This window comes from Bubalus bubalis, chromosome 7 (genome assembly GCF_019923935.1).
Source record: "Bubalus bubalis isolate 160015118507 breed Murrah chromosome 7, NDDB_SH_1, whole genome shotgun sequence".
Taxonomy (NCBI): Eukaryota; Metazoa; Chordata; class Mammalia; order Artiodactyla; family Bovidae; genus Bubalus; species Bubalus bubalis.
In genome coordinates, this window is record NC_059163.1 from 83,141,337 (window position 1) to 83,429,694 (window position 288,358).

The window sequence follows — 288,358 nt, forward strand, 5'->3', positions numbered from 1 at the left end:
GCAATAGAATGGGAAAGACTAGAGATCTCTTCAAGAAAATTAGAGATACCAAGGGAACTTTTCATGCAAAGATGGGAACAATAAAGGACAGAAATGGTATGGACCTAACAAGAGCAGAAGATATTAATAAGAGATGGCAAGAATACACAGAACTATACAAAAAAGGCCTTCATGACCAACAATCACTCATGTAGAGCCAACATCGTGGAATGTGAAGTCAAGTGGGCCTTAGGAAGCATCACTATGAACAAAGCTAGTGGAGGTGATGTAATTCCTGTTGAGCTATTTCAAATCTTAAAAGACGATGCTGTGAAAGTGCTGAACTCAATATGCCATCAAATTTGGAAAATGCAGCAATGGCCACAGGACTGGAAAAGGTCAGTTTTCATTCTAATCCCAAAGAAAGGCAATGCCAATGAATGCTCAAACTACCACACAGTTGCACTCTTCTCACACGGTAGTAAAACAATGCTCAAAATTCTCCAAGCCAGGCTTCAACAGTACATGAACTGTGAACTTCCAGATGTTCAAGCTGGCTGAACTGAGCCTTCCCTTCTCCAGGGCATCATCTCAACCAACGGATTAAACCCAGGTCTTCCACATTGCAGGCAGACCGTTTACCAGCTGGGCCAGAAGGGAAGCTAGAAATGGTATGGTTCAGTCTAAAACAGTAAATTTAAAGTGTCTGTCAGTTCAGTTCAGTTCAGTCACTCACTCATGTCCGACTCTTTGTGACCCCATGGACTGCAGCACACCAGGCCTCCCTGTCCATCATCAACTCCCTGAGTTTACTTAAACTCATGTCCATTGAGTCGGTGATGTCATCCATCCATCTCATCCTCTCTCGTCTCCTTCTCCTCCTGCCTTCAATCTTTCCCAGCATCAGGGCCTTTTCAAATGAGTCAGTTCTTCACATAGCAGGCTGAAGTATTAGAGTTTTCAGGTACAGGATCAATCCTTCCAGTGAATGTTCAGGACGGATTTCCTTTAGGATGGACTGGTTGGATCTCCTTGCTGTCCAAGGGACTCTCAAGAGTTTCCTCCAATGCCACAGTTCAAAGGCATCAATTCTTTGGTGCTCAGTTTTCTTTTTAGTCCAAATCACTCATCCATACATGATTGCTGCAAAAACCATAGCTTTGACTAGATGGACCTTTGTTGGCAAAGTAATGTTTCTACTTTCTGTTTCAAAGTAATATTAAAAACTGCTTTTTAATATACTGTCTAGGTTGGTCGTAATGTTTCTTCCAAGGAGCAAGCACCTTTTAATTTCATGGCTACAATCATAATCTTCAGTGATTTTGGAGCCGAAAAAGATAAAGTCTGTCACTGTTTCCATTGTTTTCCCATCTATTTTCCATGAAGTGATGGGGCCAGATGCCATGATCTTAGTTTTCTGAATGTCAAGTTTTAAGCCAACATTTTTACTCACGTCTTTCACTTTCATCAAGTGGCTCTTTTGTTCTTCTTCATTTTCTGCCATAAGGGTGGTATCATCTGCATATCTGAAGTTGTTATTTCTCCTGGCAATCTTGATTCCAGCCTGTGCTTCATTCTGCCAAATATTTATCATGGTGTACTCTGCATATAAGTTAAATAAACAGCGTGACAATATACAGCCTTGATGTACTCCTTTCCCTATTTGGAACCAGTCTGTTGTTCCATGTACAGTTCTAACTGTTGCTTCCTGACCTGCGTACAGAATTTTCTGGAGGCAGGTAAGATGGCGTGGTATTCCCATCTCTTGAAGAATGTTCCACAGTTTGTTGTGAACCACACAGACAAAGGTTTTGGCATAGTCAATAAAGCAGAAATAGATGTTTTTCTGGAACTCTCTTGCTTTTTTGATGATCCAAAGGATGTTGCCAGTTTGATCTGTGGTTCATTTGTCTTTTCTAAATCCAGCTTGAACATCTGTAATTTCGTGGTTCACATGTTGTTGAAGCCTGTCTTGGAGAAGTTTGAGCATTACTTTACTAGCGTGTGAGAAGAGTGCAACTGTGCAGTAGTTTGAGCATTCTTTGGCATTGCCTTTCTTTGGGATTGGAATGAAAACTGACCTTTTCCAGTTCTGTGGCCACCGATTCACTTTCCAAATTTGATGGCATATTGAGTGCAGCACTTTCACAGCATCATCTTTTAGGATTTGAAATAGCTCAATGGGAATTCCATCACCTCCACTAGCTTTGTTCATACATTTAACGTTCAAGTTTATGCTTCCTAAGGCCCACTTGACTTTGCATTCCAGGATCTCTGGCTCTAAGTGTGTGATGACATCATCATGGTTATCTGGGTCATGAATATCTTTTTTGTATAGTTCTTCTGTGTATTCTTGCCACCTCTCTTTATTTATTTTTTTATTATTTTATTTTATTTTTTAACTTTACAATATTGTATTGGTTTTGCCATATATCAACATGAATCTGCCACAGGTATACATGTGTTCCCCATCCTGAACCCTCCTCCCTCCTCCCTCTCCATACCATCCCTCTGGGTCGTCCCACCTCTCTTTAATATCTTCTGCTTTTGTTAGGTCTATACCGTTTCTGTACTTTATTGTGCCCATCTTTGCATGAAATATTCCCTTGGTATCTCTAATTTTCTTGAAGAGTTCTCTAGTCTTTCCCATTCTATTGCTTTCCTCTATTTCATTGCACTGATCACTGAGGAAGGCTTTCTTATCTCTCCTTGCTATTCTTTAGAACTGTGCATTCAAAGGTGTATATTTCCTTCTCCTTTGCCTTTAGCTTCTTCTCTTTTCTCAGCTATTTGTAAGGGCTCCTCAGACAACCATTTTGCCTTTTTGCATTTCTTTTTCTTGGGGATTGTCTTGATCCTTGCCTCGTGTACAATGTCATGAACTTCTGTCCATAGCTCTTCAGGGTATCAGATCTAATCCCTTGAATCTATTTCTCACTTCCACTGTATAATCATAAGGGATTTGATTTAGGTCGTATCTGAATGGTCTAATGGTTTTCCCTACTTTCCTGAATTTAAGTCTGAATTTGGCAATAAGGAGTTCATAATCTGAGCCACAGTCAGTCCCCAGTCTTGATTTTGCTGACTGTATAGAGCTTCTCCATCTTTGGCTGCAAAGAATATAATCAATCTGATTTTGGTATTGACCATATGGTGATGTCTGTGTGTAGAGTCTTCTCTTATCTTGTTGGAATTGAGTGTTTGCTATGACCAGTGTGTTCTCTTGGCAAAACTCTATAAGCTTTTTTGCTGCTTCACTCTGTACGCCAAGGCCAATATAGCAGTTACATTGCAGCTATTTGACTATAGAACAAAAAAAAAAAACAAGGATACATTCCAACACACTAATTTTTGAATAGATATTGTCTAAAATAAAACATACACAGTTGGTATATAAAAGATAATTTTTGCATCATGCTTTTTATGTACCAACTTTGGAAATAATAAGTCTAGTTACTAAGATATTCATTTTTTGTTTCTATTACTAAATTCTGCTATTTTGGAGGTAGTTATAGTATTTTAGGTTTATTTTAGATAGTCTAAAACATGAATTGATAGTCTAAGTCTCCTGTGTCCCTATAGATGTGTTCGTGATATAAATAACTGTTAAGTGGGCAAACATCTTTTTTTTTCAGTTATTTTACACTTAATGTAGATGAGATTATGTCTTTTTATTTATTAAGATATTAACCTTATTCTATGAAAAACTTTTGGTCTCAACTTAAATTTCATTAATTAAAAATTAAAGCATATATTTTCTCAGGTTCTAGATTGCCACAATCATTCCTATACATGCTAGTATTTTTAGAATCAAGTTTTGGGTCACCTTTCCTTTTTTTAGGGCTTTTATAAACAATCTTTAACCATTATCCCAGGAATATAAATAATAATTTGGTAACTCTTCATATCCCTAATCCTGAATTGCCATTGGAGCTCAAGATTCATATACATTCTACATGACCTCTATACCTAAGTGTCTAACAAAAAGTTCAAACCAAACTTCATCAAAACAGAACACTTGATTCCATCCTCTGTCCTGAATTTCCACTAGACTCCATCTTCTGTCTTTGATCTCCACCACTATTTTTCTCATTTAAGAAAACATCTCAGCTATGTATCCAGTTGCTGAAATCAAAATATAGAAGATTCTCAAGGAGTATCTCAAGTATGGTCAAAAACTTGTTCAGAGAAGTTGAGATTATAGGGGACTTTATTAAAGATTCAAAATTTGAAGGACAAAGTGAAAATTTCTAGGGACTGTATAGATACAGTACCTAGAGAATATTTATTTTATGAGAATAAAATAGTGATGATGCAGACAGAGAAATAGGAAGAGTATGTGAGATAATAGGACTATATGAGATAAAACAATTCTAGAAGTTCTGGTTTCTTGTGATAAATAACATTAATGGACACAACGGTAGATGATTTACTAAACAGTCTGTGGTTATTTTCTTCCTATATCCACTTTGGTTTGAATATAACCTTGGGATTCCACTACTATTAATAATAATCTACTTATGGACTATTTTTCAGATGGCTTTGTAACATTCTGGTTAAAGGCATTTTAAGAAAATGACAACATACATTGTTAAACCTAGGTATCCACATGTGACCTAACAGGATACAACCATGTAGAGAGCCATATCAGCCCCAGTTGCCCCAGGTGACACCCCAGACAAGTGAGACAACCCAGCCAAGATCAGCAAAGTTAACTTTTTGATGTTCTTCATATAACAACAGACATTTGAGGGGGTCCTTGAGACAAAAAACGATCTTCCAACTTAGTAAGGACTGACATGGAGATTCCCATAACTGTGAGTTAAATAAATTGTTTTGATTTAGCCATAAGTCTTATAAACATTAGTTTTACAATTAATGACCAATAGATGTACCACGGATGTGGTCCTGACCAATTCATGATGGACAGTGGTGATAAGATGTGAATGTCAGATGGTGAGAAAGGTGCAAGTCTTGGTCCTCCTTGGGGTGTGGACACTTCTGTGGATGTCTTGACTCTTAAAGATGAAAATGAAAGAGCCTATAAAGGAATCTTACTCTGATCCCTTCAGAGTTTACTCTTCATCCCTATTGGTATAGGTTAGGAGAATTTTAAGAAAACTTATTTTATGCAGATCTTAATACATTCAATGGAAAAGATTAGGCCATTCTTATTTCTTTTGGTGTTTAAAATAAATTCTCTTAAAGAAATAGTGCTGAAAATAAATGTACTTTGCTGCCTGAAGCTGAAACTCCAATATTTTGGCCACCTGATGCGAAGAGCCAACTCATTGGAAAAGAGCCTGATGCTGGGAAAGATTGAGGGAAAAAGGAGAAGGGGGTGACAGAGGATGATATGGTTGGATGGCATCACTGACTCAATGGATATGAGTTTGAGCAGACTCTGGGAGATAGTGGAGGGCAGGGAAGCCTAGCTTGCTGCAGTCCACGGGGTTGCAAAGAGTCAGACACAACTTAGCAACTGAAAAACAACAAATACCAGTTTTAATACATAAAAAATTAAAACACTGACTAGCTCAATATGTTAAACTTCTTCATCTCTTCATGAACAGGAGGAAGAATATACTACAAAATATCACTTAAAATAGATTTGAGATTTGTAAATAGTTTTGATCAATGTATCAACACTTCTTGGACTTGTTCTTTGGAATCTATAGCTCACCCTTTCTCTCTTGTGTGGCTGAAAGTGAAGAACTTTGGTATATAAAGAAGTCACACAAGAGAAGGAAGCCAAACTCCAGAGTCATCACCAGGAGGGGATCCAGGAGAGTCTTGTGACCTGGAAATTGGTATGAGATAAAAAAATTTATTGTATTAAGGAAATGAAATAGTTGAGCACTTTATTATAGCATCTAGTGAGTGTTATCCTGTTTAATACTGACTGTTTAATATAGTCAAAGCTATGGTTTTTCAGTAGAAATGTATGCATGTGAGAGTTGGATCATAAAAAAGGCTGAACCCAGAAGACTTGATGCTTTTGAACTTTGCTGTTGGAGAAGATGCTTGAGAGTCCCTTGGACGGCAAGGAGATCCAACCAGTCCATCCTAAAGGAAATCAGTCCTGAATATTCATTGGAAGAACTGATCCTGAAGCTCCAATACTTTGGCCACCTGATGCAAAGAGCCAACTCATTGGAAAAGAAACTGATGCTGGGAAAGATTGAAGGCAGGAGAAGAAGTGGGTGAGAGAGGATGAGATGGTTGGATGGCCTCACTGATTCAATGGACATGAGTTTAAGCAAGCTCCAGGATGGTGAAGGACAGGGAAGTGTGGCATGTTGCCATCCATGGGGTCACAAAGAGACAAAACTGAGTGACTGAACAACAACAACAGCCCTATTTAATAAGGGCAAAATATTTTACATGACTCAAAATCTTTAAGTAGTACTGTTCTTGTATATCACTAGTTATTTCATATCCAAAGATAATTTCTTTAAAAAATGCCCAGATTTTATATTAAAATAATTTTTAAATTAAAAAATAATATGCTACATTAAAATAATATGCTACATGGACATAACTATTTTATTTGCACTTTACTTCATTCTGCTGCTGCTGCTAAGTCGCTTCAGTCATGTCCGACGCTTTGCAACCCCATAGACGGCAGCCCACCAGGCTCCCCCATCCCTGGGATTCTCCAGCCAAGAACACTGGAGTGGGTTGCCATTTCCTTCTCCAATGCATGAGAGTGAAAAGTTAAAGGGAAGTCGCTCAGTCATGTCCGACTCTAGCAACCTCATGGACTATAGCTCACCAGGCTCCCCCGTCCATGGGATTTTCCAGGCAAGAGTACTGGAGTGGGGTGCCATTGCCTACTTCATTCTATTGCCTTTTAAACATTTCTGTTGGCATACAGTTGCTTTACAATACTGTGTTAGTTTCTACTGTACAGCAAAGTGAACTGGCCTTTCACATACATATATTCCCTCCTTTTGGATTTCCTTCTCATTTAGGTCACTGCAGAGCATTTGGTAGAATTCCCTGTGGTACACAGTAGGTTTTCATTTATTATCTGTTTTATACATAGTATAAATAGTGCATCTATGTTAATCTCAGTCTGCCAATTCATTCCACCCTTCTTTCCCCCCTAGTGTCTATATGTTTGTTCTCTAAGATCATCTGTATCAAGTTTTTCAGATTCGACATATATGCATTAATATACTTTTCTGCCTTTTTTTCTGTATTATGTAATACAATGTACAGGAAATGCAATCTGCAATGTTAGGGATGGAAGGCATGTCTTGCTTTACTAGATTCCTATCCGGTCCCACCACTTCATGGGAAATAGATGGGGAAACAGTGGAAACAGTGTCAGATTTTATTTTTCTGGGCTCCAAAATCACTGCAGATGGTGATTGCAGCCATGAAATTAAAAGACGCTTACTCCTTGGAAGGAAAGTTATGGCTAACCTACACAGCATATTAAAAAGCAGAGACATTACTTTGCAAACAAAGGTCCGTCCAGTCAAGGCTATGGTTTTTCCTGTGGTCATGTATGGATGTGAGAGTTGGACTGTGAAGAAGGCTGAGCGCCGAAGAATTGATGCTTTTGAGCTGTGGTGTTGGAGAAGACTCTTGAGAGTAGCTTGGACTGCAAGGAGATCCAACGTGTCCATTCTGAAGGAGATCAGCCCTGGGATTTCTTTGGAAGGAATGATGGTAAAGCTGAAACTCCAGTACTTTGGCCACCTCATGCGAAGAGTTGACTCATTGGAAAAGACTCTGATGCTGGGAGGGATTGCGGGCAGGAGGAGAAGGGGACGACAGAGGATGAGATGGCTGGATGGCATCACTGACTCGATGGAAGTGAGTCTGAGTGAACTCCGGGAGGTGGTGATGGACAGGGAGGCCTGGTGTGCTGCGATTCATGGGATCGCAAAGAGTCGGATACGACTGAGCGACTGATCTGATCTGATCTGATTCTCATTGTGCATAGCTTTGCATGAAATAAGTGTGCTGCAGTTATAATTGCAAACTAAGTCTACTTATAGCTATGGTTTATATTTGGCATGCTTTCTTCCTGACTTGGAAAGTTAAAATATATTGGGTAGGGATTTCGTACAGTTTTTTTACTGAAACTTACAAATCTGTCAGTGATACTGAAGAAACTACAAAGAATGACAACACAGGTTTAAGAATTTTTCTGAATCGCTTATACACTAGTGAAAATTTTCCTAGAGTTGTTAAGTACAGAAATACTAGATTGTCTGTGCTAAATAAAAATTAACTCTAGAACCGCTAAGTCTAATTTCACTTCCTAGGCTGCCAGTTTTAAAGGAAGACCCTTCCGCTCTGGAACACGTGCTGAAATTTCTTGTAGGAACCTGGCATAGGAGCCAGCTTATATCTGCCTCCTTCTTGCTTGCCCCCTCTCTGGAGACAGCTTCCCCTGTGATGCCCACTCCCCACCCCTGCAGTGATGCTCCTATTAGTGATAGAATAAGAACTAGCACCTAGCATGTGTTCTTGCCTAGAAGCTTCAATCAGAATCGAACCAGGTCTTTGATATCTAACTTTGTATTTAAAAACACATAGTTAAAGGGCATGGTGTTCAGGGTGGAGAGAAGGTAGGAAGAATGGAGAGAGTAGCATGGAAACATATACACTACCATATGCAAAATAGATAGCCAACAATTTGCTGTATGAGTCAGGGAACTCAAACCAGGGCTCTGAAACAGCCTACAGAAGTTGGATGGGGTGGGAGGTGGGAGAGAGGTTCAATAGAGAGGGGACATACGTATACCTATGGCTGATTCATGTTGATGTATGGCAGAAATCAACACAATATTGTAAAGCAATTTTCTTCAATTATGTATATTATAGAAAGATATAGATAGATAATAGATAAAGGAACAAATAGCACAAGGACATACTTAGACAAATTCTCAATATGGAATATTATCAAGGTAACGTATCTCTCTTTAAGAGTCACAGACATAATAAAGGGAGACGTGATTTTTCTGGAGTAAAGTAGACTTGCATTTGATAACAGCACAGCAACAAAAATTAACTCTTAAAGTGAAACCAAAGAAAGAAGAGAAAGAAAGAATTGGTGAAACTGAAACATGATGCTCAGAAACTGCTCTTTGTCCATGATGACCTCTATTATGATAACTGGGGTTTGCATTCTCTAAGTATGAAGAAAGGATTTCACATCACATTAAAACATTATTTTTGCTACCTTTAACTATGTATATTAAAATCAAAGGCAAAAATCTCAATTTTTCACATAATTTTGAAAAATATTTAGGCATGAAACAGTTTTAACTATGGCATTTGTAATGGATGCATCTATCTACCTAGCTACCTACACATTTTCTTATATATTAGGCTTTAAAATCTATTGATACCAGTTTGTACAATATAAACAAACAGACAAAATATGCATAGTTGAACAAATTTGTGAAAAATATGTCCTTTTAAACGTGCTTTCCCCTTTACAGATTGATATTGAGCCTTAGCATGTCTTCGTATATTCTCTAGGTCAAATTTCTTTTCCTGAAATGGATGTATAAATACAGACACAAATGCTCCTACCAAATACCCTTTGGCCTCACCATTTTCAGAGCCAGTGCTCTTGATCTCTTCAAAGATCTTCAAGAGATTTGCTAGTGCCAACATGACACTTTTTTACCAAAATACAACTATCCTGGAAGGATATAGTTTTTGAAACTCTACCCTTTTCCATTGAATTCTTATTGTCCTCAGATCAGCTTCTCAGCTACTTGACAGAAGGATTCATGTGATATTAAGAAAATTATGGCATGACAGAATACAATGTGTGAGTGTTCTTAGGTGAGGAAGCCAGGCCTTGCTGAAAATACATAAGAAGGCTACTAGCTCTGGTGGCTCCAAACACTGGCAAAGCAATAAGAGTGAGCGTTTTGATAAAATGCTTCCGTGAACACATTATATAGAACATTTAACAAACATGCATTTACAAAACAAAGAGAAACAGAGGACCTTAGAAATAAATAAGAACGTATATGATTTCTCTAGGGTTGGAAGCATTATATGTACTCATATTTTTATAGACTGTTTCACTAACTACAGCTAGAAGATTTTGTGACATCAAGAGAAATATTCAGGAAGAGGGCCAGAGTTTATGAAAATACATCTATTATCTTGCCATATGCTGGGTATTTATTAATAATATTATACACAACAGAAACCCTTTCTCCTTTGCTGCATTTCCTTATTATTTCCATCTGTCAAAGGGGGATTCTCTGGGGTCAGCTGGAGAAAATTACTTCAGAGAGAATGTTGCTTATAAACCTCAAGTTATATGTTGTATACTCTGAAAGAAAGTTCCTTAATCACATTATAATTATGTTTTATTTATTGATTCAGAGCTGTTAAGGCATAATGCTATTATAACAAATGTCTTAATTTAAATATTAATTTATTGAAAACATGCAAATTAGTCATTTTTAAAATATCTACTCTAGGATAAGGTTCTTTTAGTTGAATAACATGGTTATATTTAACTGTATATAGTAGATAGTGAAGAATATGCTCATGGCTTTGACTGTTAGAATAGCATTTTAAAACTTTTTTTGACATAATTATGCTTTCCTAGTGAAGAGTGCAAAGTTAAGGGAAACCTTGAAGAGACATTTGGTAATAAAAAACAACTATCAGTTGTTGTCCATTGCCACATCAATAACATGTCTTATTTTGCATATATTCTAGGATAAATTTAAGGAGAGTTGGTAACATTTTATCCCGTTATTAGTTTGATAGACCTGTCATAATTGTCTTACCACCTGCTTACTTGTGCTTTGTCAAAGGCCTCAGAAGTGAATTTATAATCCTTAAGTGTAATTAGCCTTTGGCCTTTGTTAGTCAATTTAAATTTGATTTAAAGTAAAAGGTCCTTATACATATACGTGTGAATATGTTTGTATGTTTGTTTACATTTTGATATCTTTTTATTAGTGTCGTGAATCTTTTCTACCTCAAATAATCAAGATGCGGTTTTTCAAACTCAAATAATAAAATGTTTTATATACATCTCCATGGGATATAAACACAAAAAAAGAACATTTATTTTGTCCAGCCTGTGGTATGATTGTAAAAAGAATATTCAGTTCAGTTTGGTCGCTCACTCGTGTCCGAGTCTTTGCGAACCTATGAATCGCAGCACGCCAGGCCTCCCTGTCCATCACAAACTCCCGGAGTTCAGTCAAACTCATGTCTGTCGAGTCAGTGATGACATCCAGCCATCTCATCCTCTGTCGTCCCCTTCTTCTCCTGCCCCCAATCCCTCCCAGCATCAGTCTTTTCCAATGAGTCAACTCCTTGCATGAGGTGGCCAAAGTACTGGAGTTTCAGCTTTACCATCATTCCTTCCAAAGAAATCCCAGGGCTGAGCTCCTTCAGAATGGACTGGTTGGATCTCCTTGCAGTCCAAGGGACTCTCTCAAGAGTCTTCTCCAACACCACAGTTCAAAAGCATCAATTCTTCGGCGCTCAGCCTTTTTCACAGTCCAAATCTCACATCCATACATGACCACAGGAGAAACCACAGCCTTGACTAGACAGACCTTTGTTGGCAAAGTAATGTCTCTGCTTTTGAATATGCTATCTAGGTTGGTCATAACTCTCCTTCCAAGGAGTAAGTGTCTTTTAATTTCCTGGCTGCAGTCATTATCTGCAGTGATTTTGGAGCCCAGAAAAATAAAGTCTGACACTGTTTCCACTGTTTCCCATCTATTTGCCATGAAGTGATGGGACCGGATGCCATGATCTTCGTTTTCTGAATGTTGATCATTAAGCCAACTTTTTCACTCTCCTCTCACTTTCACCAAGAGGCTTTTGAGTTCCTCTTCACTTTCTGCCATAAGGGTGGTATCATCTGCATATCTGAGGTTATTGATATTTCTCCTGGCAATCTTGATTCCAGCTTGTGCTTCTTCCAGCCCAGCGCTTCTCATGATGAACTCTGCATATAAGTTAAATAAGCAGGGTGACAATATACAGCCTTGACGTACTCCTTTCCCTATTTGGAACCAGTCTGTTGTTCCATATCCAGTTCTAACTGTTGCTTCCTGACCTGCATACAGATTTCTCAAGAGGCAGGTCAGGTGGTCTGGTATGCCCATCTCTTGAAGAATATTCCACAGTTTATTGTGATCCACACAGTCAAAGACTTTGGCATAGTCAATAAAGCAGAAATAGATGTTTTTCTGGAACTCTCTTGCTTTTTCCATGATCCAGCGGATGTTGGCAGTTTGATCTCTAAATCCTCTGCCTTTTCTAAAAGCAGCTTGAACATCTGGAAGTTCACGGTTCAAATATTGCTGAAGCCTGGCTTGGAGAATTTTGAGCATTACTTTACGAGCATGTGAGATGAGTACAATTGTGCAGTAGTTTGAGCATTCTTTGGCACTGCCTTTCTTTGGGATTAGAATGAAAACTGACCTTTTCCAGTCCTGTGGCCACTGCTGAGTTTTCCAAATTTGCTTGAATATTGAGTGCAGCACTTTCACAGCATAATCTTTCAGGATTTGAAATAGCTGAACTGGAATTTCATCACCTCCACTAGCTTTGTTTGTAATGATGCTTTCTAAGGCCCACTTGACTTCACATTCCAGGATGTCTGGCTCTAGGTCAGTGATCACACTATCATGATTATCTGGATCGTGAAGATCTTTTTTGTATAGTTCTTCTGTCTATTCTTGTCACCTCTTCTTAATATCTTTTGCTTCTGTTAGGTGCATACCATTTCTGTCCTTTATCGAGCCCATTTTTGCATGAAATATTCCCTTGGTATCTCTAATTTTCTTGAAGAGATCTCTAGTCTTTCCCATTCTGTTGTTCTCCTCTATTTCTTTGCATTGATTGCTGAAGAAGGCCTTCTTATCTCTTCTTGCTATTCTTTGGAACTCTGCATTCAGATGCTTATATCTTTCCTTTTGTCCTTTGCTTTTCACTTCTCTTCTTTTCACAGCTATTTATAAGGTCTCCCCAGACAGCCATTTTGTTTTTTTTTTTGCATTTCTTTTCCAAGAGGATGGTCTTGATCCCTGTCTCCTGTACAATGTCACGAACCTCATTCCATAGTCTATCAGGCACTCTATCTATCAGATCTAGTCCCTTAAATCTATTTCTCATTTCCACTGTATAATCATAAGGGATTTGATGTAGGTCATACCTGAATGGTCTAGTGGTTTTCCTAATTTCTTCAATTTAAGTCTGAATTTGGTAATAAGGAGTTCATGATCGAGCCACAGTCAGCTCCTGGTCTTGTTTTTGTTGACTGTATAGAGTTTCTCCATCTTTGGCTGCAAAGAATATAATCAATCTGATTTTGGTGTTGACCATCTGGTGATGTCCATGTGTAGAGTTTTCTCTTGTGTTGTTGGAAGAGGGTGTTTGCTATGACCAGTGCATTTTCTCGGCAAAACTCTATTTGTCTTTGCCCTGCTTCATTCCTTATCCAAGGCCAAATTTGCCTGTTATTCCAGGTGTTTCTTGACTTCCTACTTTTGCATTCCAGTTCCCTATAATGAAAAGGACATCTTTTTTGGGTTTTAATTCTAAAAAGTCTTGTAGGTCTTCATAGAACTGTTCAACTTCAGCTTCTTCAGTGTTACTGGTTGGGGCATAGACTTGGCTTACTGTGATACTGAATGGTTTGCCTTGAAAACGAACAGAGCTCTATCTGTCGTTTTTGAGATTGCATCCAACTACTACATTTCGGACTCTTTTGTTGACCATGATGGCTACTCCATTTCTTCTGAGGGATTCCTGCCCACAGTAGTAGATATAATGGTCATCTGAGTTAAATTCACCCATTCTAGTCGATTTTAGTTCTCTAATTCCTAGAATGCTGATGTTCACTCTTGCCATCTCCTGTTTGACCACTTCCAGTTTGCCTTAATTCATGGACCTGACACTCCAGGTTCCTATGCAATATTGCTCTTTACAGCATCGGACCTTGCTTCTATCACCAGTCATATCCACAGCTGGGTATTGTTTTTGCTTTGGCTCCATCCCTTCATTCTTTCTGGAGTTATTTCTCCACTGATCTCCAGTAGCATATTGGGTACCTACTGACCTGGGGAGTTCCTCTTTCAGTATCCTATCATTTTGCCTTTTCATACTGTTCATGGGGTTCCAAAGCAAGAATACTGAAGTGGTTTGCCATTCTCTTCTCCAGTGGACCACATTCTGTCAGATCTCTCCACCATAGCCCGCCCATCTTGGGCTGCCCCACGGGCATGGCTTAGTGTCATTGAGTTAGACAAACTGTGGTCCTATTGTGATTAGATTGACTAGTTTTCTGTGATTATGGTTTCAGTGTGTCTTCCCTCTGATGTCCTCTTGCAACACCTACCATCTTAGGTTTCTCTTACCTTGGGTGTGGGGTATCTCTACTGCTGCTCCAGAAAGGCGCAGCCACTGCTCCTTACATTGGATGAGGGATATCTCCTCACCATCGCCCTTCCTGACCTTCAACATGGGATAGCTCCTCTAGGCCCTCCTGCACCCATGCAGCCACCACTCCTTGGACGTGGGGTTGGTCCTCCAGGCCGCCGCCCCTGGTCTCGGGCATGGGGGCATGGGGAAGCTCCTCCCGGCCGCCACCCCTGGCCTTGGACTTGGGGTAGCTCCTCTCGGCCTCCACCCCTGACCTTGGACTTGGGTAGCTCTTCTCAGCTGTTCCTGCGCCATTGCAGCCTGGCACTCTCAGCTGCTGCCCCTGACCTCGGATGTGGGGTAACTCCTCTTGGCCGCTGCCCTTTGGGCATGGGGTTCTCCCAGCTTCTGCCCCTGACCTCGGACGTGGGGTAGCTCCTCTTGCCCATGCTTAGTGCGCCAGTCGCAGCCGCCATATTAGATTAAGATTTTATTTTATATTCACTAAGAAAGATAATTTGTCATTGTTAGCTTTATAATCTACATCTTATAATTTACAAATTCAGTTTCCATTCGGATTAGATCTTTGTGAATAGTTTTTTTTTTTCCTATGATGTATCTTTATAATTACTATTTTTCCTTCTCATTATTTCATTTCATATATATCAGTTTGCAAATGACATGATAGTATATTTAAAAATCCCAACACCACCACCAAAAAACTAATAGCACTCACCAATGAAATTAGTAAAGAAGCAGGATACAAAATTAATATACAGAAATCTGTTCCATTTCTATATACTAATAATGAAAATAATGAAATTATAATATTCTTTAGCATCATACACAAAAAATAAACTAAAAATAGATTAAAGAGCTAAATGACTGGATACTATAAAATTCTTACAGGAAAACAGGCAGAAAACTCTTCTGACATAAATCACAGCAATATCATTTTTGATCCATCTCCTAGAGTAAGGGAAATAAACAAAGCTAAACAAATGGGAACTAATTAAACTCAAAAGATTATTCACCCTAAAACGTGATGTGAAGGTCACTCAGTCATGTCCGACTCTTGCAACCCCATTGACTATACAGTCCATGGAATTCTCCAGGCCAGAATACTGGAGTGGGTAGCCTTTCCCTTTTGCAGGGGACTTTCCCAACCCAGGGATCGAACCCAGGTCTCCCACATTGCAGGTGGATTCTTTATCAGCTGAGCCACAGGGAAGCCCTTTTCACCCTTTAGAAGAGCATAGACTAAATGAAAATATAATATTCAGAATGGGAGGAAATATTTGGAAACAATGTAACTGACAAGGGATTAATCTACAAAATATACAAACAGCTCATGCAGCTCAATATGAAAAAAATAATACCCAATCAAAAAATAGGCAGAAATCTAAATAGGGATTTCTACAAAGAAGACATACAGATGGCCAATAAGCACATGAAAAGATGTTCAGTATCACTAACTATTATAGAAATACAAATAAAAATTATAATGAGACATCACCTCAGATTAGTCAGAATGGTCATCATTAAAAATTACAAGTAATAAAAAAAAAAGAAAAAAAAAGTACAAGTAATAAATGCTAGAGAGAATGTGGAGAAAGGGACCCCTATTACGCGTCAGTAGGAATGTAACTTGTTACATCTACTTTGGAGAACAGTATGGATATTGCTTAAAAAAACTAAAGATAGAGCTACCATATGGGTAGCAATCCCATTCCTGGGCATATATTCAGAGAGAAAGTATAGTTTGAAAGGACACATGCACCCAAATATATACTGCAGCACTATTTATAATAGTCAAGATAGGGAAGCAACCTAAATTTCCATAAACAGAGAAATGGATAAAGAAGATGTCTCACCTATATGCAATAGAATATTCTTCAACCATAAAAAAGAATGAAATAATGTCATCTGTAGCAACATGGTTGGACCTTGACATTGTAACTGAGTGAAATAAATCAGAAAAAGGCAAATAATACATGATATTGCTTATATGAAAATCTTAAATGATACAAATGACCTTATTTACAAAATAGAAAAAGACTCACAGATTTAGAAAACAAACATGTTTACTAAAGGGTAAATGTCGGGTTTTGGGGAATAAATTGGGAGTTTGGGATTGATACATACTCACTAATATTTAAAATAGGTAACCAGCAAGGACTTACTGTATAGCACAGAGAACTCTGCTCAAATTGTGTAATAACCTAAGTGGGAAAATAATTTGAAAAAGAGTAGATTCATGTATATGTATAACTGAATCACTTTGCTGTACACCTGAAACTAACACAACATTATTGATCAACTATACTCCAACATAAAGTAAAAATTTAAAAAAGAATAAAAAAGAAAGACAAAACATCAATAGTCTCAGATCTAGCCTAAGTAGAAAGAGAAGGGCAAATTAATCCAGAGTGGGCAGAAGAAAATGAGTAATAATTGTTAGAGCAGATATCAATGAAATTGAAAACAAAAAATCAACAGGAAAAAATCAGCAAAACCAAAAAGCTGATTCTTTGGAAAGATTAATAAAATCAATAAACCTCTAGCAAGGCTAACTATGAAAAAAATTAAGAGAATGCAATTAATATCAGAAATGAAAAAGCAAATATCTCTATAAATTCCATAGTAGTTAAAAGATAACCTAAGAACATTATGAACTTTAGCCCACAAATTTGAAAATCTGGATGAATCAATTTCTTGAAAGACACAATCTGCCAACACTTGTTGAAGAAAAGAACAATCTGTATAGGCCCATATCTATTAAAGAAATTGAATCAATAACTAACAACTACTGAAACAGTCTCAAATCTGAATGAATTCATTGGTGAATTTTACCAGACATTTAAGGAACAGGTTGCATCATAAATTCTAGCCATCTCACCAATTTCAAATGTCTATTTCCTTCTCCTCAGATCCCTCTGCTTGGGCTTCTGCTCCTGTATCTCCATTAGAAAATTGACCCCAGGCAGGGAGAAGTAGGTTTCAGCTAATGTTCCCTTTTTCTCAAAGATGATTTGAGTGTGCTGTGTGGCGCACAATACCTTTAAACAATTATTTCATATATTTCATCAAGTTGTATTTTCTTATATTACAGGAGAGGAAATCAAACAAACTATGGTCCTGGAGAAGAGAATGGAAACCCATTCCAGTATTTTTGCACGGAGAATCCCATGGACAGAGGAACCTAGCAGGCTACAGTTCATGTGGTCTCAAAGAGTTGGACATGACTGAGAGACTAACATACACATCCACACACACACTATACTGTCTTATGTCTGGGATCCCTTCTCTTTATGCTCTCTAGGCTGATCATTTGTGTTATTTTGCTGTAATGTCCCTATTTCTGATCATCCTACACAATACCATACCTGTTTAGCCACTCCCAAACTCACTATTTTTCACATTCCTCATCTTAACATTTAAGAATGCACTCTAGGGTGGAGAGGAAAGGTATAGGGTATGGAACAGGACTGCCAGAGTCTGCGTGTCAATTTCAGTATTTAATGGGCAATTTTATTAAGTCATTCTGAGTCTTTGCTAACACTGTATACTTCAGTTTCATAATCTGCCAAATTAGAGATTATAATTATTGTACTTTTCACATTTCTATATGACAACTCCCAAAGAAGGACAATGCCAAAGAATGTTTAAACTACCATACAATTGCATTCATTTCACATGCTAGCAAGGTAATGTTCAAAATTCTTCAAGCCTGGCTTTAGCAGTATGTGAACTGAGAACTTCCAGATATTCAAGCTGGATTTAGAAAAGGCAGAAGTATCAAAGATCAAATTGCCAACATTCATGGGATCATAAAGCAAAGGAATTCCAGAAAAAGATTTACTTCTGCTTCATTGACTATGCTAAAGCTTTTGACTGTGTGGATTACAACAAACTGGGGGAAATTCTTCAAGAGATGGGCATACCAGATCACTTTACTTGTCTCCTGAAAAACCTATATGCAGGTCAAAAAGCAACATTTGGAACCATACATGGAACAACTGGTTCAAAATTGGGAAAACAGTACATTAAGGCTGTATATTGTCACACTGTTTATTTAACTTATATGCAAAGTACATCGTGTGAAATGCTGGACTGGATGAAGCACAAGTTGGAATCAAGATGTCCAAGAAAAATATCAACAACCTCAGATATGCAGATGATACCAGTCTAATGATAGAAATCAAAAAAGGAACTTGAGAGCCTTTTGATGAGGATGAAAAAAGGAGTAAAAAAGCTGGCTTAAAACTGAACATTTGAAAAACTAAAATCATCTGGTCACTTTACTTCATAGCAAATAGGTAGAGAAAAAGTAGAAACAGTTTTATTTTCTTGGGCTCCAAAATCACTGCCAACAGCAACTGCAGCCATGAAATTAGAAGACACTTAACTCCTTGAAAGGAAAGCTATGACAAACCTACACAGCATACTAAAATGCAAAGAGATCACTTTGCCAAAAAGGTCCATATAGTCAAGACTGTTTTTTCCAGTAGTCATGTACAGATTTGAGAGTTAGACCATAACGAAGGCTAATTGCTGAAGAATTGATGCTTTCCAAGTGTGGTGCTGGCCAAGACTCTTGAGAATCCTTTGGACTGCAAGGAGATCAAACCAGTCACTCCTAAAGGAAATCAACCCTGAATATTCATTGGAGGTACTGATGCTGAAGCTGAAGCTCCAATACTTTGGCCACCTAATGCACAGAGTCGAGTTGACTCATTGGGAAAGACTCTGATACTGGGAAAGACTGAGGGCAAGAGACGGGGGTGACAGAGGAAGAGATGATTGAATAGCATCACTGACTCAATGAACATAAGTCTGAGCAAAGCCTGGGAGATTGTGAAGGACAGGAAAGCCTGGTGTGCTGCAGTCCTTGGGTGCCAAAGAGACTTGATTTAGTGACTAAAAAAACAACACATATGACAACTGGGGACATATCTGTTAAGCATATTATAACCAGAATCTAATAATATAGTGCTTTGAACACAATAGGAAATAATAAATGTTTCTAAGTGAACTCATGAGTGTTTTTGAACAAATTCATCATTATATTCACTTAAGAGAAGACAAGTATATGTATTAATCACAGTGGAGTTACCAAACTAATGTCTCATTGGAGATAAGAATCCATGTAAATTACATCAAAAATCAGTTGCCTTGCTTTTTTTCCATAATACTTTTGAGATTTATTCATGTTGTTGTATCAGTAATTTGTTTTTTTTTTTTTTTTTTTTACTGAGCACTATTCCATTTTATGGATATAAACTGAGCTGTTTGTTGAACATTTGAGTGGTTTCTACTTTTTGATTATTGTACACAAAACTGCTTTGGGTGGATATGTTTTTATTTATCCTGGAAATGAAATTGTTTATCTGAAATGAAATTGCTGTATCTGTTTTCCAAAGTGGTGTTAACTTTTAACACTTCTATCAGAAATATGAATCTTTTACTTGTTTTCCATCATTGCTAATCTTTGGTGTTCCCATAATTTTGTTAGTCTAGGTATTTTAGCATATTTTTCAAATGGTATTAATGTACATATCCTTGAGAACTAAAACTTGGGGATGTTTTCATGCAATCTGTGGCTGTTGATGCATATTCTTTGGTGACTATTCAAATATAACATGTGAGTCTATTCAAAAAAGAGAGATGACAAAATCAAGGATGCTAAGATAGCAAAGAGGAGCTATCACCATTTATTTGTTTGTTTGTTTGTTTTTTAAATACCTGTCTGAAAAACTATGGAAAATTATTTCTGCAGCGTCTCCCTCTTTCCTGCTATTTTAATACTTCAGTCTATTATTTTTAGCAATAGCGTTTTTCTTCTTTACAATGTTTATAACTAAATAAGTGGTGCCTAAAAGGTGTCTTTTACAAGTAAGGGCAATGCAGGCTAGCCCCAGATTTATTGAGTAGTTCCTTTAATATTTATTTTAAAATAGGTAAATATAATAAGGTTGATAATGAAATTGTGTAACTGAAAAAATAATGCACTGTTGCTGGATTGTCCTAGGATTTAATTATTTATAAAGAGTAAAATAAAAAAAAGAAAAATTTAAGATTTATACTTCATTTATGGCTGCAAATCAAAACTATGATGAGGTATCACCTTATATTGGTCAGAATGGCCATCATTAAAATTTCTGCAAATAACAACTGCTAGAGAGGTGTGGAGAAAAGGGAAACTTCCTACACATGGTAGGAGTGTAAGGTGTAAGGTTTTCACAGCAGCCACTGTGAAAACCAAAAATAGAATTCCATATGATACAGTAATCTTGCTCAGTACATATCCAGACAAAACTAGAATTCAAAAAGATACATGCACCCCTATGTTCATAACAGCATTATTCACAATAACCAAGATGTAGAAATAAGTGTTCATTGACAAGTGACTGGATAAAGATGATGTAGTACCTATATGCAACGGAATACAACTCAGCCATTAGAAAGAACAAAATAATGCCATTTGCTGCAACATGGATACAAGTAAATATTATCATACTAAGTGAAGTAATTCAGTAAGAGAAAGACAAATACCACTTATCACTTATATTTGAAATCTAAAATATAACACGAATCTGTCTACAAAATAGAAACAGACTCTTGGACATAGAAAACACGTTTGTAGTTGCCAAGGTGAGAAGGAGTTGAGGGAAAGGTGGATTGAGAGTTTAAGATTAGCAGATGCAAGTTATTATATATAGGATGAATAACCAACAAGGTTCTACAGTATAGCACAGGGAACTACATACAGTATTCTATGATAAATCATAATGGAAAAGAATATATATGTATAATTGGATCTCTTTGTACAGCAGAAATTAGCACAACATTGTAAATCAGTTATATTTCAGTAAAAAAAAAATTAAAAAAATTAAACTACACTTAAAATAATCGATTGACACTCAAGGATTAAAAATTTAAAAAGTTACATAGTATATCATTCAAAAGAATTCCAGATATTTGTGTTTTTTTTCTTTTTCTTTTTTTTAAATTTTATTTTATTTTTAAACTTTACATAATTGTATTAGTTTTGCCAAATATCAAAATGAATCTGCCACAGGTGCTGTCTTTTATAGTTCTAAGTTATAACCTTCCCTTGTTACCATATTGTTATTATTTTTATTTGGCTATTTTAAATAGAATCCCACTTCGAATTACCATTTAACTAAAATAATGAAAATCTCACAACATATTTTACATTGAGGGGTTGTTAATGACATAAAATAATTTAATCATAGCAGATTATTACATTCTTGAATTTCTTTAATAACACAATTTAATTCACTAAAATAATTAACATGGCATTCCGAAAATTTGTCCTGTTCAGAGTGTTTTCTTAGAAATTGATATAATTATATACTGGGTGATTTAACTTCAACTGTTTTAGAGAACTGGTCCTCATTTTATACTTGTGAATATTATTATTATAAGATATTGGTAGTTAAAGAATATATATTGATAAGTATGAGTGATGGATATTGGAGTGAAAATAAAAATATAATTTTTAATAAATTATTATAAAACATCCTAAATTTACTGAATAAATATGTTGTATGTGTGTATACAATTGTATAGAGCTTAAAAGTACTGAAAAGACAAATGTAATAAAATATAGTGCATGGGAGGTCCATATTTCTTAAATTCTATTAAAAATTTGAGTCAATATTTAAAAAATATTTATAATTGAAGGACTGTAATATTGTGATACGGAGAAGGCAATGACAACCCACTCCAGTACTCTTGCCTGGAAAAATCCCTTGGACAGAGGAGCCTGGTAGGCTGTAGTCTATGCGGTCGCTGAGGGTCAGACACGACTGAGCGACTTCACTTTCACTTTTCACTTTCATGCATTGGAGAAGGAAATGGCAACCCACTCCAGTGTTCTTGCCTGGAGAATCCCAGGGACGGGGGAGCCTGGTGGGCTGCCGTCTATGGGGTCGCACAGAGTCGGACACGACTAAAGCGACTTAGCAGCAATATTGTGATAAATGAAGTCCTTGACATATACGTCCAATTTTGGTTGTTGAAAAGAGCAGCTGGAAGACTCTGTGTAAAACTTATCACTTGTAAGATTCTCTGCAGCAATTCCACTTAATGTTAGACCTTTGCTTTCCCGCTTATTGCAAGGATCCACAATTATCAGTATCTAGACTAATATACTATACATACTGGGAGACCTATAAATAAATGTGAAATAAATTAAAGTAGAATTGATTAACAAGCCTGTTCTTGTTTAAAAGTCATTTAAACAATTTTCCATTCACCGAAACATATACTTACTTCAAGTTGATATTATAGTAAATGGTATGTTAAATAAAATTCTTTGGATATTTACTTAATTCCTGAAATGAAACTGCAAAAAATTATGAATTTCAAACTCACACCCATTGAGTTGGTGATGCCATATAACAATTGCAACTTCTGTTGTCTGCTTCTCCTCCCACCTTCAATCTTTCCCAGCATCAGGGCCTTTTCAAATGAGTCAGTTCTTCGCATCAGGTGGCCAAAGTATTGGAGTTTCAGCTTCAACATCAGTCCTTCCAAATGAATATTCAGGACTGATTTCCTTTAGGATGGACTGGTTGGATCACCTTGAATCCAAGAGACTCTCGAGAGTCTTCTCAAACACCACAGTCCAAAAGCATCAACTCTTTGGTGCTCAGCTTTCTTTCTAGTCCAACTCTCATATCCATACATGACTACTGGAAAAACCATAGCCTTGACTAGACGGACCTTTGTTGGCAAAGTAATGTCTCTGCTTTTTAATATGCTGTCTAGGTTGGTCATAACTTTCCTTCCAAGGAGCAAGCATCTTAATTTCTTGGCTTCAGTCACCATCTGTAGTACTTTGGAGCCCCAAAAGATAAAGTCTGTCCCTGTATCCCCATCTATATGCCATGAAGTGATGGGACCAGATGCCATGATCTTAGTTTTCTAAATGTTGAGTTTTAAGCCAACTTTTTCAGTCTCCTTTCAGTTTCATCAAGAGGCTCTTTAGTTCTTCTTCACTTTCTGTCACAATGCTTCAATAGCTGCATATCTCAATTTTCTCAGATCTGCATAGCTGAGGTTATTGACATTTCTCCTGGGAATCTTGATTCCAGCTTGTGCTTCATCCAGTCTGGCATTTCTCATGATGTACTCTGCATATAAGTTAAATAAGTAGGGTGATAATATACAGCCTTGATGTATGCCTTTCTTGATATCAAACCAGTCTGCTGTTCCATGTACAGTTCTAACTGGAGCTTCTTGACCTGCATATTCCCATCTCTTTCAGAATTTTCCACAGTTTGTTGTGATTCACACAGTCAAAGGCTTTGGCATAATCAATAAAGCAGAAATATATGTTTTTCTGGAACTCTCTTGCTTTTTCAATGATCAAGCAGATGTTGGCAATTTGATCTCTGGCTTCTCTGCCATTTCTAAATCCAGCTTGAACACAGGGAAATTCACAGTTCACACACTGTTGAAGCCTAGCTTGGAGAATTTAGAGCATTACTTTGCTAACATGTGAGATGAGTGCAATCATGCGGTAGTTTGAAGATTCTTTGGCATTGCCTTTCTTTGGGATTGGAATGAAAACTGACTTTTTTCCAGTCCTGTGGCCACTGCTGAGTTGTCCAAATTTGCTGGCATATTGAGTGCAGCACTTTCACAGCATCATCTTTTACAATTTGGAATAGCTCAACTGGAATTCCTTCACCTCCACTAGCTTTGTTTATAATGATGCTTCCTAAGGGCCACTTGACTTTGCATTCCAGGATATCTGGTTCTAAGTGGGTGATTACACCATCATGATTATCTGGGTCGTGAAGATCTTTTTTGTATAGTTCTTCTGTGTATTCTTGCCACCTCTTCTTAATAGATCCATACCATTTCTGTCCTGTATTGTGCATGAAATGTTCCCTTGGTATCTCTAATTTTCTTGAAGAGATCTCTAGGCTTTCCCATTTTATTGCTTTCCTCTATTTCTTTGCATTGATCACCGAGGAAGGCTTTCTTATCACTCCTTGCTGTTCTTTGGAACTCTGTGCTCAAATGGGTATATCTTTCCTTTTCTCCTTTGCCTTTCACTTCTCTTCTTTTCTAAGCTATTTGTAAGGCCTCGTCAGACAACCATTTTGCCCTTTTGTATTCCTTTTTCTTGGGGATGGTCTTGATCCTTGCCTCCTATACAGTGCCACAAACCTCCGTCCTAGTTCTTCAGTTTTCTTTCCTTTTTTTTAAATTTTATTTTATTTTTAAACTTTACAATATTGTATTGGTTTTTGCCAAATATTGAAATGAATCCACCTCAGGTATACATGTGTTCCCCATCCTGAACCCTCCTCCCTCCTCCCTCCCCATACCATTCCTCTGGGTCGTCCCAGTGCACCAGCCCCAAGCATCCAGTATCATGCATCGAACCTGGACTGGCGACTCGTTCATCTAAACCCCTGAGCCAGGCTCTCAACAGCCCAGTATAATCCCCCCTGTTATTTCCTTACTTCATCACTTTTTATGATTACCTGTCTTCTGATATGGGTAACTGCTTATTTCCTAACTCACACCTAGATTGTAAACTAATCAAGACAGAGATTATATATCTGGTTTGTCACAAATGTAAATGAACACCTAACTTAGTGTTTCTTCATAATGGGGATTTAAGATATTTTTGACTGAATGAATGAATACTGGTTGACAAACCAGTAAGATACAAACTTCATGACCTACTAAGTAATTTAGACAACATCAGATCAGATCAGATCAGTCGCTCAGTTGTGTCTGACTCCTTGCGACCCCATGAATTGCAGCACACCAGGCCTCCCTGTCCATCACCAACTCCTGGAGTTCACTGAGACTCACGTCCATCGAGTCAGTGATACCATCCAGCCATCTCATCCTCTGTCGTCCCCTTCTCCTCTTGCCCCCAATCCCTCCCAGCATCAGAGTTTTTTCCAATGAGTCAAACTCTTCGCATGAGGTGGCCAAAGTACTGGAGTTTCAGCTTTAGCATCATTCCTTCCAAAGAAATCCAGGGCTGATCTCCTTCAGAATGGACTGGTTGGATCTCCTTGCAGTCCAAGGGACTCTCAAGAGTCTTCTCCAACACCACAGTTCAAAAGCATCAATTCTTTGGCGCTCAGCCTTCTTCACAGTCCAGCTCGCACATCCATACATGACCACAGGAAAAACCATAGCCTTGACTAGACTAACCTTTGTTCGCAAAGTAATGTCTCTGCTTTTGAATATGCTACCTAGGTTGGTCATAACTTTCCTTCCAAGGAGTAAGTGTCTTTTAATTTCATGGCTGCAGTCACCATCTGCAGTGATTTTGGAGCCCAGAAAAATAAAGTCTGACACTATTTCCACTGTTTCCCCATCTATTTCCCATGAAATGATAACATACACCATTTCAAATACTTAAGTGTCTTATTTTCAAGAATATTAAGCATGTGTGACAGAAAAAAATTTATCACTACATTTATATCATATAGCTCAATTTAACTTTGGTAAATATATGACTTTCAAAATCTGAATACTCCATTGCAATCTGTTCTTCTTCATTTTCTTTTAAAACATCTTCTACATTAACTGTTGCATGCTACTGTATACTAGGTTGCTTCAGTCAAGTTCAGTTCTTTGCAATACTATAGCAGCCTTCCAGGCTGCTCTATCCGGGGGTTTCTTCAGCCAAGAATACTGAGTGGATTGCCAGTCCCTTCTCCAGAGGATCTTCCCAACCCAGGGACTGAACCCACATCTCTTATGTCTCCTGCATTGGCAGGCAGGTTCTTTCATAACTTCAAAATGGATCTGCCATATTTTAAGTCGTTCTAGGTTGTGTTAATGATATGGAAGAGCAGAAGCTTTGTGAGTTTTGGGATTTTATAATTAATTTGAGTGGTTTGAATTATGGTTTGTTCATGGAGTCATTGGAGAGGCATAATATTATTTAAAGCCAGATGGCAGCACAATTTACATGCCTAGCAGGCATAAAATCATTTCCAAGTGAAACATTTTTTAAAATGGTTTTGGTTCCCTTCAATAATTATCAATTCAAATAATGTCACTTTTTCTGACTTTATAAGTAACAAAGAAAATGCTATATTAAATTGTTTGAAAACTGAAATAACATTGATCTTTTGGCAAGAAAGTTTATCAAAAATATGTTTAATGTTTAAATGGAAAAGTAAAAGATATCCCAAATAAATTACTTGAAAAGTAGAAGTTCCTGTATATGCTCCTCAAAGAGTAAAGCTATCTTTGTTATTTTACTTTGGTTATTTATTATTTTACTTCACTTATAACAGGTATTTATTATTATTGTTTAGATTCTCTGTGGAACCATGTTCTCAAAAATTATTCATCTTTATAGTGTATTTCTTTAAATACATTGTGTTTGCCATACATGAGCAAACAAGAAATTTCCAATTATTCTATTTATTGAATCTAAGATTACCTTGCTTCAAGGGGTGCACTGATGTGTATAAATTATAGAAATGTCTTTTAACAAAATATATCACATTGAAGAAAACATTTTCTTGGAACATTATCTAAGTTGTTACAGATATGATCCTAGAAACTTACAAATTGCTTTAGAAAAGAAAGACAACAACTACTATTCAGCAAAAGGAAAAGCAACAAACTATTATTCATATTCACTATATGGTTGATTATCAGGATAATTACACTGAGTGAAAGAAGCCAGATAAGAATATATGCTATGTGGATTTATTTATATAAAACTATAGAAAATCCAAACTAATCTATACTGGGTAAAAACACATCAGTGTTTTCCTAATGGGAGGGAAGTTCTGGAAAGGGAGAGAAAAGGAGGGTAAGAGGGCACTGTGAGGGTGCTAAATATATTCATGATTTTGATTGTGGTGATGATTTCATGGCTACGTCCATATGCCAAATGTGCATCAAATTATACGCTCTAAGTTTGTACAGCTTCATTATATATCAATTATAACTCAGAATAGCTACTAATGTAGTAAATTGAAAAGAACCAATATTAATTAATCAACAAATGTATGGTGAACCTAAGCTTACATGTGCATAAGCATTTAACAATTAAGAAGAAAATGATAAAGTTAAGATAAATCAGAAGTTTATTAAAAGCTTTATGTGTCAAGTGGTTTTCTAGCATTCTAAAAGCATTATCTTGGTGCTTATAACAAAATATTTACACAAAATAGGAACTTAACTGACAATAAGAGTGAGAGATGGGGTTAAAGGTAAAGTGTCTCTGAAAAAGAATGGTTCATCCATGCCCATATCTATTTCGACTTTCAAATATTTTAAAATAAATAATTGTACTTTTTTGTGTTTGAATTTGAAAATTTAATGTTTGATAATTAAATCATAAATTGTACCTAAATTAATATACCAATATCTAACATAGATTGAAAATCTCAAGTAATTATATTATAGTATCAAATTAAGTTAGATATTACTTCTTTTATTTATAGAATAAACTAATTTATAGAAATTAACAGCAAATATAATGCTTGATTCTTTGAAAATATAAGCATAATTAATAAAACCCTAATTAGTCTAACTTAAATGAAAATTACAAAAGTTGACAATATCAAGAATGAAAGGTGAGAGAGGTTATTACCATAGACTTATAGATATTAAAAGGATATTAAGAGAATAATAAGAAAATAACAATAACTTAGATGATATGGATAAATTAAAAAAAATAAAATGGAGATGGTAAAAAACAAGCAGGTGTGCTTAACATCACATAAATACTTTGGCACATTAGTAAAACTTTATATTCATTTCAGCTTAGTTCAGTCGCTCAGTCGTGTCCAACTCTGTGACCCAATGGTCTGCAGCATGCCAGACCTCCCTGTCCATCACCAACTCCCGGAGTTTACTCAAACTCATGTCCATTGAGTCAGTGGTGCCATCCAACCATCTCATCCTCTGTCATCCCCTTCTCCTCCTGCCCTCAATCTTTCCTAGCATCAGAGTCTTTTCCAGTGAGTCAGTTCTTTGCATCAGGTGGCCAAAATATTGGAGTTTCTGCTTCAACATCAGTCCTTCCAATGAACATTCAGGACTGATTTCCTTTAGTATAGACTGGTTGGATCTTCTTGCAGTCCAAGGGACTCTCAAGAGTCTTCTCCAATATCACAGTTCAAAAGCATCAATTCTTCAGTGCTCAGCTTTCTTTATAGTCCAACTCTCACATTCATACATGACTACTGGAAAAACCATAGCTTTGACTAGATGGACCTTTGTTGGCAAAGTAATGTCTCTGCTTTTTATATTAGATTAACCTTTATTTTATATTAAGGCAAAATAATAAAACACCAGGGAAAAGTGCATGACCACAGAGAATGTCAGATATTTCACATGCTAAAACAAGACATATTTCATGTATTATAACAAGAAATCTCAATCTTAATTACATTCATGTACCTGGCAAGAGCTTAAAATTCTATGAAAGCAAAACTATCATAAATAAAAGAAGAAACAGGAAAAAATATACAGTTACTGAAATCAAGGTGATTTCAGCCACTCTGTTTCAATAGATGATATGTAAGTTATGAACCACACTATTAATCAAATTGCTCCACAAAGGACTTCAGAATGTTCATTAAAGTACACATAGAACATATTGTTGTCATTATTGTTTAGTCACTAAGTCATGTTTGATTCTTTGACTGTAGCCCCCAGGCTTCTTTGTCTGTGGGATTTCCCAGGCAAGAATACTGGAGTGGATTGTCATTTCCTTCTCCAGGGAATCTTACTAACACAGGGCTCAAACTCACATTTCCTGCATTGGCAGGCATATCCTTTACCTCTGAGCCACTATGGAAACCCATAGAACATAGTACTTATTATAAAAACAAGCCTCAGTTAAATTAAAAACAAACAAACAAACAAACATACAATGTACATATTTCTGGGCAAGATTAATGTTAAATTGGAAATTAACAACCAAGACATAAATCATCCCAAATAGGTAGAAATTGAAGAACACATTGTGAAAATGGATGGTTACAATAAAAATGATAATTAGCAATTTTTGAATGAGATGACAGCATGAATTCAGCAAAATAACACACGTGCTAACCCCCTGAAGTACTGCTATATGTGTGTATGTGATTAGTGATTCAGTTGTATCTGACTATTTGTGACCCCATGGACTGTAGCCCACCAGGCCTCTCTGTCCTTGGGATTCTCCAGGCAAGAATACTGTAGTGTGTTGCCATTTCCTACCCCAGGGGATCGTCCCAACATAGGGATCAAACTCAAGTCTCCCAGGTCTTACTCTCAGAGGGTTGTTTACTGTTGTTGTATGTGATTTTGCCATCAGTAATGAAATATCCAGCTTGAAAAGCTATAAAATAAATTACAAACAAAGCAGGTAAAAGAGTATGGGGAGGGAGGTGGGAGGGGGGTTCAGGATTGGGAACACATGTACACCCGTGGTGGATTCATGTTGATGTATGGCAAAACCAATACAATATTGTAAAGTAATTAGCCTCCAATTAAAATAAATAAATGTGAATTTTTAAAAAATAAAAATAAAATAAAAAAAAAAAAGAAAGAAATCTTAAAGAAAAGAGACCATAGCAAAAATCAACAAAGCCAAAAGCTGGTTCTTTGAAAAGATAAATAAAATTGACAAACCATTAGCCAGATTCATCAAGAAACAAAGGGAGGAAAATCAAACCAATAAAGTTAGAAATGAAAACAGAAGGATCACAACAGACAACACAGAAATACAAAGGATCATAAGTCTACTATTAGCAATTATATGCCAATAAAATGGACAACGTGGATGAAATGGACAAATTCTTAGAAAAGTACTACTTTCCAAAACTGAACCAGGAAGAAATAGAAAATTTTAACAGACCCATCACAAGCACAGAAATTGAAACTGTAATCAGAAATCTTCCAGCAAACAAAAGTCCAGGTACAGACAGCTTCACAGCTGAATTCTACCAAAAATTTAGAAAAGAGCTAACACCTATCCTACTCAAACTCTTCCAGAAAGTTACAGAGGAAGGTCAACTTCAAACTCATTCTATGAGGTCACCATCACCCTAATACCAAAACCTAACAAAGATGCCACAAAAAAAGAAAACCACAGGCCAATATCACTGACGAACATAGATGCAAAAATCCTTAACAAAATTCTAGCAATCAGAATCCAACAACACATTAAAAAGATCACACACCATGACTAACTGGGCTTTATCCCCGGGATATAAGCATTCTTCAATATCTGTGATGTAATACACAACATTAACAAATTGAAAAACAAAAGCCATATGATCATCTCAATATATGCAGAGAAAGCCTTTGACAAAATTCAACATCTGTTTATGATAAGAACTCTCCAGAAAGCAGGAATAGAAGGAACCATTCCTCAACATAATAAAAGCTATATATGACAAACCTAGAGCAAACATTATTCTCAGTGGTGAAAAATTGAAAGCATTTCCCCTAAAGTCAGGAACAAGACAGGGTGCCCATTCTCACCACTACTATTCAACATAGTTTTGGAAGTTTTGGCCACAGCAATCAGAGCAGAAAAAGAAATAAAAGGAATTCAAATTGGAAAATGAGAAATAAAACTCTCACTGTTTGCAGATGACATGATCCTCTACATAGAAAACCCTAAAGACTCCACCAGAAAATTACTAGAGCTAATCAATGAATATAATAAAGTTGCAGGATATAAAATCAACACACAGAAATCCCTTGCATTCTTATACACTAATAATGAGAAAATAGAAAGAGAAATTAAGGAAACAATTCCATTCACCATTGCAATGGAAAGAATAAAATACTTAGGAATATATCTACCTAAAGAAACTAAAGACCTATATATAGAAAACTATAAAACACTCTTGAGAGAAATCAAAGAGGACAGTAATAGATGGAGAAATATACCATGTTCATGGATCGGAAGAATCAATATAGTGAAAATGAGTATACTACCCAAAGCAATCTATAAATTCAATGCAATCCCTATAAAGCTACCAACGGTATTTTTCACAGAGCTAGAACAAATAATTTCACAATTTATATGGAAATAGAAAAAAATCTCAAATAGCCAAAGCAATCTTGAGAAAGCAGAGTGGAACTGGAGGAATCAACCTGCCTGACCTCAGGCTCTACTACAAAGCCACAGTCATCAAGACAGTATGGTCCTGGCACAAAGTCAGAAATATAGACCAATGGAACAAAATAGAAAGCCCAGAGATAAATCCATGCACCTATGGACACCTTATCTTTGACAAAGGAGGCAAGAATATACAATGAAGAAAAGACAATGTCTTTAACAAGTGGTGCTGGGAAAACTGGTCAACCGCTTGTAAAAGAATGAAACTAGAACACTTTCTAACACCATACACAAAAATAAACTCAAAATGGATTAAAGATCTAAACGTAAGGCCAGCAACTATAAAACTCCTAGAGGAGAACATAGGCAAAACACTCTCTGACATACATCACAGCAGGGTCCTCTATGACCCACCTCCCAGAATATTTAAAATAAAAGCAAAAATAAACAAATGAGACCTAATTAAACTTAAAAGCTTCTGCACAACAAAGGAAACTACAAACAAGGTGAAAAGACAGCCTTCAGAATGGGAGAAAATAATAGCAAATAAAGCAAATGACAAACAACTAATCTCAAAAACATACAAGCAACTCCTACAGCTCAATTCCAGAAAAATAAGCGACCCAATCAAAAAATGGGCCAAAGAACTGAACAGACAGTTCTCCAAAGAAGACATACAGATGGCTAACACACATGAAAAGATGCTCAACATCACTTATTATCAGAGAAATGCAAATCAAAACCACTATGAAGTACCATTTCACACCAGTCAGAATGGCTGCTATCCAATAGTCTACAAGCAAGAAATGCTGGACAGGGTGTAGAGAAAAGGGAACCCTCTTACACTGTTGGTGGGAATGCAAACTAGTACAGTCACTATGGAGAACAGTATGGAAATTCCTTAAAAAATTGGAAATAGAACTTCCTTATGACCCAGCAATCCCACTACTGGGCATACACACCAAGGAAACCAGAATTGAAAGAGACACGTGTACCCCAATGTTCATCACAGCACTGTTTATAATAGTCAGGACATGGAAGCTACCCAGATGTCCATCAGCAGATAAATGGATAAGAAAGCCATGGTACATATACACAATGGAGTATTACTCAGCCATTAAAAAGAATATATTTGAACCAGTTCTAATGAGTTGGATGAAACTGGAGCTTATTATACAGAGTGAAGTAAGCCAGAAAGAAAAACACCAATACAGTATAATAATGCATATATATGGAATTTAGAAAGATGGTAACAATAACCCTGTATGAGAGACAGCAAAAGAGACATGGATGTATAGAACAGTCTTTTGGACTCTGTGGCAGAGGGAGAGTGTGTGATGATTTGGGAGAATGGCATTGAAATATGTATAATATCATATATGAAACGAATCACCAGTCCAGGTTCGATGCATGATACTGGGTGCTTGGGGCTGGTGCACTGGAATGACCCAGAGGGATAGTACGGGGAGGAAGGTGAAGGGGTTTCAGGATGGGGAACAAGTGTATACCTGTGGCGGATTCATGTTGATGTATGGCAAAACCGATACAATATAGTAAAGTAATTAACCTCCAATTAAAATAAATAAATTTATATTAAAAATAAATAAATAATTAAAAGAAAATTTTAAAAAATGATAAAAGAAAAAAAAAAAACTAACAACAGCATGGAAGACGGTATTTTAACATCAAGACTCCCGTACCTTCTGTACACGTCCTGGAATGAACTAATAGATTAGAGAAAAATGATAAAAATAAAAACCTGAATTCATTTTTATATCCAGATTATTTTGATTTTTACTTAGGCAAAACAAACAAACAATCCATATGGCTCTATTTGTATTCTTCTTATCCTGTACTATCAAACAATTAGAATGTATATAATGCATAAACTGCCAACTTTGAACATCTTGTTGGAATATTTGAAGATTTCATCTCAGCAAGTAACCAAGGGAATTTATGTGACTTCATTTAACTGTTTCATTTCATTTCAGCTCAGTGGAGAAACCATTAAGGAAAGCCAGATTTTATATAAATAAACGTATTCTTTAGTTTAAAATTTCTGGTGCAAGCTAGATGTGGAAGCTTAAGCAAATTGAAAAATAATTTTTTTCTTTTCTTCTGAAATAGCAAGAGAATATACATTATCCTGATAGTTATATGCAAAGAGAGAATAAAGCAATATTTTCCAGCTTAAAGTAGAAAGGGTTAATAAAAATCAATGATAAGTGAATTTAGGTTAACTGTATAGCATGGTTATGCATCTCATAATTTTTTAATATAATAGAAAATAAAGAAATATGTAATTCAATTAATAACAGTTTGAGTAAAATATTATATTTTTAATTGCTCTTGAAATAATAATGGTCAAAATATGTCTTGATATCCAGTTAACTTTAATAAAGAGATTTGGGGAGAGGTATTTCAGAAATTTGAAATTTTTTTTAAATAATCACATTTACTAATTTGGCAATAGAGACATTTCCTTATAAAGGGATCTAGATAGGAAAGAGTAGGAAGTGGTACTCATTTATGACTCTACTTTTTCTGAATATATACCAAGATTTATCAATACTGTGAGATATTCTAGTATATCTGACTGTCCCCACCACTATTATTTTATCTCACACATTTTAGGTTTCTTTTTGTTGTCCTCATAAGCAAATCTTTCTTTGAAGGAAAGTACACAATGTAATTATAGAGCTATTATTCTTGAGCAAATAAATAGTAATCAAGGGAGAAAGAATTAAAAAAAAAAGGCTTTGATTTAGTAATTTTTCCTTAGAGAACCAGGGTAAAGAATATAAAAAAAAAAAAAAATCAGGAGAAATAAGAAAAGTATTTAAAGAGTCAGATGTTTCTCATATGTGCCATTAATATATTTACTGCCTACACTAATATAAGAAAAATTATGCCTATTTATTATCTATATAATATCAAGCTTTAGTGGATTCTGTAAGAATCCATGTATCAAGGTAGTAATTCAAGCTACAAAGAAATGATATTTATTTCATTGTCTTTATGTAAACAATAATTCTAAGGAATAGACATTTCTTCAAAGAAGATGTACATATGGCCAAAAGGCTTGTGAAAAGATGTTCAACATCATTAATTATTAGAGAAATGAAAATCAAAACTATAATGAGTTATTACCTCACACAAGTCAGAGGGCCATCATCAAAAAATCTACAAGCAATAAATGCTACAGAGGATGTAGAGAGAAGGAAACTCTCTTACACTTTTGATGGGAATGTAATTTGGTACAGCGACTATGGAGAGCAGTATGAAGATTCCTTTAAAAAAAAAACAAAAATAGTCCTACCAGCAATCCCACTACTGGGCGTATTCCCTGAGAAAACCATAATTCCAAATTATTGAATTTTGAATATTCAGGGACCCCAATATTCACTGAAGGACTATTTACAATAGCCAGGATATAAAAACAAGTAAGTGTCCCATGACAGATAAATGGATAAGGAAGATGTTGCACCTATACAATGGAATATTACTTAAGCTTTAAAAGGAATAAAATTAGGTCATTTATAGAAATGTGGATGGACCTAGAGTCTGTCATACAGAATGAAATGTCAGAAAGAGAAAAACTAGCATGTTAACAGATATGTGGAATATAGAAAAGGGTAGAGATGAATGTATTTCTAGGGCAGAAATAGAGATGCAGACATAAAGAATGGACGTGTGGGCCCAGGGAGGGAAGGAGAGGATGGGAGGAAGTTGGAGAGTAGCACTGACATATATATACACTACCATATGAAAAATAGGTAGTGGGAACCTGCTATACAGTACGGAAAGCTCAGCTCTGTGGTCTGTGATGACCTAGATGTGTGGGAGGGGAGGGTGAGAGGGAGGTTGAAGAGGGAGAGGATACATGTGTCCTTATAGTTGATTCACTTCACTGTACAGCAGAAAGTAACACAGCATTGTAAAGCAGTTATACTCCAGTAAACAATTTAAAAAGGTCCATGGGTATCACTTTATATATTGTCTGCAGATAAAATCTGGACAGAGCACATTAATAATTCAGTCAAACTCTAGCAACATTTTTATTTAAATCCCTAGATGAAGGAAATAGAAACAAGGAGGGCAGAAAGGCACTGAGGGGCACTGCCCTTAATTGGATAATTCTTCAAAGTCACCATCGACCAGAACACAATGGAATAAAGAAAGTATAAGAAGACTGGTCAGTTTAATAAACTCTTAGCAAAACTTTAAGTTTTTTCAATATAAATATAAATATACTAGTTGCTTTAAGCTAGTAAAATAGTTTGAGTAAACAAAATGCTGCAGTAATCAGAAAAAAAAAAGAGCCAAAGTACAAATCTTTGTGGAATTCTCATAGGTTTTAAGGTTTGGCTATAGAATTAGTTAATGTGGATGTTAAAATCTGAGTTATTTTATGGTCTTGTATCTATATATTTTTTCAGATCTAATACTTAGTAGTCTAAAACATGTGCATTCTTTGCTGAATCCATTTGAAGATTCCTTGTTTATTTTGCTTGGATTAGGAATATTTCTGTATTTTATAGTTATAATAAAAGGAATATTTCTGTATTTTACAGGTACAAAAAAGGAACACTAAGGAGGATGACAGACAGGAAAAATGCAGCTTGCTAGGAGAAGTACTTTGGCCAGTACTGCAGGCCTTTCCCAAGACCATGGTAGTGTGGGGTGGATACTACAAGTAAAGTGCCAGAACTTGCAACAGAAATGATTTAAAGTAGATTTTCTAGTGAGCAGTCTAAGTCCTTCCCAGAGCCAAAATAATGCGGTGTAACCTTCATATTTTTTTTGTTGTTGTTGAATATATAACTGACATTTTTGACAAGCTACAGCTAGAAACAAGCATCTTCAATGTATTTGTTCTATATTTATATGATTAATGGTGAAACTACAAGACTCAGACGACAATTTAACAGTCCACTTTGCCACAAAAGCATTCATTTGAAAGCAATTTTGCTTTTTTTAAACACAAATGACAAGCCTCTCTCATCAACAGAATGACAGCAACAAAAGTGGAAGGTTTACCCAGATCTGATCTAAGGTGTGTGTGTGTGTTATTTTGTGATACCAAAGTTTGCTGAACTGTGCATTTTAATCTATCTCTGAATGAAGTTCTTCTTCACCTTTCTGACTAAGTGGCCATGCAGGTGTCCCAATAAAATTACAAATACATTGACTTTTAGCCTCTTATATGTGAAAAACGGATGAATTGTATGAGTTTTCATTCTGTAGGTAAAATACATATTTTTATTAATGCTATTTCCTGTAGCATGGGAAATAATTTGAGAATAGTTATAATTATGATATATTTGTAAATGATGGCTAACTTAAGAAGTTTGTCTGAATTGTTATACTGTTTCTATTTTACTTTGATCTAATAAAATATCAATTTAGTATAAACATAATGTACTCCAGTCTTATTCTATTCAGATAGTAAATAGCATCATTTATATGTCAGACTTTGAGCCTTATATTATGTTCATCAAGTTTATTTATCATTTATTAATTTATCTGAAATTGGAGACTACTGTTATAATGATTCAGAAAAATTTAAATGCAAGAGGAAGCACTGATTACTGTCTGCAGAGGTACATGGTCTTAAGCATTGTTTTAGTAATTCTGTCACCTTCTGCATGTTAGTATCTCTAAACTTTAGTTTCCTCATTAATAAAATAGAACTAATGAAATACTTATCTGAGGGAATTGAAATAATGTGTATAAAATTATAGCATATTTCCTTGCACTTAGGATTCAATGCATTTAGCTCATTAAATTCAGCTATTATCTGAGATTTAGACTCAAACTTTATACTAGTTATGAAGATACTTTTAATAAAATTTTTTGTCAATTTGCCTTCATAAAATAGAGATCATAATAAATCTTTTTATAATCCCATTTTCATATATTTGCCTATAGACTCATTCATTGGAAAAATATTTATTTAGCATCTAACATCCTGCACTGGCATTCAGTACCTTCCATTTCTTGTCTGACTTTTTTTTTTTTTTAATTTTATTTTATTTTTAAACTTTACAATATTGTATTAGTTTTGCCAAATATCGAAATGAATCCGCCACAGGACTTTAATGTAAATGCTTTAGCATTTTACCTATATGGAGTATAAGTCCTGGTCATGCTGGTATCTACTTACCTGCATAGAAAATACTGGTACTTTTCATTGCAAATAAAAATTACATTTGTAAATGCGTCTCTATCTTTTAGAGTTTGATATGTTCCTAAATTGTGCAAAGTGGAGGACTGACACCTGGATCTAATTAAATCTATCAAATTAAATAACCTTCCAGAATATTAGGCAGATTTTCCTGCCTGATAATATTACTACTTCAATAATATCTTTTGTTCTCATTGAAGAAAGAACAGTTTAAATATTCCTATTTAAAAATTAACAATTACTTAAGCTTGTACTAATGATGAGAAGGTAATAACATTCCTAAAAGATCTAGTCAAAAGAGTAAGGCATTTGGGACACCCTAGCCTATGCCCACTTCAGCTCTAGCCATCCCACCAAGGTGGCCCTAGCACAGGATGGCCTGAGACCTCATGGCCCACACCCACTTGAACTCCAGATGTCCTGCCCTGGAGTCTCCAACATGGCAATGCCACAGGCCCCTCCCCAGTACATGCTCATTCCAGCCACAGCTGTCCTACCAGGTGGCAGCATATTTACAGTAGCCCAGATAGGGAAGCAGGCTTCCCTTGTGGCTCAGCTGGTAAAGAATCTGCCTGCAATGTGGGAGACCTGGGTTCAATCCCTGGGTTGGGAAGATCCCCTGGAGAAGGGAAAGGCTACCCACTCCAGTCTTCTGGCCTGGAGAATTCCATGGACGGTCCATGGGGTCACAAAGAGTCGGACATGACTGAATGACTTTCACTTTCAGATAGGGAAGCAACCAGTGTACCTGTTGATAGAAGAATGCATAAGAATGATGGGATTTCACCTGAAACTATCACAACATGGTTAATCAGCTATACAGTATAAAATAAATTTTTTTTAAAGAATAATGTCACACACACACACAATGTAATATTACTCAGCCATAAAATTAAATCTTGCTATGTGCATCAACATTGGTGAACCCAGAGAGTATTATGCCGAGTAAAATAAGTCAGACAGCAAGAAACAAGTACCTTCTGATTTCACTTGTATGTAAAGTCTAAAGAATAAAACAAACATCAAAATAGAATCAGACTCAGACACACACTGGTGATTGAAAGAGTAGGGGGTGAGGAGATTAAGAGGTACAAACTACCAGTTATAAAATAAGTCATGGGGATGTAAAGCAACAGTGTAGGGAACACAGTCAATAACACTATGATAGCTTTGTACAGTGATAAGTGGTAACTAGACTTATCATGATGATCAATTTATAGATTATATAAATATCAAATCATTTGGAAATGTGTATAACTATAAATATGTCAACTATACTGCAATAAAAAACATCAAGGCAAACTTGTTAAGTTAGGTGTTATTAAATTATGTATCATTAATGGAAAACACCTATAAATATTTCAAAATCTTATTTAATCACATGGGATATATAAGTATGTATTTATATATATATAATGCCAACTCACAAAGTTCAGCCATTATTCACAAAATATAGATTGAAATTCACCAATTTATTTGCAATTTTAAAAGAATATTAGAGGGTGTGCAATTAGTTGATGCAGCAAAAGAGATTAAGAGGTGTCAAGAATACACAGAAGAACTGTACAAAAAAGGTCTTAAGGACCTGGATAACCATGATGGTGTGGTCACTCACCTAGAGCCAGACAACCTGGACTGTGAAGTCAACTGAGCTTTAGGAAGCATAACTATGAACAAAGCTAGTGGAGATGATGGAATTCCAGCTGAGCTATTTAAAACCCTAAAAGTTGATGCTGTTAATGGCTGCACTCAATATGTCCTCAAAATTGGAAAACTCAGCAGTGACCACACAACTGGAAAAGGTCAGTTTTCATTTCAGTCCCAAAGGAGGGCAGTAGAAAAGAATATGTGAACTACTGAAAATTGTGCTCATTTCGCTTGCTAATAAGATTATGCTCAAAATCTTTCAAGACAGGCTTCAACAGTATGTGAACTGAGAACTTCCAGGTGTACAAACTGGATTTAGAAAAGGCAAAGGAACCAGAGATCAAATTGCCAACATTGGTTGGATTATAGAGAAAGCAAGGGAATTCCAGAAACATCTACTTCTGTTTCATTGTCTATGCTAAAGCCTTTGACTGTGTAGATCACAAAAAACTGTGGAAAATTCTTAGAGATGAGAATACCAGAGCACTTACCTGTCTCCTGAGAAACATATATGCAGGTCAAGAAGCAACAGCTAGAAGTGGACATGGAACAAAGGACTGGTTCCAAATTGGGAAAGGAGTATGACAAGGCTGTATGTTGTCATTCTATTTACTTAACTTGTATGCAGAGTACATCATGTAAAATGCCAGGCTGGATGAATCACAAGCTGGAATCAAAATTTCTGGGAGAAATATCAACAACCTCAGATATGCAGATGATACCACTCTAATATTAGTAAGTGAATAGAAACTAAAGAGCCTCTTGGTGAGGTGAAAGAGGAGAGTGAAAAAGCTGGTTTAAAACTCAACATTGAAAAAAAGTAAGATCATGGCATCCAGTCTCATTACCTCATGGCATATAGAAATGAGAAAGTAGAATCAGCAACAGATTGTATTTTCTTGGGCTCCAATATCAATGTGGATGGGGACTACAGCCATGAAATTAAAAAAAAATGTGCTTCTTGGAAGAAAAGCTATGACAAATCTAGACAGCATATTAAAAAGCAGAGATATCACTTTACTGACAAAGTTCATATAGTCAAAACTGTTTTCTCCATTAGTCATGTATGGATGTGAGAGTTGGACCATAAATAAGGCTGAGCCCTGAAGAAGTGATGGTTTTAAATTGTGGTGCTGGAGAAGACTCTTGAGAATTTCTTGGACTGCAAGGGGATCAAACCAGTCAAGCCTAAAGAAAATCAACCCTGAATATTCATTGGAAAGAGTTATGGTGAAGATGAAGCTCCAATACTTTGGCTACCTGATGTGAACAGCCAACTCATTGGAAAAGAGTGATGTTGGGAAAGATTGAAGGCAAAAAGAGAAGAGGGTGGCAGAGGATGAAATGGTTAGATAACATCATTGAATCAATGGACATGAAGTTGAGAAAACTCTGGGGAGATAGTGAAGGACTGGGAATCCTGGAATGTTGCAGTCCATGGGGTTGCAAAGAGTTGGACATGACTTAGCAACTCAACAACAAAAATTACTAGGAGTCTTGTGTCAAATAAGTGTGTCTGTTCTATTATTAAAAAAATATATATCTTTTGCTAAGCATTCTCCAATTCTCATATATTTTGCTTTGGCCCGAATTAGGCCACTTTCTAACTTTATATCCAAGAAAGAATGAGAGCTAAGTATATTTAATTAGGTAGATTTATATGTTTTTTTTAAGGAAAATGAATATTAAGTAAGGAACTATTAATATCTATTGTAGGAATAAACAAGTGGAACCTGCATTTTTTAGAAGATTATAAATGCCAGATTATAGGATAAAGAAAAAAAAAAAAAACTTTAGACAAAACAATGGTAAATCAGCTAACCTAAGCAATGATTTCACAAGTAACAGTGGAAAGAAAAAAGAGATACATGAATAACTTATTTATTGGGCTTTGTAGATATTGTCCTTTTAAAAAGTGAAAGATTTGTGGCAATCCTATATAAAACACTAGTTTTCCAATATGTGTCCATTGTGTGTGTCTGTGTCACATTTTGATAATTCTTGAAATACTGTTACTGCAGTATATAAATAAATGATTCTTCATTGTTTCTATTACCATTAACAATTTTTGATCAATAGTGAGATTGAATATTTCATAATATATACATTAAGCATTTGTTTTCCCCTGTTGTGAAATTATTTTTCTTTATCTAATGGATCTTGGTGTTTTTGTTATCAGTTGTATGATTGGCTTTATATTTTTGGTAAGATCTCTTGCACATACACTAATTTCCTTGTATAGACTGGTGCAAAACCTTTGTCTTGTTCTTGGGAATTTTCACCTATTCTATACAAAAATAGAAATATTTGTGAGATCCTTTATATAATTATTTGTGCTCCACTTCAGAGCCACAACTTGGGGTATCACAAATATATGTGGTAGCTTCTCAACTCTCATGCAGCATTTGAGATATCATGTATGATCTCAACTAATTTTTTTTCAAAGATGTTCCTAATTAATCACACCCCTAGTCACACTAGTCAGTCCTAAAGGAAATCAACCCTGAATATTCATTGGAAGGGCTGATGCTGAAGGTTTAACACTTTGGCCACCTGATGTGAAGATCTGACTGATTGGAAAAGACTGATGCTGGCAAAGATTGAGGGCAGGAAGAGACAGGGGCGACAGAGGATGAGATGGTTGGATAGCATCACCTACTCAATGGACATGAGTTTTTGAGTCAACTCCTGGAGCTAATGAAGGACAGGGAAGCGTAGAGCACTGCAGCCCATGGGGCTGCAAAGAGCTGGACAAAATATAGAGACTAAACAACAACTCTTCAATTCTCTGAAGGCTGAGAAAGCTGGGGAAGCTTCAGGAGAGAAATTTGATGTTGTTTAAAGAAAGAAATCATCTCTATAACATAAGGCATGAGGTGAAGCAGTAAATGTTGATGTAGAATATGTAGCAAGTTATCCAAAATATTCTATTTAATATAATTAAAGAAAGCAGCTGGACTAAATGTATTTTGGATGTAGATGAAACAGCCTTCTATTGGAAGAAGATGTCATCTAGGACTTTTAAAGCTAAAGGAGGGGAGTTAATGCCTGGCTCCAAAGGACAGGCTGATTCAGTTGTTAGGTGTAAATCCAGCTGGCGACTTTAAAGTTGAAGCCAATGCTTATTTACCATTCTGAACATCCTAGGGCTCTTAAAAACTTATGTTAAATCTATTCTGCCTGTGCTCTATAAATCAAACAACAAAACCTGGATGATAACACATCTGTTTACAGCATGATTTAATGAATGCTTAAATCCCACTGTTGAGACCTACTGCTCAGAAAAAAAGAAAATAAAGATTTATTTCAAAATAGTACTGCTCATTGACAATATACCTGATCACCCATAATTTCTGATGGAAATGTCCAAGGATATTAATGTTTTCATGCCTGCTGATACAGTAGCCATTCTATAGTCCATGGATCAAGGACTAATTTCAACTTTCAGGTCTTATTACTTAAGATATATGTTTCATAAGGGTAATATTCGGGCTTCCCCAATGGCTCAGTTGGTAAAGAATCTGCCTGAAATACAAGAGACACAGGAGATGCAGACCCATTCCCTGGATAAGGAAGATCCTCTGAAGTAAGAGGAAATGGCAACACTTTCCATATTCTTGCCTGGAAGATCTCATGATCAGAGGAGCCTGGCAGGCTACAGTCTATGGGGTCACAAAGAGTTAGACATGACTGAGTGACTAAGCACACAATTGCACACAAGAATGTATAGTTCCCAGAGATAGTGATTCCTTTGATAGATCTGGGAAAGTCCATTGAAAAACCTCCTGGAAAGGATTCACATTTCTAGCTGTCAATAAAAGCATTTATACTTCACGAGACAAGGTCATAATACTAACATTAATAGGAGTTTTGAAGAAGCTGATTCCAACCCTCATAGATTTGAGGAGTTCAAGATTTCCATGAAGGAAGTAACTACAGCTGTGGTGGAAATAGAAAGATAAATATAATTAGAAGTGGAGCATAAAGATGTGACAGAATTATTGCAGTCGTATGATAAAACTTGCAGGAATAAATAATTCTTATGGATGAGCAAACAAAGTGGTTTATTGAGCTGGAAACTACGTCTGGTAAAGATACTCTGAAGATTATTGAAATGGCAACAAAGAATTTAGAACATGACATAAATTTAGTTGTTGAAGTAGTGGTAGGATTTGAGAGGGATGAAAGAAGCTGTATACAGGTAAATAGCTACAAAACAGCAATGCATGCTACAGAGAGATTGTTCATGAAAGAAAGATTGTTCAGACTGCAAATTTCACTGTCTGATTTTAAGAAATTTTCACAGCCACACCAACATTCAGAAATAATCATTCTGATCAGATGGCAACCATCAACACTGATATAAGAGACTCCATCATCAAAAGAATTATGAATGGCTGAAGGCTCAGATGATGACTAGCATTTTTTAGCTATAAAATGTTTTCTAGTTAAGGTACAAAGATTGTTTTTCTAGATATAATTGCATTATGAACTTAGTAAACAATATATAGCAAAACATAATCTTTATTTGCACTGGGAGACTGAAAAATTCATGTGACTTTCTTTATTGTAATATTCACTTTATTGTGATGGTCTGGAACTGAACCTGTGCTATATCTGAGGTATATCTGTATATGTGAGAAAAGTGTTAATGAATACCTGAAAGCATAGAGTTGTTTGGATTTGATGAAATGGGAAAACAAATAGAAAGCTGATTAGAAGAAATAAGTGAAAGACTATCTTCAAATTTTAAAATATTGAATTTTAAATCTCTTTACAGTTGCTAAACAAAAATATTAAATATGATAAATGCTGGCTGCAAATTAAACTAGTTGAGTCATTACAACTTAACACTTAGAAAAAAAAATGATGCTGTTATTCCTCGAGACTCAATTTTTTAAATGTTTGTAGTAATACTTTGGTGGAGATGTTATTTAGAATGATTTGAATGAATTGATTTGGATTTAATTTCTTATTTTTTAGCTAACTTTTTTTTTTTCTGGTTTCCTCAGTTTTATTTATAATCGTTTCTTGGTGTGTACATTTACTTCACTGCAAATTTTTACCATGCCCAAATTTGAGTATCCACCACCACAGTTCATATAAAAACACATCATCTTCATTTTTTAATTTTAAAATAATTTGGTTTCTTATTATCTTCTAAAGATGGGTTTTTTTGTAGTATCTTTATAATCTCACTAATTTAATCATATTTTATGTATTTCAGTCTATTGAAATTATTATCTTTTGTTGCTCAAAATTTTCAGTCTTTGGCCTGTGGAATTCTTTTCAGTTTGTCTCTTAAACCAAACAAAAGAGGAAGAGATAGGGAATCTACCTGATAAAGAATTCTGAATAATGATAGTGAAATTGATCCAAAATCTTGAAATCAAAATGGAATCACAGATAAATAGCCCGGAGACAAGGATTGAGAAGATGCAAGAAAGGTTTAACAAGGACCTAGAAGAAATAAAAAAGAGTCAATATATAATGAATAATGCAATAAATGAAATAAAAAACACTCTGGAGGCAACAAATAGTAGAATAACAGAGGCAGAAGATAGGATTAGTGAATTAGAAGATAGAATGGTAGAAATAAATGAATCAGAGAGGAAAAAAGAAAAATGAATTAAAAGAAATGAGGACAATCTCAGAGACCTCCAGGACAATATTAAATGCTACAACATTCAAATCATAGGGACCCAAAGAAGAAGACAAAAAGAAAGACCATGAGAAAATACTTGAGGAGATAATAGTTGAAAACTTCCCTAAAATGGGGAAGGAAATAATCACCCAAGTCCAAGAAACCCAGAGAGTCCCAAATAGGATAAACCCAAGGCAAAACACCCCAAGACACATATTAATCAAATTAACAAAGATCAAACACAAAGAACAAATATTAAAAGCAGCAAGGGAAAAACAACAAATAACACACAAGGGAATTCCCATAAGGATAACAGCTGATCTTTCAATAGAAACTCTTCAAGCCAGGAGGGAATGGCAAGACATACTTAAAGTGATGAAAGAAAATAACCTACAGCCCAGATTATTTTACCCAGCAAGGATCTCATTCAAATATGCAGGAGAAATCAAAAGCTTTACAGACAAGCAAAAGCTGAGAGAATTCAGCATCACCAAACCAGCTCTCCAACAAATACTAAAGGATATTCTCTAGACAGGAAACACTAAAAACAGTGTATAAATTCTAACCCAAAACAATAAAGTAAATGACAACGGGATCATACTTATCAGTAATTACCTTAAACGTAAATGGGTTGAATGCCCCAACCAAAAGACAAAGACTGGCTGAATGGATACAAAAACAAGACCCCTACATATGCTGTCTACAAGAGACCCACCTCAAAACAGGGGACACATACAGACTGAAAGTGAAGGGCTGGAAAAAGATTTTCCATGCAAATAGGGACCAAAAGAAAGCAGGAGTAGCAATACTCATATCAGATAAAATAGACTTTAAAACAAAGGCTGTGAAAAGAGACAAAGAAGGTCACTACATAATGATCAAAGGATCAATCCAAGAAGAAAATATAACAATTATAAATATATATGCACCCAACACGGGAGCACCGCAGTATGTAAGACAAATGCTAACAAGTATGAAAGGAGAAATTAACAATAACACAATAATAGTGGGAAACTTTAATACCCCACTCACACCTATGGATAGATCAGCTAAACAGAAAATTAACAAGAAACCACAAACTTTAAATGATACAATAGACCAGTTAGACCTAATTGATATCTATAGGACATTTCATCCCAAAACAATAAATTTCACCTTTTTCTCAAGTGCACATGGAACCTTCTCCAGGATAGATCACATCCTGGGCCATAAATCTAGCCTTGGTAAATTAAAAAAAATTGAAATCATTCCAAGCATCTTTTCTGACCACAATGCAGTAAGATTGGATCTCAATTACAGGAGAAAAACTATTAAAAATTCCAACATATGGAGGCTGAACAACACGCTGCTGAATAACCAACAAATCACAGAAGAAATCAAAAAAGAAATCTAGCTAACTTTTAAACATGAATGTCAAAGTCTTTTCTAATTGTCAAATTACCTCTGTTCTTGGGTTGTAAATGTCTACATCTGCTGCCTTCATTGCCTCTCCACTCTTAATCCACCTTTAACTCCTTGAGGTGGTTTGTATACAAAGTGGTCTAATTTCTCTTCCCTCTTGCCCTGCCCATACACATTGATATAATTAAATGTTAAGATAATAGATTGGTCATCTGAGAGGTGATGTTAATATAAACAATTTTTAAAATACATATTGGTAATACATGTTCAAAGAGACTTGCTGCTGTTGCTGCTGCTAAGTCGCTTCAGTCGTGTCCGACTCTGTGACCCCATAGACGGCAGCCCACCAGGCTCCCCCGTCCCTGGGATTCTCCAGGCAAGAACACTGGAGTGGGTTGTCATTTCCTCTCCATCAAAGAAACTTAGGAAGCCATTAAAAAATATTGGATTATCCTAAATTCTTTGATATTACTAAGAATGAGTTAGATATTTTAAGCCATTTCTCCTTTCAAGGACAGGTAAAAAAGCTAGACAAAATGCATATTTTTAAAACATCTACCTAAGTGTATCAAGTGGGCCTTAAAAAGCATCACTTTTCTAAAACTAGTGAATTATAACAAGTCAAAATTAAAGAAACCTTAGGAAACTCAAGCAGCATAAATTCAAATAAAATCATGTTGAAACATGTGAGATGAAAAACTTAATCCATAGTAAACAGAAGTTTGAGTTATTGAGAAGTAATAGATTTGTTTTAAAATTAAAAAAAAAAGTGGGACAGCTGTGTTTAGTGGGGGATTTAAGCACATAAGCAGTGAGGGAAAATTAAAAACAACAACAAAACACTGAGTTAATCGTGTAGCTCAATAAAACATATACATAAGATGAATTAACCCCTTCATGGATTATAGCCTTGTCATGGTGAAGGGGCTTATGTAACTCAATGAAGCTATGAGACATACTATTCAGAGCCACCCAAGACAGATGGGTCATAGTGGAGATTTCTGACAAAACATGGTCCACTGGAAGAGGGAATGGCAAGCCACTCCAATATTCTTGCCACAAGAACCCCATGAACAGTATGAAAATACAAGAAGATATGACACTGGAAGATGAGACCCCAGATGAGACTGAAGATATGACCCCAGATGAGACTGAAGGTGTCTAATATTAGACATCCAAAGATATACAATATACTATACAGGAAGAAAAGACAGAAAAAGATGTTGAAAAATATAAGCAATCGAATGGGAATTATGATAAAAAATAAAATGAATATTCCATAGCTTAAAAACCCCAAACCAAAAATTATATAATAAACAGAGGAAATTACAACAGAGTATCACAATAAACTGGAAAATTCTGAAAGAGAAGGGAATACCAGACCACCTGATCTGCCTCTTGAGAAATTTGTATTCAGGTCAGGAAGCAACACTTAGAACTGGACATGGAACAACAGACTGGTTACAAATAGGAAAAGGAGTTCGTCAAGGCTGTATATTGTCACCCTGTTTATTTAACTTATATGCAGAGTACATCATGAGAAACGCTGGACTGGAAGAAACACAAGCTGGAATCAAGATTGCCGGGAGAAATATCAATAACCTCAGATATGCAGATGACACCACCCTTATGACAGAAAGTGAAGAGGAACTCAAAAGCCTCTTGATGAAAGTGAAAGTGGAGAGTGAAAAAGTTGGCTTAAAGCTCAACATTCAGAAAACGAAGATCATGCCATCCGGTCCCACCACTTCATGGGAAATAGATGGGGAAACAGTGGAAACAGTGTCAGACTTTATTTTTCTGGGCTCCAAAATCACTACAGATGGTGACTGCAGCCATGAAATTAAAAGACGCTTACTCCTTGGAAGGAAAGTTATGGCCAACCTAGATAGCATATTCAAAAGCAGAAACATTACTTTGCCAACAACGGTTCATCTAGTCAAGGCTATGGTTTTTCCAGTAATGTATGGAAGTGAGAGTTGGACTGTGAAGAAAGCTGAGCACTGAAGAATTGATGCTTTTGAACTGTGGTGTTGGAGAAGACTCTTGAGAGTCCCTGGGACTGCAAGGAGATCCAACCTGTCCATTCTGAAGGAGATCAGCCCTGGGGTTTCTTTGGAAGGAATGATGGTAAAGCTGAAACTCCAGTACTTTGGCCACCTCATGCGAAGTGTTGACTCATTGGCAAAGACTCTGATGCTGGGAGGGATTGGGGGCAGGAGGAGAAGGGGACGACAGAGGATGAGATGGCTGGATGGCATCACTGACTCAATGGAGGTGAGTCTGAGTGAACTCCCGGAGTTGGTGATGGACAGGGAAGCCTGGCGTGCTGCAATTCATGGGGTCGCACAGAGTCGGACACGACTGAGCGACTGATCTGATGTGATCTGATATTAATTAGAAACAAAAATATAAGTCAGAAGAATATACAGAAAAGTACATGAAGACAATATGATTGAACATATGCTGCTGCTGCTAAGTTGCTTCAGTCGTGTCCGACTCTGTGAGACCCCATAGATGGCAGCCCACCAGGCTCCGTCGTCCCTGGGATTCTCCAGGCAAGAACACTGGAGTGGATTGCCATTTCCTTCTCCAACGCGTGAAAGTGAAGTTGCTCAGTCATGTCCAAATCTTCCCGACCCCATGGACTGCAGCCCACCAGGCTCCTCCATCCATAGGTTTTTCCAGGCAAGAGTACTAGAGTGGGGTGCCATTGCCTTCTCCAGATTGAACATATAGAGGATATGTAAGAGCAAAGTGATGAGGCCTACCATATTTTACTGAAATTAGTCACTGAGTCATGGTCGACTCTTTGCAACCCCCAGGCTCCTACCAGGCTCCTCAGTCCATGGGATTTTCCAGGAAAGAGTGCTGGAGTGGGGTGCTATTGCCTTCTCCAGAGGATCTTCCCAACCCAGGGATCGAACCTGGGTCTCCCACATTGTAGGCAGACACTTTATGGTCTGAGCCACCAGGGAAGTCATATAGAGGAAGAGTGGAGGGCAATTACTAATAGCTTCAGAAAAAATGAAGCAGCTGGGTGAAAGCAGAAAGGACACTCAGTCGTGGGTGTGTCTGTACCCTCAGGTGCTCAGACATATCCTATTCTTTGTGACCCACCAAGCTCCTTTGGCCATGGGATCATCCAGGTAAGAATACTGGAGTGGGTTGCCATTTCATTCTCCAGGGAATCTTCCTGACCCAGGGATCAAACCCACGTGTCTAAAGTCTCCTGCATTGGCAGGCAGATTCTTTAGCACTGCACCTCCTGGAAAGCCCCAGACGTGTCTGGTGATGAAAGTATGGTCTGATGCTGTAGAGAACAATATTGTACAGGAATCTGGAATGTTAGGTCCATGAATCAAGGTTAATTGGACATGGCCAAGCAGGAGATGGCAAGAGTGAACATCAACATCTTAGGAGTCAGTGAACTAAAATGGACGGGAATGGGAAAATTTAATTCTGAGGACCATATATCTACTACTGTAGATAAGAATCCCTTTGAAAAAGTGGAGTAGTCAACAAAAGAGTCTGAAGTGCAGTGCTTGGGTGCAGTTTCAAAAAACAACAGAATGATCTCAGTTTGCTTCCAAAGCAAATGAGTCAACATCACAGTAATCCAAGTCTATGCCCTAACCACTGATGCCAAAGAAGCTGAAGTTGACTGGTTCAATGAAGACCTACAATATCTTCTAGGACTGCTGCTGCTGCTAAGTCACTTCAGTCATGTCAGACTCTGTGCAACCCCATAAATGGCAGCCTACCAGGCTCCCCTGTCCCTGGGATTCTCCAGGCAAGAACACTGGAGTGGGTTGTCATTTTCTTCTCCCATTACCCCCCCCCCGCCCCCCCCCCCAAAAAAAAGAGAGAGAGAAAAGAGAGAGGAAAAAAGAAAGAAAGAAAGAAAAAAGATGTTCTTGTCATCAGAGGGGAGTGGAATGCAAAAGTAGAAAGTCAAGAGAAAGCTTGAGTAACAGGCAAATTTGTCCCTGGAGAAAAAAATGAAGCAGGGCAAAGGCTAATATAGATTTTTCAAGAGAACACAGTGTTCATAGCAAATACCCATTACCAAAAAATCAAGAGACAACTCAACACATGGATATCATCAAATGGTTAATATCAAAATCAGATTAATGAAATTCTTTGCAGGCAAAGATGGAAAATAAATTGAAGAAAAAGAAATGCAAGAAGGCAAAGTGGTTGTCTGAAGAGGTTTTACAAATACCTAAGGAAAGAAGAGAAGTGAAAAACAAAGGAGAAAGGGAAAGATAAAACCAACTGAATGCAAAATTCCAAAGAATAGCAAGAAGACAAAGTGTTAGAAAGTGAAAGCCATTATGACAAACCTAGACAGCATATTAATAAGCAGAGACATTACTTTGCTGACAAAGGTCCATATAGTCAAAGCCATGGTTTGTCCAGTATTCACATACGGATGTGAGAGGTGGACCATAAAGAAGGCTGAGCACCTAAGATCTGATGATTTTAAATTGTGCTGCTAGAGAAGACTCTTGAGAGTCCCTGGACAACAAGGAGATCAAACCAGTCAATCCTAAAGAAATGAACCTGAATATTCATTGGAAGGACTGACGCTGAAGCTCCAATATTTTAGTTACCTGATGCAAAGAGCTGACTCATTGGAAAAGGCCCTGATTTGGGAAAGATTGGGGACAAAAGGAGAAGAGGGCAAAAGAGGATGAGATGATCAGAGAGCATCAACAACTGAATGGACATGAATTTGAGCAAACTGCAGGAGATAGTGAAGGAAAGGGAAGTCTGGAGTGCTGCCATTTCTTCCAGGGCTCAAAAGAATCAGACACAATTTAGTGACTGAACAACAGCAAGAGTAAATTAAATCCAGAGAACTAAAAGAAAGTATAACAAGGTGATAGAAAAATTAATGATACAGGAGAAAATAAAACAATACAGAGCATCAAAAAAAATAAAAATTTAGTCCTCAGAAAAGGCTAATGAATTTGATAAATTACAAATTAGAAAAGAGAGGTTATATAATCAATACCACAAATTTAAAAAGTGGTCCTGTAACAAACAGTACAAGACAGAAAAAGGGTGATGCAAAGAGAATAATTTAGTCAATATTTTTTCATTAATTTAAAAAATTTAGAAAAAGTTTTAGAAAGTAAAAAATAAAAAACTCAATTGACCTGTGAATAAAAATTAACTTTCCAGAAAAGAAATCTGTAATACCAGATAGCTTCACCCATGAATTCTATTAAGCAGTTAGAATAAGAATCTTCAATGAATTATTAGAAAAATAAAAAGATGAAATATTAGCTGCTCATTTTATGTGGTGAGCATAATCTTGATAATAAATCCTGACAAAGATATTAAGATTATATATAATTGAATTTCAATTTCAGTTATGGGACTAGAAAGAGCAATTCTAAGCAAAATAGTAACACTTTGAATACAGCAAAATTATAAAAAGATTATGTGATGACCCAGAGGGATGCTATGGGGAGGGAGGTGGGAGGGGGTTCAGGATTGGGAACACGTGTACACCTGTGGCGGATTCATGTTGATGTATGGCAAAACCAATACAATATTGTAAAGTAATTAACCTCCAATTAAAATTAAAAAAAAAAATAAAAGGAATCCATTAAAAAAAAAAAAAAAGATAATACCTCAAAACCAATCTGAATTTTCTCAAGCAATGCAAGTTTGGTTCAAATTTTTTAAATCAATCAATGTAATTGAACACCATGAGAGAATAAAAGACTATCACAATAAATATTATGTCAATCAGTCAGAAAAACAGTTATATAATATTTAATATTGGTTCAAAATGAAATGTCTTAAACTAGAAGTAGAGTGGAGCTTCTAATGCGATCAGAGATAAAGAAAAACAAACCAAAAATATTGTATTAATTAATGTTGATGTATATAATTTGAAGTCAGGATTGAAATGAACATACATGTTATCATCATTTCTAGTTTACATTGTAGAAGTCAAAGCAAGTGCAATAATTCAAAAGAAGTGATTCTTTTTTTTAACAGTTGTTATACATAGATGGAGAAAGGATTGATAGAGCAGTATGACAAGGCTGTCTGTTGTCACCCTGTTTATTTAACCTATACACAGAGCACATCAGAAAATTGCTGGGCTGGATTAGTTACAAACTGGAATCAAGATAGGTGGGAGAAATATCACAACATCAGATATGTGGATGATATCATTCTAAAGGCAGAAAGCAAAGAGGAACTAAAGAGCCTCTTGATGAAGGTAAAGGAGGAGAGTAAAAATGCTGGCTTAAGACTAAACATTATAAAGACTAAGATCATGGCATCTGGCCCCATTCCTTCATGGCAAACAGAGGTGGAAAAGGTGGAAGTAGTGATATATTTCCTCTTCTTGTGCTCTAAAATTAATGAGGATGGTGACTTCAGACATGAAATCAGAAGATGATTGCTTCTTGGCAGGAAAGCTATGACAAATCTAGACAGTGGGTTGAAAAGCAGAGACATTACTCTGCCAAAAAAGGTCCATATAGTCAAGGATATGGCCTTTCCAGTGGTCACATACGATTGTGAAAGCTGGACCATAAAGAAGGCAGAGCACCAAAGGATTGATGTCTTCAAACTGTGGTGCTGGAGAAGACTCTGGAGAGTCCCTTGGACAGCAAGGAGATCAAACAAGTTAATCTTAAAGGAAATTAAACCTGAATACTCATTAGAAGGACTGATGCTGAAGTTCCAGTATTTTGGTCACCTGATGCAAACAGCTGACTCATTCGAAAAGCTCATGATTCTGAGAAAGATTGAGGGAAGAAGAAGAGGGTATCAGAGGATGAGACAGTTGAATGGCATCACTGATGCAATGGACATGAACTTGGGCAAAGTTTGGGAGATACTGAGGGACAGGGAGGCCTGGTGTGCTGCAGTCCATGGAGTCACAAAGAGTTGTACAAAACTGGGCGACTGAACAAAAACATATACATAGATTAGACCATCAAATACACAGAAAATTCAAAAGAAATTATGGGGCACTGTTATAATCAATAAATTAATTGAGCCAAGATCCCAAATAAGAAATTGATATTCAAAATTAATTGTATTTTGTATGCCAGGAAGAAACACTTGGAAAATAAAAAAAAATAAGTGAAAACCTATATTTTAATACCAAAAATTTTTAGTGTGAAGGAATAAATCTAACAATGGTTACATAGGACTTCTACACAGAAATTTTGAATTATTGAGAAAATTTAAAGATAAGCTAAATAAATGGAGGGATATCCTAGAGTTGAAGTCATAAAAACGTAATTGCAGAGAAAGCAATCCAAGGATATAGCTATAGGGTATGTCAATGGTTAGAGGTCATGGTGAAAAGAAGGAGAGACTGAGAGAGAGGAGAAAGTAAGTGTAACTTTGGTGCTATGTAAGCCAACCAAAGTAAATATTTAAAGGGCAAGAGCTTGATCACCTGGATCTAAGGAGGCAGACATGTCCAGTGTGATAAATGTGAATTGACCATTGGCAACTTTGATAAGAACAATTAAATGACATGATATTTTCAAATAAGAATGAGAGAAAAGTAATTCAAGAGGAACATAAAATTAATTCTTCTAAGAAGGAGCTTTACCACTTGAGGGTCAGTAGTAGTTCACTCTCTGCCTCTCTCTCCCTGCATGTCTTTGCCTCTTTACTGGATGAAAGTTCAGGTATAGAGGCAACAAACTGATATAATGGAAGAAAACTTGAAAATTACTAGAGCAATGTCCTAGAACATGGGAGAAATTTAACTTTGATTAATGTCTACATTGAAATAGTTAACTCAGTAACACTAGTTTATACTATGTATATGCCTGCAATGCAGGAGACCTGGGTTCAGGAAGATCTGGAGAAGGGAGTGGCAACCCACTCCAGTATTCTTGCCTGGAAAACCCCACAGACAGAGGAGCCTATTGGGCTACAGTTCATGGGGTCTCAGAGAGTCGGATACAACTGAGCGACTCACATTCCACTTCATATACTATTATATACCATGTATATTCATCTGCTGATACCTCAGCAGCCATCATGTCAGTGTGTCATATGCACTAAGAGAAGCAATAAATCTTAAAGAAAAGTGACAGTTATTGGATTGGCTATTGCCATAACTGTAAAACTTAGGTTGGCAGGTCACTTGTGTTGCATAACATTATGTTTCACTGTTTTCATTATTATTGTTAAAATTATCTTAAATTTAAAATGCCCAATCACTTTTATTAATTTTTAAAATAACAATGTGAATATTTTATCTAAAGAAATAAGCAAAATGCAATCACATAAAGCCTTCTAAACTATTAGTTATCTTTAAACTCAGTAAACTTTATTATGTTGATGTACAAATAGGCATAAATATTTTCCTGAGATTCATTTTTAAGGCGTAGAGTTTCAGAGTATAAAAGTAATCTCATGTTCAAGACTTTTGTGATCCACTATTAATGTTAAAAGTTGTAACAGCTACTGGCAAAGCAAAATTACTGTTTACCTGGAATCTTTACAACCCCACCAGGTTTTACTGGGCTTTTTAGTATATGAATGGACAAACGGATGGATAGAGAGAGAGATCAAGTTCTTGGCAATTGTTTTTAAATTGCAATTTCCATTTGTCGAATTCTCTTCTAGATTCAACAGGTAAAATTTATATTTTCAATTGATTAATATGACACCCAAAAAGATGTCCTTTTCATTATAGGGGACTGGAATGCAAAAATAGGAAGTCAAGAAACACCTGGAGTAACAGGCAATTTTGGGCTTGGAATAAGGAATGAAGCAGGGCAAAGGCTAATAGAGTTCTGCCAAGAGAATGCACTGGTCATAGCAAACACCCTCTTCCAACAACACAAGAGAAGACTCTACACATGGACATCACCAGATGGTCAACACCAAAATCAGATTGATTATGTTCTTTGCAGCCAAAGATGGAGAAGCTCTATACAGTCAGCAAAAACAAGATTGGGAGCTGACTGTGGCTCGGATTGTGAACTCCTTATTGCCAAATACAGACAGAAATTGAAGAAAGTGGAGAAAACCACTAGACCATTCAGTTCAGTTCAGTTCAGTTCAGTTCAATGGCTCAGTCGTGTCTGACTCTTTGCAACCCCATGAACTGCAGCAAACCAGGTCTCCCTGTCTATCACCAACTCCTGGAGTTCACCCAAACTCATGTCCATCGAGTTGGTGATGCCATCCAGCCATCTCATCCTCTGTCGTCCCCTTCTCCTCCTACCCCAATCCCTCCCAGAATCAGGGTCTTTTCCAATGAGTCAACTCTTTGCATGAGGTGGCCAAAGTATTGGAGTTTCAGCTTCAGCATCAGTCCTTCTAATGAACACCCAGGACTGATGTCCTTTAGGATGGATTGGTTGGATCTCCTTGCAGTCCAAGGGACTCTCAAGGTATGACCTAAATCAAATCCCTTATGACTATACAGTGGACGTGAGAAATAGATTTAAGGGACTAGATCTGATAGAGTGCTTGATGAACTATGGATGGAGGTTTGTGACATTGTACAGGAAACAGGAATCAAGACCATTCCAAAGAGAAATAAATGCAAAATAGCAAAATGGCTGTCTAGGAGTCCTTACAAATAGCTGTGTAAAGAAGAGAAGCAAAAAGCAAAGGGGAAAAGGAAAGGTATAAGCATTTGAATGCAGAGTTCCAAAAAACAGCAAGGAGACATGAGAAAGCCTTCCTCAAAGACCAATGCAAAGAAATAGAGGAAAACAATAGAATGGGAAAGACTAGAGATCTCTTCAAGAAAATTAGAGATACCAAGGGAACATTTCATGCAAAGATGGGTTCAATAAAGGACAGAAATGGTAGGGACCAAACAGAAGCAGAAGATACTAAGAAGATGTGGCAAGACTACACAGAATAACTGTATAAAAAAGATCTTCCCGACCCAGATAATCATGATGGTGTGATCACTGACCTAGAGCCACACATTCTGGGATGTGAAGTCAGGCGGGCCTTAGGAAGCATCACTACAAACAAAGCTAGTGGAGGTGATGGAATTCCAGTTGAACTATTTCAAATCCTGAAAGTTGACGCTGTGAATGTGCTGTACTCAATATGGCAACAGATTTGGAAAACTCAGCAGTGGCCACAAGACTCGAAAAGGTTAGCTTTCATTCCAATCCCAAAGAAAGGCAATGCCAAAGAATACTCAAACTACTGCTCAATTGCATTCATCTCACACGCTAGTAAAGTAATGCTCAAAATTCTCCAAGCCAGGCTTCAGCAATACGTGAATCATGAACTTCCAGATGTTCAAGCTGGATTTAGAAAAGTCAGAGGAACCAGAGATCAAATTGCCAACATCTGCTGGATCATCAAAAAAGGAAGAGAGTTCCGGAATAACATCTATTTCTGCTTTATTGACTATGCCAAAGCCTTTGACTGTGTGGATCTCAATAAACTGTTGAAAATTCTGAAAGAAACGGGAATACCAGACCATCTGACCTGCCTCTTGAGAAACCTATATGCAGGTCAGGAAGCAACAGTTAGAACTGGACATAGAACAACAGATTGGTTCCAAATAGGAAAAGGAGTACATCAAGGCTTATTTAACTTATATGCAGAGTACATCATGAGTAACGTCAGGCTGGAGGAAGCACAAGCTGCAATCAAGACTGGTGGGAGAAATATCAATAACCTCGGATATGCAGATGACACCACCCTTATGGCAGAAAGTGAAGAAGAACTAAAGAGCCTCTTGATGAAAGTGAAAGAGGAGAGTGAAAAAGTTGGCTTAAAGCTCAACATTCAGAAAACGAAGATCATGGCATCCGGTCCCATCACTTCATGACAAATAGATGGGGAAACAGTGGCTGACTTTATTTTTCTGGGCTCCAAAATCACTACAGATGGTGATTGCAGCCATGAAATTAAAAGATACTTGCTCCTTGGAAGGAAAGTTATGACCAACCTAGATAGTATATTCAAAAGCAGAGACATTACTTTGCCAACAAAGGTTCGTCTCGTCAAGGCTATGGTTTTTCCTGTGGTCATGTATGGATTAGAGAGTTGGACTGTGAGGAAAGCTGAGCGCCAAAGAATTGATACTTTTGAACTGTGGTGTTAGAGAAGATGCTTGAGAGTCCTTTGGACTGCAAGGAGATCCAACCAGTCCATTATAAAGCATATCAGTCCTGGGTGTTCATTGGAAGGACTGATGCTAAAGCTGAAACTCCAATACTTTGGCCACCTAATGCGAAGTGTTGACTCATAGAAAAAGACTCTGGTGCTGGGAGGGATTGGGGGCAGAAGGAGAAGGAGACGACAGAGGATGAGATGGCTGGATGGCATCACCAGCTCGATGGACATGGGTTTGGGTGGACTTTGGGAGTTGGTGATTGACAGGGAGGCCTGGAGTGCTGTGGTTCATGGGGTTGCAACAAGTCAGACATGACTGAGGGACTGAACTGAACTGAGTAGACTTGAGAAATGATTCAATAATCAAGTTTGCTTTCAGTCAAGAATGGGTTAGTTTTGAACAATCTATTCTTGTATAAAGTGAACTTTGAGAGGTTAAAGGTGTGATTTGACAACAATTTTTAAAAAAATAATCAATATATTATGTACACGTGGTGCTTTTTAAGAGTTTTTATGTTTTAGCGTGGTTCTTGATTATTTTCTTTAGTTTAAAGGAAATACTTTGGGGGGCTTTCATAGATGACAGAGGAATAGGACGGGGAGACCACTTTCTCCCCAACAAATTCATCAAAAAAACATTTAAACGCTGAGTAAATTCCACAAAACAACTTCTGAATCCCGGCAGAGGACATCAGGAACCCAGAAAAGCAGCCCATTGTCTTCAAAAGAAGTTAGGGAAAAAAATATAAAAGACAGAAAAAAAAAAAAAAAGAGAGAGAGAGATAGAGACAAAAGAGGTAGGGACGGAGCTCTGTTCTGAGAAGGGAGTCTTAAAAAGAGAGAAGTTTCCAAACTCCAGGAAACACTCTCACTGCAGAGTCTGTGGCGAGCCTTGGAACCACAGAGGGCAAAATAACTGGGAGAAAAATAAATAAATAATTAAAACCCACAGATTACATGCTCAACGGTAACTCCCCCAGCGGAGAAGCAGCATCGATGCCTGCATCTGCTGCTAGCAAGCAGGGGCTGGGCAGGGAGGCGCGGGCTGCATTTCTTAGAGTAAGGACTGAGTCTGAATGTCCCGAGGGCAATCTGAGGGAAATAACTTGGGCTAGCAAACCAGACTGTGGGATAGCTACCACGCAAAAAGCCCTAACCTAAGACACCATCAGGCCCACTCACAGAACAAATGACTGACTAGTGCTACTCAAAAAGCTCTGACCTAAGACACTGCCAGGCCCGCTCACAGAACAAAGGAGTGAACAGAGCTAGCCGGCTACAGACCATCCCCCTCTGGTGACAGGCAGCCAGAGCTGGATGGGGGCAATTGCAGCCCCAGAGGGACATTATCTACCAAACTGCAAGGAGGCTTCTTTGCTAACTAAGACTTCTGGGGTTCTGGATGGTCAACATTGGCCTGAGAAGGTGCACTGGTTGTACACCCAGAAAACCGAGCAGCAGGGACAGGGGAGGCATTAAGTCACAGCTACCACACTCGCCAAACACCTCATCACCTGAGCAGCTCGGACCTGGGAAGGGCACAAAACTCAGTCCCAACGGAGTCTGCACCTCTGAGGACTACCAGAGTGCCTGAACCTGAGCGGCTTAGACCTGGGAAGTGCATACAAACCCAGGGTCAGCCTCAGACAGTTCCCAGCAGAGCAACCTAGAGCCTAAGCAGTGTAGACAGGGAAAGCACAAACTCCATGAGCAGGGGCAAACCCAGTGTGGCTGAGACACTGCGAACACATGCCAGTGTTATTTGTTTGCAGTGTCCCTCCCTCCCCACAGTGCGACTGAACAACTGAGCCTAAAAAAGTGTCCACTACTGCCCCCTTGAGTCAGGACGGAAATCAGGCACTGAAGAGACCAGCAAACAGAAGCTAAAACAGAGGGAACTGCCTTGGAAGTGACAGGTGCAATAGATTTAAAACCCTGTAGTTAGTATCGACTACATAGGAAGGGCTTATAGATCTTTTTTTAAAAAAAAAATTTTATTTTATTTTTAAACTTTACATAATTGTATTAGCTTTGCCAAATATCAAAATGAATCCGCCACAGGTATACATGTGTTCCCCATCCTGAACCCTCCTCCCTCCTCCCTCCCCATTCCATTCCTCTGGGTCGTCCCAGTGCACCAGCCCCAAGCATCCAGTATCGTGCATTGAACCTGGACTGGCAACTCGTTTCATACATGATATTTTACATGTTTCAATGCCATTCTCCCAAATCTTCCCACCCTCTCCCTCTCTCACAGAGTCCAAAACTCCTAGAGGAGAACATAGGCAAAACACTCTCTGACATACATCACAGCAGGATCCTCTATGACCCACCTCCCAGAATATTGGAAATAAAAGCAAAAATAAACAAATGGGACCTAATTAACCTTAAAAGCTTCTGCACATCAAAGGAAACTATAAGCAAGGTGAAAAGACAGCCTTCAGAATGGGAGAAGATAATAGCAAATGAAGCAACTGACAAACAACTAATCTCAAGAATATACAAGCAACTCCTACAGCTCAACTCCAGAAAAATAAAGGACCCAATCAAAAAATGGGCCAAAGAACTAAATAGACATTTCTCCAAAGAAGACATACAGATGGCTAACAAACACATGAAAAGATGCTCAACATCACTCATTATCAGAGAAATGCAAATCAAAACCACTATGAGGTACCATTTCATGCCAGTCAGAATGGCTGCGATCCAAAAGTCTACAAGTAATAAATGCTGGAGAGGGTGTGGAGAAAAGGGAACACTCTTACACTGTTGGTGGGAATGCAAACTAGTACAGCCACTATGGATAACAGTGTGGAGATTCCTTAAAAAACTGGAAATAGAACTGCCTTATGATCCAGCAATCCCACTGCTGGGCATACACACTGAGGAAACCAGAAGGGAAAGAGACACGTGTACCCCAATGTTCATCGCAGCACTGTTTATAATAGCCAGGACATGGAAGCAACCTAGATGTCCATCAGCAGATGAATGGATAAGAAAGCGGTGGTACATATACACAATGGAGTATTACTCAGCCATTAAAAAGAATACATTTGAATCAGTTCTAATGAAGTGGATGAAACTGGAGCCTATTATACAGAGTGAAGTAAGCCAGAAAGAAAAACACCAATACAGTATACTAACGCATATATATGGAATTTAGAAAGATGGTAACAATAACCCTGTGTACGAGACAGCGAAAGAGACACTGATGTATAGAACAGTCTTATGGGCTTATAGATCTTGAGAAATATAAGCTGGACCAAGGAACTATCCGAAAATGAACTGACTCCACACTGCCCACAACACCACCAGAAAAAGTCCTAGATATATTTTTAGTATATTTACTATCATTTTTTTAAAAATTAAAATTTTAAGTCCTCGATTACTCTTTTAATTTTCATTTTTGTAACCTACTGTTACTTTGCAAAAAAAAGAAACCCTATTTTTTTAAAGCAAACTTCATATATATATATGTATTTATAATTTTTGTGACTTTTTTTCTTTTCTTTAATATTGCATTTTTGAAAATCCAACCTCTACTCTAGATTTTTAATATTTGCTTTTTGGTATTTGTTATCAATTTTGTACTTTTAAGAACCCAATCTTCAGTACCCACTTTTACTTGGGAGCGAGATTACTGGCTTGACTGCTGTCCCCCTCTTTGGACTCTCCTTTTTCTCCACCAGGTCTCCTCTATCTCCTCCTTCCCTCTTATCTTCTCTGCCCAACTCTGTGAATCTCTTTGTGTGTTTCAGCCAGTGGAGAACACTTAGGGAACTGATTACTGGCTGGATCTGTCTCTCTCCTTTTGATTCCCCCCTTTTATCCTCCTAGCCACCTCTGTCTCCTTCCTCCCTCTTCTCTTCTATGTATAAATCTGTGAACATCTCTGAGTGGTCCAGACTGTGGAGTGCACATAAGGAAGTGATTACTGGCTAGCTTGCTCTCTCATCTTTTGAATCCACCTCATCTCATTCAGATCACCTCTAACTCCCTCCTCCCTCTTCTCGTCTCCATGTAACTCTGTGAACCTCTCTGGGTGTCCCTCACTGTGGAGAAACTTTTCGTCTTTAACCTAGAGGTTTTATCAATGGTGCTGTATAGATGGAGAAGTCGTGAGACTACTGTAAAAATAAGACTGAAAACCAGAAGCAGGAGGCTTAAGTCCAAATCCTGAGAACACCAGAGAACTCCTGACTCCAGGGAACATTAATCGATAGGAGCTCATCAAACGCCTCCACACCTACACTGAAACCAAGCACCACCCAAGGGCCAACAAGTTCCAGAACAAGACATACCACACAAATTCTCCAGCAACACAGGAACACAGCCCTGAGCTTCAATATACAGGCTGCCCAAAGTCATTCTAAACCCATTGACACCTCATAACTCATTACTGGACACTTCATTGCACTCCAGAGAGAAGAAATCCAGCTCCACCCACCAGAACACCGAAACAAGGTTCCCTAACCAGGAAAACTTGACAAGCCACCCGTACAACCCCACCCACAGAGAGGAAACTCCACAATAAAGAGAACTCCACAAACTGCCAGAATACAGAAAGACCACCCCAAACACAGCAATATAAACAAGACGAAGAGACAGAGGAATACCCAGCAGGTAAAGGAACAGGATAAATGCCCACCAAACCAAACAAAAGAAGAAGAGATAGGGAATCTACCTGAAAAAGAATTCAGAATAATGATAGTGAATATGATCCAAAATCTTTAAATCAAAATAGAATCACAGATAGATAGCCTGGAGACAAGGATTGAGAAGATGCAAGAAAGGTTTAACAAGGATGCAGAAGAAATAAAAAAGTGTCAATATAATGAATAATGCAATAAATGAGATCAAAAACACTCTGGAGGCAACAAATAGTAGAATAATGGAGGCAGAAGATAGGATTAGTGAGGTAGAAGATAGAATGGTAGAAATAAATGACTCAGGATAAAAGAAAAAAGAATTAAAAGAAATGAGGACAATCTCAGACACCTTTGGGACAGTGTTAAACACCCCAACATTCCAATCATAGGAGTCCCAGAAGATGAAGACAAAAAGAAAGACCATGAGAAAATACTTGAGGGGATAATAGTTGAAAACTTCCCTGAAATGGGGAAGGAAATAATCACCCAAGTCCAAGAAACCCAGAGAGTCCCAAACAGGATACACTCAAGGCGAAACACCCCAAGACACATATTAATCAAGTTAACAAAGATCAAACACAAAGAACAAATATTAAAAGCAGCAAGGGAAAAGCAATACATAACACACAAGGGGATTCCCATAAGGATAACAGCTGATCTTTCAATAGAAACTCTTCAGGCCAGGAGGGAATGGCAGGATATACTTAAAGTGATGAAAGAAAATAACCTACAGCCCAGATTACTGTACCCAGCAAGGATCTCATTCAGTATGAAGGAGAAATCAAAAGCTTTACAGACAAGCAAAAGCTGGGAGAATTCAGCACCACCAACCAGCTCTCCAACAAATGCTAAAGGAGATCCTCTAGCCAGGTGACACAAAAAGGGTGTAGAAACTCGAACCCAAAACAATAAAGTAAATGACAATGGGGTCATACTTATCAATAATTACCTTAAATGTAAATGGGTTGAATGCCCCAACCAAAAGACAAAGACTGGCTGAATGGATCCAAAAACAAGACCCTTATATATGTTGTCTACAAGAGACCCATCTCAAAACAGGGGACACATACAGACTGAAAGTGAAGGGCTGGAAAAAGATATTCCACTCAAATAGAGACCAAAAAAAGAAGGAGTAGCAATACTCATATCAGATAAAATAGACTTTAAAAAAAAGGCTGTGAAAAGAGACACAGAAGGACACTACATAATGATCAAAGGATCAATCCAAGAAGAAGATATAAGAATTATAAATATATATGCATCCAAAATTGGAGCACCACAATATGTAAGACAAATGCTAACAAGTATGAAAGGGGAAATTAACAATAACACAGTAATAGTGGGAGACATTAATACCCCACTCACACCTATGAATAGATCAACTAAACAGAAATTAACAAGGAAACACAAACTTTAAATGACACAATAGACCAGTTAGACCTAATTGATATCTATAGGACATTTCACCCCAAAACAATGCATTTCACCTTTTTCTCAAGTGCACACGGAACCTTCTCCAGGATAGATCACTTCCTGGGTCATAAATCTAGCCTTGGTAAATTCAAAAAAAATTAAAATCATACCAAGCATCTTTTCTGACCACAATGCAGTAAGATTAGATCTCAATTACAGGAGAAAAACTATTAAAAATGCCAACATATGGAGGCTGAACAACACACTGCTGAATAACCAACAAATCACATAAGAAATTAAAAAAGAAATCAAAATATGCATAGAAACGAATGAAAATGAAAATACAACAACCCAAAACCTGTGGGACACTGTAAAAAAACACTGTTAAAGAGAAGGTTCATAGCAATACAGGTATACCTCAAGAAACAAGTAAAAAGTCAAATAAATAACCTAACTCTACACCTAAAGCAACCTGAAAAGGAAGAAATGAAGAACCCCAGGATTAGTAGAAGGAAAGAAATCTTAAAAATAGGGCAGAGATAAATGCAAAAGAAACAAAAGAGACCATAGCAAAAATCAACAAAGCCAAAACCTGGTTCTTTGAAAGGATAAATAAAATTGACAAAACATTAGCCAGACTCATCAAGAAACAAAGGGAGAAAAATCAAGTCAATAAAATTAGAAATGAAAATGGACAGATCACAAAAGACAACACAGAAATACAAAGGATCATAAGAGACTACTATCAGCAATTATATGCCAATAAAATGGACAACTTGGAAGAAATGGACAAATTCTTAGAAAAGTACAACTTCCCAAAACTGAACAAGGAAGAAATAGAAAACCTTAACAGACCCATCACAAGCATGGAAATTGAAACTGTAATCAGAAACCTTCCAGCAAAAAAAGTCCAGGTCCAGAAGGCTTCACAGCTGATTTCTACCAAAAATTTAGAGAAGAGCTAACACCTATCCTACTCAAACTCTTCCAGAAAATTGTAGAGGAAGGACAACTTCCAAACTCATTCTATGAGGCCACTATTACCTTAACCTAATACCAAAACCTGACAAAGATGCCACAAAAAAAGAAAACTACAGGCCAATATCACTGATGAACATAGATGCAAAAATCCTTAACAAAGTTCTAACAATCAGAATCCAACAACACATGGAAAAGATCATACACCATGAACAAGTGGGCTTTATCCCAGGGATGCAAGGATTCTTCAATATCCACAAATCAATCAATGTAATAACCAAATAAACAAACTGAAAAATAAAGGCCATATAATTATCTCAATAGACACAGACAAAGCCTTTGACAAAATTCAACATCCATTTATGATAAAAACTCTCCAGATGCCATCCAGCCATCTCATCCTCTATCGTCCCCTTCTCCTCCTGCCCCTAATCCCTCCCAGCATCAGAGTCTTTGCCAATGAGTCAACACTTCGCATGAGGTGGCCAAAGTACTGGAGTTTCAGCTTTAGCATCATTCCTTCCAGAGAAATTCCAGGGCTGATCTCCTTCAGAATGGACTGGTTGGATCTCCTTGCAGTCCAAGGGACTCCCAAGAGTCTTATCCAACACCACAGTTCAAAAGCATCAACTCTCCAGCGCTCAGCCTTTTCACAGTCCAACACTCACATCCATGCATGACCACAGGAAAAACCATAGCCTTGACTAGACGAACCTTTGTTGGCAAAGTCATGTCTCTGCTTTTGAATATGCTATCTAGGTTGGTCATAACTTTCCTTCCAAAGAGTAAGCATGTTTTAATTTCATGGCTGCATTCACCATCTGAAGTGATTGTGGAGCCCAGAAAAATAAAGTCTGACACTGTTTCCACTGTTTCCCCATCTATTTCTCATGAGTGCTGGGACCAGATGCCATGATCTTCGTTTTCTGAATGTTGAGCTTTAAGCCAACTTTTTCACTCTCCACTTTCACTTTCATCAAGAGGCTTTTTAGTTCCTCTTCACTTTCTGCCATAAGGGAGGTGTCATTGCATATCTGAGGTTATTTATATTTCTCCTGGCAATCTTGATTCCAGCTTTTGTTTTTTCCAGTCCAGCGTTTCTCATGATGTACTCTGCATAGAAGTTAAATAAACAGGGTGACAGTATACAGCCTTGACGTACTCCTTTTCCTATTTGGAACCAGTCTGCTGTTCCATGTCCAGTTCTAACTGTTGCTTCCTGACCTGCATACAAATTTCTCAAGAGGCAGATCAGGTGGTCTGGTATTCCCATTTCTTTCAGAATTTTCCAGGGCTTATTGAGATCCACACAGTCGAAGGCTTTGGCATAGTCAATAAAGCAGAAATAGATGTTTTTCTGGAACTCTTTTGCTTTTTCCATGATCCAGTGGACGTTGGCAATTTGATCTCTGGTTTCTCTGCCTTTTCTAAAACCAGCTTGAACATCAGGAAGTTCACGGTTCACGTATTGCTGAAGCCTGGCTTGGAGAATTTTGAGCATTACTTTACTAGCGTGTGAGATGAGTGCAATTGTGCGGTAGTTTGATCATTCTTTGGCACTGCCTTTCTTTGGGATTGGAATGAAAATTGACCTTTTCCAGTCCTATGGCCACTGCTGAGTTTTCCAAATTTGCTGGCATATTGAGTGCAGCACTTTCACAGCATCATCTTTCAGGATTTGAAATAGCTCAACTGGAATTCCATCACTTCCACTAGCTTTGTTCATAGTGATGCTTTCTAAGGCCCACTTGACTTCACATTCCAGGATGTCTGGCTCTAGGTCAGTGATCACATCATCATGATTATCAGGGTCATGAAGATCTTTTTTGTACAGTTCTTCTGTGTATTCTTGCCACCTCTTCTTAATTTCTTCTGCTTCTGTTAGGTCCATACCATCTCTGTCCTTTATAGAGCCCATCTTTGCATGAAATGTTCCCTTGGTATCTCTAATTTTCTTGAAGAGATCTCTAGTCTTTCCCATTCTGTTGTTTTCCTCTATTTCTTTGCATTGATCGCTGAAGAAGGCTTTCTTATCTCTTCTTGCTATTCTTTGGAACTCTGCATTCAGATGCTTATATCTTTCCTTTTCTTTTTTGCTTTTCGCTTCTCTTCTTTTCACAGCTATTTGTAAGGCCTCCCCAGACAGCCTTTTTTTTTTTTTTTTTTTTTTGCATTTCTTTTCCATGGGGATGGTCTTGATCCCTGTCTTCTATACAATGTCATGAACATCATTCCATAGTTCATCAGGCACTCTATCTATCAGATCTAAGCCCTTAAATCTATTTCTCACTTCCACTGTATAATCATAAGGGATTTGATTTAGGTCATACCTGATTGGTCTAGTGGTTTTCCCTACTTTCTTCAATTTAAGTATGAATTTGGCAATAAGGATTTCATGATCTGAACCACAGTCAGCTCCTGGTCTTGTTTTTGCTGACTATATAGAGCTTCTCCATCTTTGGTTGCAAAGAATATAATCAATATGATTTTTTTGTTGACCATCTGGTGATGTCCCTGTATAGCGTCTTCTCTTGTGTTGTTGGAAGAGGGTATTTGTTATGACCAGTGAATTTTCTTGGAAAAACTCTATTAGTATTTGCCCAGCTTCATTCCATATTCCAAGGCCAATTTGCCTGTTGCTCCAGGTGTTTCTTGACTTCCTGCTTTTGCATTCCAGTCCCCTATAATGAAAAGGACATCTTTTTTGGGTGTTAGTTCTAAAAGGTCTTGTAGGTCTTCGTAGAACTGTTCAACTTCAGCTTCTTCAGCATTACTGGTTGGGGCATAGACTTGGATTACTGTGATATTGAATTGTTTGCCTTGGAAACGCACAGAGATCATTCTGTCGTTTTTGAGATTGCATCCAAGTACTGCATTTCGGACTCTTGTTGACCATGATGGCTACTCTATTTCTTCTGAGGGATTCCTGCCGACAGTAGTAGATATAATGGTCATCTGAGTTAAATTCACCCAATCCAGTCCATTTTAGTTCGCTGATTCCTAGAATGTCGACATTCACTCTTGCCATCTCTTGTTTGACCACTTCCAATTTGCCTTGATTCATGGACCTGACATTCCAGGTTCCTATGCAATATTGCTCTTTACAGCATCAGACCTTGCTTCTATCACCAGTCACATCCACAACTGGATATTGTTTTTGCTTTGGCTCCATCCCTTCATTCTTTCTGGAGTTATTTCTCCACTGATCTCCAGTAGCATATTGGGCCCCTACTGACCTGGGGAGTTCCTCTTTCAGTATCCTATCATTTTGCCTTTTCATATTGTTCATGGGGTTCTCAAGTCAAGAATACTGAAGTGGTTTGCCATTCCATTCTCTAGTGGACTACATTCTGTCAGATCTCTCCACCATGACCCACCCATCTTGGGTTGCCACATGGGCATGGCTTAGTTTCATTGAGTTAGACAAGGCTGTGGTCCTAGTGTGATTAGATTGACTAGTTTTCTGTGAGTATGGTTTCATTGTGTCTGCCCTCTGATGCCCTCTTGCAACACCTACCATTTTACTTGGGTTTCTCTTACCTTGGGCATGGGGTGTCTCTTCATGGCTGCTCCAGCAAAGCGCAGCTGCTGCTCCTTACCTTGGATGCGGGGTATCTCTTCACTGCTGCCCTTCCTGACCTTCAACATGGGATAGCTCCTCTAGGCTCTCCTGCGACCGTGCAGCCATGGCTCTTTGCGCGTGGGGTTGGTCCTCCCAACTGCCGCCCCTGGCCTCGGGTGTTGGGGCGTGGGTAGCTCCTTCCAGCTGCCGCCCCTGACCTTGGACCCAGGTGTAGCTCCTCTCGGCTGCCCCTCCTGACCTCGGATGTGGGGTAGCTCCTCTCGGCCATTCCTGCGCCATTGCAGCCTGGCACTCTCGGCCGCTGCCCCTGACCTCGTACATGGGGTAACTCCTCTTGGCCGCCACCCTTCGGGCATGGGGTCCTCCCGGCTTCTGCCCTTGACCTTGGACGTGGGGTAGCTCCTCTCGGCCATGCTTAGTGCGCTGGTCGAAGCCGCCTGCACTTATTGCGCCAAAAAGCTATATATGACAAGCCCACAGCAAACATTATTCTCAATGGTGAAACATTGAAAGCATTTCCCCTAAAGTCAGGAACAAGACAAGGGTGCCCTCTTTCACCATTACTATTCAACATAGTTTTGGTCACAGCAATCAGAGCAGAAAAAGAAATAAAAGGAATTCAAATTGGAAAAGAAGAAATAAAACTCTCACTGTTTACAGATGACATGATCCTCTACATAGAAAACCCTAAAGACTCCACGGGAAAATTACTAGAGCTAATCAATGAATATAGTAAAGTTACAGGATATAAAATCAACACACATAAATCCCTTGCATTCCTATACACTAACAATGAGAAAATAGAAAGAGAAATTAAGGAAACAATTCTATTCACCATTGCAACGAAAAGAATAAAATACTTAGGAATATATCTACCTAAAGAAACTAAAGACCTATATATAGAAAACTATAAAACACTGGTGAAAGAAATCAAAGAGGACACTAATAGATGGAGAATTATACCATGTTCATGGATCAGAAGAATCAATATAGTGAAAATGAGTATACTACCCAAAGCAATCTATAGATTCAATGCAATCCCTATCAAGCTACCAACGGTATTTTTCACAGAGCTAGAACAAATAATTTCACAATTTGTATGGAAATACAAAAAACCTCAAATACCCAAAGCAATCTTGAGATAGAAGAATGGAACTGGAGGAATCAACCTGCCTGACTTCAGGCTCTACTACAAAGCCACAGTCATCAACACAGTATGGTATTGGCACAAAGGCAGAAATATAGATCAATGGAACAAAATAGAAAGCTCAGAGATAAATCCACACATCTATGGACACCTTATCTTTGACAAAGGAGGCAAGAATGTACAATGAAGAAAAGACAATCTCTTTAACAAGTGGTGCTGGGAAAACTGTCAACAACTTGTAAAAGAATGAAACTAGAACACTTTCTAACACCATACACAAAAATAAACTCAAAATGGATTAAAGATCTAAACGTAAGACCAGAAACTATAAAACTCTTAGAAGAGATCATAGGCAAAACACTCTCCGACATACATCACAGCAGGGTCCTCTATGACCCATCTCCCAGGATATTGGAAATAAAAGCAAAAATAAACAAATGGGACCTAATTAAACTTAAAAGCTTCTGCACAACAAAGGAAACTATAAGCAAGGTGAAAAGACAGCCTTCAGAATGGGAGAAAATAATAGCAAATGAAGCAACTGACAAACAACTAATCTCAAAAATATACAAGCAACTCCTACAGCTCAATTCCAGAAAAATTAATGACCCAATCAAAAAATGGGCCAAAGAACTAAACAGATATTTCTCCAAAGAAGACATACAGATGGCTAACAAACACATGAAAAGATGCTCAACATCACTCATTATCAGAGAAATGCAATTCAAAAGCACAGTGAGGTACCCTTTCACTCCAGTCAGAACGGCTGTGATCCAAAAGTCTACAAGCAATAAATGCTGGAGAGGATGTGGAGAAAAGGGAACCCTTTTACACTGTTGGTGGGAATGCAAACTAGTACAGCCACTATGGATAACAGTGTGGAGATTCCTTAAAAAACTGGGAATAGAGCTGTCTTATAACCCAGCAATCCCACTGCTGGGCATACACACCGAGGAAACCAAAATTGAAAGAGACATGTGTACCCCAATGTTCATTGCAGCACTGTTTATAATAGCTAGGACATGGAAGCAACCTAGATGTCCATCAGCAGATGAATGGATAAGAAAGCTGTGATATGTATACACAATGGAATATTACTCAGCCATTAAAAAGAATACATTTGAATCAATTCTAATGAGGTGGATGAAACTGGAGCCGATTATACAGAGTGAAGTAAGCCAGAAAGAAAACACCAATACAGTATACTAATGCATATATACGGAATTTAGGAAGATGGTAATGATAACCCTGTATGCAAGACAGCAAAAGAGACACAGATGTATGGAACAGTCTTTTGGACTCTGTGGGAGAGGGTGAGGGAGGGATGATTTGGGAGAATGGCATTGAACCATGTATAATATCATATAAGAAATGAATTGCCTGTCTAGGTTCGATGCAGGATACAAGATGCTTGGGGCTGGTGCACTGAGATGACCCAGAGGAATGGTACAGGGAGGTCGGTGGGAGCGGAGTTCAGGATGGGAAACACGTGTACACCTGTGAAGGATTCATGTTGATGTATGGCAAAACCAATACAATATTGTAATGTAATTAGCTTCCAATTAAAATAAATAAATTTAAAATTAAAAAAATAAAGGAAATACTTTAAACTTCAACACTACTTTTTCTCTGCCCTTTATAACAATGTATTTTTTCACTTTTATGTAATTATGCATTCTTTATATTTTTATTCTTTCAGATATATTACTTGAATCAATTAAACACTGTAAGATTGCCTATAATATAAACAATAAGCCACAGTCATACATTTTAAACACTATTCTCATTTTAAAAATTATTTTAGAAGTAGTCAATAATTGACATTTTAACTCCCTTTTAGCACCAGGTTATTTATTATGTAGTAATTTCTCAAATGACTATTTGAGATGTGGGAGGATCATTTTTTGTACAGCTTAAGCAAAATATCTGGCTAAAATATAAATATAAATAATATAAAATACAAGCAAGAAAGAAATTAGTGTCAAGCTTATATATATATTACAGGACCATATTAAGGTTAAAATTCATCTAGATTTATTGTCTATTTGGTCAGTGTGATATAAATTTGTTGTGTTAACCTTTGTAATTTCAATTTAAGTACGTTTAGTTTTTGTGATGAACTGAATATTTGTATCCACCCCCCAAAATTCATATATTGAATTCCTAACCCCCATGTGATAGTGTTAGGAGGTGAAGACTTTAGGATGCAATTAGAATTATATGAAGCCATGAGACTATAACCACCATGAATAGAATTAGTGGCCTTGGAAGTGTCACAGATAGCTTGCTTCCTTTCGCTGATCTCTGCCATTTGGTGATAAAGCAGAGCTAACAGTCTTCAATCCAGAAGAGTATTTTCAACAGAACTTGACCTTGTTTGCACCAGAATCTCAATCTTCCAGACTTCAAAACTATGCAAAATAAATTTCTGTTGTTTTTAATTCAGCCAGTCTATGTTTGTTCTAACAGCCCAAACTAAAACATTTTCGATAACTAATCAATTAGATATTGAAAATAGTATTACTAACTTATTAAATTATTACAAACAAATATTATATTATTACAAACAAAGCTAGTGGGGAGTGATGGAATTTCAGCTGAGCTATATCAAGTCCTAAAAGATGGTGTTGTTAAAATGATGCATTCAATATGCAAGCAAATTTGGAAAGCTCAGCAGTGGCCACAGGATTGGAAAAGGTCAGTTTTCATTTCAATCCCTAAGAAAGGCAATGGGAAAGAATGCTCAAACTATTGCATAATTGCACTCATCTTGCATGCTAGCAAAGTAATGCTCAAAATTCTCCAATCCAGGCTTCAACAGTATGTGAACCGAGAACTTCCAGATGTTCAAGCTGGATTTAGAAAAGGCAAAGGAAACAGAGATCAAATTGCCAACATACTGTATTATATAAAAAGCAAGAGAGTTTCAGAAAAACATCTGCTTCTGCTTTATTGACTATGCCAAAGCCTTTGACTTTGTGGATCACAACAAACTGTGGAATATTCTTAAAGAAATGGGAATACCAGACCATCTTACTTGCTTCCTGAGAAATCTGTATGCAGGTCAAGAAGCAACACAGAACTGGACATGGAACAACAGACTGGTTCCAAATTGGGAAAGGAGTACTTTAAGGCTATGTATTGTTACCCTGCTTATTTAACTTATATGCAGAAACATTATGCAAAATGCTGGCTGGATGAAGCACAACTTGGAATCAAGATTGCAGGAAGAAATATCAATAGCCTCAGATATACAGATGACACCACACTTATGGCAGAAAGCAAAGAAGAACTAAAGAGCCTCTTGATGAAAGTGAAAGAGGAGAGTTTAAAAAAACTGACTTAAAATTAAACATCCAAAAAACTAAGATCATGGCATTTGGTCCCATCACTTCATGGCAAATAGATGGGAAAACAATGGAAGCAGTGACAGAGTTCATTTTCTTGGGCTCCAAAATCAGTGCAGATGGTGACTGCAGCCATGAAATTAAGACGCTTTCTCCTTGGAAGAAAAGCTGTGACAAACCTAAGTAGCATATTAAAAAGCAGAGACATTACTTTGCCCACAAAGTCTGTCTAGTCAAAGCTATGGGTTTTCCAGTAGTCATGTATGGATGTGAGAGTTGAACAATAAAGAAAGCTGAGTGCTAAAGAATTGATGCTTTTGAACTGTGGCATTGGAGAACACTCTTCAAAGTCCGTTGGACTGCAAGGAGATCAAACCAGTCAGTCATAAAGAAAATCTGTCCTGAACATTCATTGGAAGGACTGATGCTGAAGCTGAAACTTCAATACTTTGCCCACCTGATGAGAAGAACTGACTCGTTGGAAAAGACCCTGATGCTAGGAAAAATTGAAGGCAGGAGGAGAGGGAATGACAAAGGATGAGACAGTTGAATGGCATCACTGACTTGATGGAGATGAGTTTGAGCAAGGTCCAGGAGTTGGTGATGGACAGTGAAGCCTGGTGTGCTGCAGCCCATGGGTTCACAAAGAGTCGGTCATGAGTTAGCAACTGAACTGAACTTGTTACATTGAGTGTGTTTCTGTTGCTTCTGAACATTTTAAGAACATTTTTATTATACCTTCTATTATCATGCTATTCAGAGTTCAGAGATTGTTAATAATTTTCTCTCTATTGGGAGGTTCTTTGTTTTGTTCTGCACTTGTAACCATAATATGTTTCTCTGATGTATATAAGTTGACCTCTAATTTCTTGCTTATTTCCATTTGTTTGATATATTGTGCTTAGCCAGATAGGTTCGGTTAAGTTGTATAAAAAAATGACACCCCCCCCCCCAAACAGATCTCAAAGGCTCACCACCCCTCTGTAGGTCTCAAAGGCTTAGAACAAAAGCTCATTTCTACCACCTATAACCTGTTTATCATTTTAAGCTTTGAATTATCTCATCTCACCTCCATTTCTGCCCTAGAATGATGAACAGTCTCTTTTTGAAGCACCAGAGGTTGCCATGACAAAGTTTCAGGTTTAATTATATGCTTAGAAATGACAACCATCATTTCATCTCGCATGGCATTTCATCATCAAAACAGAACATGTAACTGTTCCTGAATTCAGCAGGATGAGGAAGCCTAATCTTCCTATAGGGAGAGGCATGCAAGTCAATGAAACAAAACATGTGAAAGCAATTAAGACAGTGCACCTTGAATATTTTTACACATAACTTTACTATCAACCCTTGCTAATAATGCTTCTAGTGTCTCTCTTCAAAGTCTTGAATGACTAAAATCACTGATAACATCTGAGAAATAATGTTTTTTAACAGGAAAGTTTTAATCTATTTACACTTCTGGGTAGAAATAATGTGGTAGCTCTTTTCACTTTCTAATATATATTTTTATTTCTAAAAAAGAGTGTCTTTGCTTTGTGTCTTTATAGATGTCAAAGGGCATGAATGATATCTCTTTACAAATGCATCTTACTTTCTTTCTATGTATGTAATAGCATTATCTTAATTCCTTAAAGGAAAACAATATAATTGGGCTTTGCTTTTCTGTTTTATATTTTTGTATTTCAGGTTATTTTCATTCCCTTATGAATTAATTTAATATTCATTTGAATATTACTATAAAATCCATTTAATATCTTACCATTCTAATTTCTTTGATTTTATTTTTATTGTGGCTTTCTAGTTATTGACTTCTTATCTGCATCTTATCATAGTCTGTCAAATACACTATTTATCTTGATCCTTAAATATTGTTTATTTGTATTCATTTAAAATGTTATTTTTATTTATGTATTACACTTTAAAACCTAAACAGGAATAAACAACATTTCTAATTTTGTGGGCTTTTTAAAATAATATATAAAATGTTTAAAATCATTCTTAACATTTTTTTAATAGTCTTGTTCTTAATGGGTTTGAACTTTCTCAGCTCTTTATATAATACTGTGTGTGACCTGAATCTGGTGATTTTAAAAATATCTATTTTCCTTTCTAGATCAACCTTTCTATTATTTTGATTTTTAAATCACATTTGTATATCTTTTAGTAGTTTCATCAGTTACTTTTGAGAAAATCTTTTCTATAAAATACAACACACAAATTTATTGAAAATATATTGGATTCCATTCTCTGACTAAGCCTTTGGAGTAATTCAGTAGGCTCAGTGTTACAATACTGGATATCCTTATCAATTTAGTAGCACCTCAATCTCTAAAAGATAGTCATAACATCAATTCTGCTATTTGAAATTAATCACAGAAGTGGTCTACAAGACTGTAATGTTTGACTTGAAATGTTTGACGCTGTTCAGAAATGAAAATATTTTTCCAGTTTGTAATAGTTTGTGAGAGTTTGAGGACACAAGCTATAGCGTATTAATTCTACTAGACATAGGGAATGAAAGAACCGAAAGACACCTTTCCTCCTTATTGTTTTGCAGAAGAAAAAAAAATAGAAATATAGGCTTAAATAGAAAAACAAATGAAAAACCTGTATCACCTGTTTTCTCCTTGACGTTTCAGAGATAACATATTTCTTTGATTGTTGCCTTAACATGATTATAGAAAAAACATTTTTACCCTGAATTTTCAAAATGGATCTTACCTGCTACACTAAAAGATAAAACCATTCTATTTTATCCCCTTTCAAAAGGGCAAAAGTTGTTAAATATTTATTATTTAATTCCCAGTATATCGAGTTTAACATTTATATTTTGGTAAATGTCAATATGGGCTTCCCTGGTTGTTCAGTGGTAAATAATCCACCTGCCAATGCAGGAGACATGCATTTGATCCCTGGTTGGGAAGGTCCCAGGGAGAAGGGAATGGCAACCCACTCCAGTATTCTTGCCTGGGAAATCCATAGACAGGGGAGCCTGGTGGTCTATAGTCCATGGAGTCGCAAAAGAGTCAGACATGACTTACTGACTGAAAAACAGCAACAAAATGTCTATATGTTTATTATGATATAATGTGGAAATTAATATATAAAAATATCAATTCCCTAAAAAATACATTTTCAGCCTCATTAGCTCAAGTTGAAATGTATGAGATGAGACTGGTGCTGGAATTCACTATTCCTTAACAAAACAAAGCAGTACATAAATATGTCCTGATCCAGGATGAATATGCTTTAAAGATATTAAAAAGTATAGATCAATGGGAGAGGATAGAAAACCCAGAGACAAGCCCACCTACATATGGTCACCTAATCTAAGACAAAAGAGGCAAGAATATACAATGGAGAAAAGACAGTCTCTTCAGTAAGTCATGCTGGGAAAGCTGGACAGTTACATGTAAAAGAATAAAGTCAGAACACTCCCTATGGGCAAACAAGATGGTGGAGCAGAAGGACATGCACTCATCTTCTCCTTGAGAACACCAAAAATGCAACTAGCTGACAAAAAAAACATAGAAAGGAGGATGCTGTAACCCACCAAAAAGAAACCCCACATCCAAGGACAAAGGAGAATCTAGAATGAGATGGTAGGAGGGCACAATCACACTAAAATAAAATCCTGTACCTGCCAGCTGGGTGACCCACTAACTGGAGAATGATAATACCAAAGAAGTTCTCACACAGTTGCAAAGGTTCTAGGCCCCACATCAGACTACCCAGCCTGGGCATCTGGCAAAGAGACTGGGAATCCCCAGGGAAGCTGACTTTGAAGTATAGCAGGATTCAATGTCAGAACTTCCACAGGACTAAGAGAAACACTTTAAAAAGGCACAAACAAAACGTTGTACACACCAGGACTCAGGGGAAAGGATCAGTGACCCCACAAGAGACTGAAGCAGCTCTGCCTGTGAATGTGTCTGAGGGTCCCCCGTGGAAGTGTGTGTCAGCAGTGGCCTGCCAGCAGCGGTCCTGAGAGGTGCCTGTTGGCACAAGTCCTTTCAGAAGTCAACTGTAGCCCTATCATAGAGTCTGCAGACTCCAGGACTGGGTCACTTCAGGTCAAACAACTAACAGGGAGAAAGCACAGCTCCACCCATCAGCAGACAATTGGATTAAAGATTTACTTGCTCTCACCAGAGCAAGACCCAGTTTTCCCCACAGCCAGTCCTTCCCATCAGGAAGCTAAGATAAGCCTCTTAATTGCATCCATTAGAGGGCAGACAGGATGAAAACCACAAATATAGAAAGCTAACCAAAATGACCACGAGTCCTAGACTTGTGTAACTCAACGAAGCTCTGAGCCAGGGTCACGGCTGCTCAGGGCCACCCAAGCGGAGGGGTCATGGTGGAGAGTTCTGACAAAGTACGACCCACTGGAGAAGGGACTGGCAAACCACTTCAGTATTCTTGCTCTGAGAACCCTATGAACAGTATGAAAAGCAAAAACATATGAGACCAGAAGATGAGCCCTCTATGTGGGTAAGTATCTAATATACTACTGGTGAAAATCAGAGAAATAACTCAAAAATAATGAAGAAGCTGGACCAAAGGGGAAACAATACTCAGCTGTGGATGTGTCTGGTGGTGAAAGTAAAGTCTGATGCTGTAAAGAACAATATTGAATAAGAATGTGGAATATTAGGTCCATGAATCAAGGTTAATTGGACATGGTCAAGCAGGAGACAGCAAAAGTGAACATCAACATCTTAGGAGTCAGTGAACTAAAATGGGTGGGGATGCGCAAATTTAATTCAGATGATCATTATATCTACTACTGTGGGCAGGAATCCCTTGGGAGAAATGGAGTGGCCCTCCTAGCCAATGAAAGAGTCTGAAATACAGTACTTGGGTGCAATTTCAGAAATGAAAGAATGGTCTCGGTTCATTTCCAAGGCAAACCATTCAACGTCACAGTAATCCAAGTATATGCACAACCACTGATGCTGAAGAAAGTGAAGTTGTCTAGTTCTATGAAGACCTACAAGGCCTTCTAGAGCTAACAACAACAACAACAACAACAACAACAAAAAAGACAGAAAAAAGATGTCTTTTCCATTATATGGGATTGGAATGCAAGAGATACCTGGAATAAGAGGCAAGTTTGGCCTTGGAGTACCAAATGAAGCAAGGTAAAGGCTAACAGAATTATGCCAAGAGAACACATTGGTCATAGCAAACACCCACTTCCAACAACACAAAAGAAAACTCTACACAAGGATATCACCAACTGGTCAATACTGAAATCAGATTGATTATGTTCTTTGCCATTGAAGTTGGAGAAACTCTATAGAATCAGTAAAAACAAGATCTGTAGCTGACTGTGGCTCAGATCATGAGTTCCTTATTGTAAAATACAGGCTTAAATTGAAGAAAGTAGGGAAAACTAATAGACCATTCAGGTTTGACTTAAATAAAATCCTTTATGATTATGCAGAGGAAGTGACAAATAAATTCAAGGGATTGGATCTTATAGAGTACCCAAAGAACTATGGATGGAGGTTTGCACACTGTACAAGAGGCGGTGACCAAAACCATCCCAAAGAAAAATAAATGGAAGAAGGCAAAATGGTTGTCTGAGGAGGCCTTACAAATGGGCTGAGAGGAGGAGAGAAGCAGAAGGCAAAGAAGAAAGGAAAAGATATACCCATTTGAGTGCAGAGTTTTGAAGAATAGCAAGGAGAGGTAAGAAAACCTTAAGTGCAAAGAAAGAGAGGAAAACAATAGAATGGGAAAGAGTAGAGATCTCTTCAAGAAAATTGGAGATATCAAAGGAACATTTCATACAAAGATGGGCACAATAAAGGACAAAAATAGCAAGGATCTAATGGAAGTAGAAAAGATTAAAAAGAGGTGGCAAGGATACACAGAATAATTACACAAAACAAAGGCCTTAATGAACCAGATAACCACAATGGTGTGGTCGCTGCCTAAAGCCAGACGTCCTGGAGTGTGAAGTCAAGTGATCCTCAGGAAGTATGATGAACAAAGATAGTGGTGGTGTTTGAATTCCAGCTGAACTATTTAAAATCCTAAGAAATAATGCTGTTAAAGTGTTCCACTCATTATGCCAGCAAATTTGGAAAACTCAGCAGAGGCCACAGATTGAAAAAGGTCAGTTTTCATTCCAATCTAAAAGAAACGGCAATGCCAAAGAATGTCCAAACTACCATACAATTGCACTCATTTCACATGCTATCAAGGTAATGCTCAAAATCCTTTAAGCTAGGCTTCAGCAATACTTGAACCATTAACTTCCAGATGTAAAACCTAGACTTGAAAAAGGCAGAGGAATCAGAGATCAAATTGCCAACATCTGATCAATCATAGAAAAGGCAAGGGAATTCCAGAAAAAACATCTATTTCTGCTTCATTGACTTTGTGAAAGCCTTTGACTGTGTACGGCCCACTGGAGAAGGGAATGGCAAACCACTTCAAGAAAACTGTGGAAAATTCTTCAAGAGATGGGAGTACCAGACCATCTGACCTGCCTCTTGAGAAACCTGTATCCAGGTCAGGAAGCAACAGTTAGAAATGGTCATGGAACAACAGACAGGTTACAAATTGGGAAAAGAGTACACAAGCCTGTATACTGTCACCTTGCTTATTTAACTTATATGCAGCGTATATCATGAGAAGTACCAGACAGGATGAATCACACACTAGAATCAAAATTGCCAGAAGAAATATCAACAACCTCAGATTTGCAGATAATACCACTCTAATGACAGAAATCAAAGAGGAACAAAAAAGTCTCTTTATGAGAGTGAAAGAGGAGAGTGAAAAAGGTGGCTTAAAACTCTACATATAAAAAACTAAGATCATGGCATCCAGTTGCATCACTTTAAGGCAAAGAGATGGAAAAAAGTGGAAATGGGGAGAGATTTTATTTTCTTGAACTCCAAAATCACTGTGGATGATGACTGCTGCCACGAAATTAAAAGACACTTATTCCTTGGAAGAAAAACTATGATAAAACTAGACAGCATATCAAAAAGCAGAGACATCACTTTGCCAACCATGATCTGTATGATTTTTATGTAAAAAGCTATGATTTTTCCAGTAGTTATGTACAAATGTGAGAGTTGGGCCTTAAATGAGGCTGAGTGGGAAAAAAATTGATGCTTTTGAATTGTGGGGCTGGAGAAGACTCTTGAGAGTCCCTTGGACTACAAGGAGATCCAACCAGTCCATGCTAAAGGAAATCAGTCCTGAATATTCATTTGAAGGACTGATGCTGAAGCTGAAACTCCAATACTTCAGCCACCTGATGGGAAGAACTGGCTCATTGGAAAAGACCCTGATACTGGGAAAGACTGAAGGTGGAAGAAGAAGGGGATGACAGAGGATGATATGGTTGGATGGCATCACCAACTCAATGGACATGAGTTTAAGCAAGTTCCAGGAGTTGGTGACAGACAGGGAGACCTAGTGTGCTCTAGTCCATGGGGTCGCAAGGAGTCAGATATGACTGAGTGGCTGAACTGAACTGAAAAGGAAATTGACCCTGAGTATTTATTGCACGGACTGACGCCGAAGCTGAAGCTCCAATACACTGGCCAGCTAATGCGAAGAGAGAGCTGAGTTATTGGAAAAGATCCTGATTCTGGCAAAAAGTGAGGGCAGGAGGAGAAGGGGTACAAACAAAGAGATAAGCATCACTGTCTCAATGGACATGAGTTTGAGCAAACTTTAGGAGATTGTTAAGGACAGGGAAGCCTTGCTATGTATAAAAGAGAAAACTAATGAGAAGCTACTCTATAGTACTGGGGTAGGGGGGAAAGAAAGTAAACTCTGTTTGTAAGACATACATTATATATATACATATATACATATAGTCGCTCAGTTGTGTCCGACTCTTTGCAACCTCATGGACTGTGGCCCACCAGGCTCCTCCATCCATGGGATTCTCCAGGCAAGAATACTGGAGTGGGTTGCCATAAGACATATATTAAGTTAATCTTAAAAGTGTATTTCAATATATGGATACATCCAGTTCAGTTCAGTTCAGTCACTCAGTCGTGTCTGACTGTTTGTGACCCCATGAATCGCAGCACACCAGGCATCCCTGTCCATCACCAGCTCCCAGAGTTTGCCCAAACTCATGTCCATCGAGTCGGTGATGCCATCCAACCATCTCATCCTCTGTTGTCCCCTTCTCCTCCTGCCCCCAATCCCTCCCAGCATCAGGGTCTTTTCCAATGAGTCAACACTTTGCATGAAGTGGTCAAAGTATTGGAGTTTCAGCTTTAGCATCAATCCTTCCAGTGAACACCCAGGACTGATCTCCTTTAGGATGGACTGGTTGGACCTCCTTGCAGTCTAAGGGACTCTCAAGAGTCTTCTCCAACACCACAATTCAAAAGCATCAATTTTTCAGCACTCAGCTTTCTTCACAGTCCAACTCTGTCGTCCAACTCATACATGACCACTGGAAAAACCATAGCCATACATGACCACTGGAAAAACCATAGCTTTGACTAGAAGGACCTTTGTTGGCAAAGTAATGTCTCTGCTTTTGAATATGCTATCTAGGTTGCTCATAACTTTCCTTCCAGGGAGTAAGTGTCTTTTAATTTCATGGCTGCAATCACCAACTGCAGTGATTTTTGAGCCACCCCAAAATAAAGTCTGCCATTGTTTCCCCATCTATTTCCCATGAAGTGATGGAACCAGATGCCATGATCTTAGTTTTCTGAATGTTGAGCTTTAAGCCAGGTTTTTCACTCTTCTTTTAGGTGCAGACAAATAGTGTTTGATTCCACTTACATGAGACAGTAAAATTCATAGAGTCAGAAAGTACTTTGGTAGTTTCCAGGAGCTGGGAATTGGATGAGAGAAGAATGGGGCGTTAGTGTTAAATAGGGACAGAATTTAAGTTTAGGAAGGTGAAAAATTTGAGAGGTGGATACTGGTGAGAGTTGCACACCAATGTGAATGGACTTAGTGCTACTGAACAGTACAGTCAAATATGGTTAACATTGTATGTTTGATAATTATGTGACTTCCACCATAATAAAAATACAAACAAACAGGGTTGCTAAAATGTTCTCACTTGGGAGTCTTATACTTAACGTGAATAAGCCATCACATTTGCTTTAAAAATCCGTAACTACTGGATGTATTTTTGACAAAAATGGGGCTTCCCTGGTGGCTCAGATGGTAATGCAGGAGACCTGGCTTCGATCCCTGGATTAGGAAGATTCCCTGGAGAAGGGAATGGCAACCCACTCTAGTATTCTTTCCTGGAGAATTCCATGGACAAAGGAGCTCGGCAGGCTACAATCCACAGTGTAGCAAAGAGTTGGACATGACTGAGCAAATAACATTTCACAAAAATGACCAAAAAATTTGTTTTACTGAAAAGTATGTAATACAGTTGAAGAATCATATTTTATCTGTAGACTATGAAGTTGCATTAGACAGAGTGATTGTACTAAATGATAAATAGCAATTTTGAACATTAAATTATTTCATTTAGTTATTTTTCCAAAGTGGAATTTTCAGATATTCTAAAGGTCAGTTTATTTCTTAAAATTACAATGGTGACTTTTTGTTCCAATGTTTAGCATTTTCTAATTATATTTCATAGTGGAAATTTCCTCCACAAACTACTCACTCACTGTTCACAGAAATTTGGGAAAAAAATATATCAAATGAACTTAATAATGCAAAATTTAATGCATGACCTCTAAAATGAATTAAGTAATATGCCTTTCTTTGCAAGTTGTTTTGGTTGTGTGTTTGATTCAAATATATTTGATTCATATAAAAATGCCACAAACTCCATAATGAAACATCAGTGATAAAAGTGACTGTCTCAGGCAAAAATGAGGCCACACATTATGGAATCCAGCAATCTAGAAGGGTTGATCATTTGCCATATCACTCAGAAATTTTTATTTTCTAATTTCACAACAAAATATTTCAGATATTTTGATCATCCCAGAGGAAAATGAAATATTTGAAGCAATATTAAAAAAATAAAATCATCATCAACCTTTTACTGTAGTTTGTTTACACAAAACCACACACATATGCACATCCCTTAAAGTCAGGAATTATAGTTTTTAAAATTTATCCCCAATCCTTAAGTATACTATCTAGCATAGATCAGAAACCTCAATATATTGAGCAAATAACTAGATATCAGAAATTAAAAGGCAAAGCCTTTAGAGTTTACATGGAGGAAAGTTTGGTGTTTAATTTCAGTTTTGTTTTGATGTGAAGAGGGTTTAATATCATGCAATAGGATGATATTTAATCCTAAATATTTAATTTAATCCTAAATATTTAATCCTAAATAGGATGATATTTAGTCCTATTTAATCCTAAATAGGACTCATTTTGTGGGTGATGAGTTACATGGAAAGCATTTAAATAGCCAGTAATTCATAGCATTTTGCTTTCAATTAAAATTGCATCTTTTCTTGATTGTAAGAAGTTGTGAGTCCTTGAAATTAGCAGTATCTTCAGGATACTGAATTAAAAGAATGAGACAGTCCCATTGCCACACATAGGTAATTACAAGGTAAATCTGTAGGTCTTTATGACTCCTGCATACTTTACTACAAACTCTAGATTTCAATTGTACACTTTGGCGTTAGCTCTACTCCATAATGACTAATATGATTGGCAGAAACAATCCCTATTGACCAGGCCAATCTGTAGAATAGCCACAGATGATTGCCCTGATTAAAAATCCAGTGGAAACGATTCCATACTGGCTTTTTAGCCCATTTGTTCTCAGATCAAGTCCTCGTTCTATCAGCTGTATTTTCTAGCATGCTTTGTCACCTGGTTCCTCGCTGAGTTCAGCCAATAGAAAATACTGCAAGATAGAAGAAAAGGAGAAGGATGGAAGAAAGAGAAGCCTGTTTATTTGTAACAGTAATGATCTCTTGGGAGGAACAGTTGTTACCTGAAATTTGCATGTAACTGACAGTCTTGTTTTTACTCTACCAACCCTAACTCAGGATTTCACTTGGAAGCCTGCTTTTTCTCTGTGGCTTCAAGTGGTAATACCTCCTCCCTTTGTCTCTTTAGCTTAGTGGTGACAGCAGATTCTAGCATTGCTGTGACTCGGTTGTCTCTCCATCTCCCTTCATACTTCCTGTACTCGTAATAGAAGGAATTTGATATGGGAAGGAATAATTATACAAAACTCAGGAAAAAAAGCTGCTCCACATAGAACCAGACACCCTAGAGTGTGAAGTCAAGTGGGCCTTAGAAAGCACTACTGCTAAGAAAGCTAGTGGAGGTGATGGAATTCCAGCTGAGCTTTTAAAAATCTTGAAAGACAATGAATGCTCTTAAAGTACTGCCTAAATATGCCAGCAAATCTGGAAAAATCAGCAGTGGCCACAGGACTAGAAAAGGTCAGTTTTCATTTCATCCTAAAGAAAGGCAATGCCAAAGAATGTTCAAATTACCATACCATTGCTCTCATTTCACATGCTAGCAAGATTATGTTCAAATTCCTTCAAGTTAGGCTTCAGAAGTACTGAACCAAGAAATTCCAGATGTACAAGCTGGGTTTAGAAAAGAAAGAGGAACCAGAGATCAAATTTCCAACATCTGATGGATCATAGAAAAGGCAAGAGAATTAAAAAAATAAAAAATCTACTACTGCTTCATTGACTAAAGCCTTTGACCATGTGGAGTGGATCACAACAAACTGTGGAAAATTCTTAAAGAGATGGGAATACCAGAATACATATCCTGTCTGATAAACCTTTATGCAGGTCAAGAAGCAACAGTTAGAACCAGATAGGAACAACAGACTGGTTCTAAATTGGGAAAGAAGTACATCAAGGCTGTGTATTGTCACCCTACTTATTTAACTTCTATGCAGAGGACATCATGGGAAAAGCCAGGCTGGATGACTCACAAGCTAGAATCAAAATTGCCAGGAAAAATATTAGCAACCTCAAATATGCAGATGACATAACCCTAATAGAAGAAAGCTAAGAGGAACTAAGGAGTCTCTTGAGGAGAGTGAAAAATTAGAGGGGAAAGCTGGCTTAAAGCTCAGCTTTCAAAAAAATGAAGATCATGGCATACAGTCTCATCACTTCCTGGCAAATAAAAGGGGAATAAGTAGAAACAGTGACAGATTTTATTTTCTTGGGCTCCAAAATCACCGCGCACAGTTACTGCAGCCATGAAATTAAAAGATCCTTGCTCCTTGGAAGGAAAGTTATGACCAACCTAGACAGCATATTGTAAAGCCGAGACATCATTTTGCCAACAAAGTTATGTATAGTCAGTTGAATCTATGATTTTTCCAGTAGTTATGTATGGATGTAAGAGTTGGACTATAAAGAAGACTGAACACTAAAGAATTGATGTTTTCAAACTGTGGTGATAGTGAAGACTCTTGAGAGTACCTTGGATTGCAAGGAGATCAAATCAGTCAATCATGGACTGATGCTGAAGCTCCAGTACTTTGCCACCTGTTGTGAAGAGCTGACTCACTGGAAAAGATCCTGATGCTGGAAAAGATTGAGGGCAGGGGGAGAAGGGTGACTGCAGTGGATGAGACGGTTGGATTGAATCACTGACTCAATGGGTATGAGTCTGAGCAAAGTCATGAAGATAGTGAAGGACAGGGAAGCCTGCTGTACTGTAGTTCATGAGGTCACAAAGAGTCAAATATGACCTAGTGATTGAACAACAACAGAAATACTGAAGGAGAGCCAAATGACAGTATTTGACTACAACAAAATGATGACTTTCTGATTTGTAAAGGACTCAAATCATGTAATTAAAGAAAGGTTGGCACACTACAAGAATATATCTGTAATATATATAATCTACACATTTTATTGACTTGAATATGAAAAGAATTGTAAAGTGCACAAAAAATGAGAAAATTTAATTATGAAATGGGGAATTAAGTGAATAGGCAATTACAAAAATGAGAAGGTGCATCAAAGAAGAAAATGAATAAATGCTCAGATAAAAATTAAGTCACACAGTAAGATTCTACATTCTGACTATTAAATGCACAAAAAATACAGATGCTCATAATCCTTTCTCTGTATTTCTGAAAACGGCTCATAAAGCATTGTGTTCTGGTTCCTGCCACAACCTCAGAAAAATGTCCAATATCTAGAGCCCTTGAAAACCTGTAAGTGAAAAAAAAGTCAGTTGTGTCCGACTCTTAGTGACCCCATGGACTACAGCCTACCAGGCCCTCCGTCCATGGGATTTTCCAGGCAAGAGTACTGGAGTGGGGTGCCATTGACTCCTCCGTTAACAGTGGCTAGGCATATTTACTTGGAGCTGGTATATTTAGTGACAGCCTTAGTGCCCTTGGACACGGCGTGCTTGGCCAGTTCCCCAGGTAGCAGCAAGTGCATGGCGGTCTGGATCTCCCTGGATGTGATAGTCGAGCACTTGTTGTAATGTGCCAGGCGTGATGCCTTGCCAGCAATGCGCTCGAAAATGTCATTGACGAAGGAGTTCATGATTCCCATGGCCTTGGATGAGATGCCAGTGTCCGGATGGGCTTGCTTCAGCACCTTGTACATGTACACGGAGTAGCTCTCCTTGTGGCTGTGCTTGCGCTTCTTGCCTCCTTCTTCTGGGCCTTGGTCACAGCTTTTTTAGAGCCCTTTTTAGGGGCAGGAGCGGACTTAGCCAGTTCAGGCATGTCTATAATGACAACACCCAACAACACAGAAAGATCTTGAAAACCTGTAGAAGGGATCAAATAACCATAAATTCCTATGTGGTGGATGTCACCAAAACTGAACCTCAGAGGAAAGAGTGTACCTTCAGAAAGAAAATCGATGGCGTCTGCAGACACTTCTACTAGAGATGCAGGCCATTGTGGCCTCTGAAAATTAAGCTTATTACAGAGTCATATCCTCTAGCAGCACCAGCCAGAATGCAGTACTCATGCTGACAGCTGCTTCTTGATCCCCATCTACTGTTTCATGCTTCATCCCCAGAGTCTTTACTAAGCAGATTCAGACATCTTTCTGGGAGATCTATCATTTGTTGAGTACAGATTCCAAGGTTGAGCTCTAATCAAGGCATCTTATTGTAGACTGATCACCATGGCTCTGTTTAACACATTCTCTTCTGTATTATATGATCACTGCCATACATATAGCCACAAGGAGACACACTCATTGGGTCTGATGTAGTGGATGCTGGCTCAGAAAATCCTACTTTCTTTGGCAATATTCCTCTTAGATGACTTGGGAAAACATACCTGTCCTCTGCTCCTATAGAAAGACTAAAGAAATTAAATAAAAAAATATGGTGTTGCTGAAAAGCCTGTAGCCAAGGAGAAGTGTCAGGGTAGATGGACTTCCCCAACTTTTGAATTTATTGCTACTCTACCTGAGGTTGCAAACTGCCTAAAGTCTTGCAGGTGTCCTCTTGATCTAACAGTCAGCACTTCCCTATTAGCGCTCAAAGTTCTCAGCATGGGGATGAAGAGAAGTAGGCAGCAACATCTGCTCAGGCTACTGAAATATTCTTAATCTCTTCTCACACAGGTTTTTGAGAAAATATGGGCTATGGGTGGAGCCTTGGTGACAGAAAATAAGTATCAGATTCTATTTTTTAAAATCACATGACCTTGAATACAGACAAGAAAGCAAAAATAAATAAATAAATATTTGTCTATTCTTTTGCCAATACCACATCGTGTTGATTACTGTAGCTTTATAGTAAGTCTGATATAGTAAGCTTTATCAGTGGTTCTGGAATGGAAATGGGCACTTTTTGATAAAAGTAAATTACCCCTTAGCTCTAAGTCTTATACATGTATCAGAGAGTTTTACAACATGATTTAATTTAGCATTTTTTATGCTAATAAACAGTCGGAGATAGACTTTGCCATGCAGTAGTCAAATGAGTAACTAGATCTATTAGAGGAGCATTGTTAAATTGGAAAAATATCGTTAAACAACAATAGTAAAATAACACTAAGATTTATTATGTATACCATTTGGGTAATTTTTAAACTAAATGAGTGTGATTTTCACTGATGTAAATATTTAAATAAATATACATATGAAAAAAAGTGAAAGTTAGTCACACAGTCGTGTCCTACTCTGCAGTTCCATGGACTGTAGGCTGTCACGCTCCTCTGTCCATCGAATTCTCCAGGTAAGAGTACTCGAGTGGGTTGCCATTTCCTTCTCCAGGGGATCTTCCGGACCCTGGAATTGAACCTGAGTCTCCTGATTGCAGGCAGATTCTTTACCAGCTGAGCCACTAGGAAAGTACACATTAAAATAAGAATGTGTACTATTGAAATTATTAAGCAGGGAGTTAAGGGAAAAATAAAATATAAAACCCAAAACCTGGCAACAGAGATACTGCTGCTGTTCTTTAGTTGCTAAATCATGTCCAGCTCTTTGAAATCCAATAGACTGTAGCCCACCATGCTCCTGTGTCCATGGGATTTTCTTTTGGAGTAGGTTTCCATTTCCTACTCCCATGAGATCTTGCTGACCCAGGGATCAAACCCGAGTCTCCTGCTTGGTAGGCAGATTCCTTACCACTGAGCCATCTGGGAAGCCAGCAACAGAACTAATATGTCATAAACCTAGAAGAATGAGCAATACAATCTACACTTCTAAGGCTGTGTATCTAAAATAGAACAAAACTAGCAGATTACTTTAATTAACTTAAAAATGCATTCCATCTCCACTTAATTGCATAACAACCTTGGTACCTGCTGATATAAAAATTGGTTTGTATTCATGCAAGCTGTATATGGTAGGCTGAGAATATCTAACTTGTGTATATTTCAATCAAAACACACTTCAAAGTAAAATCAACTTAAAGTTATTTCTGGTAATTTATTTGCTTGTAAGATTTAAATATTTTCAAAATCATTCTGAGATTAACTTGTTACATACAATTGATATTGGGAATGTTTTTAAAATATAGCACAGATGCAAAAGATAAGATGTAGTTAATTCAGCATATTTAAATAAATAAATAATTATAAACTAATTCCATGTTAATATTTAGTGTTAATATTTGACTCAAGAGTTTGAAAGTCATGATGAATCTATCATTTCTAGGGTAAGATTTAGTGCAAAGTTCTTCAGAATGCTTAAGACTCCTGAAAATATCATTGACACTCCTATATACTAGCAATGAACAAGTGGAATTTGAAATTAAAAAACAATACCATTTACATTAGTACAAAAAATGAAATACATAGTTATAAATTTAACAAAATACATCTAAGATGCACATAAGGAAAACTAAAAGAACTTTGATGAATAAAATCAAATAACTAAATAGAGAGATTCCATGTTCATGAATAGAAAGATTCAATATTGTCAGTTCTTCCCAATTTTATTCATAGACTCAAGGCAACTCTGACAAAAATCTCAGCAAGTATATATGGAAAGGCAAAAGACTGAATAGTCAACATAATTCTGAAGAAGAAGAACAAAGCTGGAGAACAGATGTTACTGATTTTCGACTTACTATAAAGCTACTCTAATCAACAGAGTATGGTATTGGTAAACAATAGACAAATCAATGGAACAGAATAGAGGGTACAGAAACATACCCACATAAATATAATCAACCTATCTTTGACAAATGAGGGAAGGCAATCTAATGGAACAAGGACAGTCTCTTCAACAAATGGTGCTGGAACAACTAGACATCCAAATGCAAAAATGAATCTAGCAGAGAACTTATACCCTTCAAAACACTAACTCAGAGCCTCCCTGGTGACTCAGTGGTAAAGCATCCACCTGTCAATGCAGGAGACATGGGTTTGTTCCCTGATCTGAATATCCCAGATCCCACATTCTGCACAGCAGCTAAACCCATGAGACACAATTATAGACCTTGTCCTCTAGAGCCTGGAAGCTGCAACTGCTGAGCACTCGTGTCACAACTACTGAAACCCATGAGCCCTGGGGCCTGTGCTTCACAAGAGAAGCCAATCAGAATGAGAAGCCTGTGCATCACCACTAGGGAGTAACCTCCACTCAGCATAACTAGAGAAAAGCCCACACAGCAACAAAGACACAGCACAGCTAATAAATAAATATATAAAATACAAAAAACCCCACTCCAAATGGGTCACAGACCAAAATGTAAAATGTAAGACTATAGAAATACTAGAAGTAACATTAGGAAAAAACCTATATATCCTTGGATATGGTGATAACATTTTATTTTATTTTTATTTATTTTTTTTCAGTTTAAAGTTTTATTTGTCCCCAAATATCTTCACAGTCACATTAGCTCCTAAGGTGCCTTACAGAGAGCTGTGGAAGAGTGTAGGGTTACAAAGACTTCTTAGTACTCTTGGTTGAGAAAAGCACAAAGAACCTCTCAGTTCTCAACTTTGATTATGTCCTTTGTTATCCTTCATTATAGATTTTACTGTATAGCGTTGAACTATATTACTCATGGTTCTGATTCCTGGCTCATCATTACATAATAGCTTGGGATGAGGTTTTTCTTTTGTCCTCCTCCCCAAATCTATTTTAAATCTCAATGATTTTTTTTTTCCTCTTCTGATTTTCCTTAGAGAGTCCCCAGGAAATATTCTAATTAATTGAACTAGTTTTCTCTATTTCACTCAGTTTTTCCACCTGACGAGAGGGTCAATTTAAAGTGACTTTTTTTCCTGAAAGAAATAGTTCTTTCTCTGCAAGTTATGTGAGAATGAGTAAAAATAAGTTAAAGGATAAGAAAATATGACATTTAATATGAATATGGTGATAACATTTTAGATACAATGTTAAAGGCAAGATCCAGGGGGGAAAGTGTATAAATCTGAACTTCATTAAAATAAAAAAAAAATTTTCTGTAAGAAAAGGGGGGAAGAGAATGTGAATACAAGCCACACTGGGAGAAAATATTTATAAAGGTCACATCTGATAATTGACTGTCATCCAAAATATGCAGAGAACTTTTGATTTAACACTCAAAAATGAAAAAATGAAAAGCCCGATTAAATAATGGGCCATATACCCTAAGAAACACCTCACCAAAGAAAATCAGATCAGATCAGTCGCTCAGTCATGTTCGATTCTTTGTCACCCCATGAATTGCAGCACGCCAGGCCTCCCTGTCCATCACCAACTCCCAGAGTTCACTGACTCACGTCCGTCGAGTCAGTGATGCCATCCAGCCATCTCATCCTCTGTCGTCCCCTTCTCCTCTTGCCCCCAATCCCTCCCAGCATCAGAGTCTTTTCCAATGAGTCAACTCTTCGCATGAGGTGGCCAAAGTACTGGAGTTTCAGCTTTAGCATCATTCCCTCCAAAGAAACCACAGGACTGATCTCCTTCAGAATGGACTGGTTGGATCTCCTTGCAGTCCAAGGGACTCTCAAGAGTCTTCTCCAACACCACAGTTCAAAAGCATCAATTCTTCGGTGCTCAGCCTTCTTCGCAGTCCAACTCTCACATCCATACATGACCACAGGAAAAACCATAGCCTTGACTAGACGAACTTTTGTTGGCAAAGTAATGTCTCTGCTTTTGAATATGCTATCTAGGTTAGTCATAGCTTTCCTTCCAAGGAGTAAGCATCTTTTAATTTCATGGCTGCAGTCACCATCTGCAGTGATTTTGGAGCCCAGAAAAATAAAGTCTGACACTGTTTCCACTGTTTCCCCATCTATTTCCTATGAAGTGGTGGGACCAGATGCCATGATCTTCGTTTTCTGAATGTTGAGCTTTAAGCCAACTTTTTCACTTTCCATTTTCACTTTCATCAAGAGGCTTTTGAGTTCCTCTTCACTTTCTGCCATAAGGGTGGTGTCATCTGCATATCTGAGGTTATTGATATTTCTCCCTGCAATCTTGATTCCAGCTTGTGTTTCTTCCAGTCCAGCGTTTCTCATGATGTACTCTGCATAGAAGTTAAATAAACAAGGTGACAATATACAGCCTTGACGTACTCCTTATCTTATTTGGAACCAGTCTGTTGTTCCATGTCCAGTTCTAACTGTTGCTTCCTGACTTGCATACAAATTTCTCAAGAGGCAGATCAGGTGGTCTGGTATTCCTATCTCTTGAAGAATTTTCCACAGTTTATTGTGATCCACACAGTCAAAGGCTTTGGCATAGTCAATAAAGCAGAAATATACAGATGCAAAAATCATTTGAAAAGAATATTCACATCATATATTGTCAGAGAAATGCAAATTAAAACAACAACAAAATACCACTACAAAACTGTTAAAAGGGCCAAAATCCAGAACACTGACAACACCAAATGCTGCAGAGAATGAAAAGCAACGAGAACAACCATTCCTTGCTAATGGGAATGCAAAATGGTACAGCCACTCTGGAAGACAGTTTGGTAGTTTCTTACAAAACTAAACATACTCTCATTGTATGATCCACCAATCACATTTAAGAGAGCTGAAAAATTACATTATGGAAAAATATGCACATGGATATTTATAGCAGATTTGTTCATGACTGATGAAACTTGTAAGCAATGAAGATGTCCTTCAGTAGGTAAATGGATAAGCTGCTACGCATTCAGAAAATGAAATATTATTCAACACTAAATAGAAATGAGCTTTCAAGCCATCAAAAGACATAAAGGAACCTTAAATGCATATCTGTAAGTGAGAGTCCCTTGGACTGCAAGGAGATCAAACCAGCCAGTCCTAAAGGAAATCAGTACTGACAATTCATTGGATGGACTGATGCTGAAACCAAAGCCCCAGTACTTTGGTCACTTGATGCAAAGAACTGACTCACTAGAAAAGACCCTGATGCTGGGAAAGATTGAAGGCTGGAGGAGAAGGGGACGACAGAGAACTAGATGGTTGGATGGCATCACCAACTCAATGCACATGAGTTTGAGCAAGCTCCAGGAGAAGGTGAAGAACAGGGAAGCCTGGCATGCTGCAGTCCATGGGGTCACAAAGAGTGAGACGTGACTGAGTGACTGAACAACAACAAGTAAAAGATGCCAATCTGAAAAGGCTACATACTATGTCATCCCAACTACACATGATATTCTGGAGAAGGCAAAACACAATAAAAAGAGCAGTGTTTTTCAGGGGTTGGAGGGGACTTTTAGGGCAGTGAAAAAGAGAGGCAGTTGTCTTTTGGTATCTATGAGGGATTGATTCCAGAATATCCTCCTGATACTAAAATTTTCAGATGTATAAGCCCCATAGTTTGCCTAGCCCTCCACGTTGAATTCTGGGGATTCCAATCTCAGGTTATAAACATACACACAATACCTAACTGGTTGAATCTGTGGATGCTGAAACCATGGATACAGAAGGCTGACTGTTTGATACCATAATGTATATTGGCAGATAGGTGTCACTGTACATTTGTCTAAATCTATAGAATATACAACACCAAGATTAAACCATAATATCATACTCTAGTGGAGTATGTTTATAATAGACTATGAATATGTGGAGGGAGGAGTTATATGGGAAATTTCTGCACCTTCTCTTTGATTCTGCTGTGAACTTTAGATGGCTTTTGAGAAACAAAGCCTTAATTAAGACCCAAACATGCACTGGGACGACCCAGAGGGATGGTATGGGGAGGGAGGAGGGAGGAAGGTTCAGGATGGGGAACACGTGTATACCTGTGGCAGATTCATGTTGATATATGGCAAAACCAATACAATATTGTAAAGTTAAAAAAATAAAATAAAATAACATTTAAAAATAATAAAAAAAATAAGGCTCATGTCTTTATACCCTTATCCAAATAAATTGAAAATTCAATGTTAAATGCCACTATTATGGGCTGAATTTTGTCTCTTCCTGCCGCAACAACAATTTAAAAAAACCCAAGCATTTGTTGAAGCACCTATATTTGGAGATAGAATCATTAATGAGGTAATTAAGTTAAAATGCACTGAATAGGGTGGCCCTTGATCCCATGTGACTGGTACCCTTATAGCAAGAGGAGATTAGAACATAGATGCACAGAGAGAAGACCATGTGAAGACAGGGAGAAGATAGCCATCTCAAGCCAAGAAGAGAACCTCAGAAAAATTCTAACCCTGCCAACACTTTGATCTTGGATTTCTAGGCTCCAGAATTGTGAGAAAATAAATTTCTGATATTTAGGTCACCCAGTCTGTGGTACCTTAGTAAGTCAGCCCTAGCAAACTAATATACCCTTGATAATATACATTAGTTCTCTCTGAAAGAGATGTTGTTTAGTCACCTAGCTGTGTCTATTTTGCAACCCTATGGACTGTACCCCACCTAGTTCATCTGTCCATGGGATTTCCAAAGCAAGAATACTGGAGTGAGTTGCTGTTTCTTCTCCAGGGGATCTTCCCAACCCAGGGATTAAACCTGTATCTCCTGCATTAGCAGGCAGATTTTTTACCACTGAGCCACCAGGAAAGCCCCATGGAAGAGATGAGAGAGTGGTTAAACTTTGGCATAAAACAGGAAAGAACAATACTCCATATCATTTGGAACATATTTGCTTTGTTTCTGTATACAGTTAAAGGACACTAGAACTTTGCTCAAAATTTAACAAAAAAAATCTTCATTATCTTAAATTTCTGTGTTCTCTGATGAAATGGAATCACACACACATTGGGGTCATTAGTGATATAGTCAAAGGGCCCCAAGAACTTTATTTTAATCGTTTACTCACTTTTTCAATAGAGTGAATGTGGGCATTATGGGAAGGAAATCCTGAAATTTCAGAGTTGCTAAAATATAATTAGTTTCTAGATCAAATCCCAAATGCCTTATGCATAAGCATGCAGTGATATCAAAACAAAGCACAAGTGTTCTGTTAAAATCTGAGGAGGATTTGAAGGCACATCTGTGACAGCCAAGAGCTAACTGACAGTGTGATAAATCTTTGCCCAGGGGAATTAAATAGATTTGAAATAAAATCAATTATTAAAACTTTCCCCCTTGTATGAAAGTTTCATAAATATTAAACACTAAAAATAACAAACATATTTTTTGGGTGTGAAACCACAAAACATAAATGGAATAAAGATACATAATATTATAGTGATATCTAACACATTCTCTTTTGTTAACCTCAATTAAATAACAAAGCCTCACCCTTCTCTCAGTGAGAGGTGGATGCGTGTCAGCAATAAGGAAGCCTCTACTATTCATGCAACCACATACCTGACATGGTATCATAACAGATGTATCCTCACGAAATTCTCAGGTAGAGAATTTGCAGCTTTCTTTGTCAAATATTCACTTTGCCCTCTTCCTCTTGTTCTTTCCAAGTATGAAAATGTTTCTCGTGGTTACAACTAAAAGTCAGAGCTCCATTTCAGGCAACTTTGGACAATAGTGAATGCAGCAGGGTATCAGGCGAGCTGCAGAAAGAGAATGAAGGATGTTGATCTATGGTTTGTTACTAGAAGCACAGGGACTAAGGGATGTTGGACAAATATAGTTCATTTGAATAGCACATTATCAAACTCTTTTTGAATGTCCTGATATCACTTATTAAATGTTATCTGAATGTCAGTGTACTTCCCCAGCTGGCCAGAGGCCTCACCTCCTCCATTGTTTCTGGCCTCTGAGGACACCTATGACTGAGTTCAGCAGTAAGAAATGTTTTCCTTCTATAAAATGTGTAATTTGGTACATTTACACAATTGTCAAATAGATAAATTACCAAATGCATTACAAGTATATTAGAAACAGTTAAAATTCTAACTATAGAGAAACAGTTTAAATTTATATCAGTCAAGGTTGACCAAGGAACAGAAATAGAGTATAAAAATACACACATGCACACATAAATAATTTACTATGAGAAATTTTCTTATACAATTTTGGGAGCTGACTAAACCACTCCAAATCCAGGGAGTAGCTGAGAAGGGATGAGCCATGGAAAAGCGAAGTTGACTGCAGATAAAATTGCTGCTTTAAGTCTTTCAGTTCAGTTCAGTTGCTCATTCCTGTCTGACTTTTTGTGACTCCATGAACTGCAGCATGCCAGGCCTCCCTATCCATCACCAACTCCCAGAGTTTACCCAAACCCATGTCCATTGAGTCCGTGATGCCATCTAACCACCTCATTCTCTGTAGTCCCCTTCTCCTCCTGCCCCCAATCACTCCGAGCATCAGGTGTTTTCCAATGAGTCAACACTTCTCATGAGGTGGCCATAGTACTGGGGTTTCAGCTTCAACATCAGTTCTTTCAAAGAACACCCAGGACTGATTTCTTTGAAGTCCAAGGGACTGGTTGGATCTCCTTGTAGTCCAAGAGACTCTCAAGAGTCTTCTCCAATACCACAGTTCAAAAGCATCAATTCTTCTGCACTCACCTTTCTTTATAGTCCAACTCTCACAACCATACATGACTACTGGAAAAACCATAGCCTTGACTAGAAGGACCTTTGCTGACAAAGTAATGTCTCTGCTTTTTAATATGCTGTCTAGGTTGGCCATAACTTTCCTTCCAAGGAGTAAGTGTCTTTTAATTTCATGGCTGCGATCACCATCTACAGTGATTTTGGAGGCCCCCCCCCTCACCCAACAATAAAGTCAGCCACTGTTTCCACTGTTTCCCCATCTATTTGCCATGAAGTGATGGAACTGGTTGCCATGATCTTATTTTTCTGAATGTTGAGCTTTAAGCCAACTTTTTCACTCTCCTCTTTCACTTTCATCAAGAGACTCCTTAGTTTTTCCTCACTTTCTGCCATAAGGGTGGTGTTATCTGCATGTCTGAGGTTAGTGATATTTCTCCCTGCAATCTTGATTCCAGATTGTGCTTCCTCCAGCCCAGCGTTTCTCATGATGTACTCTGCATATAAGTTAAAAAAGCAGGGTGACAATATACAGCCTTGGCGTACTCCTTTTCATATTTGAAACCAGTCTGTTGTTCCATGTCCAGTTCTAACTGTTGCTGCCTGACCTGCATACAGGTTTATCAAGAGGCAGGTCAGGTAATCTGGTATTCCCATCTCTTGAAGAATTTTCCACAGTTTCTTGTGATCCACACAGTCAAAGGCTTTGGCATAGTCAATAAAGCAGAAATAGATGTTTTTCTGGAACTCTCTTGCTTTTTCCTGATCCAGTGGATGTTGGCAATTTGATCTCTGGTTCCTCTGCTTTTTCTAAAACCAACTTGAACATCTGGAAGTTCACGGTTCACGTATTGCTCATGCCTGACTTGGAGAATTTTGAGCATTACTTTACTAGCGTGTGTGATGAGTGCAATTGTGTGGTAGTTTGAGCATTCTTTGGCATTGCCTTTCTTTGGGATTGGAATGAAAACTGACCTTTTCCAGTCCTGTGGCCACTGCTGAGTTTTCAAAACTGGCTGACATATTGAGTGTAGAACTTTCACAGCATTTAAGTCTTTTTCAAATTTCATAGCATTTAAGTCTTTGGAGTTTAGATAAGGCCTTGCCCCTCTCTAAAGGGCACCCACCTGATAAAGCCAGGTCCATGTGTCTTCCATTTTCATTTACTATGAATTAGTCTTTTTTGGAACTTTAATTACATCTATAAAATTTCTGGACAGCAGCACCTACACTCTTGTGTGACTGAACTACTGGAACAAAATGTGTATGTGTTACAAAATGGCTGCCGTCTCCTTTCCACTTTCTAACATAAAGGAGTGAATAACTCTTTTAATCCACTGGAAGCTTACTAGGATAAAACATTGTTTGGAATTTATTAGTCTAGCCAACTGATACATAACAAAACCAACAATAACAAAAAATAAACTTTTTATATACTGACATATGTAAGTTCATTTATTTCATATTTAACTCATCAAATATTACAAATCCACATTCTTGCTTGGAGTTTAGAGATATAATTATATAAACACCACACAATTTTTGACAAAAGACAGATTTAATTCTTGAAGTGAAGAACATATTTAATTTTGTGTCATCAAGCATATATTAAATATTGAGTAGTTTCCCAATGGTACTTCCCTGGTGGCTCAGAGGTTAAAGCGTCTGCCTGGAATTCAGGAGACCCAGGTTCAATCCCTGGGTTGGGAAGATCCCCTGGAGAAGGAAACAGTTGATTAAAAAATATTAAAATAAATCTACTATTTTGTATAGAGTTCAAAGTCTATAGAGAGATTTTAATTAAAAACTTAATTAAGCATTCTATACTAGGATTAAATGTGTACATTATCAAAAGACAGAGAAAAGTCACTTAAACAAGTATGAGGGTGATAGAAATAATTTAAATTATGGTTGATGCTTCAGATTAGCACTTACTACATGCACTTAGCTACTGGGAAACCATTAAAAAGGGAAAATTGTTTACAGGCAGAAGGAAAAATGATACCCAAAATTTTTGAAAACCTTAGATGCTCGAAAACATAGAAACAATGAATAGAAAAAGCAAAAGGCAACTTTGACTGAGCTATGAGAGAAGGACTTTATTTTTAAGGAGGGATATTAAATATAGATTGTTTCAAGGCAGTAGACAATATTGCCAAATTTCAAGCCAGCAAGTAACAAACTTACTTCTTAATTTTCAAAAAAGAATCAAAGGGATTAGAGAAAAGATTATCAAGTAGAAGCACTTGAACTCAGCTCCTCTCACCAAAACAAAACAAAACAAAACAAAAAAATCAAAAGTAACTGCTAAACAACCATTTACTAAAAAGGACTGCAGCCTGCAAAAAATGATATTCTACCTACAAAGATAAAGAGGAAACCACAAGATAGTAGGAGAGGCCCATTCAATTTGCAGTCAGATCCCATACCCACCAGGTGGGCAATGAAAAAACTGGAAAATAATTGTTACAGAGGGTCTCTCACAGGATTGAGAGTTCTCAGTCTACATCAGGCTCCCCATTATAGGGGACTGTCACTGGGAGGAGAAGTCCCCAGAGCATTTGGCTTTGAATGCATGTGGGGCTAGATTGCAGGAGCTCCACAGAACTGGAGAAAACAGAAACAAAACACTTGGGGGGCATACACAAAGTCTTATGCACACTGGCACCCAGGAAAAAATTATTGACTTCATAGATGTCTGAGCCAGACCTACCTGCTGGTATTGAAGGGTCTCCTGGAAAGTCAAAGGGGTGGCTGTGGTTCACTGTGGGGATAAGGACCCAGTGGCTGAGATATTGGGGAGTACTCATGGGTGTGAACTCTCACAGAGGCTGCCATTTTGACAACAATGTCTGTCCCCATCCAACAGACTGTTGGCTCCAGGGCTGGAAGGCCTCAGACCAAACAACCAACAGGGCAGAAAAACAGCCCCACAAGGCAGAAATACAGCCCCACCTATCAACAGGCTGCCTAAAGTCTTCCTGACCTCAGAGCCACCTCTAAACACACTCCTTGACATGGTCTTGCCCACCAGAGGGAGAAAACCCAGCTCCACCCACCAGCGTGAAGCCTCACACAAGGAAGCATACATAGCCTCTTGGACCAGCCTCAGCCAACAGGAAGCAGAGACCAGAAGGAAGAGAACCACAGACACCAGAAGAAAGAGGACCTCAATCCTGGAGCCTCTGGAATGGAGACTATATGCAGAAAAAGAGACAAAATAAAACAGCAGAAGAATATATTTCAGATAAAGAAAAAAGATAAACCCCAGAAGAACAACTAAATGAAGTAGAAATAGACAATATAATAACAAAAATAATTCAGAGTAATTATAGTAAAGATGATCCCAGAACTCAGCAAAAGAATGGAGGCACAGATAAAGAAGATAAAAGAACTGCTTAACAAAGAGCCAGAAGATCTCAGAACAGAGATAAATAAAATAACTGAAATTAAAATGTACTAGAAGCAAACAATAGCATAATAAATGAAGCAGAAAAATGGATAAGTGAGCTGGAAGACAGAATGATGAAAATCACTACCATAGAACTGAATAAAGAAAAAGAATGAAAAGAAATGAGGACAAGCTAAGAGACCTCTGGGTCAACATTAAATACACCAATACTCACACTATAGGGATTCCAGAAAAAGACAGACAGGAATGGCCTGGAGAAATACTTGGAGAGATAACAGCTGAAAACTTCCCTAACATGAAAAGCAAATAGTTACCCAAGTTCGGGAAGTGCAGAGAGTCTCAGGCAGGATAAATCCAAAGAGAAAAACCCCAAGAAACATAGTAATCAAACCAACAAAAAATAAAGACAAATAAAAAAATATTAAGAGCAACATATAAAACACAAGGGAATTACCATAAGGTTATCAGCTGATTTCTCAGCAGAAACTCTGAAGGCTATAAGAGAGCCCTATGATTAAAGAAGAGAACCTACAACCAAAAATACAGCTGCATTCTTATTCAGATTCAATGGAGAAAGCAAAAGTATTACAGACAAACAAAATCTAAGAGAATTCAGCACAAACAAACCAGCTTTGCAACAAAAGGCAGCTAGAAAAAAGAGAATTATGAAGGGAAAAACTCACCAGTAAAGGCAAATATGTATTTTAAAGGTGGGTAATAATTTGCATATAAATATGATATCAAAACCAGGAATCATGAAAGAGGAGAGCACAAATGCAGGATATTGGAAATGCATTTGAAATTAAAAAGACCAGGAAATTTTAAAGGTTTGATTATATGTCGATTGCTGTGTCTAAACATCATGGAATCACAAACCAAAAATATACAATAGATACACACAAAATTAATAAAGAAATCTGGGCACAAAATTAAGTTAGTTATCAAATCATAAGAGAAGAAAGCAAAAGTCAAAGAGAAAAGACATAAGAAAACAAATCTAAAACAATTAAGAAAATGACAATAGGAACAAACGTATTGATGATTACCTTAAATGTAAATAGATTAAAAGACAGAGACTGGCTAAATGGATACAAAATTAAGACCTGCATAGATGTTATCTACCAGAGACCCACTTCAGAATTAGGGACACTACAGAATGAAAGTGAGGGTATGGAAAAAGGTACTGCATGCAAATGAAAATCAAAAGAAAGCTGGAGAGGCAATACTCATATCAGAGAAAAGACTTTAAGGATTGTTAAAAGAGACAAAGAACACTTCCCAATGGTCAAAGATCATTCCAAGAAGAGTATTATAATTGTAAATATATATGCACCCAACACAAGAGCTCCTCAATATATAAGACAAATGCTAACAGCTATAAAAGGAGAAATCAACAGTAATATAATAACAGTGGAGAACTTTAACACTCCACCTACACCAATGGACAGATCATTCAGACATAAAACTAACAGGAAAACACAAGACTTAAATGACACATTAGACTGGATAGACTTAATTGATATTTACAGACCATTCCATCTAAACGTAGCAGAGAAGACACAAAACACTGACCAGGATTGATCACATGCTGGGACACAAAGATAGCCTTGGTTAAATTTAAGAAAATTGAAATAATATTAAGCATCATTTCTGACTACAATGCTGTGAGATAAGAAATCATTAACAAGGGGGACAAATTGTAAAACACAAAAACAGGTGGAGGCTAAACAATATGTTGCTAAACAGCCAATGGATGTCCTAAGAAATCAAAAGGTAATTAAAAAGTACCAAGGGACAAATGAAAATAAAGGCAAGATGATTAAAAACCAAATACAGTTATGTAAAGTTTAAAAATAAAATAAAATTAAAAAAAAAAAAAACCAATAGGATGCAGCAAAGGCACTTCTAAAAAGGAAGTTTATAGCCATAAAATCTTACCTCAGGAAAAAAAAAATCTCAGAAAACCTAACTTTACACCTAAAAGAATTAGAAAAAGAACAAAAAAAGCACACACAAATTTAGTAGAAGGAAAGAAATCATACAATTTAGAATAGAAATGAAACAAAAAAGTAGCAATGATTAAGGAAACTAAAATCTGGTTCTTTGAAAAGATAAAAAAAAATTAATAAACCTTTAGCCTGACTTACCAAGGAAAAAAAAGGAGAGGGCTCAAATAAATAAAATTAGAAATGAAAAAGGAGATGCTACAATGGACACCACAGATATGCAAATGATTATGAGACTACTACAAGCAACTAAATGTCAATAAAATGGGCCACCAAGAGGAAATTGATAAATGCTTAGAAAGGTATAATCTGCCAATACTGAACCAGGAAGAAAGAGAAAATATAAACAGACAAATCACAAGTACTGAAAAAGCAAAACAAACAAACAAAAAACTATGATTAAAAAACTTTCAACAAACAAAAGTCTAGGACCAGAAAGCTTCACAGGAATTCTATCAAACATTTAGTGAAGAATTAACACCTACCCTTCTGAAACTATTCCAAAAAAATTGTAGAGGAAGAAACTCTCTTAAACTCATTTTATGAGGCCACCATCACCCTGATACCAAAACCACACCACACACACACACACACACACACACACACACACACCCCACCACCACCACCACCACCACCAACAACAACAACAACTACAGGATAATATCTCTGATGAATATAGATGTAAAATTCCTCAACAAAACACTAGCAAACTGAATTTGACAATACATTAAAAGGAGCATACATCAAGATCAAGTGGAACTTAGGGATGTTTTTCAGCATTTGGAAATCAATCACGGTGATGCACATTAACAAATTGAATAATAAAAATGATATAATCATCTCAACAGATGCAGAAAAAGTTTTTGACAAAATTGAAAACCTATTTATGACAAACACTCTCCAGAAAATTGGTATAGAAGAAACATACCTCAACATAATTGAGGTCGTAAATGACAAACCCATAGTGTACATCATATGTAACAGTGAAAACCTGAAAGCATTTCCTCTAAGTCCAGATACAAGACCAGAATCTCCACTCTCACCACTTTCGTTGCAGTTTTGAAAGTCTAAAACTCTGAAAGCCATGGCAATCAGAGAAGACAAGAAATAAAGGACTCCAAATTACTCAACAGTAGTGGGAGAATTTCGGAGAAGGCAATGGCAACCCACTCCAGTGTTCTTGCCTGGAGAATCCCAGGGACGGTGGAGCCTGGTGGGCTGCCATCTGTGGGGTTGCACAGAGTCGGACACGACTGAAGTGACTTAGCAGCAGCAGCAGCAGCAGTGGGAGAATTTAACTTACAACAATGGACAGGTCATCCAGGCAGGAAAGAAATAAGTAAACACAAGCTTTCTCAATTTTGAACTCAATGAGTGAGTTGTTCCATATCTAGTCTTAACTGCTGCTTCTTGACCTACATACAGGTTTGGTTTCTTTTTTCTTTTTTTTTTTTTTGCTCCATGAATTTATTTATTAGGTTTTAGTACAATAGCAAGTAACAGAAAATGCAAATAGCAGTGACTTAAAATGGAGAAGTTTATTTCACCCCACTTACATAACTTAGGGCTGGACTGTCCAAGGATAGACTGTCCTCATCAGTACAAGGAACCCAGAATTATTCTATTTGTTGTTCTACTATGTATATCCTCTAGTTCGAAGGATTCTTCATGGTCCAGGATGACTGTTCTAGCTCTAATCATTTCATTAGCACTCCAATCAGCAGAAAGAGGAAAGGGAAGAAGGAAGGACATGCCTCTTTTTTTTTTTTTTTTCTCTCTAAATCAGATTTGTAATTTTTTTTTAAAATTTTATTTTATTTTTAAACTTTACATAATTGTATTAGTTTTGCCAAATATCAAAATGAATTCGCCACAGGTATACATGTGTTCCCCATCCTGAACCCTCCTCCCTCCTCCCTCCCCATTCCATCCCTCTGGGTCGTCCCAGTGCACCAGCCCCAAGCATCCAGTATCGTGCATCGAACCTGGACTGGCAACTCGTTTCATACATGATATTTTACAAGTTTCAATGCCATTCTCCCAAATCTTCCCACCCTCTCCCTCTCTCACAGAGTCCATAAGACTGTTCTATACATCAGTGTCTCTTTTGCTGTCTCGTACACAGGGTTATTGTTACCATCTTTCTTAAGAACCAGGTCAGGTGATCTGGTATTCCCATCTCTTGAATAGTTTTCCACAGTTTGTTGTGATCCACATAGTAAAGGTTTTTTTGTGTAGTCAATGAAACGGAAGTAGATGTTTTCTTGGAATTCCCTTGCTTTCTCTGCTGCTGCTGCTAAGTCGCTTCAGTCGTGTCCGACTCTGTGCGACCCCGTAGATGGCAGCCCACGAGTCTCCCTGGTCCCTGGGATTCTCCAGGCAAGAACACAGGAGTTGGTTGCCATTTCCTTCTCCAGTTCATGAAAGTGAAGTCGCTCAGTCGTGTCCAACGCTTAGCAATCCCATGGACTGCAGCCTACCAGGTTCCTCCTTTTATGGGATTTTTCAGGCAAGAGTACTGGAGTATGGTGCTTTCTCTGCTGCTGCTGCTGCTGCTGCTGCTAAGTTGCTTCAGTCTTGTCCGACTCTGTGCGATCCCATAGATGGCAGCCCACCAGGCTGCGCTGTCCCTGGGATTCTTCAGGCAAGAACACTGGAGTGGGTTGCCATTTCCTTCTCCAATGCGTGAAAGTGAAGTAGCTTAGTCATGTCTGACCCTCAGCGACCCCATGGGCTGCAGCCTACCAGGCTCCTCTGTCCATGGGATTTTCCAAGCAAGAGTACTGGAGTAGGGTGCTTTCTCTATGAACCAGCAAATGCTGGCACTTTAATCTCTGGTTCCTTTGCCTTTTCTAAATCCAGTTGTACTTCTGGAAGTCCTCCATTCATGTACTGTTTGAACATTTTTTGGCATTGCCCTTCTTTAGGATCAGAATGAAAATTGGCCTTTTCCAGTCCTGTGACTGTTGCTGAGTTTTCCAAATTTGTTATTGAATGGAGCACTTTAACAGCTTCATCTTTGAGGATTTGGAATAGCTCAGCTGGAAGTCCATCACCTCACACTAGCTTTATTTGTAGTAATGCTTTCTAAGGCCCATGTGACTTCATACTCCAGGATGTCTGAGTCTAGACAAGTGACCACACCATCATGGTTACCCAGGTCATTAAGACATTTTTTTTTTTTTTTTTTTTTTTTTGGCGGGGGGTAAAGTTCCTCTATGGATTCTTGCCATCTCATCTTAATGTCTTCTGCTTCGGTTAGGTCCTTACCATTTCTGTCCTTTATCATGTCCACACTTGTGTGAAATTTTTCCTGGATATCTCCAGTCTTCTTAAAGAACTTTATATTCTTTCCCATTCTGTTGTTTTCCTCCATTTCTTTGCACTGTTTATTTCTTGTCTCTCCTTGATATTCTCTGAAACTCAGTATTCAGTTGGGTGTATTTCCCTTGCCTTTCATTTCTCTTCTTTCTTTGGTGGTGGTTTAGTCACTAAGTCATGTTCGACTCTTGCAACCCCATGGACTGTAGCCTGCCAGGCTCCTCTATCCTTAGGATTCTCCAGACAAGAATACTGGAGTGGGTTGCCATTTCCTTCTCCAGGGGATCTTCCTGACCCAGGAATCAAACCCAGGTCTCCTGCCTTTCAGGAAGACTCTTTACCCACTGAGCTACAAGGGAAAATCTTCTTTCTTTGGTTATTTGTAAAGCCTCCTTAAGCAACCACTTTGCATTCTTGTATTTCTTTTTCTTTGGAACGGTTTTGGTGACTGCCTCCTGTACAATGTTACAAACCTCTGGCCGTAGTTCTTCGGGTATTCTGTTTACCAGACCTAATCCCCTGAACCTACTCATCACCTCCACTGTATGATATAATCATAAGGGATTAGAACCAGACATGGAAAGACTGACTGGTTCTAAATTGGGAAAGAAATTCATCCAACAAGGATGTTTTATATTGTCACCCTGCTTATTCAACTTGTATACAGAGTTGCTGCTACTGCTGCTGTCACTTCAGTCATGTCCCACTCTGTGCGACCCCAGAGACAGCAGCCCACCAGGCACCCCCCTTCCCTGGGATTCTCCAGGCAAGAACACTGGAGTGGGTTTCCATTTCCTCCTCCAATGCATGAAAGTGAAAAGTGAAAGTGAAGTCACCCAATCATGTCAGACTCTTAGCCACCCCATGGACTGCAGCCCACCAGGCTCCTCCATCCATGGGATTTTCCAGGCAAGAGTACTGGCGTGGGGTGCCATTGCCTTCTTTGTGTATACAGAGTATGTCATGTGAAATGCCAAGTTGAATGAATCACAAGTTAGAATCAAGATTGCCAGGAATGTAAAGAACAGAGTTTTGTATTCTGTGGGAGAAGGCGAGGGTGGGATGATTTGAGAGAGTAATACTGAAACGTGTATATTACCATATATGAAATAGATCACCAGTCCAGGTTTGATGCATGAGAAGGGCACTTAGGGCCAGTGCACTGGGATGACCCTGAGGGATGGGATGGGGAGGGAGGTGGGAGGGGAGTTCAGGGTGGGCAACACATGTACACCCATGGCTGATTCATGTCAGTGTATGGAAAAAAACACTACAATATTGTAAAGTAATTAGCCTACAATTAAAATAAATAAACTAATTTTTAAAAAGAAAAAATATTTCCATATTGACTATGTATATGAATTTTTATATCTAATCCAAAATAAAGATATGTTAATAAAAAGAAAAGATTTCCAGGAAAAATATCAACCTCAGATGTGAAGATAATACCACTCTAATGGCAGAAAGTGAAGAGGAACTAAAGAGCCTCCTCATGAGGGTGAAAGAGGAGGGTAAAAAAAAACTGGTTTGAATTTCAACATTAAAAAACTAAGATCATGGAATCTGGTCTCATCAGTTCATGGGAAATAGAAGGTTAAAAGTGGAAACAGTGGCAGATTTTCTTTTCTTGGGGCCACAAATCACTGCAGACAGTGACTGCTGCCAGGAAATTAAAAAACTCTTTCTCCTTGGAAGGAACACTATGACAAATCTGGACAGTGTATTAAAAAAGCAAAGATAATCACTTTGCCAACAAAGGTCCATATAATCAAAGCTATGATTTTTCCAGTAGTCATATACAGATGTAAGAGTTTGATGATGAAGAAGGCTGAGCACAAAGAATTGATACATTGAATTGTGATGCTGGAGAAGACTCTTAAGAATCCCTTGGACAACAAGGAGATCCAACAGATATCCTAAAGGATATCCACCCTGAATGTTCATTGGAAGGACAGATGTTGAAGCTGAAGCTTCAGTAGTTTGGCTACCTGATGTGAAGAGCCAACTCACTGGAAAAGACCCTGATGTTGGAAAAATTGAAGGCAAAAGGAGAAGGGGGCAGCAGAGAATGAAGTGGTTAGACAGCATCACTGGCTCAATGGACGTGAATCTGTGCAAACTCCTGGAGATGGTGAAGGAGAGGGGAGCCTGGAGTGCTGCAATCCATGGAGTCACAAGGAGTCAGACACAATTTAGTGACTGGACAACAATAAATACAAGCTTTAAATAGCACAATAGATCAGATTCATTTAACTCAATTAATGTCCTATAAATATCAATTAAATATTAAAGCAGAATATACTTTCTTCACAAGTGCACAAGGAACATTCTCTAGGATATACTACACCTTGGGCCACAAACCAAGCTTTGGAAATCTTAAGAAAATTGAAAGTGTATCAGGCATCTTTTCTGACCCAAATGCTATAAGACTTGAAATCAATCACAGGGGAAAAAAATGTTAAAACACACACACACACACACACACACACACACACACACACTGAAGCTAAACAGTGCACTGCTAAATAACCAAGTCATCACTATGGAAATTAAAGAGGAAATAAAAAGACATTTAGAAAAAAATTACAATGAAAACATGATCACCCAACACCTATGAGACACAGCAAAAGCAGTTGTAAGAGGAAGCTTATAGCATTAAATCTCACTTCAGAAAACAAAACAAAACAAAATCTCAAGTAAGCAATCTAATCTAAAGCAGCTAGAGGAGGAAGAACAAAGAAATCTGGTCAGTAGAAGGAAAGAATCATAAAGACAAGAGCATAAATAAATAAAATTGAAATGAATAAATCAATAGCAAATATCAATAAAAGTAAAATGGTTTCTTGAGAAGATAAACAAAATTAATAAACCTTTAGCTGGACTCCTCAAGAAAAAAAATGGAGAGGACTCAAATTAATAAAATTAGAAATAAAAACAGAGAAATCACAACTGACATAAGAGATTATTACAACCAAGTATGTGCCAATAAAATGGACAACCTGGAAAAAATGTATGTATTCTTGGAAAGTTAAAACCTTCCAAGACAGAACCAAGAAGAATTAGAAAATATAAACAAACCAATCACATGTAATGAAGTCAATAAACAAATCTCCAGGATCAGATGACTTCATAGGGGAATTCTATCAAACATTCAGAGATAAGCTAGCACCTATTCCTCTAACACTTAAAAAAAAAAAAAATAGCAGAGGGAGGAACACTCCCAAATCTGTTCTATAAGGCTACCACCATGCTAATAGCAAAACCTGACAAAAATATCTCAAAAAAGAAATTTATAGACCAGTATCACTAATGAACATAGATGCAAAAATCCTTAACAAAACAGTAGCACGCAGAATCCAGTAACACATTGAAAGAGCCATACACTAAGATCATGTGAGTTTTATCCCAGGAATGCAAAGATTCTTCAGTATACACAAATCAATCAATGTGATACACCAAATTAAAAATTAAAGAATAATAACATACAATCTTCTCAATGGATGCAGAAAAATTTTGACAAAATTCAACAACCATTTATGATAAGAACTCTCCAGAAATTGCACATAGAGGGAACCTACCTCAATATCAGTTCAGTTACTCAGTTGTGTTGGAATCTGCGACCCCATGGGCTGCAGCACACAAGTCGTCCTGGTCCATCACCAACTTCCAGAGCTTACTCAAACTCATGCCCAATGAGTTGGTGATGCCATCCAACTATCTCATCCTCTGTTGTCTCCTTCTCCTCCCGCCATCAATCTTTCCCAGCATCAGGGTCTTTTCCAGTGAGTCAGTTCTTCACATCAGGTGACCAAAGTATTGGAGTTTCAGCTTCAGCACCAGTCCTTCCAATGAATATTCAGGACTGATTTCCTTTAGGATGGACTGGTTGGATCTCCTTGCTGTCCAAGGGACTCTCAAGAGTCTTCTCCAACATCACAGCTAAAAGCATCTATTCTTCAGTGTTCAGTTTTCGTTATAGTCCAACTCTCACATCTGTACATGACTACTGGAAAAACCATTGCTTTGACTAGATAGACCTTTATTGGCAAAGTAATGTCTCTGCTTTTTTATGTGCTATCTAGGTTGGTCATAGTTTTTCTTCCAAGGACCAAGTGTCTTTTAATTTCATGGCTGCAGTCACCGCCTGCAGTGATCTTGGAGCCCAAGAAAATGAAGTCTGCCACTGTTTCCACTGTTTCCACTATTTGTCATGTGTTTCCACTATTTGTCATGAAGTGATGGGACCGGATGCCATGATCTTAGTTTTCTGAATGTTGAGCTTTAAGCCAACTTTTTCATGCTCCTCTTTCACTTTCGTCAAGAAGCTCTTTAGTTCTTCTTCACTTTCTTCCATAAGGGTGGTGCCATCTGCATATCTGAGGTTATTCATATTTCTCCTGGCAATCTTGATTCCAGCTTGTGCTTCCTCCAGCCCAGCGTTTCTCATGATGTACTCTGCATATAAGTTAAAAAAGCAGGGTGACAATATACAGCCTTGACATACTCCTTTTTGTATTTGGAACCAGTCTATTGTTCCATATGGCCAGTTAATCTATGGCAAAGAAATCAAGAGTATACAATGAGGAAATTCAATAAGTGGTGCTGTTAATTTGACTATTCAATAAGTAGTGCTATTAAAACCAGATGGCTATATATATATAAAAGAATAAAATTAGAACATTCTCTAATACTATGTATATTTTTCCATGTTTATTAGGTTATAGATGTTAGACATTTTGGTAACCTATAATATTCACAAATATATAAATCAATTCATTATGTTATGTACCTTAAACTTCTTCAGTGTTTTCTGTCAACTTTATCTAAGTAAAACTGAGTAAGAAAAAACTTTCTGACATTTGCCCAAGCATGAAATATTTCAATACATCTATGTCCATATATAGTTGAAAAAATATTTTTGTTATTAGGTCTGCTAGTTTGGGCATATCAATTAGTATCTGATAGATTTAGCTCTTTACCTTAAATTGTGAGATTATGACATGAAATTATAACTAACACATGAATTGTAAAGATAAGTAATCATTATTCAGGATCTTTGAAACTCACAATTTTTAATTTCTTAAGGATTGTAGTTGTCATCGATTTATTCTGCGTATCTAGAGTCACATCAGGAAAATATAGCATTTATTAAACAAAAATCTTCATTTTGGTTACTTGCCTTGAAAATATGCTAACCATTGAATTGATGATTTGATTAAGGGGCTGAAAACCAATACTTGAAAAATCAGTGAAACTGAAAGTCACTCAGTCGTGTCCAACTCTTTGCAATCCAATGGACTATACAGTCCATGGGATTCTCCAGGTCAGAATACTAGAGTGGGTAGCTGTTCCCTTCTCCAGGGGATATTCTCAACTCAGGGATCAAACCCGGGTCTCCCACATTGCAGGTGGATTCTTACCAGCTGAACCATAAGAAAGCCCAAGAATACTGGAGTGGATAGTGTATCCCTTCTCCAGCAGATCTTACTGACTTAGGAATCGAACCAGGGTCTCTTGCATTGGAGGCAGATTCTTTATCAACTGAGTTATCAGGGAAAACCAATACAATTGAGAAAACAATATTAGTAAAACAGAAAATTACTTAAGACTTGCTAGAAAAATGGTTCACAGTCTCACATAATGCTATTGAATATAGGTGTCAGCAGTCAGTTAATTGGAATTTCAGTCAATTACAATCCACCATGCTTTACATGTTTTTTTGTTTGTTTGTTTGTTTGTTTTAATTAACTGTAAATAATTCTACTCCACTACATGGAGGTTGCAAAGAATAAGGCACAACTGAGCAACTAAACCACCACCACCACCACATTCAGTTAAAATACCAATCATGTTTCATCTTGTGTCAAATCCTTAAGAGTTATGAAATCTTAGATTTCTATCATCAAAATTGTAATCTGAATTTTCAGACCTATGGAGGCCAAGAATTGCCCATAGTCATTAAAATATTTGGCATTGTAGATGGAACTTCACAAGTTACAATTCGATAATTATTTTTAAAAATGATAACCCTGTAAGCAAGACAGCAAAAGAGACACAGATCTATAGAACAGTCTTTTGGACTCTGTGGGAGAGGGAGAGGGTGGGATGATTAGGGAGAACGGCATTGAAACATGTATAATATCATATATGAAACGAATCACCAGTCCAGGTTCAATGCATGATAATGGATGCTTGGGGCTGGTGCACTGGGATGACCCAGAGGGATGGAATGGGCAGGGAGGTGGGAGGGGCTTTCAGGATGGGGAACACGTGTGTATACCTGTGGCAGATTCATGTTGATGTATGGCAAAACCAATACAATATTGTAAAGTAATTAATCTCCAATTAAAATAAATAAATTTATATTAAAAAAAGGAAAAAAAAAAAGAAAAAATGTTACCTCCAAAATTTCATATATTTTAACAAAATTAAAACTGTTCCAAAAGTTGCTTCACATTGCATGTCATAAGAGAAACGCAAAATTAAAACCACATTGAAATACTATTATACATGTATTAGAATTGCTAAAATCCAGAACACAGACAACACCCAAATACCGTGGAGGGTGTGGAGCAGCAGGACCCTTCATTCGTTGCTGCTGCTGCTAAGTCGCTTCAGTCGTGTCCGACTCTGTGCGATCCCAGAGATGGCAGCCCACCAGGCTCCCCCGTCCCTGGGATTCTCCAGGCAAGAACACTGGAGTGGGTTGCCATTTCTTTCTCCGATGCATGAAAGTGAAAAGTGAAAGTGAAGTCGCTCAGTCCTGTCTGACTCTTCTCGCGACCCCATGGCCTGCAGCCCACCAGGCTCCTCCGTCCATGGGATTTTTCAGGCAAGAGTACTGGAGTGGGGTGCCATCGCCTTCTCCGTCATTCGTTGCTGGTGGGGATGAAAAATGTTATAGCCATTCTGAAAGACAGTTTGAGGATTACCTATAAAACTAAACACACTTTTACCATGTCCAGCAATTGCACTCCTAGGTTTTTACTCAAAGGAGATGAAAACTTATATCCACACTAAAACCTGTACAAGGATGTTTACAGCAACTTTATTTTTAATTGCCAAAATTTAGAAGCAAGAAGATCTCCTTCAGTAGGTACATGTATAAACAAACAGTGGTACATCTTGATAATGGAATGCTATTCAACATTAAAAAAAAAAAAAAAAAAAAAAAAAAAAAAAAAGAGCTACCAAGCCATAAAAAGACACGAAGAAATTTGCTGCTCCTAAGTCACCTCAGTCATGTCCGACTCTGTGCAACCCCATAGATGGCAGCCCACCAGGCTCCCCCGTCCCTGGGATTCTCCAGGCAAGAACACTGGAGTGGGTTGCCATTTCCTTCTCCAATGCATGAAAGCGAAAAGTGAAAGTGAAGTCGCTCAGTCCTGTCCGACCCTCAGCGACCCCATGGACTGCAGCCTTCCAGGCTCCTCCATCCATGAGATTTTCCAGGCAAGACTACTGCAGTGGCTGCGAGGGGTATGAATAGATGAATAGCTTGAGCACAGATATTAGGAGCAGTGAAAATACTCTGTATGATCTTGTAATAATGAATATATGTCATTACACATTTGTCCAAACCCATGAATACCAAGGGTGAACCCATATGTAAACTATGGACTTTGGGTGATTTTGATGTGTCAATCATAGCTCATTCTTGGTTTAAAAAGAAAGCAGCCTCTGGTGATTTACACTGATGTTGATAACTAGGGAGGCTATGCATGTGTAGGTCATCTGTTATATGGGAAATCTTTGTACCTTGCTCTCAGTTTCTATTGTAAACCTAAAAAAAAAAAAAAAAAAAAAAAAAAAAAATCCTAGAAAAATAAAATCTTATAAATAAAAACAAACACTGAACAGTTATGTTGTCCTTCACCAAAATAAAGAGGTAAAATAAGGCAAGCTCAAAAAGATGAGTTTATTTGGGAATAGCAGAGGAATTGCTAACAAATTGTAGCAAACTACAAGTTAATTCACTAGGGTTTGGGTTAGATAGTATTTATGAGCAGGAAATGTAAAGAAGGGAGAGTTCAGTTGGAATAAGTGAAAATCAAACACAAATGATGACAGTCTTGAAAACTTCCTGAATATACAAAATTAGTTCAGTACAAAAACAAAGTTCAGTTCAGCTCACTGAGTGAGATCAACCTAACACCTGGGTCATATCTTGTTGATACCTCTGTCAAAACTTTCTGTGTTTGATATGACAACCTCTGATTACCTTCCCCCCTTCCCAGGTCATCCAATAAAATTGAATGCATCCTATCATTTTCTTGCATTTAAGGCACTTGCAGAAAATCAGTCTCTTAATCCTTAAATTTTGTCTTCTGGAAGGCATATGTGTGTGTTTCTCCATTTTGTATTCTCTGGTTCTATTTTAGATTAAAATTCTTTTACAGTGTTATTTACCTTTTATTTGATTATAGTTATTTATTCTACATGCTGTCTCTAGTTTTAAGTCATTTTGTATGAAAACATTTCACAATATGACCAATGAAAGCAAAATGCTTATCTTCCTGACCCAGGAATCAAACCCAGGTCTCCTGCATTGCAGGCAGACGCTTTACCCTCTGAGCCACCAGAGAAGCCCCATAAGTATATTAACCACAGATAAATTTAGGTATTTATGAAAATATTATTTTGTAGTAGATTATAGACATTACATATATAATAACTTTATATAGTAATCATGTATGAGAATTTAGTTTTAAAATTTTATCATTTGATTTTATTTTACAAGTATTTTTATAGCTGTAAATTATTAGAATTATTTCAAATAGAAACAGTAACAAAATGTTTAATTTCTTCCATTCTTTTTCTCTACATCTGAGATTGGAGACTAAGTAAAAATCTCTCTTTTTTTTTTTTTTAATACTTGTAAAATAAGAAAAAACAAAATAGAGGGGTACAATAAAGGACAGAAATGGTATGCCAGAAGATATTAAGAAGAGGTGGCAAGAATACAGAGAACTATACAAAAAAGATCTTCACGACCCAGTTAATCATGATCGTGCGATCACTCACATAGAGTCAGACATCCTGGAATGCAAAGTCAAGTGGGCCTTAGGAAGCATCACTATGAACAAAGCTAGTGGAGGTGATGGAATTCCAGTTGAGCTATTTCAAATCCTCAAAGATGATGCTGTGAAAGTGCTGCATTCAATATGCCAAAAAATTTGGAAAACTCAGCAGTGGCCACAGGACTGGAAAATGTCAGTTTTTATTCCAATCCCAAAGAAAGGAAATGCCAAAGAATGCTCAACTACCACAAAATTGCACTCATCTCACACACTAGCAGTGTAATGCTCAAAATTCTCCAAGCCAGGCTTTAACAGCACATGAACCATGAACTTCCATATGTTCAAGCTGGATTTAGGAAAGGCAGAGGAACCAGAGATCAAATTGCCAATATCTATTGGATTATTGAAAAAGCAAGTGAGTTCCAGAAAAACATTTATTTCTGTTTTATTGACTATGCCAAAGCCTTTGACTGTGTGGATCACAACAAACTGTGGAAAATTCTTCAAGAGATGGGAATACCAGACCACCTGACCTGCTTTCTGAGAAATCTGTATTCAGGTCAAGAAGTAGCAGTTGGAGCTGGACATGGAACAACAGACTCAGGAAAGGAGTACGTCAAGGCTGTATACTGTCACCCTGCTAATTTAACTTATATACAGAGTACATCATGAGAAATTCTGGACTGGATGAAGCAAAAGCTGAAATAAAGATTCCAAGGGTAAATATCAATAACCTCAGATATGCAGATGACACCACACTTAACGACAGAAAGCAAAGAAGAACTAAAGAGCCTCTTGATGAAAGTGAAAGAGGAGAGTGAAAAAATTGGCTTAAAGCTCAACATTCAGAAAACGAAGATCATGGCATCTGGTCCCATCACTTCATGGCAAAGAGATGGGGAATGAGTAACAGACTTTATTTTCTTGGGCTCCAAAATCACTGCAGATGGTGACTGCAGCCGTGAAATTAAAAGACACTTGATCCTTAGAATAAAAGCTGTGACCAACCTAAAGAGCATATTAAAACGGAGAGATATTACTTTGCCAACAAAGGTCTGTCTAGTCAAAGCTATGGATTTTCCAGTAGTCATGTATGGATGTGAGAGTTGGACCATAAAGAAAGCTGAGTGCTGAAGAATTGATGCTTTTGAACTGTGGTGTTGGAGAAGACACTTGAGAGTCCCTTGGACTGCAAGGAGATCCAACCAGTCCACCCTAAAGGACATCAGCCCTGAATAGTCACTGGAAGGACTGATGCTGAAGCTGAAACTCCAATACTTTGGCCAGCTGATATGAAGAACTGACTTATTGGAAAAGGCCTTGATGCTGGGAAAGATTGAAGACAGTAGGAGAAGAGGATGACAGAGGATGAGATGTTTGGATGGCTCGATGTACATGAGTTTGAGCGAGCTCTAGGAGTTGGTGATGGACTGGTGTGCTGCAGTCCATGGATTCTCAGAGTCGAACATACAGAGTAACTTAATTGAACTTAAAATACTTTAAATTTTGTCATGCTATTTTTCTACCTAAAACATTATACTTTATTATAGCCCATACATTTAGTAGCATTCTCTTAAAATTGAGTTATTTTAAATATTTATTCTTACTTTAACACTTAAAGCAGGCTAAGAATGGCAGTGGAAAATATTGCACTTATCCTTAACTGTTTTAAATAAAATACTTGAACACATAAGCTTCCTCATGTGTAGCATTAAGGGAATTGTTCTACAAGACTCTGAAATCAATAGACTTGTCAAAAATGCTCTAAGTTAGCATTATAAAAAAATATCATACTCTCCCGTATGAAACAATAAGAAGTCCTGTAACTTTTTAACCTCAACAAAATTATTTTTAGAGTGAAAGTGTTTTGAGATATGTTTTGACATGTTTTAACAATTATGGATATGCAAAATCTGAATGCTACTACAGTCAAATAAACAAATTCAAATATTTCAACTAGTTTGAACTACTATTTAAAAGAGCTTTCATTATCCATGCAGGAGCCCTTCATTTTTTCATGTATGTTATTCTAGTTTTAGTTATAAAAACACTTCCCTGAAATAATTTCTATCACATTTTTGTGATAAGGATGTATTAGTTTGCTTTCCTAAAGCATTTATATTCTGAACGCCATTTTTTTGGCTTTTGATAAGTTCCCAATAATATTATTCTTTTCATATCCTTTTGGTTTCATCCAGCACCCTGCTCCCACTGAATATTTGCCTATTCTGTCAAATTTTGGCAATACAAATTTACTGCTGAGCTTTTTTCTAGATGCTAATAAATCTCAAGGAAGGTTGACCTTCCATTTTTGTCCTTTATTGACACCTGGCAGCAGCATCTATAAAGAATGATCTTTGATCTTTCACTTTCCTTACTTTTCCCTCTCTTTTCCATTTTCTCCTCCTCTCCCAGCTTTTCACCTTCTCAAAATGCCTCAAAACTACAACTTGAGATATCCAGCTTGTAAAATCATCTTCAAACTCTAACTGAATCTTGGTAAGAACAAAGTAACTGATAGTAATAACAGCAAGTATAGTAGGATGTTAATTTATGGTCAATTAGCTTTCCCATGTTCATACATTTATGTGATCCCCTACCACACTCATTCTAGTTGATTCTAGTCTTTTTTACCAAAATAATAAAGTAGAAGCTATTCTTGGCTAGTTTCATATCCAACCTTTAATTGTCTTCAAAACTCCTCCTCCCCCTCATTTTTTAAAGCAATATTCTGTCTAGGAATGCTCTCTTGTCGCCCTGAACCACCTTTCATGAAGTCCAGGGTTCTTTCTGGAGATAGGGAAAGCCATGTGGAAAGGCCCTGGAGAATGAGACACTACATATATACTCCATACATGTATGGAGAGAAAAGAGGCAATAAAGTGGCAGACATTCAGCACCAGCTACCATCTCAGTCACCCTGTTACTCTGTCTGAGACACTTCAAGAGCAGCCAGCAAAAGGAACTGCTCCACTGAGACTCACCAAGTCTGTAGTAGGATGTATTCCAGGGATCCAAGAATGTTTAAATATTCACATATCAATGTAATATGCCACATTAACAAATTTATAATAAAATTATATAATTACATTGACAGATTCAGAAGAAAGCTTTTACAAAAATCAGCATTGATTTTGGATAAATCTCTCCAGAAAGTGAGTATAGAGGGAACATACCTTACCTGTGGTGTTGGAGAAGACTCTTGAGAGTTCCTTGGACTGCAAGAAGATCCAACCAGTCAATCCTAAAGGAAATCACTCCTGACTATTCATTGGAATGACTGATGCTGAAGCTGAAACTCCAATATTGTGGCCACCTGATGCAAACAACTGTCTCATTGGAAAAAACCCTGATGCCAGGAAAGACTGAAGGAAGGAGGAGAAGGGTATGACAGAGGATGAGATGGTTGGATGGCATCACCGACTCAATAGACATGAGTTTGGGTAAGCTCTGGGTGTTGGTGATGGACAGAGAAGGCTGGCATCCTGCAGTCCATGGGGTTGCAAAGAGTGAGACACAACTGAGTGACTAAACTGCACTGACCTTAACATAATAAAGGCCATACATGACAAGCCCACAGCTAATATCATACCCAATGGCAAAAAACTGAAAGTATTTCCTCTGAGTTTAAGAACAAGACAAGGAACATCTCTTTTCCACTTTTGTTCAACATAGTATTAGAAATCCTAGACATAGCAATCAGACAAGAAAAAGAAATAAAAGAAATTTATGTTGGCAAGGTCTAGTCAAGGCTCTGTTTTTTCCAGTGGTCATGTATGGATGTGAGAGTTGGACTATAAAGAAAGCTGAGCACAGAAGAATTGATGCTTTTGAACTGTGGTGTTGGAGAAGACTCTTGAGAGTCCCTTGGACTGCAAGGAGATCCAACAAGTCCATCCTAAAGTCCTGGGTGTTTACTGGAAGGACTGATGCTGAAGCTGAAACTCCAATACTTTGGCCACCTGATGCGAAGAGCTGACTCATTTGAAAAGACCCTGATGCTGGAAAAGATTGAGGGCAGGAGGAGAAGGTGACGACAGAGGATGAGATGGTTAGATGGCATCACCGACTTGATGGACATGGGTTTGGGTAGACTATGGGAGTTGGTGATGGACAGGGAGGCCTGGCGTGCTGTGGTTCATGGGGTCACAAAGAGTCAGACACTACTGAGTGACTGAACTGAACTGATGTTGGCAAGGAAGGAGCAAACCTGTCATTGTTTTTGGATGATGTATTATACATAGAAAATCCTAAATATGCTCCCAGGAAACTACTCAGCTCATCAACAAATTCAGTAAATTTGAAGGATACAAAATTAATGCACAGAAATCTGTTGTCTTTCTAAACTCTAACAATTAACTATCAGAAAGAGAAATTAAGAAACAATCATTTATCTTTACATCAAAATAATATACTACCTAGGAATAAGCCTACAAAGGAGGCAAAATACCTGTACTCAATAAACTTTGACACTAATAAGAGAAACTGAAGACAACACATATGGAAAGATATACCTTGTTCACAGATTGGAAGAATTAACATTGTGAAAATGACCATACTACCCAAGGTAATCTACAGATGTAATGTTAGCCCTATCAAATGCTAGTGACATGTTTTTTTTCTTCAAGGAACTAATGCAAGGAATTCTAAAATCTGTTTAGAAGCACAAAAGAACCTGAATAGACAAAACAACCTTGAGAAAGGAGAACAGAACTGGAGGTATGAACTTCCCTGACTTCAGCCTATAGTACAAAGCTATTGTAGTTTCAAAAAATTGTGTGGCAAAGGCACAAAAACAGAAATATATATCAATGAAACCAGAGAGAGAGAGCTCAGAAATGAACCCAGGCTCATATGGGCAATTATCTGTGACAAAAGAAGCAAAGGACTTTGTGGGAGAGGAAGAGGGTAGGATGATTTGGGAGAATGGCATTGAAACATGTATAATATCATATATGAAACAAATCGCCAGTCCAAGTTCAAAGCACGATACTGGTTGCTTGGGGCTGGTGCACTGGGACGACCCAGAGGGATGGTACGAGGAGGGAGGAGGGAGGGGTGTTTCAAGATGGGGAACACGTGTATACCTGTGGTGGATTCGTGTTGATGTATGGCTAAAACAAAACAATATTGTAAAGTAATTAACCTCCAATTAAAATAAATAAACTTATATTAAAAAAATATAGCATTGGAAAATGACAGCCTTTTCAATAAATGGTGTTAGGAAAACTGAACTACTGTATCATAGAATGTACAAAAATAAATTCTAAATAGATAAAAAACGTGAGTGGAAAACCTCTGAGCATAAAACTTTTAGAGGAAAACACAAGAAGTATGTGCTTTGACATTGGTCTTTGTAATATGATTTTAGATATGTCTTCTTAGGCAACAGAAACAAAAGCAAAAAAAAAAAAAGAAACTATATTGAATTAATAAGCTCTTTTACACTGAAGGAAACTATCAAGAAACTGAAAAGGCCACCTACTGAACAGGAGAAGATTTGGAAACTATATATATGATCAGGTGTTAGAATCCAAAATATACAACAAACTCATACAACTCAATATATATATTAAAAAAGCATGATTAAAAGTGGGCAAAAGGATCATAATAGACATTTACTAAGGAATACATACAGATGGCCAATAGGCACATGAAAAAATGCTCAGCATTACCAATCAGGGAAATACAAATCAATTTGATATTTAATTTGCAAATTTGAGATCAATTTGCAAGTCAATAATGAGATATCAATTCATGCTTATCAGAATGGATATCATAAAAAGACAACCAACAAAAAGTGTTGGCAAGGATGTGGAAAAAGGGATAGTTTTATTCACTCTGGGTGGGAATATAAATTGGTACAGCCATGATGGAAAACAGTACACAGATTCCTCAAAAATTAAAAATAGAAATACCATATGATCCAGGAGTTTCACTTTTAGGTGTTTATCAAATTTAAACAAAAACACTAATTAGAAATTATCCATCTACCCCAATGTTCATAGTTATAATTTCCAGTATTATTACATTAATAATGTATTATTAGCAATATGTTACATTATGAAAATAGCATTATTTGTAATAGCCAAGATATGGAAGGAGCCTATGTGTCCATCAACAGATGAGTGGATAAAAAAAAATGTAGTATATAACTACATGATTGAATATTACTCAGTCATAAAAACGAATAAAATCTTGCTATCTACAACAACATCGATGGACCAAAAGGGTATCATGCAAAGTGAAATACCTCAGAAAGAGAAAGACAAATGTTTTTTCATTTCACTTATATTTGTAATGGGCTTCTCAGGTGGTGCTAGTGGTAAAGAACATGCCTGACAATGCAGGAGGTGTAAGAGATGTAGGTTTGATCACTACGTCCAAAAGATCCCAAGAGAAGGGCACAGCAACCCTTGCCTTCAGAATCCCAGACAGGAACCTGATGGGCTAGGTCCATAGGGTCACAGAATAAGACATAACTGAAGCAACTTAGCATGCACATATGCATATTTGGAATATGAAAAACAAAACAAATGGGCAGATATAAAAAAAAAAAACACATAAAAAGGACCATAGATGCAGAGAACAAATAGGTGTTTTCTAGATGGAAGAGTGGAAAGAGGAGGAAAGAGATAAAAATTTGCCTGGAGTAACAGGCAAATTTGGCCTCGGAGTACAAAATGAAGCAGGGCAAGGGCTAATAGGGTTTTGCCAAGAGAACACATTGGTCATAGCAAAAACCCTTTCCAATAACACAATAGAAGACTCTACACATGGACATCACCAGATGGTCAATACAGATATCAGATTGATTATATTCTTTGCAGCCAAAGATGGAGACGCTCTATACAATCAGCAAAAACAAGACTGGGGCCTGACTGTGGCTCAGATCATAAAATCCTTGTGCCAGATTCAGACTTAAATTGAAGAGAGTAGGGAAAACCACTAGAACATTCAGGTTATTACCTAAATCAAATCCCTTACAATTATGCAGTGGAAGTGAGAAATAGAGTCAAGGGATTAGCTCTGATAGACAGAGTGCCTGAAGAACTATGGATGGAGGTTCATGACATTGTACTGGAGGCAGTGACCCAGACCATGCTCAAGAAAAAGGAGTGCAAAATGGCAAAATGGTTGTCTGAGGAGACCTAAAAATAGCTGAGAAAAGAAGATAAGCAAAAGGCAAAGGAGAAAAGGAAAGATATACCCATTTGAATGCAGCATTCCAAAGAATAGCAAGGAGAGATAAGAAAGCCTTCCTCAGTGATCAGTGCAAACAAATAGGGGAAAACAACAGAACAGGAACGACTAGAGACCTCTTCAAGAAAATTAGAGATACCAAGGGAACGTTTCATGCAAAGATGGATACAATAAAGAACAGAAATTGTGTGGACTTAACAGAAGCAAAATCCCATGGATGGAGGAGCCTGGTAGGCTGAAGTCCATGGGGTTGCTAAGAGTCGGATACGACTGAGCGATTTCACTTTCACTTTTCACTTCCATGCATTGGAGAAGGAAATGGCAACCCACTCCAGTGTTCTTGCCTGGAGAATCCCAGGGACGGGGGAGCCTGGTGGGCTGCTGTCTATGGGGTCGCACAGAGTCGGACATGACTGAAGCGACTTAGCATCATCAGCAGCAGCAACAGAAGCAGAAGATATTAAGAAGAGGTGGCAACAATACACAGAAGAACTGTACAAAAAAAAGATCTTCACGACCCAGATAACCACAATGGTGTGATCACTCATGTAGAGCCAGACATCCTGGAATGTGAAGTCAAGTGGGCCCTAGGAAACATCACTATGGACAAAGCTAGTGGAGGTGATGGAATTCCAGTTGAGCTATTTCAATTTTAAAATATGATGCTGTGAAAGTGCTGCACTCAATATGCCAGCAAATTTGGAAAACTCAGCAGTGGCCACAGGACTGGAAAAAGTCAGTTTTCATTCCAATCCCAAAGAAAGGCAATGCCAAAGAATTCTCAATTACCACAAAATTGTACTCATCTCACACGCTAGCAAAGTAATGCTCAAAATTCTCCAGGCCAGGCTTCAACAGTGTGTAAACCATGAACGTCCAGATGTTCAAGCTGGATTTACAAAAGGCAAGGAACCAGAGATCAAATTGCCAACATCCATTGGATTATTGAAAAAGCAAGAGAGTTCCAGAAAAGTATGTATTTCTGCTGTATTGATTACACCAAAGCCTTTGACTGTGTGTATCACAACAAACTGTGGAAAATTCTTCAAGAGATGGGAATACCAGACCTTTTTACCTGCCTCTTAAGAAATCTTCACGCAGGTCAAGAAACATCAGTTAGAATTGGACATGTAACAACAGACTGGTTCCAAATTGGGAAAGGAGTACATCAAGGCTGTATATTGTCACCCTGCTTATTTAACTTGTATGCAGAGTACATCATGAGAAACGCTGGACTGGATGAGGCACAAGCTGGAATCAAGATTGCAGGGAGAAATATCAGTAACCTCAGGTATTCAGATGACACCACCCTTATGGCAGAAAACAAAGAACTAAAGAGGGTTTTTATGAAAGTCAAAGAGGAGAGTTTTAAAAACTGACTTAAAACTAAACTTCCAAAAAACTAAGATCATGGCATCTGGTCCCATCACTTCATGGCAAATAGATGGGGAAACAATGGAAATGGTGAGAGACTTTATTTTGGAGGGTTCCCAAATCACCTCAGATGGTGACTGCAGGCATGAAATTAAAAAGCGCGTACTCCTCAGGAGAAAAGCTATGACCTACCTAGACAGCATATTAAAAAGTGGAGACATTACTTTGCCAACAAATGTCCCTCTAGTCAAAGCTATGGTTTTTCTGGTAGTCATGTATGGATGTGAGTTTTGAACCATAAAGAAAACTGAGTGCTGAAGAATTGATGCTTTTGATCTATGGTGTTAGAGAATACCCTTGAGAGTCCCTTGGACTGCAAGTTGATCCACCCAGTCCATCCTAAAGGAAATCAGTCCTTAATATTCACTGGAAGGACTGATGCTGAAACTGAAACTCCAATACTTTGGCCACCTGATGCAAAGTTCTGACTCATTGGAAAAGAACCTGATGCTGGGAAGGATTGAAAGCAGGAGGAGAAGGGGATGACCAAGTATGAAATAGTTGGATGGCATCACCAACACGATGGACATGAGTTTGAGTAAGCTCCAAGATTTGCTGATGGACAGGGAAACCTGGCGTGCTGCATTCCATATCATCACAAAGAGTTGGACACAACTGAGTGATTGCACTGAACTTAACTAAAGAGGTATAAACTTCCAGCTGCAAAATTAATCATGGGTATTATTAATAAATGTGTAGTGTGTGAAATAATCATTAGCTAAATTTAGACAGTAATCTCTTTGGCTTTAAAAGCTATTGTTTTCCCATTGTTTTGAATGTATAGTACACGGTATGTCTAAAAGAAATTCCTATGGAAAAATCAAAACAAACAAATATAGAAACAATTAACTAAAAGCTATAATGTAGTCATTTGCATTTGAGGAGTGTTCAGAAGGTGCTGAGAGAAAAATATCATTTTAAGAAGTAGATTTTAACAGCCATGTTGAGTACCTTTTTTTCAACTATGGGAAGTTTTTGAATTATTTAAATCAGGGAAAAAAAACATAGCTGAGTAAGAATTTTTCAAAGATAACTCTGGGATTATTTGAGAGAAATTACTGGAAGTATATGCAGTATTGGAAGTAGGAATTTTTCTGTTGGGAATATTGAATATTTGATTTATAGAAGTAGCAATGGGAAGGGAGAGTTATACATATGCTTGTTAGGTTACTTACAAGTAAAAAATGTTCTATTCTTTCTAAAAACAGCATTCTCCAAAAGAAAAAGAATTATAAATCAACATAATATTATTTCTAGATGGAGACATAATATTAGTGGTGGGCCATTTAAATGCAATAAATATATAGATAAGGAGTTAATTTGAAGGCAAATTAATACAGTTTGGTTATGTTGACTCACAGTGTTGACTCACAGTGATATAGTTTACCCTTAGGACTGCTAAGACTACCTTTTCAAAATAGCCAATTAAGTATTTAGTTCATTTAAATTAATTATGTGGTAAAGAAAATATCTTTACAGTAAATATGGCAGTACAGTTCGCCACTCAGGTTAACCTAAAAACCCCACTTGGGCAAATATTCCTCACTTCTTCCTGTAGTAGCTATCATTCTCTTTATCAATACATGAAAGAAAGGTTTTCTCTGTTCAACAATTGAAGGAAAATATACTGCCAATCTAGAACTGAATCTACCCTGGCAGTTTGGATTTGTTATCAATTCCAAGTAGTTCTCTGCTTTTCCATTGTCACTGAGAAATTTTTTTGTCCTTTGGATATGGATGAAAAGCCTTTAAATTGTGTCTTGGTTTACTGACATTTTCACTATGCAAATGCAACATGAAGTAGTGGGAAAATGTACAGGGACAGCAATTGGCTATAAAAATTCAATGCGCAGAGGTATAGTTATATACCACAAGCATTATTCTCTATAAACTTCCAAAGAAGCTAGTTGACCAACACAGAACTTCCTGCAATTTAAGTGCACATATTCATTCAAATATTCAAGATATGTTCTATAGCACTGAGAGATTTAACAGTTGTATTTCAATATAAATGTCAAAGAGGAAATGATGTGCCTGAAATGGTGCAAAGAAGAGATGCCAGTTTAGACATCTGATTAAACCAGTAAAAGCTTTAAGTTACTTGCCCCAGAAATTAAACTATTTGACATTGGGACTGTTGATGAGATTTGAATATGGAATATAGATAATAGAATTGTATCAAAGTTAAATGTTGATGATTTGGTACAGTTAAGTAAAGGAATATTCTTTTGAGGGGGAAAACACTGAAATATTAAAAAACACAAATATTTATAGGTAAAGGAGCATTATGTTTTCAATCCACTGTAAAATAAGTCAACAAATTTCTATACAAGCACATACATTCATATACTATTTAAACACACATGTGTATACAAGGAGAGAAATAGAATGCTAATCCAAATGTAGCAAAATGCTAGTTGATCATTCTGTGTCATATACACTATCAGGTGTAAACTATATAGCTAGTGGTAAGCTACTATATAACAGAGGGTGTCCAACTTGGTGCTTTGTGACAACCTGGAAGGAAGGGAGCAAGAAGAGAGTCTCAAGGAGGGACTACACATATAATTGTGGCTGATTTGCTATATACAACAAAAAGCAACACAACATTGTAAAGGAATTTTCCTCTAAATGAAAAATAAAAATCCTGTATCTAGGATTCCTTATATTGTTTAATAGTTTTACAATCTTGTAAGTTTATAACTATTCCAAATTTTTAAAATAGTAAATATAACTTTAATAATAGAGTTAGGCATCTCTAATATAAAGCTCAGTGGCATACTTTTTGGAAATGCTTTCAGTGCAGTTACAATTCAAGAAATATATGACAGTATTCTCTTATTTATCAAGTTATATAACAGATTTTGAGCTTCACTTCATGTAGATAGATCAGATCAATCGCTCAGTCGTGTCCAACCCTTTGCGACCCCATGAATCGCAGCAAGCCAGGCCTCCCTGTCCATCACCAACTCCCGGAGTTCACTCAGACTCACGCCCATCGAGTCAGTGATGCCATCCAGCCATCTCAACCTCTGTTGTCCCCTTCTCCTCCTGCCCCCAATCCTTCCCAGCATCAGAGTCTTTTCCAATGAGTCAACTCTTCGCATGAGGTGGCCAAAGTACTGGAGTTTCAGCTTTAGCATCATTCCTTCCAAAGAAATCCCAGGACTGATCTCCTTCAGAATGGACTGGTTGGATCTCCTTGCAGTCCAAGGGACTGAATATCACTGAATAATGTTATTTATAAACAACAATTTGTGACCATGAAATATTTTATGACTTACCATTAAGATCCATGAATTTTATAGAAGTTTTGCTTGGAAATTTTTCAAATGCCATCCATCAATAATACTTTATGATTAATTTGAAGATATTAGATGACCACTTTATATTTTTAATCTTTTATTTTTAGGGGTTCAGACATATTTTCAAAACTGAAGAGCTAGTCTTAATTACCTAATAGCTTTTAAATGAATTACACTTTAGAATGAGATCAATACTTTAAACTATAAAATATTCCTTATTACAATTTATAAAATATGACTGTCAAGGAAAAGAATTAGGTCTCTATTGAATATCTATTTTGCTCTTGGAATTTCATTACTGAGAAATTTGGGGATGTATTGAAAAACCATGTATTATTTACACCAGCCCCTGAGGGGGCCCACAGGTCCCACCTGCCACAGCTCTGCCGCCAGCCAGCAAAACGTGTATATGTGCTCCTGGGAAGCCTTGGGAGCAGACACCTTTGGGAATTTTAAACAGAGAGGTGAGGCTGAAACCACAGCTGAGCCCTAGGAGCTGTGCAACTGAAGAAGAGAAGTTGAAATCTCTCCTCACAGATGCAGGAAGCACAGATTTACAAACCCCACTACTGGCTTTGTAAACTCAGTGCCTGTGGAACATTCAAACAGATGTGTTCTCTCCTGTAGCAGAGACAGGTATAGCAGTGGGATTTGTGGGCATATACATGGGGGGATTGGATAAGACAAGAATTCTGAGCTCCCCCATAGATCCCACAGTGGGTCCAGATACACAATTACTGCAATTTTGGGACTTGACTTCACTGGACAGAGCATCCAGACAGAAAATCAATAAGGAACCACAGGCTTTAAATGACATATTATATCAGATGTACTTAATTGATACTTATAGAACATTCCATCCACAAGCAAGAGAATACATTTTCTTCCCACATGAACATGAAATATTCTCCAGTATTGATCATATATTGGGCCACAAATCAAGCCTTGGTAAATATAAGGAAATTGAAATCATATTAAGTACCTGTCCTGACCACAACTCTATGAGATTAGAAATATATTACATTTTAAAAAATATATGAAAAGCACAAACACATGGAGGCTAAACAAAATGTTATGAAACAGCCAAGAGATCACTGAAGAAATTAAAGAGGAACTCAAAAAATACCTAGAGACAACTGACAATGAAAACATGACAATCCAAAACCCATGGGATGCAGCAAAGCAGTTATAAGAGGAAAGATTATTGCAATAAATTTTACCTCAGGAAACAAACAAACAAAAAATCACAGACATATTAACCTTATACATAAAGCAACTAGAGAAAAAAGAACAATGAAAATCCAAAATGAGTAGGAAGAAAGAAATCATAAAGATCAGAGCAGAAGTAAATGAGGAAAACAAGAGAAAAGATCAACAAAACTAAAAGCTGGATCCTTGAAAAGATAAAAAAAACAATTGATAAATCTTTATTTGTATTCATCATGAAAAAGGGAGAGGGCTTAAATCAATAAAATTAGAAATTAAAAGTGAAAAGCTACAACTAACACCACAGAAATATAAAGGATCATAAGAGACGACCACAAGCAATTATATGCCATGAAAAGGGACCACCTAGAAGAAAAGGAAAATTCTTAGGCACAAACTCTCAAGTCTGAACCAGGAAAAAATAGAAAATATAAGCAAACCAATCATAAGTGTTGAAATTGAAACTGTAATTCAAAATCTTCCAATAAACAAAAGTCCAGGGACATATGGCAAGAAAGGGAAATGCTATCAAACATTTAGAGCAGAGTTAGCACTTATCTTTCTGAAAAATTTCCAATAAATTGCAGTGGAAAGAACACTCCCAAGTTCATTCTATGAGGCCATGATAACCCTGATATCAAAACCAGACAAAGATACCACAAAAAAAGAAAATTACCTGCCAATATCACTGATGAAGATAAACACAAAAACACTTGACAAAATACTAGCAAACGCAACCCAACAATATATTAAAAGGATCATACAACAGGATTAAGTGAGATTTATCCCAGGCATACAGGATTCTTCAATATATCCAGATCAATAAATGTGAATAAAACATGTTAACAAGCTTGAGAATAAAAATCCTATAATCATCTCAATAGATGCAGAAAAAGGTTTTGCCAAAACTCAGCACCCATTTATTATTAAAGACTCTCCATGAAGTGGGCATATAGGGAACATATCTCAACATAATAAGGTCTATATATGACAAACCCACAGCAAACCTAATTCTCAATGAGGAAAAACAGAAAAAAAATTCCTCTAAGATAAGGAACAAAACAAGGATGTCCACTCATACCATTTTTATTCAATATAGTTTTAAAAGTCCCAGAAACAGTAGTAATAGAAGAAAAAGAAATAAAAATTAATCCAAACTAGAAAAGAAGTAAAATTGTCACTGTTTCCAGATGACATGATACTGTACTTAGAAAATCCTAAAAGATGCTATCAAAAAACTGCAAGAATTCATCAATGAATTTGATAAAGTTGCATAATATATAAAATTAATACTGTCTTGAATAAGATCATGGCATCCAGCCCCATCACTTCATGGCAAATAGATGGGGAAACAATGAAAATGGTGAGAGACTTTGTTTTCTTGGGCTCCAAAGTCACTTCAGATGGTGACTGCAGCCATGAAATTAAAAGAGGATTTCTCCTTGGAAGAAAAGCTATGAACAACCTAGACAGCATACTAAAGAGCAACATTACTATGCCAACAAAGGTCGGTCTAGTTAAAGCTATGTTTTTTCCAGTAGTCACGCACAGATGTGAGAAAGAAAGAGAGAAGTTGCTCAGAGAGAAGTTGCTCTTTACGACCCCATAGACTGTAGACTAACAGGCTTCTACGTCCATGGGATTTTTCCAGGCAAGAGTCCTGGAGTGGATGTGAGAGTTGGAGTATAAGAAAAGCTGAGCAATGAAGAATTGATGCTTTAGAAGTCTGGTGTGGAGAAAACTCTTGAGAGTCCCATGGACTGCAAGGACATCAAACCAATCAATCCTAAAGAAAATCAGTCCTTAATATTCATTGGAAGGACTGATGCTGAAGCTGAAACTCCAATACTTTGGCTACCTGATGTGAAGAACTGACTCATTGGAAAAGACCCTGATGCTGGGAAAGATTGAAGGTGGGAGGAGAAGGGGATGACAGAGGATGAGATGGTTGAATGGCATCACCGACTTGATGGGCGTGAGTTTGAGCAAGCTCTGGGAGTTGGTGATGGACAGAGAAGCCTGGCATGCTGCAGTCTATGGGGACACAAAGAGTTGGACATGACTGTGTGAACTGAGTAGTGAACAGTAAGAAAGAGAAATTAAACAAACAGTCCCATTTACTATCACATCAAAAAGATAATAAACCTACCTAAGGAGGCAAATTCCAGTTGAGGCAAAATCCTACAAGATGATGCTGTTAAAGTGCTGCATTCAATATGCCAACAAATTTGGAAAACTCAGAAGTGGTCACAGGCCTAGAAAAGGTAAGTTTTCATTCCAATCCCAAAGAAAGGTAATGCCAAAGAATGCTCAAGCTACTACACAATTGGACTCATCTCACACGCTAGCCAAGTAACGCTCAAAATTCTTCAAGTCAGACTTCAACAGTACATGAACCATGAACTTCCAGATGTTCAAACGGATTTACAAAACGCAGAGGAACCTGAGATAAAATTGCCAACATCCGCTGGATCATGGAAAAATGAAGAGAATTCCAGAAAAACATCTATTTCTGCTTTATCGACTATGCCAAAGCCTTTGACTGTGTGGATCACAACAAACTGTGGAAAATTCTTCAAGAGGTGGGCATAGCAGACCATCTGAGCTGCCTCCTGGGAAATCTGTATGCAGGTCAAGAAGCAACAGTTAGAACTGGACATGGAACAACAAACTGGTTCCAGATAGGTAAAGGACTATGTCAAGGCTGTTTATTGTCACCATGCTTGTTTAACATATATGCAGAGCACATCAAGAGAAATGCTGGGCTGGATGAAGCCCAAGCTGGAATCAAGGTTGCTGGGAGAAATATCAATAACATCAGCTATGCAGATGACACCACCCTTATGGCAGAAAGTGAAGAACTAAAGAGCCTCTTGATGAAAGTGAAATAGGAGAGTGAAAAAGTTGGCTTAAAGCTCAACATTCAGAAAATTAAGATCATGGCATCTGGTCACATCACTTTATGGTAAATAGATGGGGAAACAATGGAAACAGTGAGAGACTTTATTTTTGGTGGCTCCAAAATCACTGTAGAGGGTGACTGCAGCCATGAAATTAAAAGACACTTGCTCCTAGAAGAAAATTTATGAACAACCTGATAGCATATTAAAAAGCAGAGACATGACTTTGTCAACAAAGGTCTGCCTAATCAAGGCTATGGTTTTTCTAGTAGTCATTATGGATGTGAGAGTTGGACTATAAAGAAAACTGAGCACCAAAGCATTGATGCTTCTGAACTGTGGTGTTGGAGAAGACTCTTAAGAGTCCCTTGGATTGCAAGGAAATCCAACCAGTCCATCCTAAAGGAGATCAGTCCTGGGTGTTCATTGGAACGACTGATGCTGAAGCTGAAACTTCAAAACTTTGGCCACCTGATGTGAAGAACTGACTCATTGGAAAAGACCCTGATGCTGGGAAAGATTGAAGGCAGGAGAGGAAGGGGGTGACAGAGGATGAGATGATTAAATGGCATCACCGACTCAATGGACATGAGTTTGAGTAAGCCCTGGGATTTGGTGATTGACAGGGAAGCCTGGTGTGCTGCAGTCCATGGGGTCGCAAAAAGTTGGATATGACTGAGGGACTGAACTGAACTGAACTTCACCCCCTTGTGTCAGGGCAGAAATTAGACACTGAAGAGACTTGCAAACAGAGGAAGCGAAAATAAACAAAGAAGGGGGAATGGTCTGGAAGTAACAGGTACAACATATTAAAACCCTGCATTTAATACTGGAGAATTTTGAGGGGCACCTATACACTTGAGAACAAGTACAATCTGGAACAAGGGACTATTTCACATGGAACTGACCCCACACTGCCCACAACAGTTTCAGAGAAACTCCTAGATATATTTTTTATTATCACTTTTTAATTGAAAAAAAAAAAAGAGAGAAAACGTAGCTATTTATTACTTCTTTACCTTTCCAAAAAAGCTCTATTTTATTAAAAAAACATAAATTCTATATATTTAAAAATTATTGTGATTAATATGTTTGTATTTTATATTGTATTTTTGTGAGCCTATCGTCTATTGTAGGTTCTTAATCTTTGCTGTTTGATAATTGTTACCAACTTTGTACCTCTAAGAATCTAATCTTCAGTATCCATTTTCAATTTAGGATTTAATTATTGGCTTGATTGCTCTCTCTCCTCTTGATTCTCCCTTTTCTCCCCCAGGTCGCCTCTATCTCCTTCCTCCCCCTTCTCTTTTCTACATAACTCTGTGAATCTCTATGGGTGTTCCAGGCTGTAGAGAGCACTTAGGGATTAGATTAATGGCTAGATTCCTCTCTCCCCTTTTGCCTCTCCTTTTTGTCATCCTGGTAACATCTATCTTCCTCCTCCCTCTTCTCTTCTCTGTATAACTTTGTGAATCTGTCTGGGTGTTCCTGGCTGTGGAGAATTGTTTCACCAATAAATCTAGGGGTTTTAACTTGTATGTTCTATGGATGGAGAAGTCTTGAGGGAGGACCAAAAGCCAGAGGCAGTATGTTTAACTCCAAAACTTTACAAAATCTGAAAACTCTTGACTCCAGTGAACATTAATAGATAAGAGCTCACTCCAAAGTTTCCACAACTACAATGAAACCAAGCTCCACCCAAGAGCCAGCTAGATTCAGTACAAGACAAACCACAACAATTCTCTAGAAAAAGAGGAACAAAACCCTGAACATTAAAAGATGAGCTTCCCAAACCATGCTAAACCCATAGACACCCCAAAACTTACTACGGGACACTTCATTGTACCCCAGAGAGAATAGTTCTCTCACTATAACACAGACACAACCTCCCCCAACCAGCAAATCTGGACAAGCCATTGGTCAAAACCCACCCACAGGGATCAGACTCCACAATTATGAGAAACCATGAACTTCCAGCCTTCAGAAAGGGCACCCCAAACACAGCAATATAAACAAAATGAAAAGGAAGAGAAATATTCAGCAGGTGAAGGAACATGATTAATAATCACCAAACCAAACCAAAGAGAAGGAGATAGGGAGTCTAACTGAAAAAGAATTCAGAATAGCAATAGAAAAGATGATTTAAAATCTTGAAAACAAAATGGAGGTATAGATAAATAGACTGGAGACAAGGATTGAGAAGATGCAAGAAATGTTTAGCAAGGATCTAGAAGAAATAAACAAGAATCAATCAATAATGAATAATTCAATAACTGAGATCAAAAGCACTCTGGAGGAAACCAAGAGTAGAATAACTGAGGCAGATGAGAAGATACATGAGGTGGAAGATAGAATGGTGTAAATAAATGAAGCAGAGAGGAAAAAATAAAAATAGAATTAAAAGAAATGAGGACAACCTCTGAACGTCTGGGACAATGTAAAATGCCCCAACGTTAGAATCATAGGTGTCCCAGAAGAAGAAGACAAAAAGAAAAGGCACGAGAAAATACTTGAGTAGATAATAGTGGATAACTCCCCTAATAGGCAGGAGGGAAGGGCGGGGAAAAGTTGGAATGTCGGAAGTAGGGGCTGTCCAGCTTGGGCGTGTACTTGTCAAACGGTGGGGGTGCGGCTTGTGGCAGGAGCAGCGGCAGGGGCGGCGGGCAGGGAAGGGGGCCAATGTGTGCTGGTGCTGGTGTGTGTGCTGGTGTGTGTGTTGGTGCTGGTGGAACTCCGCCCGCAGCAGAGCTCCAGGGCCCAGGGGGGCGCTCTGGACCAGAAAACGCGCGTTCAGCTCTTGCCTGAGCAGCTCGTGATCGGTGGGGTGTCCTGGGATGACCAGGCTGTTGGCCGGCAGCACCGGGGGCGGGGCAGTGTCGGGGCGCGGCGAACATGGCCACCGCATGGTGCTGGTGCTGGGCCTGCGAGCGGAGCGCCAAGTGTGAGGTAGAGAGGTGGGGGCCCGGCCCGTGAGGCGACAGGGACGCATGCTTCGCGAGCCCCACGCTGGCACCGCTGCTGGCGCTGCTGCTCCTGCTGAGGCTGTGCAGACCGTCGTGCGAGGCCGGGCCAGGGCCCGGGAAGGCGCCCGGAGGAAGAGGCACGTGCGTCAGGAGTGGGCCCAGGGCTGCGAGGACGTGGGTGGCAGCTGTGGGGCAAGGCGGGGCAGCGCCGGGGCTTCCTTCTTGACCAGCGGGCTGGCCGAAGTGCTGGCGGAGGGCAGGACCGGCGCGGGGCTGCGCACGGGGGCCAGGAAGGATGGCTTGGTGCTCAGATCACGGCTGCGCTCCTTGGGCGCTGTCCCGGTCTTGGCCTCGGACTTCTCGCCCAGAGTGGGGCCTTTATCCGCTGCTGGGGCAAAGAGCTTCTCAGAGCCCACAGATGCCGCGCGCGCCCTTGGTCCCGCGCGCTCTGCCGAGGATCGCCGCTAGTCCTCGGACCAGAGCCAGAGAGGAAGCTGGGCGGCATGGACGCCAGAGGCCGAGCGCGGGCCCCTGCCAGCCTTGGACTGTCGAGGTGGCCCCTCTCCCGTCGCGCCCTTCCCATAGGGGAAGAAAATAGCCACCCAAATCTGAGAAACCCAGAGAGTCCCAAAGAGTTTAAACCCAATGCAAAACACCCCAAGACACATATTAATCAAACAAAGAAACATCAAACACAAAGACAAATATTAAAAGCAGCAAGGGAAAAGCAACAAATAACACACAAGGGGATCCCTGTAAGGATTGCAGCTGATCTTTCAACAGAAACTCTCCAGGCCATAAGGGAATGGCAGGAAATACTTAGAGTGATGAAAGCAAAAAACCTACAACTAAGATTACTGTACCCAGCAAGGATCTCATTCACATATGAAGGAGAAATCAAAAGCCTTACAGACAAGCAAAAGCTGAGAGATTTCAGCACCGCCAAACCAGCTCTTCAATAAATGCTAAAGGATCTTCTCTAGACAGGAAACACCGTAAAGGTTTAGAAAATTGACAAAACAATAAAGTAAATTTTAATGGGAACATACTTATAAATAATTACCTTAAATGTAGATGGGCTAAATGCTCCAACCAAAAGACAATGACTGGCTGAATGGATACAAAAACAAGATCCCTATATATGCTGTGTACAAGAGATCCACCTCAAGCTTAGGCAGACTGAAAGTGAAGGGCTGAAAAAAGATATTTATGCAAGTGGAGGCCAAAATAAATCAGGAGTAGCAATACTCATATCAGAAAAAATAGACTTTGAAAGAAAGACTGTGATAAGAGACAAAGGACATTACATAATGATCAAAGGATCAATCCAAAAAGAAGGTATAACAATTATAAATATATATTCACCCAACATAGGAGCACATCAATATGTAAGGCAAATGTCAACAAGTATGAAAGGGGAAATTAACAGTAACACAGTAATAGTGGGGGACTTTAATACCCCACTCACACCTATGGTAGGTGAACCAAACAAAATTAGCAAGGAAACACAACCACTAAATGATATAATGGACCAGTTAGACCTATTTGATATCTATAGGGCATTTCACACCAAAGCAATGGACTTCACCTTTTTCTCAAGTGCACACGGAACATTCTCTAGGATAGATCATATCCTGGACCGTAAACCTAGCCTTGGTAAATTTATAAAAATCAAAATCATTTCAAGCATCTTTTCTGATCACATTATGGCATGATTAGATGTCAACTAGAGGAAAAATGCTTTTAAAAATACAAACATATGGAGACTAAACAACACACTTCTGAACAAGCAACAGATCATGGCATAAATCAAAAAGGAAATAAAAATATGCATACAAACAAATGAAAATAAAAATGTGACAACACAAAACCTATGAGATTCTGTAAAAGCAGTTCTAAGAGGGAGATACATAGCAATACAAATCTACCTCAAGAAACAAGATAAACATCAAACAACCTAACTTTACATCTACAGCAACTAGAAAAAGAAGAAAAGAAGAACCCCAAAGTTAGTAGAAGGAAATAAATCATAAAAATCAGAGCAGAAATAATTGAAAAAGAAATGAAAGAGACTATAACAAAACCCAGCAAAACTAAAAGCTGGTTTTTTGAGATGATAAATAAAATAGAAAAAACATTAGTGAGACTCATAAAGAAGAAAAGGGAGAAGAATCAAATCAACAAAATTAGAAATGAAAATGGAGAAATCACAGAAATACAAAAAGATTGTAAGAGACTACTATCAGCAACTATATGCCAATAAAATGGACAACTTGGAAGAAATATACAAATTCTTAGATAATTATAACTTTCCAAAATTGAACCAGGAAGAAATAGAAAATTTTAACAGACCCATCACAAGCATGGAAATCAAAACTGTAATAAAAAATCTTCCAACAGACAAAATCCCAGGACCAGATGGCTTCACAGTTGAATTCTACCAAAAGTTTAGAGAAGAGCTAACACCTATCTTACTCAAACTGATCTAGAAAATTGCAAAGGAAGGCAAACTCCCAGACTCATGGTATGATGCCACTATCACCCTAATAACAAATCAAGACAAAGATGCAACAAAAAGAAAAAAGAAAACTGCAGGCCACTATCACTAATGAACACAAATGCAAAAATCTTCAACAAAATAATAGCAAACAGCATCCAACAATATATTAAAAAGATCATACTTCATGACCAAGTGGACTTTATCCCAGGGATGCAAGGATTCTTCAATATTTGCAAAAAATCAATGTGATACACCATATGAAAGATAAAAACTATATGATTATCTCAATGGATGCAGAGAAAGCCTTTGACAAAATTCAACATCCACTTATGATAAAAAAAAAAAAAAATTCTCCAGGAAGCAGGCATAGAAGGAGCCATATATGACAAACCCACAGCAAACATTATTCTTAATGGTGAAAAATTGAAAGCGTTTCTGCTAAAATCAGAAACAAGACAATGGTGCCCACTCTCACCACTACTATTCAACATAGTTTTGGAAGTTCTAGCCACAGCAATCAGATAAGAGAAAGAAATGAAAGAAATCCAGATTGGAAAAGAAGAGGTAAAACTCTCATTGCTTGCAGATGATATGATCTTCTACATGGAAAGCCCTAAAGACACCACCAGAAAATCACTAGAGCTGATTGATGATTATAGTAAAGTTATAGGATAGAAAATTAATGCACATAAATCCCTTGCATTCATATACACTAAGATTGAGAAACAACAAGAGGAAATTAAGGAAACAATCAGATTCACCATCACAATGAAAAGAAAAAACACCTAAGAATAAATTTCCCTAGAGAAATATATATATATATATATATATATATATATATATATATATCAGATAAGATCAGTCGCTCAGTCGTGTCCGACTCTTTGCGACCCCATGAATCACAGCACGCCAGGCCTCCCTGTCCATCACCAGCTCCCGGAGTTCACACAGACTCATGTCCATCGAGTCAGTGATACTATCCAGCCATCTCATCCTCTGTCGTCCCCTTCTCCTCCTGCCCCCAATCCCTCCCAGCATCAGAGTCTTTTCCAATGAGTCAACTCTTTGCATGAGGTGGCCAAAGTACTGGAGTTTCAGCTTTAGCATCATTCCTTCCAAAGAAATCCCAGGGCTGATCTCCTTCAGAACGGACTGGTTGCATCTCCTTGCAGTCCAAGGGACTCTCAAGAGTCTTCTCCAACACCACAGTTCAAAAACATCAATTCTTCCGCGCTCAGCCTTCTTCACAGTCCAACTCTCAGATCCATACATGACCACAGGAAAAACCATAGCCTTGACTAGACGAACCTTTTTGGCAAAGTAATGTCTCTGCTTTTCAATATGCTATCTAGGTTGGTCATAACTTTCCTTCCAAAGAGTAAGCGTCTTTTAATTTCATGGCTGCAGTCACCATCTGCAGTGATTTTGGAGCCCACAAACATAGAGTCTGACACTGTTTCCACCGTTTCCCCATCTATTTCCCATGAAGTGATGGGACCAGATGCCATGATCTTCGTTTTCTGAATGTTGAGCTTTAAGCCAACTCTTTCACGCTCCTCTTTCACTGTCATCAAGAGGCTTTTTAGTTCCTCTTCACTTTCTGCCAAAAGGGTGGTGTCATCTGCATATCTGAGGTTATTGATATTTCTCCCTGCAATCTTGATTCCAGCTTGTGTTTCTTCCAGTCCAGTGTTTCCCATGATGTACTCTGCATAGAAGTTAAACAAGCATGGTGACAATATACAGCCTTGATGTACTCCTTTTCCTATTTGGAACCAGTCTGTTGTTCCATGTCCAGTTCTAACTGTTGCTTCCTGACCTGCATACAAATTTCTCAAGAGGCAGATCAGGTGGTCTGGTATTCCCATCTCTTTCAGAATTTTCCAGAGTTTATTGTGATCCACACAGTCAAAGTCTTTGGCATAGTCAATAAAGCAGAAATAGACGTTTTTCTGGAACTCTCTTGCTTTTTCCGTGATCCAGCGGATGTTGGCAATTTGACCTCTCAATTCCTCTGCCTTTTCTAAAACCAGCTTGAACATCAGGAAGTTCACGGTTCACATATTGCTGAAGCCTGGCTTGGAGAATTTTGAGCATTACTTTACTAGCGTGTGAGATGAGTGCAATTGTGAGCAAAAGTTTGAGCATTCTTTGGCATTGCCTTTCTTTGGGATTGGAATGAAAACTGACCTTTTCCAGTCCTGTGGCCACTGCTGAGTTTTCCAAATTTGCTTGCATATTGAGTGCAGCACTTTCACAGCATCATCTTTTAGGACTTGGAATAGCTCAACTGGAATTCTATCACCTCCACTAGCTTTGTTTGTAGTGATGCTTTCTAAGGCCCACTTGACTTCACATTCCAGGATGTCTGGCTCTAGGTCAGTGATCACACCATCGTGATTATCTGGGTCATGAAGGTATTTTTTGTACAGTTTTTCTGTGTATTCTTGCCACCTCTTCTTAATATCTTCTGCTTCTGTTAGGTCCATACCATTTCTGTCCTTTATCAAGCCCATCTTTGTATGAAATGTTCCTTTGGTATCTCTGATTTTCTTGAAGAGATCTCTAATCTTTCCCATTCTGTGTTTTCCTCTATTTCTTTGCATTGATCGCTGAGGAAGGCTTTCTTATCTCTTCTTGCTATTCTTTGGAATTCTGCATTCAGATGTTTATATCTTTCCTTTCCTCCTTTGCTTTTCACGTCTCTTCTTTTCACAGCTATTTGTAAGGCAGCCATTTTGCTTTTTTGCATTTCTTTTCCATGGGGATGGTCTTGATCCCTGTCTCCTGTACAATGTCACAAACCTCATTCCATAGTTCATCAGGCAATCTATCTATCAGATTTAGGCCCTTAAATCTATTTCTCACTTTCACTGTATAATCATAAGGGATTTGATTTAGGTCATACCTAAAAGGTCTAGTGATTTTCCCTACTTTTTTCAATTTAAGTCTGAATTTGGTAATAAGGAGTTCATGGTCTGAGCCACAGTGAGCTCCTGGTCTTGTTTTTGCTGACTGTATAGAGCTTCTCCATCTTTGGCTTCAAAGAATATAATCAGTCTGATTTCGGTGTTGACCATCTGGTGATGTCCATGTGTAGAGTCTTCTCTTGTTTTGTTGGAAGAGGGTGTTTGCTATGACCAGTGCATTTTTTTTGGCAAAACTCTATTGTCTTTGCCCTGCTTCATTCTGTATTCCAAGGCCAAAATTGCCTGTTACTTCAGGTGTTTCTTGACTTCCTACTTTTGCATTCCAGTCCCCTATAATGAAAAGGACATCTTCTTTGGGTGTTAATTCTAAAAGGTCTTGTAGGTTTTCATAGAACCGTTCAGCTTCTTCTTCTTCGGCATTACAGGTTGGGGCATAGACTTGGATTACTGTCTATGGTCCATGGACTTGGACCAACCCCACGTCCAAGGAGCCATGGCTGCGTGGGCACAGGAGGGGCTAGAGGAGCTATCCCACATTGAAGGTCAGGAAGGGTGGCAGAGAGGAGATACCCCTTGTCCAAGGAAAGGAGCAGTGGCTGCGCTTTGCTGGAGCAGCCATGAAGAGATACCCCACGCCCAAGATAAGAGAAACCCAAATAAGATGGTAGGTGTTGCAAGAGGGCATTAGAGGGCAGACACACTGAAACCATACTCACAGAAAACTAGTCAATCTAATTACACTAGGACCACAGCCTTGTCTGACTCAATGAAACTAAGCCATGCCCGTGGGGCAATCCAAGATGGGTGGGTCATTGTGGAGAGATCTGACAGAATGTGGTCCACTGGAGAAGGGAATGGCAAACCACTTCAGTATTCTTGCCTTGAGAACCCCATGCACAGTATGAAAAGACAAAATGATAGGATACTGAAAGAGAAACTCCCCAGGTCAGTAGGTGCCCAATATGCTACTGGAGATCAGTGGAGAAATAACTCCAGAAAGAATGACGGGATGGAGCCAAAGCAAAAAGAATACCCAGCTGTGGATGTGACTGGTGATAGAAGCAAGGTCCGATGCTGTAAAGAGCAATATTGCATAGGAACCTGGAATGCCAGGTCCATGAATCAAGGCAAATTGGAAGTGGTCAAACAGGAAATGGCGAGAGTGAATGTCGACATTCTAGGAATCAGCGAACTGAAATGGACTGGAATGGGTGAATTTAACTCAGATGACCATTATATCTACTACTGTGGGCAGAATCCCTCAGAAGAAATGGAGTAGCCATCATGGTCAACAAAAGAGTCCGAAATGCAGTACTTGGATGCAATCTCAAAAACGACAGAATGATCTCTGTTCATTTACAAGGCAAACCATTCATTATATACATATAGAAAACTATAAAACATTGATAAAAAATAATTAAAGATGACACAAATAGATGGAGAAATATACCATGTTCATGGATTAGAAGAAGCAATATATTGAAAATGAATATATTACCGAAAGCAATCTATAGATTTAACGTAACCCCCATCAAGCTACCAATGGCATTTTTCACAGAACTAGAACAAATAATTTCACAATTTCTATGGAAACACAAAAAACCTCAAATAGCCAAAGAAATCTTGAGAAAGAATGGAACCAGAGGAATCAACCTGCCTGACTTCAGAATATACTACAGTCATCAAAACAGTATGGCACTGGCACAAAGACAGAAATATAGATAAATGAAACAAAATAGAAAGCCCAGAAATGAACCCACATACATATGGACACCTTATCTTTGACAAAGGAGGCAAAAATATACAATGGTGAAATGACAATTTCTTTAACAAGTGCTGCTGGGAAAACTGGTCAACCACCTGTAAAAGAATGAAACTAGAACACTATCTAACACCCTATACAAAGATAAGTTCAAAATGGATTAAAGACCTAAATGTAATACCAGAAACTATAAAATTCTTAGAGGAAAACATAGGCAGAACACTTTATGACATAAATCACAGCAAGATCCTCTATGATCCACCTCCCAGAGTAATGGAAATAAAAACAAAGATAACAAATGGCACCTAATTAAACTTAAAATCTTTTGCACAAGGAAGGAAATAAGCAAGGTAAAAAGGCAGCCTTCAGAATGAGAGAAAATAATAGCAAAGGAAGCAACTGACAAAGAATTAATCTCCTAAATATACAAGCAGCTCATGCAGCTCAATAACAGAAAAATACACATCCCTATCAAAAAATGGGCCTAAGAACTAAACAGACATTTCCCCAAAGAAGACATATAGATAATAAACAAACACATGAAAAGAAGCTCAACATCACTCATTATCAGAGAAATGCAAATCAAAACCACAATGAGTTACCATCTCAAACTGGTCAGAATGGCTGCCATTAAAAAGTCTACAAACAATAAATGCTGGAGAGGATGTGGAGAAAAGGCAACCCTCAATTCCTACCAACACAGTTGGCAGGAATGCAAACTAGTATAGCCATTATGGAGAACAGTGTGATCAGATTAGATCAGATCAGTCGCTCAGTCGTGTCCGACTCTTTGCGACCCCATGAATCACAACAGTGTGAAGATTTCTTTAAAAAGCTGAAAGTAGAACTGGCATATGACCCAGCAATCCCTCTGCTGGGCATACACAGCAAGGAAACCAGAATTGAAAGAGACACATATACCCCAATATTAATTGCAGCATCGTTTACAATAGCTAGGACATGGAAGCAACCTAGATGTCCATCAGCAGATGAATGGATAAGAAAGTTGTAGTACATATACACAATGGAATATTACTCAGCCATAAAAAGGAATGGATTTGAGTCAGTTCTAACGAGGTGGATGAAACTGGAGCCTATTATACAGAGTGAAGTAAGCCAGGAAAAAAAAATACCAATACAGTATACTACCACATATATATGGAATTTAGAAAGATGGTAATGATAACCCTGTATGCAAGACAGCAAAAGAGACACTGATATAAAGAATAGACTTTTGGACTATGTGGGAGAAGGTGAGGGTGGGACAATATGAGAGAATAGCATTGAAACATGTGTATTGCCATATGTAAAATAGACGAACAGTGCAAATTTAACGCATGAAGCAGGGCATTCAAATCTGGTGCTCTGGGACAACTCAGAAGGATGAGGTGGGGACGGAGGTGGGCAAAGCATTCAGGATGGTGGGACACATGTACACCCATGGCTGATTCATGTCAATGTATGGCAAAACCCATCACAATATTGTAAAATAATTAGTCTCCAATTAAAATAAATTAATTAATTAAAAAAAGAAAATGACACACACAATAAAAGATTGCAGGCAAAATAACAACAACCTGAGATACAGATAATACAGCTTAATGGCAGAAAGTGAACAGGAACTAAAGAGCCTCTTGAGGATGAAAAAGGAGAGTGAAAAAGCTGGCTTAAATCTCCATTTACAGAAGATTAAGCTTATAGTATCTGGTTCCATCACTTCATGGCAAATAAACAGGGAAAAATGGAAATAATAGCCGGTTTTATTTTGGTTTTGAAATCACTGCAAACGGTGACTGCAGCCATGAAATTTAAAGATGCTTGCTCTTTGGGTGAAAAGCTATGACAAACCTAAACAAGGTATTAAAAACCAGATACATCACTTTGCTGAAAAAAGTCCATAGTCAAAGCTATATTGTTTCCAGTAGTCAAATCTATGTTTCCAGTAGAAATGTATGAATGTGAGAATCGAGAACATAAAGAAGGCTGAGCACAAACAAGTTGATGCTTTCAAATTGTAGTGCTGGGGAAGACTCTGTAGAATCCTTTGGACAGCATAGATACCAAACCAGTCAATCCTAAAGGAAATCAACCCTGAATATTCATTGAAAGGACTGAAGCTGAAGCTCCAATACTTTAAGCACCTGGTACAAATAAGCCAACTCATTGGAAAAGACCCTGATGCTGGGAAAGATGGAGGGCAGGAAGAGAAGGGGATGGCAGAGAATTAGGTGACTGAATGGCATGGCTGACTCAATGAACATGAGTTTAAGCAAACTCCGAGAGACAGTGAAGGACAGGGAAATCTGGCATTCTGCGGTCCATGGGGTCACAAAGAGTCAGACATCACTTGGCGATTGAACATCAACAACGGCAGCTCTGCATAGAAGTCAGATAAGCAGGGAAACAATATACTGCCTTGATGTGCTCCCTTCCCAATTTTGAACCAGTCCATTGTCTCATGTCCAGGTCTAACTGTTGCTTCTTGACCTGCATACAGGTTTCTCAGGAGACAGGTAAGGTGGTCTGGTATTCCTGTCTCTTTAAGAATTCTCTACAGGAAAAGAAGAGATAAGAAAGCCTCCTTAAATGAACAATGCCAAGAAATAGAGGAAAACAATAGAATGAGAGAGATCAGAGATCTTTTGAAGAAAATAGGAGCTACCATATTTACATTTTGTGTAAATATGGACACAAAAAGGAGAGACATGACAAGGACCTAGAAGAAGCAGAAGAGATTAAAAAGATGTGATAAGGACACACAGAAAAACTATAACAACAACAACAAAAAATGTCTTAATGACTCGGTAACCACGATGGTGTGGTCACTAACCTAGAGCCAGACATCCTAGAGTGTGAAGTGAAGTGTACTTTAAGAAGCATTACTATGACCAAAGCTAGTGGAGGTTATGGAATTCCATCTAAGGTATTTCAAATCAGAAAAGATGATGCTGTTAAAGTCCTACACTCAATATGTCAGCAAATTTGGAAAATTCAGCAATGGCCATGGGAATGGAAAAGGGCAGTTTTCATTCTAATCCCAATGAAAGCAATACCAAAAAATGTTCAAGCTACCATACAATTATACTCATTTCATATGCTAGCAAGGTTATGCTCAAAATCCTTCAAGCCATGCTTCAGCAATACATGAACCAAGAACTTCCAAATGTACAAAATGGATTTAGAAAAGGCAGAGGAACCAGAGATCAAATTGTTAACATCCATTGGATCATAGAAAAAGCCAGGGAATTCCAGAGAAACATCTACTTCTGCTTCATGTTCATTAGTAATATATTCTAAAATTTCCTTTTCATCTGCATTATGCTCATATACCTTTTTTCAGACACACAACATTTCTGTGTGAAACTATAGTGATACAAACAACTTTAAATGAAAATTTAGAATGCAATCATTTTTTGCTAAGAGTTGCTTAATCTATAGAGCTAAATGGCTGTCAGTCAAGACCTCAGGTTTGTACATCTATAATTGCTTAGGTTTGAAAACATTTTTCTTTTCATATAACCAATACCAGATTTCAGTTTTTATTTCACAATCAAAATAGGTAGAGATTCTTTTGTATTTTCACTGACTTTATCATGTGAAAAGTTTTTTTCCTACTGCAATATTTTTATATTATCTTAAACCTCTAATGTCTATACCAGTTGCTTATACTTTCTAATTTAAATATTCATTATTTCTGCTCAGCAGTGTAATTATTATATTGTAATATACAATATAATTTAACTTTTTGGGAGTCAGAACTAAAAGAGATTAACTGTCTAAAATCAATTTATATTTGTAGAATGTAGCATTAATATAGCTTTTTAAGGATTTCAACTAAATATTCACTTTGCTTCTCTAAAAATCAATGCACTTATTTTGCTTCCCTTTCATTTTTTGAATATCAACATAGGTAAATGCAATAAACCAGACACACAGAATTACAGTGCAAAAATGTGAAAGAATAAAAGCTATTCAGTGCTAGTGAGTATCTAATAAGAAATATCCTGTGTTCCAAAGTGTAATTAGACCTTCATTGAAGATTCTTCACTAGAATGAGACAATTGTTTTCCTAAACAAATTTATATGATGCTTCACTGTAAGAAAATAATAGGGGAAATCTAGTTAGTGGTGGGATAAGAATATACTGTCAGGATCATATATATATTTCAGTCAGAATTCTATTTCTGGTAAACATGCAGCACATTTTGAAAGCTTCTTTATAATGATTTATTAGTAAGCAGACCATGTTGAACATAACTTCACTTCTAAAGCTGCTAGACTGACAATTTACATTTTTGAGATCTACTTTTTGTTAAAGTTAAATTTAATCCAGAAAGTTTAGTTTCTTTAATTTAATCCAGAAAGTTTAGTTCCTTAAACAAATAAAATCACTAAGTGAACTTGATACTGACTGTATTATGTACATGAAATACTATATTTTGCCCCCTTAGGGATATTTCAGTCGGTAAAGAAATTCTATTATTAAGAATGTCAAATAAAATTTTACATGGATTTGATTTCACAGAATAGAATATATCCATTAGAGAATAAAAACAGCAGTGTATACAATTGTAAATTATGTGTTGTATATATGTTGTCCTCTGTTTTGGACAACAAAATGAGGTGAAATAATTTTAGGGCAGGGGTTCTCCTTTTCTTTTTGCTTAATTAATTAGAAGTGATGTTACTTATTATTTCTCTTCAAAATAACAACAGCATAAAACACTTTCCTATAATATTTTTGTGTTTCATTGGTATTTATGTATAGAGGTAGAATTGTTTCCGGAAGGAATGTGACAATATAGAAAGTTTATTATGGTTAACTGTCATCTCATTATTTACAAAGAGTGTATTTTAAGTACTAGTAAAAACCAACACAAAAGGTAAACTTTATTAAAAAATTATTTACAGATTTATCCACAAGTTTGAAATCTCATTAGGAATTTTGTTCATCCTCATCGTGGTGTCTGTAATGCTAGAAAGTTTCTATTTTGCATCATTATTATACAGTCTTTTGCACCCTCAAATCTTCTCTTAAATGTTCTCTAGAAGATAATTTATTGTGTACATCTGACTACAAATGCTGGATATATTTCCTTGCATGACTTACAAAAATAAAAGATAGAAAATGACCTTTTTAACCTCATTCTGCACAGGCAAAAAATAAAAGATATCTACAATTCCTATGATTTCCTGTACATCTATGAAGATTTCGAGAATACAGATTTATATATACAATGGATCATAGAATTCATTTATCTTATTTGACAGATGTGGAGAACACAGCCTAAGGAAATATGATGATTTATTTCACAGAGCTAAAGCAAGTCTTATTACTCCCAGGGAAATATTCTTTTCACTATACTATGTTCTTCCATCTACCACCAAAGAGTTAGAACAAGAGCAACTATACCAACCACAACAAATGCCTAAGTGTACATCTTATATACTGCTTCAGTTCAGTTCAGTTCAGTTCAGTCACTCAGTCGTGTCCAACTCTTTGCGACCCCATGAATCGCAGCACGCCAGGCCTCCCTGTCCATCACCAACTCCCGGAGTTCACTGAGACTCATGTTCATCGAGTCAGTGATGCCATCCAGCCATCTCATCCTCTGTCGTCCCCTTCTCCTCCTGCCCCCAATCCCTCCCAGCACCAGAGTCTTTTCCAATGAGTCAACTCTTTGCATGAGGTGGCCAAAGTACTGGAGTTTCAGCTTCAGCATCATTTCTTCCAAAAAAAATCCCAGGGCTGATCTCCTTCAGAATGGACTGATTGGTTCTCCCTGCAATCCAAGGGACTCTCAAGAGTCTTCTCCACAACACAGTTCAAAAGCATCAATTCTTCAGTGCTCAGCTTTATTCACAGTCCAACTCTCACATCCATACATGACCACTAGAAAAACCATAGCCTTGACTAGACGGACCTTTTTTGCAAAGTAATGTCTCTTTTTATAATAATGCATGATGCTTTACATCATTTAATATGTAATACTAATAACCAATCATAGTTATATTCACAAGTTATATGCATAATCAGAAGTTTAATGATAGGTTGACAATAAATACCTTACACTCTAAGGATTCGAATAGTACTTACATGACGTAAAGAAAGTTTTAATATATTGAAGACCATAATTGTATTTGCCTCCAATGTTATAAAAAAAATTACTTATACAGAGATTTAAGTAAATTGCACAGATAAAAAACTTAATATCTGAAAAAACTCCCTAAAAATATGTAGTTTATAATAATTCTTATCTTAATTCATTCATTTAATAAGATGATATGTATTCTTTAAATGACAAATATGGAATATGCATTTTGAAATGCAAAGAACACATTAGGGTACAGGTAATGAACTTCTTTCAATTACATTTTATGATTATGACCTTTGTTTCAATAATAATTTGACATTTTAATTAAATCCATACCTCTTTCATTTCTAAAAGATGTCCTTCATTCCTTATTACTAAAACTTAATGAAGTGTTTCTTAATTGCAATTTACAATAGCTGGCTATAAATTTTAATATCATTTCTCAATGACAAATGGAGTATTTAAAATTATGAAAAATTATGTAAAAATTATGAAATTGTTAATCAGCTCACACATCATTGAATATATTTTAGGTGTCATATATTAGCATTCAAGTGTAAATGTCTTTTAAACTCTCATGCCACAAATAGGTACATAAGATAAAGTCTGTGTCAATTTGGTATTAGGTTGGTGAAAGGTAATTGTGGTTTTTGACTGTGAATTTTAAATAATTATAACTAGACTCAAACACATCTTTATTAATCAGAATAGGTTAATCAAAATAGGAACCATTACATACAACACATTTTTGCCAAAGAGAAATAAGTTTGTTTATTCCTGTAGTGTAATAATCCATGCTTTGGGATTCAGTGAACTCCTGGAAAGCATTTTTCTACTTCCTGCTGTTTGTGGAAGCATTTTCCCTGTAAAAAGTTGTTAAGACGCTTAAAGAAGTGGTAGTTGGTTGGTGAGAAGTCAGGTGAATACAGCAGATGAGGCAAAACTTCATAGCCCAATTCCTTCAACTTTTGAAGCATCGGTTGTGTGATGTGTGGTTGGGCCTTATTTTGGAGAAGAATTGGGCCCATTCTGTTGACCAATGCTAGCTATAGGCATTGTGCAGTTTTAGGTGCATCTCACTGATTTGCTGAGCATATTGCTCAGATGTAATGGTTTTTCCCAATTCAGAAAGTTGTAGTGGATCAGACGGGCAGCAGATCACCAAACAGTGACCATGTCCATTTTTTCGTGTAAGTTTGGCTTTGGGAAGTGCATTGGAGCTTCTTCTCAGTCCAACCATCACCAGTTGTCATATACAATACACTTTTCATTGCACATTGCAATCCAGCTGAGAAGTGGTTCATTGTAGTTGCATAGAATCGCTTCAAAATACCGATTTTTTTTTTATCAGCTTATGAGATACCCAGTTAACCAAGCTTTTTCACCTTTCCAATTTGCTTCAAATGCTGAACGACCATAAAATGGCCAATGCTGAGCTCTTTAGCAACTTCTTATGTAGTTTTAAGAGGTTCGGCTTCAATGATCCTCTCAATTGGTCATTGGTCAACTTCTGATAGCTGGCTACTGAGCTCCTCATCTCCAAGGCTCTTATCTCCTTTGCAAAATTTCTTGAACAACCACTGTACCGTACATTCCTTATCAGTTCCTTGGCCAAATGCATTGTTGATGTTGCAAGTTGTCTCTGATGTCTTAGAACACATTTTTAACTCAAATAAGAAAATCACTCAAATGTGTTTTTTGTGTAACATCATTTCCCTAGTCTAAAATATAAAATAAATAGCAAGTAATGATATTAGCAAAACAAAACAAAACATACACATAGAAGTGTGCATTAAAACGATGTATAACATAACCACATTTATTTAGGAATGTATTCATTATCCAACTGCAAAAATCAACAATGCAAAACCGAAATTGCTTTTGCACCAACCAAATCATTTTAATTTAAAAACATAGCAAGTCTCAGAAACCCAAGAAAATCAGATAATGTTGGTGGTGAACAAGACAATGCCTTGTTTCCATTGAGTATACTCAGTGTTCTCTTTGACCCATTTTTAAGAATTTCAAATGTTTCATTAATTGTATTTGACTAAAATGGAAACCCACTCCAATGTTCTTGCCTGGAGAATCCCAGGGATGGGGGAGCCTGGTGGGCTGCTGCCTGTGGAGTCGCATAGAGTCGGAAATGACTGAAGCAACTTAGCAGCACCAGCATCAAAGGCTTACTTTAACATAGCTCCAGGTAGTGCAGTGGTAAAGAATCCACTTGCCAACTCAAGAGACTCAGGTTTGATCCCTGGGTAGGGAAGATCATGACAGAGAAGGAAATGGCAACCCACTCCAGTATACTTGCCTGGAAAATTCCAGGGACAGAAGAGTTTGACAGGCTATTGTCCATGGGGTCATAAAGATTTGGACATGATTGAATGACTGAATACACAAGCATGCATAAGAATTCTTCCTGGTGTTACTGTTTACATGTTTGTTTTTATTATATGATATCCCTTTTGGGAGTATGGAGGACTGATTTTTTTTTTTTAAAGATATATGCATGATCTTACTATTTTTTTCAACTGTATTTTTCAAAACACATTCCCAGTCATTATAATGCAACACTACACCATCAATGAAGAATACAATTTGGATAATCGAATTTTAAAAATGATGAAATACTTTTAAGGAAAAAATTATTCTTCAACATGGTTTCCTTTGTAGCTTCTAAATATCAAAGTTGAACACTACCATTTGGTCCTACACACACCTCTCTCTTATATTGAACATAATGCTGCTTTTTTGTAATTGCAAGAAGTTTCTCTTGCAATTAATATCCTGTTGTGACCAAACTCTAAGATGGCTTACAATGATTCTTAAAGTGAAGTGAAAGTGAAAGTCACTCAGTTGTGTCTTACTCTTTGCAACCCCATTGACTATATAGTCCATGGAATTCTCCAGGCCAGCATACTGGAGTGGGTAGCCATTCCCTTCTCCAAAGGGATATTCCCAACCTAAGGCTTGAACCCAGGTCTCCCATTCTGCAGGTGGATTCTTTACCAGCTGAGCTACCAGGGAAGCACACAGTGATCTCTATCTTTGGCATTCAAGTTGTTATGTAATCCTTTATCCTGAACATGGCTGGCCTGGTAACTTGCTTCTGAACAATAGAATACGGCAATGGTACACCTTCTGGGATTAGGTTAAAAGAGAATTGTAACTTCTATCTAGTAGATTATTTTATTCCTCTCTCCCTTGCTGGTTTGATGAAGCAAGTTGCCATGCCAGGGAAGCCCATGTGGCAGAGAACTAAGGGTGACCACTGGTCAACAGCCAGCTAGAAAACAGAAATCCTCAGGTTAACATCCCCAAATCAAGTCAAGCCTGGCAACAGCCATGTAAATGCGTTTGGAATTGAATCCTTCCCCAATTAGATGTGAAAGAGCCTACATGGGATCTCACAGACAAGATGACTCCTCGACCTCACAAACAAAGAATAAAATCACAGTGATCTGTGAGACTGACAAAATTGCCCAAATGGCATCCTGTTATCTCAGTGGCACCGATCTTCTCAAAGCTGCAAGACCACCAGATTCCAGACCTCCGGCTACATGACCATCCCTTCAGGGAATTTTTCATTGGTGGGATACAAGAAGGACTCCGTCAGAAAAGGAGGACCTTCAGTTCAGTTCAGTCGCTCAGTCGTGTATGACTGCTTGCAACCCCATGAATTGCAGCACGCCAGGCCTCCCTGTCCATCACCAACTCCTGGAATTCACTCAAACTCACGTCCATCGAGTCGGTGATGCCAAGCAGCCATCTCATCCTCTGTCGTCCCCTTCTCCTCCTGCCCCCAATCCCTCCCAGCATCAGAGTCTTTTCCAATGAGTCAACTCTTTGCATGAGGTGGCCAAAGTATTGGAGTTTCAGCTTTAGCATCATTCCTTCCAAAGAACACCCAGGACTGATCTCCTTTAGAATGGACTGGTTGGATCTCCTTGCAGTCCAAGCGACTCTCACGAGTCTTCTCCACAACACAGTTCAAAAGCATAAATTCTTCAGCGCTCAGCTTTCTTCACAGTCCAACTCTCACATCCATACATGACCACTGGAAAAACCATAGCCTTGACTAGAAGGACCTTTGTTGGCAAAGTAATGACTCTGCTTTTGAATATGCTATCTAGGTCAGTCATAACTTTCCTTCCAAGGAGTAAGCGTCTTTTAATTTCATGGCTGCAATCACCATCTGCAGTGATATTGGAGCCCCCCAAAATAAAGTCTGACACTGAAGTTCTCCTTAAGAGCCAGTCACCCTTTCTTTTCTCTCTAATAAATTACCCTTTTCTTGCCTGATTGCCTGGCTCTTTCTCTCTTTCTCTACACTTGCCTTACAAGATCTTCATATGAAACCCAGGAAATATTGACAACTTAACTGTAGTTTCATGAGAGACCCTGAAGCCAAGGACCAAGAAACAGTATCCAGATTCTTGACACACAAACACTGTGAAATTACAACTGTGTATCATGTTAAGCCATTAAGTTTGTCATAACTTTTTCACATTATACAGATAATAAATATACTTTTCTAGAGTTTCAGAAAGAAATGTATCAGTTTTATCCATTGTTTTCCACAACCACACCAACTTTTTGGTGTTCAGTGAATTTTTAAATGAATCATCTCTTTTTAATTTGCAAAACTAGGAAATAATTACAACCATTAAATTGAAGAAATCATGTGTTTTTAAAAATTAATGTAGTTAAGTCCTTATTCAATTAAGAGAAATTGGATGAACAGGTTTCATTCCAATATTTAAAAACTTAAAATAAAAACACTTTTAATACCAAGAGAATATATGCATATGTATTAGAAGAAAAAATTATTTTCCTGTATTTGAACAGACCGAGACTCAATTATATTTAATGGAGAAGGAAAAATAAATTTATACATGGAGTTCATACTTGATGTATACCTTTAATATATTGAATCTTGCTAGGAATGCCAGTCACCATGTATATGAGGCCTTGTAGAGAGCTTCTTTATCTCAACAATATTAAGGAATATGGATGCTTTTATCAAAGCTCAGCAGCTTTGCAGAAATTTAATATACTATTAATTGAAAATGCTGAATCATTGATTTCTTTCACATTCTTGCTAATCCATTATGTTCAGCCTTGGTTCTCCTATCTTAATTTAGTCTGTGTATGATAAATTTAATGCTCCATTTGAAAGTATGTGAAATTTTAATAGATGACGTTTCACAATAGGTGGGCTCATTAAGTGTTTTAAAAATGCATGTACAACAGAACACTAATGCCAGACAATATGTAAAAATGCTTAGTTTTAGCACTGATAAAATTTTACTTTTAAGATTGGAAAATCTGGCTCAGGGAAAAGAAAACTCCATTTCAAAGAAACGGTTTATGTATAAAGGAAGCTATCTTGCAGAAGGAAAAAAAAAAATGTACCTGCTTATTAGAAGGATCTCAGTGGTGATAAACAAGGGGAATTGCCAGCAGCCATCTGAGTGATGCCTAACAGAACTCAGTCAAATGTATTAGGTCAATGAATTTGCATGTGTTATTTAACATTAAATAGGGAACTATTTAGTCAGCTTATCTGATAGTTATTCATTTCACATTTATTCATAGTGTACTTGCACAGCCTCCAGCTATTTTATGTATTGGCTCTTGATATGCTCTCAAAAACTTACCATCTGGAGGGTGAAACGTTAAAGATTGGTACTAGTTACTAGGAGTTTTAGATTATGAGCATATAACTTATGGTGTTGCTAAGTCACTTCAGTCATGTCCGACTCTGTGTGACCTCATAGACGGCAGCCCACCAGGCTCCGCCGTCCCTGGGATTTTCCAGGCAAGAACACTGGAGTAGGCTGCCATTTCCTTCTCCAATGCAGGAAAGTGAAAAGTGAAAGTGAAGTCGCTCAGTCCTGTCAGACTCTTCACGAACCCATGGACTGCAGCCTACCAGGCTCCTCCGTCCATGGGATTTTCCAGGCAAGAGTACAGGAGTGGGGTGCCATCACCTTCTCCAACTTATGGTGGGGATTCCCTAATTTTTCTTGCTAATTTTCTGCTAAAGCAGGTAAAATTAATTGCATGTGTGTATAATTAGGGGGTTAAAAGTAGGAATAAAAGTATTAAATATTTTTATATTTACCATAAAAAAACAAAATCAAGAATAATAAAACTTTAAATAAAGGGAAATAAATTCAAATGAGGATTAAAGATTTTAAATATTGTAATAAAAACAAATTTTAGAGGCAGGGAGGCTCAAGAGGAAGCAGATATATATATGTGTGTGTGTGTGTGTGTGTGTGTGTGTGTGTGTGTATATAATCATGATTGATTCATATTGATGCATGGCAGAGACCACAACATTGTGAAGCAATTATAGTTCAGTAAAAAGAAAAAAAAATGTATATATATATATATATATTCAGAAAAGTTGTCCATTATTTTGGTAAGAACTAATTTTCAAATTTCCAGACATCCTGGAATGTGAAGTCAAGTGGGCCTTAGAAAGCATCACTACGAACAAAGCCAGTGGAGGTGATGGAATTCCAATTGAGGTATTTCAAATCCTGAACGATGATGCTGTGAAAGTGTTGCACTCAATATGCCAGCAAATTTGGAAAACTCAGCAGTGGCCACAGGACTGGAAAAGGCCAGTTTTCATTCCAATCCCAAAGAAAGGCAATGCCAAAGAATGCTCAAACTACTGCACAATTGCACTCATCGCACATGCTAGGAAAGTAATGCTCAAAATCCTCCAAGCCAGGCTTCAGCAATATGTGAACCATGAACTGCCTGATGTTTAAGCTGGTTTTAGAAAAGGCAGAGGAACCAGAGATCAAATTGCCAACATCCGCTGAATCATGGAAAAAGCAAGAGAGTTCCAGAAAAACATCTATTTCTGCTTTATTGACTATCACAAACCCTTTGACTGTGTGGATCACAATAAACTGTGGAATATTCTGAAAGAGATGGGCATACCAGACCACCTGACCTGCCTCTTGAGAAATCTGTATGCAGGTCAGGAAGCAACAGTTAGAACTGGACATGGAACAACAGACTGGTTCCAAATAGGAAAAGGAGTACGTCAAGGCTGTATATTGTCACCCTGCTTATTTAACTTATATGCAGAGTATATCATGAGAAATGCTGGGCTGGAGAAAGCACAAGCTGGAATCAAGATTGCTGGGAGAAATATCAATAACCTCAGATATGCAGATGACACCACCCTTATGGCAGAAAGTGAAGAGGAACTAAAAAGCCTCTTGATGAAAGTGAAAGTGGAGAGCGAAAAAGTTGGCTTAAAGCTCAACATTCAGAAAACGAAGATCATGGCATCTGGTCCCATCACTTCATGGGAAATAGATGGAGAAACATTGGAAACAGTGTCAGACTTTATGTTTGTGGGTTCTAAAATCACTACAGATGGTGACTGCAGCCATGAAATTAAAAGACGCTTACTCCTTGGAAGGAAAGTTATGACCAACCTAGATAGCATATTGAAAAGCAGAGACATTACTTTGCCAACAAAGGTTGGTCTAGTCAAGGCTATGGTTTTTCCTGTGGTCATGTATGGCTGTGAGAGTTGGACTGTGAAGAAGGCTGAGCGCCGAAGAATTGATGCTTTTGAACTGTGGTGTTGGAGAAGTCTGAGAGTCCCTTGGACTGCAAGGAGATGCAACCAGTCCATTCTGAAGGAGATCAGCCCTGGGATTTCTTTGGAAGGAATGATGCTAAAGCTGAAACTCCAATACTTTGGCCACCTCATGCGAAGAGTTGACTCATTGGAAAAGACTCTGATGCTGGGAGGGATTGGGGGCAGGAGGAGAAGGGGACGACAGAGGATGAGATGGCTGGATGGCATCACTGACTCGATGGACATGAGTCTCAGTGAACTCCGGGAGTTGGTGATGGACAGGGAGGCCTGGCGTGCTGCAATTCATGGGGTCGCGAAGAGTCGGACATGACTGAGTGACTGAACTGAACTGAACTGAATTTTCAAAAGAGATAGAATTATCAGTATCATTTTATTCCTTAAATTTATTAGTTGTGGAGAGATTTCTCAGTATCCTCATTAATGAGATCTCTAAATCTGTGATGCAGTAAGACAAAAGAAAGTTCTTATCTTGACTTTTGCAGAGGAAATAAAATGGAGCTTGAAGGAGCAAATTTGATGTCTGTCTTTGGGATCTTATTCTCATTTTCATTTCCTACCATCTCCTTTGCATTTTCATCCTAATCTTTGTTTTGTATGCTTCATTGTCTTTTTTTCTAAAAGTTCCAATCTGGCTGGGAGAAGTCCTCCATTCCCTCTGGCCTACCAAGGCCTATTTATTCCCACAGCATCTTTTGTTTTTTTCTTGAGAATTGTTTAACTCATTGCTTCAAACTCAGGCTGGCTTTTTTCTTTCAAGTGGTATTTCTTCAACTGAGAAGTAAAATTCACATTAACTCCTGAATTTAGAAGTACCTCTATGCCTAAGGGGCTTCCCTGATAGCTCAGTTGTTAAAGAATCTGCCTTCAATGCAGGAGACCCCAGTTTGATTCCTGGGTCGGGAAGATCCACTGGGGATGGATAGGTTACCCACTCCAGTATTCTTGGGCTTACCTTGTGGCTCAGCTGATAAAGAATCCGCCTGCAATGTGGGAGACATGGGTTCAATCCCTGGATTGGGAAGATCCCCTGGAGAAGGGAACTGCTACCCACTCCAGTATCCTGGCATGAAAAATTCCAAGGACTGTATAGTCCATGGGGTGGCAAAAAGTTGGACACGACTAGCGACTTTCACCTTTACTATTTATGCCTGTCATTCTTTGCCTCCTAAAATTTTAACTATAGCTTTTAACAAAATCATGTAACACATTTGTAGTTTAGTATTAAGAAATGACCGTGGGTGAAAGTTACATACACTATCAGTTCAGTTCAGTGGCTCAATCGTGTCCGATTCTTTGCTACCCCATGAATCACAGCACGCCAGGCCTCCCTGTCCATCACCAACTCCCGGAGTTCACTCAAACTCACGTCCATCGAGTCAGTGATGCCATCCAGCCATCTCATCCTCTGCCGTCCGTCCCCTTCTCCTCCTGCCCCCAATCCCTCCCAGCATCAGAGTCTTTTCCAATGAGTCAACTCTTCGCATGAGGTGGCCAAAGTACTGGAGTTTCAGCCTTAGCATCATTCCTTCCAAAGAAATCCCAGGGCTGATCTCCTTCAGAATGGACTGGTTGGATAGGAGGAGAAAAATGCCTAATAGTAGATCAATGGGGAATAATACATTGGTACAGGAAAAATAAAATGACATCTTTTGAACATATGTGACCACAGCTATATTTGGCTCAGTGATTAGCAAACAAAATTGGGTTGCGTATAAACATGAAAATATTCTCTCTCATCTGTTCATCATTTACATTCATTACAGAAAAAAAGTTACAAGGTACCAAATTCACAAAGTAATTTGGTCACAGAATATTGATTCTTGACAAGTTATTATCTACAAAAAGAAATTATTTTCAAGTTATTGATTTAGATCATTTATATGTTAAAACATTATTTTTAATCTATAAGGTTTACCTTAAATATCATAGGAATAAGGTAGAGCCAACATGTATTAATATATATATTTTCAGATATATATATATATATATAATTACACAGTAATTATATATAAACCTGGAAAGTAGGAGAAATAGGGGGTAAAATTTACATGAGATGACTTTGAAGACTCTTGTAATCTTTAATGTTTAGTATTGCAAATTCCCTTCCAATATAAAATCCATAGCCGAAGCAGGTGTTTTTGTGGACTTAAGTACACCCCCAAAACAAATACTAGTGAAATTTTGTTTTGGATGGTTAATGTTAATGTACTAGTTTTAGCTTAATTTTCTGCTTAAATCACTTGTTTCAATGTTCTTGTAAATATTTGTTTTTAATTACTGTGAAGTGAAAAATGAAGGGTGAAGAAAATTCAAAGAAATTACTCATATCCACTATAATTTCAAAATACTTTTAAAACCAGAAAGGTTTTTGCACTTCTTGGACTTGGATGACTAGTTCCATATCAGAAAGAGAAATTAACAAAGCAACCTTGTTTACCATCATATTAAAAAGAATAAAATACACAGGAATAAATTTACCAAAGGAAGAGACCTTTACTCCAAAAATTATAAGATGCTGATGAAATAAATTAAAGATAATATAAACAGATGAAAAGATATACCATGTTATTGGATTGGGAGAATCACTGTCATTAGATTCACCATACTACCCAAGGCAACATACAGATTTAATGAAATCCCTATCAAATTACTAATGACATTTTTCACAGAACTAGAAGAAAACATATTTTAATTTATATGGATATACAAAAAAACCCCAAACAGCCAAAGTAATCTTGATAAAGAAAAGTGAAACTAGAGGAATCAGGTTCCCTGACTTCAGACTATACCACAAAGATACAGTGATAATAATAGCATAGTACTGGCACAAAAACATAAATATAGATAGATGGGACAGAATAGAGAGTCCAGAAATAAAACCATGCAGTTGTGGTCAATTAATCTTTAACAAAGGTAAGAATATACAATTCAGAAAAGACAGACTTCAATAAGTAGTGCTGGGAAAACTGCACAGCTGCATGTAAAAGGATGAAATTGGGATATTCTCTAACACCATATATAAAATAAACTCAAAATGGATGAGAAACTTAAATGTAAGACCAGATACAATGAGTCGCCTACAGGGAAACATAGGCAGAACTCTCTGACATAAATTGCAGCAGTACCATTTTGGATTTGTCTCCTAGGCTAATGGAAATAAATGGGACCTGATTAAATTTAAAAGCTTTTGTGCAGCAAAGGAACCATAAACAAAACAAAAAGACAATCTATGGAATAGGTGAAAATATTACCAAGGATGCAACCGACAAAGGATTAATTTCTAAAATATACAAACATCTTATACAACTCAATAGCAACTGAGCCACCAGGGAAGCCCCTAATAACAAACAACCTACTAAAATAATTTGGCAGAAGATTTAAATAAACATTCTGCAAAATTATACACATAGATGGTCAAAAGATGCATGAAAAGATGCCCAGCATCACTAATTGATTTACATTTCTCTAATAAAACTATAATAAAGTATTACCTCCCACCAGTCAAAATGACCATCATCAAAATGTCTACAAATAATAAAGGCTGGAAAGGGTATGGAGAAGAGGGAATCCTTCTTTATTGTTTGTAGGAATGTAAATTGGTGCAGCCACAATGGTGAACAGTATGGAGTTTCCATCAAAAGGTAAAAATAGAGTTGCCATATTTCCCAGTGACCCCACTCCTGGTCATATATATGGAGAAAACTACAGTTCAAATAGGCACATGCACCCCAGTGTTCATTGCAGCCATATTTACAATAGCCAAGACATGGAAGCAACCTGAATGTCCATGGACAAACTAATGGATGAAGAAGATGTGCTATATTCACACAATAGGATATTACTCAGTCATAGAAAATAAAGAAACAATGTCATCTGCAGCAACATGGAACGACCTAGAGACTGTCATAGTGAAGCAAGCCAGACAGAGAAAGGCAAATATCATATGCTTTTGCTTATATGTGTAATCTAAAAAAAAAAAAATATATATATATATATATATATATATATAAGTGAACACATTTACAAAACAGAAATATAATCATAGATATAGAAAGCAAACTTATGATTGCAAAGGATAAATGCAGGGAGCACAGGTAAATTAGGATTTTGGGATTAACATATACACACTATTTTTATATGAAAAAAAATCCCCAGCGAGGACCTACTGTATAGTAGAGGAAACTACACTCCATATCTAAGAGGAAAAACTGAGGTGTTGGAGAAGACTCTTGAGAGTCCCTTGTACTGCAAGGAGATCCAACCAGTCCATTCTGAAGATCAGCCCTGGGTGTTCTTTGAAAAGAATGATGCTAAAGTTGAAACTCCAGTACTTTGGCCACCTCATGTGAAGAGTTGACTCATTGGAAAAGCATCTGATTCTGGGAGGGATTGGGGGCAAGAGGAAAAGGGGACAACAGAGGATGAGATGGCTGGATGGCATCACCAACTCGATGGACGTGAGTTTGAGTGAACTCCGGGAGTTGGTGATGGACAGGGAGACCTGGCGTGCGGCCATTCATGGGGTTGCAAAGAGTCGGACATGACTGAGCAACTGAACTGACCTGAAGTGACGAGGAAAAAGAATCTACAAAAGAATATGTATACATGAAAATGGAGAGATCACAACAGACAACACAGAAATAGAAAGGATCATAAGAGACTACTATCAGCAACTATATGCCAATAAAATGGACAACGTGGAAGAAATGCACAAATTTTTAGAGAAGTACAACTTTCCAAAACTGAACCAGGAAGAAATAAGAAATCTTAACAGACCCATCACAAGCATGGAAATTGAAACTGTAATCAGAACTCTTCCAGCAAACAAAAGCCCAGGTCCAGATGGCTTCACAGCTGAACATTACCAAAAATTTATGGAATAGCTAACACCTATCCTACTCAAACTCTTTCAGAAAATTGCAGAGGAAGGTCAACTTCCAAACTTATTCTATGAGGTCATCATCACCCTAATATCAAAACCTGACAAAGATGCCACAATAAACGAAAACTACAGGCCAACATAACTGATGAACATAGATGCAAAAATCCCTAACAAAATTCTAGTGATCAGAATCCAACAACACATTAAAAAGGTCATACACCATGACCATGACCAAGTGGGCTTTATCCCAGGGATGCAAGTATTCTTCAATACCTGCAAATCAATCAATGTAATACACCACATTAACAAATTGAAAAATAAAAGCCATATGATCATCTCAATAGATGCAGAGAAAGCCCTTGACAAAATTCAACATCTATTTATGATAAAAACTCTCCAGAAAGCAGGAATAGAAGGAACATACCTCAACATAATAAAAGCTATATATGACAAACCCACAGCAAACATTATTCTCAATGGTGAAACACTGAACGCATTTCCCCTAACGTCAAGAACAAGACAAGGGTGCCCACTTTCACCATTACTATTCAACATAGTTTTGGAAATTTTGGCCACAGCAATCAGAGCAGAAAAAGAAAGAAAAGGAATCCAATTTGGAAAAGAAGAAGTAAAACTCTCACAGTTTGCAGATGACATGATCCTCTATGTAGAAAACCCTAAAGACTCCACCAGAAAATTACTAGAGCTAATCAATGAATATAGTAAAGTTGCAGGATATAACATCAACACATAGAAATCCCTTGCATTCCTATACATTAATAATTAGAAAATAGAAAGAGAAATTAAGGAAACAGTCCCATTCACCATTGCAATGAAAATAATAAAATACTTAGGAACATATCTACCTAAAGAAACTAAAGACCTATATATAGAAAACTATAAAACACTGGTGAAAGAAATCAAAGAGGACACTAATAGATGGAGAAATATATCATGTTCATGGATCGGAAGAATCAATATAGTGAAAATGAGTATACTACCCAAAGCAATCTGTAGATTCAATGCAATCCCTATCAAGCCACCAATGGTATTTTTCACAGAGATAGAACAAATAATTTCACAATTTGTATGGAAATACAAAAAAACCTCGAATAGCCAAAGCAATATTGAGAAAGAAGAATGGAACTGGAGGAATCAACCTGCCTGACTTCAGGCTCTCTTACAAAGCCACAGTCATCAAGACAGTATGGTACTTGCACAAAGACAGAAATATAGATCAATGGAACAAAATAGAAAGCCCAGAGATAAATCCACATGCCTACAGACACCTTATCTTTGACAAAGGAGGCAAAAATATACAATGGATTAAAGACAATGTATTTAACAAGTGGTGCTGGGAAAACTGGTCAACCACCTGTAAAAGAATGAACTACAACACTTTCTAACACCATACACAAAAATAAACTCAAAATGGATTAAAGATCTAAACATAAGATCAGAAACTATAAAACTCTTAGAGGAGAGCATAGGCAAAACACTCTCTGACATACATCACAGCACGATCCTCTACGACCCATCTCCCAGAATATTGGAAATAAAAGCAAAAATAAACAAATGGGACCTAATTAAAATTAAAAGCTTCTGTACAACAAAGGAAACTATAAGCAAGGTGAAAAGACAGCCTTCAGAATGGGAGAAAATAACAGTAAATGAAGCAACTGACAAACAACTAATCTCAAAAATATACAAGCAACTCTTGCAGCTCAATTCCAGAAAAATAAATGACCCAATCAAAAAATAGGCCAAAGAACTAAATAGACATTTCTCCAAAAAAGACATACAGATGGCTAACAAACACATGAAAAGATGCTTAACATCACTCATTATCAGAGACATGGAAATCAAAAGTTACCATTTCATGCCAGTCAGAATGGCTGTGATCCAAAAGTCTACAAGCAATAAGTGCTAGAGAGGGTGTGGAGAAAAAGGAACCCTCTTACACTGTTGGTGGGAATGCAAACTAGTACTACCACTATGGAGAACAGTGTGGAGATTCCTTAAAAACCTGGAAATAGAACTGCCTTATGACCCAGCAATCCCACTGCTGGGCATACACACTGAGGAAACCAGAATTGAAAGAGACACATGTACCTCAATGTTCATCGCAGCACTGCTTATAATAGCCAGGACATGGAAGCAACCTAGATGTCCATCAGCAGATGAAAGAATAAGAAAGCTGTGGTACATATACACAATGAAGTATTACTCAGCAATTAAAAAGAATACATTGGAATCGGTTCTAATGAGGTGGATGAAACTGGAGCCTATTATACAGAGTGAAGTAAGTCAGAAAGAAAAACACCAATACAGTATACTAATGCATATGTACGGAATTTAGGAAGATGGTAACGATAACCCTGTATGCGAGACAGCACAAGAGACACAGATGTATAGAATAGTCTTTTGGACTCTGTGGAAGAGGCAGAGGGTGGGATGATTTGGAAGAATGGCATTGAAACATGTATAATATCATATAAGAAACGAATTGCCAGTCCAGGTTTGATGCAGGATATAGGATGCTTGGGGCTGGTGCACTGGGATGACCCAGAGGGATGGTACGGGTAGGGAGGTGGGAGGAGGGTTCAGGGCAACACCTGTACTTCTGTGGCAGATTCATATTGATGTATGGCAAAACCAATACAATATTGTAAAGTAAAAAGAAATAAATAAATAAATAAAGGAAAGTTGTGAACACGAAAAAAAAAAGATTATATATACATATATATATGTATGTATGTATGTATATACATATTCAAAACTGAATCACTTTGGTGTACACCTGAAACTAACACACTGTACATAAACCATACTTCAATTAAAAAACAGAAAGAAAAATCTTTCTGTTTTTTAATTGAAGTATGGTTTATGTACAGTGTGTTAGTTTCAGGTGTACACAAAGAGACACGTGTACCCCAATGTTCATCGCAGCACTGTTTATAATAGCCAGGACATGGAAGCAACCTAGATGTCCATCAGCAGATGAATGGATAAGAAAGCGGTGGTACATATACACAATGGAGTATTATTCAGCCATTAAAAAGAATACATTTGAATCAGTTCTAATGAGGTGGATGAAACTGGAGCCTATTATACAGAGTGAAGTAAGCCAGAAAGAAAAACACCAATACAGTATACTAACGCATATATATGGAATTTAGAAAGATGGTAACAATAACCCTGTGTACGAGACAGCAAAAGAGACACTGATGTATAGAACAGTCTTATGGACTCTGTGAGAGAGGGAGAGGGTGGGAAGATTTGGGAGAATGGCATTGAAACATGTAAAATATCATGTATAAAAAAAAAAAACAGAAAGATTTTTAATATCCTCAGAAGTTCTTCTTGACGTTTAACAACACCCCTGTCTGCTCATTTTAGGTATGCATTTTTTCTTGTTCCTTTTGTCTTCTTGAACCCCTTCTGAGAAGTGAAAATGTTTGCCATATAAAAGGCTCTTCTGAATAGGTTGATAGATGGTTTTTAGAAAGGTTTCCTCAAGTATGCTGGATAAGTGAAATAAAAATCAATATTCTTTCATAAAAGATCAAGATCTTTTTAGGTTTTTAGGAATACTTCAGTTTATACAATTATCTTGGATTTTTTTCCAGTTTATATAAGTATCTCTTTTATAGTGGTATTTCTTATTTATAGTATTTTTTTACTGCCTGTACACCTAGCTCAGAATGTTGCTCCTGATTGTGATATCCTGATTCCTTTACAGAAAACCATATCCAACAACATACAAAATGTCTATAGATTTTGTAGAATTTAAAGAAAATAATTTATTTTCTGGTACTGGTTAATGAAACTAAAGATGAGAAAGAAAATCTGGAAGTGCTGGGGAAAGCATTCCCATTTTGTTTGAGAGGTGGCATATCACTTTCTATGAGGAATCCAGGAAACTAAAATGGTCATCAAAATCACATTTCCCATTGACTTCTTACTTTGTAGACTTTGTACACTTCCCCCAAATTCACATGTAAGGATGAAACTATCGTTCTATTTGTGATTACTCTGTTACAAAAGTGATAGTCACATGATCCTGAACATAAGGAATGATGCTTGTATTTCACTTAGTCAATTTAGTACAAAGAGGAAGAATTATTCCCCAGTCACAACATTATGAAATACACATGTTCAGACACACACACATACACATCAAGGAGTGAGAAGTTGGGGAGGAAATTGGTCATGCCTCATTTAATTGTCCATTTTTTAGTACGTTCAATAGTGCCACATATTGGATTCCCAGGAATGAAGTGCATGTTAAATATTAAAGTGTATCATGAGAAACTCCAATAAATTTTGTTAGATACTATACTTGTCACCCATTCCTATAACAAATTGAATGAGCTTTTCTTCTTGAAATTGCCCTGGATACAGTTTTCATAATTATCATTTTTGTCCTTCCAAGATTGTTAAAGATCTAGATAGAAAGGACAGAAAATTAAAAATAAATATCCTATAATATATTTATGGGTTTTAGTCCCAAGTAGACATAATAGCAGTGCCTAGGCATAATTGGTGTTCAATATTGATAAATGAGTTGATTGTTTACAGTGACAGGGGAAAAGTTCATTCTCTCAATGATAAGGTTCTTATAATTTTGTTAGCTACTTAAAACTTTGGTCAGCAACAGTGCATTTAAAAAAAAATTAAGTTTCATGGGGGAAAATGAATATTTACACATTATTTTATGCTACTTAGATTTACTAAGCACTGCATATTTGCCAGCCTAGTTTTTAATGAGGAAAACTTTACCCTGTGAGAAGCAAAAATAAAATATCTTAAAAACCCTGAGATAACCAAATTCTTTCTAATATTTCCTTCTATAAAATGTTCATTTCAGCTGTAGTTGCAAGATCGAGACTCAGAGTAGATTCAGAAGACCAAATTGTGTCACAAGTAGATGACATGCAACAGCTTTGACATTGCTTTGTTTTATGATATTTTTCAATTTCAATCTTGATCTCTCAAGCAGATAAGCTTTTTCTATTTTAAAATATTTCTAGTATTCCTAAAGTGGTATTTAATAATTTGAACTTATTGTTAGACAGAGAAACACTTGTCTCTGAATTCATTTAAAATAAAAATTTAGAACTTTTTTTTTGAGAATGTAATCTCCTAGACACTATATTACTTTCTAATTCATGTTAATTGTAGTGCTATTTTCTATATGAGTGGTCAAACTAAATCCAAGCTGACTCTAGTTTTTTCAAGGAAAGTTTTATCACAGCACAGGCAGACTCACTTTCTTAAATACTATTTATCTCTGATATCCTGCTAAAAATAGCAGGCTTGAATGGTTGTTACAGGGACTTTTTGGCCCAAGAAGCTGAAAATATTACTTGAGTTTTACATAAAACATTTTTCAACCCTTGTGTTATACCATCAGTTTGAACAATGCTAAAAATCAGATTAAATATTTGATTTATTGTATTGTCAACAAGAGGGGTAAACCGTAATATACTTGTTTACATTTAAAGAACCTATAGTCAATGCCTAAACAAAATTAGCTCAAAACTATACTTTAGCACCATGGTTCTCAGTTTAACTACAGAGAAAACAATAAATTATTTATCTTCTAACAGTTAAATGACTTTCAAATAACTAACAACTGTATACAAACAAATTAAATACTTATTTAAGCAACCTAATTACAAGTGTTATTATGTCTTATTGATCTGACCAACACATTTAATTATATGTTTCTTTAGTTTTTGCTGCCTAAAAAATTGCAAAAATCCTTAGAGCTTTGCATGTTATAAATGCCTGGAGTAACATCTCCTAAATAGATAGATACTGGTCTTATGCAAATACCTGAATCAATCTGGGCTTAACTAGGAACATGCATATATTTTAGCTCACTCAAAGAATACTTAAATTAGAAATCAATCTTTCAAGCCTCAGTATCTCAAGTCAATTAGACATTAGGTTTAAAAGTTGGGTCATTATATAGTAATTTTATATCCCATATCTACCAAAAAGCCATGCTTTTCTGCTCATTTGAACAGTGAAAAATAACTATTACCACCCCACAAAGACTAAAATAAAGAAGTTCTATTTTAGCACATAAATATCTACTAAAACCAAATTTTCTTTAGTACTAGTCTTTAACTATTATTTTACACAGAGTTAAGCCTAGGCCACAGTTTCATTCATAGAGCATCTGAACAATGCCATGAATACAGCAAACACTATGGTAACAAAAATAATGGTGGTGAAAAATATGCAAATAAGTGATTTGATGATTAGACCTGAAATTAAAACAATTCTGTAAAATGAGTGTTAATATATGTGTTGATTTCTCATAGACTCTGGAGTGTTTTATCTATGTTAACAAAACTATCATTTTAAAAGTTTTACGTGATGTAAAGGTTTCACACTTATTGCTAAGTTAGAAGACAACTTGAGAGAATCACAACTGTTCAGTTTCTTCCAACTTAGTTTCTGACCCTTACATGGAAAGACTAGCACTCTCATGTTGCACACAGTTGCTTATCAATCTGTAAAGTCATTTAAACAATGTACTTACTGACAGGATGTAACAGCACTTGAAACAACATTATTCTGGATGTACATCATATTATTTCAGGCAGTCAGATTTTAAGTAAAGGAAGAGCATACATATCAAAAGATAAAAATTCAAAAAATATTTTATTTTTCAATGAAAATTAATGAATTAGCAAAGAAAGCAAAGTATCAAATCTATTTTAAAATGCCTTCAACAGTATACAGATTATGTGTTCTTTTTTTCTTGATGACAAAAAGTAGTGTTGGTCTAAATAATTTTTGAATCACCGTTTTCTGAACTCTAGTCTAAAATGTTCCATATGGGGCTGGGAAAATGGCAAGCTCACAATCTATATTTAACAAACCTAGATTATAAAGCTTATAAAAGAAATTCATTTCATTTTTTTATCTATGTTTTATCTATATTTTTAACTATGATGGTAGTGTTAATGTCTCACTCTCAATACTTTTGAATTTCTAAAACACCTGTATTTCTTTAAAAATACAATTGTCTATGATTCTATAAACAAAGGCACATTATTTCAACTCTGGCAATTAATTATGTTTCCTATGGACTACTACATAGTAAAATCACTATTGTTTTGCTATTCTGATAATATATCTGTTGATTGAATGAAATTGCCATGATCTATCAATAAATCATCAATGTTAATCACTGTCAAAGTCATTCCACTGGGTTGCCGGAAATAAAGATTGCTGTGAAGGGAGGGGTAGACAAATGTTAAAGAAATAAAACAGGTAAATACTGGAATATGTTTGGCTGTTTCAAAAGAAAAATGAGGCTGCAATTGTGGAAACCAATATGAGGATGAGAATACAATAACTGTGTACCTTGCTTTAAGGAGAAGAAGGTAGGGTGTGATTGTTTAAAATGTAAGATATGCTGAGATGTTAAAACTTTCATTAAAGAGTTAGAAGGGTTGTGGTATGCAAGAGAAAGACCTCCAGAATATAGATAATCAGTGACTGTAAAGAGAATCAGAAAGAAACAAAAATAGTGAATGGTAATACAAATATATTTGTAGGTTTAATGGCAGGAACTTTGATACTATTTTCTCTGTAAAGAGATTTGAGTTTTTCTGCTGCTAGAGGAAAATTTGTAGGGTTCAATGCTTAAAGAAATTGGAAAACAATTTAAATAGCTAATGTGAAGAATCTGAATGAAAAGATGATTATCCCACAAGATGGAGGGCACAATTGAGGATGAATCCTCTGAATTCAAACTAGCAATATGTTTAAAATTTTGTAACAACATACATCTGGAGTTTCCCATGACTGGAGTTTTGCCAGGTGACTTCAAGGGAAGGACAATGTGAAATGAGGGTTGAGGTTCTTTTAACACTGTACCTAAACTGGAAAGCTAAGACATACATAAATAGAATTGTTGGCAACAACAGCAAAACAGAAACAGAAAACTTAGCGGGTCACAAAATTGGAGTTCTCAAAGTTAAGACAGAAAGGTAGTAGGGGTAACTGAAGGAGAAAAGACATGGAACTATAAGTTTGAACATAACATTTTAAAAACCTAAAACTTCATTATTAAAAAGGAGAAAGATCATTAAGACTGGCCAACCAGGGAGAAAAAGTGAATGTGACTATATCAAGTAACTAAGGCTGGGTGTTCTTTGATATTCTGGATGCTGCTGCTGCTGCTGCTGCTAAGTCGCTTTAGTCGTGTCTGACTCTGTGCGAACCCATAGATGGCAGCCCACCAGGCTCCCCCGTCCCCGGGATACTCCAGGCAAGAACACTGGAGTGGGTTGCCATTTCCTTCTCCAATGCATGAAAGTGGAAAGTGAAAGTGAAGTCTCTCAGTCGTTCCCGACTCTTAGCGACCCCATGGACTGCAGCCTACCAGGCTCCTCTGTCCATGGATTTTCCAGGCAAGAGTACTGGAGTGGGGGTGCCATTGCCTTCTCCATATTCTGGATGGAATATCAGCAAAGTTGATGGCAAATCTGCAAAAAGCATGGAAGATATGTTAAGTTCCAAAATCAACAAAATTGAAGTTTACTTGAAAATAAAGAGAAGAGATGACTGTATCTGAGTGGCCTTTCTCTCAATAGGGCCCGCTATTTAAGGATGGGCAGGGAGGGGCTGGGGAGAAGTTTAGAAGTAACAAGGCATCAAGCTGGGCTCAGTCCCCACCATCCAGAGAAGGCAGCAAAGGAAGCAGCACAATGAGTCTAAGTTACAGCAATGAGAAGAACAAGTTAGGAATTCGAGTTTATTTTCTAAGAAACAGATGTTTCATAGATTTCAGAGTACATGGTGAAATTATTTGGGTGTACATGAGAAAATATTTGGGTGACATGAAAGATACTTTAGATTGATATAGGGATGCAAGTGTGGGAGGTGATGACAAATTGAAATTATAGTGCAGTGATTGTAGTTTGGTCAGGCAACCAATAAGAATCTGGTCTCAGACACATTCCTGCTCCACTGAGAACTTGAACTCTCTCTGAACTATAGCAAACCCAAGGACACCACCAAGCATATTTGGAAAAACATCCACTAGCTGCAAATTTATGTTCTCAACGTCCCCCTTAGTTTGTTCAGTTCAGTTGCTCAGTCATGTCTAACTCTCTGCTACCCCATGGACTGCAGCACGACAGGCTTCCCTGTCCTTCACCAACTCCTGGAGCTTATTCAAAATCATGTCCTTTGAGTCGGTAATGCCATCCAAACATCTCATCCTCTGTCGTCCCCTTCTCCTCCTGCCTTCAATCTTTCTCAGCATTAGGGTCTTTTCCAATGAGTCAGTTCTTTGCATCAGGTGGCCAAAGAATTGCAGTTTCAGCGTTAGCATCAGTCCTTCCAGTGAATATTCAGGACTGACTTTCTTTAGTATCAAGTGGTTTGACCTCTTTGCAGCCCAACGTACTCTTAAGAGTCTTCCCCAACACCACAGCTCAAAAGCATCAATTCTTTGACATTCAGCTTTCTTTATGGTCCAAATCTCACATCCATACATGACTACTGGAAAAATCATAGCTTTTAGTAGATGAACATTTGTCAACAAAGTAATCTCTCTGCTTTTGAATATGCTGTCTAGGTTGGTCATAGCTTTTCTTCCAAGGAGCAAACATCTTTTAATTTCATGTCTGCAGTCACCATCTGCAGTGATTTTGGAGCACAAAATCACAGAAAATAAAGTCTGTCACTGTTCTTCTTAATACTAGGCAACCATTTCAGAGCCCAACCAATCCTAGATTAACAAGCTCCTTTACTTGTTGCCAGCTCCAATTATGGCTTTCCAGTTGGCACGAGTGGTGAAGAACCTGCCTGGCAATGCCAAAGATATGAGAAATGTGCATTCAATTCCTGGGTCTGGAAGATCCCTTGGAGGAGGGCATAGCAACATACCCCAGTATTCTTGCCTGGAGAATCCCATGGACAGAGGAGCCTGGTGGGCTACAGCCTATAGGGTCACAAAGAGTTGGATACAGCTGAAGTGGCACACATGCACACAGAGCCCAAATAATAATTCTTGACAAACAACTTATATAACTAACTGCAGCCTTACAGTTTTTGCCTTTATAAGCTTCCTCCATTTTTTAGTCCAGGGGAGCACCATTCAAGTGTTTCTGGAATCTGTGTCTCTAGGTTACAGCCCTGACAGACCCCGAATAAACATCTGTTTATTTTATCCAGGTCTTTGTTTCTGAAATTTTTATTACAAAAGGGATGTACAGTCAGAGAAGACCCCTCCAAAGATAATAAATACAGATATCAGGAATATAAGGTCTGATAGTTTAATTGTCACGGCATTTTTTCGAGTACGAATCAACAGTACTTAGGTGGATTACAACATAAGAGGATGTTCAGGAGACTCACCAGCAGTGACTGGAATGGGTGGCACCTTTGGTGGTAAGGGAGATTCCTGCTCATTTGTAAGGGCAGTGGTGTGGATTCGTGGCTTGTTCTAAAGTTGTGTAACGGATCCATTGTTAGAGAGCCAGCATTTACTGCTGCTTATATTCAGGCTTGTGGGGTGAGGGCTCTTGCTCTTTCACATCATATTTCTGTCTTTATCTGCACACTTTATTCTTTCCTTGATATAAATTGACTAAATTTGGTGTGTCCCAAGTTTCTGTTCAGCCATGATTTTTAGTTGTATGTACTTAGAATGACTTTTTTTAGCCTCTTTCCCTAGAACATCATCTAAACACTTCAATTCTCACCGCTAATGAGCACATTCTTCCCATATTTCTTTGTTTAGAGACTGAGAGGCCTAGCTCCTTTTCACTCCTTGCTGAGCAACAAAAGGCCCCAGCAGTCCATGGTAACCCTTGGGTCATATCTACTCAGGTGAATTGTGTACAAAGCACGGCTTTAAATCACAGCAAAGCCTGAAGCCAGGGAACATATTATGATAGACCTTCAGATCAAAGATAAAAGAATTCATATTTTAAAATATATTTATCTTGTACCATATAGAGGATTACTTTTTTTTTCATTGAACAAATTACAAAACTAGAATTAGACCAAAGAATGTACCATGGCTTGCAAAAGCTTTAACTATATAGACTTTTTTTTTAGAACAATGAAGCAAATTGAGAAATTAATAACATTATCAAATTCCTGGCAGAGGAGAGAAAGATAATTTTTCAGGAGGTTATTTGTCCACCTAACTATTATTCTGATGGAGCATCAACCCAAATCCAAAGCTGAATACATTTTGAAGCTCTCTTATGACTGGATGATAGAAAAGCCATATTCCCTATCTTTTTCAGAGAACAAATTCTTTACATTACTTCTACCTGGAACTTGTTGGAAACATTTATTTGGGGGAATTATTCTTGTAACAATTGCCACTTATTTCTTCAAATAATCTATGTATCTGTTAGCATAAGGAGGACTATAGAGAATTGTATACATGCATCTGTTTCCATACAAATACATTTACTGAAATTCATTTCATGTTAATAACTTTGTACAAAGTGTGTTAGGAGAAAAAACCCTAGATTAAAAAAACTGTTTCTGTAATAGGATGTTCTTGAAAGAATCATTCTTTCATTGCACAGAGCATATCTAATGAAAATATAAGACAGACTTTCACTACGGTATTTTTAAAACTTTATGTACACTGAGAATCACACAACACATGCTGTGGAAAATAAAGCTGCATACACAGAATTTAAAATAAGATTGTGTTCTGAGAACCAAATACAATAAAACAAATATAACAGTGTGAATATATGTTGTCTGAAAGTGAAAGTCACTCAGTCATGTCTGACTCTTTGTGACTCCATGGACTATACAGTCCATGGAATTCTCCAGGCCAGAATACTGGAGTGGGTAGCCATTCCCTTCTCCAGGGGATCTTCCCTGCACAGGGACAGAACCTAGGTCTCCTGTATTACAGGCAGATTCTTTACCAGCTGAGCCATAAGGGAAATCCAAGAATACTGGAGTGGTAACCCATCCCTTCTCCAGTGGATCCTTCCAACTTATTGTCTAAAGTTTATTTTCACTCTCCCTCAGCTACTAAGAGTACATTGACACCACACAGCAGGTTTCTCTGGCAGACCCTCCTTACTGTTCACACCAGATGTTCCTGAGCCAAAGCTAATCCCCACTTCCCAGCTACCCTCGTGGTCACTGTGGCCATGCGATTAGATCTTGCCGTGTGATATTTGCAAAAGTCCAGGCTGAAATTTTAAGGAAGCAAATGTCTCCCACATTCTTTTGCCATTGGCCTTTAGGATACAGATGAAAATGAGACCTTAAGAAATGACAGATAAAGACAGCACTTATGGTCCTTAAATAATCCCTCCCCCCTCCAAATTAGCCTTTCTACTTACACACAGGCCTTGGACTCTTATGTGAAAGAAACATGCACTATCCTGATATGCCCTGATTTGCCAAACTAATTTATTTTAAAGTTTCTTTTTGGCCAGTAGGGGAAAGAGGACTGACATCATGAGAAAGAGAAAAGGAGACTTTATTAACACACAATTCTGTACTTTATAAGATGTGATTCTTCTTTCACAGACCCAGTTTCTCTTCGGTTGCTCACTAGAAAAACCTTATGTTTATATGACTCATAGTAGGTTCTTAAAAGTTAATTGCCTTGAACACTCAAGTTATTAATGCCAGCTGCTAATAAGACGGGTGTTAATTTTGGTTTACTAATCATCATGCTGCTGCTGCTGCTAAGTTGCTTCAGTTGTGTCTGACTCTGTGCGACCCTGCAGATGGCAGCCCACCAGGCTCGCTCGTCCCTGGGATTCTCCAGGCAAGAACACTGGAGTGGGTTGCCATTTCCTTCTCCAGTGCATGAAAGTGAAAGTGAAAGTGAAGTCGCTCAGTCATGTCTGACTCTTAGCAACCCATGGACTGCAGCCTACCAGGCTCCTCCATCCATGGGATTTTCCAGGCAAGAGTACTGGAGTGAGGTGCCATTGCCTTAGTCAAATTTAAAGACTACAACTACACCTATTGAAGGCATTTTGTTTGTTATACTTAGCCTTTCATGTTACCTTCTGGACCATCTTCCTTTTGTTTCACAAGTGTCATTTTTTTTTTTTTTTTTTTTTTGGTTCATGTTTTGCTATTAGTTGCCTTTATACAAGATGACTAGAAATAAAGCATTTGGTTTCTTCAGGTAGCTACATATTCTACAACTCAATTCCTGTATGTTGGAGTTCTCCAAGCCAGAATACTCAAGTGGGTAGCCTTTCTCTTCTCCAGGGGATCTTCCCAACCCAGGGACTGAACCCAGGTCTCCCGCATGGCAGACGGATTCTTTACCAGCTGAGCCACAAGGGAAGCCCAAGAACACTGGAGTGGAACTGAGCTATCAGGGAATGACTTAAAACAAAAAACAAACAAACAAAAAAAGCTTTTATAGATAATTCAAAATTCATTCTGGGAAGTTTCGGCAGTGAAAATAGCAAGAGATCATGACACTGACCAATAGAAAAGACAAAAAAATCCTAACAATATTTGTCTATGAAGTAAGTCATATTTAAATATCATGGTACTACAGGGGAACATCACCAATTTTACACTTTTTACAACCAATTTAAAGAACATCTTGGAATGTCCTATAGTGGTTATAATTTTGACAAAATAAAAGTAAAATTACAGCTGCAAGGGTCTGGAAGGTGAAAGGGAATGAGGACTCATTATAAAATTAGAACTGGAATCTGTGGTATATATAAAAGTAGGGCTTTAGTTATATTATTTGAAGATGAAGTGGGACCTGTGAGGAAATTAAAACTATTAATGTATTTGAAGATTTTTTAAGAAGGTGGAGAATAGGGTAAATTTTAGCCAACTTTTCTATGTGCATATTTAAAAGAATTTTAATTTAAAGAATGCAGTAAATTTTATAGAACTAAAATATGGCCAAAAGTGCTCACTGCTAGGGAGTAGGTCAGTGGGTAATGAGGATAGTGATTCTCATTGCCCCTTTATTATATTAATAATATGGTATGATAATGTGTTGCTGTGATCTTTCTCATGGGGATAAAGAGAGACTGGAAAAAATTTCATGGATGTAAGCTTTCTTTGACTGTGTGGATCACAATAAACTGTGGAAAATTCTTCAGGAGACGGGAATACCAGACCACCTGACCTGCTTGTTGAGAAATTTGTATGCAGGTCAGGAAGCAACAGTTAGAACTGGACATGGAACAAGAGACTGGTTCCAAATAGGAAAAGGAGTATGTCAAGGGTGTATATTGTCACCCTGCTTATTTAACTTATATGCAGAATACATCATGAGAAACTCTGAGCTGGAAGAAACACAAGCTGGAATCAAGATTGCCGGGAGAAATATCAATAACCTCAGATATGCAGATGACACCACCCTTATGGCAGAAATTAAAGAGGAACTAAAAATCTTCTTGATGAAGGTGAAAGAGCAGAGTGAAAAAGCTGGCTTAAAACTCAACATTCAGAAAACGAAGATTGTGGCATTTGGTCCCACCACTTCATGGGAAATAGATGGGGAAACAGTGGAAACAGTGTCAGATTTTACTTTTGGGGGCTCCAAAATCACTGCAGATGGTGACTTCAGCCATGAAATTAAAAGATGCTTACTCCTTGGAAGGAAAGTTATGAACAACCTAGATAGCATATTCAAAAGCAGAGACATTACTTTGCCAAGAAAGGTCTGTCTAGTCAAGGCTATGGTTTTTCCAGTGGTCAGGTATGGATGTGAGAGTTGGACTTTGAAGAAAGCTGAGCATGGAAGAATTGATGCTTTTGAACTGTGGTGTTGGAGAAGACTCTTGAGAGTCCCTTGGACTGCAAGGAGATCCAACCAGTCCATTCTGAAGGAGATAAGCCCTGGGATTTCTTTGGAAGGAATGATGGTAAAGCTGAAACTCCAGTACTTTGGCCACCTCATGCGAAGAGTTGACTCATTGGAAAAGACTCTGATGCTGGGAGGGATTGGGGGCAGGAGGAGAAGGGGACGGACGGCAGAGGATGAGATGGCTGGATGGCATCACTGACTCGATGGACGTGAGTCTGGGTGAACTCCGGGAGTTGGTGATGGACAGGGAGGCCTCGCGTGCTGCGATTGATGGGGTCGCAAAGAGTCGGACACGATTGAGCAACTGAACTGAACTGAACTGAAGCTTTCTTTTTTAAGATAAATCTTTGAGAGATGTCCAATGAGGCTCACAGTATGTTGTAATACCTGCTCAACATTTGAACACATCACATTTACATAAGAGAAATCTGCCCTTGACCTTCAAGTGTAACTTCAGCTTATCATTGGCTATAGATAATACATGGCTATATAACTTCACTATATAAAGGTAGGTAGCATTTTCCGTATCTACAATAAGACTAAATTTATTTTGAAAATTATAACGAATATTGAAAAATATATTTTAATAATTGAACATTGAATATAAATATTTAATAAATATTATAGACTGGTTAAAACTCTTAAAAAAGGCACATTCTAAGCAAAATGTAGGGGTCACAATAGTTTATTTTTTTCCATATTCTTACAGCCTATTTCTATTGTTGAAACCCATAGCATCATAAGTGTGTTCTAGTTTAATTTAATGAAAAGTAAACCAACAATTCCAACATAGCTGGTGGGGGCAGGGTGGGGAGCAGAACAAGCTGCTATTAGTGTGCTGCTGCTGCTGCTGCTGCTAAGTGTAAATATCTAGAAATATAGAAAGATTTCCTAGCCTAGCTGATGAAGACCAAGAGACTGTTTCTTAACCATTAAATACATCTGTGCATTTCCTACCTAATCACACCAAGGCCCTCAGGTTAAATGAGAATTCACACCCTCATTAGAACAGCTAGCCATTACGAGACTCTTCCTGTTACAATGGTACTACACAGGTTGCATGTTTTCCTGGTTCATTGATTCAATGATGGGCAGGTTTTTCTTCTTCAGACTCATGTGTATTGTCAGTACCTCAATAAGAGAGAAAATGCTTGCTCAGATTTGCCAGCTTATTTGAAGTGTACCAGAGCTCTTATCATCTGAGAGAATTATGTGACACACACATGTATGAGGGTCCAACCTAAATAATTAGAGTTAACTAAAATGGATCTTTAATAGTTGAATAGATTGTATCTATGTCTGTTAGTATAGTAATAGTATTTCCTTCAGTAGGACACTAGAAAAGTTCCAGCCCACATTTTCTCTCAACATGGCATTAGGATCTTCTGCTGCTGCTGCTGCTATGTTGCTTCAGTTGTGTCCGGCTCTGTGCGACCCCACAGATGGCAGCCCACCAGGCTCCCTCGTCCCTGGAATTCTCCAGGCAAGAACACTGGAGTGGGTTGCCATTTCTTTCTCCAGTGTATGAAAGTGAAAAGTGAAAGTGAAGTCGCTCAGTCATGTCCAACTCCTAGTGACCCCATGGACTGCAGCCTACCAGGCTCTTCCATCCATGGGATTTGCCAGGCAAGAGTACTGGATAGGATCCTCTAGGTTTACCTAATGTCAGACTGGTGTAGCTCAAAAAGTAAAAACACAGGTATACCTGTGGCGGATTCATTTCAATATTTGGCAAAACTAATACAATATTGTAAAGTTTAAAAATAAAATTAAAAAAAAAAAGAAAAGAAAAAAATATAATACAAAAAAAAAAAAGTAAAAAGCAACTTCATCTCACAAAAGGGATTCTGTGGTTGGCTTTGATGTAAATTGGGCATGAAATAAATATCTTACTGCTAAAGCAGAGAAGCAAAATCTATTATGAACTTGAAATGAATCTCAAAATAGCAAATCATTTTCTATGGCATAGTATTTTCTCTGCTATTGTTTTGCTTTATTCATTTTTAAAGCTTTGCTGAGAAGCATTTATGTTACCCTTTCTCTTTTCTTTCATTACTTATGAATTCAATATTAACTTCTACTTATTACCACTTGGTTTTAGTTTTAAAGAACTATAAGAATTTTAAGGACATTAAAGGCTTTGTTGACTAGGTGACTGTTAATATATTGTCTTTTAACTATCTTCTCACAGATTAGCATGGTCTGAAATTCTTAATATCTTAAAATGTACAAACAATTTAAATTTGTAGAAGAATTCCTTGATGATTACTTGATGACAGTTCAGTTATTTACAACAGATCTAAAAGGTAAACAAGCAATCAAATTTCCAGAGCTTTTTAATGTTATGGTTCCTAAATAGCTTTTTGTCATAGTGTTAAGATAACTTATTAAAAAAACCTGCAGATGAGTGCATTTTGGTGAGTTTACATGAAATCAATATACTTTCAGTTTCATTTTTTGTTGTTGATGAAAAATCAGGTTAGGCATTCATGTATATATAAAGTACATCTCCTTCAAATGAGTTAAAGGTATACTAAATATTAATGATATATTTGTGATTATGTGAGAAAGTCAAATGGTCTGAGTTTTTAAATTCAGTAAAGAAGTATAGGAGTTTCTGCTCTAATATTATTTAAGTGCTTTTGGATAAGTCTTGGTGCTACTGCTGTTGCTAATTCGCTTCAGTCGTGTCCGACTCTGTGCGACCCGGCAGACGGCAGCCCACCAGGCTCCCCCGTCCCTGGGATTCTCCAGGCAAGAATACTGGAGTGGGTTGCCATTTCCTTCTCCAATGCATGAAAGTGAAAAGTGAAAGTGAAGTCGCTCAGTCGTGTCCCACTCTCAGCGATCTCATGGACTGCAGCCTACCAGGCTCCTCTGTCCATGGGATTTTCCAGGCAAGAGTACTGCAATGGGGTGCCATTGCCTTCTCCAAAAACTTGGTGAGGGAATACCAATAGATTAGAGGGTCAAAGTTTGAAATCTATGAAACTTTGTAACAGGAGCAATAGCAAAATCATAAATCAAAATAATAATGCAATAACATTTCTAGTAAATGAAGAATATCTTAGTAAATATAGAATTTATCTTAAAAAATAGACTGTGAAGGTTGTTTGATAGATAGGATGATGGAAAAAGATTGGAGCTGAGAAAAACAAGAGCAGAAAAACTTCCCCAGAAAGGACAGGTGGAGCAGTACTTCCTTTCACACACACAAATGGTGAAATGAACACTTCCAAAGCAGAATGTAGTTAAACTAACCCACGGAGATCTGTGGATATGGCATCATGCCACACTTCTATTTCAGTGGGATTTTACTGACTTTACTATCTGAGGGAAACTTACTTTCAGCTACAGGTTCTTTGTAGTAAAATGCTTGAATGTGCTGAGAAAAAATATATATGAATCAATGCTATTTCTGAATTATGGTGTCACTCATGTATTGTCAGTTGCATTTTATATTTACCTTTTTCTTTATGGAGTTATGCATTGTTGAAAAGCAGACTGTACTTATTTTAAGGAATTAAATTTCATTTTCCTCTTTAATACAAAAGTGCATATGAATTTCAAATGATTTTCAAATCAATTTTGGACTCATACTTATGTTTCCACAGTACACTCAAGATTAATAATGCTCTTACATTAATTTTGTTTAGGAAAAACTTACCTGAGCAGTGTTTTAAAACCTCTTTAATAAAAGCTCTATGTAGGCAATGTCATAAAAACATACACCAATTCCTTTAATACTTTGACTCTCTGTGAAGCACCTTCATGCTCTCTGATAAAGTTAGTGGATTCTAGGGTTAAAATTCCACACTGCAGAGAAATAGTTATCAACTCAAAAAAAAATTTTTAATAATGAATTACTTCTATATTTTTAATTGTACTATTAATTAGAGATAAAAATGAGTAAAAGACATTTCAACACTCAAGATTGAAAACAAAAACAGATATCAAGCAAACAGTAATTATAAGAAAACTTCTGCCTTTTTTTTTTTTTAGAATCTTAATGTACACTTCAAGACCATGAGAAATACAGAGATACAAAACTAATACAATTATGTAAAGTTTAAAAAACAAAATAAAATTAAAAAAAAAATAAAACAACAACAACAACAAAAAGAAATACAGAGATAAATAAGGTCATTTTGGAATGAATAACCTGGTCAAGTTGTTTATGAAATTACTAGAAACTAAGTATCTATACAATTAATAGAATTTCAAAATAAAATGGATTTAAGGAGGGATAAATTCATAACAATAGTTACTCTAACACTTTTCTTTCAATAATGTATTCAATGAGTAAATAATCTCTAAGGATATAGAATATTTTCAAAACAGTTAACCAATTTGAATTAGTTGCATTTAGGACACTACACCTAATAGTAACAGAAAACATATCCAGTTTATGTATACAAATAACTTTTATCAAAAGAAACCATCTGCTGAACCATTAAGTAAATCTCAATAAATTTCAAACCATACTGAAAAATGGGAGCAAAGTCATATAGAAGATGTTCTCTGACCACAGCAGTGTTAAATTAATTAGTAAATAAAAGGTGCCTAGAAAATCCCTAAGTGTTTAAAAAGCATACCACATAATTTCAAGTAAGAATCATAAGAAAAATCACAAAGCAAATTAAAAAAAAAAATGGAACTAAATGAAAATGAGAGCACAATGAGTGAAAAATTGTCTCTGCAGCTAACTCATTCTATAGAAGGAAACAGAACTTTCTAGACTAATATGAGATGAGTGCATTAGTTTCCTACAACTACTCTAAGAAATTAACACAAATTTAATAACTTAACACACAGTTACTCTCTTACAGTTCAGGAAGTCAGAAATCCAAAACCAGTTTCACTGTCCAGAACTCACAATGTGGGCAGGGCTGCAATTCATCTGAAGGCTTTGGGGAAGAATTCATTTCCTTGGCTTTTACAGTTCCTGGAGTTGTATTATTTGTATCTCTGGCTGCAGGGTTCCTGGCTGTTCTTCCATCTTTAAAGACAAAAGCACAACACTTCACACAGCCTGCCTTTTGCCTTGCAACACTTCATGCAGCCTCCCTTTTGCCTTCCATCTCTCTATACAGCCCCCACCTGCCTCTCTCTCACAAGGATGCTTGTGATTACATCATTGACTGCTACTGCTAAGTCACTTCAGTCGTGTCCGACTCTGTGCGACCCCATAGACGGCAGCCCACCAGGTACCACCGTCCCTGGGATTCTCCAGGCAAGAACACTGGAATGGGTTGCCATTTCCTTCTCCAATTACATCATTGAACCTACCTGGATAATCTAGGCTATTCTTCCCATCTTAAATCATTAACCCTAGAACAACTATAGAGTCCCATTTGCCATGTAAAAGGTAACATTCCCAGGGCCCAGGAAGCAGGACTTGGATGGATGTCTTGGGGGTCACTACTCAGCCTACCAGAGGAGGCAAAGTGGTTTAAAATTAATGATCAAAGATTCCATTTTATATACATATATATATAATATGGCAGATAAAAACCAAAAAGAAAAGTCACAATGAAGATAAAAACAAAGATGGATAAAATAAAGGCATTCATTCAAAACAATATATTAAAGACAAAACTTATTTCTTTAAAATGGTTGTTAATAAACTCTAAGAGATTCACAAAGACAATTAGGAAAAAAAATGAAAATAAGGATGGTACCATACATCTGTCAAATATAGAAAAAGAAAATACTGAATATGTCATAAGCAAATTAAAAAAATAAATTTGACAACATAGATAAAATCATTAGTGTTTGTGTACTTTAGTTATTTTGGAATGTATTTGAGTTTGGCTATTTTTTAAATTAGAGAGATATAAAATAATTAGAGAATAGGAAATGAGAGGAAAAAAAGTTCAGAGATACTCATGTTTCATATATAAAGACCACCGGGGACCCACCTGTAGATTAAAAGTTCCAAGAAGCTATTTACGCATCACAGGGGACCATGAACCATCCTAATTAAAGGGTGATATTCTATACAAGGGTCCCCAAGCCCTTGGGCATGGCCACAGCCTGTTAGAAACCTGGTCACAGAGCAAGAGTTGAGGGGCAGGTAAGCAGAGCTTCATCTGCTGCTTCCCATAACTTGCATTATCTCCTAAACTCCAACCCCCCAAGCCCCACCACCCGTCGATGGAAACAATGTCTTCCATGAAACTGGTCCTGGTACCAAAAAAGGTTGGGGACCACTGATTCTGTAGGGTTTGGGCTTGCACTCAGTGGTTTTGAGTAAGGTTTAAAAAAGCAAGCATTTCCTCTGATATCAGAAAGTTAGGGTAATTTCATGACTAATTTCCTAATAAGTTTCACCTAGGAGACAGGTGACATGAATTGAGGCTAATTTAATTGGGAAAGGAGGTTTTCAGCACAGGGAGCCAAAATAGAAGGATGTTTGGTTACTTTTATAGTTTTCATAGAGTTCTTGTTTCTGAGTTTAGACATAATTACAGAGTGAGCTGCTTTTGTTCTGCTCCTATATATTCTTGGACTGGTCTGTCTTAATGGCAGCCTGTGGACTTTTCCACATCAGAAAGGAAATATCTTGGTGCAACTGCTAGTGTTGTCAGGAACCAGTTGACAGCTGTCAGGTCTGTCTTTTTTTTTTTTTTTCCCTCAGAGGCCTGAAATGTCTAGAAGCAATTAATACATTGCATTTCCCTTGTGGCTCAGTGGTAAAGACTCCACTAGCAATGCAGGAGATATGAGTTCTATCCATGGGTCCAGAAGATCCCCTGGAGAAGTAAATGGCAACCCACTCCAGTATTCTTGCCTGAAAAAAATCCCATGAACAATGGAGCCTGGCAAGTTACAGTGCATGGGTCACAAAAGAGTCTGAGGCTGAGTTACATAACTGAATGACTAAACAACAACAACAACAATGAATGCATTGCTTTCAAAAGTAGAGGAATATTTTTGAACCCTAGAGAAAGGAGAAACCCTGTGGGTTTTAGAGCAAGCTGAAGGTTGAATGGGGTGGTAGCTACATGGACCATCAGCGTTTGGTGACATTCACACTAGTTCAGTACCTTCCCGAAAGTTTCTCGTGCCCAACCTGCAGATCAATAAGTTAGACATCATCTAGAAGGAGCTGTGAGGATGGTAACAAAGAGCATCAATACAGTAAAGAATGTGAAAAAAATCAGTTACCAATGGCTTTGAGCTGCTTCCTGTTACCCTATTAACATGTGGGCAATTTTAAGACAGAAACCCAAAATTTAGTGGCTGGAGAAAATCTTTATGAATGACTGTGTTAGGATCTCTTCTATCTCAAGGATTTTGGAAGATTTGTAATCAGAGATTAACCAGTCTCCAAAACACAAATTACTCTGTGAAACAAAATAAGACAATATGGTTTTTTAAAATTTCTATACAACCCAGCCGGAGAAGGCAATGGCAACCCACTCCAGTACTCTTACCTGGAGAATCCCATGGACGGAGGAGCCTGGTAGGCTACAGTCCATGGGGTCACTAAGAGTCGGACACGACTGAGGGACTTCACTTTCACTTTTCACTTTCATGCATTGGAGAAGGAAATGGCAACCCACTCCAGTGTTCTTGCCTGGAGAATCCCAGGGACAGAGGGGCCTGTTGGGCTGCTGTCTATGGGGTAGCACAGAGTCGGACATGACTGATGCGACTTAGCAGCAGCAGCATACAACCCAGCAATCCCATTGCTGGTCATACACACCCAGGAAACCAGAATTGAAAGAGACACGTGTACCCCAATGTTCATCGCAGCACTGTTTGTAATAGCCAGGACATGGAAGCAACCTAGATGTCCATCAGGAGATGAATGGATAAGAAAGCTGTGGTACATATACACCATGGAATATTACTCAGCCATTAAAAAGAATACATTTGAATCAGTTCTAATGAGGTGGATGAAACTGGAGCTGATTATACAGTGTGAAGTAAGCCAGAAAGAAAAACACCAATACAGTATACTAACGCATATATATGGAATTTAGAAAGATGGTAATGATAACCCTGTATGTGAGACAGCAAAAGAGACACAGATGTAGAGAACAGTCTTTTGGATTCTGTGGGAGAGGGCGAGGGTGGGATGATTTGGGAGCATGGCATTGAAACATGTATAATATCATATGTGAAATGAATTGCGAGTCCAGGTTCAATGCATGATGCAGGATGCATGGGGCTGGTGCACTGGGATGACCCAGAGGGATGGTATGGGGAGGGAGGTGGGAGGGGGGTTCAGGATGGGGAACACGTGTACATCCGTCGCAGATTCCTGTTGATGTATGGCAAAACCAATACAATATTGTAAAGTAATTAGCCTCCAATTAAAATAAATAAATTTATATGAAAAAATTCTAATTGTGAATTTGAAGTCTAACCAGATAAACTCACACAGTTCACATTAGATGATACTTCTTGCCAATTTTACATGCATTTATACTGTATATCCCCTGGTAGCTCAGCTGGTAAAAAATCTGCCTGCAATTCGGGAGACCTGGATTCAATCCCTGGATTGGGAAGATCCCCTGGAGAAGGGAAAGGTTACCCACTCCAGTATTCTGGCCAAGAGTATTCCATTGACTGTACAGTTCATGGGTTTGCAAAGAGTCAGATTCGACTGAGAGACTTTCAGTCACATACTGTATATAATGGATCTTCACTATGTCATGAGGTTATTTTGGGAAAGTCAGTACATTTCTATGGGCTTTAATTATGACACCTCTAAAATAAGATGTATGCACTAATATATCCTTTGTCTCTATTCTTTTGTTGAAATATGTACATTGATATCTATATTTAACTTCAAATGTTTATTCATATTTGGAAGAACCACAGAAGTACAAAACTCAGTTCCTGAAAATATTAAGCTCTATTTTGAGGCTGTCTAGAGAAAGCAAAATAATTTTTCACCCAAGAATAATGTTAAAATAACATTAGCCAAACATTCTATAAATAACCCAATGTCTTTTTCTTCCCCCAACTACAGCTTTCTCTTTCTCTCCTTTATAGACATCCTTACTACTTAGAGTCAAGACTAATAAAAATGGGTCAACAAAGGAATTGGGAAAGTACATCACTAGCGCCAGCAGCGAAACTGAGTGCATGCTTGTGGCCACCTCCTATCTTTCATTTACGGCATCTTTGGAATTTATAACACCATAGCACGACTGCACCATCATTTTCCATGTATTTTCTGAATCTACATATGCTATCAAATTAAAATGCAATTAAATGCATGAGAATGATAAATGTTTTATTAAGTAAAAATATGTTTATTCTACAAATAAAGGAAAATTTTAGCTCATGAAATTATAGAAAAGAGACATAAAAATACTGACAACATCTATAAAACCTTGATTTGCGACCCATGATTGTAAACTCTGTAAGGGAGGTGGCTTGAGTGCTCAGTTGCTTCAGTCATGTCTGATTCTGTGACCCTATGGATTGTAGGGGCTAGTCTCCTCTATCCATGGGATTCTCCAGGCAAGAGTACTGGGGTGGCTTGCTATGCTCGTCTCCAAGGGATCTTCCTTATCCAGGAATTGATACCATACCTCTTGTGTCTCCTGCATTGCAGGTTGATTCTTTAACCACTGAGCCACCTGGGAGGCCCACGGAAAGTGGCAGATGAAAAAAACTACTTGCAGGCCATGAAGTTGATTATTGGCTATCTACCACTGATCAGGTACATGACCCTGGATGGGTTATTTTACCAATTTCCTCATTTGTAAAATAAATATGTTAATATATACACCAGAGTGTTCTGATTTAAAATTTAAAAGCACATACAAAGTGATCAAATCATTTGGCAAATAGCAAGCACTCAATACCTGTCAGCTATTAGATTGTTCCTGCCAACTTCTGGCCTCTGTGGAAAATTATTTTTCAAGTTTGTCCTTCCAGTGTTTATTTACATTCTTTTTCTCTTGACTTCCTTAGATCTTTGACACTTTTTACACGAACCAGGAATATTTAATATAATATAAACACTCAAATAATGAATATTTTTAGATAAACCAAGGGGAAAGAAAACAATGGGGTCATCTATTCATTCTATCAGTAGACTTACTGTTTAAATTCAGTGATGTCAGCTGGTCTGTCCATAATATAATTCACATGCCTCTACTGCAGATGGCAACTGCAGCAATGAAATTAAAAGACACTTACTCCTTGGAAGGAAAGTTATGACCAACCTAGACAGCATATTAAAAAGCAGAGACATTACTTTGTCAACAAAGGTCCGTCTAGTCAAGGCTATGGTTTTTCCAGTGGTCATGTATGGATGTGAGAGTTGGACTATAAAGAAAGCTGAGTGCTGAAGAATTGATGTTTTTGAACCATGGTGTTGGAGAAGACTCTTGAGAGTCCCTTGAACTGCAAGGAGATCCAACCAGTCCATCCTAAAGGAAATTAATCCTGGGTGTTCATTGGAAGGACTGATGTTGAAGCTGAAATTCTAATACTTTGGCCACCTGATGCGAAGAGCTGACTCATTGGAAAAGATCTGATGCTGGGAAAGATTGAGGGCAGGAGGAGAAGGGGATGACAGAGGATGAGACGGTTGGATGGCATCACTGAATCAATGGACATGGGTTTGGGTAAACTCTGAGAGTTGGTGATGTACAGGGAGGCCTGGCATGCTGCAGTTCATGGCGTTGCAAAGAGTCAGACATGACTGAGCAACTGAACTGAACTGACTCGTATCATAAAATATGATCCCTATGCTTCTGATCATCTGAACAAAGCAATTTCTCTGTGTGTCTATATTAAAAATATAAACTGTGGTGGACATTAGTACAATTTACTAATATTTGTAGTTTTCCTCCTTCCAATTATACAAGGTATTTGCATCCCTGCCATGTTAAGGATTTTGCTCAAGTGGCTAATGAAATGTGTGCCCTTTCAGGTGGATGCATCTAATGTCTGGTGCTCAACTCTGCAGCCCATACATTCTCTGCAGGGGTGATTGTGGAAAAAAGTAATAAGAAGATGCCGTAAGACTGAGACTGTGGGGACAGTCTCAGACTCTTACCTGAGTCTACATATAGACAGTAACTATCTTAAATTGAAGCCTAGATGCAGAGCAGATTTTGAGTGAGTATATATATATTTTGTGTGAAGCCACTGACATTTGAAAGTTATTTGTTACCATAGCATAGACTAGCCCAACATGATTTTATATTATGCAAACTAAGCATTTTGATATTAATGTTAAATCTGCTCTTAAGGTAACAGAATTTTTTTAATTATTAAAACTATCTCTGTACTAATGTTCTTAAAAAGATATTTACAACATTGATTAAAATATTTAGAAATCAGAGAGGTGCTTAGGAATATATTATCCATGTATAATGATTTGAAAGGGTAGAGGAACTTGAGCTATTACCACTCATTGACTTCAGAATGTGCCGTTTTCACAATGTTTGTGCAAGGAGATTGGTCTGTTCACAGTGATGCAGATTACCTGTATGATTTTAATAAAGTAAGGTAAACTGATTTAAACAAAATTTAGAATAACAACTTACCACTTATTACCTAGATTTGCCCTGAATATCAAATACAGAGCTTATTTCATATTATTTCTAGCATATCTTTCCCTGAGCTCTTAAGATAAATATTTGGGACACTTCCCTGAAGCTATAGGTTGGCAGAAAATCATGGAAAGGTAAATCAGATTTGTATTACTTCCTTCCCAGCTGAATTTACTATGCAGGATTGTCCTGATCAAAAGAATACATTTCCATGATATCACTCTCTTAGACAAATAGCATAGTGTTACATCAGTATTTGACCAACCACAGCCAAGGTGACTTGAAGCCTCTTCTATTTCTAGCAGTACAGCAGTTTTCTTCTATTCTTCTATTATCAGTACATCAAGATTCCAAATGTATTGATATATTTTCATTCTTACATTTCCAGCAATCTTTAATTTTATAGGGAGTGATAGTATTTCAAATTGGAAAGCTGCATAGTTTAGGTATATATTCAGGGAAAAGATTACTGAGTGTCACTGAAAAGGCTTTTATCGGATGACATTCTTGAATTTTCTACTCTGCTCAGCTCTCAACTTAGCAGCATTAAAGCAGTGAGTTCAGGACACACAGCGTGAATCCATTTATGAGTCATTATGCTTAATATATCTCATGAGACTAACTTTAACCCAATCTTCCTGCTAATTTTGAACAAGTGACATTATAAATGTTGATTAGTATACTATATGTGTTTTTCATTAATGTGTTCCTAACAAATGCTGCTAATTTATAATACTACATGTAACATACAGGTCAATTGCATTACTTGTTTCTGAAATATTAGAATACTTTCTCCCTCTTTCCATGTCTACCTGGAAGCCAAATTAAAATAATAAATTTTGTTGTTGCACAGACTTTCTTGCATCAGCCAAAAGTAACAGAAAGTCCAAATCAGCACTGGTTTCGACAAAATACGAAAAAATGGATTTCTCTCTTAGAAAATTGAGAGTTAAATTGAGTAAGTTAAATTGAGGCAGCAGCCTCAGGGCTGGAAAGGTGCCCAACAGATCCAGTGGACAGGCTTTTTTGAACTGGTTGTTGTAAGGTCTCCCTTACTCAGTATGTTGCTGGTTTAGAATTGCTGTTTCAACTGTAAATTTCATATCCACATTACAATCAATAAGAAGAAATAAAAAAGCAATAAAGACATGGTTCTTCCCTTTAATAACTTTTTTTCTGTAAGTTGCACATACATACATTCTGTTGGAATGTAACATAGTTACATAATCATTACTACTTGTTAAGGCAGTAGAAAATAAAAGCTACATTCTGAAAGGCCAGGTGTCCAACTGGAACATTTTGAAAGAGATAATGGTTTTTTGGAGAAGGCAATGGCACCCCACTCCAGTACTCTTGCCTGGAAAATTACATGGACAGAGGAGCCTGGTAGGCTGCAGTCCATGGGGTGGCGAAGAGTCAGACACGACTGAGCAACTTCACTTTTCACTCTGATGCATTGGAGAAGGAAATGGCAACCCATTCCAGTGTTCTTGCCTGGAGAATCCCAGGGATGGGGGAGCCTGATGACCTGCCCTCTATGGGGTTGCACAGAGTCGGACACGACTGATGCAGCTTAGCATCAGCAGCAGGGGATCTCAAAAGAAAGATTTTATCATTTAGGTATTTTATAAATTACAGTCACAATGCCTAATGTCTGCAATGGGAAAGACATGGGCTGTTACGTTGGAACACACTGAATCTTTGCTCAAGACTGTCTGTATCATAGAAATTGTTTAGATGGGTACTGCCAACATGCAACTCTACTCAAAGCTACTATAGATAACCAAGATCCGTTGGGACCAATATATTTTTACTATATCTAGGATTTTTTTCTTTTTTTTCCCCCCAGATTTATTGAGATATAATTGACATATAGCATTGTGTAAGTTTAAGTTGTATTATGTGAAGATTTAGTACCATATATGTTGTAACATGATTACCAAAATTAGAATAAGACATTAACACATGCTTACCTTACATAGCTCCTCCTGGTCGCCACCCGTGACCTCGGACTTGGGTAGCTGTTCATGGCCGTTCCTGTGCCGTCGCAGCCTGGCACTCTTGGATGCTGCCCCTGACCTCGGATGTGGGGTAACTCCTCTTGGCCGCTGCCCTTCGGGCATGGGGTCTTCCTGGCTTCTGCCCCTGACCTCGGACGTGGGGTAGCTCCTCTCCGCTGCGCTTAGTGCATCAGTTGCAGCCAGCCACGCTTAGTGTGCTGAGCTACCCCACGTCCAAGGTCAGGGGAGGCAGCCGAGAGGAGCTACCTCACGTCCAATGTCAGGGGCAGCAGTTGAGAGGAGCTACCCCACATCTGAGGCCAGGGGTGGCGGCTGGGAGGAGCAACCCCACGTCCAAGGAGCAGTGGCTGCCCGGGCACAGGAGGGCCTAGAGAATCTATCCCATATTGAAGGTCAGGAAGGGTGGTGGGGAGGAGATAACCCCTCGTCCATGGTAAGGAGCAGTGGCTGTGCTTTGCTGGAGCAGCCGTGAAGAGATACCCCATGCCCAAGGTAAGAGAAACCCAAGTAAGACAGTAGGTGTTGCAAGAGGGCATCAGAGGGCAAACACACTGAAACCATACTCACAGAAAACTAGTCAATCTAATCACACTAGGACCACGGCCTTGTCTAACTCAATGAAACTAAACCATGCCCATGGGGCAACCCAAGATGGCCTGGTCATGGTGGAGAGATCTGACAGAATGTGGCCCACTGGAGAAGGGAATGGCAAACCACTTCAGTATTCTTGCCTTGAGAACCCCATGAACAGTATGAAAAGGCAAAATGATAGGATACTGAAAGAGGAACTCCCCAGGTGAGTAGGTGCCCAATATGCTACTGGAGATCAGTGGAGAAATAACTCCAGAAAGAATGAAGGGATGGAGCCAAAGCAAAAAGAATACACAGCTGTGGATGTGACTGGTGATAGAAGCAAGGTCCGATGCTGTAAAGAGCAATATTGCATAGGAACCTGGAATGTCAGGTCCATGAATCAAGGCAAATTGGAAGTGGTCAAACAAGAGATGGCAAGAGTGAACATCAACATTCTAGGAATCAGAGAACCTAAAATGGACTGGGATGGGTGACTTTGACTCAGATGACAATTATATCTACTACTGTGGGCAGGAATCCCTCAGAAGAAATGGAGTAGCCATCATGGTCAACAAAAAAGTTCGAAATGTAGTACTTGGATGCAATCTCAAAAATGACAGAATGATCTCTGTTCGTTTCCAAGGCAAACCATCCAATATCACAGTAATCCAAGTCTATGCCCCAACCAGTAACACTGAAGAAACTGAAGTTGAACGATTCTATGAAGACCTACAAGAACTTTTAGAACTAACACCCCAAAAAGATGTCCTTTTCATTATAGGGGACTGGAATGCAAAAGTAGGAAGTCAAGAAACACCTGGAGTAACAGGCAAGTTTGGCCTTGGAATACGGAATGAAGCAGAGCAAAGACTAATAGAGTTTTGCCAAGAAAATGCACTGCTCATAGCAAACACCCTCGTCCAACAACACAAGAGAAGACTCTACACATGGATATCACCAGACGATCAACACAGAAATCAGATTGATTATATTCTTTGCAGCCAAAGATGGAGAACTCTATACAGTCAACAAAAACAAGACCAGAAGCTGACTGTGGCTCAGATCATGAACTCCTTATTACTAAATTCAGACTTAAATTTAAGAAAGTAGGGAAAACCAGTAGACCATTCAAGTATGACCTAAATCAAATCCCTTATGATTATACAATGGAAATTTGATATAGATTTAAGGGACTAGATCTGATAGATAGAGTGCCTGATGAACTATGGAATGAGGTTCATGACATTGTACAGGAGACAGGGATCAAGATCATCCCCATGGAAAAGAAATGCAAAAAAGCAAAATGGGTGTCTGGGGAGGCCTTACAAATAGCTGTGAAAAGAAGAGAAGTGAAAAGCAAAGGAGAAAAGGAAAGATATAAGCATCTGAATGCAGAGTTCCAAAGAATAGCAAGGAGAGATAAGAAAGCCTTCCTCAGCAATCAATGCAGAGAAATAGAGGAAAACAACAGTATGGGAAAGACTAGAGATCTCTTCAAGAATATTAGAGATGCCAAGGGAACATTTCACGCAAAGATGGGCTCGATAAAGGACAGAAATGGAATGGACCTAACAGAAGCAGAAGATATGAAGAAGAGATGGCAAGAATACACAGAAGAACTGTACAAAAAAGATCTTCACGACCCAGATAGTCACGATGGTGTGATCACTGACCTAGAGGCAGACATCCTGGAATGTGAAGTCAAGTGGGCCTTAGAAAGCAACACTACGAACAAAGCTAGTGGAGGTGATGGAATTTCAGTGGAGCTATTTCAAATCCTAAATGATGACGCTGTGAAAGTTCTGCACTCAATATGCCAGCAAATTTAGAAAACTCAGCAGTGGCCATAGGACAGGAAAAGGTCAGTTTTCATTCCAATCCCAAAGAAAGGCAATGCCAAAGAATGCTCAAACTACTGCTCATTTGCACTCATCTCTCATGCTAGTAAAGTAATGCTCAAAATTCTTCAATCCAGGTTTCAGCAATACGTGAACCATGAAGTTCTTGATGTTCAAGCTGGTTTTAGAAAAGGTAGAGGAACCAGAGATCAAATTGCCAACATCCGTGGATCATGGAAAAAGCAAGAGAGTTCCAGAAAAACATCTATTTGTACTTTATTGACTATGCCAGAGCCTTTGACAGTGTGGATCACAATAAACTGTGGAAAATTCTGAAAGAGATGGGCATACCATACCACCTGACCTGCGTCTTGAGAAATCTGTATTCAGTTCAGGAAGCAACAATTAGAACTGGACATGGGACACCAGACTGATACCAAATAGGAAAAGGAGTACATCAAGGCTGTATATTGTCACCCTGCTTATTTAACTTATATGCAGTGTACATCATGAGAAACGCCTGACTGGAAGAAACACAAGCTGGAATCAAGATTGCCGGGAGAAATATCAATAACCTCAGATATGCAGATGACACCACTCTTATGGCAGAAAGTGAAGAGGAACTCAAAAGCCTCTTGATGAAAGTGAAAGTGGAGAGTGAAAAAGTTGGCTTAAAGCTCAACATTCAGTAAATGAAGATCATGGCATCTGGTCCCATCACTTCATGGGAAATAGATGGGGAAACAGTGGAAACAGTGTCAGACTTTTTTTGGGGGGCTCCAAAATCACTACAGATGGTGACTGCAGCCATGAAATTAAAAGACGCTTACTCCTTGGAAGGAAAGTTATGACCAACCTAGATAGCATATTCAAAAGCAGAGACATTACTTTGCCAACAAAGGTCTGTCTAGTCAAGGCTATGGTTTTTCCAGTGTTCATGTAAGGATGTGAGAGTTGGACTGTGAAGAAAGCTGAACGCCAAAGAATTGATACTTTTGAACTGTGGTGTTGGAGAAGACACTTGAGAGTCCCTTGGACTGCAAGGAGATCCAACTAGTCCATTCTGAAGGAGACCAGCCCTGGGATTTCTTTGGAAGGAATGATGCTAAAGCTGAAACTCCAATACTTTGGCCACCTCATGCAAAGAGTTGACTCATTGGCAAAGACTCTGATGCTGGGAGGGATTGGGGGCAGGAGGAGAAGGGGACGACAGAGGATGAGATGGCTGGATGGCATCACTGACTCGATGGACGTGAGTCTGAGTGAACTCCGGGAGTTGGTGATGGACAGGGAGGCCTGGCGTGCTGCGATTCATGGGGTCACAAAGAGCCGGATAAGACTGAGTGACTGAAATGAATTGAACTGAACTACCTCACATAATTACTATGTTGCTGCTTTTGCTGTTATTGTAAAAACATTAAAGTTCTATTTTCATAATAGCTTCTGGATGTGTGTATATATCAGTTCAGTTCAGTCAGTCAGTCATGTCTGACTCTCTGGAACCCCATGGACTGCAGCACACCAGGCTTCCCTGTCGATCACCAACTCCCAGAGCTTACTCAAACTCATGTCCATCAAGTCAGTGATGCCATTGAACCATCTCATCCTCCATAATCCCCTTCTTCTCCTGCCTTCAATCCTTCCCAGTATCAGGGGCTTTTCCAATGGGTCAGTACTTCACCTAAGGTGGCCAAAGTATTGGAGTTTCAACTTCAGGATCAGCCCTTCCAATGAATATTCAGGACTGACTTCCCTTCGGATGGACTAGTTTGATCTCCCTGAAGTCCAAGGGGCTCTCAAGAGTCTTCTCCAATACCATGGTTCAAATGCATCATTGCTTCGGCTCTCAACTTTCTTTACAGTCCAACTCTCACATCCATACATGACTATTGGAAAAACTGTAACTTTGACTAGATGGACCTTTGTCGGCAAAGTAATGCTGTCTAGGTAGGTCATAGCTTTTCTTCCAAGGAGCAAGCATCTTTTAATTTCATGACTGCAGTCACCATCTGTAGTGATTTTGGAGCCCCAAAATGTAGTCTCTCGCTGTTTCTATTGTTTCTCCATCTATTTGCCATGAAGTGATGGGACCAGATGCCATGATCTTAGTTTTATGAATATTGAGTTTTAAGCCAAATTTTCCAATGTCCTCTTTCACCTTCATCAAGAGCCTTCTTACTTCTTTTTCACTTTCTCCCTTAAGGATGGTGTCATCTGCATGTCTGAGGTTAATGATATTTCTCTCAGCAATCTTGATTCTAGGTTGTGTTTCGTCTAGCCTGGCATTCCACATGAAGTACTCTGTATAGAAGTTAAATAAGCAGGGTGACAATATACAGCCTTGACGTACTCCTTTCCTGATTTGGAACCAGTCTGTTGTTCCATGTTTGGTTCTAACTGTTGCTTCTTGACCTGCATACAAATTTATCAGGAGGCAGGTAAGGTGGTCTGATACTTCCATTTCTTGAAGAATTTCCCACAGTTTGTTTTGATCCACACAGCCAAACTTTTTCACTGTCCTCTTTCACTTTATTCAAGAGCCTCTTTACTTCTTTTTTGCTTTCTGCCATAAGGATGGTGTCATCTGCATATCTGAGATTATTTGTATTTCTTCTGGCAAACTTGATTCTAGATTGTGCTTCATCTAGCCTGGTATTTCACATGAAGTACTCTGCATAAAATTTAAATAAGCAGGGTGACAATATACAGCCTTGAAGTACTCATTTCCTGATTTGGAACCAGTCTGTTGTTCCACGTTTGGTTCTAACTGTTGCTTCTGGACTTCCCTGGTGGCTCAGACAGTAAAGCATCTGCCTATAGTCCTGGCGACCAGGGTTCAATCCCTGGGTAGGGAAGATCTCTGGAGAAGGGAATGGCAACCCATTCCGGTATTCTTCCTCCCCACCCCCCCAGCAAAAATGGGCTCAAAGAAGTTTTTTTTTTTTTTTTTTCAGGGCTTCCCTTGTGGCTCAGATGGTAAAGTGTCTGCTTACAATGCGGGAGACCCAGGTTCGAGCACTGGGTCAGGAAGTTCCCCTGGAGAAGGAAATGGCAACCCACCCCAGTATTCTTGCCTGGAAAATCCCATGGACGGAGGAGTCCAGTAGGCTAGAGACCATGGGGTTGCAAAGAGTTGGACACGACTGAGCGACTTCACTTCACTTCACTTCACACAGTCAAAGGCTTTGGTGTAGTCAATAAAGCAAAAATAGATGTTTTTCTGGAACTCTCTTGCTTTTTCTATGATCCAATGTATGTTGGCAGTTTGACCTCTGGTTCCTCTGCCTTTTCTAAATCCAGCTTGAATATCTGGAAGTTCTTGGGTCACATATTTTTGAAGCCTCACTTGGAGAATTTTGAGCATTACTTTGCTAGTATCTCCAGCATTGCAGTGGATTCCTTACTCACTGAGCTATCAGGGAAGACCGTGCGTGTGTATGTAAACACACACACGCACACATAATATATATCAGGAGATGATTAAATCAGTATCTTGATAAAATATCTGCACTCTCATATTCACAGAAGCATTATCCACAATAGCCAAGATATGAAAACAACCTAAATGTCCAATGACAGATGAATGGGTAAAGGAAATGACATATATATGTGTGTGGGTGAAGGAGATGCACACATGAAAGAGACTTGTGAAGATCAAATAGAAGATAAAAGTTGAGACCAGATTATTGAAAGGTTTTATACATTTTCTCAAGTAACAGACTTTATGATTTGGTTATTGAAAAATTTATAACATTGTACATTATGAATTAAAGAAAATTATTTTTTAATTTTTTTTTTAAATAAACAACTCTGGTAGTACTAAAGAATGTAACTGGTTTTAATACTGGAGAGGCAGGCATAAATAAATAACCTATAAAGATAAGGAAGGTTAAAGCAGAGCAACTCATTTTCATGGGCCTGTGCAAAATACTTCAGTGAGTGAAGTTGTTCAGTTGTGTCCGACTCTTTGCAAGCCCCTGGACTATAGCCCATCAGGCTCTTGCATCCATGGAATTTTCTAGGCAAGAATACTGCAGTGGCTTGCCATTTCCTTCTCCAGGGAATCTTCCCGACCCAAAGATCAAACCCAGGTCTCCCGCATTGCAGGCAGATGCTTTACCATCTGAGCCACCAGGGAATCAGACGGGGTAACAAAATGTTCACATATTTATAATTTTTATAAAATTGGAAAATTAACCAAAGTTTAACTTAAAACTACTGTAACCACATTGACTTTTATTTTTTTTTCCCATTTCTCTTCCACATATCAGACAGTGATTCAGTTTTCTTGGGCATTTTTTCCGTTAGTCAAATTTTTGGAAGATGGAGACATTTAACTTGAGCTATATCAGAACAGGGCTTCTCAGGTGGCGCTAGTGGTAGAGAACCTTCCTGCCAATTCAGGAGACATAAAAGATGCAGGTTTGATCCCTGGGATGTGAAGATCCCAGGAGGGCATGGCAACCTACTCCAGTGTTCTTGTCTGGAGAATCCTAGGGACAGAGGGACTCGCAGGCTACAGTCCATAAGGCTGCAAAGAGTCAGACATGACTGAGGCAACTGAGCATGCATGTATTATCAGAACCAGAATGTAAGGACAGCAATCCTGTGGACATGGTTTGCTTAACACTTTGAGTTTAACCAGAAAACTAGTGAGAAAGACCTGAGAGATCACAGTGGAACTTCTTTAGTCCTCCAGGTTATTTCACAGTCATTTACAATACTGTGATCTTAAAAGAATATTATATTTTGTACACACCATAAAGAAAACCAGTCAACACCAGACATCATGATGGAGCAAAAAGAGTAGACAAACCACTGCCCATAAACAAATAAAGGAGTGATTTTTAAAAAATGGAAACATGTTGTCATTGACTGTAGTCCTTTCACATGATTCTGAGTGAGGTTTGAACATTCTTTGGCATTGCCTTTCTTTGGGATTGGAATGAAAACTGACCTTTTCCTGTCCTATGGCCACTGCTGAGTTTTCCAAATTTCCTGGCATATGGAGTGCAGCACTTTCACAGCATCATCTTTCAGGATTTGAAATAGCTCCACTGAAATTCCATCACCTCCACTAGCTTTGTTCATAGTGATGCTTTCTAAGGCCCACTTGACTTCACATTCCAGGATGTCTGGCTCTAGGTCAGTGATCATACCATTGTGATTATCTTGGTTGTGAAGATCTTTTTTTTGTACAGTTCTTCTGTGTATTCTTGCCACCTCTTCTTAAAATCTTCTGCTTCTGTTAGGTCCATACCATTTCTGTCCTTTATCGAGCCCATCTTTGCATGAAATATTCTGTTGGTATCTCTAATTATCTTGAAGAGATCTCTAGTCTTTCCCATTCTGTTGTTTTCCTCTATTTCTCTGCATTGATTGCTGAGGAAGGCTTTCTTGTCTCTCCTTGCTATTCTTTGGAACTCTGCATTCAAATGGGTATATCTTTCCTTTTCTTCTTTGCTTTTCACTTCTCTTCTTTTCACAGCTATTTGTAAGGCCTCCCCAGACAGCCATTTTGCTTTTTTGCATTTCTTATCCATGGGAATGGTCTTGATCCCTATTTCCTGTACAATGTCACGAACTTCCATCCATAGTTCATCAGGCACTCTATCTATCAGATCTAGTCCCTTAAATCTATTTCTCACTTCCACTGTATAATCATAAGGGATTTGATTTAGGTCATACTTGAATGGTCTGGTGGTTTTCCCTACTTTGTTCAATTTAAGTCTGAACTTGGCAATAAGGAGTTTTTTGCTTTATTGACTATGCCAAAGCCTTTGACGGTGTGGATCACAATAAACCGTGGAAAATTGTTAAAGAGATGGGAATACCAGACCACCTGACCTGCCTCTTGAGAAACCTATATGCAGATCAGGAAGCAACAATTAGAACTGGACACGGAACAACAGACTGGTTCCAAATAGGAAAAGGAATACGTCAAGGCTGTATATTGTCACCCTCATTATTTAACTTATATACAGTGTACATCATTAGAAATGCTGGGCTTGAAGAAACACAAGATGAAATCAAGATTGCCGGGAGAAATATCAATAACCTCAGATATGCAGATGACACCACCCTTATGGCAGAAAGTGAAGAGGAACTCAAAAGCCTCTTGATGAAAGTGAAAGAGGAGAGTGAAAAAGTTGGATTAAAGCTCAACATTCAGAAAACTAAGATCATGGCATCTGGTCCCATGACTTCATGGCAAATAGATGGGGAAACAGTGGAAACAATGTCAGACTTTATTTTGGAGGGCTCCAAAATCACTGCAGATGGTGATTGTAGCCATGAAATTAAAAGACACTTACTCCTTGGAATGAAAATTATGACCAACCTTGACAGCATATGAAAAAGCAGAGACATTACTTTGCCAACAAAGGTCCATCTAGTTAAGGATAGATGGTCATGTATGGATGTGAGAGTTGGACTGTGAAGAAAGCTGAGCACTGAAGAATTGATGCTTTTGAACTGTGGTGTTGGAGAAGACTCTTGAGAATCCCTTGGACTGCAAGGAGATCCAACTAGTCCATTCTAAAAGAGATCAGCCCTGGGTGTTCTTTGGAAGGACTGATGCTAAAGCTGAAACTCCAATACTTTGGCCACCTCATGCAAAGAGTTGACTCATTGGAAAAGACCCTGATGCTGGGAGGGATTGGGGGCAGGAGGATAAGGGAACGACAGAGGATGAGATGGCTGCATGGCATCACCGACTCGATGGACATGAGTTTGGGTGAATTCCGGAAGTTGGTGATGGACAGGGAGGCCTGGGATGCTGCCATTCATGGGGTCGCAAAGAGTCAGACATGACTGAGCGACTGAACTGAACTGAACTGAACTGAGTGAGGTACACTGGATAGGAACCTCTGTGGACTAAAGAGAGGGATCAAAGAAATAAGAGGGATTTGGTTTGAAATGGGTGTTATTATGGCTTCTACTACTTGTTGTGTATCTAGATTTTCCCAATCACCCTAGAAGTTGCTGTTTCTGAAAAGAGAAAACTACAGGTAGGGAAGCACAGAGGTGATGTTAATTATTTATTTCTGCATGTTTCAACCACAAACTTACTAGCTTAAAACACAAATTTATTATTTGAGTTTCAAAAGTCTGAGCACAGCTTAGCTGGATTCTGTGCATGTCTCACCAAGCTGCAATGTATTGGTGGGAGATAGAGTCCATCTGGATGTTGGAGGAGGACAGAAAGTTCTTCCTTGGATCACAAGGTGTTGACATCAATCAGCTCCTTGGGGTTTAGGATTCAGAGTGGACTGCTTCATCACAGGCAGTGAGGGAGAGAGAGAGAAAGAGGAGACTATCAAGATGACACTACTCTTATGTAATCACACACTTAACTGCACCCATCACATCACCTTGGCTACATTGTATTGGCTAAAAATAAGGCACTGGTCCTTAACATTGCAAATACCAGTAAGATGAATTAGGGCTTAAAGTCTATTGGCCAGAGGCTCCACTCCTCTCTTTGTGAATAATGCTGTGAGTGACTTAATGTAGGCTTCCTGTTGGGCAAATGACTCTCCAAAAAGAAGTCCAGACAAAAACAGTAGAATAGTAATAGCTCAGTAACTTGGATTAGTAGCTAATGATGATAGGGTCAACCAATTAGGATTGCTAATAAATTTAAAACCAAGCACTTGGAACAATGAAAATGAAGAGAAACATTTGCAATTTTCTTGCAGTTTCAGTCTATGCCATGCTCAATTAAATACATTAGAAAACTTTACTAAATATAATGATAAAGTTTGTGAATATCTCTTTCTTAAGATTTTTAAATTTAAGGAGGAAAGTCAAACATTTACTGTTATAAAAATACTCTTCTCAATATATTAAATTGATTAAATAAAAAAACCCTACAAACTAAAGTGCATTTCTTTGCCAACAAATACTATTGAAATATGCATGGAAAACATTGCAGATAATATAAAAAGTGTTAGAATACTGTTACAGTAATACAGTTACAGTATGAAACATTTGCTTCCTAGTTGAATAAATTTCAGATACTCCCAGAATATGAGAGTTTAGGGTATTTTCTGGATTTGGTTTCAATAATAAAATATTCTACAAATTGCCTTTTTATTGACATATTAAAGGAAAGTTAAAGTTGCTCAGTAGTGTCTGACTCTTGCGACCCCATGGACTGTAGAGTCCATGGAGTTCTCTAGGCCAGAATACTGGAGTGGGTACCCTTTCCCTTCATCTGGGGATCTTCCCAACCCAGGAATCAAACCAGGGTCTCCTGCACTGCAGGTGGATTCTTTACCAACTGAGCTATCAGGGAAGCCCTATTAAAGGAAAGAAGTACTGACAAAGAATATAGTTAAAGACATCTTTAATAAAAGTCAGTGCTTGGGTTAAAAACTATGCATGGATAACCACTATGAAATGGTCACTTGAACTTGGCCAAAGGTTGTGGAATATGGTCCAGTGTGAGCACTAGAGCATTATCTGAAATTTTTCCAATGAATTATTCATAACCTAGTTAATGCAGAAACTAATTAGTTTTGTCAATTGCTAGCTTTGTGACCAGAAGAAGATTATTTAAAGTCACTAAGAGCTCCAGTTCTCTTGTATGTCAGGTGGGAACACTACCTAAGTACACGACAAGTGGTGACATTCTTAGCACAGTACTTGGGTTGTGGCAGGCACTGTCCATCACCATGTCTACCCCTCACTCTCCTTTCACTGCACTGCACATTTGCATCTTTGGTCCACCCACACAGCAGACCAGAAGTGTTGGTGAATTAGGCCCCTTGTGAGGAGCCAAACCAGGGATATACTGGAGTGGGTATGCAAAAACCTCAGTATTCTCATTTCTCAATTAGGATAATTCAACTCATTAAATATTTTGACTCTGCTTAGGAACTATTAGGTCAGTTCGGTCACTCAGTCATGTCTAACTCTTTCTGACCTCATGGACTGCAGCATGCCAGGCTTCCCTGTCCATCACCAACTCCTGGAGCTTGCTCAAACTCATGCCCATTGAGTTGGTGATGCCCTCCAACAATCTGAACCTCTGTCATCCCCTTCTTTTCCTGCCTTCAATCTTTCTCAGCATCAGAGTCTTTTCCAGTGAGTCAGCTCTTCGCATCAGGTGGCCAAAGTATTGGAGTTTCAGCTTCAGAATCAGTCCTTCCAAGGAACTATTGCTGCTGCTGCTAAGTCACTTCAGCCGTGTACGACTCTGTGTGACCCCATAGATGGCAGCCCTCCAGGCTCTCCCGTCCCTGGGATTCTCCAGGCAAGAACACCTTAAGAGAATGGATACTAATGGAGCACTCTATGTATTTGTGTATTTGTTTTATTGCACTTGCCAAGAAATGCACATGGAAATGTTTATGTAGTCATATTAAAATCATAACTTTACTAGATATTTGTTCTTGCTTTCTTCTTTCTATATAATCTAACTTACTTTTCATTTAACAGACTTATTTTATGTACGTATTGTAATCAAGTTTACGGAAATCTCTTTTTGAAGCAGTCTATATAAAAATTGGATAGACAGTAGAAGGCAGGTAGAGAAAAGAAAGCAAGAGAAGGAAATAGTAAGATTAACTATTTGTAGATTTTCCCCAAGTCCTGGGAATCCCGAGAAATGAAACATGAGACTTTGGCTGGCTAATATCAATTTTCCTGGGAGGGCAAGAAGAGAAGGTTGTGTTCAGTCACTGGCCCGTCAGTCAGCCAAGCCTATGTAATTAAAGTCTAATAAAATCTGAACCACACAGACAGAGTGTACTTGCTGGTGGGTGATACACGTTGATGTGCCAGGAAAGTGACACATCTTGAGGATAAGGAAGCTCCATGTTTGGATCCCTCCTATCCTCACCCTTTGAGTCTCTTCATTTGGTTGATTGTTATTTGTATCCTTTACAATAAAACTGCATTCATAATTATAGCACTTTCTTGAGTTCCATGAGTCATTCTAGAAAATTATCAAATCTGAGAGGACAGTGAGAATCATCAAATTTGTAGCCCATTAGTTGTGTAGGTGGCTGATGAACCTTGGAACTTTCAGCTTCACCTCCTTTGAAGAGGAGAGTCTTCTGGAGACTCAGAGGTCAACCTGAGAAATCTATACTAACTCCAGGTAGTTACTGTCAGAATTACATTGCAGAATTTAATGAAAATGAAGAGCATAAAAAAGGCAAAATTGTGTTTAATAAATAGCAAGAAAGAGGGAGGTAGGTATAGACCAAACCAGTGGGAGCTAATGGTATGCAAAATATGGAGTCTGAATGTTTTTTCTAAGTGCAAGAGAAAGCTTTTTAAAAATTTAAAGCAGATAAAAAATGGAAATAGAATTATGGTTAAAACATTACCCTGGATGCTGTGTGAAAAACTTCAGACTGTTTGGTGGCTGCAATGACCGTCCAGTGAAGATAATCCAGGCATGGATGTGTATAGTCACAGTGGAAATGGAGATATTGGGATTTATGTTGATTTTGGAGTCTCAAGTCTTGCAGCTGGTTGGTTGAGGAGTAAAGAAACTGAGAGGAGACAAGGGGCTATTTATTCTTAGGTATTGACCTGAATTGCCAATGCAGGAGACATGAGAGACAGATTCGATCCCTGGCTATGGAAGATCCCCTGGAGGAGGGTGTGGGAAACCACACCAGTATTCTTGCCTGGAGAATTTCATGAAGAAAGGAACTTGATGGGCTTCAATCCACAGTTGCACAGAGTCAGACACAACTGAAGTGACTTAGGATGAATGCATGCATTGGCCTGAAAGTAGTAAGTACTCAGATGGAAAAAAAATCGGGAGAAGAACTGACCTATTAGGAGAGATGGAGAGAATTTTGTGTATCTTAAGGTGGTTTATTGTGGCAGCATTTTGATGACTTCCCCAAAGATTTTTACATCCAGATTTGGAAACTGTGAGTACATTACTGTATATATTAGTGGGGAATTGAGTGAACTCTTGGAGTTGGTGATGGACAGGGAGGCCTGGCTTGCTGTGATTCATGGGGTCACAAAGAGTCGGACACGACTGAGCAACTGAACTGAACTGAAGGTTTCAAATAAACAGACATTAAAAATAGAGAAATTAGTTTGTGTTATCTGGATAGGTCCTATGTAATTATAGTTTTTTGAGTGGAAGAGAGAAGTACAAGAAAGAGAATGAGAAAGATGGCACAGAGTAAGGACTCAACTCAATGATGCTGACTCTGAATATGCTTAAGTGGGACATAATCCAAGGAATGCAGGTGGCTTCCAGAAAAGGCAAGGAAATGGATTTTCTCAGAAAACCTCAAGAAGGGAACTCAACACTACTAACAGCTTGATTTTAGCCCAGGAGAAGCCCGCGATAGAATTCTAATCTACAGAAATACAATACTATTACGTGGTTGAAATCAGTAAATTTGTGGTAATTTTTTACAGCAGCAATAAAATATTAATATACCTGTTAGTCATACAGTTAGAGGTTTTCAGAAAGAAGTTATTTTATAAATATTTAGCTCAGAGAAGGTTGGATAAAGAAATGCAGACAGGAGGGTCTAGAACATATTGATAAAAAGGCAGATAGACAAAGGAGAGGCTAATTTAGATAATACATAGGTTAAGATAGTACAGCTTAGCATTTTGGAAGTCTAATACTACACAGTTACTGTGTAGCATAATGAGGGAATTACTTAAGGTATGTTTTGTGTCAAGTCACAAGTGTGAAAACTTACTTATTGTAATTGCTGATGTATTTTTTACATTGTGAATTATTTTGTTTAAGACATTCAAATTTATATTTTTATCTAGTACAGATTTTAACATGGAAGTGAGCATCAGAATGCAAATAACAGAAAAAAAAAAGAAGCTCAAGGCAAAGGAGAAAAGGCAAGATATACCCATCTGAATGCAGAGTTCCAAAGAATAGCAAAGAGAGATAAGAAAGCTTTCCTCAGTGATCCATGCAAAGAAATAGAGGAAAACAATAGAATGGGAAAGACTCGAGATATGCAGATGACACCATCCTTATGGCAGAAAGCAAAGAGGAATTGAAGAGCATCTTGATGAAAGTGAAAGAGGACAGTGAAAAAGCTGGTCTAAAACTCAACATTTAAAAACTAAAATCATGGCATCTGGTTCCATCACTTCATGGCAAATAGATGGGGAAATAGTGGAAACAGTGTCAGACTTTATTTTCTTGGGCTCCAAAATCACTGCAGATGGTGACTGCAGCCATGAAATTAAAAGACACTTGCTCCTTGGGAGAAAAGCTATGACCACTCTAAACAGCATATTAAAAAGCAGAGACATTACTTTGCCAACAAAGGTCCAACTAGTCAAAGCTATGGTTTTCCCAGTAGTCATGTATGGATGTGAGAGCTGGACTATAAAGAAAGCTGAGTGCTGAAGAATTGATGCTTTTGAACTGTTGTGTTGGAGAAGACTCTTGAGAGTCCCTTGGACTGCAAGGAGATCAAACCAGTCCATCCTAAAGGAAATCAGTCCTGAATATTCATTGGAAGCACTGATGGTAAAGGTGAAACTCCAATACTTTGGCCACCTGATGTGAAGAATTGACTTATTGGAAGAAGCCCCTGATGCTGATAAAGATTGAAGACAGGAGGAGAAGGGGAAGACAGAGGATGAGATGGCTGGATGTCCACTGACTCAGTGGACATGAGTTTGAGCAAGCTCTGGGAGTTTGTGATGGATAGGGAAGTCTGGCGTGCTGCAGTCCATGGGGTTGCAAAGAATCGGACACAACTGAGTGACTAAACTGAATTGAACTGAAGCATCAGAAAATAATTAACATAGAGGTTTAGATACTAAAGGAAACTTTTAAAATGTATTCTATATTAGGAAGATTGGAAGATTTTTTTGTTTTCGTTTTCTTCTTAGACGTAATTTCATACTTCTTGAAAACTACTGAAAAAATTCCAAGAGAGCACTGACCAAGTACCAGTATGAACGATTCTGTTTGACAAACAATGATTATTACGTCTCAAAGGGTTACAAAGTGTATATTAATGACTTTTTTTTTTAATCATTTCTGGACTCTGCGTTGTCAATTATTTTGAGAAATGATAAAAATTATTCCCTACAAATTGTCAGCAATTAGAGTCCATTTCCCTGTGTTTGGTATACATATTTCATATTATCCTATAGTGACATTATAATTGACTGAAGTGTTTAACCAATTATACTTTGAGGGTTATTTTCCCTGGCTCTAGAAGTATCTTATTGTGACAATAATGAATTCTGTGCAGCCAATCTTATTCTCTCCGGTTGAAAAGACTTTATTATTTATCACAGATAGAGAAAGGCAGTTTTCTTCACTGAAAAAAGCAAATTAAAGTGAAGTGAAAAAAAAAAAAATAGGATTGCTGGAGCAAAAATTTGGGAAAGCTGCTTCATAAGAATAAAGCGGGCTGTGAAGAGAAGCTGGCCTTTTACAGTCAGATGTTGCCTCTCACTGGTATTTGTTAAATTTAAAGACACCATGAAAATTGTGTGACATTGCATTCAAATGCTTTTAGACCTCTCTTTGGATAAAAAAATGTAGGTTTCAGGCACCTTTTATCTCTCCAAGCTAGTGGAGACTAGGGCAATGCTGTTTGTGCTTCAGAGCACTGCGAGTTAGTTACAGAATCCAAATGCAGCCACACAAGAACTTGGACAGCTTATTTTCAATGGTACTTTTAAACTGCAATGGTTTAGTATTTCCTTATACTAAAAATTAGCTGCTATATGGATAGTTTACTCAAACCCAGTCGCATTATTTATGTACTATCAAAATTAATTTTTTAAGCTCATCTATCAAAGCATTTTTAGCATTTGCAAAAAATCTTGAAACACTCAATCATATGAGGAGTTTCCTGGTTCTGGAATATCTTCAAGTGTTGTGAAAGTGAAAGCACACCCCCTCGCCTTCCTGAGAGGTGGAGGGCTTTACTTCAGCTCCCTCCTGGACAAGGGTCCTTTTCTGTTTATTTTCATTTCTTTGTTTAATGAGACAATGCTATTTGAAGCATATTTAAATACACAGTTTTCAAAGCTCAAATAAATATTTCAATTTCTTTAACCATTAAGATAACGAGCATATTCATTATTCCCGAAAGTTTCCTTTTGTTTCTTTGCAATGCCTCCCTCCTACCTCTATAGCCAATCCCCAGGCAATGACCAATCTGTTTTGTCAAAATGGATCAGTGTGTATGATTTCAAATTTCATATGAAAGTTATAGAGTATGTATCTTTAATTTTGTTCTTAATTTTTTTTTACTCAGATACTTTTTTTGAAATTCATTATGTTGCAGCCTGAATCAATAGTAATTTATTTTTAATGCAGCACAGTATTCTACTGCATGTTATTGTTGTATTTCAGTCACTAAAAGTCGTGTCTGACTCTAAAGTATGGAAACCTTACAATTTATGTGTTTATTCCATATGTTGATGGATATTACAAATAATATTGCTGGGTGGTTATAAGTTTCATTTGCCCAGGGACTGACGATGTCAAATATGTTTTCATGAGTTTGTTGGTCATCTATCTTTGGGAAACTGTCTGAATCTTTTGTCCATTAAAAAAAATTGGATCATATTTTTTTATGAAATATATTATATTCATTAAGAGTCTGAGCTTCTAAAATTGTTTCTAAACACCATATTCTGGATACAAGCTCATTATGAGACACATGATGTACCAAGAGCAAATATTTTCTCCATCTGTGGCTTGTCTTTTCACTCAACTCTGAAGGAAGAAACCAGATTTAATTTCTGCAAGTGTACACTACACACTTCCTTCTCAGGAATACTCAGGAGTAAAATATCATTACATCAAACAACAACCATAATGATAGAATTTGGATAATTAGAAGCTATAAACTGTTTAATGACAGGGCATAGGTTGATCTCTGAAATCCAGGCATCTTAAAATATTGATTTGTTCAAATAATACTTCCAAGGAGAATTTTGCACTAATAGAAAATAAAACAGCATTGTATATTTTTTTTTATAAAGCCTCCATATTTGAGAAGAAATAAGACTAGCATTTTGAGAATATTCTCAATTTGATATCAGCTCTAAATTTATGAATTTGAATTGTGTTTGCACTTCTCTAGCTGCAAAAGGAGAAACAATATATTCTCTCTTTGAGACTATTTTTCACTATCATTATTTTCAAGACTAAGCAATGGAATTCCATAGTTAACACTAAAGGAAGATACCAGGTCTAAAACAAATATATTATTGGAGCCTGGTAGCTCCCTGAATTAAGGAGACAGAACTCCATGTCTTGTGAAGCCAGTGTGGGTAGAATTTGCAGGACAGAGTACTGGAGAAAAGAGAGTTACCCAAGGAAAGAAGTTCAAATATATTCAGAAGGGCCTCCTAGAATATTCAGTTGATTACTAATCAGAGAATGAAGTAAAGACAATACCTGGTGCCAGGCAAAGGACTTCTTCAAAAACTTAGAGGTAAGAATATCTGGCATTAAAGAGAATATGGAACAACAGATGTGCTTAACAACCAAAGTAGAAAGCTGTATAATCGGGGGTGGGGGGGGGGGTGGGGTGAGGTTGGAGGGACGTTTGGCTACAGTATTAAGCAGGATGTTGCCACAAAAGTGGAAGAAAAAATAATCCTAGACTAAACATAGTTCGAATCCAGCCTAGAAAAGTTTAAAAGCAAGATTCAGATGGTAAAAATATTATCAAAAACTTAACCATATTCTGGAACTAAGCTCAAAAATATAGTAACATAAAAATATTTTAGTTAAGAATCAAAGTAAAATTCAGAATGTCTGGTAACCCCCAAAATGACCAGATATGAAAAGAAGGAGGAAAAGAGAAAAATCTAATGAGGAGAAAAACAAAAACAAAAACAAAAACTGACCCTGAATTATGCAGATAGTAGAAATTTTAAAAAAGAGCAAACATTAAAACACTGATTATGAAAATATACTTTATGTCCATGTTGGTTAATTTGGTCTTTGGCAGTTTCCCAACTTTTAAATTTATTATTTTTTCTTTGTGACTAACATCATGTTGATGTATGTTGCCAATGTACGAATATGATGTGTTTCTAATTATGGAAAAATTGTCATAATTTTTAACATTCAAAGTGAAAATGAAAAGATATGTTAAAAAGGACAATGAATTGGCCTTGCTATTTATTTACATCTACCAGCATTTATCTAGCTACTCATGTTTTGAAGCACAGCTAGTTTTGTAAAGGAGGGGAGAAAATCTTTGAATTTGGACTTTGAACTATGGACCCTGGGCTTAGAGAACAAAATTTCTCCCTGTAGATCATCTACACACTCTAAGTGCAGGGAAGCCTTGTGTGCTGCAGTCCATGGAATCTCACTGGAGAGTCAGACTGACTGAGCAACTGAACAACAACACAGTTTAAGCTACTTGATTCTGCAAGGTGACAAGAAGGTGAGCTTAGGGCTTAGGCTTCTTTTGAATCTCAACTATTCTTTTTGGTTTGGGACAAATAACGCAATTCCTCCAATGCACCTCATCCACAAAATGGAAATCATAATACTTGCTAAAGAAAATAAATAATATAAAAATGACTAGAACATAATTGGAGAAGGCAATGGCAACCCACTCCAGTACTCTTGCCTGGAAAATCCCATGGGCCGAGGAGCCTGGTGGGCTGCAGTACATGGGGTCGCTGAGAGTCGGGCACAACTGAGTGAGTTCACTTTCACTTTTCACTTTCATGCATTGGAGAAGGAAATGGCAACACACTCCAGTGTTCTTGCTTGGAGAATCCCAGGGACAGAGGAGCCTAGTGGGCTTCCATCTATGGGTTCGCACAGAGTCAGACACGACTGAAGTGACTTAGCAGTAGCAGCAGCAGAACATAATAGAAACTTACTAAATGTCAACTTTTAGAAAAAATGATGTTGAAGAAGTGAGCATGCATATTTAAAGAAATGAAAATTGAATTTTTAAAATATGTTTAAACAGAAGCTATGTGTTCTTTTCCTGTTCTTTGGCTATTATTTGTGTGTGTGTGTGTGCGCGCGTGCGCGTGTGTGTGTAGTGGATTTATAATTTATTTTATCCTCCTTTCAATAATTCTAATTTTAAAATGTAGACTGTTAAAATCAATATTTTACTAGGGTGAGAACTTACTACTTCACTCCTGTGTTGGGAAGAGGTACAGTAAATTTTTAAACTCTTTAAAAATTTTGCTATTTTTTTCATTGTTAGGAAATTCAATGATATGTGAGTTGGTGCTCTATATAATGTGCAAAGCAGTATATAAAGTGCAAACAATTTTAACAGTACTTATTAATTTTAACAGTACTTGTTAACATTTTTCACTATGTTAATTTTAATGAAAAAATTTAAATAAATGTTACTTTATGTGGAGATCTATGACTTAATAATCCCTGCCTGTGCCTGCCAACACACAACAGCTTTTCTTTCCCACTTACAGTTCCATTAGACAGAGTAATAAGTAGCAGTGTAGGTATTACATTTCTATGGGGAAATTGAGGTTAAATAGTAAAAAAAAAAAAAATATTACAATGATATTAATCTCACGGTCATATTGATAGTTACTAAAAAAATAGGATTAATGAATAAATCATACTAATCTGACCTAAAGAATGGATTCAGTTACTATGCTTTGAAAAAGTCATTTCGTTAATCTTACAACTGTTTACCAATTCATAAAAGGTTAAATGAAACATTATTTTCATTAGGTCTCTTCACAGCCATCTTGAGTGATTATCTAGAGCTAGTCAGGTTGCGTGATTATTTTGCTTCTATGTAAGGCAATGTGAAATTTATAAAATTTATTGGATATTTTGAAAGACTGGCAATTTAATAATGTTAGTAACTAAGGCATGCTTGATTCAGAAGATAGACTGTGGAGACTTTGCTATTCCTTACAACGGTTATCTAAAGGGGTCTGGTGAATTAAAAAATGTTTCCCAGGGCCCCTCCTGTGCTATGGGCTGGTGAGGAGATGGTGGCGAAGGTTTCCTGGCCATTCCCCTCCAACTTCTCCCCAGCGGGAGCTGGAACCAGTTGGCCTGCAATGAGATTTCATTCTCACCATTCAAAGGACATCCTTTCTGAGCTGCTGTGAATAAATTTGCAGTGATACTATATGTTTTTATCTGATGGAGAATTAGCTGAACCTTGACTAAAGATTGTTGCCCTGGACGACTTCAGAATATTATTGGGCATGTCACTCAACAAGAGTCAGAAGCCCCACGGACTGAAGCACATTGGCCTCGATCAGATCTGGGACAACCTCAGAGCTGGCATCCAGCAAGTGTACACTAGAAGGAGCACGGCCAAGTCCAGATGCACAGAACTCTACACTCACACGTGTAACTACCACACAAGTGTTTGGAACACGAGTGTTCACCAGTTCAACCAGGCTCGAGGGGCTGGTGTCTCTCCTAAATCAAAAAAGGAGCAGACTCCAGGGGAGCTCAGTTTGCGGGCTTGGAATTGTACAAATGGCCTAAAGAATTCCTGAAGAATTACTTGACAAATCTTAAGGATGGAGATGATTTTATGGATGTGAGTGTACTGAAGTTCTACATTAAGCAATGGGAAGACGACCAATTTTCAAGCAAAGTGCTGAACGGGATTTGTGCCTACCTCAATAGACATTGGGTTCACCAGAAATGTGAAGAAGGATGGAAAGTTCTAATGAGGTGGATGAAACTGGAGCCTATTATACAGAGTGAAGTAAGCCAGAAGGAAAAACACCAGTACAGTATACTAACACATATATATGGAATTTAGTAAGATGGTAACAGTAACCCTGTGTACGAGACAGCAAAAGAGACACTGATGTATAGAACAGTCTTATGGACTCTGTTGGAGAGGGAGAGGGTGGGAAGATTTGGGAGAATGGCATTGAAACATGTATAATATTATGTATGAAACGAGTTGCCAGTCCAGGTTCGATGCATGATACTGGATGCTTGGGGCTGGTGCACTGGGACGACCCAGAGGGATGGTATGGGGAGGGAGGAGGGAGGAGGGTTCAGGATGGGGAACACATGTATACCTGTGCTGGATTCATTTCGATATTTGGCAAAACTAATACAATATTGTAAAGTTTAAAAATAAAATAAAATTAAAAAAAGAACTGTAAAAAAATAAAATCAAATCACAAAAAAAAAAAAGAGAAAGGAATCTATGAAATCAATTCTCTTGCATTGGTGACTTGGGGAGACTGTCTTTTCAGGCCACTGAATAAAGAGGTAACAAATGCTGTTTTAAAACTCATTTAAAAAGAAAGAAATGGTGAAGTCTTCAATACAAGACTGGCAAGTGGAGTTGTACGGTCTTACGTGGAACTGGGGCTGAATGAAGATGATGCCTTTGTGAAGGGCCCTATGCTAATAGTGTAAAAAGAAACCTTGCATCTCAGTTTCTGGCTGACACAGAAAGATTTTTTACCAGAGAGAGTACTGAATTCTTGCAGCAGAACCCGGTTACTGAATATATGAAAAAGACATATATATATATATATAGGAGCAGCAGAGGGTCCAGATGTACCTTCATGGGAGCACGGAGGACGAACTTGCCAGGAAGTGCCAGAAGGTGCTCATCAAGAAACACCTGGAGATCTTTCACACAGTTCCTGAACCTTCTGGATGCCGACAAAAATGAAGATTTGGGTCTCATATATAATCTTGTATCTAGAATCCAGGATGGCCTGGGAGAATTGAAAAAACTCCTGGAGATACACATTCATAATCAGAGTCTTGCAGCAATTGAGCAGTGTGGAAAAATTGCATTAAAAGACCCCAAAATGTATATACAGACAGTGTTGGATGTTCATAAAAAATACAATGCCCTGGTGATGTCGGCATTCAACAGTGATGCTGGCTTTCTGGCCTCACTGGACAAGGCTTGAGGTTGCTCCATAAACAACGTGGTTACCAAAATGGCTCAGTCATCTAGTAAACGCCCCTAGTTGCTGACTTGATACTGTGACTTGCTGGAGTCCAGCTCCAGCAGCCAGGGATTCAACCTGAAGGGGTGAGTGGTGTCAGTGAGAAACTGAGGCAGCCTCTCAGTTTTCTTGGACTGACTATTTATTTCAAGCAAAGATTCTCTTTTATACTTTTACAAAAGCATTAGGTCAGAGGTTTGACATCAGTTCCCCCTGACCCAGATTTTTTGTCTCCAAAAGTCATTGTTGCCCCTCAAAAGGAGTTCCTGCCTCAGTGATTCTCTTATCTACTTCTCATGTGTCCTTGTGAATACATAGTAACTCATGTTAATGTCTGGGCTGCGTACCACATTCCTCAGTTTATTTCTTATCTTTCTAGCTCCTGTTTGCCCCTAATATCTATCCTAAGAGCCCTATTTCTTAAAAAGGACTTCTAGCTATTAATATCTCTAAAGTTCCTAATCTCTATAAGCTATAGCAGAATATGCTAACATTACAACATTCCTTAAATCTTTAGCTTCTAACTATTTTAATTATTCCTAAGCACTAAATTCATCAAACTCCTTTGCCATAAACACTTTCCTCACAAATAGGCTTCAGATAGCAATCCCTCCCATGGCCTCAAGCTGTAGCCTACGTGCTCTCCCTGGAACACTCTTTTATAAAAGTCCTTGAACAAATGTCAATGATTAACTTTATGAATTATTTTCTGAGCATAGCTGCAGAAGACTTTGTGCCTTCTCAAGCTCCTCTCAAGAACAATAAGCATGTTAATATTCTTTTCAGTCAACTCAGCTGAGGAAAGGAAAAAACAAGTCAGAATCATGAAGCCTAACTCCTTCATCCCGGGTCCATGCCTGCGGGACAAAAAGGGGGAGTTGGGGCCATGCCTCCATTTTATCAGTAATGCCTAACGCGGCTCCTGACTCCCTTTTAAAAAAGAGTTCAAAGAACCACTCAACCAAGTGATGGTGGTCTTCAAATAAATTGAAGACAAAGATGTGTTTCAGAAGTTCTACACAAAGAGGTTGTCTTTGCTGGCCAAGAGGTTGTCCATCAGAGTGTGTGAATGACGATGCCGAGGCGAGCACAATCTCTAAGCTACAGCAAGCTTGTGGGTTTGAGTATACCTCTAAACTTCAGCGTGGGCACAGCCTCTCAGTGCATAAAACCTGTAGGACTTGTGCCAAAATGTCCGTTTTGATCTGGGTGCTCCTGGTCAGCTGCTGATGGCATAAGCCATCAGCATAAGCGTTCAATGTTTCAAGACATTGGTGTAAGCAAAAATTTGAATGAGCAGTTCAAAAAGAACCAGACGAACTCCAAGCCACTGGACTTGGATTTCAGTATTCAAGTACTGAGTTCCAGACTGTGGCCCTTTCAGCAATCTCGTACGTTTGCCTTGCTGTCTTGGGCTGGAAGGGAGTTACCAGCAATTCACAGCCGTTTACTCCAGCCATCACAGTGACAGAAAATTGACATGGTTATATCAAGTGTCAAAAGGAGAATTAGTAACAAACTACTTCAAAAACAGATACACTTTGCGGGCATTTACAGTCCAGATGGCCATCCTGCTCCAGTACAACACAGAGGACGCTTATGCCATCAGCAGCTGACCAGGAGCACCCAGATCAAAACGGACATTTTGGCACAAGTCCTACAGGTTTTATGCTCTGAGGGGCTGTGCCCATGCTCAGACTCTTTGGCGTTAAGCCAGGAAACTGTAGGTGACCTCCTCCCCATCCACTCGCTCCAGATACTCTATCTCGATCAGAATGTCAATGCATTTCTTAATTTACTGGGTCCTGGGGCTTGCATCTTGAGGACAGCTGAGTCAGTAGTTCTCCAAGTAATTGCTGGTGCTTTAGGACCTTCCTCATTGTCATAATTCTCACAATAGCCACCTGAATCAGTAGTTTGCAATCTTCCTGGATGTTTAGGCGTGTGGTTTCTTGTTCCTGCATTTTCAGTGGCATATTGAAGTTAACCCTTCATTTCTTCTTATTATAACCAATATTTGATTTTATTAAGGTGTCTGGCTTCAATTCCACCTCATCAGCATTTGCATTTTCATCTTACAAGACCAATAACTTTGACTTCCATAAAACCTGTAGAAGTACTGACTCAGCTGTCCTCAAGATGCAAGCCTTAGGACCCAGTAAATTAAGAAATGCATTGACATTCTGATCGAGATAGAGTATCTGGAGCGAGTGGATGGGGAGGAGGACACCTACAGTTTCCTGGCTTAACCCCAAAGAGTCTGAGCGTGGGCACAGCCCCTCGGTGCATGGGGAGGGGAGCTGAGTGTGCGGCGGTGGAGCATCCGGACTCCTGCTCAGCCTGAGGCCCAGGCTCCCATTGTGGTCTGGGACGACTGGAGCTGCTCAGGATCGCCACACTTCATGTCTGTCCATACTGACACCAATGCCATTTAACCTAATTTAAGACTAAAGGGTGGGACCTTCCACGCTGAGGGCTGCGCACTTCTGCATCCAAATCAACCCATTGGCCACGTGAGCACCAGCTGCTGGCCGGGGCCCCTCTGAGGCCAGCAGGCCTGGAGAGCTGCTCTGAACCAACCCACGTGTAATCTGCTATGAAAAGCCACTTGTATAGTGTCTTTCATCTTTTTAATATGTGAAAATAAAGAAAATTAAAGGATTTCTGTACAAAAAAAAAAAATATTTTCCACAAACAAGACGTATAATTTCATCAAATCATTTACTATAGTTTGATTTTATATGACTGTGTTTAGTCATATAATATGAAGACACTTAACCAACTGGAATGGCAAGTTATACTAAGATCACAACTATCCACATTTTAGAATTATTTGCTGAAGACATCTATAACGAAGACATCAAAATGTCAAATTTTGTTTATATGTATATTTCAATGAAGTCTCACATCATTTCCTTATAATCAAATATTTATACTTAAATTTAAAAATATTTAATTATAAAAGTATATTCAGTGACTAAATAAATAACGTATGAAATAAATTCAATTTGCCACCAAAGAGATGTTACCAATTCTACAGGAACTTTTTTTTTTCACAAAGTTTAAAGGGTTTCTTTTCTTTTTTTTAAATTTATTTTAATTGGAAGCTAATTACTTTACAATATTGTAGTGGTTTTTGCCATACATTGACATGAATCAGCCATGGGTGTACATGTGTTCCCCATCCTGAACCCCCTCCCACCATCCTCCTTATCCCATCCCTCAGGGTCATCCCAGTGCATAGGCCCTGAGCACCCTGTCTTATGCATTGAACCTGAACTGATGGTCTGTTTCACTTATGATAATATACATGTTTCAATGCCATTCTCCCAAATCATCCCACCCTCACGTTCTCCCATAGAGTCCAAAAGACTGTTCTTTACATCTGTGTCTATTTGTTGTCTCTCATATAGGGTTATCATATACCATACATGGTTACCATCATTACCAACAATGCATAAATTCCACATATAGGCGTTAGTATACTGATTGGTGTTTTTCTTTCTGACTTACCTTACTCTGTATAATAGGCTCCAATTTCATGCGCCTCATTAGAACTAATTTAAATGCATTTTTAATGGCTGAGTAATATTTCATTGTGTATATGTACCACAGCTTTCTTATCCATTTGTCTGCCAATGGACATCTAGGTTGCTTCCATGTCCTGACTATTGTAAACAGTGCTGTAATGAACATTGGGGTACACGTGTTTCTTTCAATTCTGGTTTCCTTGGTGTGTATGCCCAACAGTGGGATTGCTGGGTCATATGGCAATTCTATTTCCAGTTTTTTAAGGAATCTCCACACTGTTCTCCATAGTGGCTGTACTAGTTTGCATTCCATCCAACAGTGTAAGAGGGTTCCCTTTTCTCCACATTCTCTCCAGCACTTATTGTTTGTAGACTTTTTGATAGCAGCCATTCTGACTGGCATGAAAAGGTACCTCATTGTGGTTTTGATTTGCATTTCACTGATAATGAGTGATATTGAGCATCTTTACATGTGTTTGCTAGTCTTCTTTGGAGAAATGTCTGTTCGGTTCTTTGGCCCATTTTTTACTGGGTCATTTATTTTTCTGGAATTGAGCTGCAGGAGCTGCTTTTATATTTTTGAGATTAGGGTTTCTTTTAATTATCTTTAACATAGGCAAGGTTATTTAAGTCAATAAATTCTTTTTTTTTTTTTTTTTTCTGGCCTCTTTTTTTTTTTTTTTTTTTTTTTTTAATTTTATTTTATTTTTAAACTTTACATAACTGTATTAGATTTGCCAAATATCAAAATGAATCCGCCACAGGTTTACACGTGTTCCCCATCCTGAACCCTCCTCCCTCCTAAGGAACTGCACACGTTCTTATTTTTTCCACTGCCAATCTCCATGGCTTGTGATGCACTGCAAGACTGTAATTGCACAGAACACTGGGGAGATTAGTTTGTAGTAAGGTTAAAATGTCATCTTTGGTAAAAATAAGATATTACTGCTCTTTTTTCTTTCTTTTTGAAGGCTATAAATACACATTTTATTGGGTATATTGTGTGTTATTCTAAAGCTGACTGTTCAGTTCACTTCAGTTCAGTCGCTCAGTCATGTCCAACTCTTTGCAGCCCCATGAATTACAGCACACCAGGCCTCCCTGTCCATCACCAAATCCCAGAGTTCTCTCAGACTCATGTTCATCGAGTCGGTGATGCCATCCAGTCATCTCATCCTCTGTTGTCCCCTTCTCCTCCTGCCCCCAAACCCTCCCCACATCAGTCTTTTCCAATGAGTCAAGTCTCTGCATGAGGTGGCCAAAGTACTGGAGTTTCAGCTTTAGCATCATTCCTTCAAAAGAACACCCAGGACTGATCTCCTTTAGAATGGACTGGTTGGATCTCCTTGCAGTCCAAGGGACTCTCAAGAGTCTTCTCCAACACCACAGTTCAAAAGCATCAAGTCTTCAGTGCTCAGCTTTCTTCACAGTCCAACTCACATCCATACATGACTACTGGAAAAACCATAGCCTTGACTAGATGGACCTTTGTTGGCAAAGTAATGTCTCTGCTTTTTAATATGCTATCTAGGTTGGTCATAACTTTCCTTCCAAAGAGTAAGCATCTTTTAATTTCATGGCTACAACCACCATCTGCAGTGATTTTGGAGCCCCACAAAATAAAGTCTGACACTGTTTCCACTATTTCCCCTGTATTTCCCATGAAGTGACTGGACCAGATGCCATGTTCTTCGTTTCCTGAATGTTGAGCTTTAAGCCAAAATTTTCACTCTCCCTTTCACTTTCATCAAGAGGCTCTTTAGTTCTTCTTCACTTTCTGCCATAAGGGTGGTGTCATCTGCATATCTGAGGTTATTGATATTTCTCCTGGCAATCTTGATTCTGGCTTGTGCTTCTTCCAGCCCAGAGTTTCTCATGATGTACTCTGCATATAAGTTAAATAAGCAGGGTGACAATATACAGCCCTGACATTCTCCTTTTCCTATTTGGAACCAGTCTGTTGTTCCATGTCCAGTTCTTGACTGCAAATGTAATAAATTCTTTCTTTAACAATAAAAAATGTATTCTGTCATAAACTAAAAATGCCTTTCTGTGGGAAAGCCACATCAAGTTATTATAAAGGTACACTGAATTTCAGAACTCAGAAAATATTAGTAGAATCGTACAGGCATGTATTTGTATAAAATAATAGTATTTTGGAATGAGAAATTTTTTAAAGCTTCTGTTAGCTATGATGCTGGAGTAGGAAATGGCAACCCACTCTCGTATTCTCGCCTTGAGAATTCCATAGACAAAGGAGCCTGGTGGGCTATAATCAATGGGTCTGCAGAGAGTTGGACATGACTGACTGACTGAGCACATTGGCTATGATATATTTAAACATACAATTATAAAATATTAATATAATGTACCATGATCTGTCGGTATTGGGTGGCCCTAATAGCATGGCTTAGTTTCATTGAGTTAGACAAAATGTGGTCCATGTGATTAGATTGGCTAGTTTTCTGTGACTGAGGTTTCAGTCTGTCTGCCCTCTGATGCCCTCTCTCAGCACTTACTATCTTAGTGGGGTTTCTCTTACTTTGTACATGGGGTATCTCCTCTTGGCCGCTCCAGTACCTGCACAGCCACTGCTCAGCACCATGTCAGAATATTATCAAGTACTTTCACTCTCCTCCCATCTCTCATCTGGAATTCCCTGCGTCTTCTGGCACTGTGAAAAAAAAAAAAAAAAAAAAAAACGGCCTCGAAAGATCTTCGTGACCCAGACAATCACAATGGTGTGATCACTCACCTAGAGCCAGACATCCTGGAATGTGAAGTCAAGTGGGCCTGAGGAAGCATCACGACGAACAAAGCTAGTGGAGGTGATAGAATTCCAGTTGAGCTCTTTCAAATCCTGAAAGATGATGCTGTGAAAGAGCTGCACTCAATATGCCAGCAAATTTGGAAAACTCAGCAGTGGCCACAGGACTGGAAAAGGTCAGTTTTCATTCCAATCCCAAAGAAAGGCAATGCCAAAGAATGCTCAAACTACCACACAATTGCACTCATCTCATACTGTAGTAAAGTAATGCCCAAAATTCTCCAAGCCAGGCTTCAGCAATAGGTGAACCGTGAACTTCCAGTTGTTCAAGCTGATTTTAGAAAAGGGAGAGGAACAAGAAATCAAATAGCCAACATCTGCTGGATCATCAAAAAGCAAGAGAGTTCCAGAGAAACATCTATTTCTGCTTTATTGATTATGCCAAAGCCTTTGACTGTGTTGATCACAACAAACTGTGGAAAATTCTTAGAGAGATGGGAATACCAGACCACTGCCTCTTGAGAAACCTGTATGCAGGTCAGGAAGCAATAGTTAGAATTGGACATGGAACAAAAACTGTTTCTAAATCGGGAAAGGAGTTTCCAAATCAGGAAATGCTGTATATTGTCACCCTGCTTATTTAACTTATATGCAGAGTACATCATGAGAAACGCTGGGCTGGAAGAAGCACAAGCCAGAATCAAGATTGCTGGGGGAAATATCAATAACCTCAGATATGCAGATGACACAATCCTTATGGCAGAAAGTGAAGAAGAACCAAAGAGCCTCTTGATGAAAGTGAAAGAGGAGAGTGAAAAAGTTGGCTTAAAGCTCAACATTAAGAAAAAGGAGATCATGGCATCTGGTCCCATCACTTCATGGCAAATCGATGGGGAAACAGTGTCAGACTTTATTTTTCTGGGCTCCAAAATCACTGCAGATGGAGATTGCAGCCATGAAATTAAAAGACACTTACTCCTTGGAAGGAAAGTTATGACCAACCTAGACAACATATTAAAATGCAGAGACATTACTTTGCTAACAAAGGTCTGTCTAGTCAAGGCTATGTTTTTTCCAGTAGTCATGTATGGATGTGAGAGTTGGACTATAAAGAAGGCTCAGCACTGAAGACTTGATGCTTTTGAACTGTGGTGTTGGAGAAGACTCTTGAGAGTCCCTTGGACTGCAGGGAGATCCAACCAGTCCATTCTAAAGGAGATCAGTCCTGGGTGTTCTTTGGAAGGACTGATGTTGAAGCTAGAACTCCAATACTAGGGCCACCTGATGCAAAGAACTGACTCATTTTAAAAGATCCCTGATGCTAGGAGAGATTGAGGTCAGAAGAAGTGGACACAGAGGATGAGATGGTTAGATGGCATCACTGGCTCAATGGACATGAGTTTGGGTGGACTCTGGGAGTTGGTGATGCACAGGGAGGCCTGGTGTGCTGCAGTCCATGGGGTCGCAAGGAGTTGGACACGATTGAGTGACTGAACTGAGCTGAACTGAATATAATGTAATATTCTGATTGATTTATAATACTGAATATACTAGTTTCCTAGACCCACACTAATAAATTACCCAAACCGGGTGGCTTAAAAACAGAAATGTGTTCTCTCATATCTCTGGAGGCTAAAAGCTCTAAATCAAGGTATTGACAGGGCTATTCTCTCTCTCTCTCTGAAGGCGCTATGGGGGGCTTTACTGATTCTTGTAGCTTCTCTTGGTTCCTTTCCTTGAAGGTGCATCTTTCCTTCATTGTCACATGTCATTATCCCTGTGTATCTGTGCCTCTCTGTCCAAATTTCCCTCTCCTTATATATTTCCAGGTAGGCATGACTCCAATTTTGAGGGGAAACTATTCAACTCAGTACATAACACACCAAAATCCAAATTATAATGCTTACATGAAAGTTTAGTCTTCCAGGTTTCTACTTAATTTACTGATTGCTGGTCTCATGTAAGGTTTTATCAGATCAATGTTAAAAGTTATTGAATGTTCAGCAGTGGTGGCTAATTGTGGCACATGGACTTAGTTGCTCATGGCTTGTGGGATCTTCCTGGATCAGGGATTGAACCAGAGTCTCCTGCACTGGCAGATGGATTCTTTAGGGCTTTCCAGGGGGCACAGAGGTAATGAATCTGCCTGCTAATGCAGGGGATGCACCAGATACGAGTTCTATCTCTGAGCAGGAAAAATCCCCTGGAGGAGGGAATGACAACTAACTTCAGTATTCTTGCCTGGAAAATTCCATAGACAGAGAAGATGGACAGGCAACTGGGGTTGCAAAGAACTGGACATGACTGAGCCACTGAGCATGCATGAATGCATACATGCATAAAAGGAATGCAAACATGCAGCAGTGCTGAATATATCAATATGATGAAAAACATGAAAGAATATAGGAATAATAAGGAGACATTTAAAAGGGTGAAACTTAAATAATCATGTCTGTAACAATCACCAAGTATCTTGGAATCTTGGAAAAAATAAAGCAAATTAATGGAACGATTAATATTTTCTTCTCTAACTTTGGAGGTTGACTACAATAACAAAAGAGAAAAAAGTTATGTTTAAATAAAGAAATTGTGAGTTGCTTCTAAAATTATGTAAACATATTTTAGATAATCTAACATTTAAGTAATCCTTTCCCTAAAGCTGACTTTAAAGTATAGCGAGAAGAGATAAGAAAGCAAAGAATAGCAAGAAGAGATAAGAAAGCCTTCTTCAGCGATCAATGCAAAGAAATAGAGGAAAACAACAGAATGGGAAAGACTAGAGATCTCTTCAAGAAAATTAGAGATACCAACAGAACATTTCATGCAAAGATGGGCTCGATAAAGGACAGAAATGGTATGGACCTACAGAAGCAGAAGATATGAAGAAAAGATGGCAAGAATACACAGAAGAACTGTACAAAAAAGATCTTCACGACCCAGATAATCATAATGGTATGATCACTCACCTAGAGCCAGACATCCTGGAATGTGAAGTCAATTGGGCCTTAGAAAGCATGACTATGAACAGAGCTAGTGGAGGTGATGGAATTCCAGTTGAGCTATTCCAAATCCTGAAAGATGATGCTGTGAAAGTGCTGCACTCAATATGCCAGCACATTTGGAAAACTCAGCAGTGGCCACAGGACTGGAAAAGGTCAGTTTTCATTCCAATCCCAAAGAAAGGCAATGGCAAAGAATGCTCAAACTATCGCACAATTGCACTCGTCTCACACACTAGTAAAGTAATGCTCAAAATTCTCCAAGCCAGGCTTCAGCAATACATGAACCGTGAACTTCCAGATGTTCAAGCTGGTTTTAGAAAAGGAAGAGGAACCAGAGATCAAATTGCCAACATCTGCTGGATCATCGAAAAACCAAGAGCATTCCAGAAAAACATCTATTTCTGCTTTATTGACTATGCCAAAGCCTTTGACTGTGTGGATCACAATAAACTGTGGAAATTTCTGAAAGAGATGGGAATACCAGACCACCTGATCTGCCTTTTGAGAAATCTATATGCAGGTCAGGAAGCAACAGTTAGAACTGGACATGGAACAACAGACTGGTTCCAAATAGGGAAAGGAGTACATCAAGGCTGTACATTGTCACCCTGCTTATTTAACTTATTGCAGTGTACATCATGAGAAACGCCTGACTGGAAGAAACACAAGCTGGAATCAAGATTGCAGGGAGAAATATCAATAACCTCAGATATGCAGATGACACCACCCTTATGGCAGAAAGTGAAGAGGAACTCAAAAGCCTCTTGATGAAAGTGAAAGTGGAGAGCGAAAAAGTTGGCTTAAAGCTCAACATTCAGAAAACGAAGATCATGGCATCTGGTCCCATCACTTCATGGGAAATAGATGGGGAAAAAGTAGAAACAGTGGCAGACTTTATTTTGGGGGGGTTCCAAAATCACTGCAGGTGATGCCTGCAGCCATGAAATTAAAAGACGCTTACTCCTTGGAAGGAAAGTTATGACCAACCTAGATAGCATATTGAAAAGCAGAGACATTACTTTGCCAACAAAGGTTCGTCTAGTCAAAGCTAGTGGTTTTTCCCGTGGTCATGTATGGATGTGAGAGTTGGACTGTGAAGAAGGCTGAGCGCTGAAGAATTCATGCTTTTGAACTGTAGTGTTGGAGAAGACTCTTGAGAGTCCCTTGGACTGCAAGGAGATCCAGCCAGTCCATTCTGAAGGAGAACAGCCCTGGGATTTCTTTGAAAGGAATGATGCTAAAGCTGAAACTCCAGTACTTTGGCCACCTCATGCGAAGAGTTAACTCATTGGAAAAGACTCTGATGCTGGGAGGGATTGGGGGCAGGACGAGAAGGGGACAACAGAGGATGAGATGGCTGGATGGCATCCCTGACTCAATGGACATGATTCTGAGTGAACTCAGGGAGTTGGTGATGGACAGGGAAGCCTGGCATTCTGTGATTCATGGGGTCACAAAGATTTGGACACAACTGAGCCACTGAACTAAACTGAACTGAAAGCTGACTTTCTGATAGTCAATTCATTAAATGGGACTGGTCAGACTTTAAGGTTTACTTTGTATATCGTCACTAAATGACCAGAGATGTTTTGTATTCATGAGCTTATTGAAAGATGCTTATTGCAATTAGTGCATTAAAGAGAGGAGAATTACCACTGTCAATTATATATCAGCTATAATACATGTAGCTCTGAGCTAGCTAGATGAAAGTTATTTAGACTTGTAAAACCCAGCAGTAAAGTCACTTCATATCTGAGTGATTGGAATATGCCACTAGCAGATATTTTTTTCTCTCAGAGCATTTGTGTAATAAATTAAAATGCGGTACTTAATATATTCGCAATAAATAACATGTCTCTGTGAAATTTGAAGGCTTTTAAATCTGTTTTTAAAATCATGGGGGAAAGTATTTTAAGTTGGAGAAAAGGATAGTTTTGTTCCAAATAGTAGAGTAAAAATGAAAAAAAAAAGTATGATGTTTTAGATTCATATAATTTATATTTTTTATACAATTTTTGGTTTGATTTGAAATAATTTGAAATCTGGTGTACATCTAATATCAGATTAATTCAAAAGCAAAAAAGTTTTAAAGTATTTGTAAATTTTACAGGAAAATGGAATATAAATATAGGAGATGGTATGTTTTAATATGTAGAAAAATATTATTGTCTAGTAGTGCTCTCTTACTGAGAATAATTTGAGAATCTAGAAAAAGACAAGAAAAATATCATCAAGTCAAAGACTTGGGAAACTTAAGGCATAAAAGAATGATGGTCAAGAACAAAAAGAATAAGAAAAACCAGAACTGTGAGTTTGGCATTCAGGGTTGCTTTCCCTGTATTCTTCTCCTGATTCAAAAAGAAGCAACTGAGAAGCTTCTAAGCTGAACTGAACTTTTCACACTCTCCTAGGACTAGGAAGAGTTTTTCAATAGTATTTAAAAATTTTCACTAGCTAGCTCTTGGTTGTGAGGGCCCTTCTGTGCATTGCAGAATGTATAACAGTATCTCTGGTCTCTACACACTAGATGCCAGAAGTAACAAACTTTCTTTTCAAAATGTAACAACTAAAATTTCCCCAGGTAATAGATATAAACTGGGGCTTCCCTGGTGGCTCAGATGGTAACCTATCCACCTGCAATGAGGGAGACGCAGGTGTAATCCCTGGGGTGGTTGGGATGATCCCCTGGAGGAGGGCATGGTAACCCACTTCAGCACTCTTACCTGGAGAATTCCATAGACAGAGGAGCCTGGTGGGCTACAGACCATTGGATCACAAACAGTCGGACACAACTGGAATGATTTAGCACACACAAATGCAATAAATACCAAATATCTCCTGCAACAAAAAGAACCTAATAAAGAACTACTGTGATAAAGGAACTGAAATTTTAGCTCAATTTAGGGCTTCCCAAGAGGGGGTTCCTAGTAAATAGTTCAGGCTTTCAACTGAGACCCCAAAAGGTATTCTTCTACTTCTAGATATAAATATAAACTTGAAATAAATTGGCCCTGGAGGAATGAGGTTCAACTTTAAAATATTTGGATCCCTGAATTTTATTAAGTGGTCTGAAACTGCTAGCCCATCAAATGTCTGCAAGAAGCAAACCTAATGCATACACCATTGTAGGCCACAAATAATGTTTATAAATGTTCATGTTCACTGTATATCATTTAATCCGTCTCAGCAGGCACTGAACAAGAATAGGCACCATGACTAGAATTCAAAGAAATATTATAACTTGTCTCTCCATGGAACGGAGTTCTTACATACAGACTTTTAAAATATATATTCATAGTGTATTTGAGCAACTAAAAGGTGAGATTGCAAACTTTCCCAGAGAATTGAAAAACACAAAAATAAAATATAAAAGTTCTAGAAATGGCATAAAAATTAAAACTAGAGAGGTGGAAATTATGGTCAAAAACTTTCTTAAGGTTTCCTAAACAACAGATGCTATGGAAAATATGCATGAGTATTCTCAGTCACTCAGTTGTGTCTGACTCTTTGCAACCCACCAGACTGCAGCCCATCAGGATCCTCTGTTCATGGGATTTTCCAGGCAAGAATACTGGAATGGCTTGCCATTTCCTCCTCCAGGGGACATTCCTGACCCAGGGATCAAACCTGTGTCTCTTGCATCTCCTGCATTGCAGGTAGATCCTTTACTACTGAGCCACCTGGGAAACTCTCCTGTGGGAAAGAAAAAAGTTCTTAAGAAGATATGGAATATGGACGACTCCACTTTTGGTAAAGAAGGAATTTCAAGGGATTAATTTATCTGCTCTCCCCTGTGCCTGAAAAAAAATACATATTATTATATGTTATAAAAATCAATGATATATTATATAATATATATATAAATATTATGTATATATAAATCAATATTATATATATATAAATCAATATTATATATATATATATATATATATATATATATATATATATGAGGAGTACCTTAAAATGGTTCTTATTTCTTTGAGAGTGTTTCCAGGCTTTGGTGCAGGGAAGAGGAATTGATGTAGAGCTCTGAGAACCCCTTGAGTTGAGCTAGAGCTGAAAGTTCAAGGAAACCAAGGCAGCTAGAGTCTGCAAAGCAAAGTGCCAGAGAGATGACAGCTGTATGACATCATCTCTTGAGTGTTCAGAAGAGTACTTATCACACATGGTAGGAAACTACTTAAGCCCCAGGCAGCACCACTCCAGAGAATTTAAGGTAATCCTACCAGCAAGTCAGGCTAGAAAAAAGTGTTAATCCATGGGACGATGGGCAGAGTCTTGAGGAAGTTCATATCTCAGTGGTTAGAAACAGTTAGCTTTAGACTGAGCATTAATACGTACGTTAATAAAAATGACCATGCCCGAAGGATCAAATTGCTCTCAAGTACTTAACCGCACTGAGGGACAAAGCATAAGGATGTTTACACAAATCTGAAAATGTGAAACACTCAACAAGGTAAACTTCACAATGTTTACCATCCAACCAAAATTTTTCTAACATGCAAAGAATCAGAATAACTTTGCCCATAATAAGGAGAGTGATTATTCAATAAAAACAGCACAGAACTGGGATGGATGTTAGAAATATCAGATACAAATATTAATTCTGTTTTCATTATCATTTCATATGCTTAAAAAGTTAAGTAGAGCCATGGAGAATAGAAGACTGTGTTTAAAATTTTAGATATAAATACTACAACATCCAAGAGGAAAAATACACTAGATATGATAATCTAGACTATCTGGATGTGGATAATTTCCTTAATAGGCATATTACACACTGAAAGAGTAAAAAAAAAAAGCAAACTTGAAGACATAATATAGAATATACAAAATGGAACATATAGGGGAAATTTTTAAAAAATGAAAAGAGCATCATTGATCTGCAGAACAATATTTCTAGATGTCACATCTAGAAATGACAAGAAAAGAGTATCCGTTGGAAGGTAGATCCAAACTACCCTCCCAGCCACAGTAATGGCATTTCCCTCTCTGGACAAATGAAACAATTCTTGCTAATTAGGCAGGAGGAAAAATCTGTTGAAAGATGTATAAGACAGTTTTTCTTTGAAAACTTTCTCCCCCTTTTCTTTTATGAATGTGGTGTTAAGAAATGTTGGAAGATGCTGTGACCTTGAAGGCACCTGGCCTGAGGATAAAGCTGACAACCAAAAACTGCAGAGAAAACAAAATGGAAAGTATCAGAGCACTTGACAATTTTATTGAGTCACTGAATTAACCAGTCATCATCCCTTGAGACATGGGCTTCCCAGGTGACACTAGTGGTAAAGAACCCACCTGCCAATGCATAAGATGCAGGTTCAGTCCCTCAGTAGGGAAGATCCCCTAGAGGAGAGCATGGCAACCCACTCCAGTATTCTTGCCTGGAGAATTCCCATGGACAGAGGAGCCTGGCAGGCTGAAATCCATAGGGTCACAAAGGGTTAAACATGACTAAAGTGACTTAGTTTGCACACACATCCCTTGAGACAGTCTATGTGACAATTTTCCTCATTGTTTAAACCACTTTGAGTAGAGTTCTCTTGTACTTGTGGCAAAATATGCTGACATGATTGGCCAAGTCCATTAACTAGAAACCAATATCCACAATAGAATTAAACAACTCACATTCCAAGTGTCTTTTAAATAGATTTCTTTCCCCTTGGCAGCATCTGTACTGTATTACAGATACGTATTTTCTGTACATACTGGTCATGGGGTTCTCAGGCAAGATTACTGAAGTGGTTTGCCATTCCCATCTCCAGTGGACCACATTCTGTCAGACCTCTCCACCATCTTGGGTGGCCCCACAGGCATGGCTTAGTTTCACTGAGTTAGACAAGGCTGTGGTCCTAGTGTGATTAGATTGACTAGTTTTCTGTGATTATGGTTTTGGTGTGTCTGCCCTCTGATGCCCTCTTGCAACACCTACTGTCTTACTCGGGTTTCTCTTACCTTGGACGTGGGGTATCTCTTCACGGCTGCTCCAGCAAAGCGCAGCCATTGCTCCTTACCTTGGACAAGGTGTATTTCCTCACCACCGCCCCTCCTGACCTTGAACGTGAGGTAGCTCCTCTAGCTGGACAGCCTCCGCTCCTTGGACATGGGGTTGCTCCTCTGGGCCACCGCCCCTGACCTCAGTCATAGGGTAGCTCCTCCTGGCCGCTGCCCGTGGCCTCTGGCAGGGGTTAGCTCCTCCCAGCCGCTGCCCCTGACTTCAGACATGGGGTAGTTCCTCTCAACCGTTACTGTGCCATTGCAGCCTGGCACCCTTGGCCACTGCCCCTTACCTCAGACGTTGGGGTAGCTCCTCTTGGCTGCTGCCCCTCGGGCATGGGATCCTCCCAGCTTCTGCCCCTGATCTCGGATGTGGGGTAGCTCCTCTCTGCCGTGCTTGTGTGCCACGTGGTTTTAGAAAAGGCAGAGGAATCAGAGATCAAATTGCCAACATCCGCTGGATCATGGAAAAAGCAAGAGAGTTCCAGAAAAATATCAATTTCTGCTTTATTAACTATGCCAAAGCCTTTGACTGTGTGGATCACAATAAACTGTGGAAAATTCTTCAGCAGATGGGAATACTAGACCACCTGACCTGCCTCTTGAGAAACATATATGCAGGTCAGGAAGCAACAGTTACAACTGCACATGCAACAGCAGACTGGTTCCAAACAGGAAAAGGAGTACATCAAGGCTGTATATTGTCACCCTGCTTCCTTAACTTATATGCAGAGTACATCATGAGCAATGCTGGGCTGGAAGAAGCACAAGCTGGAATCAAGATTGCCGGGAGAAATATCAATAACCTCAGATATGCAGATGACACCACCCTTATGGCAGAAAGTGAAGAGGAGCTAAAAAGCCTCTTGATGAAAGTGAAAGTGGAGAATGAAAAAGTTGGCTTAAAGCTCAACATTCAGAAAACGAAGATCATGGTATCCGGTCCCATCACTTCACGGGAAATAGATGGGGAAACAGTGGAAACAGTGTCAGACTTTATTTTTGGGGGTTCCAAAATCACTGCAGATGGTGACTGCAGCCATGAAATTAAAAGACGCTTGCTCCTTGGAAGCAGAGTTATGACCAACCTAGATAGCATATTGAAAAGCAGAGACATTACTTTGCCAACAAAGGTTCGTCTAGTCAAGGCTATGGTTTCTCCAGTAGTCATGTATGGATGTGAGTTGGACTGTGAAGAAAGCTGAGCGCCAAAGAATTGATGCTTTTGAACTGTGGTGTTGGAGAAGACTCTTGAGAGTCCCTTAGACTGCAAGGAGATCCAACCAGTCCATTCTAAAGGAGATCATCCCTGGGATTTCTTTGGAGGGAAATATGCTGAAGCTGAAACTCCAGTACTTTGGCCACCTCATGCGGAGAGTTGACTCATTGGAAAAGACTCTGATGCTGGGAGGGATTGGGGGCAGGAGGAGAGGGAATGACAGAGGATGAGATGGCTGGATGGCATCACCGACTTGATGGACATGAGTTTGAGTGAACTCCGGGAGATGGTGATGGACAGGGAGGCCTGGCGTTCTGTGATTCATGGGGTGGCAAAGAGTCGGACAGTACTGAGCAACTGAACTGAACTGATTATCTGTACATAATTCCTAGATAAAAGAAGTAGCTTCCATAGTCCTTAAACCAAATCCCAGTAATTCTAATCCAATATACTTCACCAAAATCTTTCTAAATATAGTCCAAGAATAAGACATCTAACCATCAATATTAAAAAATCATTCTCCTGTGAGAAATCTTCCAATGATTTTGTGCTACTGAAGCTTTTCCTTAGCTTCCATGCAGAAAATTTCATGAGGTGATATGCCTTTCCAGTGTCATTTCCTATCACCTTCTATCAAAATGTTTTATTTTAAGCTACTGATTTTGGATAATTTAATTATCATTTTCATTTTTTATTAAAAAATGCAGTTATGAACATTTCAAAGATTCTAGATTTAGCTCTAGTACAGCTGTGCTACCCCTAAAATTCAGTCTGAGGCACTTTGCTTATCCTTCAAGAAACTCTTTCTACATATTCTCATAAACTTCAATATAAACTTCATCTGTCCACAACATGACAGGATCATAGTGCTTCATTGTTTGCGCCTGTCTAGTAAATACCTTTTTCTATACTAAGATCTTATTGGGTATCAACAAGTAAACCAATAATCTTTTAAGGTTCAAATCCTAGATCAGTACAGAGAAAACAGTAATTGTTCAGTTGTTTAATGAATGAATGAATGAATTATGCAAAACTCTATGATATAAAATTATTAAAATGTCTTAGATTCATTGGTAATAAAGTATTGAACAAATATTTTTCTTATTTTGCAAACATTTTGTGCTATACAAAAGAAATATTTCAATGTTCTGTATGTTCTTTCCTTTTGACCAAGAATAATTTAAGTCAATGAAATAATAAAGCTATACAATGAAATGGATAGTATTATCATAGTAGAAGGCAATTTGTACTTGCAAAGAAATCCTGTTTGATTGCCCTCGTATTACAGTAGGAACTTCAGTTTTCATATACAAACAAAGATAAAATTACAATGAGACTTTTTTTGAGAATAAAATGAGATAATTTATGTTATGCTGCTGCTAAGTTGCTTCAGTCGTGTCTGACTCTGTGCGACCCCAGAGATGGCAGCCCTCCTGTCCCTGGGGTTCTCCAGGCAAGAACACTGGAGTGGGTTGCCATTTCCTTCTCCAATGCATGAAAGTGAAAGTGAAGTCGCTCAGTCGTGTCCGACTCAGAGACCCCATGGACTGCAGCCTACCAGGCTCCTCCGTCAATGGGATTTTCCAGGCAGGAGTACTGGAGTGGGGTGCCATTGCCTTCCTTCTCTGTAAATGGGAGCTTCCCTGGTGGCTCAAATTGTAAAGAATCTGCCTTCAGTGCAGAAGACCTGGGTTTGATCCCTGGCTTGGAAAGATGCCTTGGAGAAAGGAATGGCTACCCACTCTAGTATTCTTGGGAGAATTTCATGGACAGAGGAGCATGGTGGGTTACAGTCCAGGGACTTACAAAGAATCGGACATGACTGAGTGACTAACACTTTTTCTGTAAATAATTAACAGTCATACGTGTTAGCTCTAAATTTATCAAGTCCTACTTAGTATATAATCAAAATAATTTGGCATAGGCTGTATCTACAATGCTGGTACATGGTATATTTTTTATATGCATCTGAGATAATCTAGCACATTTACATATAAGTAAGAAAATAGCAATTTTCATTGACCAAATGCAAACAAAACTTTTTTTTTTTTTTTTTTTTGCTGGACCAGATGACTTGTAGGCTCTTTTTTCTCTAACCAAGGATCAACCCAGAACCCTTGCACTGAAATCACTGAGTCCTAGCCACTGGACTGCCAGGAAATTCCCCAAATAAAACTTGTTAAAGGTGTCTGAAGACATGCTATTGTCTTCCTTCCTTTCCCTGTAGACAGAAATTAACTCATAGATTTTATAATTGCTAAATTATAAAGAGGTCATTTGGTCTTATCTAAAGTTATATTGATATCAGATCACAGAAAGTTACATAATCTTTCTCCTGGGATGTTGTAAAAAAGAGTAAACTCACTTCTATAGACAACAATAAATTTGTATTTAATGACTGGATCATCAGGAAACTCATGACTCATATATGATGCAGTACTAAAAAGGATAGCTCTAAAAACAATATTGCATGATCATTTTGTGAAGAAATGTAGTTGAAAATATATGTAAGCTTTGTAAATTATGTACTAGAGCAGTACAGTTATGTCCAATAGAACTTTTTTTGCAAGGATGGAAATTTTCTGGATCTGTGTTGTCTTGGGCACTCAAAAAAGACCAGTGTGACTAAAGAACTAACTTAAATATAACTTAACTTAGTGCCATTTAAAATAATTTACATGTGGCATGCAGTTACTGGCTACTGTACCAGCAGTGATCTAGATATTTAGTTTGGTGAAAGAAAAACATGTCGTCTTGACTTGAAAATCAGTAAGAAATCCATCATACATGCCCCACTAGGCTCTCAATGGAGAGAATTTGTAAGTCACACAAACAAGTCATAGGCCCTCAGACTGTCTCAGAGCTGCTAAGAAGAAGTAGAAATGTAATGAATGGACTTGGCTTTAAGATTTTCTCAATGTATGTATTTGAAAACTAAGTATAGTTTTGAGACTAGAGTATTTGTGATAACAAATAAAGGGTGGAACAAATAAAATAAAGGCAATGAAATGCATAAAAATGGGAAGAAGAAAGAGAACAAAGCAAAAGGAATGATTAGGGTTAGCAGGAGATAAGGGGGTGAGAGATAAATTGGGAGACTGGGATTAACATATACACACTTAATATATATAAAATAGATAAATAAGAAGGACCTACTGTATAGGACAGGGAACTCTACTCAATACTCTGTAATTACTTATATGGGAAAATAATCTTAAAAAATAAAATATTGGATATACATATAATGGATTTCTTTGCTGTACATCTGAAACTAACACAAACTTGTAATTCAACTACACTCCAATGACATTTTTTAAAGTATATAAAAATAAATAAAACAAAAGAAATGATGAAATAAAACTAATTTGGATCTGTCAAAGATAGCTGAGTATCATAACCATATAACATCTTGCACTGAAAGAAGAAAACAATCTGTGCATTACAGTGATAATTCAGTAGTTGGAGAGAAAGCTACTCCAATGGCAATGACAACTCTATTGCACCAGTAAATGTGAGGAATAACAGTAGGGATGGGAAGATGGGCCAGCGTTAAGTAGATATGTTGTTTCATTGTTGTAAAGGGCCTTAGTTTTGTTGTTGTTGTTGTTATTGTTGAAAGAAAAGAATGTATTATTCAGTCAGTGATATGAAGTCATAGAATATGATCAAAACTGTGCTTTGGGACAGAACATCTGTAGTGTTGTATAGTACTGGACTACAAGTGGGTAAAAAATTGACTGAAGAAGTAAGAGGAACTTTTAATATACAATGTGAGAATTAAGTTTCATATACAGAATAAACATATTCATTTATAAGGTTAAATCTAAAGTATACATTTAGGGCAGAAGATCTAAAGAGATGTTTATCCAAAGAATACATACAGAATGCCAAAAAGCACATGAAAAAATGCTCGACATCTTTAATCATTAGATAAATTCAAATCAAAACTACAATGAGGTACCATCTCACACCAGTTGGAATGCCCATCATCAAAAAGCCTACAATAAAAAATGCTGGAGAGGGTGTAGAGAAAAGGGAACCCTCCTGCACTGTTGGTGGGAAAGTAAATTGAAACTGCCACTATGGAGAACAATATGGAAGTTCCTTTAGAAACTAAAAAGAAGAGCTACCATATAATCTAGTAATCCCACTCCTAGGTGTAAATCGGAGAAAACTATGGTTAAAAAAGATACATGCACCCCAGTGTTCATTGCAGTGCTGTTTACAGTACAGAACATGGAAGCAACCGATATGTCCTTCATTAGAGGAACTGATAGAAAAAAGATGTACATATATACAATGTAATATTACTCAGCCATACAAAAGAATGAAATAGTGTCATTTGCAGCAACACAGATGGACCTTGAGATAACATTACTAACTGAAGCAAGTCAGACAAAGATAAATGTCATATGATGTTGCGGTCTTTTTTACAGACTGGGGCCTGGTGGATCGGAGTCAATGAAAAGAAAGCAAAAGAGAGAGAGATGTATATTCCCTGGGTTATGTGAAAAACCAATAGAGCCCTAGAATAGGGCTTGTACCACTCACGCAGGCACAGGATATCCTCTCAAGGAGGTCTTGAAAACCCGGGAAGGAAAGTGAGCTCGGCAGGCCTCCATGCTCCGAAGAACTAGCCAGAGAGGGAAAGAAGGACACGGGGGACCCAAGTCTCTAGTGGAACAAGGATGCTTTATTCATGTTTGCGTGAGCTTATATATTGTTATACAAGGAAGCTTTAAGTAAAAAATAAAGTTAGGCAAAGAACAAAAAACCAGATGTATAACAACCGTTATCAAAGGAATAACAAGAAATAACAATCATCACAAGGCCAGAAGACAATCCATATCTTGAGTAAGAGGGTTGTGAGTAAACAGTTCTACCTTAGGGTAAAATGTTACTGAAGGAATTCCATGTATGTGTTCTGTCCCATGACCTCAGTCCTGGGAAGAGTGTGCCGCTCCACTTGTTCCTGTCTATCAGGAACTGATAAGGAACAGATGATTCATGAGAAACAGAAAACAACATACAGGAATCCTAAAGTCAAACGTTCCCTCACAATATGATATCACTTATATGTGTAAAATCTTTAAAAAATGATATAAGTTACATTTACAAAACAATATCACGAACTTTGGTAACAAATTTATGATTACCAAAGGGAAAAGATGGGGAGAAGGATAAATTAAGAGTTTGGGGTTAAAAAATATACACTACTATATATAGTCAACAAGGACCTACTGAATAGCACAGGGAACTCTACTCAATATTCTACATTCCATACAGGTTATATGTGGAAGAAGTGTGTGAAAAAGGATAGATATATGTATATGTATAACTGAATCATTTTGCTGTACACCTTAAAGTAACACAATATGGTAAATCAACTATACTCTAATATAAAATTTTTAAAAATCATACAAAAAGAAAAGAGAAGAAATGGATACAAGTCTCCCTATCCTTTTAACAGGACAGAAGCATGCACTAGCAGCAAAGATTGAGGCTACTTTTCTTTAATTACCTATTGAATCAAAGTCCATGATAGCTGAAAATATGATGATGGTCCAGTTTTTGTTTAAAAAGAGATTGTCTTATCTAAATCTAACACCAATCTCACTGGTTACTCACTCATCATGTTTCACCAAATATTCATAGATTTGAGATAAATGATAAATTATCCTTCTTCATAGCATTTATAAGCTGACAGTCACAAATATGTGTTCATAAATATTGTCATTGGTGGTGTTGTTAGGCTGCTGTCATGTCTGACTCTTTGCGACCCAATGAACTGCAGCATGGCAGGCTTCCCTGTCCTTCACTATCTCCCAGAGTTTGCTCAAACTTGTGTCTGTTGAGGCCATGATGCCATCCAATGATCCCATCCTCTGTCACCCCCTTATCCTGCCTTCAATCTTTCCCAGCATCAGGGTCTTTTCCAGTTAGTCAGTTCTTCATACCAGGTGGCCAAAATATTGGACCTTCGGCTTCAGCACCAGTCCTTCCAATGAATATTCAGGGTTCATTTCCTCTAGGATTGACTGGTTTGATCTCCTTGTTGTCCAAGGGACTCTCAAGAGTCTTCTCCATCACCACAGTTCAAAAATATCAGTTCTTTGGCACTCTGCCTTCTTTATGGTTCAACTCTCACATCCATATATGATGATTGGAAAAACCGTAAGTTTGACTATACAGACCTTTGTCAGCAAAGTGATGTCTCTGCTTTTTAATACATTGTCTAGTTTTGTCATAAATGTTAACTAAACATAAAATATATTTTTCAAATAATAAATTTGGGAGGTTATTGTTTTTCATTGATTTTAAATTGCTGGCAATCTTAGTTCACATTGATACCATTTGAATTTCAGCCATACTGAAACTCTAAGTTTCTGTTTTTTACTCATTGAAAGATTACCAAATTGAAAATTGTAAGTGATACTAAAGAATGTGTCAGAACTCTATGCATTCTTTCAGAATACTTGATCTTATATTACACATGGGGTAATGTTTAAAGATATATATTGATAGAATTAATTTATTTTATTTAATAATCTGTCAAAGTCTAAATAAACTATGTTAAACCTATGAGAACTCTAGCTAGTTTATTACCAAGCTGAATAATAGATGTTTAACAGTTTATTATTCACATGATGATTCATATTTGAGAGTGGCATTGTTAATGATATTCAACTTCTTGCATGCATCAATCACAGAAAAATGCTAATGCTAATAAAAATGCTAATGATCTCCATTGACTGGAGCAGGACAGCAGGCAGTTCAACAGTGACCGCCCCAAGCCTCCTTGAACCTCCTGTTTTCCACATCATCCTGCACAGCTGTCTGCCACAGCCAGAGGAGAGCAAATGGCTTTTTCCTTTCTGCCTTCCCAAGCCTGTGTGAGCATCTTTTGAAAGAATTCTTACTGGAAACCAAATGGCAGGATAGTGGGCAAATATTATTGAACACGCTTTAACGCTTTTCCAGGGTAAGTACTGAAAAATGCAGAAAAGGCAGGAATGACGCTGGAATGACAATAAACAATCTGTATGCTGATTGTGATGAAACAGAAGAGGAGACAGTAAGAGGCATTTGCCTTCTGCCCTTGGTGATCACATTCAGGAGAAAAAGGAAATGTTAAGTGCTAACTTGCCAAATCACATAAACATATGAAATCTGAGGTGTCACCGGAAAATGTGGAAACCTTATTAAGGACACAGAGAATGAGTTAACAGCAGAGTTGTTGAAAATGTCCCTGGCATGAAGCATTGTGCTCCCCAGCTCACTTCTCTACCCCATTTCCATGCTTTCAGCTTATTTGCACAGTTCTCATTTTGAAGAAAAGTTGTGACTAGCATGAAAACATTGAGTCTCAAACAGGTGAGAGATAGGGAAAGAAAATAATAATAAGGAATAGGCAAAGGATTATACATCTGTGTACAGAGATAATATCAATTGCTAATGATAGAAACATCATGCCGTCTGTTATTTCACAGCATGTGAAACAGGGTTTAATGCGGGGCAACACTGTAAAAGTGTTCCCTGAGGATCAGCTGCTGGGGCGCCACCTAGTGGCAGTAGTGCCGCTGACGAGGAGGTAGCACCAGCCCCTGTCACCATCTTCTTTAGGATAGGATTGATTTCCCTTGGTTCTTTCCCATTTTCTAAGACAAATTGTTAAATCTTCCTTTTGATTATGAGAGTCCACTTTGAATTCTGGTAACATCATTAAAGTGGAGAGTGAAAAAGTTGGCTTAAAGCTCAACATTCAGAAAACGAAGATCATGGCATCCAGTCCCATCACTTCATGGGAAATAGATGGGGAAACAGTGTCAGACTTTATTTTGGGGGGCTCCAAAATCACTGCAGATGGTGACTGCAGCCATGAAATTAAAAGACAATTACTCCTTGGAAGAAAAGTTATGACCAACCTAGATAGCATATTCAAAAGCAGAGACATTACTTTGCCAAAAAAGGTCCGTCTAGTCAAGGCTATGGTTTTTCCTGTGGTCATGTATGGATATTATAGTTGGACTGTAAAGAAGGATGAGTGCTGAAGAATTAATGCTTTTGAACTGTGGTGTTGGAGAAGATTCTTGAGAGTCCCTTGGACTGCAAGGAGATCCAACCAGTCCATTCTAAAGGAGATTAGCCCTGGGCGTTCTTTGGAAGGAATGATTCTAAAGCTGAAACTCCAGTACTTTGGCCACCTCATGCGAAGAGTTGACTCATTGGAAAAGACTCTGGTGCTGGGAGGGATTGGGGGCAGGAGGAGAAGGGGATGACAGAGGATGACATGGCTGGATGGCATCACTGACTCGATGGACATGAGTCTGAGTGAACTCCGGGAGATGGTAATGGACAGGGAGGCCTGGTGTGCTGTGATTCATGGGGTCACAAAGTCGGACATGACTGAGCGACAGAACTGAACTGAACTTCATTTTCCAAAGTAAGTTAAAGACGCTAGGTTTCTGGCTCATATAAACATCAGGCGTCTAAGTAAATTTCAGGCAAGAGGTTCTGAGGGAAACAAGGTTAATTTGAAATGACTTATCAGCATATTTGGGCTGACGGCAGTGCAAATTCACTGCACTTAGAATGAAGAATATGGGAATTCACAGTCTGCAGAGATAAAATGTCTCATTACATTATCGTGCATTGATATCTGGAATAAAGCCTCTTCTTTAAAAGTAAGGTCTTTAGGGAAATGAGAACTTTTGGTGTTTGTTTGATTAGCAAAAAAAGAGTGACGATCTCTGCTTGTGTTACTACACTAGGAAGGAGAAATGATCTTTGGAAGATTAGCTCAGGACAGGGGAGAGTAGAGGTGAATTCTGAGAAGTAATGTTTATTTCCATATTCCATACCTGTGAGAACTACTGATAAATCCTGATTTCAGCTAAGAGCAGTACAAGGAAAGATATCTTCACATGGAGTCTCTTAAAGAATTTTCTATGGGTAGTTCCCTATTGATTAGTAGGCTATGAAATCAGTTACAGTTCACTTCAGTCACTCAGTCGTGTCCGTCTCTTTGCAACCACATGAATCGCAGCACGCCAGGCCTCCCTGTCCATCACCAACTCCCTGAGTTCACCCAGACTCACGTCCATTGAGTCAGTGATGCCATCCAGCCATCGCATCCTCTGTCGTCCCCTTCTCCTCCTGCCCACAATCCCTCCCAGCATCAGAGTCTTTTCCAATGATTCAAGTCTTCACATGAGGTGGCCAAAGTACTGGAGTTATAGTTTTAGCATCATTCCTTCCAAAGAAATCCCAGGGCTGATCTCCTTCAGAATGGACTGGTTGGATCTCCTTGCAGTCCAAGGGACTCAAGAGTCTTCTCCAACACCACAGTTCAAAAGCATCAATTCTTTAGTGTTCAGCTTTCTTCACAGTCTGACTCTCACATCCATACATGACCACTGGAAAAACCATAGCCTTGACTAGACGGAATTTGGTTGGCAAAGTAATATCTCTGCTTTTCAACATGCTATCTAGGTTGGTCATAACTTTTCTTCCAAGGAGTAAGCATCTTTTAATTTCATGGCTGCAGTCACCATCTGCAGTGATTTTGGAGCCCAGAAAAATAAAGTCTGACACTGTTTCCACTTTTTCCCCATCTATTTCCCATGAAGTGATGGGACCAGATGCCATGATCTTCATTTTCTGTATGTTGAGCTTTAAGCCAACTTTTTCACTCTCCACTTTCACTTTCATCAAGAGGCTTTTTAGTTCCTCTTCACTTTCTGCCATAAGAGTGGTGTCATGTGCAAATCTGAGGTCATTGATATTTCTCCCGGCAATCTTGCTTCCAGCTTGTGCTTCTTCCAGCCCAGCATTTCTCATGATGTACTCTGCATATAAGAAGCAGGGTGACAATATACAGCCTTGATGTACTCCTTTTTCTATTTGGAAACAATCTGTTGTTCTATGTCCAATTCTAACTGGTGCCTCCTGACCTGCATACAGGTTTCTCAAGAGGCAGGTCAGGTGGTCTGGTATTCCCATCACTTACAGAATTTTCCACAGCTTATTGTAAATGACACAGTCAAAGGCTTTGGCATAGTCAATAAAGCAGAAATAGATTTTTTCCTGGAACTCTCTTGCTTTTTTGATGATCCAGTGGATGTTGGCAATTTGATCTCTGGTTCCTCTGCTTTTTCTAAAACCAGCTTGAACATCTGGAAGTTCATGGTTCACGTATTGCTGAAGCCTGGCTTGGAGAAGTTTGAGCATTACTTTACTAGCATGTGAGATGAGTGCTATTGTGTGGTAGTTTGAGCATTCTTTGGCATTGCCTTTCTTTGGGATTGGAATGAAAACTGACCTTTTCCAGTCCTGTGACCACTGCCGAGTTTTCCAAATTTGCTGGCATATTGAGTGCAGCACTTTCACAGCATCATCTTTCAGTATTTGAAAGAGCTCAACTGGAATTCCATCACCTCCACTAGCTTTGTTTATAGTGATGCTTTCTAAAGCCCACGTAACTTCACATTTTAAGATGTCTGGCTCTAGGTGAGTGATCACACAATCATGATTTTCTTGGTCGTGAAGATGTTTTTTGTACAGTTCTTCTGTGTATTCTTGCCACCTCTTCTTAATATCTTCTGCTTCTGTTAGGTCCATACCATTTCTGTCCTTTATTGTGCCCATCTTTGCATGAAATGTTCCCTTGGTATCTCTAATTTTCTTGAAGACATCTTTAGTCTTTCCTATTCTGTTGTTTTCCTCTATTTCTTTGCATTGATCACTGAGGAAGGCTTTCTTATCTCTTCTCGCTCTTCTTTGGAAATCTGCATTCAGATGCTTATATTTTCCTTTTCTTCTTTGCTTTTCACTTCTCTTCTTTTCACAGCTATTTGTAAGGCCTGAAATCAGTTTAGTCAATTTTAATAGAATTTTTAGTGATATAATGTAGAGTGAAAAAAAAATATGACTGTCCATCACATATTAAAACTGGGAAAATAATTACATTTGAAACTTGGGTATCAGTTACATCTGTATATGATAAGCAAAAAAGCAAAATGGCTGTCTGGGGAGGCCTTACAAATAGCTGTGAAAAGAAGAGAAGTGAAAAGCAAAGGAGAAAAGGAAAGATATAAACATCTGAATGCAGAGTTCCAAAGAATAGGAAGAAGAGATAAGAAAGCCTTCTTCAGCGATCAATGCAAAGAAATAGAGGAAAACAACAGAATGGGAAAGACTAGGTATCTCTTCAAGAAAATCTGAGATAGCAAAGGAACATTCATGCAAAGATGGTCTCAATAAAGGACAGAAATGGTATGGACCTAACAGAAGCAGAAGATATGAAGAAGAGATGGCAAGAATACACAGAAGAACTGTACAAAAAAGATCTTCAAAACCCAGATAATCACGAAGGTGGAGAAGGGGACGACAGAGAATGAGATGGCTGGATGGCATCACTGGCTCAATGGATGTGAGTCTGAGTGAACTCCAGGAGTTGGTGATGGACAGGGAGACCCGGTGTGCTGTGATTTATCTGGTCGCAAGAGTCGGACATGACTGAGCTACTGATCTGATCTGATCTGGTGATATGGATGCTTGTGAGAGTCTTGTATTTTCCCATATTGTGTGGTGATGAAAGATGTGTTTCTAACACCTGATTTTGGTAAAAAATAAAATAAAATTGATATCTTAATAGGACAGGGGAATGTAAAGGCAACATGGAGTCATGAGATTTCCTAACATTGCTATAAGATCACTAAGAATGTCTCTTGCTTGTCATTAAATTTGTAATGTATTTTTTTCCTCATAAGATACAATTGAAGTTGGACAGTTTCATGGAATATTTCCTTAGGGCAAGAGAATGAGTGAGGAGAATTCAAAGGTGATATTATCTGAAAAGACAATCCATAAAGACCTGACAAAGGGTTTATTCTTGAGGGATCATGTACTTCATATCGTCTAAAATATTAGCTAAGAAAAATAACACTAAAAAATAAATATAAATCCTTAGAAAACATAAAAATCATTTATATGTATTGTTGATGTTGTTAAGTTGCTAAGTCCTGTCTGACTCTTTAGCAACTCCATGGACAGTAGCTCACCTGTCTCCTCTGTCCATGGGATTTCCCAGGCAAGAATCCTGGAGTGGGCTGCCATTTCCTTCTCCAGGAAATCTTCCTGACTAGGGATTGAATCCAAGTCTCCTACATTGGCAGGTGGATTCTTTGTCTCTATGCCACTAAGGAAGCCCTCATGTATATGTATTGTTTATTGTTGTTAAATTGCTAAGTCTTGTCTGATTCTTTGCAACCCCATGGACTGCAGCATTCCAGACTCCTCTGTCCTCCACCATCTCCCAGAGTTTGCTTAAATTTGTATTCATTGAGTCAGTGATACTATCCAACCGTCTCATCCTCTCCTACCCCTGTCTGCTTTAGCCTTCAATCTTTCCCAATATCAGTGTCTTTTCCAATGATTCAGCTCTTCACATCAGGTGGCCAAAGTATTAGAACTTCAATTTCAGCATCATTCTGTCCAATGAATATACAGGGTTTATTTCCTTTGGGATTGACTAGTTTGATCTCCTTGCAATCCAAGGGACTCTCAAGATTCTTTTCTAGCACCAAAATTTGAAAGCATAAATTCTTCAGCACTCAGCCTTCTTTATGGTTATATACATATATATTCCCAGGTGGCTCAGACTGTAAAGAATCCTCCTGCAATGTGGGATACCTGCGTTTGATCCCTGGGTTGGGAAGTTGGGAAGATGCCCTGGAGAAGGGCATGGCAACCCACTCTGGTATTCTTACCTGGAGAAGGAGAATCCTCATGGACAGAGGAGCCTAGCAGGCTACAGTCCATGGGGTCACAAAGAGTTAGATATGACTGAGCAACTGAGCATGCGTGCAAACACACACACACACACACACACACACACACACACACACATTTATATATTTGACCCTATATACATTATACAATGTTATAATTTAAAAAGATGTTGAGAAGTATTTAGAAGTGAGAAGTATCAGACACACTTGCTAGTTTGAAGATGGAGGGGGCAATGTGATGAGGAAAGCAGGTGGCCTCAAATAGCTGAGAGAGGCTGGCTGTCAGCAAGGAGATGGGAGCTCAGCACGAGAGCTATAGAGATTTGAATTCTGCCTGCAGCCTGAAGGAGCCTAGATGTGGACTCTCCCAGGTCCTCTAAAGAAGAGCTCAGGCCAAGAACACTTTGATTTCTTCCTGGTGAGATCTTGAGTAAAGGAACCAGCTGCACCCTCCCAGAATTATAACTGATGCAATTATAACACAATATATTTGTGTGGTTTCCCACTGTTGAGATCATGATAAATAGTCATGGCAGCAAAGGAAAACAAATGCACATTCTGAGCTCAAATGTTTATCCTTCACATGATAGGATGGTTGCAGAACTACACAGTGACAACGACTCAATGAAAGTAAATATTTTTATGATTATTCTATTTAGTCTCTACAGTACTCCAAAAGTAAGTTCGACTTTGCAGTAAGCAATCAATAGGGTGAGATGGAAATACTAACGCTAACAATTTTTTGTTTAAAAATTCTTAACATGATGAATAGTAAACTATTTACTTCGAAATGATTTCTCCCTTTGATGAGTTTGTGAACTTTCTTCCAGTTTTAAAAATGGCCAGTCTGGAAATAGTGATTTGTTTTAAAATAGATCATACAGATATTTCCCAGTGCTGAGCAAGACAGGAAGATGAAGACAGAATACACAAAGTTGTTTATTCTGAGTGACTCAGGTTGAAGTTACATAAGGTAATGGGAACAATGAGAAAATTTGCAGTGATTTTTGTTAAATATGTGCTTTGACCTTAATGTTTTTAATACCATGCTCTCTGACATAAGACATTTATAAATATGTCTCTTATTTTATGGCCCAGTTAACTTTCTTTTTCCTCTGATAAATATTATTTTCCCTTTTCAAGTGAGAGAATGAGCTTTTAAGTGAGATATTTTAAAAATGAGTTATATTTCTTAAGTGAAAACTAAACATTATGAAAAACTTATTATAACTTTTACTAGTGTTTTCACTGGATACAAAGTACAAAAATAACCTTACATCTTTTTCCACTGAGTTATTAAGCCTTCTGATTTGCTATAATCTTTCATGTTCAGTATGCAACCTTGACTTTGCCCTTATAGGAAAGAGAAACTTACACACACAGAGGCTAAGTCCAGATTTGGAGAAAAGGAACAATTTCCTCTGAATTTCATGAATGAAAGAGGTAAAAATTGGATACAGGACAACACAAGGGAGAAACAGGCCCTTGTTGGGAGTATGTGTAAAGTTACCTGAGCCTCGTGGCTCATCCAGCCTGCATCCCAAGCTTCAAGGCCTTATTGAAATATTGGCATTGTATTTAACAAGAAATAGGAATTTCAGTTTGAGAAACAGTTCAAACTAATTTGGGAAAATGAATTAGTGTTTAGCTTTTCTTTCCATGCTAAGATACTACAACAGTCCCATGACTGAGAAAAAACTTACTTTAAATTGTTAGTGCATTGAAACTAAACATATGATTCTTTAAAAATATTGTAAGAGAATTGAAAGAAATGAATAATTGGTTTTAGTTTTGTGGTTATTTTTAACAATAATAATAATTTCAGTTCACATAATTTATTTAATGTGCTTTCCTTCTTATTCAGTCTGAGACTTATTTTTACCCTTTATCTATAATGATACATAATATATAAATATCATATAATGACAAATGTCAATGTATTTATTGCACATGCAATTTGGAGCATTATATACATCTTTTACCTGTAGGCTGTTTGGTATATTCAAGTAAAAAAAGTTTCACTTTCTAAAACCAGAATAAATGATCAAAAACACAAATACAATGCTTGTATGCAAATTATTTATAAATATGATAAGAAATATATAATAAAAAGAAAAGCATATTTAGCATAAATAATAAGTTAGGTATATTCTAAACCAGCCATCCCCAAACTTTTTGGCTTTGTGGAAGACAATTTTCCTATGGACTGGGATGAGGGTCATGGTTTCAGGGTGATTCAAGTGCATTATATTTACTGTGCAGTTTATTCCCATCAGTATTATGTAAGCTCCACCTTAGATCAATAATCAATAGGCATTAGTTTCTGGAGGTTAAGGACCCCTGCCTAATACAGAGTGGTCTGCTGTGTAATGAGAGAAAAAATTACTCCTTCTCACCATTGCTAAAGACAATATTATCATAAAGGTTAAAAAAAAAAAACAAAATTGAAACCACAGGGCACAATGTCGGGAAATGACTTTCTCTTAACCCCAAAGCATCATTTCTTGCATGCCAGTATACTCCTGGGCAGAAGGGTCAGTACAGGAATGCGTCTTCCTTTCTCTGGTCAGCCTGCAAGAAAGCACGCCTGGGCCAGCAGGTGAAGGGAATGCACTATGAGGCTTTGTTCCTGGTAAGGGATCTCATCCTCAATGCTCCCCTTTATGAGGTGAGATTGGGAAGGACCTTGACAATAAAGCACACACTTCTTTATTGGTGCCAAATGTTTGCAGAGATGCTGAAAACCAGTTTCTGAGAAGCTTGGGTTCTGTGTAAACCTTCCTCTGCTTCCACGGGGAACAGAGTTCAGGGCAGCTACTCTTAATGGGGTGGAATCCTCAATTTTTCTATCTATATTTCACAGGGAATCTGGAAAGAACTCCCTGAGACACTTCTGTGTGCAATCCTACCTGTGTCCATACTTAGCCCAATAAAAGTTTATTCTTTTACTTCAGAGAAAAAACAACCAGCAAGGACATAGGTGCATGGAAATTCTAACTTTCTACCCATGGTTTTCTTTACAGCCTGGGTATTTACATCTTGAAAAATAAGAGAAAAGATAGAATTGAAGCTTATCCAAAAGGATTTTTAGACAACAGACAACTCAAGTATAACATATCATTTCCATCTGCTTTTAATTGGCTAGAACTTTCTCAGATGCTTACACTTAACAGCAAGACATACTTAGTTGCCTTGAGAAAAGGAACATGCATTCAGTGACTAGCAGAGGGATGGTATGGGGAGGGAGGAGGGAGGAGGGTTCAGGATGGGGAACACATGTATACCTGTGGCGGATTCATTTCAATATTTGGCAAAACCAATACAATATTGTAAAGTTTAAAAATAAAATTAAAAAAAAAGATATCCATTAAAAAATTGTTATATTTTCTTTTCAGATTATTCTCATTTCAAATTGGGTGTTGAGATATTTTCTTACAATATAAAAACAATGTCTTACCTAACATAATTTCCTTAACCTAAATCCTTGAAAGAAACTGGTAACTGTTGGTGAAAGAGTTTTGCTTATACATAGTTTTATTTTGCACATGGTGTACATTGAAAATGAAACCCTCAACACAACATCTCTTTATCACCTGAAACTGTCCATTCTAGTTAAATTCAAATTATGGAATATTTTGTATAACTATTTTCAAAATTGCACATGAGTATTTATTGAGGAGGAAGGAGGGTTCAGGATGGGGAACACATGTATACCTGTGGCAGATTCATTTTGATATATGGCAAAACCAAAACAATATTGTAAAGTTAAAAAATAAAATAAAATTTTAAAAAAAATTAAAAAAAAATAAAAAATAAAAACAAATTTCATTTGATGTTATGCTGGATACACCTCATCTGAGATCTACTCTATATAAGTAATGATACACAAAATTATTACCTTAGAATTGGAACTTGAACACATGTATACCTGTGGCAGATTCATTTTGATATTTGGCAAAACTAATACAATTATGTAACTTTTAAAAATAAAATAAAATAAAATAAATAAATAAATAAAAAGATTTGTTTTGAACATGCAGAGCATTTAAAACAATGAAAATCATGTTAATTTTTAATAATTCTTCTTAAATGCATGCTAACAAGATAATGCTGAAAATTCTTCAAGCTAGGCTTTAACAATACATGAATTGAGAACTTCCAGATGCACAAGCTGGATTTTAAAAAGGCAGAGGAAACAGATATCAAATTGCAACATCCATTGGATCGTAGAAAAAACAAGAAAATTCCAAAGAAAAAACATCTATTCCTGCTTCATTGACAATGCTAAAGCCTTTGACTGTGTAGATCACAACAAACTGTGGATAACTCTTCAAGAGATGGGAACACCAAACCACCTTACATGCCTCCTGAGAAATCTGTATGCAGGTCAAGAAGCAACAGTTAGAACCAGACATGGAACAACAGACTGGTTCCAAATTGGAAAAGGAGTACATCAAGTCTGTATACTGTCATCTTGCTTATTTAACTTATATGCAGAGTACATCATGAGAAATGCCAGAGTGCATCATGAAGCTCAAGCTGGAATCAAGATTGCCAGGAGAAATATCAATAACCTGAGATATGCAGATGACACCACCCTATGGCCAAAAGCAAAGAGGAACTAAAGAATCTTTTGCTGAAGGCTGGCTTAGAACTCAACAATCAAAAAAACTAAGGTCGTGGTATCCAGTACCATCACTTCATGGCAAATAGATGGGTTGCCATTTCCTTCTCTATGACATCTTCACAACCCAGGAATCGAACCCACATCTCCTGCTTGGCAGGCAAATTCTTTGCCACAGAGTCACCTAATAGTAAAAGGCATAACAAAGAAATTTGCCACTTGAAATCTCTGCTTTAAAATAATTAAAAAGTTAACACTGAAGGTTTTTAAAATTCAAAATATTTCTGGATATATATGACATGCCAATCCATCTGCATTATTTCTGCTGGAAAAAGCTGCTGATAGTTACATGCATACATGCAAGATAAGTCACTTCAGTCATGTTTTACTCTTTGGGGCGCAATATACCATAGCCCACAAGGCTCCTCTGTCCATGAAATTATCCAGGCAAGAATACTGGAGTGGGTTGCCATGCCCTTCTTCAGGGGATTTTCCTGACCGAAGCATAAAACCCGTGTTTCTTATGTTTCCTGCATTGGCAGTCAGATTCTTTACCACTAGTCCCACTTAGGACGTCCTGATAGTCATATGGGTTCCCTTATTTGTAACTAGCTGCTTTGAAGGTTCTCTCTTTAACTTTAGACATTTTAATCCTAAAGTGTATTGTTGTAGGTCTCTTTGGGTTATTTTTTCCAACATTCAGTTCAGTTCAGTCACTCAGTTGTCTCCAACTCTTGGCGACATCATGAACTGCAGCATGCCAGGCCTCCCTGTCCATCACCAACTCCTGGAGTCCACCCAAACCCATGTCCACTGAATCAGGGATGCCATCCAACCATCTCATCCTCTGACGTCCCCTTCTCCTCCTGCCCTCAATCATTCCCAGCATCAGGATATTTTCAAATGAGTCAACTCTTCGCATAAGGTGACCAAAGTATTGGAGTTTCAGCTTCAACATCAATTCTTCCAATGAACACCCAGGACTGATCTCCTTTAGGATGGACTGGTTGGATCTTCTTGCAGTCCAAGGGACTCTCAAGAGTCTTCTCCAACACAACAGTTCAAAAGCATCAATTCTTCGGTTCTCAGCTTTCTTTATAGTTCAATTCTCAGATCCATACATGACTACTGGAATAACCATAGCCCTGACTAGATGGACCTTTGTTAGCAATGTCTCTGCTTTTTAATATGCTGTCTAGGTTGGTCATAACTTTCCTTCCAAGGAGTAAGCGTCTTTTAATTTCATGGCTGCAATCACCATCTGCAGTGATTTTGGAGCCCAGAAAAATAAAGTCTGACACTGTTTCCACTGTTTCCCCATCTATTTCCCATGAAGTCATGGGACCAGAGGCCATGATCTTCGTTTTCTGAATGGTGAGCTTTAAGCCAACTTTTTCACTCTCCTCTTTCACTTTCATCTTTAGTTCTTCTTCACTTTCTGCCATAAGGGTGGTGTCATCTGCATATCTGAGGTTATTGATATTTCTCCTAGCAATCTTGATTCCAGTTTGCACTTCTTCCAGCCCAGTGTTTCTCATGATGTACTCTGCATATAAGTTAAAGAAGCAGGGTGACAATATACAGCCTTGACGTACTCCTTTTCCTATTTGGAACCAGGTCTGTTGTTCCATGTCCAGTTCTAACTGTTGCTTCCTGACCTGTATACAGGTTTCTTAAGAGGCAGGTCAGGTGGTCTGGTATTCCCATCTCTTGAATAATTTTCCACAGTTTATTGTGATCCACAAGTGAAAGGCTTTGACATAGTCAATAAAGCAGAAATAGACGTTTTTCTGGAACTCTTCTTTTTTTGATGATCCAGTGGATCCAATTTGATCTCTGGTTCCTCTGCCTTTTCTAAAACCAGCTTAAACATCTGGATGTCACGGTTCACATATTGCTGAAGCCTGGCTTGGAGAATTTTGAGCATTACTTTATTAGTGTGTGAGATGAGTGCAATTGTGCGATAGTTTGAGCATTCTTTGGCATTGCATTTCTTTGGGATTGGAATGAAAACTGACCTTTTCCAGTCCTGCAGCCACTGCTGAGTTTTCCAAATTTGCTGGCATATTGAGTGCAACACTTTCACAGCATCATCTTGCAGGATTTGAAATAGCTCAACTGGGATTCCATCACTTCCATTAGCTTTGTTCGTAGTGATGCTTTCTAAGGCCCACTTGACTTCACATTTCAGGATGTCTGGATCTAGGTGAGTGATCACACCATCGTGATTATCTGGATCATGAAGATCTTTTTTGTACAATTCTTCTGTGTATTCTTACCACCTCTTTTTAATATCTTCTGCTTCTGTCAGGTCCATACCATTTCTGTCCTTTATCGAGCCCATCTTTACATTACATTATTTTTTATTTATTGTTAAATATTTTCAATTTTCAGGAAGTTTTTAGTCACGTTTACTTTTAAATTGCTGAAAACAAATAGTCCTCAAGGAGTGGGTGAGGACTCCAATTTCTGGAGGTGCTGCATTGCTACTGTTTTTGTAAGTGTGAGATTCATTACATCAGAAAATCAAAGGTCTACCTGTCCATATTAATGATCTTCAGTTATAATACATTAGTTATTAGTGAAGCATTAAAATATTTTCTGATCCCAAGAACACACTGAGCTCTCAAAAATAGTTCTCATTTGGGCACCAAAAGAAATCTTTGAGTTGACCAAAATATTTCCAAAGTTTTTCATTTTTAGTTTGAGAGTTACACATTAAAGTTTAAACAAAAAAAGTTATAAATGTATAATAATACAAATTAATAATTTTAAAAAATGTCTTAGAGGGTACTTTTATAGTATTATATGACTTTTGTAGATCCCTAAGAATCTTTTATAAATCACTTTCAGTGAAGCTTACTATCTCTTTACATGGAGACTAGGATTGGAGGCTCAGGAAGATGAGGTGTTCACATAGAGTGCTGGTTCCCAAACTCTGCTTCATGATTGTCAGGGGAACTTGTTAAAAATACAGAAATTTCAGCCCCACTCCAGCCCTACTTAATCACAGTCTTTGATGATGAGGTCTTGCATCTATAATTTTAACTGGCTTCCCAGACAATGGTAAATTATTCATACTTTATCATTGGCCTACTGATTAAAAATTCAGTTCTAGAACTCAAGCTGCATATTGATTGAGCAAAATATAAATCAATTATGTTTAAAGAGTATCTTGGGATTTTTGAATGTAAACAGTAGAGTTTTCTAGCATAAACACTAGCACTGGAGCTCTTACAGTGCACCATACTTTGGCTGCTTAATATTGAGTTCTGCAAGTGAATCCAAAATAATTTTCAAATTTGCTTATGCAAACTGAAATGTGCTGCATTCAGGTATCACTACACAGATCTGAGAATTTTATCAGTGTCATATGTTATGCAATCACTAAGGTAAAGAAACTTGGAGAGGGTAAATGCATTTATCAAAATAACATGGGTGGTAAATAACATACTGAAGATTTACATTTACAATTTTTGATTTTACTTGCAATATTTTTTCTAGTGAAACATCACATCATAATCAGATGAGGAGAAAACAAATCTTTCTATTGAGGTAGTAAAAAATTTACATAAAATTGTAATTTTGGTGATAGCAGTGAATGAGAAAGTCATGCACTTTGAGATGTTACAGTTACCCATAAAAATAATTAGTCATTCACTACATAATTGAGACATTTCTCTACTTCTCTGTGCCTCAGTGTGTTCTAGAGTGACTTAGCCATTAAGAGGAATAGCAACAAAACAACAGCCAAATATTAGCTTTAGAAAATTTTCCAGAAAGGAAAAATACATAGGTGTTTTTCTATTTATATTCACATGAAATGAATTGAAATTCATTAAGTGTCAATATGCAGTACATTATTTGGCCATATAACTGCAAATTGAAAAACTTTATGAGAATGCATAAGAATAAAATGAGTGCAATTTGTTAAAATTGAATCGAAGTGAGTATACTTCATATTGAAAAGTGTTATTTAATGGAATTAGCAATCAAGTTGTCTCTGGCAAAAGCTAAAGGGGAATTGTGCACTATGAGGAACAGGCTTGATGAAATACCTGAGAAGACACTGTGTGAAAAGGAAGGAAGAGCACACAGGACCAGAAAATCATGTGGTAAAGAAGAGCAATAGAAAGCATGAAAACATCAGTGGAACTATTTACAATCAAGCTGTATATGAAAATGAAAGCTCTTGAGAGCAAATTTGGGTTTGCTAATGTGAAAACCTATGCAATATAAACTTACAAGGAATTATTTTCAAAATGATGCATTTGCTTTAGTTAAGGTAGAGTGGAAGGGAAACACACTGTTATATTATGGCTGATGGAATGGTATTAATAACTTTCTGTAAATTATTTTCAGGACTCATTCTTTTGATTCCAAACATATGAATAGAAATAACAAGCAATATAGATCTTTTCTGTCTGGGGGAATGTGTGTGTGAAAATATGAGAAAAAGATTGCTCATTTTATTTTGCTTTTTACATACACCAAAAGATATAATTAAAACTATAATGAAGGTACAACCCACACCTTGACATTATGTCATAATGAGCAGCAAAATTATGGTCGCCATGAGAGAGGTAACAGTCAATGAATCAGAACCTACCTTCTACACATGACCTTACATTTCCCTTGTCAAGAAAATCCTGTGCCTTTTGGGATTTAGGTTTTGTTTTTGCTTGTTTTATTTATTTTTGTTTTGTTTTAATGTGAGGAACCACTGCAAATACATAGGCTTCATTTTTTTCAAATGATAATTCCTTGTTAAAAAAGTGTGACTAATAAGACCTAGGTTCTGTGATAAATATCACATGCATACTTTACACTACAGTCTTCCTTACCCATGATGAAAACCTGAACCTTCAGCAAATGAAGCGTTATTGATGATGCTCTATATCAATACATCATTTCCGCTAGTAACCTTGGTTGAAAGAGAAAAAGTAAGAGAAAGCCAGAAGTGAAAACACACACACATACTCAGAGAAATAGAAAAATTGAGACATAGCAAGGTTATCTAAAACCTGGTATATTTAACAAGATTCTGAGAAATAAAGATAGAAAATTGATTTTGAAACTGTGTGTATATAAACACGTGTGTGCATGTGTGCTCAGTCACTCAGTCATGTCCAGCTTTTTGCAACCCCATGGACTGCAGCCGGCCACTTCCTCTATCCATAGGATTTCCCAGGCAATACTACAATGGGTTGCCATTTCCTTTTCCAGGGGATCTTCCTGACCCAGGGATCAAACCCATGTCTCCTGCATTGGCAGGCAGATTCTTTACCAATGAGCCACCTTGGAAGCCATGCTGCTGCTGCTGCTAAGTCGCTTCAGTCGTGTCCAACTCCGTGCAACCCCATAGACAGCAGCCCACCAGGCTCCCCCGACCCTGGGAGTCTCCAGGCAAGAACACTGGAGTGGGTTGCCATTTCCTTCTCCAATGCGTGTAAGTTAAAAGTGAAAGTGAGGTCTCTCAGTCGTGTCCGACTCGTAGCTACTCCATGGACTGCAGCCCACCAGGCTCCTCCATCCATGGGATTTTCTAAGCAAGAGTACTGGAGTGGCTTGCCATTATAATATTTATAATATAATGTATAAGTATATTATAAAATTAAAATTGTGAAGTTACATAATGTGAAAGTCTAAAAGATGCTCTACATTGATTTTACTGACAAAAATAAATTTCTGAAGTTTGCACACATTTTGAAGATGCTCATCAAAAATTTGACTCTGACTTCAACCCCAACCTCAGTTTCTTTCAGTTCTCCGCAATACTCTTCAAAGAATTTCTCACTTCTTCCAAATCTTAATATCTATTCAAAATTACTTACCTTTGCGAACACTTAACTTTCTAGAATAAACTACCATCATTCAATTTTCTTTCAAGCACCTACTCAACTCTCCAGATTAAGATCACTTGTCATTGCTTTTTCACAGTTGGTTTCCACACATTTTATGTTGAGTGTTTTACCACAATTTATATTTATGTATATATATATATATGTCCCTTAAAATTATATCTTAGGGCTTCCCAAGTAGCACAGCAGTAAAGAATCCGCCTGCCAATGCAGCAGATGCACGAGATATGGGTTCATCACCCGAGTTGTCTGAAAGATCTCCTGGAATGGAAAATGGCCACCCACTCCCTGAATTCTTGCCTGGAAAATCTCATGGATAGAGGAGCCTGACAGGCTACAATCCATGGGGTCACAAAGAGTCAGACACAACTGAGCACACATCCTACATCTTAAAATGTATCTCATTTCCACTGTTTCTACATTCACATGTCTGCGTTTCTCTTCCTGCCTCATGACCAGCTTCTCAATCAATTATCTTGTTTCCAGTCAAGCTAGTTTTATTCAATTTTCAAAGAATTTCATTGTCTTTATTGTTTTATTTCACCCAACTATTTTCTCTGCTTCAACTCTTTTTGTTTTGTTTTGTTTTTCATAATAACCCATCCCACATTGATTGCTCTGTCTCTCATCTTATCATTTGGTTTTTAGCATAAATGTGAATTTTCTCCAGGAAATTTTCTCCCTTATGTAATTCTGAAAAAAGACTAAACTTTCCCTATAATCACACACTACTAGAATTGCTTATTTCAGTCTAATGGCCTCAGCCAGACATTTTTAACACTTGTAAAATGGTGTCTTCTAAATTGTTCACTATTTTATGTACTGACTTTCCAGCATGGTGCCTGATCTAATTACATTTGCTAAAAATATCTTGTAGTAAGATTTCCATATACACATACACTAGCTCACTAATGCAAAAATGATCTATGGCATTAGGTGATGGAAGCATTTGCTTAATAAGTATTTTAGTAAATCATTTAGGAGTATACCTCCTAGAATAATAAATACTCACTGAGTTTAGATCCTGGTCCATCATATATAATTTTAATGTTCAACAACTTATCTCTTTTTCCTCTCTATCATCACCTGTAACATTATATTATCAACATCATAAGGCTATCTTAAAGATTAACTGAGATAATCCATGTCTATCATTTAGCAAAAAAAAAAAAAAAAAAACAAACAACTAGTAGACACACACACACACACACACACACATGGTAGATAATATTCGTTGTTGTTGTTCAGTTGCTAAGTCATGTCTGACTCTGCCACCCCATGGACTGCAGCATGCCAAGCTTCCCTGTCCTTCACTATCTCGTGGAGTTTGCTCAAATGAGTTGGTGATGCTATCTAACCATCTAATCCTTTGCTGCCCCATTCTCCTTTTGTCTTCAGTCTTTCCCAGCATCAGGGTCTTTTCCAATGAGTTGCTCTTTGCATCAGGTACCAAAGTATTGGAACTTCAGCTTCAGCATCAGTCCTTTCAATGAATATTCAGTTTGATTTCCTTTAGAATTGACTGGTTTAATCTCCTTGCTGTTCAAATTAGTCTCAAGAATCTTCTCCAGCACCATTATTTGAAAGCATCAATTTGAAAGCATGATGGACTCAATAATAAAATTGAAAAATCAATCTAAAAAGTGGAGAAAGGAAGAGGATGTCATATAAGAATTTTAATACCATGAGAGAAATGAACTCATTAAGCCATAGGATTTGGAGATGATGAGACTGATATTGTGATGCTGTCTGTATCCCTGAGGAATAGTACAAATATCCAGACATCTGAGCCTTGTCTGGTGGGAGGTGGGTGCAAGTTAAATGAATAGAGCTGAAATGTAAAAGCATATGGGTCGTGTTCTGCAGGAACACCACATGCTATTCTAATCCTAGGCTGGCAAGTGGCATGAAAGGGCCCAGACATACCTGGGGCTACAGATGCAGGTAGAGAAGTGTTTGAGAGGCGGGTGTGTAGAGAGGTGTTTGGGTTTGAAATGAGCAGGGCACAGAGTAAGAGGTCTTGGTAGCTCAAGTCAATAGTGGGGCCAGGACATGAGTTTTAATTTCTGCCACGAAACCAAAAGCCAGGTGGGACAAACAGAATCAGTACAGAGGCTAGTAAAAACCTGATAGATAGGGGCAAAAGAGAAAGGTTTGAAAATGTCTCCAGTGTCCAAATGCAATGCAAAAGAAAATGAAGGACATGCGTATTTTCTGAAAATGACTATATCTACAAACAGAATAAACTAAGAAACCAACAGTAACTTTTTATTAATTTTTAAACAAATTTTTCTTTGGAGAACTGGACCCTCAAATATAGGTTTATAATTATTGTCATTTACTCATATGCATATTTACTTACTTTATCATTATGGTTTGGTGAGTTTTTCCAGCTTTATTGAGATATATTTGACATATAACATCATGTAAGTTTAAGGTTTTATGAATTGTTTATTTGATACTCTTATACAGTGGCTCAGCTGGTAAAGAATCCGCCTGAAATGCAGAAGACCAGGCTTCAATCCCTGGGTTGGGAAGATCCCCTGGAGAAGGGAAAGGCTACACATGACAGTATTCTGGCCTAGAGAATTCCATGGACTATGTAGTCCATGGGATAGCAAAGAATTGGACACGACTGAACGACTCTCACTTCACTTTACTTCATACAGTACAAAATGATTATAATCGTAGAGTTAGCAAGTATCTTTGACAAAGGAGGAGGCAAGAATATACAATGGATTAAAGACAATCTCTTTAACAAGTGGTACTGGGAAAACTGGTCAACCACTTTTAAAAGAATGGAACTAGAACACTTTCTAACACCATACACAAAAATAAACTCAAAATGGATTAAAGATCTAAAAGTAAGACCAGACTATAAAACTCCTAGAGGAGAACATAAGCAAAACACTCTTCGACATAAATCACAGCAGGATCCTCTATGACCCACCTCCCAGAATATTGGAAATAAAAGCAAAAATAAACAAATGGGACCTAATTAACCTTAAAAGCTTCTGCACATCAAATGAAACTATTAGCAAGGTGAAAAGACAGCCTTCAGAATGGGAGAAAATAATAGCAAATGAAGCAACAGACAAACAACTAATCTCAAAAATATACAAGCAACTCCTACAGCTCAATTCCAGAAAAATAAATGACCCAATCAAAAAATGGGCCAAAGAACTAAATAGACATTTCTCCAAAGAAGACATACAGATGGCTAATAAACACATGAAAAGATGTGCAACATCACTCATTATCAGAGAAATACAAATCAAAACCACTATGAGGTACCATTTCACACCAGTCAGAATGGCTGCGATACAAAAGTCTACAAGTAATAAATGCTGGAGAGGGTGTGGAGAAAAGGGAACCCTCTCACACTGTTGGTGGGAATACAAACTAGTACAGCCACTATGGAGAACAGTGTGGAGATTCCTTAAAAAACTGAAACCAGACCTGCCTTATGACTCAGCAATCCCACTGCTGGGCATACACACCGAGGAAACCAGAAGGGAAAGAGACACATGTACCCCAATGTTCACTGCAGCACTGTTTATAATAGCCAGGACATGGAAGCAACCTAGATGTCCATCAGCAGATGAATGGATAAGAAAGCCGTAGTACATATACACAATGGAGTATTACTCAGCCATTAAAAAGAATACATTTGAATCAGTTCTAATGCAGTGGATGAAACTGGAGCCGATTATACAGAGTGAAATAAGCCAGAAAGAAAAACATCAATACAGTATACTAATGCATATATATGGAATTTAGAAAGATGGTAATGATAACCCTCTATGGAAGACAGCAAAAGAGACACAGATGTCTAGAACAGTTTTTTGGACTCTGTGGGAGAGGGAGAGGGTGGGATGATTTGGGTGAATGGCATTGAAACATGTATAATATCATATATGAAATGAATCGCCAGTCCAAGTTTGATGCATGATACTGGATGCTTGGGGCCGGTGCACTGGGACGACCCAGAGGGATGGGATGGGGAGGGAGGTGGGAGGGTGGTTCAGGATGGAGAACATGTGTATACCCATGGCAGATTCATGTTGATGTATGGCAAAACCAATACAATATTGTAAAGTAACTAACCTCCAATTAAATAAATTTATATTTAAAAAATTTTTTGAAGAAGAAAGAAATAGTGGAAAACAACAATATGGGAAAGACTAGAGATCTCTTCAAGAAAAGTAGAGATACCAAGGGAACATTTCATGCAAAGATGGGCCCAATAAAGGACAGAAATGGTATGGATCTAACAGAAGCAGAAGACATTAAGAAGAGGTGGCAAGAATACACAAAAGAACTATACAATAAAGATCTTCATGAACCAGCTAATCAAGATGGTATGATCACTCACCTAGAGCCACACATTTTAGAATGTGAAGTCATGTGGGCCTTAGGAAGCCTCACTGCTAACAAAGCTAGTGGAGGTGATGGAATTCCAGTTGAGTTATTTCAAATCCTAAAAAAGGATGCTGCCAACATGCTGCACTCAATATGCCAGCAAATTTGGAAAACTCAGCAGTGGCCACAGGACTTGAAAAGGTCAGTTTTCATTCCAATCCCAAAGAAAGGCAATGCCAAAGCATGCTCAAACTACCACAAAATTGCACTCATCTCAAACACTAGTAAAGTAATGCTCAAAATTTTCCAAGCCAGGCTTCAACAGAATGCGAACCATGAATGTCCAGATGTTCAAGCTGGATTTAGAAAAGGCAGAAGAACCAGACATCAAATTGCCAAAATCTGTTGAATCAATCATTGAAAAAGCAAGAATTCCAGAAAAACATCTATTTCTGCTTTATTGACTATGCCAAAGCCTTTGACTGTGTAGATCACAACAAACTATGGAAAATTCTTAGAGATGGGAATAGCAGACCACCTGACCTGCCTCTTGAGAAATTTGTATGCATGTCAGGAAGCAACAGTTAGAAATGTACATGGAACAACAGACTGGTTCCAAATAGGAAAAGGAGTATGTCAAAGCTGTATATTGTCACCCTGCTTATTTAACTTATATGCAGAGTATATCACCAGAAATGCTGGGCTGGATGAAGTACAAGATGGAAACAAGATTGACAGGAGAAATATGAATAACCTCAGATACACAGATGATACCACCCGTATATCAGAAAGCAAAAAAGAACTAAAGCACCTTTTGATGAAAGTGAAAGAGGACAGTGAAAAAGTTGGCTTAAAACTCAACGTTCAATGCCATTCTCCCAAAATTAAAAAAAAAAAAACAAAAACAAAAACAAAAAAAAAAAAAAAAAAAAAAAACTCAACGTTCAGAAAACTAAGATCATGGCATCTGGTCCTATCACTTCATGGCAAATAGATGGGGAAACAGTGACAGACTTTATTTTTTGGGGCTCTAAAATCACTGGTGATGGTGACTGCAGCAGGGAAATTAAAAGATGCTTACTCTTTGGAAGGAAAGTTATGTCCAACCTAGACATCATGTTAAAAATCAGAGACATTACTTTGCCAACAAAGGTCCATCTAGTCAAGGCTATGGCTTTTCCAGTAGTCATGTATGGATATGAGAGTTGGACTGTAAAGCAAGCTGAGTGTGGAATTGATGCTTTTGAACTGTGGTGTTCAAAAGACTCTTGAGAGTCCCTTGGACTGCAAGGAGATCCAACCAGTCCATCCTGAAGGAAATCAGTCCTGAATATTCATTGGAAGGACTGATGCTGAAGCTGAAACTCCAATATTTTGGGCACCTGAGGTGAATAATTGACTCATTTGAAAAGACCCTGATGCTGGGAAAGATTGAAGGTGGGAGGAGAAGGGGACAACAGAGGATGAGATGGTTGGATGGCATCACCGCTTCAATGGACATGAGTTTGAATAGACTCTGGGAGTTGGTGATGGACAGGGAGGCCTGGTGTGCTGCAGTTCATGGAGTCACAAAGAGTCAGACATGACTGAGCGACTGAACTGAACTGAACAACTAACACCTGCATTGTCATGTAATTACCTTTTCTGTTTAGTGGTAAGGACTTTCAGGTACACTCTCTTAGCAATTTTCAAGTGTATAATACATATTTTTAGTTATAATCACTATACTGTACTTATTCATCTTATAACCAATTTTTGTGCTCTGTGACCAACTTCTCCCCTTTTTCCTCACTCTGTTGCCCCTGGTAACCACCAAGTTCTTTCATAATACTGAAAAGAAGTTTCATTTAAATCCATCTGAGTTGTAAGTTAAATTAGATTGTACTGATCATTTGTAGACCATAACGATCATGTTGTAACAAAGCAAAAAGACTAACATCTAAGTGGATGACAGAAAATAACTTTTCACCCTGTTATCTTGGCAGGCTAATTGGAAACTTCTGCCAGAAACTACTAGAGAAATGGACTGAGTCAGTAGTGCTGGTAGGGAAGGGATAATGCCTGTGTGAGTGCCAAGTCTCTTCCACTGTGTCTGAGTCTGTGCCATCCTATGGACTGTAGCCTCCCATGTTCCTCTATCCATGGGATTCTCCAGGCAAGAATACTCAGGTGGGTTGCCATGGTCTCCTCCAGGGGATCTTCCTGATCCAGGGATTGACCTTTCATCTCTATGTCTCCTGCATTGGCAGGTGGGGTCTTTACCATACCCGCTACATGAGAAACACAAGGGATACCAGGGAGGATACAAATGGGGCAAGGCCCCATATTCTTGCAGGAGGTCACAGAGCAGAGTATTCTGTAACCAACACTGTACCACCATGGAAAATGAAGCATTCTTGCCTTTGACCTAAGTTGTTTCATTCATCTTTTATTGTGTAATTGCCAGCTATGCCTTGAATAGCTGTTTATGAATATTATGCCAAGATTTTCTCAGAACTCAATATAGGTACTCAATATAAGTATTGTATCCTACAAAATTCTTCAATAGTTTCTTTTTATTTATAGTGTATACTGTTACTTACGTGAAAACATCTACCTGACACAAGATAAAAGCATTTGCCCTCATTGCGTTTTAGTAACACCGTGTCCCTTTGTGTTATAGCCACAGTACATTTGTACTACCTTTGGTACAAAATACCAATATTTTTCTGCATAACATACTTGATTTTATGGTCTAAATTGCCACAAACCAGATATCATTCTTCTCAAAACATACACATTCATTTAGCTATCTATGTAAAATGATTTTATTTAGAAAACCCTATGAAATTAATATGAATTTAAAATAAAGTACTAACAAGTATATGTTTTGCATTTTAATATGCATTTACATTTGGAATAGGAACTATGGAACATGGAAGTTATATTTCTGTAAAGAAAAATATATTGAAGGCCATAAAGATTTTAACATTTTTAATAATCAGAAAAAAATGCAAACACCCACATAGAAAAATATAAGCAAATAATTAGGTAATACACAGAGAATAAAATACTATTAAGCAAATTAAAAAAGTCTAGTTCACATAGTAAATTACTGGCAATGTTTTAGTAAGATGCATATTCTCTTTCTGTTCAGATTTCTTCCCATTATATTTTATTATCATCTCTTCTGTAATTACTCAAGTTATCTATTTGTGTGGGGAGTAATAGACTCAGCCGTATAATATGCTTATGTATGATTTTTTAAGTACTTTTTGCTCTTTCAGAAAATTATTTTAATCTAGCATAAATACATTTATCAGTTCTTAGGAAATGGTTGGTTCAAATACACCAAACAATTTACCATACATTCATGATATTTAAAAGTCTGCAATTTCTTGAGTTATCAAAAAGATGGAATGCTGTTTTGCAAAGTATAAGGATTAAAATAATTAAGTGGTTTAGCTCTCAATTTCTGTAAAAAAAATTAATATGAGTTGTAATATTCTCATGCACAAAAGAATTACACAGATTCAGACAGTTACACATTCATTCAATCTTATTACAATGCATAAAATTATCAAAATTAAATTTTAGTTATTAATTTTGAACTTAATATATTTAGCTTTTATGTTAAATGTAAAGCTCTTTCTTCTAAAGCAGTCATCAAATTCTATATCAATGCATTATAACAGATGATTGTTGACTTTAATCCAAATACATCTACACAATAAGTTTTTTATATAACTTGCTAATATTCACTTTGTGAGCTAATTACATTGTGTCAGAATAAAATCTAACTTGCAAACATTTACATAATATAAAATCATTTTCTGTTTCAATAAGTGGTATTATAGTTTTTTGGTTCAACTTGCTATTGCAAAAACACTGTGATTTTTAATTTTGCACAATTTTAATTATTTTAAAATATTAATTCAACTGAAATGTACTCGGGGACCTTGAATACCATTGACAGAAATGCTTTCAGAAAATAATATGTGTACCCATTTATGAAAATTGACTCATAAGTACTTAGTTTGAGTGGATCTTTGAATGCTTAACATACAAACTTAGCTTTTAAAAGTTATTCTAACATTTCTTTCTCTTTTTAAAAATTTTTAATTGACTTTTTAATTGAAGGATAATTGTTTTACAGAATTGTGTAGGTTTTTGCCATACATCAACATGAATCAGCCATAGGTATATATACATCCCTTCCCTCTCACCTTCCTCGCCATCCCACCCCTCTAGGTTAATACAGAGCCCCAGTTTGAGTTCCCTGAGTCATACAGCAAATTTCCATTGGCTATCTATTTAACATGTGGTAATGTAAGTTTCCATGTTACTCTCTCCATACATCCTACCCTCTCCTTCCTCTCCCCTGCATCATGTTCATAAGTGTGCTCTCTATGTCTGTGTATCCATTGCTGCCCTGCAAATAATTTCATCAGTACCATCTTTCTAGATTCCATATATATGTGTTAGTATATGATAGTTGTTTTTCTGACTCACTTAACTCTGTATAATAGGCTCTAGGTTCACCCACCTCATTGGAATTGACTCAAATGTGTTCATTTTTATGGCTGAGCAATATTCCATTGCATATATATACCACAGCTTCTTTACCTATTCATCTGTCAATGGATATCTAGGTTGCTTCCATGTTCTAGCTACTATAAATAGTGCTTCAGTGAACACTGGGGTACATATGTCTTTTTCAATTTTGGTTTCCTCAGGGTATATACCTAGGAGTGGGATTACTGGGTCATATGGTGGTTTTGTCCTAGTTTTTTAAAGAATCTCCATACTGTCTACCATAGTGACTATAACAATTTGCATTTCCCACCAACAATGCAAGAACGTTCCCTTTTCTCCACACCCTCTCCAGCATTTATTGTTTGTAGAATTTTTTATGATGGCCATTCTGACTGGTGTGAGATGATATCTCATAATAGTTTTGATTTGTACTATTTTCTTTAATTTTATTGGAGTACAGTTGTTTTACAATTCTGTGTTAGTTTCAGGTATACAGCAAAGTGATTCAGTTATACACACACACACACACACACACACACACACAAACATATTCATTTTTTTTCAGATTCTTTTCCCATGTAACACAATAATGTAAAGCAATTATCCTCCAATTAAAAATAAATTTAAAAAACCTCAATAGGTATACTGGGTGAAGACAGAGAAAGATATCATTATCAATCATACACAGAATCTAATTTTTTTAAATGATGCAAATAGATGTATTCATAAAACAGAAATAGGCTCAAGTATTTAAAAAACAAAGTTATGGTTCTCAAAGGAAGAACACTGTGGGGGAGGGACAAATTAGAAGGTTGGGATTAACGCACATACACTGCTGTTTAGTTGCTAAGTCATGTCCAACACTTTAGTGAACCCCTGGACTGTAGCCCACTAGGCTCCCCTTTCCATGGGATTTCCCAGGCAAGAACACTGGATTGGGATGCCATTTCCTTCTCCAGGGGATCTTCCCACAATACTAAATATAAAATAGATAACCATCAAAGATCTCCTGAATAGCACAGGTATCTCTACTCAATATCCTGTAACAATCTATGTGGGAAAAGAATCTAACATTTGTTTTTAAAAGGAACACTTAAACAATGTCTGTACATTAACCAGCTTGTTAGTATAACACTTAACACACACACACACACACACATATATATTATAATTAAGAAATATTTCAAGTATCTAAACATTTATTTGTTATTCTATCACAGAAAACATATTCCTAATATTAACCATCATTATGCTTAGATAATACATTTCTCTTTAATAAAATTCCATATATATCCACATACTTCAAGACCGCTATAGTTTAGAAAAATAGTACTAAGACTGGACACAATATTTGGCAGAAGAACAATCATTGTAAGATATAATGGAAAGTCCTATGTGTACAGGAAAAACATATTCAAATTTAAAATGTTTACTTTTCTGAAGTAAAATTGAATTTAAGGACAGATTTGAATCTTGGAAAATTATTGAAAAATAAATAGTACTTTATTAAAATGTCATGTTTTTAATGATTGGACTTAAGCAATGAAAGCTGAATTCATTGTCACAGGAAAAATAGAAGAAAACTTTATTTTCCCCTAATATAAGCTTCTAAAGAGTAACTATCATTTAACTCCTTCACTTAAAAGCTCAAAACTAGGATGAAAATATATGGGAAAGATAAGTAAAATATGTAGGCTTTAGGAAATCCTATAAAGAATAAAATGTTTAGCTTGTGAAGTTGTACAAAGTAGATGAAAATGATAAAATCAGGCACGCCTCCTGGTTCTTCATGGCACCAGTAATGAAGTAATGCTACCACTCTGATCTGATTAAAATAAGTTGTAGAGAATACTTGTATTAAAATATTTAAAATTATCAGCTGCTAATTTTCAAAAAATGTGGAATAGAAAATATATGACATCACTCTGGTTTTCTCTAACTTGATACAAAAACAAAAAATTTTAAGGATTAGAAAATTAAAAGCAGAATTTATTTAACATGCAAAAATCATTAACTAAGACAAAAAATATTATCAACCAAAAATGACTCTGTTTAGCTTTATAACATGCAAAGTTAAATCCAGGACAACTGTCAGTTTTTAGGACAAAATCTCCAATGTACAGTCCCCCAACCTATATTGTACTAGAGCTTGAGATGAGGCATTAAACAGCAATACAGGATTAAGCATAAGGAGACCTGAATTTTAGGTACACAGTTGTCATGTACTAGGAGTGTAAACACCATCAAATTGTACAGACCCTTGGCTTTATAAAAACTAGGAATAAGGTCAGCACTTCAGGATCCTTGTGAGGATGGAACAAAATAATATATGGATAATATATAAAGGATGACATACCATGACTAAGTGGGGTTTACCCCAGGGATGCAAGGATTTTTCAGTATCCATAAATCAATTGATGTGATCTGCCACATTAACAAATTAAAGGATAAAACCATATAATCATCTCAATAGATGCAGACAAAACTTTGACAAAATTCAACATCCATTCATAAAAAAAAAAAACAAACAAAAAAAAACAACTCTCCAGAAAGGGAGCATAGAGGGAACATTGCTATTGCTAAGTCACTTCAGTCGTGTCTGACTCTGTGCGACCCCATAGACAGCAGCCCACCAGGCTCCCCCGACCCTGGGATTCTCCAGGCAAGAACACTGGAGTGGTTTGCCATTTCCTTCTCCAATGCATGAAAGTGAAAAGTGAAAGGGAAGTCTCTCAGTCGTGTCCGACCCTTAGCGACCCCTTGGACTGCAGCCTTCCAGGCTCCTCCGTCCATGGGATTTTCCAGGCAAGAGTACTGGAGTGGGGTGCCATTGCCTTCTCCGTAGAGGGAACATACTTCAACATAATAAAGGACATATATATAACAAACCACAGCTCACATCATACTTAATAATTAAAAGTCAAAAGCATTTCCTCTAACATTACACTGCCCATGCTCAACAGTTTCATTAACATGGTATCGGAAGTTCAAACCACAGCAATCAGACAAGAAGAAAAAAAAATAATAATAATAAAATGGATCAAAATTGGGAAGGAAAAAATGAAATTGTCACTGCTTGCAGATGACATAATGCTATGCATAGAAAATCCTAAAGATGCCACCAGAAAACCACTAGAGCTCATCAATGAAATGTGTAAAACTGCAAGATTCAAAATTAATATACAGAAATCTATTGCATTTCTACGCTAACAGTGAAATATCAGAAAGAGAAATTAAGAAGACAATTCTGTTTATAATTGAATTAAAAATAACAAAATATCTAGGAATAAACCTACCTATGGAAGTAAACCTACCTATGTACTCAGAAAACTATAAGACACTAATGAAAGATACTGAAGATGACACAAAGAGATGGAAAGATATACTGGGTTCATGCACTGGAAGAAATGATATTGTTAAAATGACTGTACTACCCAAAGCAATCTAAAGATTCAATGCAATTTCTATCAAAATAAAAAGAAAAAATTTTTTCACAGAACCAAAACAAATAATTTTAAAATTGGTATGGAAACACAAAAATAGCCAAAATAGCCAATGCAATCTTGGGAAAGAACAGAGCTGAAGGAATCACATTCCCTGTCTTCTGACTCCAGTATAAAGCTATAGTAATGAAAATAGTATGCTACTGGCACAAAACAAATGCATAAATCAATGGAACAGAATACACAGCCCAGAAATAAATCCATGCACTTACAGTCAATTAATCTATGATAAAGGAGGCAAAAATATACAATGGAAAAAAGATAGCCTCTTCAATAGGTGGTGCTGGTAAATCTGGACTGCTACATATGTGATAAAGCATGAAATTAGTACATTTTCTCAAAACATATACACAAATTAGTTCAAAATGGATTAAAGACCTAAATGAAAGAGTGGAAGCTATAAAACTCCTAGAAGAAAATATAGGCAAAATACTCTTTGACAGAAGTCAAGGCAATATTTCTTTTGAGCTGTATCCTAAGACAGAGGAAACAAAAATAAAGATGTGGGGCCTAATTAAACTTAAAAGCTTTTGCACAGCAAAGGAAACCACTGACAAAATGGAAAGACATGTATAGAACAGTCTTTTGGACTCTGTGAGAGAGGGAGAGGGTGAGATGATTTGGGAGAATGGCATTGAAATATGTATAATATCATATATGAAACGAGTCACCAGTCCAGGTTCGATGCACGATACTGGATGCTTGGGGCTGGTGCACTGGGACGACCCAGAGGAATGGTATGGGGAGGGAGGAGGGAGGAGGGTTCAGGATGGGGAACACGTGTATGCCTGTGGTGGATTCATTTTGATATATGGCAGAACCAATACAATATTGTAAAGTTTAAAACAAATTAAAAAAAAAGAAACTGTATTTCTAAGATAATTAAAAAAAAAGAAAAAAGAAAAGACAACCCACTGAACGGGAGAAAATATTTGCCAATGATATGACCATATTTGACTATGTCTGTATGGTCAAAGCTATGGTTTTTCCAGTAATCGTATATGGATGTGAGAGTTGGATCATAAAGAACACTGAGCACTGAAAGATTGACACTTTTGAACTGTGATGTTGGAGAAGACTCTTGAGAATCCCCTGGACAGCAAGAAGATCAAGCCAATTAATTCTAAAGAAAATCAAACCTGAATATTCATTGGAAGGACCGATGCTGAAGCTGAAGCTCCAATACTTTGGCCCAGAGTTCCAATAATTTTGTGAAGAGCTGACTCACTGGAAAAGACCCTGATGCTGGGAAAGATGGAAGGTAGGAGGATAAAAGGATGTCAGAGAATGAGATGGTTGGATGGCATCACTGATTCAATGGCCATGAGTTTGAGCAAGTTCCTGGAGATGGTGAAGGACAGGGAATCTTGGTATGCTGCAGTCCATGGTGTCACAAAGAGTCAGACATGACTGAGTGACTGAAAAACAACAACTGTGGTCAATAAAGGTTTAATATGTGAAATATGTAAACAATTCATATAACTCAATATCAAAACAAAACAAAAAGCAATTAAAAATGGGAAAAAGACCTGAACAGACATTTCTTTCCAGTGAAGATATGAAGATGGCCAACAGGCACATGAAAAATTGCTCAACATCACCAATCACCAGAGAGATGCAAATCAAAACCACAATGTGAAACCAACTCATACCTGTCAGAATTGTTATCCTCAAAAATTTTATAAACAACAAATGTTGGATAAGATGTGGAGAAAATTGAATCCTTGTACACAGTTGCTGGAAATGTAAATTAGTGCTGCCGCTATGGAAAACACTACATAGGCTTCTCAAAAAACTAATAATGGAACCATTGTGTGATCCAGAAATTCCTCTCCTGGATATGTAACTAAAGAAAGTAAAAAATAATTTTGAAAAGACTCATACATTCCAATGTTCATAGATGCAATATTTACTACAGCCAAGAGATGGAAGCAAACTAAATTTCCATCAACAGATGAACTGATAAAGAAGAGGTGGTTTATTTTTACAATGGAATACTACTCAATCATGAAAAATAATGGCATTTTCTCCTTTGCAAGAATATGGATAAACCTGGAAGATACTATGCTTACTGAAACAAGTCAGACAGAGAAAGTCAACTACTGTATGTTATCAACTTACATGTGTAATCTAAAAAATAAAATACATCAGTGAATAAAAAAAATAAAAATAAACAGACTTACAGATGCAGAGAACCAATTAGTGGTTACCAGAGGAAAGAGGGGGAAGGGTGAAGAAACAAGATAGGGTGAGAGGACTAGAGGTACAAACTACTATGTGCAAAATAATCAAGTTATCAGGATATATTATATAGCTCAGGGAATGTAGCCAATATTTTATAATAACTAGAAATGCAGTAAAATCTATAAAAATTCTGAGTCAATATGTTGTACACCTGAAATTAATATAGGATTGTAAATCAACTATACTTCAATTTTAAAAAGAACAAAAAAGTTTAAAAAATAAGTATTATTTTTAAGGAAGGAGAAAAAAACAAACTTAGCTCAGTGTCTGACAATTCTAACTATCCCTAAATGGTAGCCATTCTTTGCCCCAAGTCACCAACATAAGTCCAAAGCCTATAATAAAAGCCCCTCCTTACTCTCTCATTGAAATACCTTACAGGTCTACATTCAGTGTGATATTTATTGCTGTAAGTGATATATTAATAGTAGTAATAATATTAGTATTATTTAGATTGGTTCAAAAGTAATTGCTGTTTTGCCTTGTTGAAATTTGCTGTTGGATATTGAAATACCTTCTTAAATAAATGTAGTTATGTTATACAGCATTTAATGTGCATTTCTTACTTTATGTTTTTTTTGCCAATGACATTTCTTGCTGTTAATTTTCTATTAATTTTAGACTATGGAAATGATGTTAGACAAAAAGCAAATTCGAGCAATTTTCTCATTAGAGCTCAAATGGGTCATAAAACAGCAGAGATAACTTGCAACCTCAGCCGACCACACATTTGGCCCAGGAACTGTTAATGAATGCAGTGCAGTGGTGTTTCATCACAGTACAGTGGCCAGCCATTGCAAGTTGACAATGATCAGTTGAGAGGATCACTGAAGCTGATCCTCTTACAATTGCATGAGAAGTTGCTGAAGAGCTCATCTACAATTCTATGGTCATTTGGCATTTGAAGCAGATTGGAGAGGTGAAAAACCTCAATAAGTGGGTGCCTCATGAACTGACTGTAAATCAAAAAAATTCATCATTTTGAAATGTCATCTTCTCTTATTATATGCAACAACAGTAAACTGTTTCATGGATTGTGATATGCAATGAAAAGTGGATTTTACAACTGGCAACAACCAGCTCAGTGGTTGGACTAAGAAGAAGTTCCAACGCACTACCCAAAGCCAAACTTGGGCAAAAAAAAAAAAAAAAAAAAAAAAAAAAAAAAAAAAAAAAAAGGTCACAGTTACTGTTTGGCAGTCTGCTGCTTCTCTGATCTACTACCGATTTCTGAATCCCAGAGAAACTATTACATATGAGAAGTATGCTCAACAAATCAATGAGATGCACCAAAAACTGCAATGCCTTCAGCCAACATTGGTTAATAGAAAGGGCCCAATTTTTCTCTATGACAAGCCCGATCACACATCACACAACAAACGCTTCAAAATTTGAACAAATTAGGCTACAAAGTTTTTCCTCATCTGCCATATTCACCTAACCTCTAGCCAACCATCTACGACTTCTTCAAGCACCCCCATAACTTTTTGCACGAAAAACACTTCCACAACCAGCAGGGGGCAGAAAATGTTTTCCAAGAGTTCATCAAATCCCCAAGGACAAATTTTTATGCTATAGGAATGAACAAACTTATTTCTCACTGGCAAAATCTTGATTGTAATGGTTCTTATTTTGATTAATAAAAACATGTTTAAACCTAGTTATAATCATTTAAATTTCATGATCCAAAACTGCAATTACCTTTCACAACCTAAAATAGTTCCACAGATATATTTTGGTTGTCTTCGATGGGAGAGAATGCGCAGTTACATCATAATTCTTTATCAATTATGTTCTCAAAGCTATGTAGTCAACTGGTAAATCCTCCCCTGAGAACTCATACCACGTTCATGCCGTCAATATAGCAAAAAAAAAAAAAAAAAATCACACAGTATTTTAATTCTTCACTTGACTGTCTCCTCTCTACTGGATTAAATCTATTCAAAGTCAGTGTTTTTTATTCTTACATCCTCAAAAACTACCTGGACTAGTGTAGTCACTCTTAGATGATTTGTAAATGAATGAATATTCTTGAATTACCTCTTAAGATTTCTATTTTAAACCTGTCTGCTAAAGTAACTATGGCCTCAAAACTTTTCCTTAGAGAATAGTGTTAGAATACAGCAAACATTTTTTTCTATTAGTCATTTATTTTCTTGTAAGCATAGACTGTAGCTTGTACATTTTATGTGAAAATGTGTATTCCATGAGATAGTGATAATTGAATTTTAAATCTTTTTTTGCCCATTTGAAAATTACAACTTATTATATTTGTATATACAGGTGGTGCTAGTAGTAAAGAATCCACCTGCAATGCAGGAGCCACAGGAGATGTAGATTTGATCCCTTGGTGGGAAGGATTCCCTGGAGAATCCCCTACTCCAGAATTCTTGCCTGAAAAATTCCATGGACACAGGAGCCTGGAGGGCTATAGTCCATTGGGTCACAAAGACTTGGCTATAATTTAGCAAGAAAAAATTATGGAAGGAAAGAGACAGAGGGGGAGAGAGAGAGGGCTGGATGGGTAGAGGGAAAAAAGTAACTAGAAATATGTTGAGACTGAAACTGAGAGCTCAGTAAAATACAAGGTGACTAGGAGATTGGAATAAGACAACTGAGGATGAAGGCTTTAATGTCATATACAAATGACATGGGAGTGAACAAAGGTCACAGGGAGTTAAAAGATAGACTGGAAAACATGGATGTTTGGGGGGGCGGAAAGGAAATTTTCTGGCAAAGGAAAGGAGTTTGGGGAAGATACTGTGAGGAACATGAGAACACATGATTGAATTCATTTTGGTCACTTTAGAATGGATCGCCAGAGGACAAGAGAAAGGATAGAGGTGGGAGAAAGTAGAGTTGGACAAATCAGTGGACAAAAACTAATCAACATAGAAATTATGGTATTTAAAAGATTATATGTCACTATATGGAGAATATTTTATTTGTGATAAGGATGATAGAAATTAATGGAATTGTGTAACCAATGAATGTTAATGTTTCATCTGCATGGCCAGATGGCCAGATAATGTTGAAGAACAGATGTGATTAACAAGTCTGTATCACTTGCTAATGGTAGCAAATAAAATCATGATACAGAATGTTCTTTATTTTCCCTGAAGGAATTTCTCCCCGGATAGTTCAGATGATGTTCAAAACAGATCTTAAAATTAACTCATGCTGATATAAATGGCATCATATTTTTAAAGTTCTCACTTAGGTAATATCAACTATTGTCAACCATTACTAAGAAAAAATTCAAACATGGTATGATTTAAGTTTCACCTTTCACCATTATGATTTAGAATTTATGTGAACACAAATGCATTAACTATAAATGCTGATCATATACCCTTTGACAATTAACCTGCAAATATTCTATTTTGTTTTTCCTTATATTATTAAGTGAAAGAAGCTAGTCTGCAAAAACACTACTTGATTCCAATTTATTAATAATCATTAAAATGCAAAAATATAGAGGTGATAAACACATCAGTGGTTGTGATCAGGCTGAGACTGGGGTTGGGGTGGCATGAAGGTGAATGAGTGAAGCACAGGAAATATTTTAGGACAACAAAGTTATTGTGCTTCATATACAATAGTGACAAAATATATTATTTTCCCAAAACTCATAAACTTTATATCACAGAGAATAAATTGCAATATATGTTAATTAAAAATTAAATAGTCATGAGATACAAGAATAAATGTCAGAAATCTTAAAAGAGTTTCATTAAGCTAAAATCACAATGTCAGCAGGCATTCATTATTTTTGAGGCCCATGGAGAGGATCTGTTTCTTTGCCTTTTCTGACTTCTAGAAGCTACCCGAGTCCTTCAATCATGGCCTCTTCAAAGCCAGAAGTGAATCATTTTCCAGTCTCTCTCTGACTCTGATCCTTCCAACTCTCTCCTGAAAAGTCAATATACTGGGCCTATGCAGAATATCCAAGGTAATATGTATATATTAAGATCTTTAGAGATGGCAATATCAGACCACCTTACCTGTCTCCTAAGAAACCTGTATGCAGGTCAAGAATAAAGAGTTAGAACCGGACATGGAAAAACAGACTGGTTCAAAATTGGGCAAGAAGTACATCAAGGCTGTATATTGTACCCTACTTACTTAACTTATATGCAGAGTACATCAAGAAAAATGCTAGGCTGGATGAACCAAAAGCTGGAATCAAGATTGCTGGGAAAACTATCAATAACCTCAGATATGCAGATGATACCACTCTAAAGGCAGAAATGCAAGAGGAGCTAAAGAGCCTGTTGATGAAGGTGAAAGAAAAGAGTGAAAAAGCTGTTTTCTTAAAACTCAACATTCAAAAAATGAAGATCATGGCATCCCGTCCCGTAATGTCATGGCAAATAGATGGGGAAACAATAAAACAGTGAAAGATTTTATTTTCTTGGACTCCAAAATCACTGCAGATAGTGACTGAAGCCATGAAATTAAAAGATGCTTCCTTGGAAGAAAATCTATGACAAACCTAGATAGCATATAAAAAATCAGAGTTATTACTTTGCTGACAAAGGTCAGTCTAGTCAAAGCTATGGTTTTCCCAGTAGTCATGCACATGTGAGAGTCAGACCATAAAGAAGGCTGAGAGCTGAAGAATTGATGCTTTCAAAACGTTGTGTTGGAGAAGACTCTTGAGAGTCTCTTGGACTGCAAGGAGATCAAACCTGTCAATCCTAAAGGAAATCAACCCTGGATATAAATATTTATTGGAAGGACAGACGCTGAAGCTGAAATACCAATAGTCTGGCCACCTGATGCAAAGAGCTGATTCTTTGGAAAAGACCCTAATGCTGGGAAAGTTTGAAAGCAGGAGGAGAAAAGGACGACAGAGGATGAAATGGTTTGATGGCATCACCGACTCTGTGGATGTGAGATTGAGCAAGCTCTGGGAAATGGAAGGACAGGGAAGCCTGGCATGCTGTAGTCCATGGGGTCACAAAGAGTCAGACAGGACTGAGAAACTGAACAACAACAACAACAAAATTAGTCATATTTGTAAAGTCCCTTTAGCCACTTAAGGTAGCAATATTCACAGGCCTCATGAATTAGAATGTGGACATCTTTGAGCTTACCATTATTTTGTTTATCATAGTGAATAAAAGACATAAGTCAAATATGGCAAAATTTTTAAATTAAATATATCAAAGAATGGATTAATTGAGTGTTCATTATATATTGTCTTTCCAAATATTTGGAATATATTATATTTATTAAATACATAATCAGACTTTGGTTGTTTTAGAGAGAATTTTGGGATTTTTTTAAGCTCCTGCATGGTCTAGACCTTTTGAGCAAAGGGCACTGAAAGAATGTTTGTGTAACAGACAGCTCTGGAAACTAGAGATACTGTCTGTAAGTAGATAGTATTTCTCAGTAGAGATAGTGTCTCTAAGGTATCTTAAAGACAGAGACCTACAGAATGATTTGGAAATGTAAACTCTTATCCTTCCTCTTCCTAGAACATTCTTTTATATTTCAGTGGAATAAACTTAAAAAAGCTTTCCCTCTGTCCATCAGAGAATGTTTGCTTAATGAGAAATCCTTCTCTTTGGATGAAAGTTTGGACATAACATTTTATTCATCCCAATATGAGTTCTATATCTCATAATTTGGGGGATCCTCTCTGATGTAACTTGGTGGACATTTGACCCTCATTGTGTTGATTTTTTGGGGAACTTGGGAACAGGGAATCCATGTAAACTGTAAGATAGCATCTCAGTTTCTTCACAATTTCAAAGTTAGTATTTAGAACTTTATTGTTGGCCATAGATCTGACCTCTGTTATATTTTCCTGTTATGCAATGACAATGAAGATTTCTTTCTGTTAAGTTACTCCACAGAGACATTTTTTATTCCTCAGAATTACCTATTTTTACCTATGTAGAGAGATTTCAATGTCTTAAATTGTCATGAAAATAAGAAAACATGATTAGCATGGGGACATTGAAAGTGTCATGAGTTATATATTAATAGTTGCAGTCACTTCAGATATTTTTTTAGCAAACCAATAACTCCCACATTTTTCCATCTACAAATAAACCCTTGATTCTCACAAAGTTAAACATCTCAGTGAGATTTCTGATTTGTGAAATTACAGATCAGTCAGCCCCCTTCCTAGCCAGTTAATTTAGAATAAAGTTTAAAATGCCTCATACATTACAAAATCTAAAAATAAATAAAAATGGTGCATGATGTATGCAATAACTCTAAATAATCACCAATAACTTTATTGTTAGTTAAATTGCAACTATTAATATATAACTCATGAACTTTCACTGTCCCCATGCTAATCATGTTTTGTTATTTTCATGACAATTTAAGACATTGAAATCTCTCTACATAGGTAAAAATAGGTAATTCTGAGGAATAAAAAATGTCTCTGTGGAGTAACTTAACAGAAAGAAATCTTCATTGTCATTGCATAACAGGAAAATACAACAGAGGTCAGATCTTGGCCAACAATAAAGTTCTAAATAACTCACCAATAACTCTAAATATTCTTCTGCTTCACCCTAAATATGGCCAACTCTACATTGCAATTCTTCCAGTTTCATTAATATTAATCTTTAGTGCTCTTTGTATGAATGTACATGTTTATCTATTTTGTTTTTGTTGTTGCTTAGTCACTAGGTCGTTGTCTGATTCTTTTGCAACACCTAACCCACCAGGCTCCTCTGCCCACTGGATTTCCCAGGCAAGAATACTGGAGTGGGTGTCATTTCCCTCAGGAATCTTCCCAACCCAGGGATCAAATCCACATCTCCTGCATTGGCAGGTAGATTCTTTACCACTGAGCCACCAGAATAACCCTTCTGTCTACTAGCTGAATTGAATTTGATATGTCTCTCTTTCAGAATTATCATTAATTATATTTATTTTTTACCATATTATATATTTAAATGTCAAATAAAATTAGATATTGATATTTCAAGATTTTTAAATGATGAATGACAAATTTTAAAAATATACATTCTGTATTGGTGTTTTTCTTTCTGGCTTACTTAACTCTGTATAATCGGCTCCAGTTTCATCCACCTCATTAGAACTGATTCAAATGTATTCTTTATGATGGCTGAGTAATACTCCATTGTGTATATGTACCACAGCTTTCTTATCCATTCATCTGCTGATGCACATCCAGGTTGTTTCCATGTCCTGGCTATTATAAACAGTGCTGCGATAAACACTGGGGTACATGTGTCTCTTTCAATTCTGGTTTCCTTGGTGTGTATGCCCAGCAATGGGATTGCTGCAAAAGAGACACAGATGTATAGAACAGTCTTTTGGACTCTGTGGGAGAGGGAAGGCGGGGGATGATTTGGGATAATGGCATTGAAACATGTATAATATCATATAAGAAACAAATAGCCAGTCCAGGTTTGATGCAGGATACAGGAAGCTTGGGGCTGGTGCACTGGGATGACCCAGAGGGATAGTATGGGGAGGGAGGTGGGAGGGGGGTTCAGGATTGGGAACACGTGTACACCTGTGGTGGATACATGTTGATGTATGGCAAAACCAATACAATATTGTAAAGTAATTAGCCTCTAATTAAAATAAATGTAAATTTAAAATATAAATAAAAGAATAAAAGGAAAAACAAAAAAAAAATAAAAATATACTTTCATAATAACTTCTCACATTACCTTATTTTTCTACCTCTATTACCACTTGGTTTGCTGCATAACACTTCTCTTAATAAATATCAACACCCTTCATCTGGTATCTCTGCTTCTGGTCTTAATTTATCAAATTCATTACCTACCTAGCTACCAGAATAATAGTTTTAAAGAATCAACTTTTATGATTTAATCTCTTGAGCAAAATAATTATAGGCCACAAGATAAACTCCAATGTCTTTTCCTTGGTAGATAAAAACTGCTACCTGTCTATACTCTTGTCTTAGCTGTTTCCCCTCACTGCTTTATCTACAATAAAAAAATTATCTGCTTGGAAATTTTCTTTTGTTAACAGTGTTTTCTCTTATGCATCCTTATTTGTGGTTGTTCATGGGAATGGCTCACATTCTTTTTTCTCTGTTTCTATAAAGGGTAGCACAAACGAGCTATTGTGTCCTTCTCTACTATCACACATAAAAATATTACATATCTATCACTAGACTAATTTCTAAAACCATAGGAAATGTAAAAATCAATATCTTAAGCAAAATTAAGAAAGTTTTAGAATAAAAAACAGAAAATTTTCCAAGAATATGCTATCAGTCAGTTCAGTTCAGTAGCTCAATCATGTCTGACTCTTTGTGACCCCATGAATTGCAGCTCGCCAGGCCTCCCTGTCCATCACCAACTCCCGGAGTTCACTCAAACTCACCTCCATTGAGTCGGTGATGCCATCCAGCCATCTCAGCCTCTGTTGTCCCCTTTTCCTCCTGCCCCCAATCCCTCCCAGCATCAGGGTCTTTTCCAATGAGTCAACTCTCTGCATGAGGTGGCCAAACTACTGGAGTTTCAACTTTAGCATCATTCCTTCCAAAGAAATCCCAGGGCTGATCTCCTTTAAAATGGACTGGTTGGATTTTATTTAAAATTTTATTTTAAATTCAATATTTTACAAAAGCAAGAACTATACTTTTTGGGGGAATATAAGTCATTTATTTTGTTTTCAATTCACTGTTGTAAATAACTCTTTCACCTTCAAAATTAGAATAAGTACATTTATTCATTAATACTGTAACACTAATGCTACCATTATAATGAGAGATAATAAAGTGATTGAAAATTTACTGCTTTGTATGTGCCCATGAATGAGGTAATCAGGGACATATATGTAAATTTAAATCAGAGTAATTGTAATTTTTTAATGGTAAATTGATTAACTCCTCTCTTCACATTGAAAGTTTTCTTCCATCTGTGCAAAAATAAATCAGTGTCATAAATCTACAGTCAGCCAAAAATACAAGCCCACATATAACATCCTACTTATGCAAATAGTACATCTGCTGCTGTACGAGCTGGCCAAAGACTATTTCCAACTAGACTTACACATCCAAAACACTGTGAGGATTAAATCAATCAAAAACACATTCTACTAGAAATATTTTTTTAAAAATCTTAATACATTCACTCAATATAATTATGCAAAACTATGTTATGAAATGTTTTAATTACCAGCATGTTTGAATGCCAGTTCACATTTTGACTATCAGTAGCCAATTGGCTACAAAAATAATTGCTTTCCCCCTGCATTTCTAGGAGCTGCACTTTTATGTTTTCTGAAAATGTTTTAACATATTCAATATACTAACTTTTTTCCTCTTCTATTTTAAAACCTCTTCCATTATTTAAGTAACAAATTTGGAAACTAAATCAAGGGTAGCTAAATATGAGCTCTTTCTTATATTTAAAATTTTATAGGATAAATTCATCCTCTTTTATAAAGAAAATCTTAGTTGTAATATGTTTTAATCTTTATTAATGTTGGTAAAATAATGCTTATAAAATATTCTAAATGAATTTTAATTTTGTTATTAAATATGTCTCATAACCACTCTATAAAGAAATTAGATTTTTTACTTTTATCAGTTAACAAGTAGAAAACACACTCTCTTAGTAAGTGATGTGATCTAAACTCAAAATAGAGTCTTCTGAATTCAGAAGCAATAGCTTTAACTATGCTACATGAATCCATTATATTTGTATTACAATCACTGCTTGTAAACTTCCATTTTTGCTGACTTAGTAACAACAAAGTAATTAATGTCTATCAGTTAATAGAAATTAATTGTTGTTATTCATAGAGTATTCATAGGAGAAGCAGATTCAACTGTTTAGATCGCTGTTCTGTAACAAACCATGTTAATGACAACTACATTATATAATTTATGAAAATTCCATTAATGCTAACTTCCCTTTTAAAATTGCAGCCTTCCTTGATGGCTCAGATGGTAAAGAACCTGCCTGAAATGTGGGAGACCTAGGTTTGAGCCCCAGGTTGGGAAGATTCCCTGGAGAAGGGCAGAGCAACCCACTCTAGTATCCTGGCTTGGAGAATCCCATGGACAGAGGAATCTGGCAAGCTACAGTCCATGGGGTCAAAGATAATCAGACTTGACTGAGCAACTAAGCACAGCACACAGCAGTATATTTTATTCCTGCAGACTTCTAAGATGCCTATTACAAATTGTTCTTTACCTAAAAGCATGACACTTTTATATCAATAACTGACAAGAGACTCAGTAGATGAGTACTATAATGTAAAAAATACATAAAAAGGATAAGGGGATAGAAAGTGATAAAAGATGCAGTGTATTTTGCAGGGTTGCAAGTGGAATTCATGTAGGTAAGCATTCTGGGCTGAAAACAAAGCTAGTGGCAAGGATTTTGAGGCAGGAAGATGCCAAATCTAACAAAGAAATGAAGCCTACTAAATTTGGAAAGCAGACTAGATGGTTTTAGGGACAACAATGAAACCAAGGAGCAGATTAGATAGCTACTGAAGGAAAACAACAACAACAACAACTGATGAAGATGATGGTGTATGGGCAAAGATGAATAACAAACTGACTGGAAACTGTCTGACTTGAATATATGAAACTAGATTTACAAACAAACTTGAATAAGAAAGATGTTAGAAATGGAGGAGTCAGAAATAGCATGAAGGTCTTGGACCAGGCAAATATAAACTGCAGTAACTGGATCAATATAGAAATGATAATTTTTTTCATTTTCTTTTTAATGCAAGGGCAGCAGAGTTCAGTAATAGATGGTTCATCCTCAGTAGCTTCAGTCATGTGTGACTCTTTGATACCCTATGTACTGTAACCTGCCAGGCTCCTCTGTCCACTGGAATTTCCAGGCAGTAATACTGGAGTGAGTTGCCTTTTTCTTCTCCAAGGGATCTTCCCAACCCAGGGATCAAATTCGTGTCTCCTGCATTGGAGTCACATTCTTTACTGCTGAGCCACCAGGGAAGATATTAGTCACATAACTGGAGTCAAGTAGAAAGTTAAATGTATGACTTAGAGTTAGTATATTTACAAAGCTATGCACCACAACAACTTAAGCACATTTTGTCTCTCCCAGAAGATATGTCATACCCATTAGTAATCCCTCCCCATGTTCTCCCACCATCTTCAGCTCTAGGATATCTACTTTCTGTCTCTATAGATTTCTATTCTGCATCAGTTCAGTTCAGTTCAGTTGCTCAGTCATGCCCGACGCTATGTGACCCCATGAACCGCAGCATGCCAGGTCTCCCTGTCCATCACCAACTCCCGGAATTTAACCAAACTCATGTCCATTGAGTCGGTGATGCCATCCAACAGTCTTATCCTCTGCTGTCCCCTTCTTCTGTTGCCTTCAATCTTTCCCAGCATCAGGGTCTTTTCCAATGAGTCAGCTCTTCGCATCAGGTGGCCAAAATATTGGCGTTTCAGCTTCAGCATGAGTCCTTCCAATGAACACTCAGGACAGATCTCCTTTAGAATGAACTGGTTGGATCTCCTTGCAGTCCAATGGACTCTCAAGAGTCTTGTCCAACACGACAGTTCAAAAGCATAAGTTCTTCTGCACTCAGCTTTCTTTATTTCTTTTTATTTTATTTTATTTTTTAAACTTTACATAATTGTATTAGTTTTGCCAAATATCAAAATGAATCTGCCACAGGTATTTTTATTTTATTTTTTAACTTTACAATATTGTATTGGTTTTGCCATATATCAAAATGAATCTGCCACAGGTATACATGTGTTCCCCATCCTGAACCCTCCTCCCTCCTCCCTCCCCATTCCATCCCTCTGGGTCGTCCCAGTGCACCAGCCCCAAGCATGCAGTATCGTGCATCGAACCTGGACTGGCAACTCGTTTCATATATAATATTATACATGTTTCAATGCCATTCTCCCAAATCATCCCACCCTCTCCCTCTCCCACAGAGCCCAAAAGACTGTTCTATACATCTGTGTCTCTTTTGCTATCTCGTATACAGGGTTATTGTTACCATCTTTCTAAATTCCACATATAAGCGTTAGTATACTGTATTGGTGTTTTTCTTTCTGGCTTACTTCACTCTGTATAATCGGCTCCAGTTCCATCCACCTCATTGGAACTGATTCAAATGTATTCTTTTTGATGACTGAGTAATACTCCATTGTGTATATGTACCACTGCTTTCTTATCCATTCATCTGCTGATGGACATCTAGGTTGCTTCCATGTCCTGGCTATTATAAAAAGTGTTGCAATGAACATTGGGGTACACATGTCTCTTTCAATTCTGGTTTCCTCAGTGTGTATGCCCAGCAGTGGGATTGCTGGGTCATAAGGCAGTTCTATTTCCAGTTTTTTAAGGAATCTCCACACTGTTATCCATAGTGGCTGTATTAGTTTGCATTCCCACCAACAGTGTAAGATGGTTCCCTTTTCTCCACACCCTCTCCAGCATTTACTGCTTGTAGACTTTTGGATCGCAGTCATTCTGACTGGCGTGAAATGGTACCTCATAGTGGTTTTGATTTGTATTTCTCTGATAATGAGTGATGTTGAGCATCTTTTCATGTGTTTGTTAGCCATCTGTATGTCTTCTTTGGAGAAATGTCTATTTAGTTCTTTGGCCCATTTTTTGATTGGGACATTTATTTTTCTGGAGTTGAGCTGTAGGAGTTGCTTATATATTTTTGAGATTAGTTGTTTGTCTATTGCTTCATTTGCTATTATTTTCTCCCATTCTGAAGGCTGTCTTTTCACTTTGCTTATAGTTTCCTTTGATGTGCAGAAGCTTTTAAGGTTAATTAGGTCCCATTTGTTTATTTTTGCTTTTACTTCCAATATTCTGGGAAGTGGGTCATAGAGGATCCTGCTGTGATATATGCTAGAGAGTGTTTTGCCTATGTTCTCCTCTAGGAGTTTTATAGTTTCTGATCTTACGTTGAGATCTTTAATCCATTTTGAGCTTATTTTTGTGTATGGTGCTAGAAAGTGTTGTAGTTCATTCTTTTACAAGTGGTTGACCAGTTTTTCCAGCACCACTTGTTAAAGAGATTGTCTTTTCTTCATTGTATATTCTTGCCTCCTTTGTCAAAGATAAGGTGTCCATATGTGCATGGATTTATCTCTGGGCTTTCTATTTTGTTCCATTGATCTATATTTCTGTCTTTGTGCCAGTACCATACTGTCTTGATGACTATGGCTTTGTAGTAGAGCATGAAGTCAGGCAGGTTGATTCCTCCAGTTCCATTCTTCTTTCTTAAGATTGCTCCATTCACCATTGCAACGAAAAGAATAAAATACTTAGGAATATATCTATCTAAAGAAACTAAAGAACTATGTATAGAAAACTATAAAACACTGGTGAAAGAAATCAAAGAGGACACTAATAGATGGAGAAATATACCATGTTCATGGATTGGAAGAATCAATATAGTGAAAATGAGTATACTACCCAAAGCAATTTATAGATTCAATGCAATCCCTATCAAGCTACCAACGTTATTCTTCACAGAGCTAGAACAAATAATTTCACAATTTGTATGGAAATACAAAAAACCTCAGCTTTCTTTATAGTCCAACTCTCACATCCATACATGACTACTGGAAAAACCACAGCCTTGCTAGACAAATCTTTGTTGGCAAAATAATGTCTCTGCTTTTTAATATGCTGTCTAGGTTGGTCATAGCTTTTCTTCCAAGGAGTAAGCGTCTTTTAATTTCATGGCTGCAATCACCATCTGCAGTGATTATGGAGCCCAGAAAAATAAAGTCAGCCACTGTCTCCACTGTTTCCTGATCTGTATGCCATGAAATGATTGGACCAGATTCCATGATCTTAGTTTTCTGAATGTTGAGCTTTAAGTCATCTTTTTTCACTCTCTTCTTTCACTTTCATCAAGAGGCTCTTTAGTTCTTCACTTTCTGCCATATGGGTGGTGTCATCTGCATATCTGAGGTTATTGATATTTCTCCCAGCAATCTTGATTGCAGCATGTGCTTCCTCTAGCCCAGCATTTCTCATGATGTACTCTGCATGTAAGTTAAATAAGCATGGTGACAATATACAGCCTTGACATACTCCTTTTCCTATTTGGAACCAGTCTGTTGTTCTATGTCCAGTTCTAACTGTTGCTTCCTGACCTGCATATAGGTTTATCAAGAGGCAGGTCAGGCGGTCTGGTATTTTCATCTCTTTCAGAATTCTCTACAGTCTATCCTGCATATTTCATATACATGCAATAATATACTGTGGGTTGGTTTGTAACTGGTTTCTTTGGGTTAGCATTATATTTTTAAGGCTTAACCATGTTATAACATATATAACTACTTAATGTTTATTATAGAATAATATTTAATTATTTATATATATATATACACACACACACATCATATTTTATGTATTCATTCATCAGTTGATGCACACTTGTTTTATTTCCACAATTTGGCTATTATGAATAATCCTACTATGAACATTTGTGTTAAGTTTTATGTAGTCATAGGTTTAAAAAAAAATTCACCCTTCTGAAAAATCTCTGCCTTTTTTTTGATGGCTTGATTCATTCCCATTTTGTGTTTTTAATACACTTGGATTTATGTCTGTAATTTACTTTTTTCTTCATATCTCAGGCTGTTTTTTTATTACTTTAATTCTCCTTGACATTTTCTTTTCTATTAAATGAATATTTTAAATTATGATAATGTAATTTCTTTACTGACTTTTTTTATCTTTTTTTTTTTTAAGTATTCTCTTAGTAGTTGCACTAAACATACATTTTACTGATCAGACTGGCTTGACACCACCCTTATGGCAGAAAGTGAAGAGGAACTCAAAAGCCTCTTGATGAAAGTGAAAATGGAGAGTGAAAAAGTTGGCTTAAAGCTCAACATTCAGAAAACGAAGATCATGGCATCTGGTCCCACCACTTCATGGGAAATAGATGGGGAAACAGTGGAAACAGTGTCAGACTTTTTTGGGGGGGGCTCCAATATCACTGCAGATGGTGACTGCAGCCATGAAATTAAAAGACGCTTACTCCTTGGAAGGAAAGTTATGACCAACCTAGATAGCATATTGAAAAGCAGAGACATTACTTTGCCAACAAAGGTTCATCTAGTCAAGGCTATGGTTTTTCCTGTGGTCATGTATGGATGTGAGAGTTGGACTGTGAAGAAGGCTGAGCGCTGAAGAATTGATGCTTTTGAACTGTGGTGTTGGAGAAGACTCTTGAGAGTCCCTTGGACTGCAAGGAGATCCAACCAGTCCATTCTGAAGGAGATCAGCCCTGGGTGTTCTTTGGAAGGGATGATGCTAAAGCTGAAACTCCAGTACTTTGGCCACCTCATGCGAAGAGTTGACTCATTGGAAAAGACTCTGATGCTGGGAGGGATTGGGGGCAAGAGGAGAAGGGGATGACAGAGGATGAGATGGCTGGATGGCATCACTGACTCGATGGACGTGAGTCTCAGTGAACTCAGGGAGTTGGTGATGGACAGGGAGGCCTGGCGTGATGTGATTCATGGGGTCGCAAAGAGTCGGACACGACTGAGCGACTGATCTAATCTGAACATGTTCAGTGAGAAAGAGTGCTTCTATATAATTTTATTCTCCCTTCTCTTTTGTTTATTATTTTATATAATTATTATTTTTTGTGTTAATCCATAAATGCATTATATATAATAATATAATCCATAAATACATTTTTATAACTACTTTATATAATGTCATATCTATTTAAGAAACCAAGAGAAGAAAGAAAATAAATATATATTTATAGATTTGCTATATTGATTTTATTCATATTTCTGATTTTCTTCACATGGTGTTTTGAATTTAATTACAATCTGATTTTTCTTCACTCTAAAACAACTTCCTTGTTATTGACACATATATTTCTATATATCACAGTATAACAATATATTGTATGTCTTTTGTCTATCTTTCCTTTAAATAAGTTAAAAACAATGAAGAAATGTATAGTTATACTGTTCAATATTTACATAATGACCTTTATTTTCTTTACTGTTTTGTGTGTATTTAAATTACTATCTTTGGTACTTACTGTCTGCCTAAACTTCCCTTTTGTATTTCACATTAGGCAGATCTGCTATCCATTCTGTTCAATTTGAGAATGTCTTTGTTTTACTTCTGAAAGTTACTTTTATGGCTATAAGATTCTTGCTCCTGCTTAGTGGCTTCAATCGTATCTGACTCTGTGAGACCCCATGGACTATATCCCTCTAGGCTCCTTTGCCCATGGGGATTCTCCAGGTAAAAATACTGGAGTGGGTTGCCATGCCCTTCTCTGGGTTCTTCCCAACCTAGGGATCAAACCCAGGTCTTCCACATTGCAGGCAGAGTCTTTACTGTTTGAGCTACCAAGGATTCTTAGTAGATAATTTTAGTAGATTCCTAGTAGGCAGTTTTATTTTTCCTTCCAAACTTTGATAATGAAATTCTACTGTCTTTGTATTCTATTATTTCTTTTTTTTTTTTTTTTTTTTTGCGTTTTTTTTTTTTTTTAATTTTATTTTATTTTTAAACTTTACATAACTGTATTAGATTTGCCAAATATCAAAATGAATCCGCCACAGGTTTACATGTGTTCCCCATCCTGAACCCTCCTCCCTCCTCCCTCCCCATTCCATCCCTCTGGGTCGTCCCAGTGCACCAGCCCCAAGCATCCAGTATCGTGCATCGAACCTGGACTGGCAACTCGTTTCATGAAAAGATGCTCAGCATCACTCATTATCAGAGAAATGCAAATCAAAACCACTATGAGGTACCATTTCACGCCAGTCAGAATGGCTGCAATCCAAAAGTCTACAAGTACTAAATGCTGGAGAGGGTGTGGAGAAAAGGGAACCCTCTTACACTGTATTCTATTATTTCTGATGGGGTATCAGCTGCTAATTTTATGTGGGTCCATTGTATTTTATTAGCCATGCTTCTTTTACTGTTTTGAAGAGTTCCTTTTCTCCTGGATTTCAGTCTTTCAACCATGGAATTAAAAGACAATTGCTCCTTTGAAGAAAAGCTATGATAAACCTAGAGAGCATATTAAAAAGCTGAGAGATTACTGACAAAGATCTGTATAGTCAAAGCTATGGTTTTTCCAGTAGACATGTATGGATGTGGAAGTTGGACCATAAAGAAGGCTGAGCACTGAAGAAATTGACATTTTCAAACTGAGGTACTGAAGACTCTTGACAGTTCTTTGGACTGCAAGGAGATCAAACCAGTCAATCCTAAAGGAAATCAACCCTGAATATTTATTGGAAGAATTGGTACTGAAGCTGAAGCTCTAATACTTTTGGCCACTTGATGGGAAGAGCTGATTCACTGGAAAAGACCTTGATGCTGGGAAAGACAGAAGAAAGGAAAAGGGGGCAGAAGACGATAAGAAAGTTGGATGGCATCACTGACTCAATGGACTTGAGTTTGAGCAAACTCAGGGAGACAATGAAGGATAAGGAAACCTGGCATGCTGCAGTTCATGTGGTGGTAGAGAGTCAGTTATGACTTGACAACTGAACACAACAACAAACCACAATGTTATCATTTTTTCGCTTCCTTTTTTCTAAGAAACTTTCTGTTTAGAACCCTTAATCCTCTTGCTCAATATGCCAGCAAAATTGGAAAACGCAGCAGTGGCCACAGGGCTGGAAAAGGTCAGTTTTCATTCCAATCCCAAAGAAAGGCAATGCCAAAGAATGCTCAAACTACTGCACAATTGCACTCATCTCACATGCTAGTAAAGTAATGCTTAAAGTTTTCCAAGTCAGTCTTCAGCAATACGTGAACCGTGAACTTCCAGATGTTCAAGCTGATTTTAGAAAAGGCAGAGGAACCACAGATCATCAACCAGAGATCATGCTAACATCTGCTGGATCATCAAAAAAGCAAGAGAGTTCCAGAAAAACATCTATTTCTGCTTTATTGACTATGCCAAAGCCTTTGACTGTGTGGATCACAATAAACTGTGGAAAATTCTGAAAGAGATGGGAATACCAGACCACCTGACCTGCCTCTTGAGAAACCTATATGCAGGTCAGGAAGCAACAGTTAGAACTGGATATGGAACAACAGACTGGTTCCAAATAGGAAAAGAAGTACGTCAAGGCTATATATTATCACCCAGCTTCTTTAACTTATATGCAGAGTACATCATGAGTAACACTGGGCTGGGAGAAGCACAAGTTGAAATCAAGATTGCCAGGAGAAATATCAATAACCTCAGATATGCAGATGACACCACCCTTATGGCAGAAAGTGAAGAAGAACTAAAGAGCCTCTTGATGAAAGTGAAAGAGGAGAGTGAAAAAAGTTGGCTTAAAGCTCAACATTCAGAAAACAAAGATGATGACATCTGGTCCCATGACTTCAAGGCAAGTAGATGGGGAAACAGTGGAAACAGTATCTGACTTTACTTTTCTGGGCTCCAAAATTACTGCAGATGGTGATTGCAGCTTTGAAATTAAAAGATGCTTACTCCTTGGAAGGAAAGTTATGACAAACCTAGACTACATATTAAAAAGCAGAGATATTACTTTGTCAACAAAGGTTCGTCTAGTTAAGGCTATGGTTTTTCCAGTAGCCATGTATGAATGTGAGAGTTGGACTATAAAAAAAGCTGAGTTAGGAAGAATTGATGCTTTTGAACTGTGGTGTTGGAGAAGACTCTTGAGAGTCCCTTGGACTGTAAGGAAATCTGAACAGTCCATCCTAAAGGAGATCAGTCCTGGGTGTTCATTGGTAGGACTGATGTTGAGCTGAAACTCCAATACTTTGGCCACCTGATGCGAATAGCTGACTCATTTGAAAAGACCCTGATGCTGGGAAAGATTGAGGGCAGGAGGAGAAGGGGACGACAGAGGATAAAATGGTTGGATGGCACCACCAACTCAATGGACACAGGTTTGGGTGGACTCTTGGAGTTGGTGATGGACAGGGAGGCCTGGCGTGCTGCAGTTCATGGGTTTGCATATAGTGGGACACGACTGAGTGACTGAACTGAATTCCCTTTCTACAATCTGAAATGTCACTCTTTAAGCCTATTGTCCATATTGTGAACTCTTTCACTGATCTGCTTCATATCCACCATTTGCTTAGTCATGTATCTTTACTGTCTTTATTTATAAAATCAGTTCTTTGAACACCTTTCTATGAAATTCAGTGAGGAAAGTAAAATATTTGAATCCCTAACTGGTTGGAAATATAATATTATTGATAACTCATTGGTCATTTGCCCTTTGATTACATCTCCTTTCACCACCTGCTAAAGTAATCATTATCTTATATTTCATATTAATAATTTTCTTTTATAATTTTAGCACGTGCATAGGTATGTTTGACAGTGAAAGTCACTCAGTTGTGTCTGACTCATTGAGATTCCATGCACTGTACAGTCAAAGGAATTCTCCAGGGCATAATACTGGAATGGGTAGCCATTCCCTTCTCTAGGGGATCTTCCCAACCAAAGGATTGAACCCAGGTTTCCCACATTGCAGGCAGATTCTTTACCAGCTGAGCCACAAGGGAAGCCCAAGAGTACTGGAGTAGGGAGCCTATCCCTTCTCCAGTGGATCTTTTGGACCCAGGAATTCAACCAGGGTCTCCTGCATTGTAGGTGGATTCTTTACCAGCTGAGCCCCACATATCCTACCTGATTAAAGATATATAAATATCCTTTAGAAAGCATTACTATGAACAAGGCTAGTGGAGGTGATGGAATTCCACTTGAGCTATTTCAAATCCTGAAAGATGATGTTGTGAAAGTGCTGCAGTCAATATGCCAGCAAATTTGGAAAACTCAGCAGTGACCACAGGGCTGGAAAAGGTCAGTTTTCATTCCAATCCCAACGAAAGGCAATGCCAAAGAATGCTCCAACTACCGCACAATTGCACTCATCTCACACGCTAGTAAAGTAACGCTCAAAATTCTCCAAGCCAGGCTTCAGCAATACGTGAACCATGACTTCCTGATGTTCAAGCTGGTTTTAGAAAAGGCAGAGGAATCAGAGATCAAATTGCCAACATCTGCTGGATCATAGAAAAAGCAAGAGAATTCCAGAAAAAACATCTATTTCTACTTTATTGACTATGCCAAAGCCTTTGACTGTGTGGATCACAATAAACTGTGGAAAATTCTGAAAGAGATGGGCATACCAGACCACCTGACCTGCCCCTTGAGAAACCTGTATGCAGGTCAGGAGGCCACAGTTAGAACTGGACATGGAACAACAGAATGGTTCCAAATAGGAAAATGGGTACATCAAGGCTGAATATTGTCACCCTGCTTATTTAACTTATGTGCAGAGTACATCGTGAGAAACATTGGGCTGGAAGAAGCACAAGCTGGAATAAAGATTGCCAGGAGAAATATCAATAACCTCAGATATGCAGATGACACCACCCTTATGGCAGAAAGTGAAGAGGAACTAAGAAGCCTCTTGATGAAAGTAAAAGAGGAGAGTGAAAAGTTGGCTTCAAGCTCAACATTCAGAAAACGAAGATCATGGCATCTGGTCCCATGACTTCATGGCAAATAGATGGGGAAACAGTGGAAACAGTGTCAGACTTTATTTTGGGGGGCTCCAAAATCACTGCAGATGGTGATTGCAGCCATGAAATTAAAAGATGCTTACTCCTTGATGCAAGACAGCAAAAGAGACACAGATGTATAGAACAGTCTTTTGGATTCTGTGGGAGAGGGAGGGGGGGATGATTTGGGAGAATGGCATTGAAACATGTATAATATCATATAAGAAACAAATCGCCAGTCCAGGTTGGATGCAGGATACAGGATGCTTGGGGCTGGTGCACTGGGATGACCCAGAGGGATGGTATGGGGGAAGAGGTGGAAGGGAGGTTCAGGATTGGGAACATGTGTACACCTGTGGTGGATTGGTGTTGATGTATGGCAAAACCAATTCAATATTGTAAAGTAATTAGCCTCTAATTAAAATAAATAAATTAAAAATAAATAAATAAAAGATGCTTACTCCTTGGAAGAAAAGTTATGACCAACCTAGATAGCATATTGAAAAGCAGAGACATTACTTTGTCAACAAAAGTCTGTCTAGTCAAGGCTATGGTTTTTCCAGTAGTCATGTATGGATGTGAGAGTTGGACTATGAAGAAAGCTGAGTGACAAAGAATTGATGCGTTTGAACTGTGGTGTTGGAGAAGACTCTTGAGAGTCCCTTGGACTACAAAGAGATCCAACCAGTCCATTCTAAAGGGGATCAGCCCTGGGTGTTCTTTGGAAGGAATGATATTAAAGCTGAAACTCATGCGAAGAGTTGACTCATTGGAAAAGACTCTGATGCTGGGAGGGATTGGGGGCAGGAGGAGAAGGGGATGACAGAGGATGAGATGGCTGGATGGCATCACGGACTCTATGGATGTGAGTTTGAGTGAACTCCGGGAGATGGTAATGGACAGGGAGGCCTGGCGTTCTGCAGTTCATGGGGTCTCAAAGAGTCAAACACAAATGAGTGACTGAACTGAACTGAATCTTTTTTTTTTTTTTTGTATATCTTATTTTGAACATTAAATAAACACAATAATGCTCTGCAAGTTCTTCTATGATGTTTTTATTCAACATTTTGATTTTTAATTATAACCATATAGCTACACGTGACCTTCATTCATTAGGTACTGATGTGTATACTATTATATAACTTGACTGTGTGTTATTAATTGTAGATTTGACAGACAGTTTTACTAGTTTCATTATATTACAAAAATGCTGCCTTGAATAATGTTATATGATCTCCCAGTGCACATATTTGAGAATTCTTCACAGATTTGTATTCATGAGTGGCATTGCTAGAGCTTAAAGTTACATTCATGTTGAATCTTATTAGGTATTTCAGAAAGGTTTATTTTGAAACCAGAGCCTAGAACAATGATTACAAAAATGAACACTTTATGTGAGATATGCCAGGCCTGGACATTCAGGGAAAGGCAAAAGAATCCTGAGGTCGTGAATAACGTCAAGGAGTATGTACTCTGTCGCTTTAAAAATGTAACAACAACAATAACAAATCATAATACTTGTCTTAGCAAGTGTGCTCTCTGCAGATTCTCTGCTGCTGCTGCTGTCACTTCAGTTGTATCCAACTCCTAGCGACCCCATGAACAGCAGCCTACCAGGCTCCTCCGCCCATGGGATTTTCCAGGCAAGAGTACTGGAGTGGGTTGCCATTGCCTTCTCTCAGTCAGTTCAGTTCCGTTCAGTCGCTCAGTCGTGTCCGACCTTTGCAACCCCATGAATCGCAGCACGCCAGGCCTCCCTGTCCATCACCAACTCCCGGAGTTCGCTAAGACTCACGTCAATCAAGTCAGTGATGCCATCCAGCCATCTCATCCTCTGTCATCCCCTTCTCCTCCTGCCCCCAATGCCTCCCAGCATCAGAGTCTTTTCCAATGAGTCAACTCTTTGCATGAGGTGGCCAAAGTACTGGAGTTTTAGCTTTAGCATCAGTCCTTCCAAAGAAATCCCAGGGCTGATCTCCTTCAGAATGGACTGGTTGGATCTCCTTGCAGTCCAAGGGACTCCCAAGAGTCTTCTCCAACACCACAGTTCAAAAGCATCAATTCTTCAGCGCTTAGCCTTCTTCACAGTCCAACTCTCACATCCATACATGACCACAGGAAAAACCATAGCCTTGACTAGACGGACCTTTGTTGGCAAAGTAATGTCTCTGCTTTTCAATATGCTATCTAGGTTGGTCATAACTTTCCTTCCAAGGAGTAAGTGTCTTTTAATTTTATGGCTGCAGTCACCATCTGCAGTGATTTTGGAGCCCAGAAAAATAAAGTCTGACACTGTTTCCACTGTTTCCCCATAGAAAGGTTTAAAAGTGATCAAGGAGTATACTTGATAATCCTCTGACCCTATATAAGACATTCTGTTGTTTCACAATCTATTCAATATTTTTTTACAAAATCAAATTTTTGCCCCTAATTTGGTGGGCATAACAAAGTTTCTCTTTATCAATTAATTTTTATTTCAGTAATTAACTGTTTTATTTTCCAAGCATGATAGTCCATTTACATTTTCTTTACTGTGAAAAGCCTAATCATATCTTTCTGCATTCTTTATGGATTCTTTATCTTTTCTCCACTGATATGTTGAAGTACTTACTCTGGTTACCTCAACCTTTGTCAGTGTAGTCATTACAAAAATATTTCTCCTGTACGTGGCTTGACTTTTCCTTTTAAAATTCTATAGTAGTAAAATGTGCACCATTTTACAAAAATTACATTGGTTTTTGTCTATGATTAAAATAATTATTTTTCAGGAAATCATAAGTTAGAGGTTTTAAAATATTTTCAGCATGGATATGCAAGTGTTTTGCCCTCATTTAAGAGAAAATTCATTACAATATAAAACATGCTTTAGAAGAAATTTTCATTATTTTAAATATTATATATTCAGTTTTTTATTACAGTACTCATATGTACAGAACATATATTGATGATAAGTAGAGGGGAATTTCTCCTGGAGTCTGTTATGATTTTACAGCTGCTTAACTCATTTGGATAAGTTCATTATTTTGTTGCTAAACAACAATACATAATTTGAAATCTTGACAGCTTCAGCTTGAGTTAATTAAATGTCTAATCACAATCTCTGAGGATAAAGTAGCTTTATGGTAAAGAGATATATCACCTCACAAAGCAAATTTACTATTACAGCTGCATTAGTTGTCTTTCAAGTTAAACCGTATGTTTCAGGACTTCTCCATGATCCCACCTTTCTTAATATTGAAAGATTACATCTGAATATCATACTGTATTCATAGTAGATTAATTTGTAAATTCCTCAAACCAAGGAAGATTTAGTCCTTCAATAAAATAAATGATTTATCTACTATCTAAAACAGACATCTCATTACAGAGCTACTAAGCAGCTATAATCATGAAATTAAAAATTATATTCCAACAATTAACACCATGAGTTAGGAAAAACTAAAGTTTGAAATATATAGAATTCCCATTTGAACAAATATTTTATCTTTTTTAAAACACTACTGTTTATTGAATTAAAAATAAAAGAAGCCATTCATGTGGTAAATGAACTTATTTAAAATGTCTGAAGACTCAGTTCATAATACACAAAAACTAATACAGGACTATGAGAAATATAAAATGTGCTGAAAGAAATGTAGGAAACTATGGTTTACAGAAGTTTGAATTTAGAGAAGAAAAGAAGTGAAGAGACACTGACAGTTATGTTAATATAAAGGTTTGAAAAATGTGATAAATAAAAACTGCTACGATTAATCAGTACAAATATGAAGACCATTAATATTTTATTTTGAATTTTAATTTGTATGAGTAATTGATAATAATGATGGAATATCTTAAAAGGAGAACATAAAAAATACCTATACCTACATTTGTATATGTATGTATATATATACATGTAGATGTATGACTGTATTTATATCCATGGCTATATCTTACAAGCATCTAAGAATTCAAAACATGATCAAAACTGCTATTTAAAATATTATCCTTATTTGAGAAAAATATATGAAAATAAAATACAAGTATTGTACAATAGCTTTCCTCTTGACCAGTATGTTTCAATGCATAATAGGCCATAAAATGTAACAAAAAGGATCAAGGAATCTATCATTTTTTATTTTCACTTTTATTTTCATGCATTCTGCTAACAATTATGTTTTATTAATTGTGCATCTCATTTTTATTTGAAGAACAGTGTTTCAAGGAAAAGCAGTATACTTACTGATGGTCACTAGTCACATGTGACAATTTATATTTAATAAAAATTAAACGTAATTTAAAATTTCATGTCATAGTACCAATAGTCATATTTCAAGCACTCAAGAGTC

At 37.6% G+C, this 288,358-nt stretch overlaps 1 long non-coding RNA gene, 1 other non-coding gene and 1 pseudogene across 4 annotated transcripts; 2 read left to right on the forward strand and 1 right to left on the reverse strand.

Moving 5' to 3' along the window:
• Window positions 1-5,462: 5,462 nt before the first annotated feature.
• On the reverse strand, window positions 5,463-179,495 carry LOC102399390. 3 transcript variants are annotated; one of them, XR_006552395.2, is made up of 4 exons: window positions 179,156-179,494; window positions 178,111-178,233; window positions 94,685-94,884; window positions 5,463-5,779 (listed from the first exon to the last, which is right to left on the reverse strand). It is a non-coding gene; the product is annotated as an uncharacterized LOC102399390 (long non-coding RNA). The 3 variants fall into 3 exon arrangements; XR_006552397.2 differs by lacking the exon at window positions 5,463-5,779 and adding an exon at window positions 85,400-86,277 and having other exon boundaries at window positions 179,156-179,495; XR_006552396.2 differs by lacking the exon at window positions 5,463-5,779 and adding an exon at window positions 85,401-86,235.
• On the forward strand, window positions 97,468-97,539 carry TRNAS-GGA. Its single transcript has one exon. It is a non-coding gene; the product is annotated as a tRNA-Ser (tRNA).
• Window positions 179,496-207,368: 27,873 nt separating the features above from the next.
• LOC102398311 lies at window positions 207,369-210,990 on the forward strand (annotated as a pseudogene).
• Window positions 210,991-288,358: the final 77,368 nt, after the last annotated feature.